Source organism: Taudactylus pleione, unplaced genomic scaffold (genome assembly GCF_031769625.1).
Source record: "Taudactylus pleione unplaced genomic scaffold, aTauple2 ptg000284l, whole genome shotgun sequence".
NCBI lineage: Eukaryota > Metazoa > Chordata > Amphibia > Anura > Myobatrachidae > Taudactylus > Taudactylus pleione.
In genome coordinates, this window is record NW_028284686.1 from 94,723 (window position 1) to 383,080 (window position 288,358).

General features: G+C 45.0%; 1 protein-coding gene across 6 annotated transcripts; it reads left to right on the forward strand.

The window, feature by feature from the left end:
* Positions 1–45,038: 45,038 nt before the first annotated feature.
* Positions 45,039–226,711, forward strand: PUSL1 (pseudouridine synthase like 1). 6 transcript variants are annotated; one of them, XM_088482248.1, is made up of 8 exons: positions 45,061–45,202; positions 51,360–51,417; positions 159,400–159,587; positions 169,200–169,346; positions 170,914–171,084; positions 212,813–212,867; positions 215,630–215,792; positions 226,588–226,711. In XM_088482248.1, exons 1-8 carry the CDS (start codon positions 45,144–45,146, stop codon positions 226,638–226,640), a joined length of 894 nt encoding a protein of 297 aa, XP_088338374.1. In that variant the 5' UTR covers positions 45,061–45,143; the 3' UTR covers positions 226,641–226,711. The 6 variants fall into 6 exon arrangements, with proteins under 6 accessions (XP_088338375.1, XP_088338374.1, XP_088338379.1 ...); XM_088482251.1 differs by lacking the exon at positions 51,360–51,417 and adding an exon at positions 71,639–71,732 and having other exon boundaries at positions 45,125–45,202; XM_088482252.1 differs by lacking the exon at positions 45,061–45,202 and adding an exon at positions 71,639–71,743 and having other exon boundaries at positions 51,359–51,417.
* The last annotated feature ends 61,647 nt before the right edge of the window (positions 226,712–288,358 follow it).

The following is a 288,358-nucleotide window of genomic DNA, read 5'->3' on the forward strand; positions in this document are numbered from 1 at the left end:
TATCGCAGCGTGTGTGTGTTGAAGTGACTATACATCGTAATGGTTATGTGCACAAACGATTGCTCGTACACCATTTGAACACATCGTATTTAAAACTTCAAGGGAAATCTTATAAGACATATTGTACGTTTTTTTTATCGCACCATGTATGGCTTGCTATAGTATAGACTAGTATTATACTAGGGCAACTACACATTCATATCACTTGCTGGCTCCCTATGGAACTGGCTGCAATAACCACTGGTAGGAAGTATATCCTTTGTCCAACAGTTGCAAGTAACCATTGTATCCGTCCCAAAGAGGACCAGTAGCTAAAGAAAGGGGACAGCAAGAGACAAAAGGCGAGCAGTAGTAATTGTAACCTAGCTCTTATCAGGACCAAATCATCCTGGGGCACAGTTATGCATGTCATTTTTGACAAACGAAAAGGGGGCCCCAAACAAGTATGTTGCATAGGGCCCTAAGTGGGCTTAATCAGAAATTCCACAGCATGAAGTTTGGACCTGTCTGGAGTTGAATATATTTGCTATTGAAACAAATTTAAAGAAAAATCTCATCCAAAACTAAGAATTGTGCTGTTTTTAATGTAGTTTACCAAGACACAATCTAAATAAACAATTGGCTTTCTGAAATCCCTTTTCGCTAGGCAGGGGCACTAGTCACTTTCTGCAGAGCACTGCCAGCACTGACCTCCTTACATTCCAGGTTGTTTAGATGGCATCTGCCTTGAAGAAGTCATGTCAAAAATTGTCTACATTTTCAACTATATTAGCCAATCATTATTGACATGGATGGAAGTGGAAACCCCTGATGGAAGTTCTTTGTAAATAACATTATGAATCATGAATTCTTCATGTACACACTAGCCCAATAACATCTCATAAATAGCATACAATATAGTCATCCTTTTACCTTTCTAGACATGGGAGACACTCCACTGATGGAGCTACAGATGGAACATAAGGGGCTCTGAGAAGTCGTCCGTGCTCGACTAGTTTGGTTTGATTAGATGTGGTTTTGGTGACAATGTGTTACTTTATGGACAAACTGATGTATAAAGATTATATTTTCACCCTATGGAGAATAAACTCTATTCTGTACCCTTATATGTCTGTTTGTACCGATATATATTATCAGTCGTGCCCTTATGTTAAGACTGAATCGAAAAAAAAACACGGAAATCTCCATAGAGAATTTCGGGGTGGGGGGGCATGGTGTTTTAGGGGCTACACCTAAAGTTATAGGAGGTACTGAGCTGAAATTTGGCATGGGTGGGTAGAACTGTCGCTCGGTGCTGTATGCTAAATTTCAGGGCAAAAACATAAAAAATTAGGATTTGGGAACAATCTAAAGTTCCAACTGTAAGTTTTTTCTGACACTCAATTAGGACCACTTTTCTGCTGTTCTCTATGGGGGATTTTTGGGAAGGCATAACAGGGTAGGGAGTGAATTTAGACTTGGATTTTTTTTCTATTAGGTAGCTATTGTGCCAGAATAGGGCCTCTTGGGGTTCAGGTAATTGAGAAAGTTACAGGTTTAAACTATTACCTCACGGATCCGCCATTATAGAGAAAGGAAGTTTCAATTCGTTGTGCAGCCTCAGTAGGAGCCTTCAGCAGGTGTACTCACTGTAGCTTCACCTGGGTGCACCAAGATGGCTGCCTTTTGCAACTTTAGTGGTAGACCGATCCAGCAATGGCAGCGGGCGTAAGTGGGGACACGGCGGTGGTGGAGCGGGCAGCGGCGGCATCTGTGTGTGCTACAGCGGCGGCAGTGATGGTGCGGCCTGTGGGACCTGGCAGTGGACCTGGCAGTGGGACCAGGCAGCCACGGGACCTGCCGTCTGTACGGGTGTCGGCGGCGGGCCCGGATCAGAAAGGATCCAGTCCCTGCCAGCCATTCTGCCGTGTACAGCAGTGGCGCCAGTTTTGAAACTCAAAGATGGCTGCAGAGAGGCAATCACGGCTCGCGATGTTATCACCCCGCCCCCTTGGCTGGCTTATATAAGCCAGCGCGAGGAGGCGGTATGGTAGACCGACGACCGGGAGGGAGCAAAGAAGAGCTCATAAAGAAAGAAGACGCCGGAAGTCCTAGTGTGTGGTGGTTATGTAAAAGAGCTGACACAGGCTGCCGCCCACTAGGTGAAGAGGTCAACATAAGCCCTGGGGAGCTGTCAGCCGTGCAAAAGAGCTAATTGGCTGCCACCCCCCAGGTGTGTGTATTCCAATGAGCACACAATTCTGTGAATTAGCAGCTCCACCATTTTGTGAGTGACAACAATCTCACTCTGTGAGAGTGTTGAATCTGCAGTTAACCACATGGTGTCATGGCATACCATATCTGTATTACGCAAGGAACACGTCCATTAAGGCGTCAGCCTTAATGATCGTAATTTCATTGCTTTTTGAAGTTTGCGTGTCAGAAATTCAATAGGTTCTGTGAAATTTCAGATCATGTCTAAGAAGCCTTAATGGGACATGTGAAACCGTAAGGTTTTTTGTCTATGGAATACATTTATGTGTATATGTGTGAGTGTGTTGGGTATACGAGACCGGCAGTCGGGATGCCGCCTGTCAAAAGACTGACAGCAGCATCCTGATGCTCAGAATCCCGACAGGGGCTAGGTGCCTAACCCCCTATATGGGGCAGCCAGGTTGGCGAAGACGGGGTGTGGCATTGTCATTTGGGCATGGCATCGCAATATTACCGGCATTGCAACGCATACACATACATGTGTTGTGCTGTGGGGCCTCCATGGCTCAGACTTGGTTTTGTAGCCCATCACACAGATGCGTGATCAGATTGAGATCTGGGGAATTTGGAGTCTGTCAACACCTTGAACTCTTTGCTATGTTCCTGAAGAAATTCCAGAACAATTTTTGCAGTGTGGCATGGTGCATTATGCTGCTGAAAGAGGCCACTGCCATCAGGGAATACCGTTGCCATGAGTGGGTGTACTTGGTCTGTAAAAATGTTTAGATAGGTGGTACTTGTCAAAGTAACATCTACATGAATTCCAGGACCCAAGATTTCTCAGGAGTACTTTGCCGAGAGCCTTATACTGCCTCCACTAGATTGCCTTCTTCCCATAGTGCATACTGGTGCCATCTCTTCCCCGCATGCACCCCGCTTGACCACAGGATGTAAAAGAAAACAGGATTCATAAGACCAGGCTACCTTCTTCCATTGCTCCATGGACCAGTGCTGATACTCACATTTGCCCATTGTAGACGCTTTTGACAGTGGACATGGGTCAGCATGCGCACTCTAACCGGTCTGCGGCTACGCAGCGAGCTGCAATGCCCTGTGTGTGCTGACACCTTTCTGTCAAAGCCAGCATTAGCTTTTTCAGCAATTTGTGCTACAGTAGCTCTTCTGTGGGATAGAACTAGCAGGCTAGCCTTCACTCACCAGTGAGCCTTGGGCGATGACTAACCTGTCACCGGTTCTCCTTCCTTGGACAACTTTCGGTAGGGACTATCCACTGCATACTGGGAACACCCCACAACACCTGCCATTTTGGAGATGCTCTGACCCAGCTGTCTAGTCGTCACAATTTGGCATTTGTCAAAGTCGCTCAGATCCTTATGCTAGCCTGGAAACAAAATATGCTTTAACCCCTTCTTTCATTTCTATACTTACCATTTTGTGGTTTTAACCTTTTAAGTAGATTTTCAAATTAGCCGTACACAGTTTCTAGATGTTGTTTTGTGTGCAATGAAATAAGCGAAACATAAATGCAAATTATTACTTACCTGTGTGCCTGCAATCCACCTGATCTAATGGGTCCTTCAATGCCTGCAGCAGGCAGAGGGAGCAGTTCTAACTTGAAGGACAACACTCTGGCTGTATGACAAAAGCCTGCCTCATCTGAAGTGAGGAGGGTGCAGGTAAGAGCTAGAACAGCAATAGTCAGGTGACCCGCCGGATCAGGTAGGATACAGCTACTCAGGTAAGTAATATCTTACATTTCTGTTTAATTGACATAATTCCATCCAAACCTGGATCTCCAAGTTTGAGTGGGATTAGTCTGTATATTAAAAATTACATTACATGAGGGGTAGCTGGTAACATTATACAGATTATGTGCAGAAAATATATTAGAAAAGAATTGTGTACGCTCCCTGAATGACACACACCATACACTATGTATTATTCTAGAACATGGACATACAAATCAAAGCCATTATAAATATTTGTGCATTATACAGATGCATTGAGAAGAATAACATGCAATAAATTCTGTAGTTCTCAAGACTGTTTAAACCCTCTTATTATAAAACAAAATGTTGATGATAGATTTGCTATAAAGCCAAGGTTACTTCAGCCTCGCTTGGTGCCTCTTACAACAAAGAGCATAAGATACTCCCCCTGGTCTGAATAGGCAGTCCCATTCATGAGATGCAAATGTTTAATCTTGCATACAGAATACCATCTGCCACACCTGCAGCCCCGTGCCAGGAAGACAATGCTGGAATACTGGGCTTTTCTGGGAGTCACGGGTATGCTTTTACGTAGAATATCTTGTAGCTTTGCTGAACCTGCTGGATTTATGGATCCTATCCTGCACAAAGTACCAATGAAATCATCTTCCTGAGGCTCAGCTCACCTTCTTAATACTTCAGTTCAATGCATCAATGTACAGCAGATGATTCATAAAACTCAAGGAAAAATCAATGGTTGGCATTCTTACTGTGCAGGCAAATATGGTACCTTCCCGGTTATGGCAAAGCTCTGGTGCCTAATGGGAAATCTGGGGCTGGAAACATGTACACAAAGGTCAGGGTGCGCTGAAAGATCCAGTTGGAGAAGGGAGCAGAAGCAATTAGAGGACACAAAACAGAGAGGTCAAGGGAAAAATTAACAGGTAGAGGGGCCGATGTATCACTGGCCGCATTTTACCCCCAATAAGCATAATATTGTATCACAGCACAAATTATTTTTAGGTCTTCTTCAACAATACCGTACAGATATACAGGCTCAAATAAGAGCCCATGCCTGCGAAGAGAAAAAGTAAACTGACCATTTAAGCTGGCTCTATACTCCCGGGTTCGGACATGGGAAAGCTCCAAAGGCTACTGCTATAAAAGCAAAATGTGCAATAATCTTAATTTTCATTGTGCTAGGGACAAGGGTAGTGGGTTTTTTTTTTTTTACTGACAATTGACTGCAAAAACACAATGGTGAAGTATTTCTCTTATATTTAAGTTCAGAAATCTGTGGTGTGATTACTGGAAACTGAATAAATCGCATCAGTTCCCTCTAAAAATTGTGTGTTGTAAAACCTGTAAGACACATGTTTGTAGATTCAGTTCAGCACAACAGGTATTACAGTCAGTAAACTACCACTCATTTTTGCTTGCACCTTTGTGATTATGGTATGAGTCTCCAGGGGGACCTTGCACTGAATTTAATCTGCCCCATGGAGTTGTTCTATTTTCATTACAGTATTTACTATGGCATTATGCAATAAGCAGGAACTTTGGTCCGCTCCTATTCTGAGATTGTATGATCACATCATAAATCCCTTCCCCACTACCATGTGACCACTGAGGAGCTCAGTGACTGATTGGCTCAGTATCAGATCATAATTTACACTCTACTTTAGAACAAACAGAAATCAAATGCCTCCTAATTTTTTTGGATATGAAAGACATATCATATCCCCTACAGATTGATTTTGCAAATTGAAAACAATTAAAGAACCTCCAGGAAAAATAAAAATCAGGAGAATCCTGGATTAAAGTGAGACCTCCCAAGCTCCCGGGAGAGCACTTAGTAAACTCCAAGGTGGTCAAGTGCGTGCTGCGATGACAAAAATTGCATTTTCAACCTCTGCACACCTCTGTGAATGGGTAGGGGTAGATTTACCAAAGGTTGATTTTAAATAAATTTTTAATAGATTAAAAATCAGTCAACATCGATGTTCCAGTCGCACATTACTAACACTTAAAAAAACAATATTAAAAAATCACCTGTTAGTAAATGTGATTTAGCCCCTGGGGAAACACAACACTGATGATGATCGATTTAGGTTGATTTTTAATCAATTAAAATCAACCTTTAGTAAATTGACCCCTAAGTGGGGAGGGGCATGAGAATGTAATTAGGAACACAGTAATATCAAAAAATAATTTATTCCAGAACAACAAATTTTCCCCAGTAAAGTCCACTGGTATGAGTTATTACACAGTAATGTACATTGAGGAGATCATTACAAAAACAAGTTACATAACCAGTTACACCACTGACCAATTTGTAGAGCTAATGATGTACTTAGGCTTTATGTAACGGGGGAAACCTTCCAAATTTGCTGTATGAGGGATTGGCAGGGAGGGGGGAGGGGGTGTGTGTAATTATTAGTAGCATTACTATTTTTTAATTAAATGCCCTTCTACTATCAAGCTTCTTAACCTGGATGGCAGAGATAGATGTAAATATAGGTTTATGTCCTAGTAAAACATCCCTAATAAGCAATCATCCTGCTGTTCCTAATACTAAAAAAAAAAGTATCAAGAGTATATACATATGTATGAATCGGCTTACTTGCATTCAACATAACACCCCACCCTGAGCATGGCTCGAATAATACATTCCATGCTATGCTATGCAGTTGTATTACGTTAAATACAAGTTTAAATTGCAGGCTGCTACGATCTCTCCTACATAGCAACCATGGCAGCTGCACTGTGCGAGACCTTGGTATTTCATCAAATCATATGGGGAAGGGAGTGAAATGTAAGTGTTGCCGCTTTTGTCATAAATGCTAACGAGCTGTGCATACAGAGAAATATGTATTTTAGGCCGAAAACCCTTCACTGCATCTGTGATAGCTCCAAAATACAAGTTAAAATTAGACAGAATAACCCTCAGTGTTCCTTGACCTTTATAGTCTGTGCAGTAAAAAGCATGAAAAATTATATTTCAGTGTATACTCTTACTAAGGCCTCCAGGCATACCCAAAGCCAATGCTTGGAAATAACAAGAGGCACAAGACTTCCAAGTAGGAATATTAAGGATAAGAGCATGACGAATGTGTCTGACTAGGGAATAGCTTTATAACATCATCTGACTCTTTGTAGAACAGTAACTGGTTATGTATGCTGTCCAGCCAACGAAGATGTATACAGAAGGCTATCTCCACATAATTGTGTCCCAGACACATGAACTGAGGCTGCACTACATGCATTATGTGTTATAGAACGTCTGTATTACAATGGTCAGAGCAAGGCCAAGCCCATGCCCATGAGATGCTGTGCTAATTACGTAGTAGAGTGACCTTCTCCTAAATCATTACAATGGTTCTATGGGCAAGGCCTCAAGCAGGACATTACAAACGAATTCACACAGATGGCATATTATCTTTTAAAGTTGGTGTAATGTATGGGCATATTATTAAACGTCATTCATATAGGGGCAATGCAATGTCACCATCAACACACACTCACATTTCTAATTGTAAATTTATTTAAATAATAGTGAACATAATTTGTTTGTCTCTAGCAACCAAAAACAATTGTTCAAATGCAATATGCACTGTATACTATGAAACCACTATAATATGAATAATTTGGCACACACGATAATAGTGTAAGGTGATTGCGGCTATAGTACTAAAAACACTCCAACAAGATATACATTAAGAATAAGTATATTTAACAAAGGGGGCTACACAACCCCCTTGAGTTCAGTAACCATGGTACCTCTAAATCTGCACCAGCTGTTTGAGGTGAATGCTATATAGCTAGCTGCCTCCTAGCTGGTGGTTTCACATTGTTTTGTCCACCTCATTTACTATCCAGCATAAGCAGTCTTGTATTTTCCTATATTCCTGCACTATCTGATTCTACAGCATCCCTGGGCAATTAGAAGGAAATGTCAATAGACAGCAGGTTCTGAAGCCGGCAGATCATCATTGCCTCCATCCCTGGAACGTGTTCACTATAACACCCCACCCTGCAGCTGACCCACAAACCAACCCCTTTGTTTTGCGATCAGAAGTATGTAAATTTACAACAGATCCTAACATAGGTAAGGAATACTCTGTACTATAGCTGCCTCAAGCTTTGGGCTCGGCCCCTAAAGCCTCTGTAGCTGTGAGCAAGGACCAAGCGCTTATTTCGCAATACACAGATATTTTTTTTCCAGAATGATACAGTGTACTCACTGCATTGTCAAAGAACACAATTGAAAAACAATAAGCATCGGAGTGACACAATGGCTTTAATCACTGCACATTAGCCTTTTAATGTGTGATATAACACTGCCTATGTCTTTGTTAGAATGCATTGGTGATGCTTTTACAGTAACTTGTAAATGCAAACTCACAATCTTTAAAATTACATCAAGTGTACATTTAAACTTTGCATTACAGCACTTCATAAAATACTCCATTTATTTCATTTATTATAGCATGGGGTAAATTTACTAAAGTGAGAGTTTTTAGAAGTGGAGATGTTGCCCATAGCAACCAATCAGATTCTACTTATTTTTATATTATTTATTATCAGTTATTTATATAGCGCACACATATTCCGCAGCGCTTTACAGAGAGAGTATTTGGCCATTAACATCAGTCCCGGCCCCAGTGGAGCTTACAATCTATATTCCCTACCACATGCGCACACACGGGTTAATTTTTGTGGGGAACCAATTAACCTACTTAACATTTAACTAGCACCTTCTAGAAGATAATAGCTAGAATCTGATTGGTTGCTATGGGCAACATCTCCAATTCTAAAAACTCACACTTCAGTAAATTTACCCCTATATGTGCACTGCACATGAACTAAACATGGAAGCTGGTTGTTTTGGCCCTGCCCAGACGCCATCACCCAGGCAATCACACACCTACTATGCTATGAGCTGCCATTCAACAGCATCTAGTCACCACCTAAAAATGTCTATTACTTAACACTTAAATACAAATATTGCCATGGCTCAGTCACAAAACAAAATGTTAAGTTTGCTTGAAGCTCCAACCCGTTTAAATCCAACTAAAACCTGTATAAACTACGAAACACATGTGGGATACTGTACATGTGTTTTGTCAACATTTATGCTGTCAACAATGGTGTGGCATGTTAACTGTGTCGGCATTATAACCTTAAACATGATAGTAACTCATAACATTTAAAGGTAAGCTTCCAACAGCATAATTGTCGACTAGGTAACTGCCCGCAGAATATGTTACAGTTTATATAATAAAGGAAGAATACTAAAAAAGCCGCCGGACTTACTGGGAATGTGCTTTAGAAAGCTTAGGGCCTAGGTAAAATCCATTATCTTGCAAATGGTGGAAATCCATTCCTTATTACAATGTTTAGGGTTACTGCAATTTCCCGCTAGGTCTGTCTCTGCTTGTCAGCCAGAGTGGGCCGAACAGTGGGCCTGATTCAGAGCCGGACGCTCTGACCAGAGCGCTCGCTCTGAATCAGGGCCCTCCTACCTCAACTAGGAGCGGCCTTATGGACGCTCGCATAGCTGTGGGTTACCACCCACAGCTTATGCGAGCATCCATGATGATGGTCGCGATGGTCAATACCATCGCGACCATCGGGCTTGCGACGAGACCCTGCGGTAGGGTCTCGGTGACCACAAGCCCTGGAGTTATTTTGGCTCTATCAGAGCCAAAATCACTCCCACTGACATCACTAGTGATGTCAGTGGGGCCGGACCCAGACGGTAGACGTTCCAATGGGAACGCCTCCGTCTGGCAGCCACGCCCCCGGCACGCCCACCAAAGTTCGTGTCAATCATCATCGACAGCACGCCCCCTTTGGTGCGAGACCCAAGCTGTCGCTGTCCGGGTCTCGCGCATGCACACGACGGAGCTCCCTCCGTCGTGCGCATGCGCATTGGGGTAACATCGACCCGCTTGCAAGCGTCCTGCGCTCGCGAGCGGGTCTGAATGACCCCCAGAATGTATAGTAATACTGAGACAGCTGCAGGTTATGATTGTATCCGTCATACCCAAAAGATTAGTAAATTGCCAGCGCTATCACCAATGAGAATGCTCAGAACTGTCTACTGGCTATGATGACTTGCAGCATTGTGATTGGTGGATAGTGCCGGACTTCTTTTCCATCACACAGAGACAGCGCACAGGTGGGGTAGGTAAACTTAATTATGTCACCACCAGAAATTTTGGGTACCTCTGTTGATAAACCATAAAAGACGTGGGGGGTTCTACATTGTACAGGAGGCATACATTTTTTACAGTCTGTACTGTAAAGTGATTGCCTCCATAACAAGGTCAGCATTATATAGTGACCATGCACTGTGCTTTACAAAGTTGTCACTAGACTGTTTACTGTATTGTACAAAGGGGGCAATTCAAATGATTACTTGCGCCTGCAGAACCCATCTAAAGTGATGAGCGATATTCAATTGTTTGTGCCACGTTCGTCCATTACCTATCGAACATGTCACACTCAAATGCACCGGGGTTAGCCATGTAAAGTGGCTAATCCCGTACACGCTACTGGGCGCGCCTCCCAAATGGCAGTTTGAGTGCCCAAAAACCTGACTTTGGGTGGATTTGTTGTCCCTGAATCTAGTTCTTTCAAATACCAATTTTCTATATATTTCACTGTCTGTATAAAAGCATACAAGCTTCAGATAAACTATAGTAGACCCACAGAATTTTGGCAGCATCCATATTCTGAGGCACTGCACAATTACACGAGCCTAGGCAAGTCTCTAGTGTTTGCCCTTCAAAATAAAAGTTTCTAGTCTTACATTTTTTAGAAACCCAAAGATGTTTAGAACATGCCCAAAAGCCAATATAGACCATACATAGAGAGGTTGGTTACATATATGCATGTGTCATGGAGACAATTCTAGCAGGCCACCTCAAATGCTCAGGGTCCATGGAAGTCATTATGTATACCACCGCATAGGTAATATTTTACAATCAACTATTTCTTAGTTCCTGGAATTGCTTCTGCCTTTCCTACACTTATTAATTCCCACTAATTTATTTTAGATGACCTAAGTTTCCACTTCAAAACTTCTTTCTGGATTGGATCGGGATGCACGGCTCCAAACCATAACCATCTGTTTAAGCTGAGCTGCTAATTATAATCAGACATTACTTATCAAATAGTAAATACAACTGAAGGACCACTATAGAACTCATCTATTAATCAATTTTATTAAAAAAAAAAAAAAGAAAATTATAAATATACCATACTATATCCAACTTGCCAGCAGGCTAGAGAAGGCCATTGAATAATGAAGCATTGCCGCCATCAAAAGATGTCTTGCGATAGCATGTAGCCATCGTATGTAAACCATTTGATGATTTAACCATCGATGCTTTGCTCAGCGCATGCATAATTGGACTGCTCAAGTTTGTACATGCGCAAATGAGCCCCGCTGAGCACCCACTGACTTCTTCCTTGCTGGCGTCAGCCATCAGAGTGGCCATTGGAACTAAGCATTTGATGGTGACTTCCATTGCAATCCCAGCATGTCATGGAGAAAGCATCTCAATCAGACAACCATTGGTTTCTGAAGGCTATCCCTAAGCAGGAAATTTCCAAACACCCATCATTTGCTCCACCTCACCAAGACACCATACATATTCTTCCTTCAGTTCTCCGGAACTTTACAGAAAACCAGAACATGCAATCCACTTCACAGTATAATGTATATTACATGCATTTAAAAGTTACCTGCACACTTCTACATAGCTAATACTCATGTATTTAAGTATGGAAAACCCTATATTCACCGGCTCATCCATAGTCACACTGCCTGCTGAAATACACATCCCAAAACCAATAAAGGTTTCCGTGCCTGACACAGGGGCTGGACCACCATGTGCAGACTGTATAACCCGGGCACCCTCCACACAGACCATGCATTTCAACAATGTATAGATATCATAGGCCATAGTGGAAACCTGCTTCACATCATATTACATATACCAGCATGAACATATATATTACACACATACAAGTAAAATAAACATGATATAAGCCATTCTGTACACCCGTGTATTCCATGACATACATAAGTGTGCAATTACCTTTTACATGTGGAGCGTGTATATATATATATATATATATATATATATATATATATATACACACACACACACACACATATGTACAAATGGATTATGTAAATGGATCAACATCAGTCTATTCTCTTACCGAAATCGGGGAGAATCTTTGATACATTCTTCGAAATCCACCGTCATGATTGCGGCTCCCGTCCTCAGTGCATTGCAGGCAGGGATGGGGAGACGGGAGCACAGGAGGATGCTGCACTGAGGACTCAGGACACACAGGGACGTTGCATAGGAGACAGATCCCCACAATGGATAATCAATCCAGGAACCGGGAGTAAGGCTGATTCCAGCTATCAGCGCCGGAGACTGTGCTCCCTCTCCGGGTTCCAAGCGGGACTCCTACAACCGGCTACCTGCCCAGCCTGTCACTGCCAGGGAGCGTCTGCAACTCACTACTACACACAGCCTGTCACCACCAGGGAGCGTCTGCAAACTCACCCTCAGTCTGTTACAATTAGGGAGCGTCTGCAAACTCACCCTCAGTCTGTTACAATCAGGGAGTGTCTGCAAACTGACCACACACAGCATGTCACAGCCAGGGATCCTCTGCAAACTCACCCTCAGCCTGTCAAAGTCAGGGAGCGTCTGCAATCTCCCCTCACACTCATCCTGTCATTTCCAGGGAGCGTTTGCAAACTCACTATACACAGCCTGTTACAGAATGGGAGTGTCTGCAAGCTCAGCACATAGCCAGACTGTAAAAGACAGAAAGAGTTCACAGAAGCTCCCCCATAGTGTATGTCATAAACAGGGATCATTTACCATGATAGTTTGTTACCGATAGCCGATGGTTACAGGGGCGGGGGGATTGGGGGGTGGCTATATCTATCTGCACTTGCCATGTCATTCCTTTAGTTCGGGACACATGAATTACACAGATTCTGTGGCTGGCTAACTATGGGGTCTATTCACTAATGCCGGGTACACACTGAGCGATATGACAACTGATCTGGCAGATTGGCGCAACATCTCGGGCACATCTGCCAGTGTGTACCCGCTATACACTTGCCAGTACCCCGCTGGGTTCCGTCGCTAACGAGGTCAATACGCACTAGACATCATCTAGTGCAGGGGTGGGGAACTTTTTCTGGCGAGGGCAATTTTGCTATATATCATTATTCATGGGCCTGGTGCAAGCCACACCCCCTCCATGTGACATCATATGGGGTGAGACCACAATCGTGTGTGATTACAGCAACGCCCAGAGCATCCTGAGGATGCTCCGGGGAGCTGTAAGGCAGCAGTGTGACTGTCTGAAACGTCCACCACTTCTATAAATCCACACTTTAATAAATATACCTATAACAGCTAGTACATGCAGGAATTCAGCGGGTCCTTTCACACGGCACGGTCACTGTGTTATAGCCGGAAAAAACTACTATGCAGGACGGTGCAGTGCCGTGGCCGTGCCTGCATGCCAGTAGTGTGAAGGAAACAATGTTTCCTTTCACACACATTGGCTTCTGCCGCCGGGCTTGTGCAGCAGTTGCTGCTGCTGCGCATGACCAATAGGATAAAAAAATAAAAGCGGCTCAAAGCCACTGCTTCTGAAAGGCACAGAGTGCCTGAAAAACCCCGGCCAGCTACCGTCCGGTTCTTGCCTGGCCGGCCAGAACCGGAGTGTGTGAAATAGCTCTGAGTCTCCATTTCACCTGGTTGTAATCAGCCGCAGAAAGTGTGTAATTCACACTTGTAATTCACACCGAATTAAAGGGATGATATGGCAAGCATGTATATATATATTAAATATATATAGTAGGGATGAGCGGGTTCAGATTTCTGAGCCCAGCCGGATCTGAGTCAGGTTCGCATTTTCCCGCCTGACTCGGATCTGAAATTGAGGCAAAACATCATCATCCCGCTGTCAGGTTCTCACGGGTTTTGGATTCAATAAAAGGTCCTCGCGTCGGCGCCATTTTTCACTCCGGCTGTGGACAGTGAAACAGGAGGGAGGGAATTGTGCTGCTGTTGTCGCCCATAGGGGCTGTGTCCACTCCAAAGTCCACAGGGGCTGGCTGGGCTGTGTTGTGCCGTCTGGTGTCCATAGGGGCTGTGTCCACTCCAAAGTCCATAGGGATGGCTGGGCTGTGTTGTGCAGTGTCCCATTAAGGCTGTAGTACTAAAGGGGTGCTGTAGTGTTGTCCAGGGGGTGCTCTGTCCATCAGGGGTGCTCCCCTCAAGTGCAAAAAAAAATAATTCTGTTTGTGTGCGCTGTAGCCGCACGTGCATCAACAAAGTAGCGCCAAGCGTGCGCCTGTGTCATAAGTAAAGGGCCTGCTGACTCGTCTGTTGAAGGGTGGTGTAACCCCCAAAGTGCCTGAAAAAAAAAATATTTTTTTTTCTGTGTTTGTGACTTGTGTGCGCTGTAGCCGCACGTGCATCAATAAAGTAGCAGCGCCAAGCGTGTGCCTGTGTCATAAGTCAAGGGCCGGCTGGTCTGTTGAAGGGTGGTGTAACCCCCAAAGTGCCCCAAAAATTTAAAACATTTTAAAAGTGTTTATTTTTCTGTGTTTGTGTGCGCATTAGCCGCATGTGCATCAACAAAGTAGCAGCCCCAAGTATGCACTCTTTGGGGCCTAGTTTTTCACTGCCATCCTGTCTGCCACTACAGTGCCACTCCTAGATGGGCCACGTGTTTGTGCCGCCCACTTGTCGCTTAGCATAGCCATCCAGCTACCTCGGTGCAACCTTTTGCCTAAAAACAATGGGCCTGATTCAGACCCACTCGCGAGCGGCTGTCCGCTCGCAAGTGGGTCGATGTTATGGACTGAGCATGCGCACGACGGAGGGAGCTCCGTCGTGCGCATGCGCCAGAAGCGACGAGCGAAGGAAAGTCCTTCGCTCGTTGTGTCCGATCAAAGGGGGCGTGCTGTCAATGTTGATTGACAGCACGCCCCCTTTGGTAGGCGTTCCGGGGGCGTGCCTCCCTGACGGGGGCGTTCCCACGGGAACGCCTCCCATCAAAAGCCGGCCCACAGACATCACTAGTGATGTCAGTGGGAGTGATTTTGGCTCTGATAGAGCCAAAATCACTCCGGAGCTTGCGGTTGAAAACCTCAACCGCAGGCTCTGGCTCGCAATTTCGATGGTCGCGATGGTCACGACCATCGCGGCCATCAAAATGCACGCTCGTATAGCCTGTGGGTGGTGACCCACAGCTATACGAGCGTCCAGGAGGACGCTCCATTTTCATGGAGCCCGGCCCTCATTCAGAGCGTGCGCTCTGCTCAGAGCGTACGGCTCTGAATGAGGGCCAATATTATGAGGTGTTCAGAATAGACTGGAAACTAGTGGAAATGAATGTTGTTGAGGTTAGTAATAGCGTAGGTACAAAAAAAAACAAATTCTATGATTTTAGCTGTTTTTATGCTTTTTTCCAAAAAAATACAAATCATAAACACAAAACCCAGAACCCAAAACACGGAAATGTTGGTTTTGGCAGAACCAGTTCAGATCCAAAACCAAAACACGAAAAGTGGCCAGTGCACACCCCTTATAGTCAAAAAACTAGGGGCACTGAACTGGGGGGACCACAACTGGGGGCAATAATAGGAAGGACCACTACAGGGGGCACTGGATAGGGGGGATCATTACTGGGGGCCTGCATCAGGGGGGCCACTACTGGGGGCACTGCATGGGAGGGGGGGGGAACTACTACTGGGGGCATTATAAAAGGGGCCTACTACTAGGGGCACTGCACTGGGGGGACCACTACTGGGGCCAATAACAGGAAGGACCACTACAGGGGGCACTGGATAGGGGGGGTTACTACAGTGGGCCTGCATCAGGGGGACCACTATTGGGGGCACTTCATGGGAGGGGGGGGACTACTACTGGGGGCATTATGAAAGGGGCCTACTACTAGGGGCACTGCACTGGGGGCAATAACAGGAAGGACCACTACAGGGACCACTGGATAGAGGGGGACCACTACTGGGGGTACTGCATGGAAGGGGGGTACTACTGCTGGGGGCACTATATAAGGGGCTTACTGCTAGGGGCACTGCACTGGGGGGACCACTACAGGGGGCACTAGATAGGGGGGATCACTACTGGGTGCCTGCATAAGGGGGACCACTACTGGGAAAACTGCATGGGGGGGACTACTGCTGGGAGCACTATATAAGGGGCACTGCATAGGGGGGGGGGACTACTACTGGGGGCACTATATAAAGGGCACTGCATAAGGGAATACCACTACTGGGTGCACTGCATTGTGGGGACTGCTACTGGGGGCACTGCATATGGGGGTACACTACGTAGGGCACTGCATTTGGGGGGATCACTACTGGGGGCACTGAGTAAGGGGAACTAATTGGGGGCTGTATAAGGGTCACCACTACTGGGCATACTGTATAAGGGGCACTACTATGGGCCTGCATAAGAGGGACCACAACTGCATACTGGGGGTACTGTATAATGGAGGTGGATATATATATATATATACCATACTATCCCTTTAAACCTAGACAGTCATGAACTACACAGGTTCTGTGGTGGCTGATTATAACCAGGTGAAATGCAGGCTTGAAGTCAGCCACCCACAGAACCTGTCTAATTCATGAGTGTCCCATATTAAATTGATAGTATGGTAAGTATATATATTGTGACATCATCGGGAGCCGTGGAGTGGTGTGGGGGAGCACTTCTGTATATAAGGCAGAGGTTTCCAAGCGCGGTCGTCAAGGCTCCCCAACATTTCAGGTTTTAGAGATATCCATTGTAGAGCACGGTGCTATACCATGGGCACCCTTGAGAACCGTGTTTGGGAACCTCTGAAATAAGGTACGTTATTTGGTATGTACGGTGTCTTGATAAAGGGGTTTGCACCCTGAAACGTTGAACAGCTTACCATTACGTCGGTCTAAACATTTGTATATTTCTTAAGAGTCCCAGACATCTTTTCCATATATATATATATATATATATATATATATACAGTCCAGAATAGCCGGCAGTCCGCTAAACAACCAATTGTTACTCTGGGTGCTTCTCCAAAGATAAATAATATGTGCGATAGTGGTGGGATGGCACCCCAAAGAAATTCGTACAGCAAAGTAAATGTATGAAAAAGAATCACTCGCAACAAAGAGGACTAGTTCAACGTTTCATGATATTCATCATTTTGTTCCTGACGAAATGATGAATATCATGAAAAGTTGAACTAGTCCTTGTTGTAGCGAGTGATTCTTTTTCATACATTTACTTTGCTGTACGAATTTCTTTGGAGTGTCATCCCACCACTATCGCACATATATATATATATATATATATATATATATGGAAGGCGCGCATTGTGAGTAAACCGTAAACACCAATTTTACTGCGTCTAATGCTCACATACATCAAAAATTAGAATAATCAGCCTCACGATCATCCCCCGGAGCTTCCGGATGGCATCCGGTATTCGATCCACAGGCTTGTTGCAGTAGCGATCTTGTTCGTTCCTCCGATAGCTGGAACCCAGCTTGTGACGTCATCACGTCTCATGTCCACTCAACCACGCCCCAACGCGTTTCGAAACAGATTTTAATCTGCGCATGCATCCCTGATGCACTGTGCATGAGTCCTGATGGTTTCCGACAGGGGATGCACATCAGAATTTCATGGAGATCCATGCAATTTTGATAGGCCTTCCGGGGCAGTGACTGGAGGGTAGCTTTCGTCGGTGGACGTTTGAGGGGCATGCTGGTATCAGGAACTGCATCAGAAGACACAATTCCACTGGCACAGCTAGCTATATAACATCGGACATTCTGAGGAATCATTGGGCTGCTAATGGCCAATGGTGTAGCCAATGTTCGCTCGATGGTGCGACAATTTGCACACCGCAGCAGATTACAGCTGCGGTGATGATGATGAACGTACATCTCCGGTGTTTCCGGGTCTGCGGCTGTGCAGGACCCATACTGTGCATGTGCAGAATGTGTCCTGCAATTACGCTCGCAGACCCCCCCAAGCAGCAGCATGATTGACATGCTGCAGCGTTTGTGGGGCAGAGCAGGGGTGTACCTGGTCACCATTCCCGGAAACAGGGGTGTGTTGCCCCATATTTAAGAGGCCACTTTCCTGGCCTCTTGAGTGACCAGCACCCAGTCAGACTGCGGGAAGCTTCAGGAGCAACCATTGCGACCATCAGTTGTGATGGAGATCCCAGCCTACAACATCGGTCACAGTGCTGGGATCGCAAATGCAGCAAGGAAGTGTCTGACGCCTCCTTCTGCATTTGAATCTGAGATGGGCGGTCACTTGTGTTGGGCTCTGCAAATCCGTTATTCTCTGAATCAGGCCCTCAAACGCTTAATTGCCATATTCTGATGGAGTTCTGCACCTAGCATGAGGCTGGTGCAAATATCGATGGTGCCAGAGTGGGCGTCCCCATCCTTGCACATTCAGGTACACGCTTGTACACCAGTGGAAGGGCTTTTACTAGCATTAGTATAAAGTCGCAGATGCGTCTACAGCAAAACACACTAAAGGAGTCGCAGCAGAAACGCAAACCGGTATGCCACCGTGCTGCCAAACCCAAGGTACCAGAATATTGCCTTTAAATAAATTTACACCTTTAAATGCCACTGCAAGAATCACTGAAAATCTGTGATTTTGACAAATTGCACTTCATTAATAAAAAATATATAATGTGAGAGATGTGCTAAGATGCGCTACTGCGTCCATGGGAATAACTGCAAAGTATGTGCACCCGAGGAAAGTATTTACTCAGGAATAGCTACGCATAACGCAATAGGTTGAATATTCTGAATAAATTTGCCTATTCTTCCGGAAAATCTAGGAGACTCACGGATTTCATGGAGTTCTTCCAGTCTCCTAGAAGAGCAGGATACCCTACCGTATTCCATCCACTTCCCTAGTGAAGATGGCAGCGGTCATACTTGATAATCGAACACCAGGGGAGACTCAATGCCTGTTCAGCCAATACGACCGCACAGGGGTGCCACTCAATAGTGGGCTGATCCATTCCCAGGCAAAAGTAAGTGTACATTCCCATGGCCGGCCTGGCACATCTCCTCTAGTAATGTTCTGCGGCGGGTCAGGCCACTATGAATACCTATGTCAGAATTACATGAACTGGGATGTACCCTAAAGTAGTAAGCTGCATCTCCTCTCCATGATTCTCTCAGAGATGAGACTTTGAAAGTAGGAAAGTATGCTGTAAAGGCATTTTATTAACTGGAGCACTTCTGTGGGGTCATATTAATAACTGGGGCTCTACTGTTAATCACTGCAATATTTATATAGATGGGGAAGGAGGAGGACCCATGAATTCTAGCAAAGGTCGCTAGTAGACCCGAGGCTGTCCCTGCACAACACACATGAGTAGCAGTACCAATATTGTTTTTCACAGAAAAAAATGACCCAGGCCCCTCCAGCAAGTCAGGCTGGGGTAATTAGTACCGCTCTACCCCCACCTCCCCCCTTCCTCGGCGCCCCTGTCATTAAGATACATCTTTTAGGAGGCATTTCAGCCAGCATTCCATAGTCTTGGGTCAAATTTCAACCTTTATGATGATGGTAGCAAATATATATATGCTACATTTAAAGATGCACCTAGTTTAAGAATTTTAAGAAATGCACAAGTCAAAATATAGCAACAGAAGCAAAAGTGTATGGGTGCATTTTTGTACATAAAAGTTGCTATCTAATTTTAAAGCAGGCCCTTTGTGAACAATGACCACAAGAGGGCAGAGTTTCAAGTAATGGTGCATCAGCTGCATTTCCAAACAGATGTCCTGATCAAATATACTTTGTAACACACATATATATATATATATATATATATATAGATATATATATATATAGATAGATAGATAGATAGTCAGGTGCATAAATATTGGGACATTGACAGAATTTTCATATTTTGGCCTCTATTCACCACCACAATGGCTTTGAAATGAAACAAACAAGATGTGCTTTAACTGCAGACTTTCAGATTTAATTTGAGGGTAATTACATCCAAATCAGGTGAACGGTGTAGGAATTACAACGGTTTCTATATTTGCCTCCCACTTTTTAAGGGGCCAAAAGTAATGGGACAAACTAAACAATCCTAAATCTAACTTTCACTTTTTAATACTTTGTTGCAAATCCTTTGCAGGCAATTACAGCCTGAAGTCTGGAATGCATAGACATCACCAGACGCTGGGTTTCATCCCTGGTGATGCCCTTCCAGGCCTCTACTGCAAATGTCTTCCGTTCCTGCTTGTTCTTGGGGCATTTTCCCTTCAGTTTTGTCTTCATCAAGTGAAATGCATGCTCAATCGGATTCAGGTCAGGGGATTGACTTGGCCATTGCATAACATTCCACTTTTTAGCCTTAAAAAACTCTTTGATTGCCTTTGCAGTATGCTTCGGATCATTGTCCATCTGCACTGTGAAGCACCGTCCAATGAGTTCTGAAGCATTTGACTGAATATGAGCATATAATATTGCCCGAAACACTTCAGAATTCATTTTGCTGCTTTTGTCAGCAGTCACATCATCAATAAATACAAGGGAACCAGTTCCATTGGCAGCCATACATGCCCACGCCATGACACTACCACCACCATGCTTCACTGATGAGGTGGTATGTTTTGGATCATGAGCAGTTCCTTTCCTTCTCCATACTCTTCTCTTCCCATCACTCTGGTACAAGTTTATCTTTGTCTCATCTGTCCATAGGATGTTGTTCCAGAACTGTAATGGCTGTTTTAGATGTTGTTTGGCAAACTCTAATCTGGTCTTCCTGTTTTTCTGGCTCACCAATGGTTTACATCTTGTGGTGAACCCTCTATATTCACTCTTGTGAAGTCTTCTCTTGATTGTTGACTTTGACACATATACACCTACCTCCTGGAGAGAGTTCTTGATTTGGCCAACTGTTGTGAAGGGGTTTTTCTTCACCAGGGAAATAATTCTGTCATCCATACTACCGTGGTCTTACGGGTCTTTTGGTGTTGCTAAGCTCTCCGGTGCGTTCTTTCTTTTTAAGAATGTTCCAAACAGTTGATTTGGCCACATCTAATGTTTTTGCTATCTCTCTGATGGGTTTGTTTTCATTTTTCCGCCTAATGATGGCTTGCTTCACTGATAGTGACAGCTCTTTGGATCTCATATTGAGAGTCGACAGCAACTGATTCCAAATGCAAATGTCACACCTAGAGTCGACTCCAGACCTTTTACCTGCTTAATTGATAATGAAATAACGAGGGCATAGCCCACACCTGTCCATGAAATAGCTTTTGAATTGATAGTCCCATTACTTTTGGCCCCTTAAAAAGTGGAAGGCACATATAGAAACTGTTGTAATTCCTACACCGTTCACCTGATTTGGATGTAATTACCCTCAAATTAAATCTGAAAGTCTGCAGTTAAAGCACATCTTGTTTATTTCATTTCAAAGCCATTGTGGTGGTGAATAGAGGCCAAAATATGAAAATTCTGTCAATGTCCCAATATTTATGCACCTGACTGTATATATATACACAAACCGGGAGCCTCCAGAAAATCAGGTGCAACTCCCGGCCCCCCGCAAGAGTAGGCAGGTCCCCTGGAATGGCTGCTGGCCCCCCGAGCCCGCCCCCGTGCCCACGCACGAAAGTGAGCGGTCTGGGGATGCAATGACGCGATTTGCTCTGAATCGTGTCATCGTACCGTTAATATCAGCATTATAATGCAGGGGGCAGTGTCGCGATGATGCCCCCACACACCTCCTGCTGCTCCGTCCCGGCAGCACCCTCCAGGGTCAGTAAGTATGTGATATATATATATATATATCTGTATATAATATATATATATATATATATATATATACCTGTGTATATATATATATATATATATATATATATATATATATATATATTTATATTAGGAATGTGCAGGCTCAGATAGGTTCATGGAAGATGATTGTCCATGAAAGTGAACCTATTTTTCCAGAAAATTAGCTATATATATATATATATATATATATATATATATATATATATATATATATATATATATATATATAGTAAAATGAAAACAAGACAATCAGTGCGCTTCAATAAAATGAGTACCAAATGTCCTTGAGACAAATGAAATGTTCTGTATCAAACAAATGATTGCGTAATAGTCACTTCGAATTCCTCCTATATAGTGGAATAAAGCAAAGATCCCAAAGATGATATGGATCGGCGTCTTCCCCAAAAAACCCGAATCCAGCCGGGGGTAAACACTAAAAGTAAAACAGAGACAGGGGCGCCACATAGTGCTTTAAAAGTATAACAGTTTTTATTGCAATCTTCCCAATAACCAATTAAGCGTACCAGAAAGGGCGGTCTTACACCACCGCAAGTGTATAACGAAGGAACAAGGCAAATCACCGGCCGCTGACCTGGACGTCTCTAAGCGGCTCATGTGCAGTACTCACCAATCGGCCAACTGCGTACGCTGTTGCAGTTGCAATCTGTAATGAATCAGGCCCAATGTACTTCTTTGTAATTTGAGAAAACATAGACCCGAGAATCCCCTTGTGCAGGCAAATTGGCTGTCTGTCTTGCGTGAATCACACTCAATTTTGACTATGAACCAAGAATTCCAACTTGTGTCAATTCTTAAACCTGTGTGACAACTGGATACACAGGCTGCGTGCTTAAATTACAATTACATACTGTATGACAGAGAGAAATTCTTTTGGGACAGGAAACTTACATAGAAACTAGGGTTGGGTTAGTAGAGCTGTGAGGATGTAGTTAATAGACCAGCGGCTGCAAGGCGCTGAAATCCCGACAAGGGAGTTAAAATAGGTGTCGAAGTACCGACGCCTATCTTAATCCCGATGCCGGAATCCAGGAGGACGCGTGCCCGAACAAAGGTAAGCTGGGGCACCCATAGTGTTAGCCGTGGGGCGCGGGGGGGTGGGTTATGTTTAGGTCAGTTAGCGTGGTTAGCCATAGGTTTTGGGGGGGAGGTTAGGGTTTGGCACCCCTAGGGGGGAGGGTTAGGGTCAGGCACCACTGGGGGGGTTAGGTTTAGGCAGTAAGGGGGATAGTTAGGCATGAAGGGACAGGAGACAGGTTTAGGAACTAATGGGGAGGGTTAGGGGGAGAAGGGGGGAGGGTAAGTATACTAATCCGACCCCTGTCGGGATACCAACCATCAGGTTGCCGTTATCGGTATCGTGGCAGGAGGCATCCCGACAGACGGCATTACATACCGAGTCCGAGCTGTGCTCTGTAAATGTAGACAACACAATGGCGGCTCCTCCCTTGATACCAGTGATTTTTTAATCTTTCTACATACTTGCCGACAGTCTGAATGCCTCCAGCCTGGTCGGCACTGCGGTTGGCAAAGCTTGGCAGAGGTGGGAGGGTCTGGGGGCAGCAGGAGGGGCTCGGGACGCTGGGCGGGTCTGGGGCTTGGTAACATAATCATGTCATAGTAGCCCCGCCTCCGGCTATCAGCCCTGTCCTGATGAAAAAGCAGAAATGGGGAGTGATAGGAAAGCACCCCTAAATCTGACACTCTATGGGCAGACGCATGAGCCAGAAGAGAGTCTTCGCTGTGAGCCACTTGAGTTCCACAGATTCCAGGGGTTTAAACGGAGGACCCTGAAGGGCCTGGAGAACCACTGGCAAATCCCACGGCACCACTGGCGGGACGAAGGGAGGTTGAATATGGAGGACACCTGAAGGAAGTTGTGAACATATGGCATTGGAGCAATTCTGCACTGGAACCAAGTGGACAAAGCAGAGACATGCACTTTCAGCAAAGCCAGGGGGAGTCCAAGGTCCATTCCTGCTTGAAGGAGGGCCAGGACTCTAGAGACCCTAAAAACTTGTGGGTCAAAACTGGAAGTATGTTTGCCACGCTCTGTGATAGACCAGGGCAGAGGCCGGCTTGCGTGCTCCGAGCATAGTCTGGACCAGCGAGCTAGAAAATCCTTTGGACCTTAGGAGGGATGTCTCAAGAGCCACGCCATCAAAGACAGATGGGCCAGGTCCAGATGTAGACATGGACCTTGAGACAACAGGTCCGGATGTCGAGGAAGTAGGAGAGGAGTGTCTATGGAGAGGCTGTGAAGATCGGCATACCAATGTCATCTGGGCCAGGCCGGAGCCACCAGCAGGACAGTGCCTCTGTCTTGCTTGAACTTCCGAAGGATTCTAGGAAGGGAGGCTGGAGAAAATAGGTATGCCAGATGGAAGATCCACTTCACCGACAAGGCGTCTACGAAGGCTGCTTCGGCGTCCCTTGGACCTGTATGCTGGCAGCTTGCGATTGTGTCGGGAGGCCATGAGGTCCACCTCTGGCAGGCCCCACTTGTCCACTAGGAGTTGAAAGACCTCTGGGTGGAGAGACCATTCCCCGGCATGCATGTTGTGACGGCTGAGGATGTCCACTTCCCAGTTGAGAACTCCCAGAATGAACACCGCGGAGATGGCCGGGAGGTGACCTTCGGCCCATGCGAGAGTGCGTGACACTTCTACCATTGCTGACCGACTTCAAGTGCCTCCTTGATGACTGATGTAGGCCACTGCTGTGGCATTGTCGGATTGCCCTTGTACAGGCTTACCCTGAAAAATGTCCTGAGCCAGAGTGAGGGGTCTGTAGATGGCTCGGAGTTATAATACATTGATTGTCAGGGCATCTTGACTGATGTCCTATGGCCCTGGAAGGAGTGTAGACCAGACACTGCGCCCCAGCCCCAAAGGCTTGTGTCTGTTGTAAGGAATACCCACTATGGGATCCAAAAGGCATGACCCTTGGCTAGATTGGACATCTGTAACCACCAGGAGAGGGAAAGACGAACCTCTGAAGAAAGAATCATTGTCTGGGATCTGATCTGATGGGGTAACCCGTTCTATCTGGAGAGCATTAGGTGTTGCAGAGGCCTGGAATGTAAATGAGCGTACTCCACCATGTCGAAAGTGGATACCATGGATCCCAGAATCTGCATTGCTGAATGAACTGAGACTCGGCGACTGCGGAGTAATCTGCACACTCGTTGTTGAAGTGTGGAGATCTTGCCCTTTTCAGGAAGATTCTCTGAGCTTGAGAATCCAAAAGAGCCCCCAGATGGACCATCTTTTGTGAAGGGTTCAGGGAGGACTTTTTCCAGTTGATTAACCAGCCGTGTCTCTGTAGGAAGGCAATGGTTATCTGAAGATGGCATTGAAAAACCTCTGGGGAGCATGCTAAAAGCAAGAGGTCGTCCAGGTATGGTAACAGTCTGACTCCCTGACAACGCAGGTGGGCTGCCATGACTGCCATACTTTTGGTAAAGATCCATGGTGCTGTAGAAAGTGCAAAGAGCAGAGCCTGAAATTGGAAATGTTGCTATAGTACAGTAAACCGGAGATAACACTGATGAAAGGGTGTTATAGGTACATGTAGGTAAGCGTCCTGAATATCCAGAGATACCATAAAGTCCCCGGCTCCATAGCTAGTACAATAGAGCGCAGGGTTTCCATCCGCAATCTGGGCACCCTAATGAATTTGTTCAGGGATTTGAGGTTGAGGATAGGCTGATAAGACCCATTTGGTTTCTGCACCAGAAATGGTAGAATAATAAACGTTCCCTCGCTGCGATAGCGAAACTGGAACTATTAACCCCGCTTGCAGCAAGGACTGAATGGCTTTCTGGATAAGCAGGGCCCTGCCCAGGTTTGATGGATGGCCTGTGTAAAAAACTGGTGGGGTGGCCGTCTTAGGAATGAGAGGACACACCCCTGAGAGACCACTTCTTGTACCCAAGCATTGTCATGGCTACCGACACTTGAGACTCCTGGGAGGAGGCAGGCCTACTAGGCACAATAAACTGGGGTGGCTTTAGGAATGACCTTTTCATGAAATCTCGATAGCACGGAATAAAAGTAAATAGAATTTATTCACAGAAGAAATATGATAGCAACGTCTCACATAAAGTCTCAACAACACTGAGGTTCACATAAGCAATAACCAGTATAGGAGAAAACCCCCATATAGTCTTTAACACAGAAAAGTTAATATGGTAGGGAACCCCGAGTCCAGTATGAGGCTAACACCTCAGGATGGTATAGAGGAGCTTCACCTGGGTGGAACCCTGTAGTGATGGAGATCCGGAGCAGAGTGAGCCCTGTGATGCGGTAAAAGACGGGAGCACGGTTGAGCCCTGTGATGCTGTGAGGTTGAAGCAGGGTTGAGCTCTGTGATGCGAAAAGGTCAGAGCAGGGTTGATCCCTGTGATGCGGTGAGGTCAGAGCAGGGTTGAGCCCTGTGATGCGGTGAGATCGAAGCAGGGTTGAGCCCTGTGATACAGTGAGATCAGAGCAGGGTTGAGCCCTGTGATGTGATGAGGTTGAAGCAGGGTTGAGCCCTGTGAAACGGTGTAGTTCCGGAACAGGGTAGAGCTCTGCGGTGTAACTAGAATCCGGAGCGGGGTTGAGCCCCGCGATGCAATGAAGGTTGAAGCAGGGTTGAGCCCTGTGAAGCGGTGTGGTTCCGGAACAGGGTTGAGCCCTGCGGTGTGACTAGAATCCAGAACGGGGTTGAGCCCCGCGATGCGGTGATGATAACTGTAACGGTGCAGTTGACAACTGTAACGAAGATGGGTTCGATGTCTACAGGAGTGAGAGGCAACAGGCAAAGTAAATAGTGCAGCAAAAGGTGAAACCACAGCAGTGGAGCAGAAAGCAATACTTAGGCAATGGCTATGCTGAGCTAGCGTTTCCCGTTAGGCTGTTTTAGCGGGGCGCGGCGCCCTGCCCTCCTCCTAGAGGGCAAAAAGCACCCTGCCCTCCAGGAGGAGGGCAAAAAGCGCCCTGCCCTCACAGTCTGCGGGTGCCGTTCTCACCCGCGGGACGCAGTGTCCCGCGGGTGGAGAAACATGCGGTGTCCCGGTCACCACCGGAGAATAGACGCAGGGTGCATGCGCCCGGCATCTATTCTCCCTTTCTGCAGCGCTTGGGGGCTGCCCGGCATGTCCGTAAGCGCCGGGCACTCCCCCAAGTATGACGAAAACGGGACGCGTCTTATAGACACGCCCCCTTTTCATGACCACGCCCCCTCTCTAGCTCCGGCGCCCTGCCTGCCGCCGGAGCTAGAGTGAACACTACTGAGCTCTGTAGTGCGGCTGGTAACTGGCATCAGAAGTTAAGCTGGAACATGAGCGGAAATATAGCAAAGTCCACAGCATCCCACAGACACAGCAGGGATCTGGCAGGAGTCCAAGAAAGACCTGAAAGTAACGTTGCACAGACACTGAGACACAGCTAGTAACAGGCTTTATACTAGAGGTCTGTGATCCATAGGAAGTTCAGAACATGTGACCCAAATGGAATCAGGTTTGAAATAATGAGCAATCTAGGAATCCCACAACCTGACAACACCTTGGAAACAGATGATCACTTTAACTCTCTATTCCCTGTATGTGAAGAATGCCAGCAAACAGGATAGCTCCTCCAACAACCACAAATGAACTTTGGAAAAAGTAATCTATCTTTATGTACTGAAATAGTCGCAGTCCTGACAGTACCCCCCCCCCCCCCTTTGGGTGGTCTCCGAACACCCACCAGGAATTTAGCATGAAAATTACGTATCAACTCAGGAGCATGGACATCAGAGTCCTTAATCCAAGATCTCTCCTCCGGGCCGTAACCCTTCCAGTCTACAAGGTATTGTAATTGATTTTGATGCTTACGTGAATCCAGAATTTGATCGATCTCAAACTCCACACCTTGAGCAGTTGTTATGAGAGGTACTATAGGCAAGCTGTCATGAAATCGATTAAGAATCAATGGTCTAAACAATGAGACATGAAAGGAGTTAGGTACACGCATAGTTGGAGGTAACTGTAACTTACATGCCACTGGGTTGATCATTTTTATAATACGAAAAGGACCAATATACCGGGGAGCAAACTTCATAGTAGGTACTTTAAGTCGAAGATTTCTAGTAGACAACCAGACACGATCCCCAACAGAGTATTTAGGAACAGCCGAACGTTTTCTATCAGCAAAGACATTATAATTATGAGAGGCTTTCCTAAGACACTTATGTACCTGTCTCCAAATTCTAGAAATATGTTGGAGGGTAGCTTTGGCTGCTGGAACGTCCACTGTAGGAATTGATTGAAGCTCAGGAACTCGAGGAACTTACACCTGTAGCAGACGAATAATGAAAGTTATGAGCAAACTCAGCAAAAGGCAAGAAATCCATCCAATCATCTTGAGAAGAACAAATATACATTCTCAAAAAGGTCTCCAACTCCTGGTTCACTCTTTCGGTTTGTCCATTTGACTGAGGGTGATATGTAGAAGAAAACTAATTTAATTTGCAATGATGAACATAAAGCCCTCCAAAACCGAGCAACAAACTGGACACCCCGATCAGACACTATCTCAGAAGGAAGTCCATGAAGATGAAATATCTCTTTGATAAATATTTGTGCTAATTTGGGGGCTGATGGAATTCGAGCCAAAGGACAAACATGAGCCATCTTGGTAAAACGATCCACCACTACCCAAATAACTGTACACCCCCTAGACTAAGGAAGATCTGTAATAAAATCCATGGAAAGATGGGTCCATGGTTGGGTGGGAATGGGTAGTGGATGGAGATGACCAATTGGAGACTGCCGGGAGGACTTATGTTGTACACACTTAGAACAAGAACGTATAAACTCTTGGATATCTTTTTTCATGGAAGACCACTAATAGGAACGTTGCAAAAATTAGTACATTTTATGAACCCCTGGATGTCCAGAGAAATGAGAATTATGAGCCCAGGAAAGAAGTTTACCTCATAACTCTGGTGCCACAAATATCTTCCCAGGAGGAGGATCAGGAGAGATAGAAATTTAAGAAAAAGCCAGAGGGATTATTATAAGGTACCTTTGTTCTTTCTCTTCCAACATTGAGCGTGAAAGTGCATCTGCCTTTTTATTCAATGCACCTGTACAAAATCAAAACGAGAAAAAAAGAGTGCCCAATGAGCTTATCGTGGGTTCAGACAATGGGCAGTTTTCAAATATAACAAATTTTTATGGTCTGTAAAAATAGTAACAGGGTGCTTTGCGCCTTCTAATGAATATATCCATTCCTCCAAAGCTAACTTAATAGCTAACAACTCTTGGTCCCCGATGGAGTAATTATTCTCAGCACTAGAAAACTTTCGTGAAAAGAATCCACAAGACACTGTTCTCCCATCTGCAGCCAATTGAGACAAAATAGCCCCAACTCCATTAGTGGAGGCATCCACTTCTAGCATAAATGGCTTCTCAACATCAGGTTGAACTAGAATGGGGTCCGCAGAAAATGCATCTTTGAGAGTCTGAAAGGCATCCAATGCCTCTGGGGACCACACTTTGGGATTAGCCCCTTTTTTTGTCATAGCAGTAATTGGAGCTACAATCGTTGAAAACACTTTGATAAACTTTCTGTAATAATTGGCAAAGCCTAAAAATCTCTGAATTGACTTTAATGAAGTGGCAAAACCCAATTTTGAATAGCCTTTAACTTCTCAGGGTCCATCTGAAGTTCGGAACCGGAAATTATATACCCCAAAAAGGGTATCACTGGGACTTAAAAAACACACTTGGAGATCTTACAATAAAGCTTATTGGCTCGAAGATGACTTAATACCTCATTAACATGGGTACGATGATCAGAAAGATTGCTGGAAAAAATCAAAATATCATCAAGATAAACAATAACAAACTGATAAAGTATATCTCGGAAAATTTCATTCACAAACTCCTAGAACAATGCAGGAGCATTACATAAACCAAAAGGCATGACGAGGTTCTCATAATGGCCATCTCACGTATTAAACGCAATTTTCCACTCATCACCCTCTTTAACTCTGATCAAGTTGTAAGCTCCCTTTAGATCAAGTTTAGTAAACAGTCGAGACCCCTTAACTCTGTCAAATAATTCTGTAATAAAGGATATTTATTTTTTTACCGTGATCTCATTTAGACCTCTAAAGTCGATACATGGACGAAGACCACCATCTTTTTTCTTTACAAAAAAGAAGCCCGCTCCAGCGGGAGATGAAGAATGACTGATAAACCCCTTTCGTAGGTTATCGTGCACATATTCTGACATGGCTTGAGTCTCAGGAACAGAGAGAGGGTATACTCGACCATTGGGTGGCATTTTACCAAGAATAAGTTCAATAGGACAATCCCAGGGACGATGCGGTGGAAGTTCGTCTGCCGCCTGCTCAGAAAAGACATCAGCAAATTCATGATAAGGCTGTGGTAGAGAAGGTGGAACATCTACTTTCACTTCAGCCAATCATACCACAGGAATCAGAAAATTTAATTTGCATTTAGGACTCCAAGAAGAATTTGAGAACAAGTCCAATCAATATGAGGGTTATGAAGAGATGGTAACCATGGTAAACCAAGAACTATATCATACATAGAAATGGGTAATACCAAAAACTCTAAACTTTCTTCATGTAAAGCTCCTACCCTCAACTTCATAGACTTTGTTTGATGTGTAACATATCCATTAGAAATTCTAGTCCCATTATCTGCAGAAAGGGAAAAAGAACGGGTTAATAATTTAAAATTTCTGAACCAAAGACAATGAAATAAAATTGCCAGCTGCTCTAGAATCTAGCAATGCAGAAAACTCTTGACACGAAGAACCCAAATCAGGAATGCTCACAGAAATTAAACAATCCTTTTTGGGGGAAACTTTAGAAAGTACCCCTAGTTTGACTTCCCCTCCATCAACTAGGGACGATCATTTCCTGGCCTTATTGGACATTTAGCCAAGAAATGTTCTGAGGATGCACAATACAAGCACAAATTAGAACGCCTCCTACGTTGCTTCTCAACTTCAGACAATTTAGCTTTATTAATTTGCATAGGCTCATCAGATGTACTATGAAAAGAGAGAGACTGGGGAAGAGAACTTTTAGAACACTCAGAGCGACTCCTCTGAACCCCTCGTTGTCGAATACACAGATCAATTTTAATAGTCAATGAAATTAACTCATCCAAATTCTCAGGAAGATTCCGAGTCACCAACTCATCTTTAAGTCTCTCAGAGAGACCATTCCAGTATGCTGCTCTTAATGCCTCATTATTCCATTTAAGTTCTGCAGCTATAGTTTGAAAACGAACCACATACTGACCAACTGGAGCTGTTCCTTGCTTTACTCGCAAAATATCCACAGACACGGCCACTGATCTTCCAGGTGCGTCAAATATCCTTTTGAAAGTAGAAACAAAAGCTTGGTATTTAGACATTAAAGCATCATTTCTCTCCCATAAAGGAGAGGCCCACTCAAGAGCAGCACCAAACAATAATGACATAATATAAGCCAATATATAATATAAGAGGTGCTAAAACTTTGAGGTAACAATTCAAAATGAATCTCACATTGGTTGAGAAATCCTCTACATGTTTTTGGATTATCATCATAAGAGGTAGGAGTCGGTAACCGTAAATGAGAAGCGGAAACCCCTGATGTACTTGCAACAGGAATCTTAAGTTTATCAAGACGTTTAGAAAGATCCTGTAGACATTGCAAAACTTGAACTTGAGTGTTTTCCTGTACATCCAAACAAGCGGTCAAATCCTGAAGCACCTGTACCCCAGTAGCCTGTTCCAGATCCGGATTCATTTTTAGGTCTGTGCAAACTGTCATGGCTGCCGACACTTGAGACTCCTGGAAGAAGGCAGGCCTACTAGGCACAATAAACTGGGGTGGCTTTAGGAATGACCTTTTCATGAAATCTCGATAGCACGGAATAAAAGTAAATAGAATTTATTCACAGGAGAAATATAATAGCAATGTCTCACATAAAGTCTCAACAACACTGAGGTTCACATAAGCAATAACGAGTATAGGAGAAAACCCCTCATATAGTCTTCAACACAGAAAAGTTAATATGGTAGGGAACCCTGAGTCCAGTATGAGGCTAACACCTCAGGATGGTAAAGAGGAGCTTCACCTGGGTGGAACCCTGTAGTGATGGAGATCCGAAGAAGAGTGAGCCCTGTGATGCGGTGAAAGATGGAGCAGGGTTGAGCCCTGTGATGCTGTGAGGTTGGAGCAGGGTTAAGCCCTGTGATGTGATGAGGTTGGAGCAGGGTTGAGCCCTGTGATGCTGTGAGGTTGGAGCAGGGTTAAGCCCTGTGATGTGATGAGGTTGGAGCAGGGTTGAGCCCTGTGATGCGGTGAGGTTGGAGCAGGGTTGAGCCCTGTGATACAGTGAGATTGGAGCAGGGCTGAGCCCTGTGATACAGTGAGATCGGAGCAGGGTTGAGCCCTGTGATGCGATGAGGTCGGAGCAGGGTTGAGCCCTGTGATGCGATAAGGTCAGAGCAGGGTTGAGCCCTGTGATGCGGTGAGGTCAGAGCAGGGTTGAGCCCTGTGATACAGTGAGATCGGAGCAGGGCTGAGCCCTGTGATACAGTGAGATCGGAGCAGGGTTGAGCCCTGTGATGCGATGAGGTTGAAGCAGGGTTGAGCCCTGTTAAGCGGTGTAGTTCTGGAACAGGGTTGAGCCCTGCGGTGTAACTAGAATCCGGAGCGGGGTTGAGCCCCGCGATGCAATGAAGGTTGAAGCAGGGTTGAGCCCTGTGAAGCGGTGTGGTTCCGGAACAGGGTTGAGCCCTGCGGTGTGACTAGAATCCGGAACGGGGTTGAGCCCCGCGATGCAGTGATGATAAAAGTAACGGTGCAGTTGACAACTGTAACGAAGGTGGGTTCGATGTCCACAGGAGAGGCAACAGGCAAAGTAAATAGTCCAGCAAAAGGTGAAACCACAGCAGTGGAGCAGAAAGCAATACTTAGGCAATGGCTATGCTGAGCTCTGTAGTGCGGCTGGTAGATGGTATCAGAAGTTAAGCTGGAACATGAGCAGAAATATAGCAAAGTCCACAGCATCCCACAGGCACAGCAGGGATCTGGCAGGAGTCCAAGAAAGACCTGAAAGTAACGTTGCACAGACACTGAGACACAGTTAGTAACAGACTTTATACTAGAGGTCTGTGATCCATAGGAAGTTCAGAACATGTAACCCAAATGGAATCAGGTCTGAAATAATGAGCAATCTAGGAATCCCACAACCTGACAACACCTTGGAAAGAGATGATCACTTTAACTCTCTATTCCCTGTATGTGAAGAACGCCAGCAAGCAGGATAGCTCCTCCAACGACCACAAAGGAAAGTTGGAAAAAGTAATCTATCTTTATGTACTTAAATAGTCGCAGTCCTGACAAGCATCTGTAGTGGTTTGACGCCAGCAGTGGGCAAATTGAAGAAGTCGTCCTTCTACTCTGGGGTCTCCCAGGGGGAGGCCCGCCCCGTCAGGCTGAAGGTTTGTCCTCAGATTTGGAAGCAGGATGTTGGGTGGCCCAGGTCTACTTGGTCCTGGGCTTAGCGGTCCTTGTGGAAGCTGATTGCCGAGGAAAGGACTGGCCTTTAGGCTTTCCATGGGGACGAAAGGACCTGAAGGACGTTGTCCGAGGCTTTGCCGTAGTTGCCGAGGGCAGAAAAGCAGTTTTTGATGCTGCTAAAGTGGCTACAATCTTGTCTAGATCTGGGCCAAAAAGGATCTCACCAGTGTAAGTTAATGATTCTAAGGCCTTCTTAGAGTCTGAATCTGCCTTCCATGACTGTAGCCAAAGGGCTCGATCCAATTAGGTGCAAATTGCAAGTAACGAGTTTGTTTTTTTACACTGGTACACATCGCCGCGGAGCACGCTCCAGAGAATTCTCCAATCCAATTCAAAATGCCTATTCGCACTACTGGCAGTGGAGGGGTGCAAATTGACTGCCAAATGAGAGTTGCGAGAAATGCATGAAAATGTGGGGAGACCATCCTGGAACCCCCAAAATGCATAATTTCATTAGCAGGACTGTATAGATGGCTGTTTGTGGCCATTAGGAAGTTATTGTACATTTTGAAATGGTGTCAAATGGCTGATTTGTGCTTTTTTTTAATTAAATGCAAGAAAATGATAAAAAACAAACTTTTTTCGTTTAATCTCAAACTAATTAAAAGAAAAATGCAAAAAAAGTAGGAAAAAGAGTGATTTTGGGGTACTTTGAGGGCACCTTGAAAAATGGAGAAAAAAATTATAAAAACAATTATTTTTCAACTAAAAAATTATTGTACAGGTTGTCTCCCATATCCAAAATGCTTGGGACCAAGGCTATTTTGGATATTGGAATATTCCGTATTTTGGAATATTTGTATACCATATTGACATTTCTTAGGAATAGGGCCCAAATCTAAACACAGAATGCATTTATGATTCATATGCACCTTATACACACAGCATGAAAGTAATTTTATACAATACTTTCAATAATTTTATGGCTCAAAGAAAGTTTGTGTACATACAGGAAATAAATTTATGTTTCATATACACCTTATACACACAGCCTATAAGTCATTTAATACTTTATTTTTAATAATTTTGTGCCTAAAACAAAGTTTGTGTACATTGAACCATCAAAAATCAAAGATTTCACTATCTCAGTCATGCTAAAAATATTCTGTATTTCTGAATATTCCGTATTTTGGAATATTTGGATATGGGAAACTCAACCTGTAATTAAATTTGGGGTGCCTAAACTAACGAAAAAGTTGATTTTGCGGTAATTTGAGGACATATTTTTTTTTACCCCAAAAAATGACATGTCATTATTGGACTAAATAAGCTAATTAGAAACTTCCAATTGCCTAATTGGTCATTAGGGGCGTGGGGGGTGTCCAAGGGGTTCAGCACAGTGTCCCCACATTTTAACTTTAAAATAAAAATGTTCCTTTCCATCTCTCACCCTCAGGGAGGTGCGAGTGGAAAGTTGCGAATTCAGTCTAACTGATCAGTGCGAGTTGCTAATTGGATTGCAAAATGAATTCGCTATGCGAATTTGAAGTGAAAATCGCAACTCGCATCTCGCAATTCGTACCTAATAGGATTGACCCCAAAGAGTGCGGCGGGCAGACACTGACGTAGCCGATGCTCTAGAGACCAGGAGACTAGCATCCAAGGTCACTTCTCTGATATAGGAAGCTGCATCTCTTATAGAAGGACATCTGATCACTAGAGGCCTCTAGGGCGAAATACTATTCTAGGGCATCTGTCCAGCTCTCAATTGTTTTTGCCAGCCAGGCAATAGCCATGGTTGGGCGAGCAATGGCTCCTGGAAAGGAATATTCAGATTTTAGGCCAGTTTCAATCTGTCTATCCATAGGGTCCTTTAATGAGGAAGCTGTAGAGATAGGTAATGTGAAGCTTTTAATCAATTTCGTAACATCTACTGCTGAGGGAGCCTCCCATTTTGCGCAATGAGCTGCAGAAAATGGGTAACTATAGGTCAAGGGTTTTTGGAGCTGAAACCTCTTACCGGGCATCTGCCAAGCTGCTGCCATGTGTTCTGCTAGCTGATCAGGGAGAGGAAACTCTGCTGAAGCCACTTTTTGTTGTTTAAATAGTGGGTGCTTTGATTTGGGGGTGGGCTCATCGTCTTCTGTTTGGAGGATAGATCTGACAGCTCGCACCAAAGCAGGTATATTAATTTTAGATCGATGCTCTCTTTCCCCTGAGGGAGATTATGGGCCATATTCATAGTCTGTGCTGGACTTTTTGCTCCGCATCGGAACTTTTCTGGGGATAAAGTATCGGGCGCGTGCCCGCTTTATCCCCGTAGTCAATTTAAAATGAGCGAAAACGGGACCCGGTGAAACCAGGATCTGCAAAAAAACCCGGGAATTTTCGGGAAATGTGCCTGGGATCCACCTAATGATGTCTAGACATGGGGGATCTCTATGGGTACCCCAATTTTTACCTGCTGAAGGAAGTCGGGGTTTGTAATAGTCGCGGCAGGTGCATATTTGCGGCTATGAAGGGATGAAGAATAGCACTTTATTCCTATCAAATTTGGGGTACATGAAAATGGGGGGTAAGTATATTTTTAAGTCCCTAACGTGCATTTTGAACATTCTTCATAAATGCACCTGCCGCTACCACCCGCATCTTTTAAACTCCTGCCGCATACTTGGGACCCCCCCCTTAATTAATTTTGTTAATTAAAAACGTGTTCCCCATATATATATATTTTTTTTTAACCCCAAAATTAAAATATTTTTAATGGGGTGTTTCCTATTTTTTTGCTTTACTTTTTTTTGACACAGTTAATTTTTAGGGGCTATTCCTGGCCGCTCGCTATAGCTGTGGGTGGTCGCTGGTGCGAAAAATCTTTGAAAAAAAGTGCAAAATTGGGGTTTAGAGGTGCAGGCTTGAAAAATATAGTGTGCACCCCTAAACCCCAATTTTGCACTTTTTTTCAAAGATTTTTCACACCAGCGACCACCCACAGCTATAGCGAGCGGCCAGGAAGACCATCGCGACCATCGGGCTTGCGACGAGACCCTTGTGGTAGGGTCTCGTTGCCGCAAGCCATGGAGTGCTTTCGGCTCTATCAGAGCCGAGAGCACTCCCACTGACATCATTTGTGATGTCAGTGGGGCCGGCCCCAGACAGTAGGCATTCCCATTCGAACGCCTCCGTCTGGGCAGCCACGCCCCCGGCACGCCCACCAAAGGGGTCGTGCTGTTACTCACCATCGACAGCACGTCCCCTTTGTAGCAAAACCCATAGCGACGGCTTGCCTGTCGCTATCCGGGTCTCGCGCATGCGCACGACGGAGCCGCCTCCGTCGTGCACATGCGCACTGGGCTAACATCGACACGCTTGCGAGCGCTCAGCGCTCGCGAGCGGGTCTGAGGCCCTGATTCAGAGCCGGACGCTCTGACAGAGCGCTCGCTCTGAATCAGGGCCGTCCTTCCTAATTTTAGAGCGGCCTCCTGGCCGCTCGTAAAGCTGTGGGTAACCACCCACAGCTATAGCGAGCGGCCAGGAAGATGGTCGCGATGGTCAAGACCATCGGGTTTGCAACGAGACCCTTGTGGTAGGGTCTCGCTGCCGCAAGCCCTGGAGTGCTTTTGGCTCTATCAGAGCCGAAAGCACTTCCACTGACATCACTTGTGATGTTTGTGGGGCCGGCCCCAGACGCTCGCGAGCGGGTCTGAATTAGGCCTTGAATTAGACCCAGTGTACACAAATGGGTATGCAGTATAGTGATCCTGCTTATGCTTAAATAAGCTGCAGGAGAGCACAGCACAGGATATGATAGTGTGTAGACTGCAACCAAACAGTATGTGACAGCCTTCACATTTATAAGTAAAAGTGAAGTATAGTAGACCCTGAATACACCAGTATGATAGGGTTATAGTGAGAGGAAAGGGAAAGGCATAGGCTAACAGATTGGGCTAACAGATTAGAAAAATTATACAGACAGGCAGCGCTAGCAAAAGTCACATACTATGCAGAAAAACACTAACTGCAAAAGGGCGCTACATTCAACTACTCAGACGCAATGTCTGGTTGGCTATAGCGCTACATAACCTGACTCCTGGGAGAAGCATGTAGGGGGACAGAACCCAGTGTTTTCCAGAGAGAGCTGTGGCTGAGCCTGCAGAAAATGGCCGCAGGAGACCTCTGAGGGGGCGGGGTCCGAGGAGGAGAGCAGCTCAGAGCGTCCAGACAGCGGTGGAATGGCGCCTTGAGCTGGGGGAGGGGCTGCTGTAATAGGGAAAGCTGAGCTTCCCTGACTGATTTTTGACCACCGGGACACTGGATTCCCGCATCATATGTACCCTGGTTGTCTAGTGGATCACGCGGTTGAGGCCGGTGTTCACTCTCAGCACCTCCGGTCTGTCCCCTGAGACCGAAGGTAAGACTGCCCAGCAAGTGGTAACCCGCCTTACCTGTCCAATGCGTCCGAGTTGCAGTCTGGGGTCCTCCGCGAAGCCGACTAGCAAGGTCCCCGGGAGCCCCGCTGAAAGTACCAAGCGATGCTATGGAGTTGCGGCAGCCGGAGGGGTGATAGAGTGGCAGCACTGACGTCCTAAGGGCAGTCTGATGCTGCGCACTCAGTAATAAAGATAAATACAATTAGAAATCATAAAAATAAAGCTTTGGGCTGCATAAGGCAGCCACTGTTATATAAGGTGATCCCAGCTCCTACCGGACACTAAGCAAACTGATTTGCCTCAGGCTCAGGGGCAGGGTTTAGGGGGAAGGGACCGTTACATCCTGGCAGTTGAACGCTTAACTGTTTGGTGTCCGCTGACGGTCCTTATCCACCACCTACACCCCATGGCATCCCTGTGGATCCCTATGGACCCTGAAGAAGAAAAATAATAAAGCAGCCTGGTTTTAATCCAACTTTTTAGGTCTTTATTACCCATTTTCAAGGAATTACAAAATGCATGAACACTAAGCTTACCTTAAATACACAATATTATATATATATATATATATATATATATATCTGTATAAAGTCAACATTCAGAAAGTCGACATGCACAGAATGCTGACTTTATCCGAAGGTCGACATTGTAAATGTCAGCAATGCAGTAACTTTTCATCTCACCCTAATCTAATCTTAACCCTAATTGCAACCTAAACCTTAACCTAATCTAAGCCTAACCCTGATTGCAGCCTAACATCTGGGTTGGGTATGGGAGACCGGCAGTCGGGATGCCGTCTGTCAAAAGACCGACAGCGGCATCCCAAAGCTCAGAATCCCAACAGGGGCTAGGTAAGTATCCTAACCCTCCACCTTCACCCTCTAACCCTAACCCTCCCTGTTATGCTTGTGTCCCTATTTATAGGCATCATAAAGAAGTTTGGCCAAATAAAAGCTGGTTTAGAAGTCAAACACACCTGTAAGTTAAAAGTCTACTGCATTTTGTGGTCAATTTTCAATCCGTCCATTAGTAATTCTACAGTCATCTACATAATAGTATTGATGGTTGGGCCGATGTTCTAGCTTGTTCTGAAGTCTATAATTAGGTCGATTTGACGTTAGTTTTGACTCTAGTAAATCTCCGATTTGAAAATCGACCAAAAATTGACCATTGGTAAATTTAGTCCTAAAGGTCAGTACAGACAAATCAGGCTCAAAGTCAGAGTATAAGGCAAAACCAGGAAACAAAACGGCAAACCTTTCAGGAGCACAAATGGTTAATACTGAGCAGGCAAAATAACCAGCAAAGGTGAAATGGCAACACAGGTATTTAACCACTTGCCTGGCGGATTGACCTGTGTGAAGGAAATATGATTGTGTATTGCACTTGTTCTACAAATTTAAGGCATTAATTTGTATATGATATGTGAGAGGAGTACTACGGTAAATCAGTATGTAACACATTCTCACTCAGCCTACTGAGCCTAGATTAGTTCTCAAGGGAATTTTAGAGAATAGTTCCTCAGTAAAATCCATTACAGTATCATTAAACTATAACTAAAATACTTAGTAAATGTAGGCTAAAATGAAAACTGAGGTCCGTTTTGACTAAAACAAAGCAAAAAAGAGAGACTAAAATGTGACTTTAAACCAACTACAATTTTAACTAAGTGACTAAGACTAAAATTAAATCTAAAACCCTTGTCAAAATGAAAACTGCTTTTAAAGCTACATTATCATTTTAAACAGTGAACATTTTTATTCTACAACTTAAAGTGGCTACAGACGTGGAGCGTGAGTGCGAAGACCAATCAGGAGCTGCAATGTCCATGACAGACGGGCTGCCTGTCAAGAAAGAAAGCCTTGAGCGGGTGACGTGCTAAGGGGAGCGGGTCACAGTTGACAAGCAGCTCCACACACCAATTGGCCCACAGGGAATCCTCCCACTGTAGGTAACGACCAATCCACCCCTGGTTACGGCCCAGCTAGGTATATCATAGGAACATATAGAGATAAATTCATTATATTCAGAATTCAGAGAAAAATAGTGTTATACAGTAGTCTATACATATAGTAGAATAAAAATAGATTTAGCAACTGTCATTTGTAAATTCGAACAAATTCCAGTGCGCTATAAAACACTTGTTGGAGCCATAGGGACTTTATATGTGCAATAATCTTGCCAGGGATAAACAATACTTTTGTATGCCAGCGCTCCCTCATGCCCTTTTATATGGTATCACAGCTGCTAATATTCCATAAGAGACACCTTATGCCCTATAAAGGCCAGATACCCTCATGCTATTTTGGGCTATATAATTACATAATAGTGTGACGTATGTGAAATGCAGTAATAGCAGGTCTCTCCAGAGGTAAGTGGAAGACGACCATCTTCCACTGTGGCACTCTAACACAGTGACAAGATGGCACAGCACTACAGACAGCGGCCATTTTGGTGAGGGATTGAAGCATACCTGGAGGCTCCAATATGGAGTATGCGCAGTAGCGCTCTCCATCGTCAGCAGTGTAAACTCTGGGGGTCATTCAGACCCACTCGCGAGCGGCAGTACGCTCGCAAGTGGGTCGATGGTCCCCACTGCGCATGCGCACGACGGAGGGAGCTCCATCGTGCGCATGCGCGAGACCCGGCGAGCGAAGGACTTTCCATCGCTCCGGGTCTCGCACCAAAGGGGGCGTGCTGTCGATGTTGATTGACAGCACGCCCCCTTTGGTGGGCGTGCCTGCCAGACGGAGGCCTACCGTCTGAAGCCGGCCCCACTGACATCACTAGTGATGTCAGTGGGAGTGATTTTGGCTCTGATAGAGCCAAAATCACTCCTGGCCTTGCGGTTGAGAAACTCGACCACAGGGTTTCACTCACAAGTCCGATGGTCGCGATGGTCAAGACCATCTTGTTGGACGCTCGTATATGCTGTGGCTGGTGACCCACAGCTATACGAGCGTCCAGGAGGACGCTCCATTTTAATGGAGGTTGGCCCTGATTCAGAGCGAGCGCTCTGGTCAGAGCGTCCGGCTCTGAATCAGGGCCTCTGTCAGTTAGTTCCGCCCACAGTTGAATAACAGTTAAAAATTCTGAAACATGTCTTCGTCTCCAGGCTACAAATTATCAACCTAACCTGAACAAACTAACTTCAAAAGAAGAGGGGCAGGGTCGGATGCCACTAACATTTTAAGTACCCATCTATTACTTTTGTTGTAATGGTGGCGGCAATAGTAGCTCTGGGAGGGGGTGCACGGTCCAGCTTTCACTGCTCATATCCTTGACAGACAGCTTTTCAGAATGATATAATAGATGGTACATCATACTTGCCGACTTTTTGGACGGTACAGCAGGAGTCGTGGTGTGGAATAGATGGGCAGTGCAAGGGCGCGACTGACACAATCACGTCATCGTGGCCCCGTCACCCACTATACAATGCCAAGATTACTGCCAATGTAAAGCATGGGAACAGGGCTAAGATGACGCAATTCAGTGCGAATCGCGTCATCGGCTAATCGGACCTCACACTTCACTCGGGAAGTGGGCGGCACCAGGCGGACATCGACAGATCTGGGAGACTTGACTAATCTTCTGAGTGGCCATTGTCACCACCAGAGATTCGGGAGCCTCCCGGCCATTCCAGAAGAGTAGGCAAATCTGTGTTAGATAAATAATGTAAAATTATACTACAGAGCTAAGAAATGGCGTAGCCAACAGAGGTTGTCATGTTGGAAGAGCTCCCGGCAAACAAACTGTAATCTGTATGCAAGCTTCAGTACAATAATAAGGTTGGGCATTCCTACTACACACTGCTGCCATAAGACCATCTAGATAGGGGCTACCACTGCATTTGTGTAACTTTGGGCTCGATTAATTACCGATCGCAACTGTGATTACACACACAATCGGCAGATTGTTGCGTTCTGCACATGCGTATGCTTCGTAGTCTGCGATCGCAGCGACTACGCAGACCCATCGCAGAGTGACTGACAGGAAGTGCTGTTTGTGGGTGGTGACGCAGGCGTGCCATTGTGTTTGAACGCCGTTGCATGGGCGTGCATACATTATCCACTGCAATGCCGTACGCAACTTGAATACTCACAGCGTGCAATGAAGTTAGCAATTTCGAAGTAACATCAGGGCTTGTGCAAGTGTGCGTGAGGCTGCGATGGTACTCGATGTTACCGATGGTTTTGCAATCTTGCTAAACATTACGGATGTGTGTAAGGCAGTGGTTCCCAAACTGGGTGCCGTGGCACCCTGTGGTGCCTCAGAGCACTTGCAGGGGTGCCACGGGTTGGTGGTCCAGTACCAAATAAAATGATGCGATAAGCAAAACCAGTGCTAATGGCTGCCAATCAAAAAAAATACGTGAACAAAAAGAAGCGCAGCCCTGTCATTAACCACATAACTGAACCTAAGAACAATTTACTTCAATTAATTTTTGCTGAATTTTTCCTGCCCAGGGGTGCCGTGAAAAAGAAGCTGACACTCTAGGGCGCCGTGAATAAAAAAAGTTTGGGAACCACTGGTGTAAGGTAAAATGTGTATCCTTATATTGTGCTGCGACGGCATAGCGATCACAATGGATTAGCATACTATCGCAATGAGACTGTGGGCCTGATTCAGAGCCGGTCGCTATTTGCGGTCGTTCGTTCAAAAAAAAGGGGTGGCTATTCAAATGAACCGTTCGCTCTTTGCGGTCTGTTCACGCCTCTAGGTTTGAACGAGCGAACAAAAGTTGCTGTCGTTTTTTGGGAAACTACGCCCCCTGGCCGCTCGCATCCTACGTCATGTCCGCTATTTATTAGATTAATCGAGTACATCGACCAGGGTATGAGCTGCTCACTATTCTTGTGGTTGGTTTTTGCTACCACAATTTTGCGAGCAGTTCTGGCTATAAAATAACCCAGTGACGTGCACAATGACGCTGCTGTTTTAATTACGCCCGTTTTGACCTTTAAGCACGCCTGCGATCGGATCTCCACTCCCCGTTTTCAAGCACCTTCCCCTGTTACCACCCACATACGCCTCATTCTGTCACCCAAATTATCAGGCATTCGCTATTTTGCGAGCACATGAATTTCTGACGCACTGACTGGTTCGCGCATGCGTATAACGATCCGTACGCATGCGCAGTTGGGAAAACATCGCTGAGAGCGAACGAGCGGCTGCTTACGAGCGGCTCTGAATCAGGCCCTGTGTGCGTAATCGCTATTGCAATCGTAGTTGCGATCCGGAATGAATCAAGCCCTCTGTGTCAGTTATCCTAATTCAGACGTCTACATGTTCATAAGAAGAAAAGGGGGGATACCTGCGCACTGAGACGGAGCTCGGTTATGGCGAGCTGCAGTATAAAAGATAATAGCTGACTGTATTATGAAATAGTTAATTAGAAGGAACAATATACTGCGCTCAGCTAAGGTAATTCTGTATATGTCAAAACTAATAACTTAAAATATAATATAATGTGTAGTATTAGGAGGTAATGTACTTACTTGAGATAACCCTGGTGTAATCGAGCAATGTATTAACCTAAGTAAATAATAGAAGGTGATGGGGATGAAAATATCAAACAAAAATAAAAGGAAAGAAAATATCACATAAACAAAGCCCTAATGTCTATGTATGTCCAGTTGTTAGGATGAGAGGTAGGTTAATGCTATGCTTTACAATGAAGAGAAAGAAAAAAACTTTACTGATGTGAAGCAATTTTTTTTTTGTTATAAATCAATGAATAATGCAAAACCTTAATAGCATATACAAGGTGGGTATACTGCCCAAATAAGCATACTATGAAAAGTTTATAATCAGGATAAAATCAAACATATGAAAATGCTACAATGGAATATAGGGCCTGATTCAGAGCCGGACGCAATTAGCGCTCGCTCGTTCAGAAAAAGGGGGTGGCTATTCAAATGAACCATTCGCTCTTTGCGGTCTGTTGCCGCCTCTATGTCTGAATGAGCGAACAAAACATGCGGTCGTTTATTTAATAAAAACGCCCCCTGGCCGCTCGCATCATACGTCATGTCTGCTATTTATTAGATTAATCGAGTACATCGAACAGCGTATGAACTGCTCGCTATTCTTGTGGTTGGTTTTTCCTACCACTATATTGCGAGCAGTTCTGAGTATAAAACAACCAAGTGACGTGGTCAATGACGCTCCTGTTTTAATTATGCACACCCATTAAACGCCCGCTTTGACCTTTAAGCACGCCTGCGTTCTGATCTCCACTCCCCGTTTTCAAGCACCTTCCCCTGTTACCACCCACATACGCCTCATTCTGTCACTCAAAATAGCAGGCATTCGCTATATAGCGAACAAACGACTGGTTCGCGAATGCGTACTAAAAGCCGTACGCATGCGCAGATGGGCGAACATCGCTCGGAACGAGCGTACTGCCGCTTACGAGAGGCTCTGAATCAGGCCCATAGTTCATTACTTGCATAGTCTCCTAATAAATTCCAGTAAATCTGATGAGTCGGATTAAATGGGGTTGGAAGAGGAATAATATGTAGGTGGTGATGGTGATGGTGATCAGCGGCGTCCCATTGTTGGTGAACAAAGTATATAGCACTAGTGGCCCCGGGGAGATCTTCTCGAGGAAGGTAGTACAGAACAGGCCTGTTGTCTTGACATGGTAACATCGACATTATGATCATTTCGACATGATGAATTTCAGCATATCATACCACACCCAGAGATGGACTAACCAAATAAACAAAACAAAATAATATACCCTTGATTATATTCTTATTATGTATGAATAAATTATATTGTACATAGTAAAATTATTATTTTGATTTCCTTTTAAAATGTGTGATCATTACTGTAAATATGAGACAGGAGAAATAATTTATATATTCAACAGATCTTCTGAAACATAAACTGCACTCACTATTGTTTCCACACGTTACACTGCACTGTCTCTGCAGCCAGCTGGTGTTATTATCCCTTACACCCCTGACTGTCATAATAGCGCCACATCTACCATACAGGCCCCCTGAAACCTCTCTATCTTTCCAATGCAACTGATAGTATAATTATTCCTGCATACATATCAAAAGCATTTACACTATATATAAATGATCATGATAAAATGTGTTTATTAAATAGTATGCAATACTATAAATGAGACATGTTAGCAAAGTACATAGATACAGAAATCAGGCAGACAGCTGGTTCACCTCCTCTGGGGTCCTTGTATGCCGGCGTGCAGGATGATGACGTCACACTCGTAATGTGACTCCAGGGAAAGCAGCAGCAGACATTGCAGTGTGTCTCTCTGTCCTCTGCTCGGATGTGCACAAATCATGAGCTCAAACAAAGTCCGATATCTAATATTCTTCCAGTATTTTGGGACCAAGTATTGGTAGGTGTTTCATGTATCTGACTGATAAGTTGTTAATAAGACAATATTTTACCAGAGGGATATTAGTTGATTACGTGCACTATAAGTTCCAGTATGCTCTGGCTTTGTTGGATTTAAGAAAACTCTTGTGCTTTAAATATGTATCTAGTTGCTGCTTAGCTCAATTAGAGGGACTGTATATAGAAAAACTGAATTAGCTCACTACCCATGTACTATTATCAGTGAATTTAAATATAATGGGGGAGAATTCAAGTAGCTGTGGGATTTGACCCGCAGCTAACTGATCGCGCCGCAAGGGGGAAAGCTATTCAATTAATTAGCTTTTTCCCCATGTGTTAAACCAAGGGTTAATGAGCGCTAACACATTCATTCTGTGAAAAGTGTGAAAGCAATCGGTGCACGTTTAACCCCAGTAAGTACCTTTTACCGCAGACTTTTCCTCGCAGCTCCTGAAGCTGTGAGGTAAAGTCCAATTCATGGCCTTAACTGCTGCTGGGAGTAATTGGATTCCACCCCAATGTGCTTGAATTTGCTGACAAATTTACTATAAGTGTAACATTAAAAGTGATCATTATAAACATTTATATAAAACGAGAAGAAAAATGAAAATTAGAAATGGTATACCAGAAAGTTGTGGTAGAAATGGTAAGGCTAAGACAGTATAAAATGAGTAGGACTGTGAGATTGTTGTAAATGTTTAAAGCTTCTTCAAGAATAATGGTAAGTCGGTGTAATCGGGAACAGTTCAAGTGTTAAAGAAACACTTACCCGCCCAGGATAAGTGTACTAAAGGTAAATTCTAACTGTACTAAAGGTAAATTCTGTACAAACCCTGAAAATGCAGTTTTCGAGGGCTTCACCGCATACCTCATATATGCGGTGCTTTGTCACGGTGAGTAACGCCACCTTTCCGGGATGCTCCCCCCACCGAGAGGGATCCCTCGCATCACCCTCCGCGACCGGTTGCCTTCTGCGCGCTAAACCCGGAGATCCCGCTGTCCGGAGCCACCGCAAAGGACAGCTCTTACTGGGCGAGCTGTCCTTTGTGACATTCTAGGTACTGTATGCATACCCCGCCCCCTATGTTGTTCCTCCAGCTGGTGCATGTTGTCTGTGTTGCCATTGAGTGTAGAACCTTCATCAAACGGGGTTGGTGGGCAGTTTCATAAAGTGCTTAGTCCTGCAAGATGATATAAAATACAAAGTAATAGACCTCGGGGCCAGTGCTAAGGTGCTGGGCGCCCCTTTGCAAATTATGAGCCACAAAAAAGGGGCATGATCTCACTGGAATGGGGTGTGGTCCCACAGTAGTACCCCCGATTACAGTAGCACAATCTTATTCACATTACACCGCACATAGTACCCCTGATACACATTACACTACATAGTAGTGTCCCTTATTCATGTATAAGACACGATAGTGTCCCTTTTACACAATGCCCACAGTAGTAGTGCCCCTTACCTGCAATGCCCACAGTAGTAGTGCCCCTTGCATGCAATGCCCACTGTGGTAGCGCCCTTACACATGCCCACAGTAGTATTGCCCCTTACACATAATGTCCACAATAGTAGTGCTCTTTATGCAGTGTCCACAATAGTATTACCCCTTACACATAATGACAGACAAACAACATTGTAATTATTATTTTTCTTTATTTATATGGTGCCACAAGTGTTCCGCAGCGCCTTACAAAGTACATAAAAAATGTGACTGACTTACAGTACAAAATAGGACAAGGACATGGATAATATACATAATATAATTTTGCCATAACACCTAGATATGCAACAGAGCGTAAGCAACCAAGTGTTAGGTGCCCTGGTGGGGGGGTAAGAAGTAGGTGAAAGTAAAGTAAGGAGAAGAACAAGAGGGTAAGAACTTACATTCTAAAGGGGAGGGGCAGACAAACAGGTGTGACACAGTTGGGATAAACAGGGAGGAAAGAGTATGTTGCAACAAGTTAGGATGGGAGCTTGAAGGCTTTGATGAAGTAGTGGGTCTTGAGAGCCCGTTTGAAGGATTGTAAAGAGGAGCAGAGAGGGAAAGAGTTCCAAAGGTCGGGAGCAGCACGGGGAAAATCTTGGAGGCGTGAGTGGGAGGAAGTAATCAGTTGTCATGAGGGGCGGCGTGCATTAGTTGAGAGAAGGGGGCGGACCAGAGAATGGAGGGAGATGAGGTCAGAGATGTAAATGGGAGAGGAATGGGTGAGGGCTTTGTAAGCGAGTGTGAGAACCTTGAATTGGGTTCTAAAAGGGAAGGGGAGCCAGTGGAGGGCTTGTAGGGGAGGGGAGGCAGATGTAGAGCGTTTGGAGAGGAAGATGAGTCGAGCAGCAGCATTGAGGACAGACTGGAGAGGAGAGAGATGGGAGTTGGGGAGGCCAGATAGGAGGAGGTTACAGTAGTCCAATCTGGATATGATCAGTGAGTGTATGAGGGTTTCTGTGGCATCCTAGGTGAGGGAGGGTCTAATCTTGGAAATATTTTTGAGATGGAAACGACAGGACTGTGAGAGGCTCTGGATATGTGGTGTGTAGGAGATGGAGGAGTCCAGGATAACTCCAAGACAGCGCACTTTGGAGCTAGAAGAGATAGTTTTGCCATCACTTGTTAAAGAAATAGTGGGAAGTGAGGTTATGTTGGAGGGTGGGAAAATTATCAGCTCAGTCTTAGACATATTAAGTTTAAGAAATTGCTGGGACATCCAGGAAGAGATGGCAGAGAGACAGTTGGAAGTACGAGTGAGGAGAGAGGGGGAGAGGTCAGGGGAGGAAAGGTAGATCTGAGTATCATCAGCATAGAGATAATTACCTGAAGCCCAGCTCCTGTGCCCACTGCGGTCCAACAGCTCCTCGTGTTCGGCACTACGGTAAAAACGTCATGACGTCTCTCCCTTCGCACACTGTGGGAGCCGGAAAGGCGGAGCTCAGGAGTGAGCTCCGGGTACAGGGAAGCAGCCGCCGGCCGTCTGCTGTTAACAAAATCTCAGCAGGCGCCCGGCAAATGGAGAAGGTGGCGCCGCCACCTCTTCAGCCCAGTGAGCGTATTTTGCCGGCCCAGCCTTGGCATATGAATCCTAACCAGTGAAAAGTGAGTATAAAAGATTTTCTTGCTTCTTCTATTAATCCCGATATGACATCCTCTAAATGCACTAATACCAAAGTCCGTTTTAAATCATTGTCTCAAAGATGTAACTGTGGAGACAGCATCACACGGACTCCCAATTTGATGACATTTACATCAAATAAACTTGCTCCTTTCACTGTGTGTGCCCTGACCAGACTTTCTAAGCTCCCTGTGTCTTGGATAAATATATACAATGCTCCCTCCTCCTTTCTGTCCGTGTAGATATACTTCGCTGAACTCCCATAAGGTGACACTTTTAATAAACCAGTCCGTTACGGGAGCAAATAAAACACATACAGTGTATTGGTACAAAATAGACAGTGGCAATTATCATACCCTCGCAAATGCGAGGCAATAATCAAAGGATTTAGGGTTCTTATATTGTGTCAAATGGATGTTATATGAATTTTTCTCTAATAGTGAATAAATGACAAAGCAATATTTTTTGCCAAAATAAATGCTGTAGTAAAATTAGGGGTACTTAAAAATGTGTATGTATATTTTTAATTCATTTTAGGGCATATTTAAAAATGTTCAAAAATACACCTGTCACCTGCAATGTTTAGTGCAAATTGGTGTTCATTAATTAATTTGCATAAAATAAACATATAAATCGCATATAAATCACCATTTACATAAAATAAAATATATTAAAAAGAAAACAAAAAACAAACCACAAAATAAAAAAAATAAAAAACCAAGAGAAAAAATAAAAATAAGTAAATAAAAAATAAGAAATAACAAGATAAAATAAAAAATAAATACAGCTCCGGGTTCAACAAAAGCAAACTAAGGAGAAGCAGACTCCACCATATCAAATCTAAAAGCCGGTCAAATCACAGAAAGTTTAAGGACTTCTGACCAAAACGGACAGAGGTGAGAGCATTGCCACCATATGTGAAACGGGTTGGCATTTAAGCCCCACCAGCATGTATTCGGTACACCAAACCCCATTTTGAAAGGACATCTAGAGACCTATACCAGCGGTATATTAACTCGCATTGTGTCTCCCGAACACCAACACTAGAAGAGCAAGCATGTGCCAAACAAAATATTTTAACCCAATTGGCCTCCCCCACCTCTGCACCCTACTCCAGGTCCCATGTTTTAGTAAAGTGTGGAAGATGGATACTTGCATCATCCGAGAGAAGGTTATATATCAGAGAAATAGTATGAGTAGGGGGCAAGAGACCGGCACAAAGGAGTTCAAAAGGCGTTAGAACTGTATGGAGGGTGCCAGAAGGGCCAAGAGAGTGAAGGATGTGGCGAACCTGTAGCTATCGCCAGAATTCCCCTTGAGGTAAGTTCCAATTGCCTTGTATGTCGGCAAAGAATGCCACTTTGTCCCCACTCACCAGCTGTCCGACTTGAAAAAGACCTCTGTCTAACCAACAACTAAAAGCTCTGTGGTCCAATCCAGGAGGAAAATGAATATTTGACAAGAAAGACAAATACGGGGAAGTCTGAGGTGAGATGGTAGGGTGGGACGCACTGGGGGGGGTGTCGGAAGCCACGGAGCTATAAAAATAGGGACAAGCAATGACTGCATCTCAATCTGCCACACCTGCAATGTTTAAAACATCTGTCCCTGCCATACAGCCCCCAAAATAACTGTCCCACTACTTTAAACTCAATTTCCAGCACTTTTTACCTTTCACCTAAAAAATTACGTTGTTATTGGCCTAATTAAATTATAATTTTTTGCCTAATTAGTCATTAAGGGGGTGTCCAAGGGGTTCCAGATCAAGTCCCGAAATTTTTACCTTAATAAAGGGGTTTTGCACAAATTTTCACTTGCTTGTAGTTGGTGGAAACTTTTCGTGACTTTTATGCTATGTATGTAGATTTGCACATGTGAAAACCGCAGCTAATAGGATTTCCCAATTTTACCCATTTTACACCGGAGCTAAAACCTGGGTTATTGCAGGGTTAACCCGGGCAGGTCCTTGGTTAAAAAGGGGTGAAGGTTGGATCGCCATGTCGAGTGACCCGGCAATCCAACCCAGGTAAATAGCAAGGTATAACACGGGCGTAGCCCGTGAAACCCTGCTGTGTGTACGGTGCACTCCGGGCCTTGATGACCTGCTGCGCCGCAAGCCGGTCGATTGGTCCGGCTTCAGTGGCGCTTGGAGATGACATCATCTCCAAGCGTCCACTTTCACGGCGGAATAGCCGGGTCTATGCAGACCCGATTGAGGTGTGAGCGGCGCCGACTCGGGAATATCCCGAGTCGGCGCCGGCTAAATTCCGGGTCTGTTCCGGATAGGAACTCTGTTCCAACTCCGGGTCAGACCCGGAATTTTGGTGGAAAAGGGGTATAAATATTTTTGTACATATACCTATTCTAGTGCTTGCATTCTAATGTCTGTTTCACAAGTCAAGTAATGAGAAAATGACACACACACAAACAAAATAGGCGCTGGACTATGTCCAACCAATTATCCGAGGGATGTGGTGGGGAGTGTGCTACAAAACAGGAGATGGATCAGTCATATAAAGCAGCCGTCAAAAAATGGAGGAAACTGGACCCTCCCAACATATGCCAAAAAAACAAATATACACACTGACAGGCGCTAAAAGATATTTAAAATTAAAAAGACCACATTATTTATTTATTTTTTATATTGTGGTCTTTTTAAATTTAAATATTAAATATCTTTTAGCGCCTGTCAGTGTGTATATTTGTTTTAATGAGAAAATGACCCTGGGTTGTTTGCCGTTCTTTATTCTATATGTAACACAACACTGCACTGCCAAATTAATAATTCAGTTACATGTCAAGATTTAAAAAATAATAGTTTTTCATGAGAAAAAAAAAAATAATAATTAGGGAGATTACACAAGAGAGAAGTAACATGGACTAATTCACTGACATAGGTAGCAGTAACCTACACAAGCTCCGGCCTTCTGATCTATAGAAGTTTGAATATAGAAATCCTGAATGTGTGCTTCTGATTCCAGTTCTCTCTCTTGCTTGTGTAGTACAGGATTCTATTTCATCTGTTTTGTTTCTTTGTTTCTGTCTGCTTTTAGTGGTGTAATGAGGGTGCCAGACACTCAAGCTATGTTAGGTGTTCAAAACTACTTGGAGGTGAGTACCATATGACCATTCCTTGTTTACTCTATGTATATGTATTGTCAACATATATGTTGATATTTGTAACTTTTCTATTTCCCAAAGGGGTTTACTTGATTCAAATGACTTTAATTCATTGGCTAGTACAACCCCATCTTTACTAAATATCGTATTTTGGTTATTTCCATTAATTATGTGTTTGTTAGCCATGTCTCTATCAGACAGGGTAGTTTATATCCATTTCTCTTGGATACACAAAACTGTACTCTGGTTGTAACTGGGCCAAGGCTGAGAACAACAAAACTGCCAGAGTGCCAAACAAAGCAGACAACAGTTGATGATGTAAGTGTCAATACATGGCTGAAAAGCACAGGAAGGTAATTTAATGTACAGCCATGGTCAGAAGTTTTGAGAATGACACAAGTATTGGTTTTCACAAAGTTTGCTTCTTCAGTGTTTTTAGACCTTTTTGTCAGATGTTACTATGGTATACTGAAGTAAAAGTACAAGCATTTCATAAGTGTCAAAGGCTTTTATTGACAATTACATTAAGTTTATGCAAAGAGTCAATATTTGTAGTGTTGATGTTTCTTTTTCAAGAACTCTGAAATTCGCCCTGGCATGCTGTCAGTCACCTTCTGTCTCACATACTGTCTGATGGCCGCCCATTCTTGCCTAATCAATGCTTGGAGTATGTCAGAATTTTTTTGTTTTTGTTTGTCCACCCACAAGGTGCTCCGTCATGCTGGAAAAGCCATTGTTCATCACCAAACTGTTCTTGGATGGTTGGGAGAAGTTGCTTTGTACCATTTTTTTTATTCATGGCTGTGTTCTTAGGCAAAATTGTGAGTGATCCCAAGCCCTTGGCTGAGAAACAACCCCAGACATGAATGGTCTCGGGAAGCTTTACTGTTGGCATGACACAGGACGAAGACTTTTGGAGGATGGCTTGTTGTCAAATAAGCCACTTATCTCCAGGAAAAACATCAGGAACAAACTGATATTCTGCGAAAGGTACAGGGATTGGACTGCTGAGGACTGTGGTAAAGTTATTTTCTCTGATGAATCCCCTTTCAGATTGTTTGGGGCATCTGGAAAAACGCTTGTCCGGAGAAGGAAAGGTGAGCGCAACCATTAGTCCTGTGTCACGCCAACAGTAAAGCATCCCGAGACCATTCATGTGTGGGGTTGCTTCTCAGCCAAGGGAGTGGGATCGCTCATAATTTTGCCTAAGAACACAGCCATGAATGGTACCAAAACATCCTCCAAGAGCAACTTCTCCCAACCATCCAAGAACAGTTGGTGACGAACAATGCCTTTTCCAGCATGATGGAGCACCTTGCCATAAGGCAAAAGTGATAACTAAGTGGCTCAGGGAACAAAACATCGGAATTTTGAGTCCATTGCCAGGAAACTCCCCAGACCATAATCCCATTAAGAACTTGTGGTCAATCCTCAAGAGGCAGGTGGACAAACAAAAATCCACAAATTCTAACAAACTCGAAGCATTGATTAGGCAAGAATGGGTGGCCATCGGTCAGTATGTGGCCCAGAAGTTAATTGACAGGGCGAATTGCAGAGGTCTTGAAAAAGAAGGGTCAACACTGCAAAGATTGACTCTTTGCATAAACTTAAGGGGCCTATCCATTAGCAGATAAATTTGAACGATTTATCGTTCAGTCGTTCACTTTATCTGCTAATGGATAGGCTCTGAACGATAAAAATGCGCATTCCCGCGACCAACAAATTTTGTCTCTCCCAACATGTTGGTTAATTATCGTTTATCACTGACAGATATTAGAAATATATGTCGCAGTAAACGACAAACGATTTTTTTTTTTTTTAATGAAAATTAATAGAAACATAAAAAAAAATCCACTCCCAGAATAATGTCATACAATATCGTTCGTCATTTGCAAAAATCTGTCATGTACATGACCGATATCTGTCACAGCAGCCCCAGGAATGTTCAAAAGATAAATCTTGTCTTTCAGAAAGATCTGCTAATGGATAGGCCCCTTTATTGTAATTGTCAATAAAAGCCTTTGACACTTATAAAATGCTTGTAATTTTACCTCAGTATACCATAGTAACATCTGATAAAAAAAAGTCTAAAAACACTGAAGCAGCAAACTTTGTGAGAACTAATACTTGTGTTATTCCCAAAACTTTTGGCCACGGCTGTATGTAATTTTCGGCAGGGTATGCACAGAGCAATTCCTGTACAGTAAGTCCTCTAATTTGGAAAGCCCCATTAACGATTGCGCTATTGGAATACTTACTCTAATAGCATCTAATATGTTCCATATAAGTAACGAGGATGAAATTGCAGTTATTTACACAGTGTTAATAAAGTGAGTGCCCTTGTGCAATACATTGTAGTAATCCTTTAGACCAGGGATGGGGGAACCTCCTGCCCGGGGGTCTTTATAAGGCCCTCGGTATCATTTGGTCTAGCCCTTAGAGTTTTTTTTCTGCTAGCCTCATTTGGCTAGCAGGGTGCCTAGAATGGCACCCTGCAGCCAGAATCTAAGCAGCAGTGCTACCTGGAGCACCCTTAGGATGCTTCAGACGGTCACACTGCTGCCCTTACTGCTCCCCGGAACATCCTCAGGATGCTCCGGGCATTGCTGTAATCAACGGCGATTGTGACCCCTCCCCCATGTGATGTCACTCGAATGGGGCACGGCCTAAATAAGGCCCGCGAATAATGTTATATTTATTTACCAAAATGGCCCTTGGCAGAAAAAAGGTTCCCCACCCCTGCTTTAGACCATAATGTGAAGTGTAAATGATGACATTGATGCGTACCTCTCAAAGTTTGAGAGGGGAGAATCGAAAAAGTGGTGTGGCCATGCGTCACGCCCATGTTCTCAAGATGCGGGGCAGCCCCAGCATCTTTTTTTACTGTTTAGATTCCCCCAGCATCTCTTTACTTTTTAGATGTTGCGTACAGAGCAGTAGGTTTAGAAGTACCCTGAGCTATGGATTAATGCATTTGCGGCACTTGCGATAAGGGCACTTAACGCAGATTTCTGTTCGAACATAAAAGTGGGTGGAACAAAAATACGCGTTAAGTGCAGCATGCGGGCTTAATTGAATAGCCCCAGCCTACCAATTGGCCCATGGTTAATTACCGCGCCTGGCCCTACATCTGGCCCTAAATTCAATAAAAAAAATTTTAATAATTATATAAATCATGTGGGTTTTTTTTTTTTTTTTTTTCAATAAATGAACCATTTACTTGTAATTTGTATATCCTTCTCTTTTAAGCACTTCCCCAATGGATTCAGGGCCTGATTAATCACGCATCGCAACTGTGTACGCAGATCAGCCGATGGTGCGTACTGTGCATGCGTTTGCATCGCAGTTCGCATGCACCAGACAGTTTTGCGATCTCACTGCGATCACGTACGCAGATACAAAGCCATCGCAGAGTGAGTGACAGGACGTCAGCATTTTGGGGGTGGTGACAGGGGAGCGGTTGAAGAAATGGAGGCGTGCCTGTCCGTTTGAATGCCGTTTCCTGGGCGTGCATAAATTAGCCACTGTGACGGCATTCGCAGGTTGAGTGCTCTCTGCGTGCAATGAGAGTTGCAATTTCTGAGACAGGTCAGGGCTGCTGTAATTCTGCATGAGGGTCCGAAGTTGCTCGATGTTACCAATGTATACGCAGGATTGCAAGGTCTTACAGATGTGCCAAAGCGGTAGTGGGCTTACTCTATGCTCAGTGAGTAGTTGCAAACATTAGCATATTTTTGCAGCAGAACTGCGTGCGTAATCTCAGCTGCGATCGCAATAGCGATCCGTAGCGAATCAGGCACACAGACACTACAGTCATAATATTAATGATGTTTAGTTTATCCGGTGTTTAAAAATTGCTTCTGTGACCACACTTGCTTTGCTGTCAAAGCTGGGCTTTGGCTGAAAGAATAAAATAGTTGGTGGTTTTATTATACCTGCCAAAGTTACTAGACTGTATCAAGAATTTTGGATTTTATGGTGTAAAGATTTTTTTCAGCAAACATTTGTTTTTTGGTATTTGTAATTTATAATAATGTCCTTTGTAGTTACATTTGACACATTTACATTTTAAAGTTACAGTACATAGACGCAAAGGTGGTAACCATTTAGGGGGCTGACAGACACAATACTCTTTCTGGAAATCAGGGCCTAATTCAGACCCGCTCGCGAGCGCTGAGTGCTCGCAAGCGGGTCGATGTTGCCCAAGTGCACATGCGCACGATGGAGGCGGTCAAGCCGTCGTTATGGGTCTCGCACCAAAGGGGGTGTGCCGTCGATGGTGATTGACAGCACGCCCCCTTTGGTGGGCGTGCCGGGGGCGTGGCTGCCCAGACAGAGGCGTTCCCATGGGAACGCCTATCCTCTGGGGCCGGCCCCACTGACATCACTAGTGATGTCATTGGGAGTGCTTTTGGCTCTGATAGAGCCAAAAGCACTCCAGGGCTTGCGGCAGCGAGACCCTACCGCAAGGGTCTCTTCGCAAGCCCGATGGTCGCGATGGTCTTTACCATCGCGACCATCATTTTGGCCGCTCGCTATAGCTGTGGGTGGTCACCCACAGCTATGCGAGCGGCCAGGAGGCCGCTCCAAAAAGGAGCAGGGACGGCCCTGATTCAGAGCGAGCGCTCTGTCAGAGCGTCCGGCTCTGAATCAGGGCCTCAGAGATGTGAATGATAGTCTGCACTCTCCTAAATAATGATTCACTGTGTGAAGCTGATGGGCACATTATAAGCATTAAAGATGGCAATTGAAGCATGGTATTTAGCTCGACTGACTTTCTTTTTAATATTAGTCTTCTCCTGTTCTGTAGAAAAAAAGAAAATGTTCTATGTAGTTAAGAGATACTGACCTGGTTTGAATTAGTCTTGCACTGACACATGGCTCAGACACTCTACAATTGCTAGTTTTGGAACTCCAACATTTGGATACAGTATGTGGAGCAAAATCTCCAAACTGAAAATTGTCTGTACATGCTTCCATACCACTTCCTTGTTGGCTTTCCAACCAGTTGGATTAATGCAGTCAAATTGGATTTTAGTAGTTCAAGATGGGGGTTTGCAAACTGGGCAATGGTTGGAAATTCCTGTCAAAAATTGCCACATTGTCTGACAAAAAATGCATGCGAGTAAGTAAGAGTAACCATTGTTTTAGGAAGCTGCTGTGGCGTAACTTAATCCCAGGTGCCCGGAGGCAAGATAAATGTTGGTGCCCCCCAAATTAAAATGTACCACCCTCCCAGCACCTATGCCAGCCCCAGCTGCCACCCCCCTATGCAGTTCCCCCAGTAGTGGTCCCCCTGTGCAGTGCCCTCTGTAGAGGTCCCCCTATGCAGTGCCGCCTATGTAGTGCCCCCCAGTAATGGTCCCCCTATGCAGTACCTCCAGTAGTGGTCCCCCTTTGCAGTGCCCCAGTAGTAAGGGTCCCTGTAGTGCTTCAAGTAGTAAGCCCCCTGTAGTGCTCCCAGTAGTCAGCCCCATGTAGTGCCCCGAATGGTAAGCCCCCCCGTAGTAAACTCCCTGTAGTGGCCCCTGTAGAAAGCCCCCGTAATGCCCCCTGTAGTAAGTACCTCCAGTAGTGGTCCCCCTTTACAGTGCCCCAGTAGTAAGGCCCCCTGTTGTGCACTCTGTAGTGCCTTGAGTGGTAAGCCCCCCTGTAGTGAGCCCCCAACTATGCCCCCTGTAGTGAGCCCCCAACTATGCCCCCTGTAGTGAGCCGCCAATAATGCTCCCTGTAGTGAGCCCCCCAGCGAGCGCGCACACACATACAAAAAAACAATACTTAGCTGAAACCCCGCTCCAGTGCTGTGGCCTTCCGTCCCTGGCGCCCACTCTTCGGAACTATGGTGCATTGCGGGACCCGGAAGCGGAGCTCAGGAGTGAGCTCCATTCCTCCGGCTACCGCCGGGGGTAAAGAAGGAGCTGGGTGCCCGCTGGTAACACACTCAGCGGGCGCCCGGCAATTAGGGGGTGCGACCGCACCCCCCCCCTAGTGACGCCGCTGGAGGTGGAGCACCGATCAGCGGCGCTCCATCTCCATAGCAGTGCCCGGAACGGCCCGGGGGACAATGGAGCCAGGTGACCCCTTAAGGGCTGGAGCCCGGCGGCAAATGACTCCATTGTCTCCGGGAGTTCCACCACTGGGAAGCTGGGGAAACTCTCTTGCATTATTAGTCTAATATTATTATTATTATTAGACTAAGGATTTGCCTTAAATGCCTATTTTGTTTCCTTAATGTTTCCCTAATTGATGACCTATGGATGGAGTATCTATATCTTATATATAACCCCTCTTTCCACATGTTAGGACATTATGGAAAAATTAAGAAAAAACAGGAATTTAAGGTAGAATTCGGAGACTGATTACTATATATACATTAATATTTACCTTAAGGTGCATACACTCAAGATGATTTTTTTGAACGATTTGCCCGATTCCGAAAGCATCAGAACAACAAATGGTTCAAAATCTCCTAATGTGTATGCTGTCTGTGTGGTCGTCAGGTCAGCCCTACATGCAGGCCCCCATGCGGGATGCGGCAGTGGCCAACATATTGGGTGTTCGTGCACCAGATCGTCTAGTGTGTACCTGCCGCCCGATATGTCGGTGGGGGGGGCGCTTGGCGCATTACTGGGTACACACAGCTATTAATGTGTACCCAGTTTTGAAAAATCCAATGAAAGTAAAAGAAAAACGGCTATTCTGTGAGTTTAAAAACGTATTTATGGGTGAAACAAGTCTGTTATTGTCTGTTCTACTTTTAGCCACTATAGATGCTATTTCTTTGTGATGTCATACAGTACTTTTTGCTAATTTCCACCCACTTTTTCCTGCTTACATTTGTGGGCAAAGATTATGAACTTTATGGTGTCTAAAACTTTATATTGGCTTGTGGGAATAGGTTTGCAGATTTTTAATAAATGTGCATTATTTAAATGATAAAGGGTATAGATGAACGGGTCCGGTTCTCAGAGAACCGGACCCACCTGAACTTTGAGATCCGGAACGAGATCTGAACGCGGCTTGAGGTTTCTCGCGTGACTGATCTCGAAACGAGGGAAAGCGTCATCCTCCTGCTGTCGGATTCTCGTGGGTTTTGGATTATACAAAGGTCTCCGCGATCAGCGCCATTTTCACTCCGGCTGTGGAGAGAGAAGCTGTCAGACGTGTAGTCACTGTCAGTCACTCGGTGTTAGTGTCCAGTCGTGGTCTTGGGCTGAAGGCTGCTGCTGTGTTGTCTCTAAAGGGGCTTAGGCTGCAGTATATAAAGGGGGGATTCCTTCAGTGGGTGCTGCAGCTGCTGTGTCACTTGTCCTGTAACTGTGGCCGCTGCTGTGTTGACCTTTCCATCAGACTAGGGTTGCAGTCCATACAGGGGAGCTGTGTTGTCCAAGGGGGGTGCTCTGTCAATTAGGGGTGCTCTTCCCCAGTGTAAAAAAAAAAATAAAATATATTTTTTTTCTTTTTTTGTGTGTGCATGTTAGCAACTTAGCTGCACTATTATTGTTTGGTGACACTGCCACAGTTTATCGTTCATGTATTTGTGACTCTCTGCAGGTGGTCTGTCCGAACTTGGCAGGGGTGCTTTGTTGTCCATAAAGAAGGGGTGCTGTCTGTGTTGTACATCAAGGGGCTGTTGCCTCGTTGAGGGGTGCTCTTCCCCAGTGTATAAAAAATAAGTGAAATAAAATTACTATCCATGCACAAAAACTAAAAAAAAAATATATTTTTTTGTGTGTGTGCATTAGCAACTTAGCTGCGCTGTTATTGTTCGGTGACACTACCTGCCAGACCGCAGTTAATCATCCACGTATTGACACTGTCATAGCGCAGTGTGTTATTCATACTCCTAAAAAATCTTGTGACACTGTAAGTGGTAGCGCAGTATGTTATTCTTTTCTTATTCATAAGTCTTGTGACACTGTAGGTCATTGATACCGCAGTGTAATATTTAAAATTGGTACAAACTGACGTTTGTGCTGTATCCCACTTCATTCATGTTTGTTTATATGGAGAACGATCAGTTGAGAGGAGAGCAGGAACTAAATACTAGTGCTGGAGCTGCTGCCAGTGCCACCAGTCATGACGATACTAGTCCATCTACATCAGTGGTGGCCAACCAATCGGAGGCAAAGAGCCAAAAAATGTGTGGTCAAGTTGAAGAGCTGATCGCATGCGCACGCCGAACACGTGTGTGCAAAAATAGGGCGTGGCCTTGTTCTCACAGGACCACGCCCCATTTTTGTGCACACGCCTTTGGTATGACATTCGCAGGAGCATGACCTTGTGTCACACCCCCGTTTTTAGTCACGCTGGGGGCGAGCCCAGCACATTGAAAATGCACAATTTACATAAACTTCCCAATATAACTTTTTTCAATGTTGAAGTGAAAGAAAAAGCCAGAGCAATATAGAAAACATTGAAAAAGCCACGTTCACATAAAATACACAGAAACAAGCCAGATCCACATAAAATTTAAAATGCATATCCACATAAAATACATATTGAAATCCAGAACCACATAAAATACATAGCGAAAGTCGGTGCCCATTATGCTGTGCCCCCCTGTAGTTGTGTCCATTATGCAATGCCCTCAGTAGTTGTGCCCCTTCTGCAATGCCCTCAGTTGTGCCCATTAAGCAATGCCCCCAGTAGTTGTGGCCCTTATGCAATTTCTGCTGTAGCTGTGGCCATTAAGCAATGCCCCCAGTAGTTGTGGCACTTGTGCAATGTCCCCTGTAGCTGTGCCCATTATTTTTGCCCCCATTATGTTTGCCTTTTAGGCAGTGCCCTCTGTGTGCCCCTTATGCAGTGCCCCCTGTATTTGTGCCCCTTATGCAATGCCCTTGTAGTTTTGGCATTTTGCAGTGCCCCCTGTATTTGTGCCTCTTGTGCTGCCTAAAGTAGTGTCCCTTAAGCAGTGACCCCTGTCTTTGTACCCCCAAAAGTAGTGCCTCTTAAGCAGTGCCTCTTGTTTTTGTGCCCCCTAAAGTAGTGCCCCCAGTCCAGTACTTACCTGACCGCTCTGGCTCCTGCTGCCTCGCTCTGACTGGATCTAACTAGATCCAGCAGGCGCACAGGGCAGGCTCCTCACATTGCGGGTGACGTCATGACGTAACCCATGCAATGCATCACTGGGAACGCTGGCCTCTGAAGCGATCAGAGGCCTCTTTAGTCTCTGATCCCTTCAGAGACCAGTGATTCCAGTTCCAGTGGGGAGAGCCACATTTTACAAAGGAGCCGCATGCGGCTCGAGAACCACGGGTTGGCCACCCCTGAACTACATCATCTACTAAAGCCGATGCCCAAGGACATATAGGGCTTAAGTCAGGGCATCTAAAATCAGGAACCAATCTTTTACAGTGGAAAAGAAAAAAAATCATCAAACGGAAAGTTAGCTGCAGTAAGACACAAAATTGGCAATATGCCTTTCACCACACGAAGTGTGCCTTGGCCTTTATTTATGACTGGTGGTTCTGCCTCTTATGATGATGTAAGCACAAGTGAACATGCTGACATAGAAATCGAGGATGCTTCTGTGGAATTGTACCAGGATGAGCAGGATATTTGTGTAGCTGACGCTAATAAGGATGTTGTTGTTGAGGATGTTTGTGTAAATCAGGCACCAGTGGAAGAAACAGTTGTTGCCCATGATGAGGAAAAGCCCTTTGTCATGCCTGGGCACAAGACAAAAAAATCCACTTTTGTGTAGAATTATTTCTACCCAAATCTGGACAACAATTGTCAAGCCATCTGTACCCTTTGTAATGCTAGAGTAAGTAGAGGTAGGAACCTTAACCATCTAGGAATCTCCTCCCTGCAGCGCATCCATCCAAATAGTGTTTTCAAAATTCAGAAACTTTGGCTAAAAAAGTACCAACAAGCAGTCCAACGTAAGCTAGCTCCCTTCTCTCTGCTAGATCCAAGCACCTGCCGTCTTCACCACCAACACTTTCATCAACAATATCAATCATGAAGCGATTGGTTTGTTTGGGCCCCACAAAACAAGCTACCAATTGTCAGCTGACATTACTGGTAATGATCTCTACGTGCACAAACTGGCTTTACAGAGGCAAGATGTTGTCGCCATCATCATCATCCAATTCTTCACCTTCATCAGTGTGTACATCATCTTCACATAATATTAATTCGCCCCCACTGGAATCCATAATTGCAGGTGCCTCTGTAATTTTTGGATGTAATTGGCATAGAATTTGTAGTTCATTTTGATGGACATCATCTCTTCCACACTTTAAGGAAGTAGCCACCTACGCCGATCGTTGACAAGGTTCCTGGCTGTGCTGAAAACTCTTTCTGAGTACACACTGGTGGGCAGCTCAAGTAAAGCAAAGCCAGTTTGTGCAAGGGCCTCCAAATTGCCTTTTTTTTCCTGCCAGTAGTCAAATGGACTGTCTGACATGCCTATTTGCCATTGGATGCTATCATAAAAAAAAAGTAAAATAGTCCTCAACCATTCTTTGAATGGTGACCATATCAGATGGAGTCATGATAGAGGTCTCATTAATTGTAGGCAATTCCTTTAGACCTGACCAGGCTCAAAACTTGGTTGTGTTGACTCATCTGCATCATCAGTGGGTCTTTTGGGAAAGTTTTGTTTTTTCTCGACAGATGCACTTGCTAGAGAAACTGAAGGAGAAGCCATTGCTGCATCACGTGCCACTTGAGCTGACAACTTGCTTACCAACAGCTCTTTGAATCTCTTCAGATCTGTGTCCTTGGGAAGAAAGACACAACATATGACTTAAATCTTGCGTTTGCTCTGTCCACATATCTGTGGTTAAGTGGACAGTGGGTACAACGGCATTTTGGAGGCCACTAATTTAATTTTTTTTTAATGCCCCTGTACAGGTTGGGAGTTGGTTTTCTAGTGAAGTGGAATAATGATGGGATTTGGTAGCGGGGACACAGGACCTCAATTAACTGCCTAAAACCCACTGCATTATTGGCGGATATTGGACGCACATCTAATACCAGCATAGATGTTATGGCGACAGTGATCCGCTATGCAATTGGGTGACTGCTGTCATATTTACTCCGCCTTGCAAAGTATTGGTTAACAGTCAATTTTTTTTTTTTGTTAAAGTACTACTAGTAGTCTTCCTGGTCCCATTCTGGGATGAAAATCACTTCCAGCAGCAGACTTAGCACGCAAGGATTCTTCTGGGCCAAGGATTGATGTGAATGATTTCAATATTTTTTTTGAAAATGCCTCCCCTCCTCCCTAATAAATTTGCTTCGGAATAAAAAAAAATTATTTATATTTACTACTAATCAAATCCTCCTTTCCCTGCATTCAACTACATACATACTCCTATTCCCTCAGGCCTCTTGAATAATTAAAACATTTGTTTCCTGATGTGCCATGTTGGAAGTTGAACTGCCGCAGCTGCTGCAATCTTTGACATGCAGTTGCTGAATGCCAAAAATGTCCAGAAATGTTTATGGCCACAGACTGCATCACCTGCATGTCCCTTTAATTTTAAAAAGTATTCTGAACCACCAAGTTTATTTTGTGGGCAAAACATGGGACGTATTGTTCACCCATGCTCTCCCCTCCTCCCTCCATAAATTTGCTTCAGAACCAAAACATTTTAATTAAATTTACTACCAATCAACCCTTCTTGTCTCTGCCATCAACTACATAATGCGTCTTCTTCATTCCTCTTAATTAATGAAAACATGTGTTTCCTTATGTACCATGTTGGAAGTTGAACTGCCACGTGTTTGTGCTGCCCACTTCTGCCACTTAGCTTAGTCAACCAGATAGCTTAGCTTTGGGCCTAAACCAGTTGAAAACAATATTGTGAGCTGTAAGCTGGTCAAAATTGCCTGGAAATTGTTATAGAGGTTAATAATACTGTAGGAAAAAAAAGCCCAAATTATATGATTTTAGCTGTTTTTTATGATTTATTTTTTAGAAAAAATACAGATCAAAAAACGAAAACGCGCAAGGTGCGGTTTTGGCAATACCAAGTCCATATTCAAAACACGAGGAGATACAGATCCAAAACACGGGGGTCAGCGTACATCCCTAATAAAGGGGTAATACAGTAGATTTATAGGAGTATACTCTGCTTTGTAGGAAGACACGCAACATTTTCTTCACATGAACCTTTGTTGTTAAACAATATTCCAAGTGAACTCTGTGTAATAAAAAGCGTCAAACAAGCAAATATAATATAAAGATCATCTTGGTGTCCTTACACTTTCATTATTATCTCAAGACCTAAACAAACAGGGTCATCCTAAAGTGTAAGTAGGATGGACTATGTGTCATTATTTATGTTTCCACCATGTACATTGTAAGTGCATTTGTACAAATGATAAAGCAGTGTAGATCTTGGTTTTGCACGGTTCACAAATGACCCTTAGCTGCACCCACTCATGTGAATGCTTAGAGATATTAGGCTCTGTACAGAGTAAAGTGTGTCCATATACTAAGCTGTACAGTGGTAGGAAAATACAGCATGAAAGAAGTGATAATTGCTCTGCAAGTCAAAACTCATCTGGATAGTAGGGTCAATGATTATTTTTTTAAAATAAAAGAAATGAAGTATCTGATCGTGAAAATATCTGTTGTATAACAACATGTAAGATGCCCTTTCATGGGCGATAATCAGAGCAACTGGATGAAATTGTGCCCTCGTCACACACTGACAGATCGTGATTCATGGACCGCTGGAGATCTAACCAATCTGATATTAGTTTTCATTGTCTATTGCACATGTTAAGATCTGAATGCTAGGTGTTTTCTGTATCTAGTTTGGCCTCCCTGCATGGCTGGATACTATGGAGCTGTGTTAGTGCAGATGAGCTCTGATCACTGGTTGATTGCAGCTGGGATAGATGATTACTTTAAGCCTAAAGGGCCCCATACATCTGCGATGGATTGCCGCCATCCTGCGATGCTGCAACCCGGCATCACAGGATTGCAGAAATACAACATGTTGGATTTTCCCGATTTGACGATCACGATCAAAAAATTATCATGATTGTCTAATCGGGGACATTTAACATGTAAAAATTCAGCGATCCTGCGACGGATCGCTGAACATCGATGGTGGGCGGTCGGCGTTTCCCATCGCTTCGCCAGATCGCAACAATCAGTCGTTGATGTATGGGCAGCTTAATTCTTACCTCATTATATCCCTAGTAACCCACCCCAGGACCTATAATATATGTTTCCATTATTAAGGATATGAGTTGGCTGCTTATGTACTTTCGGTCAGGAACAGTTGTCAGATTTGTACTATCCTTGGACGTGGTCGCTGGTCGGCCTATGCGCAGACTGCAATTGTAGCCAAGTTTGGTCTAATACAGACATATTCTGGCAAACACGTTTGCCGCAGGCAGTTTAATTTACACAACATTCTATAGATTAGTGCACACTTGCATCTTGTTAGTTGGTAAACTCAAATTATATATCACATGGGCATTAATTGTCTGAATTGTGTGTAAAATCCACAAATCCTTAAATTGTTTTGAGAAATTGGTTTAAAATAACGGGAAATGAATGGTTAAATCAGCAATAAAATGTATAATATATTATATATGTATTTTTTCACTGTCACTCATTTTTCAAATTTTTATTTAATATCCTTATTTCCTGGATGGGTCTTTTCATTAGCGCATGAATCTGCCGGCAGACAGTGGAATATGTTACAATAGTCAACTTCTGCAGGAAAAACCTTAGAGGATGCCAAGTTAATGACCGTTTAATTAAAGAATAAAAAAGCATTGCTGTGTCAGGCAGCTCCTTGCCATCCTTCTCCCGCTGGGGCCAGCCGTTTGCTTCACCTGCTAGTAATTAACAGGATCCCCTCTGCAGAGCTGTTCCTGCTGGAGAGCTCAGCGTGCAGCGCCAGACACCAGCTGGAGAATCTATTCAGGTGGACGTAACCGCTCCAGCCTGGTACAGACGTTTAAAGGGTCTTATGAATGGGGTGTCTCCATCCCTTTTCAAAAGGCTTGGTGCAACTCCCCCTTTAGTGTTTAATAAAATTGACTTGTCTGTGTGCCCTAAAAAGAGATAAAGGCACGGGGAGCAACTAACGTTCAGCATAGCCAAGCACTTTGTAAATTGGACCAATCTGTGGAAAAGTACAATATTGACTGAAAATTGCCTCTTGTGTTGGCCCCCTCATCGACTAAAGTAATTGAGCATGCTGAAAGTGTGGTTGGCAGATGTGTGCGGTAGATCTATTGGGCATGTGTTGTGTATTGTCCACTAGCATGGACACCATTAACCCCTTCACTGCTGAGGGGTTTTCTCACCCCCGTGCTGTGGTTATTTTTCCCACTTTTGCGCTGATCACATTCTAATAGTGTTCACTCTAGGTTTGGCTCCGGGCAGGACGCCGGACCTAGAGAAAGGGCACTTCTGCCCGCGCCCGAAAAGGGGAAATGGCCAAAGAAAGGGGGCATGTCTTTAAGACACATTCCCCTTTAGATACTCTTGGGGGTGTGCCCGACACTTATGGACATGCCGGGCTGCCCCCAAGCTCTATCAGTGTGAATGGATGCATGCGCCCAGCATCTATTCATTGGCGGTGGCTGCTATACCGCAGTTTTCCCCACCTGCGGGACACTGCGACCCGTAGATAGGGACGGCACCCGCAGGCTGTTTCAGAGGGGCACCGCTCCGGAGGACAGGGTGCTTTTTGCCCTTTAGAAAGAGGGCAGGGCGCGGCGCATTGCAGCGCCTCGATAAAACAGCCTAGCGGAAACGCTATCTAAATTAAATTATCAATTAATTTTTTATATTCGCACATACACAAATTATTAAATTTTTCCTTATTCCACAACTAAAATGTAACTAACTAAAGTCGCCAATGTTCTTTTTTTTTTTTTTTTTTTTTTTCTGTTTTAAATGTTTAATAAAGTGAACTGAAAGCACCACAAATAAAGACTTTTGCGGTTCTTGTTTCAGCATTAATTCTCTGTTCAAAAATATTGCAGCCAGCAGGATTTTATGGGGGAGAATTAAATTCTCTTCGCTGGGATGTAACTCCTGCGTTGAGCGCCTGGAGCTATTCATTGCTCGCACATTAAACCCACGGCGAGCGGATTTCTGCTCACAGCCTCCTTAGGTGGGAGCAGGAATCTGCATTAGCTAGTGGCTCCTCGTGGTGTTACCGTGTGTGTTAACAGCATTTTGCCTGACACTTAAGCTGGGCGCGATAGTCCATAGAATAGCTTTGGGCACTTGACCCGGAAGCTACATTCTTGTGAAGAGAATTAAATTCCCCCCCCCCCATGTGTAGGTTTTCACACACAAAAAATCTACACTTGAAAATAATACTTTTTTTATTTTATTTTCTGCAAGTTCTCACTATCTTTTTTTTTAAACGCTAACTATTCGTAGGAGTAATATCGCAGCAAAACTAATTTTTAATCCGGAAACTTGCAACATTAAATGAGGGGACCCATTTTTTTAAATTTGATACATTATGGAGACGATCTGGGCTAAGAGGCACATTGTTCGCAAGAGAAGATTCCATTCTTTTAAGCCAGACTGCGGAGACCAATCCTCCATAGTTTTTGGGTACATCAGGAGGGTCGCAATCATCCTTTGTAACAAACTGGTTAATTTGAATAATCAATACATCTGAGTAAAGTTCCACCCCAACTCCCCTAATCTAGAAAAATGGTGGCCCGTATATGGGATATGTTATGCAGAATACATGGGACTTGAAATTTTCCAGGTGATGAGGATTTATTTTCAGTAATTTACAGCATACTTGAAATATATTAAATTACATTTAAAACATGACCTGTGTTTTTATTCTCACTGGCCCGGCATTTCCCTCCTTTATATGTTTTGTCCAGTCAGATTTAGGAGCCTATTTATCAACGAGAAATATTATACACCGTGAGTTTTAAAACTTTGTTACGTATGATAATTGTTCTCCAGCCAATCAGCTCCCAAATGTATTCTGTTTAAAAAATGACAGTTGGGAGCTGATTGGCTGGAGCACCATTTATCATATGCAACAAATTTTAAAACCGGAGCATGAAAAGCGAGGCATTTCTGCACAATGACCTGCATTCTTCTAGAATAAAAGCAAATGCTCATGGGTGTTTAGATGTGTGTTTGGATTAAACCCCTTTAACCTCAATAGATTGAATAGAATTATTCAATCTATTGAGGCATTGATCTAAATATATTCCAATGTATCTGGACTTAAGTATAAATGGATTGAAACTGTGGGTATGAGTAAGAAAGTCTCTCTATTAGCAGCAAATGGCAATAGGTGTATAGTTCCTCCGTAAAGATCTAAGGTTCCAATGTTAATAGGCAGACTTGTTAAAACAAGTAATTAGAGACTCACAGTTTTTATCACCTCCGTCTGTCTCCGGAGTCCCGCTCACGGAATTGAGCAATCCAGCGCTTGTTGTAGCGGGAAGGGAGAGCCCGGAGTCCCACTCACGTAATTGAGCAATCCAGAGCTGCTTGTAGCGGGGAGGGAGAACCCGTTAATGTGAGCACAGATGTGTAGCAAGTCTGTCCGAGCGTCCTCGGAGACTGTGCTGAGCAATACCTCCACCTGCGTCTATAATGATCGGGCAAGAGATGAAAGGATAGTTCCGTCCTCCACTATGTGTAGTATTCAGGTGGTGGAGCTCTTTTAATGTTTAGGTTTAGCAGACTTCTGGTATTTTTTATTTATTTGTATTTTTTCATACCTTCTAGAGATGTCTATATAATTTTATTTTAGACTGTGTGTTTATTTGATAACCTTTCTTTTTTCTGTTTATTAAATTAATATATTTGAGACACTTCTGTGTCTCATAAATATCTTTGTATATCCACAGCTGAAAAAATTGTAGCTGGAATAGTGTACAACTCTGAATCAGGCCCTTTAAGCGAACTAAGGGTACCGATTCTGCAGAGGACGGAATTGCAAAGCGGCACATAAGCGACTTTACAGTTCTGTTGTGCAAAAATGCAAATGGAGTAGAAGGTGCCTGACACCTCCTAGCTGCATCTGCGATCCCAGCACTGTGACCAAGGTCACAGTTTGGGATTACCATCGCAACCATCCCATTCGGTCAGGCAGCAGTAGCTGAAGCTTACCTCTGATAGAGCCAAAAGCACTCCTGGGCTTGCGGCAGCGAGACCCTACCGCAGGGTCTCGTCGCAAGCCCGATGGTCGCGATGGTCTTGACCATCGCGACCATCTTTTTGGCCGTTCGCATAAGCTGTGGGTGGTCACCCAGAGCTATGCGAGCGGCCAGGAGGCCGCTCCAATTTTAGGTAGGAGGTCCCTGATTCTGAGCGAGCGCTCTTGTCAGAGCATCCGGCTCTGAATCAGGCCCTCAGGCCCTATATGCAAACTAAGCAAAATTGTGGAAAAAGTGCACATAAATGGGATTACGCCTTATTTTGGTAATAGGATAGGTGTATGAGGACACATCTGTAACTGTTGAATACATTTTCTCCTTATAAATAGGCATTACACTATATTAGTTTTCATTTTCTTATGCATCACTTGTTTTACCAATATAAGAAAGGAAAAGGAAACCTAAAAATAGAGCAGAAGTGATGGCTGGAATTGGAGTTATCATACAGAACATGTTGTTATATGCCAACTTTTCTTCTGATTCATATAAGCGTACATCCAAGAGGTGTGCAGGTTGCTCTCCTTACCTGGTGTGGATTAGTTTGGGTCTCCCTCTGACTGCAATCAGTTCGCAGTAACTTATGCATTTTAGCCATGAAGCTCCTTAAGAGAAATGAGAGGCTATATTTTCCTGGATAATAACATAACCTACAGTGACATGCCTGAGGCACCTCATGAGGCTGACCAGCTATATGGGGCACTGCTGGGATGTAGTTGGCATCCGGACAGTCAGGATGCCGACGGACACAATACAGACATGGCGAATGTCAGAATCCTGACGGATTGCGGAGGGGAGTATTTGGGTCAGGGGGAGATGAAGGGTTAGGTTTAACACTAGGGGGTGGGGTTGGGCTGCGGGAGAGGAGGGTTAAGGTAAGGATTATATAATACTTTACAAGTACGGAAAACAATATCCCAATCCTCCTCTTCCAATGTCCTGGAAAAGTCCTCTTCCCATATCTTTATACACCTCAACTTACTAGACCCACTATCTGTTATTTGGGAATGGTACCACCAGGTGATGCCCCCCTTATGGTTAGAAGACTGAAAAAGTCTTAACACATAGTCGGGTAGAGACATATATTTTACGGAGGGAATGATGAGGCTCTGAATCCAATGCCGCAACTGTAAATATTTGTAGAAATCTTGCTTTGGAAGATGGAATTTACTTTGAAGATCAGAGAATGGCACTACTACTCCCTTATCAGAAAAAATATCTTTCAGGGTATTTAACCCACTCCTCTCCCGAGAATGCAGTTGTAGATTCGCAATTAGTTTGGCTATACAGGATAACGACAGAACTGAAGCCGGTAGTGTCACTTCCTCACTAGTAGATACCAATTTATGCCACGCCATAATAGTGGAGTGGACCGACTTAGGAAGTTTATTACTCAAAGGTTGGGGGCGGAAGCAGGGAGCCACAGTAAGTCGGGAAGGAGAAAGGGTGTCACAGCAACCCACGGTTTAATCGTACCCCCCCTCAAACCAGTCTCTCGCTTGGTTCAATAGGCAAGCATATAGATACTTCTCTAAGTCAGGAAACACCACTCCTTTTAATTTAGGTAAAGAGAGAGTTAAATGTTTTACTTTAAAAACGTATTTTGTTTTGCTATAGCCTCATAATGGAAAAGGTGTTTTATTTAGGTGAAATGTGGGGGCTTAACAATGACTCACACAGCCCAGTGGGGGATGACAAATGATTGACACATCCTCCCACATAACTCTACTGTAATTTGCACTTCCATGAGTAGAGAGACGAAAAGTACCTTTGCAGAACTTTAAGTATTAATTCTATAAATCATCAGTCACATGAAACGGTGAAATCATTTTTATGGTTCCAAAAAGAATTGGTGGATTCTCAAATGGCGCAGAGCAGCCTGAATGGTATTGGTGTTCAATGTAAATGTTACCACATTTATCAACAAAGTTAAAGTAACACAAAGTTTGAAACCAACTAAACCTACAGGTGCTAAAATCAATATCCAAAATACAAAACAATACCTTCCTTAATAGTTGTCAGATGATCATTCAAGTGTTGTATTCACTGCAAAGCAAGGTTCCCCGATGGATGTGTTCTCTCTTTTCTTAATACTTCTTTCACTCATAAATATGAGGAGCAGTAAATGTTAAAAAAAATGTAGTCTGTTTCAATAACTCTCTTGTTAAAACAGGGTGTACCCCACTCACACAGGTTTGTGTGGACGTGCAGTGAGGAAAATGGCACTGGTTAGAACCAGATTTACACATACATATATGAACCCGTCGGTTCATTTGGGCATTATACAAAGTCGCAGCAGTATACGGTGCTGGAAATTTGGTGTGTTTTGATCAGAGAAGTGCGTAAAAGTTAGACAGGGGAGGCAGTGCCTCACCTGTCATACACTTTTTACTCCAGAGTTTTGACTATAAAAATGATTAGAATAATACAAGAACATATTGATAATATTTTCTTTACATTTTTCTTATAATTTTTATAGGTAAAACTTTGGAGTATACCTAAGTATGACAGGAACGGCCCTGCCTCACCTGACCGCACATCACTGGTAAAGGTAGCTTTTTAAAAATGAAAAAAGAACTATTTGCATATCAAATGGCTATATATCAAAACCTGAAATATACACGTGGATCAAATAGGTCAGTCATTAATATATCCCAAATTGCGGTGTAGAAAGGTTTAATAATGAGTCGTGAAATCTGCGTTCACCAGGGGTTCTGGGGTTTGTAGTTTCCCAGTGTTCTGAAGCATTTCGACGCATCCCGGAATAGTCATCACCAGGCTGATGCGTTTCCTATAAATGTGAATAGTTCTTTTTCAATCTTTACTTGATGAAGTAGTCTCCTGCTACTCTAGGATTGGTCTCTAGAACTATAAATACTAAGCTCCTCACATATCCTACATGTCTTGATAAAGGTCACATGACCGAAACGCGCTGACATCCGGAATGTGAGTGATAAGATTTTTCTGCAAACATTTCAGCGGTGTGTGATATGAATTGATTGTTAGCCCTGTGGATTGTTTTTAATTTTTCTTGGACATTTTTAATAAATTCATGCTTTTTGGAATTTGGTAGGCACCATTGCACTTGAATTGGAAAAAAAACCCAGAGATTACTAAGAAAACCTGGAAAAGAAACCAGTGATCAGAGGAGTACTGCATATCTTACTGTGAGTTATTGGTACGCATTCCATTTCTTCAGTGTGTATAAAAAGAAACCTTGATAGGTTTCCCGATCCCTACCTATTGTGCGAGTTAAGGTATGTTTACTTACTGAAGCCGTTTATAGAAACCACTATATATTGGAATAATTCCTCATTTAGAGAGTAGGGTACGCCACCTTGTTTTCGTATAGAGATTACATATACCATTTAAAAAGATACATTTACATATGTTCGCCCTCACAAACCTGTGTGAGTGGGATGCGCCCTGTTTTAACAAGAGTTATTGGCTGTGAATGAAACAGACTACACTTTTTTTTTATTTTTTTATTTTATCGTTTACTGCTTCCTCGTATTTATGAGTGAAAGAAAGAAGTTTTAAGAAAAGAGATAACACATCCATCGGGAAACCTTACTTTGCAGTGTATACAACACTTCAATGATCATCTGAAAACTATTAAGGACTGTATTGTATTTTGGATTTTGATTTTAGTGTCTGTAGGTTTTAGTTGGTTTCAAACTTTGTATTACTTTAATTTTTAAGGTTATTCATGACCAGGTCAAAATCCCAACCAAAAAGATGGGGCTAGAATTTGGAAGACATACATTCATTTTGACTCCTGTTTCGCATGTCCAATTTCTAAATAACTGTTTATGCACCACTTAGAATTATCCATATTCTTACATTAGCATAACCTGAAATATAGGGGTTTATGCATCAAAAACAGTGGAAAGAAGGGAGAAGTGAACCAGTGGAGAAGTGGACTACAGCAACCAATCATCTTCTACCTATTTTTTTATAGAATGTACTTGATAAATGCTACTTCGAAGCTGATTGGTTGCTATGGTCAATAATTAATTTGCTTGATCATTTCCTCCTGCAACTCTTACTACATAGCATATATTGCTATATCTATGTGGCTTCCTGCTGTGCATTTCAGCCTTGTTTATATATCAATCCGCAATGTTTGTTTTTGTTGTCCTGGGATAAGACACAAAACTGGACTTTGTATTAAATTCTATCCAAGACAGAAAGCACAGCAGTGCTGTGTTGTAACTTAACACAACAATAAATAACTCTGCCTGATTACATAAATACAACAGTACAGCAAGCCTCTAAATTGTTGCATACACCTCAGGAGCCTTATAAGGATGGAATTCTGTTTGGACCTTTATTCTTAGTAAGGACTCTCTAGTCATATAGAAAGTAGTTTAGATACAGCTGGAATTCCAAAACTTCTCCACCTCTGCTCCAGAACACAGCTTAATACTGTTTCCAATTGGAACATTTCAGTCTTTAAATCCTTGTGTGTTGCTCCAGCACGGCCAAGTTTAATGATCCCATTCCTTCATTTCTGGGATTGTTCTGCTAAGAAATCTTCCTTGGTGATATCAGCTAAATACATTAAACAAGACGGGATAGTTTATAGTAGCTGAACACAGACTCAACATCCTTTCACCACCTTCATCCTGCTACTGTAACTGACTCATTTGTCTAAACTTCTTTCCAATCCCACAGAGTAATACCCATGTCACAGAAATGCAATATATTGCTCACAATAATGGGTAATTTCTTCTACTTCTTGTAGTCCTCCAGTTTACAACTCTCAGATATTTCTAATTTCAAATAAAGGGACATGTAAATGACTCTGAAATGTAAGCATCTTCATTCCTTATATAAAAAAAAAAACCTACTAGTAACTAAGATTAGGTAAAGTTTCAGGATAGCATAGCACTGGGATGCAGGCTGAAATGGGCCAACATATTGTGGCAATTTAGCTGGTCATTGGTCTCTCCTCTGAATAGCTTATTCCATCTCAGATGCTTGATTGGACTGTGATCTGGTGTCTGCAAAAGCCACTGAATTAGTAATTCTGGGACAAGCAAAAATTCGTAGCACAGAACATTATTTCTACTTCAGGGTACATAGGGTATCCACAGGATACCTTGGGGTATAGGTGTGACGTCAGTCGCAGGGCACCAAAGAGTTAAGCTTTCAGCCTCCCAGGATGCACTAGGTCCCCCTCCTATACCCCGCCCCCGGGCCAAGGCACCTCAGTTTAGTTTGGTGCCCGGCCGGAGTCGGGTGCACCTGTTGGAGTGGGGGCTAGAAGAGCCCCTGAAGCTTTTTCTTCATGCAGCTGTGGCTGCACATCTGGATGTACAGCATGGACAGTCAGTCCTGACGTCCATGCTGTCTTCCCTACACCCCGCCGGTACCAGAACGCCGGTACTGATCCGGGGATGCTGGTGGGCGTCTGGGGTCACAGCTAGCGGTGACCCCAGATGCTCCGGACCATGGCCGGATTCAAGGGGGACAGAGGTAAGCAGCGGGGTCCCGCGGTGTGTCCCCGCTGATCACATGGTCCTAAGTCCCCAGGCAGGGGGCTCCCTGGGGACTGGCTGCAGCGTGGAGCCAGGCGACCAACCTGCGCTTCCACTACCCCCTGGGACAGCGGACCGCAGCAGAGCGGTAGCGCTGCGGCGTCCCAGGGGTTAAATGCATGCCAGGGGAGCGCGCCTGCCCTGTCTCACAGCCGGCGCCTCCCCCGCTGCACACAGCCCTCTCTGCACTGTGCTGACTGGTCCTGTGTCAGCGCTCCTCCCCCAGGCCAGCTTCTCTCTGCTCGTCGGCGGCCATCTTCTCTGCAACGCATGGTGAACGCTGCTGGAAGTCTGGAAGGAAGCATCGTGGTCTGGGTCCCCCCGCATACCTCTCCTCCGCTGTGGCTCAGGTCTGTGTATGCAGCGCTGTGTCCTACCAGGCCCTGTGTCTGTGTAGTTGAGTGATCAGCGCTGTTAGTGCAGGAATTGTTATTTCTCTGCATTGTATGTGACTGTGCTAGCGCTGCCTGTAACTTTTCTTCTCTAAACTGTCAGCTTTATTACTGTCCCTGTTCTTTCTGCTAAAGCCCTTGCGGTGCGGTGCTGCAGGGTGGTCTCTCACCTATTTAATACTTAATTGGTGAGAGAGGTCACATACGTGGTGCCATCATGTCTGAAAGTGATTTTCCCCTCCGGCTACAGTGTACCACGTCCAAAGTACCGTTAGCGGAGGGGGAGGGTAGCGCGGAGGGCCTTTGCCGGCAGTGTTTGTCCATGGCGCGGCCTATTACGGTTACAGCACCGGTACAGGAGCCGCCCTGGGCTTGTTTCGCTCAGGCGTTAACAGCTTTAGTGGGCCAGTTAGCTCCGCAGCCCGCGTTTACTCCGATGGGTTTGTCCCAGCAGTCTGTGGTGTCGTCACCCATGCAGGGGTTCCCACGACAATTGGTGGTACCCCACAGTCTCCCTATTTCCCCGCTCCCGGGTTCTCAGGAGCCAGCGTGGGTTAACTCCCTGACGAGTTCTGTACAGCACTTGTCGGATGTGTTGCAAAGGTCGGTGGCGTCTCTGTCCGCTCCTTATGAGGATGACGAAGGGACGTCTGATGATGGGGAGATTTTGGATCCTTACGATCAGGAACCTCTTCATACTAAGGACGCTGATGCTAAGTCCAAAGTATATATTCCTGGACTTATTCGGGCGGTCCGCACAGCCTTGGTGATTGAGGACGAAGTTCCCCCAGCGGCTAAATCTAAGTATGCTTTTTTCAAAGATGTGAAGGGCGATGCCACAGTCTTTCCTCTTTCGGGTCAGTTGGTGGACCATTTAGAGGAGGCGTGGAAACAACCTGGCAAAAGATACCAGCCGCAGAGACGCCTGGCGGTGGCTTATCCGTTCGCGGATAATTATTTTGCTAAGTGGGAATCCCCTCCACAGGTGGATTCTCACGTGACCCGTCTTGTCCGTAGTGCCACATTGCCGATGCCATCCATGTCCTCCCTTAAGGATGCTACGGACCGCAAGGTAGAAATCTGCCTGAAGTCCGCTTATTCCCTTGCAGGGGGGGCAGCACGGCCGGCTATGGCCATTTGCTGGGTTGCCAGAGCGATGGAGCGCTGGGCGGATTCATTAGTGGCTTCTTTTGAATCCGACTGTCCGGCCGAACAGGCGGAGTTGATTGGCAATCTCCGTGATTCGGCCACCTACATCAACGAGGCGGCTCTAGACATTAGTACTCTGGTGTCTAGGATTTCTTCAGCAGCGGTAGCTGCTCGTCGCACCTTGTGGCTGCGATCCTGGAAGGCGGACGCAGATTCCAAGAAAGGTCTGGAAGCGTTGCCGTTTACCGGAGAAGTTCTCTTCGGTCCGGATCTGGATAAGATTGTGGCCACGCTGGCGGCAGCCAAATCTGCTTGTCTCCCGTCGGCCGCTGCTCCTTCTGGTTCTGGACCATCGTCCTTTCGGTCATCTAGGGCCCAGGGCAGGCCCAAACCACAGTCGTTTCCTCGACAGGCTGGCCCTAAGAAATCGGTCAAGCCCCGGAAACAGGCATGGAGTACCAGACATCCGGCCCCCAAGCCAGATGACAAGCCTGCGGCCTGACGGTCCGGGTCTCCCCTTGGGGGATCCCAGGGTGGGAGGCCGCCTGCTGCAGTTCTCCCGGTGTTGGTCGTTCACTACGACAGACACTTGGGTTCTGGAGGTGGTCTCCCACGGGTACGCCCTCTCCTTCCGGCACAGACCCCCGGCTCGATTCTTCACCACGGGTCTACCATCAGACCGGAACAAGGCTACGGAGCTGCGGAAGGTATTGCACACTATGCTCCAGGCTGGAGTTATAGTGCCTGTTCCATTCTCCCAGAGGGGCCAGGGTTTCTATTAAAATCTATTTTTGGTACAGAAACCCAATGGGTCATATCGTCCGATTCTCAACCTCAAAGCACTCAACAAGTCTTTGCGGGTCCCGAAGTTTCGGATGGAGACCCTACGGTCCATCATTCTGGCGCTGGAACCTGGGGACTACATGGTGCCATTGGACATACAGGACGCTTACCTGCATGTCCCTATTCTTTTGCGCCATCAAGAGTTCCTTCGGTTTGCAATCCGCAGCGACCACTTCCAGTTTCGGGCGTTACCTTTTGGCCTGGCGACAGCACCACGTGTTTTCACCAAGGTGATGGCGGTCATGGCGGCTTCTCTGCGGCTGCAAGGAGTCCGCATGTTGCCGTACTTGGACGACCTGTTATTGGTGGCAGGATCTCCAGAGCTCCTGTTACACCACTTGGACCTGACCATTGCACTGCTGCAACGGCACGGCTGGCTAATCAACTGGCAGAAGTCCACTAATCCCGTCTCGGAGGATTCTGCATCTTGGAGCCTTATTGGACTCGGGACAGCAAAGGATCTTCGTGACGGAGGACAAGATCTCTGCTTTACAGTCAAGGGTGCGCAGTTGTCTGCACAGCCGCCGGGTGTCCTTACACTCGGCGATGAGGTTACTGGGCTCCATGGTGTCGGTGTTCGACATGGTGGAATACGCCCTGTTTCACTCCAGACCTCTGCAGCACCTGATCCTGTCCAAGTGGAACGGGCTGCCTCAGTCTCTGAAGTTCCAGACGATTGTGCTCACCCCGGAGGTTCGCCTGTCCCTTGCGTGGTGGTTAAAGACGACCCACCTCAACAAGGGACGTCCGTTCTGGGTTCCAAATTGGGTCCTGTTAACAATGGACGCCAGTCTTCGGGGCTGGGGAGCAGTTTCGGGTCCACACTTGTTCCAGGGCAGGTGGACGCCGACAGAAGCGGAGCTTCCAATAAATATCTTGGAACTCCGTGCGGTCTTCAATGCTCTCCTGCAGGCACAGCGGTTTCTCCAGGGTCAACCGGTGCAGGTCCAGTCGGACAATGCTACCACCGTGGCCTACATAAACAGGCAAGGAGGAACTCGCAGTCGGGCGGCTCTCGTAGAGGTCTCTCGGATCCTGGTTTGGGCGGAGCGCAATCTTCCGGCCATATCAGCGGTCTTCATCCCGGGAGTGCTAAATTGGGAGGCGGACTTTCTAAGTCGCCAGGACGTTCATCCAGGGGAATGGTCCCTGCACCCGGACGTTTTTCAACTACTGGTGGACAGGTGGGGTCTTCCAGAAATCGACCTCATGGCGTCCCGGCACAACAACAAGTTGCCGGTGTACGGGTCTCGCACAAGAGACGAAGGGGCGTCTCTGGTGGATGCTCTGTCCGTCCGGTGGACGTTCAGGTTCGCATACCTGTTCCCTCCGGTCTCCCTTCTTCCACGGGTAATCCGGAAATTCAAACAGGAAGGAGGGACGCTCCTGTTGATAGCTCCCGCGTGGCCCAGACGGCACTGGTTCTCAGACCTTCAGGGTCTGTCCGTGGACAGTCCTCTGCGGTTGCCGCTACGACCGGACATTCTGTCTCAGGGTCCTTGTCTTCACCCGGACCTGACTCGGCTGTCTTTGGCGGCGTGGCTGTTGAGACGGCCATGCTGAGGTCCCGGGGGTTTTCCAGCTCTGTGGTGCGTACCATGTTACGAGCTCGGAAACCGTCTTCCGCGAGGATATACCATCGCGTGTGGCATACGTTCTTCCAGTGGTGTCGACCGAGAGGTTATGCACCGCGGGAGTTTCGTCTGTCTCGGATTCTCGCCTTCCTGCAAGCGGGACTAGATCATGGGCTTCACCTTGCTTCTTTGAAGGTACAGGTTTCGGCCCTATCTGTCTGGTTTCACCGTAGGATTGCTACAATCCCGGATGTGCGCACCTTTATGCAAGGTGTTCTCCGTATTCAGCCGCCCTTTGTTCCACCTGTGGCGCCTTGGGATTTGGCTGTGGTCCTGAGGGCTCTCCAAGGACCGCCGTTTGAACCACTGGGCTCAGTGGATATTAAATGGCTAACAGCTAAGACTGTTTTCCTTCTGGCCGTTGCTTCGGCCAGACGTGTTTCTGAGTTAGGGGCTCTTTCTTGTAGACCCCCTTTCTTGGTTTTTCATGGGAACAGGGCAGTGCTCCGCACTCGGCCCGAGTTTCTTCCCAAAGTTGTTTCCCAGTTTCATGTTAACGAGGAAATAGTTGTTCCGGCCTTTAACTCACTGGGTCTTTCCGTGGGTGAGGCCTCTTTGGATGTTGTGCGGGCCTTAAGGACTTATGTTGACCGCACTTCTTCGTTTAGGAAGTCGGACGCTTTGTTGTCCTCTATGGCTTCTGTAAAAAGGGTTGGCCTGCTTCAAAGCAAACTTTGGCAGCCTGGATCCGTATGGCTATTTCTGAAGCTTATCTTCATGAAGGCCTACCGGTCCCTCCTTCTCTGAAGGCTCATTCCACTAGGTCTGTGGGTCCTTCGTGGGCAGCTCGACGTGGTGCCTCGGCAGTTCAGATCTGCAAGGCTGCTACGTGGTCTTCTGTCCATACCTTCGTGAGGTATTACAGGTTTGACACCTTCGCCTCTCAGGATGCTTCCTTCGGGCGGCGGATTCTCCTTTCTGCACAGGAGCGTCCCCACCCTTAAAGGATACTGCTTTGGGACATCCCCAAGGTATCCTGTGGATACCCTATGGACCCTGAAGTAGAAAATATGAGATATGGTAAGAACTTACCCTTGTTATCTCTATTTCTACGAAGTCCATAGGGTTCCACAGGACTCCCGCCCTGTCGCACCTGTGCTGCAGATGGGCTTTGCTCTGGTCACCGGTTTTCCGTCTCCCTCTGGTGAAAATGTGATTCTTGTATGTGTCCAGATCTTTGTTCTCTCTCTTCCTTCTCCTCCTCCGGCCTATGGCTTGGTAACTAACTGAGGTGCCTTGGCCCGGGGGCGGGGTATAGGAGGGGGACCTAGTGCATCCTGGGAGGCTGAAAGCTTAACTCTTTGGTGCCCTGCGACTGACGTCACACCTATACCCCAAGGTATCCTGTGGAACCCTATGGACTTCGTAGAAATAGAGATAACAAGGGTAAGTTCTTACCATATCTCATATTTTTGCTGAGAAGTCCGGTCATAGATGGGTAGGGATGCAGTCAGGAAGCCGATGGTCTAAATGCCGACTGCCGGCTTCCCGACTGTCTAATCCTGGCAGGGTACTAAAAACGGGTGTCGAAATCACGACGCTTGTCATTAGACCTACCCTGGGAGCCAGACGTGCGGCATACCGAACGAAGGTAAGCCGGGTGGCGGGCGCAGACAGCAGGGTTAGGTGTCGGCGCTCCCAGAGGGACTTGGGGTTAGGCACCCCGCTGGGAGGGTTAGGATTAAGCAAGGGGAAGGGGAGGTTAGGGTTAGGCACCCCCCCTGGAGACTTAAGTTTAGGCTGCACGAATGGGGGAGGTTAGGCACAATTAAGGGAGGGTTAGGGGGGGGTGCAAAATTAGTAGTACTTAACAAAACCCCTGCCGGGCTTCCTGCGTGGGGATTTGAACCGCGGCCGTCGGTAATACATACCGATCCCGGTGGGTAGACAGCTGTGATACAGCACCTGATCAGCAATATAGTTCAGATATCCTGTGCCATTCCAAACATTGCATCATGGATATCGAGAGACAAAACATCACTATGGGGTATTTTCAATTAGCCGCATAACCCTTTTTCAGAGGTTAACATGGCTAAATACAATTTAATGCAGCTGGCAGTAACTTTTCCTTGCTCTCCACTTAGCCTTTAGTTGTGTTAGTGTAAGAGGGGCAAGGGGTGGACTGCTGTGTGCGCCTGCTGCCGTGCAGGTGTGGCGGGGCACTTACCTCTCCCACCCCGTGGCTCTCACCTTCAGGACACCTTGGTTTCTCCCACCGACGGTCCTGGGTCTTTCCGGTTCGACACAGCCGGGGACGGTCTAACCTGTAAGATAGGTCGGACACGCTGAACCTATGGGCCGGACCTTGGTGCCACAGGACGGACTGACGGACAGGGGTGCGGGGACTAGAGGATGGTCATCATTGGCACTTGTGGCCTCAGACTGGTTTGCACCCGCATGCCAGGCACATGGGTGCAACCCGAACGGAAACGCCCGAAAGGGGAAAGGGAAGAGGTTGACGACACACAAACAATGATTCGACACACAAACACAGAATGCGCTCACCGGGTATGCCCCTTGTCTCTTTGCTGGGCGAGTAGTCCTGGTCTCTGCTCCTATAAGAGAGCACGGCTGCCTGGCGCCGCACTAGAACAATACCTGCAGCCTAACACCGCACGGTGATGGTGCAGTGGATATGCGGTAACCTAGCACAGGTACGGTGGTCTCGGCCTAGCGCCGCACGGTGGTGGTACAGTGGGTTCACAACAACCTAACACAACGGTACAGTGGTCTCGGCCTAGCGCCGCACGGTGGTGGTACAGTGGGTACAAATGGTACAGTGGTCTTGGCCTAGCGCCGCACGGTGGTGGTACAGTGGGTACACAACAACCTAACACAATGTTACAGTGGTCTCGGCCTAGCGCCGCACGGTGGTGGTACAGTGGGTTCACAACAACCTAACACAATGGTACAGTGGTCTCGGCCTAGCGCCGCACGGTGGTGGTACAGTGGGTTCACAACAACCTAACACAGGGGTACAATGGCCTCGGCCTAGCGCCGCACGGTGGTGGTACAGTGGGTTCACAACAACCTAACACAATGGTACAGTGGTCTAATACCAAGATACAAGGGCCTCACTGAGGGCTTACCTGAACTGCCAACTCGCGTTCGGGACTCCCTCCAGCGACGATCCGCCTGCTCCGACGACTCCTCCGCCCTTTTCTCCTGCCCTCAGGCGGGGATTTTAAATACCCCGCCGCGTCGCCGGGTGATGACGCGCCCCAACACGTGGGCGCGCCCGGCAATGCGGGGTCCAGTCCTTGCCGGCGTCATGGCCGCGCCGCGTCGCCGGGTGATGACGCGCCACAACACGTGGGCGCATCCGGCGATGCGGGGTCCGGTCATTACCGGCGCCTTCGTGGGAGGGGGGGCGCGCGGCCCCGGACCTCCCACACTCTCCCCTTCTTTTCCTTTTGTGGTCCCCACAAAGACCGGGCGGCACGACCACTCAAAGTCAGGGTCTGGGAACCGTGGTGGTGGCACTCCCAAGGTCGACCTCGCGGATCTCCGGACTGGAGCCTCAAGGGACAGGGCGGCTGGTTCGGCCCGTGGTGGGCTGTCTTGGGGTCCGGGCGGTGGCGTTCCTGACGCCCGTGTTGCTGGTAGGGGTAGTTCGGTCCCAGCCGACTCCTCGGTCACGACGAGGGGGCTGTGCGCCCGGGAGGGCGGCGCCCACCAAGTGAATGGGGTGAACCCCGGGGTCCCCGGTCCTGCCAGGGCGTTTGGGGGCTCCCTGCTCTGTCCACCAGGCTTCATGCTGCAGCACGGCTCCTGTGCCTCCGACGGGTCTCCCGACTCCCAGGGTCGCAACATGTCTCGGTGCAGGGTGCGAGTGTGACCGCTGTCGTCCTCGGCACGCACCTCGTATACTGGGTTGTTGGGCGAAACTTGTCGCTGTACGATGTAGGGCAACACCTCCCATCGCGGGCTTAGCTTGTTCTTTAGGCGCCTCTCACGGACAAATACTCTTTGTCCAACTGGGATGGGCTCCCCCACGGCCCCTCCGGGCTGGGGGTGCCTGGTGGTCCCGATGTTGCGCTCCGCCACCTCCCCTGCAGTCCTCAGCCGTTGCCTTTGCTCCTCGACCCACCCACCATGGGTCCACGCGTCTTCCCCCTGGGGTAGAGAGAGGTCGAGGTCCTGCAGTTCCCTCCCTGCTCTACCGAACAGTAGGAAGTAGGGCGACGAGCCCGTGGTCCGGTGCACGCGGTTGTTGTACACCCACACCAGTTCTTGGACGAATGCTGGCCAACGGCGTTTCTTTTCGGCTTCCAAGGTTCTCAGCATTTGTAACAGGGTCCGATTGAATCGTTCGCAGGCCCCATTCCCCTGGGGATGGTAGGGCGTGGTCCGGGATTTTTGCCTGCCGTAGGTCTGACAGTCGTTCCATCACGCGGCCCTGGAAACATGCTCCTTGGTCTGAGTGGATGCGCTCGGGGCAGCCATACCTTCGGATGAAGTGTTCCACGATGGCCTTGGCGGCTGTTTCCGCTGTCTGGTCACGGGTAGGCACCACCGCAGTGAACTTGAAGTGGTCCGTCATCACTAGGGCGTACTGGTGCCCGCTTGTCGACTCCCCTATTAGCACGTAGTCCACCATCAACCGCTCCAAGGCTCGCCTGGTCTGGATGGTCTGCACCGGGGCTCTCTGTTCGGTGGGCTTGGTGACGCCACACGTCGGGCATGTCCGACACACGGCCTCTACCAACTCTTGTAGTCCTGGAAAGAAGTACTGACGGCGTATCCACTGGAGCGTCTTGGCCACCCCGAGGTGGGCCCCTTCCTCGTGGGCCTCCACTACCAAGCCTCGGGCCAAGCCTTCCGGGAGCACGACCTGCCTGACTTCGCGGAGTTCTTGTTCCAGGTAGGTGCGCCGGCACAACACCCCGTCGTGGACAGTCAGCCGATCCCATTGGTGAAGCATCCTCTGGCCCACCCCGCCGAGTCGGCCTCTCTCGCGGGCGGAGGGCCTATGTCCCTGTTCCTTCCAGCTGTGGATGGCCCTCAGGTCTGGGTCTTGCTTCTGCTGTACGGCCCACTCGAGGGCGGTCCTCTGCAGCTGGAGGCCGCAACTGGTGGCTTCCAGGGGTCTGGGTGGCGGTCTAACCTTGGCAAGATCAGGGATTTCTAAGCCTTCCTGGTCCTCGTCGGAGGGGCCCTTGGGTGCCTCCACGGGATAACGGGACAGGGCGTTGGCGTTGGTGTTGTATTTCCCCGGACGATATTTGATCTTGGGGGAAAATTTCGCCAACCGGGCAACCCAACGCTGCTCCAGGGCCCCCAACTTGGCAGTGTCCAGGTGCGCCAGAGGGTTGTTGTCTGTGATGACCTCGAACTCCGTCGCAGTTAAGTACTCGGCAAACTTCTCCGTCACGGCCCACACCATTGCTAACAGCTAGAGTTTGAAGGAGCTTTAGTTTTCGGGGTTCCTCTCAGAGTCCCGCAGACTCCGGCTCCCATAGGCAATCACCCGTTCTTGCCCCCCATGGATCTGGGAAAGGACTGCCCCCAGCCTTTTGTCACTGCCGTCGGTGTAGACCAGGAAGGGCTTGTCAAAGTCAGCGTAGGCGAGTACCGGGGCTTGGGTGAGGGCGTCTTTCAGCTGGTTGAAGGAGTCGTCTTGGGCTTGGCCCCACGCCACAGTCCTCTTTCGTGCATCCGTTGCCACACCTCTCAGCAGCTCATGCAGGGGTCCGGCTATTTTTGCGAAACCCCGAATGAACCGGCGGTAATAGCCGACTAGTCCAAGAAAGGCTCGTACCTCCGTCACGGTGGTGGGTGTTTTCCATCCCTGAATTGCGGCGATTTTGTCGGGTGTAGGTTTCACCCCGTCTTGGGATACTACGTGTCCCAAGTACTCAAGGCTGGGTTGGAGGAGGTGGCACTTCCTTGGCCTCAGTTTGAGCCCGTATTGCTCCAAACGCTGTAGTACTTGATCCAGCCTGCGGAAATGCTCGTCCAGCGTTGGGGCGAACACGATGATATCATCCAGATAGATCAAAATTGAGTCGAAGTTTAGATCCCCTAGGCAACGTTCCATGAGTCGTTGGAAGGTAGCTGGCGCATTGGAGAGCCCAAAGGGCATCCGACAGAAATCGAATAGGCCCATGGGGGTGGTGAAGGCCATCTTGGCTTGGTCCCTTTCGGCCACCGGCACTTGCCAATAGCCGCTGGCATGTCCAAGGTGGAGAAGAATCGTGACTTCCCCAGGGCCGCCAATGATTCTTCGATGCGGGGGAGAGGGTATGCGTCTCGCACAGTACAGTTGTTCAGCTTCCGATAGTCCACACAGAAGCGTAGGGCCCCATCTTTCTTCTTAACTAGGACAATCGGCGCCGCCCACGGGCTTTTGCTCTCTTTGATGATGTGGTTATCCAGCATCTGGTGGATCATGGCCTTCACTTCCTGGTACAATTTTGGCGGAATGGGTCGGTATCGCTCCCGAATGGGGGGCTGGTCCCCGGTGTTGATCTCGTGTTCTAATGCCCGGGTGTAACCGAAGTCTTCCTCGCTGCGGGAGAACGCCTGTTGTCTCATCCACAGAAGCCGTTCGAGCTTCTTGACCTCGGCGGGGCCGAGTTCACCTAGGGGCACGTCCATCTGTTCGAGTATTATTCGCCCGTTCCAGTCTTCTGTGGGCTCTACCCGCTCCTCCACCCTCACGGCCAGCGTCCATGGTTTCCGCATGTCGGGCTCTAGGAGGACGTTTTGTCCTGACTCGACACCGCCCTCGGGCACAGCCTCTACCTGTGCCTAGATGGTCCTGGGGGGAACCTGGGCTGGGGCGTCCCCCAGGTTACAGATCCGGATGGGCACCACCCCATGCTTGACTACTGCCAAGGCCCGAGCCACGATCAATCCAGCGTCGGTTTGGCCAAACCAGCAGGGTTCTATCATGACTTCCCTACCCTCCAGGGGCCGTTGCGCCCACACGGGCAGATCCACGACCACCTCTTGCTTGGCGGGAATCCTCACCCGTTGGTTATGGCCTGTCTTGACCCGTCCCAGGGGGCCTGTGTCAGCGGCTGAAGATGGTCCCTCGCACAGCCGCATCACCCGTTGCAGGGCCTGCTGTACGGGCTTCTGCACCCCTAGGTGTCTCCAGTACCGGGGGCCCTTCTCCAGGACTAGGGCTTGGTCCAAGCAGCGGAGTATATTCATCCCCAAGATAACAGGCCCATGCTTCAAGTCCTCCCCTGCGACAACCATGATGCCTTTCTTCCCCAGGGACTGTGGGCGTACAGCTCCACCTCGACCCAAACCACACCCAGGATGGGAATTGGCAGGTTGTTTGTGGCCATGAGGGTTGCCCAATCTCCCACGTTGGTCCGCTGCAGGTGGGCGTAGTTCTCCTGGAAGCATCGCTGGGACATTGTTGACACTTGGGAGCCGGTATCCAGAAGACAGCGCTGGCTCTTTCCCGCCAGCTGGGCTATTACTGTGGGGCACTCTCCAATGAGATCCGACGAGTGGGTAATGTCCACCTGGTCGTCTCCCTTCCTCGCGGTTTGGCCCGCAACCGCGAGGGACGATAGTTTAAAGGTCTACGGCGGGTGTCACGACTGGGTCGTACTTCAGGACATTCGCGGGCAAAATGGCCAGGTCGATCGCACTCCCAGCAGACTGGGCCCCTGGTGTCCCGTCGGCGCGTTCCTGCTGACTCCCAGCGCCGGGGCGGGTCTTGCTCGTGAGGCTTCCGACGTGGGGCCTCGGCCCGCTCTCCTTCTGCACGGGTCTCCGCCCCGGCCCGCCGGTCTTCTGCCTGCTCCACTCTCTGCTTTAGCTGGGATACTTCCTGCTGGACCAGCAGGAGCGCATTGGTCAACTCCTTGACGCAATTCTCCAGTGGGTTTAGGGGTGGGTTGGGGGTGCGGGAGTCTGGGTGTGTCGGTTGGAGGGACACAGAGCAGGAGCCAAACTCCTCGTCCTGATCCTTGGCCAATGCCTTCTCCAGCACCTCGTGGAACAGAAGGCGGGGGTCCCCTTCGATCTTGTCTTGGAAATGGTGGCGTAGGGGCCTACTCTTCAGACCTGCCACGAATAGGTCTCGTAAGACCGTCTGGGTTTCCAGCCAACCAGTCTGCGTCCTGCCGAGCCCGTATCCGATCGGCGCAACTTTGGAGGGCGTTGGCAAATTGGGAGATCGACTCATCCTCGCGCTGGATCCGAGCGTACAGCCGTTTCCGGAGGTTGGTCGGTGTGGACCGGTCTCCGTAACTGTCCTTCAAGATTTTGAACACCCCCTGGAGGTCCTTCCTCTGCCCGAGAGGGCGGTTGATGACAGATTTTTTTGCTTCCCCCAGGATGACCTGAAGCACCAAGTCTACCTGTACCGGTGCGGGGAGGTGATACAGACGGATCACCGACTCCACCTGGTCCATCCAGTCGTCCAGTTCCATGTTCTGTCCATCGTACTTCTGGATGAGTTGTACAGCAGCTCCGATGGCCGGGGTTACCCGCCGGTCAAAAGTCGGATCTGTCGTCTCGGATGGTGGTCCCGCGGAGGTAGAGGCGGTGGTAGGGTCCGTCATCTTCGTGGGGGTCCTCCGGCTGGCGTCAAGGGATCCTGCCGACTATGCCAAATGTAAGAGGGGCAAGGGGTGGACTGCTGTGTGCGCCTGCTGCCGTGCAGGTGTGGCGGGGCACTTACCTCTCCCACCCCGTGGCTCTCACCTTCAGGAAACCTTGGTTTCTCCCACCGACGGTCCTGGGTCTTTCCGGTTCGACACAGCCGGGGACGGTCTAACCTGTAAGATAGGTCGGACACGCTGAACCTATGGGCCGGACCTTGGTGCCACAGGACGGACTGACGGACAGGGGTGCGGGGACTAGAGGATGGTCATCATTGGCACTTGTGGCCTCAGACTGGTTTGCACCCGCATGCCAGGCACATGGGTGCAACCCGAACGGAAACGCCCGAAAGGGGAAAGGGAAGAGGGGACGACACACAAACAATGATTCGACACACAAACACAGAATGCTCTCACCGGGTATGCCCCTTGTCTCTTTGCTGGGCGAGTAGTCCTGGTCTCTGCTCCTATAAGAGAGCACGGCTGCCTGGCGCCGCACTAGAACAATACCTGCAGCCTAACACCGCACGGTGATGGTGCAGTGGATATGCGGTAACCTAGCACAGGTACGGTGGTCTCGGCCTAGCGCCGCACGGTGGTGGTACAGTGGGTTCACAACAACCTAACACAACGGTACAGTGGTCTCGGCCTAGCGCCGCACAGTGGTGGTACAAATGGTACAGTGGTCTTGGCCTAGCGCCGCACGGTGGTGGTACAGTGGGCACACAACAACCTAACACAATGGTACAGTGGTCTCGGCCTAGCGCCGCACGGTGGTGGTACAGTGGGTTCACAACAACCTAACACAGCGGTACTGTGGTCTCGGCCTAGCGCCGCACGGTGGTGGTACAGTGGGTACAAATGGTACAGTGGTCTTGGCCTAGCGCCGCACGGTGGTGGTACAGTGGGTTCACAATAACCTAACACAGGGGTACAATGGCCTCGGCCTAGCGCCGCACGGTGGTGGTACAGTGGGTTCACAACAACCTAGCACAATGGTACAGTGGTCTAATACCAAGATACAAGGGCTTCACTGAGGGCTTACCTGAACTGCAAACTCGCGTTCGGGACTCCCTCCAGCGACGATCCGCCTGCTCCGACGACTCCTCCGCCCTTTTCTCCTGCCCGCAGGCGGGGATTTTAAATACCCCGCCGCGCGGGCTCCTGGGCTGGATGACGCGGTGGGCCCTCATTGGCCCGCCGCGTCGCCGGGTGATGACCCGCCACAACACGTGGGTGCGTCCGGCGATGCGGGGTCCGGTCATTACCGGCGCCTTCGTGGGAGGGGGGGCGCGCGGCCCCGGACCTCCCACACTCTCCCCTTCTTTTCCTTTTGTGGTCCCCACAAAGACCGGGCGGCCCCGGACCTCCCACATTAGCTTTCCATAGGATTTAAACACTGCTTTTTTTCTTGCAGCCCCTGAGTTTGGGAAAAATCTCTATTTTAAACACTTAACTGACAATTTTTTCCTGGAAAAAAACGGTCAGAAATTGCCTTTTCTTTTATTTATTTAGTTTAAAGGTGCCTACACACTTAGCGATTTTTTTACACGATTTGCCCGATTTCCACGAATCGTGATGACAAATCGTGTAAAATATGCCCAAATCGTGAGTTTCCACTCATGATCACGATGCCGATGCGTGTCCCCGCTCGTCGTACATCGCATCTTCAGATCTGCCGTGCTGTAGGGCAGATTTGCCAATCTGGGACACGATGCAGTGCCGATCGTGAATACTTTTTACTCACGATCCATCGCATGATTCATCGTACATCACGTATTTTGAATCACAGGACCCTGTACACGCCCAAATAACAATCTTGCGCAGCATCGTGGATTGATTGAGAAGGACGCGATTGCACAATGGAAGTTTGCTATTCCTGGTTTTGGTGAGTATTGCTACTGCAACCCCACTGCCCACAAATGTGCGCCACCCTCCAATGTGTGCCACCCACCTATAAATGCATGAACCAGCCACCACCCGCCTATAAGAGGCGGGCGGTGGCTGGGTCATGCATTGAACTCCCATGCCCACCAATGTGGGCCAACCATTTACCCACTCACGGCCCACCTAATAAATACCTAGAAAATATGAAAATATATTAAAACACCATAAACAAATATATTGCATCAACAGAAGCAAATACAGTACGGTATATTACAACAACAGAAACAAATATATTACATCAGCAAACAAATATATTAAAAACCTGTAAAAAAAACCATTCTGTATTAAAATACCATTACAAGCATATTAAAAACCTGTAAAAAAAAAAACATATTAAAATACCATTCCAAACATATTAAAATCCTGTAAAAAAAAAAAAAAAACATTTAACAACAACAATAAAAATCACAAAACAGTTTACAATTATAGCTAAAAATGTAGATGTCCATATTTTTCTTCTTCCTAGGAATGTCTATGGATATCGAGCAAGAGTTTGTGACTGGATTCCTGGAGATCCTGCAGTCCAAAGAGTGTCTATGGCAGATAAGCTGTAGACAATACCATAATAAGTCCAAAAAATTGGCAGCTTTGGAGGTGGTGTTGGAGTACAAAAAAAAGTTTGTAGCGGATGCTGCGCCAGAAAATCCAGAACTTGCGTACGGTGTACGTAAAGGAAAATTAAAAAAGTGGACGATTCCAAGCGGTCCAGAGTGGGCACAGACGGCCTGTATCATCCAACGCTGTGCTACTATAACATAAGCTTCATCAGCGATCAGGAGCCACAACGCCGAGCGATGGCCGAGCGAGAGGGAGAAGAGGTGGCAGAAGTGAGTGGACCGTCTGAGGAAGTTTTGGTAAGTAGAGACACAGTTCATAAACCAAAACCTTTTCTTTTTTTTTTTTTTTAAACAAAACATTTTAGATCAATCCCAATTCTCCACTATAGTCAGTTATCTCAGACAGTCCTCCTGCCATGACACCGCATCTGGTCCGTTGAAATAGGCCATATACTCCTCCCTCACTTCTTTGGCACGTGCGGTTGGTGCTGTTTGAATTGAAGGTGCAGACACTGATGTAAACTGGGCAGTCTCCACCGGATGTCCTGTATCTCCTGGTCTAGCTGTGACTTGTCCTTATTGTGTAGTTTTCCTTCACATAAAGTTATGCAGCACACAGTACACCATCACGACCCAGTTCCACACGTAGGTTTATGGTGGTGTGGAAAATGCAGAAGCGGTTACTCAGTATTCCAAACGCGTTTTCCACAATGTGCCGTGCCCGGGATAGACGATAGTTGTAGATCCTCTTCTCTCTGGTCTGGCTACTCTGTGGAAATGGCTTCATCACATGTTCATGCAAACCAAAAGCCTCCTCTGTGACGAAAATGTAGTTTTAGGCTGTGCTTCATCTCATCCAGTGATGGCAAGTGGAGGGTTTTGTTGGTGAGTTTCTTGTAGAATGCCGTCTGTTTGAAGGACCCACCATCCGAAGCACGGCCGTTTCTTCCAACATACACAAATTCGTAGTTGGCATTCACCACTGCCATGAGAACAATGCTGAAGAAGCCTTATAGTTGTAGTAATATGATCCGGTGTTGGCAGGTGGGTTGATGCGAATAGGTTTTCCATCGATGGCTCCTGCGCAGTTAGGGAAATTCCATCGTTGTTCAAACTCTTCAACGATGCTATTCCACTCCTCCACGGTGTTTGTAAACTAGAAAAATAGTAGAAAATGGGTTAAAACATGACACATAATATTTTATCTCCATTTTTGTTTTCCTTTATAGACTCCCACCCAAGAACTGCCTTTGTCCTCCGGACATCAGTCTGATTTGGGACAGTGAGGTGGATACCTTATCCCCATGCCCACCAACCATTCAACCCTCCCAACATCTTCCGCACATCCCAAAGAAAAAAAAAAAGCATGGGAGTAAGCAGCAGCAGCAATACACAGTGCCAGAGGACATATTCCTGCAGCAGGCGGAAAGAATCCTCCAAAAACAGCCTGACGACATAGATGACATCACGGCACATATAAATAGCGCTATGCAAAATGAATGACCATACATAGAAGGATTTCCAGAGGCTGGTGTATGAGCTGTTAATTAGGTCTCTAAGTTCACATTTACATGGCTCAACATATATAGCAGACCCTCTTCTGTACTCACCTGTCCCAACCGCCTCTGTGAGACCCCCCAGCCCAGTTAGATACTACTCCCCCACCCAGTACCCCGTCCACAAGCCAAACTATTTGCCCCATTATATTTTTTTGGTGTTTTTGTTGCCTGTACGATCACCAAATTTTATCACTCCCTATAGGTACTGTATGGTATACGGTGGTGATGACACTGGTTGGACAAGGTCACTACACACATGGTGCAAGTACAGATTGATGGAAGCCGGGGCCACAATCTGTACTTGTGCCATGTGTGTATTGGCATGTTCAATCTGGTATCTGACCCACCGTATAGCATACAGCAGCCTAGCTATTGGGAGTTATAAAATTTGGTTTTAATGCTGTTTTCTACTTTTTATATACATAGTTTAAAATGTATATATTTAAGAAAACACCAAAATTTTTTATTACTGTGCAGTGCTGTTGGAACAGTGTTGTTAATGCAGCCTTATTGGCTGACAATACAATTATATAAAGAGTTAAAAACATTAAAAAAAAAAGTTTTCTTTCACAAGAAACAAATGTGTAGCGTGTGTTTTTTTTTTTTTTCCTCCCTTGCAATACTTCTACTGCAGCACTTTAATGATAGCCTTGCAGGTCTTCGGGAAGATGATGCCCAAGGACTAAGGGGAGATGATGGTCACAAACTTCAGGTCTACCCTGAGGTACCTGTAGCCAGGTACCTCAGGGTAGCCACCAGCCTGTCTTCAGCAGGGATTGCCTCCGCAGCCTTGTGTCCTCCTGTCTCCGGATGTGGGGGGTCACCATACTCAGCAACTCCTGGAAGGTGGCGTCATCCATGCGCAGGTAGTTGCGGTAGTCTTCCAGGTTGTTCTCCTTGATCTCCATCAGTAGGGACATGTGAGAGCGGGTAACCCTTTGCAGCAGCCTCTCCTTGGTCCAGCATGCTCTTCTCCTCCTTTGCTCTGCCCTCTCCTTCATCACCTTGACCCCAGCTTGGACAACCAACACTTTATACTGATAGGGATGCATCAGCACAGAATTCTGGAACAGGATAGAATGCAGGTAGCACACACTTGCAGGTAGAACACCCTTTGTAAAAGGCAAGCCAAATACAAAGCAGAACACAGTAGCAATGTACAGGGTTCAGCAGGTATACACCTAGCCTCACTAGTAGCAGAGCAGAATGTGTACAGGGTTAAAATGGTGCCTGCTTTTTATACCATCTAGCTAGCCCCGCCCATTATTTAAATATCCACCCAATCGTGAAAATCCTCGTGTGTTTGGTAAACTCACGATTTATCGTGCACGATCTCACGATTTGGACTTCCGACATGATTCACGATAGATCGGGGGAGATCGTGTGTAAAATTGGCAGCTTTTTTGACCAAATCGTGCCCACGACTACCGGGGAGAGTTCAAGAAAATTTGTACACGATGTCGCATCGTGAGCACATCGCCAAGTGTGTAGGCACATTAAGAAGTATTTTAAAAAATTCTATTTAAATATTTTATTGAATAAAAAATATGCCTAGGGGGTGTCTCGCACCCCACAGGTGTGCAAAGGCCCCCACTATAAACTCACAGTTTGGCAATAGACCCCTAGTGGTCATAAATCTTAATAACAGTACCCCCCTCCCACACCCCCTTAGTAGTGAAAGAATCCTTGTTTTATAAACCAACCCCTGCTTCCTTTTCGCATGGCATTCTGGGACACGATTCCAGCAGTGTTATGTCAGCGGTCATAGACCGCCGCGTCACTGCATGGGGTCCGGTGAGTAAAGAGTTCCGTTCTGATCTCCTCTTCAAAAATCAGGCACACAGCAGGGCTGCATAGTCACATATGATGCGACCTTGTCTGCAGAAACACTTCTGGCCGCATGCAACTATGCCAGTTAAGGTAAAAATGTCAGGACCTAGTTCATAACCCCTGAACTCCCCCCCTCCCCCCAATGATTATTTAGGCACTTAGAAGTTTTTAATTAGCTTAAATTTGGGCAATAATGACATCTTTTTTTATGATTGAATTAGGGCAAGAACATCTATTTAAAATTTATCCAACACGATTACAAAAAAATAATATATATATTTCTTTAAGCACAGGGGTTACCTCGCCCGGGGCTATCCAATTAGTCCCAAAGTCGTCCTGACGCCGGCACTTATTGTGTTTTTAATTTTCGGGATCTGATATGTCCTGAAAAACAACCCATAATTATTGTCGTTTTTTCACCTGAAAAAAGGCGAAAACACAGGTGCCGCGATAAGCTCGCGGACTTGTGTGTTTTCGGGAGAACTATCCTATAATTTTGACCGAAATAATAGGATAAGGTGAAAAAAAGCATCAGTGAAAATCTGGGATAATCCCCGTTTTTTGTCGATCGCGGGGGTCAATTAGCGGTCGAACAATGTTCGGGGCTAATTGGATACCGCTCATAGCATTAATATCGAATTTAAATATCAATCATTGATATATCGAAACATCGATCATCACGACTTTACATTTCCCCAGTGGCTGCTCCTCTCTGCAGCTGCCGGCATACACTAGGGGGCCGAAGGCTGCTTGACTTACAGTTCCCCAGTGGCCGTCCCTCTCTGCAGCCGCCAGGCGAAGGGTGCCGCTGGGCTGTCCGATCAGAAGTGATCGGCTGCACGGGATGCAGAGGAGCCAGGAGGAGATTGGCGGCTGCTGGAAGATTATTTTCCAACACCACCCACTGGGAGATTCTGACTGGTCGCATCAGATGTGACCATGTCGGACAAATCTCGGCCAGGCCAGTGGTCGCATCCGATGAGCCCATGCCAGGCAAGTGACTTAAAATTAGGGGTGTGCACCGGCCACTTTTCGTGTTTTGGTTTTGGATCTGGATCTTTCTTCGTGTTTTGGATCTGGATTGGTTTTGCCAAAACCACCCTTCCGTGTTTTGGGTTCTGGGTTTTGTGTTTTGGATCTGTATTTTTTTGAAAAAAAGCATAAAAACAGTTAAAATCACAGAATTTGTGGGTTTTTCTGCTTCTATGCTATTATTAACCTCAATAACCTTAATTTCCACTCATTTCCAGTCTATTCTGAACACCTCACACCTCACAATAGTGTTTTTATGTCCAAAAGGTTGCACCGAGGTAGCTGGATGACTATGCTAAGAGATACGAGTGGGCGGCACAAACACGTGGTCCATCTAGGAGTGGCACTGCAGTGGCAGACAGGATGGCAGTTTGAAAAACTAGGCCCCAAACTGTACATAATGCAAAGAAAAAAAAGAGGTGCAAGATGGAATTGTCCTTGGGCCCTCCCACCCACCCTTATGTTGTATAAACAGGACATGCACACTTTAACAAACCAAACATTTCAGCGCCAGGGTCTGCCACACGACTGTGGCTGAAATGATTGGTTCGTTTGGGCCCCCACAAAACAAGCTGGCAATTAATCTGTCCCTGCACAAACTGGCTCTACGGAGGCAAGATGTCGTCCTCATCCTCCTCATCCACCGATTCCTCACCCTCTTCAGTGTTGTGTACATCCTCATCCTCACAGAGTATTAATTCGTCCCCGCTGGAATCCACAACCACAGGTCCCTCTGTACGTTCTGGAGGCTGGTCTCCCTGGAAGAGTTGATAATTCATTTTATGAACATCATCTTCTCCACATTTTGTGGAAGCAACCTCCTACGCCTTTCGCTGACAAGGTTCCCGGCTGCACTAAACACTTTCGGAGTACACACCGGAGGGGGGGCAACTCAGGTAAAATAGAGCCAGTTTGTATAGGGACCTCCAAATTGCTTCTTTTTCCTGCCAGTACAGGTACGGACTGTCTGACATGCCTACTTGGATGCTGTCACCGATGTAATCCATTAACAGACAGACGCACGCTTGTCGCTGCTGCTTTGAGGATGCAAGTGCGGCTACAGCCCACACAATTCACAAAGACAGAAAAAAAAGAAGAATATTTTTATTGTTTGTGGAGCGCACTTTGAGGGTTATACCACCCTTTAACAGACAGATGCACGCTTGTCGCTGCTGCTTTGAGGATGCAGGTGGAATCTAGACGGGATTTGGAACCGGGGACACACTACCTCCATCAATTGTCTAAATCCCACTGCACTAATGGCGGATACCGGACGCACGTCTAACACCAACATAGCAGTCAAGGCCTCAGTTATACGTTTTGCTTCAGGATGACTGCTGTCGTACTTCATCCTCATCGCTAGGGACTGTTGGAGGGTCAATTGTTTAGTAAAAGTAGTGATGTTCCTACTTCCTCTCTGGGATGATGAACAACTCCCAGCAGCAGCAACAGCACTAGGAGGAAGTGGTTCTTGATCTTTCCCTATTTTATTTTTATCGGAGAAAGTTTGGTCCTCCATTTATGTTATATTGATATGTACGTGCGGCTAAAGCGCACACAAACACAGAAAATATTTTTTTATTTTTGCTGGAGAGTAGTGCACTTTGTGGGTTACACTACCCTTTAAGAAATGAGCCAGCCGGCTCTTTATTTATGGGACACAGGCGCACGCTTGGCGCTGCTCCTTTGTTGATGCACGTGCAGCCACAGTGCACACAAGTCACAAACACAGAAAATATTTTTTTTTTTGGTTTGGACTGGAGTGTACTTTGGGGGTTACAGCACCCTTTAACGGTCAAGCCAGCCGGCCCTTTACTTATGACACAGGCGCACGCTTGGCACTACTTTGTTGATGCACGTGCGGCTACTGCGCACACAATTCACAAACACACAAAAAATATTATTTTTTTAGCACTTGGGGGGAGCACCCCTGATGGACAGAGCACCCCCTGGACAACATTACAGCACCCCTTTAGGACTGGGACACTGCACAGGACTTTGGAGTGGACACTGCCCCTATGGAGAACTGACTGCACAACACAGTCCAGCCAGCCCCTATGGACTTTGAAGTAGTGGACACAGCCCCTATTAACAACAGCAGCACAGCACAACACAGCCAGCCCCTATGGACTTTGAAGTAGTGGACAACAGCAGCACAGCACAACACAACACTACTCTGCACTACACTACACTACACAGCCCAGCCAGCCCTAACTCCCACCCTCCTTCTTCACTGTCCACAGCCGAGTGAGAAAATGGCGCCGACGCGGGTACCTTATATAGGTTCCAAAACCCGCGAGACTCGGAAGGCGGGATGATGACGTTTTGCCTCGATTTCAGATCCGAGTCAGGCGGGAAAAGTCGAGCCTGACTCGCATCTGCCTCGGATCGGGGGGGTTCGGATTTCAGAAATCCGAACCCGCTCACCCCTACTTAAAATGACAAAAAAAAAAAATATTTCCATACATGTTTATGTATCGCAAATTAATCTAGGCTAGCATTTAATTTGCTGGAAAACACTTGCTTTCTATCTATTTTTCAGTGTTCTTAGAAAATGCAAAAAACAGCCAATTGACACCTTTTAAGAGCCCCAATTTCTTCGCTTTTGGCCACTGAAATACTTCTATACTGCAATGCCCTTATTTATGGGGTACAGGATGTTTTACCTACTGTTCCCCATTTACACTTGCCATGGCTAACATTATACACAATTACTGCGCTACCACTTTTTACAATTGGGTTGAGTAGTAAACGGGAGCGCGCATAGCCGCACTAAGTGAAGTTACCGTGCAATAGGTGCTCTAACTCAAGCAGTGGTAATCTAAGATTTTAACATAGACAGTTGAATCTCCCCCTATATTGTCATCAACATTGCATTCCTGGCACCTGTCAAGATGTCTCCATTTTCCTGTATTCCTATCAGTGTAAAAGAGCTGGTAGAACTTGTATCCATCAGACAGGGCTACAGTTTCCCCTCTTACATTGTCTTTTTTAGCCTTGTTTTTCAGTAGCAGGGACGTTATGGTATCAGCTGCTGTAGGCCATGAGTGAGAAGTTGCTCATTCTGATATACCTCTTTTGGAACCACTATAGCACACAGCTGTTGCCAGTCTCGGTCACCCTGTTTCAGCTATGGTCTGATTTATACTGTTTGATTTTATATAAAAGGAAACAACTGTTAGGGGTCAGCGCTCACAGAATAAGGTCAAATGAAATACCACTAGCTGATTCCTCAGGGAATGTCCCAACTCCCTTAATACACATATAAAGAGATAGAATAGAGGGGAACGTTTTGTGGCATTAGAGGTGTAATTTTAACCGGTTTAGGCTTCGTGTACTAAATTTATTACCTGATAACAGATTCAGTGTATCGCTAGCACTTTGTAGATTAATAATGAAACCCCCCAAATGTGTTCTGTATTGCTACTGGATAATCACATGGGAAATATGGGTGGGCAGTTATTCTATGTTGATGGTTGTTAAATCAGTACGAAAATTCCGGTGGGCAATTACTGTAGGCTGACGCTTGATATAGAATATAGGGCCTGATTCAGAGCTGAACGCTCTGACCAGAGCGCTCGCTCTGAATCAGGGCCCTCTTACCTGTTTTAGGAGCGTCCTCATGGACGCTCGCATAGCTGTGGGTTACCACCCACAGCTTATGCGAGTGTTCATGATGATGGTCAAGACCATCGCGACCATCGGGCTTGCGACGGAGACCCTGCAGTAGGGTCTCGCTGCCGCAAGCCCTGGAGTGATTTTGGCTCTATCGGAGCCAAAATCATTCCCACTGACATGACTAGTGATGTCAGTGGGGCCGGCTTGAGACGGTAGGCGTTCCCATGGGAACACCTCCGTCTAGCAGGCACGCCCACCAAAGGGGGCGTGCTGTCAATCAACATCGACAGAACGCCCCTTTTGGTGCGAGACCCGGAGCGATGGAGAGCCCGTCGCTCTCCGGGTCTCCCTCGTACGCAGTCCAATATAGTCCAATATAGTTGTAAGTAGGTGGGCAATAACTGTGGGCTGAAGCTTGATCAAATGGCGATGCATACTTCAGTCCAATTGGTTGTAGGCAGATGGGCATAAACTGTAGGCAGGGTGTTGTATCGGTACCGTGGAAATAACTTGTGATGCTCAAGGTGCCGCTCCTCAGTCCCTGCCCGTTCATACCTCGGGAATATTTAAGCGCAGTATCAGCGTGATGAAGACACTAGGTGGCAGTGTAATGTAAGATACAATTACTTACCCAATGGTGTAACTGCTGGTCCATCACCAATCTGGATGCCAGCTGGTTTGTGCATGCTAGTATAGAGCTAGGTACTGGGCGGATTGAGTGGCAAAGCTCAGAGATAGGTACAATACACTTTAATATCTAACTATATATGTATATGAAAGACATCAATTTTGGTAACACGTCCAAAAAGCGTCTATTGTGTGTAACCCAACGCGTTTTGTCCCTTCATTTATCTGCGACTTTCTACCAATTCCTTAATGACAAAAATCTAATCCGAAGTACCTAGTATACAATTTGCCTATTAAGGTGCAAAATTGAGGAGAAGGCATGCAGTATGGGAATCGCCCCAGGCATCTCGCCCCATATAGGGCAAAAGTGATAGGTATATGGGGACACATCTGTAATTAGTGCGTTACTAAATTAAATATGCCGCTGGCATTAGGGTGGCCAATCCCGTGATCGAGTTTTGAATCCCGGGATTAGTCAGCATATGCCCTTTTTTTTTTTTTTTCTTTTAATGTCGGGCAGCGCTAAGCACCTGCAGCAGACGGCTCAGATGCTGCCTATACCCCCGGCTGTGCGCAGCGTGATGTGACATCAGATATCATGCTGCAAAGCCTGACGTCCGGGAGAGCGATAAGGACTGAGAGAGGGGGAGGAGGGATATAAGGGATGAGGATGTAGTGCAGCCATCGAGTTCTGCTGCCTGCCGTTGCCACCACCAGCTCAATCCCGGGATTGGCCTCCCTTACCAGCATATAGTATTGTTATTAAATGGGATCCCATGTATTACTGTAGTGGTTCTAAAAGAGGTCCTTTTTGGTGCAAGATTTATATATTTCAACAGGGTCAGACTAGTGAAATAAGTTTTGATGTAAGCCATTTATTTTGTAATTTATAACATTAAGGATACTGGATTTCAACCTCTATACGCACCTACCTATACCTTCTAAACCATGCCTATAAACCTCTAAAATTGATGCTATTTGCGTACGCAGTCATACAGTAAAATAAAGACTTTAGACCTTGAACATGTGTTACAAAGCACAAAGTATTATTGAAGTAAAGTACAGTCAGTTACACACTGTGATCTAAGTACAATTTAGCGCAAAGAATTATACAGACCCAAGATACAGTCATACATACGCACGCGCTCTGGACCAGATACCGGCATCAGCAAGAAACCTCCGTCAATCAGCAAGAAGACTAGAAACCCAGGGTCAGAGCACACATTTATACCCCCCCAGAAATAGACAACACAATAGAGGAGTTTGTTGCTGATCCCATTGGCTCTCCTTCACGGTGTGTTTGTTACAAGGCATGTAACAGGTTGATTCAAATGGCCACAGTCCAGCCTCCAACAGCCGGTTGCCTTCGTTTTCCCACCTCATGCAAATCTAGACTGTTGGTTTTACAAAGTACATTTTGGTTCTTTATGTCTTTACGGTCCATAAGTTGAGAATGCATGTTGCGATCTTCACACCGATGATACCGGGAAGCTGTTGAGAAAGTGCGGATCAGTATAATATCAAACACGGCTTACTTATCACGTATTAAACCTTAGATACCAAAATAGTCTTTATTTCACAGCATTTGTAATAAATGAATAAAACTTGGATCTTATACTTTAAGGCTATGGAACCTTTTATGTGAGTGTGCAGTATGTATGTATTAGGGGTTTGGGAAAAGACGCTAGTTAGGTTTATCTGATTTGGGGCAGATGTGCACGCGATTCGCATGCAGGATATTGTGCATTCGCTACTGTGCGTCATGTTCGCAGCGCAACTGTGTAATGTGCGGTGTTTATGCATGAGATTCTATTTATGATGGATTTAACATATATATATATATACATATATATACATATATATATATATATATATATATTAGGGGTGTGCACCGGCCACTTTTCGTGTTTTGTGTTTTGGTTTTGGATCTGGATCTTTCTTCGTGTTTTGGATCTGGATTGGTTTTGCCAAAACCACCCTTGCGTGTTTTGGGTTCTGGGTTTTGTGTTTTGGATCTGTATTTTTTTGAAAAAAAGCATAAAAACAGCTAAAATCACAGAATTTGTAGGTTTTTCTGCTCCTATGCTATTATTAACCTCAATAACCTTAATTTCCACTCATTTCCAGTCTATTCTGAATACCTCACACCTCACAATAGTGTTTTTATGTCCAAAAGGTTGCACCGAGGTAGCTGGATGACTATGCTAAGCGACACAAGTGGGCGGCACAAACACGTGACCCATCTAGGCGTGAAACTGCAGTGGCAGACAGGATGGCATTGAAAAACTAGGCCCCAAACTGTACATAATGCAAAGAAAAAAAAGAGGTGCAAGATGGAATTGTCCTTGGGCCCTCCCACCCACCCTTATGTTGTATAAACAGGACATGCACACTTTAACAAACCAATCATTTCAGCGCCAGGGTCTGCCACACAACTGTGGCTGAAATGATTGGTTCGTTTGGGCCCCCACAAAACAAGCTGGCAATTTATCTGTCCCTGCACAAACTGGCTCTACGGAGGCAAGATGTCATCCTCATCCTCCTCATCCACCGATTCCTCACCCTCTTCAGTGTGTACATCCTCATCCTCACAGAGTATTAATTCGTCCCTGCTGGAACCACAGGTCCCTCTGTACGTTCTGGAGGCTGGTCTCCCTGGAAGAGTTGATAATTCATTTTATGAACATCATCTTCTCCACATTTTGTGGAAGCAACCTCCTACGCCTTTCGCTGACAAGGTTCCCGGCTGCACTAAACACTCTTTCGGAGTACACACTGGAGGGGGGGCAACTCAGGTAAAATAGAGCCAGTTTGTACAGGGACCTCCAAATTGCTTCTTTTTCCTGCCAGTACAGGTACGGACTGTCTGACATGCCTACTTGGATGCTGTCACCGATGTAATCCTTTAACAGACAGACGCACGCTTGTCGCTGCTGCTTTGAGGATTCAAGTGCGGCTACAGCCCACACAATTCACAAAGACCAAAAAAAAAAGAACAATATTTTAATTGTTTGTGTAGCACACTTTGAGGGTGTCACTACCCTTTAACAGACAGACGCACGCTTGTCGCTGCTGCTTTAAGGATGCAGGTGCGGCTACAGCCCACACATTTCACAAAGACCAAAAAAAAAAGAACAATATTTTAATTGTTTGTGTAGCACACTTTGAGGGTGTCACCACCCTTTAACAGACAGACGCACGCTTGTCGCTGCTGCTTTAAGGATGCAGGTGCGGCTACAGCCCACACATTTCACAAAGACCAAAAAAAAAAGAACAATATTTTAATTGTTTGTGTAGCACACTTTGAGGGTGTCACCACCCTTTAACAGACAGACGCACGCTTGTCGCTGCTGCTTTAAGGATGCAGGTGCGGCTACAGCCCACACAATTCACAAAGACAGAAAAAAAAAGAACAATATTTTAATTGTTTGTGTAGCACACTTTGAGGGTGTCACCACCCTTTAACAGACAGACGCACGCTTGTCGCTGCTGCTTTGAGGATGCAGGTGGAATCTAGACGGGATTTGGAACCGAGGACACACTACCTCCATCAATTGTCTAAATCCCACTGCACTAATGTCGGATACCGGACGCACGTCTAACACCAACATAGCAGTCAAGGCCTCAGTTATACGTTTTGCTTCAGGATGACTGCTGTCGTACTTCATCCTCATCGCTAGGGACTGTTGGAGGGTCAATTGTTTAGTAAAAGTAGTGATGTTCCTACTTCCTCTCTGGGATGATGAACAACTCCCAGCAGCAGCAACAGCACTAGGAGGAAGTGGTTCTTGATCTTTCCCTATTTTATTTTTATCTGAGAAAGTTTGGTCCTCCATTTATGTTATATTGATATATATACGTGCGGCTAAAGCGCACACAAACACAGAAAATATTATTTTATTTTTGCTGGAGAGTAGTGCACTTTGTGGGTTACACCACCCTTTAAGAAATGAGCCAGCCGGCTCTTTACTTATGGGACACAGGCGCACGCTTGGCGCTGCTCCTTTGTTGATGCACGTGCAGCCACAGTGCACACAATTCACAAACACAGAAAATAATTTTTTTTTTGGTTTGGACTGGAGTGTACTTTCGGGGGTTACAGCACCCTTAACGGTCAAGCCAGCCGGCCCTTTACTTATGACACAGGCGCACGCTTGGCACTACTTTGTTGATGCACGTGCGGCTACTGCGCACACAATTCACAAACACAGAAAATAATTTTTTTTTTGGTTTGGACTGGAGTGTACTTTCGGGGGTTACAGCACCCTTAACGGTCAAGCCAGCCGGCCCTTTACTTATGACACAGGCGCACGCTTGGCACTACTTTGTTGATGCACGTGCGGCTACTGCGCACACAATTCACAAACACAGAAAATAATTTTTTTTTTGGTTTGGACTGGAGTGTACTTTCGGGGGTTACAGCACCCTTAACGGTCAAGCCAGCCGGCCCTTTACTTATGACACAGGCGCACGCTTGGCACTACTTTGTTGATGCACGTGCGGCTACTGCGCACACAATTCACAAACACAGAAAATAATTTTTTTTTTGGTTTGGACTAGAGTGTACTTTCGGGGGTTACAGCACCCTTAACGGTCAAGCCAGCCGGCCCTTTACTTATGACACAGGCGCACGCTTGGCACTACTTTGTTGATGCACGTGCGGCTACTGCGCACACAATTCACAAACACAGAAAATAATTTTTTTTTTGGTTTGGACTGGAGTGTACTTTCGGGGGTTACAGCACCCTTAACGGTCAAGCCAGCCGGCCCTTTACTTATGACACAGGCGCACGCTTGGCACTACTTTGTTGATGCACGTGCGGCTACTGCGCACACAATTCACAAACACAGAAAATAATTTTTTTTTTGGTTTGGACTGGAGTGTACTTTCGGGGGTTACAGCACCCTTAACGGTCAAGCCAGCCGGCCCTTTACTTATGACACAGGCGCACGCTTGGCACTACTTTGTTGATGCACGTGCGGCTACTGCGCACACAATTCACAAACACAGAAAATAATTTTTTTTTGGTTTGGACTGGAGTGTACTTTCGGGGGTTACAGCACCCTTAACGGTCAAGCCAGCCGGCCCTTTACTTATGACACAGGCGCACGCTTGGCTCTACTTTGTTGATGCACGTGCGGCTACTGCGCACACAATTCACAAACACAGAAAATAATTTTTTTTTTGGTTTGGACTGGAGTGTACTTTCGGGGGTTACAGCACCCTTAACGGTCAAGCCAGCCGGCCCTTTACTTATGACACAGGCGCACGCTTGGCACTACTTTGTTGATGCACGTGCGGCTACTGCACACACAATTCACAAACACAGAAAATAATTTTTTTTTTGGTTTGGACTGGAGTGTACTTTCGGGGGTTACAGCACCCTTAACGGTCAAGCCAGCCGGCCCTTTACTTATGACACAGGCGCACGCTTGGCTCTACTTTGTTGATGCACGTGCGGCTACTGCGCACACAATTCACAAACATAGAAAATAATTTTTTTTTTGGTTTGGACTGGAGTGTACTTTCGGGGGTTACAGCACCCTTAACGGTCAAGCCAGCCGGCCCTTTACTTATGACACAGGCGCACGCTTGGCACTACTTTGTTGATGCACGTGCGGCTACTGCGCACACAATTCACAAACACAGAAAATATATTATTTTTTTAGCACTTGGGGGGAGCACCCCTGATGGACATAGCACCCCCTGGACAACACTGCAGCACTCCTTTAGGACTGGGACACTGCACAGGACTTTGGAGTGGACACAGCCCCTATGGAGAACTGACTGCACAACACAGTCCAGCCAGCCCCTATGGACTTTGAAGTAGTGGACACAGCCCCTATTAACAACAGCAGCACAGCACAACACAGCCAGCCCCTATGGACTTTGAAGTAGTGGACAACAGCAGCACTACACTACACTACACTACACAGCCCTAACTCCCACCCTCCCTCTTCACTGTCCACAGCCGAGTGAGAAAATGGCGCCGACGTGGGTACCTTATATAGGATCCAAAACCCGCGAGACTCGGAAGGCGGGATGATGACGTTTTGCCTCGATTTCAGATCCGAGTCAGGCGGGAAAAGTCGAGCCTGATTCGGATCGGACTCGGATCGGGGGGGCTCGGGGGGGTTCGGATTTCAGAAATCCGAACCCGCTCACCCCTAATATATATATATATATATATATATATATATATATATATATATAATATTCTCATTCCTTACTTACAGTTTCAAACTGCAATGCAAATGTGTTATGGGCAGTGAGCTTCACTTCTCAAACAAGCTGGAGAACCCCAGCTGTGAAGCTGGGGCCATTCTGTCTGAGAGTGAAACTAAAACCTGTTTAGGATTGAGACAAATTCAATTGTGTAGATCAATGTCTGGGTTATATTACAATTGCCACAACTATACTTGTCTATATACAGGGATTCCCAATTTGTATGTAAAACACTCACAGTATTCTGGTGTATTGTCTATTCTATTTACTTTTCTCAGGAGGCTGTTTTTCTAGTTGTTTTGGTATTTCTCTATGCAAGGTTGTCCCCAGAATGGGCCTGTCATGGCTTCTAAAAAGATTATCAAAAACATTGCCATTTGTACTTAGCTCGTGAGTTGTAACTTAAAATGGCGCTGGTCGCAAAATGGCATCTTGCAGATTCTTGTTTCTAAAATGGAGTCTAGCTGCAATTCGCAAGATGGCGTCGCGCACGCTAATTTTTACACTGATTCTGTCTCAGCCACTAATGCAGCTTCGACAACATTAATTTAGTTCTTGATGTAAAGAAGAAAACTTGTATAGATTATTTTTTGTTGTGGTCTGCAAAAATCCTCCTAAGATAAAAGCATAGCATGCTAAATTGGATTTTGTCACTGGCATCGGAAGCCAATCTCTGACAAAATCCAACAACGAGCATTGTGCTTTCATGTGTTATTTGGGAGATGGCCAGCATCTGCTGAGCTGGTAGCTCTTATTAAAACCATATGCGGAGATGTATCCATTTGTGTGAGTCTACTGCAAATACTTTAACCCATCCCTGCTTTCATCCTTGATCAGCTGGAATCTTTATCTTTCTTATGTCTAAGGTCATGGGAAGAGCAGGCTTATGACAGGATATAAAAAGAAAAAGGAAAGTTGCTCAGTATATGATTGACTGACTAACGGTGCAAATAAGGGAAGGGGAAACTTATTACAAGTGCAGGTACATCAAGTCCTTTTGCCTGTTGGGGTACAAGTTGAGTCTCCCAGATCCAAAATGCTTGGGACCAGGATTATTTCGGATATTGGAATATTCTGTATTTTGGAATAATTGCATACCATAATGAGATATCTAAACACAGAGCATGAAGCTGGGGTGCATCTATAATGGGTGCAGGGACTGCGGTGCACACGGGCCCCTGGGTCCAGGGGGGACTACACTGCACACCCTGCACCGATTTAACTCTTTTTATACTTACCTGTCCGTTGTTTCCAGTAGTGCTGCTCCGGACCGGCACTGCAGAGCAGCAAAAGTCACTGGGAAAATGGCGGACATTTTCCCAGTGACTTGCACATGCGCAGTACTGCTGTTCCCGGGAAAACAGCGCGGCACTGCAAGACAGAGGAGGGGCCCACACTGAGTCTGCGCATGGGCCCCCTCCTCTCTTAAAACGACTCTGGCCTGAAGGTAATTTTATACAATATTTATAATAATTTTGTGCCTTAATCAAAGTTTGTGTACATTGAACCATCAAAAAGCAAAGGTTTCACTATTTATCTCAGTCATGCAAAAAAATTCAGTTTTTCTGAATATTTGGATATGGGAGACTCAACCTGTTTAACAGCTGCTAGACTGAGTGTTACTGGAGTGACTGTAGGTGGCACTGTATTTTAGGTTATCACTTTGTAGTCTGATTGTTGTGCAAGTATACTCTGTTATACAGTGCATCCGGAAAGTATTCACTACGCTTCACTTTTTCCACATTTTGTTATGTTACAGCCATATTCCAAAATGGAATAAATTAATTTTTTTCCTCAAAATTCTGCACACAATACCCCATAATGACAATGTGTAAAAGTTTTTTGCAAATTTAATAAAAAAAATAAAAATAAATCACATGTACATTAGTATTTCTTCTTTGCTGCACCTTTGGCAGCAATTACAGCCTCAAGTCTTTTTGAATAGGATGCCAGAAGCTTGGCACACCTATCTTTGGGCAGTTTCACCCATTCCTCTTTGCAGCACCTCTCAAGCTCCATCAGGTTGGATGGGAAGCATCGGTGCACAGCCATTTTCAGATCTCTCCAGAGATGTTTAATTGGTTTAAAGTCTGGGCTCTGGCTGGGCCACTCAAGGACATTCACAGAGTTGTCCTGAAGCCACTCCTTTTGATATCTTGGCTGTGTGCTTAGGGTCGTTGATCCGCTGAAAGATGAAAGGTCGCCCCAGTCTGAGGTCAAGAGCGCCTTGGAGCAGGTTTTCATCCAGGATGTCTCTGTACATTGCTGCATTCATCTTTTCCTCTATCCTGACTAGTCTCCCAGTGCCTGCTGCTGAAAAACATCCCCACAGTATGATGCTGCCACCACCATGCTTCACTGTAGGGATGGTATTGGCCTGATGATGAGCGGTGCCTGGTTTTCTCCAAACATAATGCCTGGCATTCACGCCAAAGAGTTCAATCTTTGTCTCATCATGGTCTGAGAGTCCTTCAGGTGCATTTTGGCAAACTCCAGGCGGTCTGCCATGTGCTTTTTACTAAGGAGTGGCTTCCGTCTGGCCATTCTACCATACAGGCCTGACCGGTGGATTGCTGCAGAGATGGTTGTCCTTCTGGAAGGTTCTCCTCTCTCCACAGAGGAATGCTGTAGCTCTGACAGAGTGACTATCGGTTCTTGGTCACCTCCCTGACTAAGGCCCTTCTCCCCTGATCGTTCAGTTTAGATGGCCGGCCAACTCTAGGAAGAGTCCTGGTGGTTCCGAACTTCTTCCATTTACGGATGATGGAGGCCACTGTGCTCATTGGGACCTTTAAAGCAGCAGATATTTTTCTGTACCCTTCCCCAGATTTGTACCTCGAGACAATCCTGTCTCGGAGGTCTACAGACAATTCCTTGGGCTTCATGCGTGGTTTGTGCTCTGACATGCACTGTCAAGTGTGTGACTTTATATAGACAGGTGTATGCCTTTCAAAATCATGTCCAATCAACTGAATTTACCACAGGTGGACTCCAATTAAACTGTGGAAACGGGATGCACCTGAGCTCAATTTTGAGCTTCATGGCAAAGGCCGTGAATACTTTATTTACATGTGATTTCTTAAGGTGCATACACACAACGATTTTTTGAATGATTATCGTTAAACGATATCGTTTAACGATAATCTGAAAAAATCGTTCACTTTCTGAGTCAAATGATGAACGATTATTGTTCATGCGCGTTCACGTTTGTAGTTTGTAGTTCAGTCAGACTTGTCAACTCAACGATTTTCATTAAGTTAATCTGCAAAAATTGTTTGTAGTTCTAAAAAATTGTTCATTACATTTAAAACTACAAAACGATTTTTGCATATTAACTTAATGAAAATCGTTGAGTTGACAAGTCTGACTGAACTACAAACTACAAACGTGAACGCGCATGAACAATAATCGTTCATCTATTGACTCAGAAAGTGAACGATTTTTTTTAACGATAATCATTCAAAAAATCGTTGTGTGTGTATGCACCTTTTAGTGATTCTTTTTTTATTAAATTTGCAAAAATCTCAAAAAAACTTTTTACACGTTGTCATTATGGGGTATTGTGTGTAGAATTTTGAGGACAAAAATATGAATTTATTAAATTTTGGGATAAGGCTGTAACATAACAAGATGTGTAAAAAGTGAAGCGTTGTGAATACTTTCCAGATGCACTGTATCTTCTTCCTGGTAACCCTCCATGTTATGTTAAAAAGTTTACTTGTGCTTTCCACATTAAAGATTATCCCACAATTTTTACTTTGTGTTTTGTACATGACCTAAGTACTGTAGCATATTCTGAAACAAACCTGTATTGGATGCAAAAAACACCTTAACACTTGGAGAAAGATTGTTCAATATGGAAACAGAGTAACAACCTAAAAGGGTCCAAGTAGAAATTTAAAACCACACTCAATGGTGCTGCACAGATCTTTAGAGAGGAATTTTATAGTAAGAGTAGGTCAACTGTCCCATAGTTGGTGCATAGGTTTGGTATCAACAAGTCACATGACGAGTGACTGAAACTTATATGCAAACTTTGCCTGCATCCTGAAGACCTAACCTGTCTTGCAAATGTATTAGTATCATTGCGGTAAGAATTGAGAATGGACTACTACTCCTGTGTGCCAATGAAAATGGAAACAACAGGACAGTACCAGTAAAGGATGTGCTGGTTGTTCCTAGCTTGGATGGTGGACTAAGAGACTCCCCATCACATACCATACCTGCCAATATTGACACTGTAAGAAACCTAGTATAAAACACATCACAGTCTAGGCTGCATTTGTTTATCTGCTTGGGGAATAAAAATGTGGCAAGCTACAAGGCTCTGCAGTGGAAGGGGTTCCTGTTAGATACAGTGGGCGGGATGCATGTCGCATCGCATTTGGGATGCGATTCATCCCGTCTGTCTTCACATGCATGCTGGCGTTGGTAACACCGGTATTTGTGACGAACACTGCAAAGGACGCTTTCTCGGTTAGAGTGTCCTTTTGCAATGGAGGGACATCCGTGTCTATAACCCAGAAGCTCCTCTGGTGTCCTTCTGTGCATGTGCAGAAGGACACAGGGGGTGCTGGGAGGGATCCGACTGGATCCCTCTCAAAGCACTTTCCCAATAGAAGCCCATAGGCTTCTATGGGTAACGCCATCAGGAAGATGGCGTTACCCACTGCAACGAAGCGCTGCACTCTGGGGCTTGATGCATATAAGAAATGCGTTCAAACACGCATTTTCAGGGTTTAACTTGCATTTCTCCCTTCGATGCATCCCGCCCATTGAGAGCCTCAGTGGATACAGAAAGCTTTAGCTTACCCAGATGGGCAATCACTGCGGCCGATGGTGTTTTGATGCTGCTTTTCTGATCGCAGAAGCTGAAAGGAGACTTCTTTTTCCTACAGACTCTTTCTGCTGCATTAGAATATTAGTTGGATGGTATTGCACAGCTGCTTCCCTGCGACTGTGCAATACTGTCCATCTCTGAATCAGGCCCAAAAGGCCCCCACACATCAGCAATCTGAAAACCACAGTTGAACAATTTAAAGATTTATTGCCCGATTTTAGGATTTCCCAATCTAGCAATCTGCGCCAATACACTACAGATCTGTTTCAGTGATTTGCAAATCAATTGCAGCAAACACAGATCTGCCAATCTTGAAAGGCCCATCATTTTACTGGTAACTGTCTGCAAATCTGCTGATCATGTCCATACACTAGCAATCTACAGCCCCAATCCATCTGTGAAATCCAACATGTTGGACAATCTGATTAAACAATTCCAATTACTTTTTGGTTGCAATCTGCGATCTGTGAAGCCCATACATTGCAGATTTTTATACACAATCGATTGCAAATTGCAGGATTGCCACAATCGATTGCTGATGTATGGGGGTATTAAGACTAGAAGGGGTGATGTAATATAGCAATAGCTGCAGGCTGAGCGGTACTGGTGGGGACAGTAGGTTGCCTCTGTGTTTTAAGTTATCATTGTATAATCTATGAATGTTGTTCACATCTAGCCTATTAGATTTTCTTTCTGGCAATCCTCCATATTATGCTTTGAAGTTTTACCTGTGCTGGTCACAGAAAAGTTTATAGTTCCCTGCATGTTTAATGTTTGCACAAAGAAGCATATTCTGCAACACTGCATTCATCTAGCAACCAGCAACATTTTGAATATCGCTCTAAATAATAATTTAGGGAAGTCTTAGTTGTATACGCCTTTCAGCCATAACATTAAAACCACCTGCCTAATATTGTGTAGGTACCCCTCGTGCAGCCAAAACAGCTCTGACCCATTGAGGCATATACTCCACAAGGCCTCTGAAGGTGTCCGGTGGTATTTGACACCAAGATGTCAGCAGTAGATCCTGTAAGTTGCAAGGTGGTGGCTTGGTCTTGTTTTACCAGCACAACCCACAGATGCTCGATTGGATTGAGATGTGGGGACTTTGGAGGCCAAGTCAACATCTTGAACTCTTTCTCATGTTCCTTTTGTCCAGGAATGATGATGTTCGTCCATGTAAGATGACGTTTAGCCTCTTTCCGAGTTCCGTTTTTTTGGAGGGAAAAATCCGAACTCAACGTGCAAACTCGAACCTATCCGAGCCTGCACATCCCTAGTTTTAACTCAAATCAATCAGAATACAAACATTATACAAATCGCATATACATACAACTGTTTCCTCATGCACCTAGCCTCAATACACCATGCGGTGCAAGAGCTGTACTGAGCAGTGTATAGTCTTTTTGTTCGATTGTGTGCGACCTAGTTTGAATCTGTACAAAAGCCACGCCCGCTGCATTGTAGCGCTTCGTATACAGATTTAGACTCTGTTGTACACAGATATACAAGTGTTGCATATCAAATTAATCGGTGCATTCTGCACCTAAGACACACATTCGAGTGAATAAGACTCGAAAAAGATGCTCAGTGCAAGCCGAGTCTAAAGGGACCTGGCTCGCCGAGAAGGTCTGTTTGGCACAGCCATGGCAATTGTGTATGAGAAGAACAAATCTGTACATACAATTTTGTATTCTAGTCACTCAGCGTTTGTTTCCTCATTAAATAGGTAGAGCAAGGAGCAGCTTTTGGTGGCTAAATGACGCTTATACTTGCAAATGTAGTCAATTAAGATGTTTGTTTTTATCACCATTTCTGTGGGAAGTTTTAAACTTGGTCTTTTTTGCTAATTAAAGAATGCAGATGGGTCCAATGTTTATGACAATATTATAGATGTCCTGTTTATTTGAAGAATTTCTCAGCTGTCAGGATTCATGTTCAGTGGATCGAAATCTACCAATTGGAAAATTCACATATGGCCAAAGTTCTTCCTGATGGTCCAGAAACCTTCCATGCAGTATAGGCAGCTTATAGAGATTAAAAACTAGATATTTGTTTTATACTGTATAAATATCCTTTTGCATACCTTTAAGACGGACACTCCCTTGCTTGCCACGTGCTAGTTCCCCTTCAGGAGCCTATTTATTAAGCCTAAAAATGTGGCAAGTCCAGCGGTTTTTGGCTTTGGGGCTATTTAGTAAGCTGGTTCCATAGTCCGATATTGGAGTTGTCACCATGGGGTGTCTGTGGGGACTACGATAATGCCTGATAAACCTATCTTCCCTGTCTATAGACACCTTTATATGGCGTTAGTCCATTTTAGCCTATGAGCTACATTTCTGATGGCAGGATGTTATAACATAATGAGCATAAATAATACTTACCAGAGGATTTTGTGTAACCTTTGTAATCCAAACACTGGGACCATTCTAATTGGCAATGAAGTCCTGGTGCATTGACTTGGTGATTAGTACTTCCAGTGAAAATTAGATTCTGACTAAGGTAACAAGGTTTTCCATACACAGTGACTATTAGATCCTGACTAGTGTAATGTTAACGCTAGGCATTATTGGCAGGGAACTGCATACTGTCTGTTTTTTAAATGTAGAAATGCTCCCTGCCCATTTTCCCAATTTGCGCCCTGTACTTCCTCAGAGCCCTCGGGTCCGCCGGAAGTGGGCAGAGCAAAGAGTGGAGTTGCCTCAGTCCAGTACATGTTTCTCATCACATAGAGCGACCTCTCTGTCACTGTGTGATATGAACAGGTGTAGAATGATGCCTGTGCAGAAATACAGATTCTGGATAATGATTCCTCTCCCTATTCACTCCTCCTTCCCTTCATGGACAATTCTCTCATGAGGGAGACCGACATTTTATAGTCTGGGGCCCCTTTATTCTGCAGCCCCCAGTAATGCCAATATGTTTTGATCACTTACCCACACCCTGCACCCCTATACACTCTACTTAGTGATTCCAGGTAGTTACTGGTCCCTTTCCTGTTATACTCTGTACTGCTGGCCAACAGGTTCTTTGTCCTCTAACAAGCTGGAAGTCCCAGTCTCTGCTGCAGTGTGTGCACTGGTATAATCAGATAGGAGTGGGCACTTATATTATCACTGTAGTTCCCATTCTAATGCATTTTTCTATAAGGAAGTACTACTGTGTAGCATAATGTGAATAAGGGGCACTACTGTGTGGCATAATGTGATTTGTGGGCACTGCTGTGTGAAATAATGTGAATAAGGGCCACTACTGTGTGGTGTAATGTGAATTTAGGCCACTACTGTGTAGCATGATGTGTATTTGGGGAACTATTGTATGCCATGTGAATTTTGGGCACTGTGCATGACATAATGTGAATTGGGGGCATTATATTAAAATACAGACTGACCCTACATGCTGGTCAATCTGTCAATTTGATGATTGATCCCATGCTTTTGAAGGAGGCTGGTGAACGACATATCGTGTGGTCTTTTCCCAGATCGTGCGATGTGTAATTATGTAATTTGTCGGGCGGGTACACATATCATCTAGTGTGTACCCGTCATAACAGTTCTTTCAAACCAACGACAAATAGATCCTCACTAGTGACTACAAGTCCTTTGAACACTGACTAATAGATTCTGACTAATAGCTACAAGTTCTTCCATACACAGCGGCTATTGGATCCTGTGTACTGGCTACAAGTACTTCCATACACAGTGATCATTACATTGTGACTAGTGGCTACAAGTACTTCCATATATATAGCGACCATTTTACATTGTGACTAGTGGCTACAAATTCTTCTATACAGTGACAATTAGACTGACTAGACGCTACAAATCCTGCCGCATGCAGCCATTGTTAGATTTCTAACCTAAGGCTAATGATGATCTGTGTACACAGCAAGTATTATATTCCTTATCAGAGGGTACAAGTTCTTCAATGTCTTACATCAGATTCCTTACCAGAGGCAGCAAGTTCTCCCATACACATCGCCTGTATTAGAGACTACAGGATCTGCCGTATATAGTGAATGCTAGATTGATAACTGGTGGCTATAAATGTACATATTACAAAGTGAGCAATACATTCCTTACTAGATGCTACAAGCTTTTCTATATTCCAAGTATTAGCTACTGGCTGAATACTACAAGTTTGCTTGGTGGTTGTTGTTTCGATTGGGATATGTAACATGAGGTAATGTTCTCTTCCATACACTGTGAGCATTAGATGCTTCTCTAGAAAATACAATATCTTCCATCGGCAGCAACCATTAAAGCGTGTGTGTGTCGGGATCACAGTACTTTAATTCTATAAGAGATGACTAAGGAGCGCTTTCACTATTTCCATGACTGTGTTCATATTCCTCCTTGATCCATCTGACAGTTCCCCACTCCCCCTCCGCTGTTCTTTTCCTCCCACTTACTATGAAGTCTTTCTCCTCTGACATTTGCGAATATCTGTAATTATACAAGGTTAATATTTTCTCTTAAGCTAGTTTTTTGAAATGTTGCTATGCATTCATTCTTTCATGTAAGGTGTTGAGTTATATCTGACCTACAATAAGGTAGGCTTAAATAAAGAGAATGGCTAAGGATAGCTTTCTTAAAAGCAGAGAGAGGAGGAGAAAAGCAGGTTCAATGCTTATAACAGATTAATTTGCCTTTTATAAGTAATATGGCTAATCATAGGAGGTGAGAGATTAAAGCAGGCACAGGATGTAGTCTTGCGGCTGCCCTTCACAATCCTGACAACAGAATGCCGGCTAGGGATTTATAATAGGCATCAAAATACCGACTCCCATCATAATCTCGATGCCAGGAACGCAGAGGACGACTTCCCAAACGAAGGCAAGTCTGAGACGCCCTTAGCGTTAGCCACGGGGCGGGGGGGAGAGGGTTAGCATTAGGGAGTCTAGCGGGGTTAGGTTTGGGGGGGGAGATTAGGGTTAGGCATCCCTAGGGGGGAGGGTTAGGGTTAGGCACCTCCCCAGGAGGGTTAAATTTAGGGAGTGGTAAGGGGGGGTTAAGGTAAGGCACCCCTGGGAGTAGGTTAGGGTTAAGCACCGCTAAGGGAAGGTTAGGGGGGAACAGGGGAGGTTAGGGTACTTACCTGCCTCTATCGGGATCTTGATCCTGTCGGGCATTCGCTGTCGGGATTTGAACTGGCATTTCAACGCTGTATTTGTGTTATATTATTACTAGTAAAGGTACTCGGAGGCATTTGCTGGATCACCTCATTCTGCTCTGTTCCACTACGCCCCCCCTCGGCTGGGACCCGGGTATGCAGCCAGAAGCACGGGGACGCAGGTAAGGTGGCAGTTCATACCTCCGGCGGTTGGAGACCTGCCGGAGGTAGCTGTAGTGGGGTGACCGCTGCATCTGTTCCCCCACTAGACCACCGGGGAAGCCAGTCTGGTGTCGGGGACTGTGGCTGCGGCCATGTATAAGGCCAGCGCACTTGGGGGGTTGATACAGCATAGGGGAGGTAGGCTCTCCCTGGCAGCCCCTTCCCCAGCCCAGACGCCGATCCAGCTGAGGTTTTCCCGCATCTGGGTTGCTCCTCCTACCCTCCTCTGGATATGAGACCCACAGCGACCACTATAATTGTTGTGCTGAAGCTGATGGTCTCAGGAGATTTGGGTCTAGTCTCCCTGTATACCTCTTCCCTGATTCCAGGTTATACAGTGCTCAAAATCCTACTAAGCCTTGTGTTTTGAGTAGTTGATTCAGGGCCCATTGCAAGTATATTGTATATGCATTGTATGTGACTTTTGCTAGCATCTGCTGTGGTGTTACTGCCTTTATTTTCTGGTACTGTCAGGTATATCTATCACTACTTTTTCTCCTCAACCCTTTGCTACAGGAGTGTGGGGAATATTTTTCTCTTTTTTTTTTTTTTTTTTTGTTTCAAATTGTACTTCACATTTATTGTTATTTGTGAAGACAGTCACATTTGCACTTTTTTATTATGTTTAAGAATAAGGGTAAACAAGAAACTGAGGCACCAAACTGGTTTCATGTAAAAGTTGTTTGGCGGGCTTGTCCTCTCAGTACTTTATACTGGATGGTTTGTGTGGTGTTTGTTATAAAAAACCACCTCATCAGTCCAGTCTACCAGCCCTTGTACAGGAGCCATCTTGGGTGTCCTCCTTGTCTCAGATTATGATGCAGCTAGTGGACTGTGTGGCTACTCCCACGCTGCCTCCCTTAATGGGATACCCACAGCAGTTCCAGCCTGCTATGTTTGTTCCCCCTGTACATCCTTCCTGGATGGATGTTTATGCCCAATCAAGTCAGAGTATGGCTCAGTCAGCTGCTGCATTTCAACAAATGTTGCAGGCGAACAAACTGGTAGTCACTAAAGTGCCTAAGCGGACGATATAATTTTATCAGTCTGCTCAGCATGTAGATTCAGACGCATCATTGGAGGAATCCGATGATGCGCCGGATTCTTCTCCAGGGTCTATCTCAGGAGAGGGGGACCATCCTTCTAAAGTGGATGTCCCTTCTTTGGTGAGGGTGGTTAAATCAATCGTAAATATATAGGATGATGAGCCAGCTCCTAGACCTAAGGCTCCACTGTTTAAACACCAGAAGGTGGTAAAAGCGGAGTTTCCCAAGTCTGAGCATCTCACTGAATTTATGGAAGAAGCATGGAGTAACCCGGATTAGCATTTTTGTATCCTTTCCCACTTACTGAATGTACTAAGTGGGAAGTACCTCCTACTGTGGATTCTCATGTGACACATGTCTGGAGTGCTATGTTGCCTATATCATCAGCATCTTCCTTTAAAGATCCTACAGATAGAAAACTTGAAACATGTCTTAAATCAGTTTTTTCATTGTCTGGAACTCTTACTTGGCAAGCTATGGCTGCGGCTTGGGTATCCAAGACTGTTGAAGAATGCTACCAGAGAATAGCTCACATATATCTCCCACATACGGGAAGTGACCTCCTTTTTCGGAGAAGCTGCAATAGATGCTGGGCTCCTGGCTTCTAAAGCATCGGCAGCTGTGGTTGTTGCTAGTAGAGCCCTTTGATTAAGGTCCTGGAAAGCAGATACAGGATCCAAGAAGGCTCTGGAATCCTTATCTTTATATAAAAACATACTTTTTGGATCAGAATTGGATAAGATAGTGGTTACTCTGGCAGCCTCAAAATCTGCAGGGCTGCCATCAACAGCTACATTAATAGACAGGCTTCTTTTCGGTCCTTTCGCCCTCAGGGCTGAACAAAAGGACAGTCTTCCTCCAGACCATCTAGTTCTCGCAGGACCACCAAGCAGCAAACAGAGAAGTCCTGGCCGGTCAGACGTCCAGCCTCTAAGCCGGACGACAAACCCTCTGCCTGATGGGGGCGGGCCTCCTCCTGGGGGATCCCAGGGTTGGAGGCTGACTACTTCAATTTGTGGACTACTGGTATCAAACAACAGACGCCTGGGTCCGAGAAGTGGTCTCTCAGGGGTATGCCCTCACTTTCGGAGGCATCCTCCCCAGAAGTTTTTTTTTGCACAACTCCCCCATTAGATTCTGTCAAGGCCTTGGCCCTCCGGGAGGCCATTTACTCCCTGCTGCGGGCAGGGTTGATAATCCCAGTTCCTGGGGGTCTCATCGCCCTATTCTAAATCTGAAAACCCAAGTTTATCTGTGTACCCAAGCTCCGTATGGAGACTCTTTGGTCAATTATTTTGGTGATGGAACCTGGGGATTTTATGGCTTCCCTGGACATTCAGGATGCATATCTGCATATGCCTATTACGCCATCCCACCAATAAATTCTATGGTCTGCTGTCCTGCAACAACATTACCAATTCCAGGCACTGCCCTTTGGTCTATCAATGGCCTCTCGAGTCTTCATGGTTATATCGGCCTACCTCAGGCATCAGGGAATCAAAATACTGCCTTACCTGGACGACCTTCTGATATTGGCACAGTCTCCAACTGTTCTACAACACCTGCTCCAACTGACCATTGCAATGTAGGTTCTGGGGACAATGGTATCCATCTTCGACATGGTGGAATACGCTAAGTTCCACTGCAGGCTTTTGCAACAATTGATTCTCTCCCGGTGGAATGGGCAGTATCATCTAATACGGTCCCAGAGGATCCTCACTCTGGAGGTTCAGCTCTCTCTCGTGGTGGTGGCCAAAGGTTTCTCCAGCTCTGTGGTTCAAACGATGCTTAGGGCACGAAAGGCTTCCTCTGCCTGCATCTATTAGAGTTTTCCATTCTTTTGGTCAGTGGTGTTCCCACAGAAAGTATGACCCTAGGGTTTTAGGGTTTGCCGGGTATTTGCTTTTTTCCAGGTTGGTTTAGACCTCGGTCTCCATCTGGCCACCCTGAGAGTACAGCTGTCAGTTTGGTTCCAGCGAAGGATTGCCTCTCTGTCGGATGTTAGCATTTTTCTTCAGGGTGTTCTCAGAGTTCAGCCACCCATTTGTCCCACCGGTGGCACCATGGGATTTGTCTTTTGGGGATTACAAGGTCTCCCATTTGAACCTCTGGACTAGATTTGAAATGGTTGACTGTGAAGACACTTTTTCTCCTTGCTACCTCTTCTGCACGCATAATCTCTGATTTGGCAGCACTCTCTTGTCCTTCCCCCTTTTTGAATTTTCACCAGGATAGAGCTGTCCTCTGTACATGGGCGGGTAACCTTCCTAAGGTAGTGTCCTGTTTTCATGCAAATAAACAAAAAATCAGACGCTTGGCACGCAGCCAAATTGCTAAATGCGTGAAATATATATATAATAACTCCAGGCAGGAAAAGGCACTCTGAGACGTTCAATGCATAATAGATATGGATGTATTCAGGCGTTTCGGGGTGCAACCCCCTTTGTCAAGCCATCACCAGCAAAATAACAACCCAAATAGTGAACTTACCCGCTTAATTCAAACCCATGAGTCAGTGTATCCGCATCGCCATTCCCGCTGATGCACTCACCGGAAGCCGCTGGCCGATGCACTTCCGGCGTCTACATTCCACCGTCACCCAGCAACCGCAAACTTGCGCTCCAGAGCTTCCCAGAGGCAGTCACGGTCACTAAGGACCCGACAACAACAGTCAGCGGCAGCATCAGGTCGGGCACATACCGGGAGTCACTGACAGGGAATCAGTGGAAGCCGGATAACACTTGTGAAAAAAAGAAAAGAAAAATAAAGGAAAAAAAGGGGAACTAAGATAACTACACCATAATGAAAATAACAATCAAAAAAATATTGAATATTAAATAAAAAATAATAAAAAATATATACCGAAAAAAATCCACTAAATAGGTATACAAAGTCTACTGGCACAAAGTATTAATCCAAAAGATAAATCCAAAAAAACTCCAACAAAAATATATATCCAAAAAAAAAAAAAAAATTATAGATGGCTTAAAGAAGTGTATTCCATTTCACTTTGTCTTTCAGACCCCTGGGGTGCACAGTATCAAGTTTAGAAATCCATCTTGCATCCTTGTTCAGGGGGATTTTGGTTCTATCACCTCCTTGCAAAGATTCCTGGACATGATCAACCATGACATATTTTAATGATGTTAGACTATGACCCTTATTTTTAAAGTGGCGGGCGACAAGCTGGTCAATCTCTCTTCCATCGAGTGCAAGCTTAATGGCCGAACGGTGCAAAGCCATTCGCTCACGAAATTTTCTAGTGGTATGACCCACATAATATAACCCACAAAGGCAAATGATGACATACACCACATACATTGTGGTGCATGTCAGTACATATTTGATGTCAAAAGAATAATCACGATGTGGGTGTTTTGAAAGATTTGCAGTTGAGCAGAAATTTACACGTGGTGCAGTTCAGAATTTTATAACAGCCCGGAGGTTTCCTATATGTATTAGACAAAGTAGGTAGATTTCTACCCGTGATGTCTGAATGTATCAAAAAGTCAGGCAAATTGCAACCTCATTTGAATGCAGTTACAGGTCGCTTGTTTTTAAATACGGGTAAGTCTAAATCAGTAGAGACAATGGGCCAAAGAGCTTGGGTTGCTCTACGGGTTTTGGGGCTAGCCAAAGAGAATTCACTGGACCATGGAATGAGATTATTCATTTCCCTGTTCCTAGTTTTTAAGAGATCTTTTCTCTTCATTTTCAACACTCTAGATTTTTGTTGAAGTAAAGTAGATTTGTCATAGCCCCTCCTGAGAAATTTCTCAATTAAGATGTCAATTTGATCTGGGATCTTCAGCGGGTCACTGATAATACGGGAGATTCTCATCATCTGAGATAACGGCAAACCTACTTTAAAGGCTCGAGGGTGATGACTGGATGCTATCAAAAATGTATTCTGTTCTGTTACTTTCCGGTAAATGTACATATGTATTACCCCATCAAGTATCTTGATCTTAACATCCAGAAAATTTGCTTTCTCCAGAACTGTATACATAGGGGAACTTAATTGCCGAATCCTTGTTATTGATCTCATGCATTAATGTCTCCAACCGATCCAATCCGCCCGTCCATAGCATGAAAACGTTGTCTATATAACGGGTATATAGAAGGATGTATTGATGAATATCATGCTTTTTAAAAAGCATCCTTCTTTCTTGGTAGAACATATATGTTTGCATATGACGGTGCCACTGCAGAACCCATGGCACAGCCGCGGTTCTGGAGGTAAAATTCACCGTCGTATAAGAAAAAATTCTTATAAAGTGTACATCCAACAAGGTCAAAAATATCTGCCTTCAAGCGCTCAGCTAAAAATCTTGTCTTGTAAGATTCGAACGAATCTTACAAGCTGTATTTTGTTACATACTCATCCAATAAACGATTGAACGTTTTTAAAGATGGATTATTGGATACAGGATCAAAATTGGACCTAGACAAGGATTGTAGAAATTGATCTACCGGAGTAACATTCAAGATAGGAGGTTTAGATTGAAAGAATTCCTTAAGACAAAGCTTTTGTGAAAACTTATGTGAATCCTATTTCCAAGTAAAATCATCATGGTGATTAGTTGGTACAAACGACAAACCTTTCTGCAATACTTGTATCTCTGTATTGCTAAGAATTTAAGTGATCTTCTTTGTGTTCCTTCTTCCTCCTCTTCCCCTGGCCGCCCCTATAGGTATTCTCTATGTCCATGGGTGGCTGATCTAAAGGGACTGCAGTAGATTTCAAAGATTTATCAGAGTCGGTAAGAAGGAAATCACTATCACTATGGCTATAGGAGGATTGTTGTCCATTCCTCCTATTTTTCTTGGAGTGCCATGGTCGACGACGTCTCCCACCATCAGCATAAGATCTTACTCTAGTATCCCCCAACAACCATTTGTACACTTTATTATCTTCGTAGTCTGCATCAACATACTCCCGTTATGTGCCCGACCTGATGCTGCCGCTGACTGTTGTTGTGGGGTCCTTAGTGACCGCGACTGCCTCTGGGAAGCTCTGGAGCGTAAGTTTGCGGTTGCTGCGTGACGGTGGAATGCAGACGTAGAAGTGCAGCGGCTTCCAGTGGAATGGCGGTGCGGATACGCTGTGACTCATGGGTTTCATTTAAGTGGGTAAGTTCACTGTTTGGGTTGATGTTATTTTGCTGGTGATGGATTGACAAAGGGGGTTGCACCCCAAAACTGAATTGTATAGGAGTGCCAACAGTTAATTGTGGAAAAATAATAATAATAAAAAAAAAAAATATATATATATATATATATATATATTCATATATTGCACACTCCGACCATAAACTGCTATATATGTATGCGTATAGAAATACATAGCTATCAAGATGTACTTCGCAGGAAAAATCCAACTATATGTTAAGCACTAATCAGACAGCTTATCTTGACTCCTGAAGTTGCAGTATGCATGTCAATCCAGTGGATGGTACACCAAGACAAATACTACATATCGTAGAGTCGCTGCTCATGTTACTTGCAACCTTTCGGTGTCACTGTAGGTCAGGGCTGCCACCAGAAATCGTGGGGCCCGGGACTGACAAAATCATCAGTCTCCTACCCACTGCAGTGTTTTTACCAATCCGGCCCCGCAGCATCTCCCTCGCCAGCAACTCTTCTGTCTCCTACAGACACTTACCTTCTTCTGTGTCTTCTGGCTGCTCCTCTTCACGCTGCGGCTGGATCCTCTGTTAGTGGTCAGCGGCACACATGATGTAATGACGTCACCCGTGCCTTGCATCAATAAAACAAAAACTTTATTGTACAGGTACCAGGCAGTTGAAATCCCCTAACATTTCTCTCTATCAGCGCTCCCCTCATTTCCCTCTCTCTCAGCGATCCTTCCACATTCCCTTCTGTCTCAGTGCCCCCCCACACACACATTTTCCTCGTATCTCTTTAACACCTCCCCCCTCCCTTCTGTCTGTCAGTGGTGCCTCCCTATTTACCTCTTTCAGTGCGCTGCTGTGGGACCCTCACTGCCGCCTGTCTGCCTGGGGAGGAGTCCGACTGTTCGTGTAGCGGAGCGTGCTGCTGTAGACAGGAGTGTGCTTCTCAGGCATATGCTGGGCTCGCTGATCTGGCTGCTCTGAGCGCTCTCTGTCAGGTGGCTGGTCTGGGAGAGGATCCAGCCACCAGGTAGTATAGCAAGCCAACTACGGTCACTGTCAGTGACGGCTGAAGGAAAAACTGCAAATATTGTTTACAAAGACATTTTGTGTTCATTGTCTATAATATAACATATACATCACAATTAGGGGTGTGCACCGGCCACTTTTCGTGTTTTGTGTTTTGGTTTTGGATCTGGATCTTTCTTCGTGTTTTGGATCTGGATTGGTTTTGCCAAAACCACCCTTCCGTGTTTTGGGTTCTGGGTTTTGTGTTTTGGATCTGTATTTTTTTTTTAAAAAGCATAAAAACAGCTAAAATCACAGAATTTGTTGGTTTCTCTGCTCCTATGCTATTATTAACCTCAATAACCTTAATTTCCACTCATTTCCAGTCTATTCTGAACACCTCACACCTCACAATAGTGTTTTCATGTCCAAAAGGTTGCACCGAGGTAGCTGGATGACTATGCTAAGCGACACGAGTGGGCGGCACAAACACGTGACCCATCTAGGAGTGAAACTGCAGTGGCAGACAGGATGGCAGTTAGAAAAACTAGGCCCCAAACTGTACATAATGCAAAGAAAAAAAAGAGGTGCAAGATGGAATTGTCCTTGGGCCCTCCCACCCACCCTTATGTTGTATAAACAGGACATGCACACTTTAACAAATCAATCATTTCAGCGCCAGGGTCTGCCACACAACTGTGGCTGAAATGATTGGTTCGTTTGGGCCCCCACAAAACAAGCTGGCAATTAATGTGTCCCTGCACAAACTGGCTCTACGGAGGCAAGATGTCATCCTCATCCTCCTCATCCACCGATTCCTCACCCTCTTCAGTGTGTACATCCTCATCCTCACAAAGTATTAACTCGTCCCCACTTGAATCCACCACCACAGGTCCCTCTGTACCTTCTGGAGGCTGGCCTCCCTGGAAGAGCTGATAATTCATTTTGATGAACATCATCTTCTCCACATTCTGTGGAAGCAACCTCCTACGCCTTTCGCTGACAAGGTTCCCGGCTGCACTAAACACTCTTTCGGAGTACACACTGGAGGGGGGGCAACTCAGGTAAAATAGAGCCAGCTTGTACAGGGGCCTCCAAATTGCCTCTTTTTCCTGCCAGTACAGGTATGGACTGTCTGACATGCCTACTTGGATGCTGTCACCGATGTAATCCTCCACCATTCTGTCAATGGTGACAGTATCATATGCAGTGACAGTAGACATGTCAGAAATTGTTGCCAGGTCCTTCAGTCCGGACCAGATGTCCAAACTTGGTCCTGCCTGCCCTGCATCACCGCCAGCGGGTTGCTTAGGATACCTAAGTTTTTTCCTGGCAGCCCCAGTTGCGGGAGAAAATGAAGAAGGAGCCGTTGACGTGTCACGTTCCGCTTCAGCTGACAGTGTGTTCACCAGCAGGTCTTTGCACCTCTGCAGGCTTGTGTCGGCCGGAAAGAGAGACACCACATAGGCTTTAAACCTAGGATCAAGCACGGTGACCAAAATGTAGTGGTCTGATTTCAACAGATTGACCACCCTGGAATCCTGGCAAAGCGAATGAAGGGCTTCATCCACAAGTCCCACATGCCGAGCGGAATCGCTCCGTCTTAGCTCCTCCTTCACTTTCTCCAGCTGCTTCTGCAAAAGCCTGATGAGGGGAATGACCTGACTCAAGCTGGCTGTGTCTGAACTGACTTCACGTGTGGCAAGTTCGAAGGGCTGGAGAACCTTGCACAACACGGAAATCATTCTCCACTGCGCTTGAGTCAGGTGCATACCCCCTCCTTTGCCTATGTCATAGGTGGATGTATAGGCTTGTATGGCCTTTTGCTGCTCCTCCATCCTCTGAAGCATATAGAGGGTTGAGTTCCACCGCGTCACAACCTCTTGCTTCAGGTGATGGCGGGGCAGGTTCAAGAGTGTTTGCTGGCGCTCCAGTCTTCGGCACGCAGTCGCTGAATGGCGAAAGTGGCCAGAAATTTTTCGGGCCACCCAAAGCGTCTCCTGCACGCCCCTGTCGCTTTTCAGAAAATTCTGCACCACCAAGTTTATTGTGTGAGCAAAACATGGGACGTGCTGGAATTTGCCCAGATGTAATGCCCGCACAATATTGGTGGCGTTGTCAGATATCACAAATCCCCAGGAGAGTCTAAGTGGGGTAAGCCACTGGGCGATGATTTCCCTCAGTTTCTCTAAGAGGTTGTCGGCGGTGTGCCTCTTACTGAAACCGGTGATACACAGCGTAGCCTGCCTTGTAACGAGCTGGCGTTTCTGAGATGCTGCTACTGGTGACGCTGCTGCTGTTGTTGCGTAAGGTGATACATCTACCCAGTGGGCTGTCACAGTCATATAGTCCTTAGTCTGCCCTGTTCCACTTGTCCACATGTCCGTGGTTAAGTGGACATTGTGTACAACGGCATTTTTCAGGACACTGAGGACACTTTTTCTGACGTTTCTGTACAGTCTCGGTATCGCCTGCCTAGTGAAGTGGAATCTAGACGGGATTTGGAACCGGGGACACACTACCTCCATCAATTGTCTAAATCCCACTGCACTAATGGCGGATACCGGACGCACGTCTAACACCAACATAGCAGTCAAGGCCTCAGTTATACGTTTTGCTTCAGGATGACTGCTGTCGTACTTCATCCTCCTCGCTAAGGACTGTTGGAGGGTCAATTGTTTAGTAAAAGTAGTGGTGTTCCTACTTCCTCTCTGGGATGATGAACGACTCCCAGCAGCAGCAACAGCAGCAGCGGCAGCAGTAGGCGTAGCAATGCAGGATCCTCCAGAGGAATCCCGGATAGGAGAGTCAGTCATGCCAGTGACATGGCCTGCAGGACTACTTCCGATCCTGACTAAGGAGGAAATTGACGAGGAGGGAGTTGACGGTGTGGTTTGCAGGCGCTTGGATACAACAGGACAACGGGATTTAGGTGTCCCTGGACTGCTTACGGTCTTAGCCAAAGTTTCTGAACTTGACAGTAACTTTTTATGAACGCGCTGCAGGTGCCGTATAAGGGAGGATGTTCCTAGGTGGTTGACGTCCCTACCCCTACTTATTTCACCTTTACATATGGTACATATGGCAAGACAGTTGTTGTCCGGATTTGGATAGAAATATTGCCAGACCAAAGAGGTGGAATGTTTGGTCTTCTGCCCAGGCATGACCGTGATGGGCTTTTTCATCCCACGGACAACAACTGTCTCCCCCGGAGCCTGATTTAAACAAACCACATCACCATCAGAATCCTCCTCGCCAACTTCCTCCTCAGCGCCAGCTACACCAGTATCCTCATCCTGTTGTACTTCAACAGTGACATCTTCAATTTGCATATCAGCAAGTGGACTGTGGGTGCTCCTTTCAGCACTTGCAGGGGGCGTGCAAATGGTGGAAAGAGCCACCTCTTCCCGTCCAGTGCTGGGAAGGTCAGGCATCGCAACCACCACCACACTTGGACTCTCCTTGGGGATTTGTGATATCTTCTTAGAAAGCACAGTTCTTCGCTGTGCTTTTGCCAGCTTAACTCTTTTGATTTTTTTAGTGGGAGGAGGGCTTCCATCGTCATGTGAAGCTGAACCACTAGTCATGAACATACTAGGGATCGACCTTAGCCGTTCCTTGCCACTCCGTGTCGTAAATGGCATATTGGCAAGTTTACGTTTCTCTTCAGCTGATTTAAATGTCTTTTTCAAGGTCATTTTCCTGAACTTTGCCATTTGGGATTGTATGTGCCCTCTACTATGACATTGGGCATCGGCCTTGGCAGACGACGTTGATGGCATGTTATCGTCTATGTCATGACTAGTGGCAGCAGCTTCAGCACTAGGAGGAAGTGGTTCTTGATCTTTCTCTATTTTAATTTTATCGGAGAAAGTTTGGTCCTCCATTTATGTTATATCGATTTGATATATACGTGCGGCTAAACACAGAAAATAATTTTTTTTTTGGTTTGGACTGGAGTGTACTTTCGGGGGTTACAGCACCCTTAACGGTCAAGCCAGCCGGCCCTTTACTTATGACACAGGCGCACGCTTGGCACTACTTTGTTGATGCACGTGCGGCTACTGCGCACACAATTCACAAACACAGAAAATAATTTTTTTTTGGTTTGGACTGGAGTGTACTTTCGGGGGTTACAGCACCCTTTAACGGTCAAGCCAGCCGGCCCTTTACTTATGACACAGGCGCACGCTTGGCACTACTTTGTTGATGCACGTGCGGCTACTGCGCACGCAATTCACAAACACAGAAAATAATTTTTTTTTGGTTTGGACTGGAGTGTACTTTCGGGGGTTACAGCACCCTTTAACGGTCAAGCCAGCCGGCCCTTTACTTATGACACAGGCGCACGCTTGGCACTACTTTGTTGATGCACGTGCGGCTACTGCGCACACAATTCACAAACACAGAAAATAATTTTTTTTTGGTTTGGACTGGAGTGTACTTTCGGGGGTTACAGCACCCTTTAACGGTCAAGCCAGCCGGCCCTTTACTTATGACACAGGCGCACGCTTGGCACTACTTTGTTGATGCACGTGCGGCTACTGCGCACACAATTCACAAACACAGAAAATAATTTTTTTTTTGGTTTGGACTGGAGTGTACTTTGGGGGTTACAGCACCCTTTAACGGTCAAGCCAGCCGGCCCTTTACTTATGACACAGGCGCACGCTTGGCACTACTTTGTTGATGCACGTGCGGCTACTGCGCACACAATTCACAAACACAGAAAATAATTTTTTTTTGGTTTGGACTGGAGTGTACTTTCGGGGGATACAGCACCCTTTAACGGTCAAGCCAGCCGGCCCTTTACTTATGACACAGGCGCACGCTTGGCACTACTTTGTTGATGCACGTGCGGCTACTGCGCACACAATTCACAAACACAGAAAATAATTTTGTTTTTGGTTTGGACTGGAGTGTACTTTCGGGGGTTACAGCACCCTTAACGGTCAAGCCAGCCGGCCCTTTACTTATGACACAGGCGCACGCTTGGCACTACTTTGTTGATGCACGTGCGGCTACTGCGCACACAATTCACAAACACAGAAAATAATTTTGTTTTTGGTTTGGACTGGAGTGTACTTTCGGGGGTTACAGCACCCTTTAACGGTCAAGCCAGCCGGCCCTTTACTTATGACACAGGCGCACGCTTGGCACTACTTTGTTGATGCACGTGCGGCTACTGCACACACAATTCACAAACACAGATAATATATTATTTTTTTAGCACTTGGGGGGAGCACCCCTGATGGACAGAGCACCCCCTGGACAACACTACAGCACCCCTTTAGGACTGGGACACTGCACAGGACTTTGGAGTGGACACAGCCCCTATGGAGAACTGACTGCACAACACAGTCCAGCCAGCCCCTATGGACTTTGAAGTAGTGGACACAGCCCCTATTAACAACAGCAGCACAGCACAACACAGCCAGCCCCTATGGACTTTGAAGTAGTGGACAACAGCAGCACTACACTACACTACACTACACAGCCCTAACTCCCACCCTCCCTCTTCACTGTCCACAGCCGAGTGAGAAAATGGCGCCGACGCGGGTACCTTATATAGGATCCAAAACCCGCGAGACTCGGAAGGCGGGATGATGACGTTTTGCCTCGATTTCAGATCCGAGTCAGGCGGGAAAAGTCGAGCCTGACTCGGATCGGACTCGGATCGGGGGGGCTCGGGGGGGTTCGGATTTCAGAAATCCGAACCCGCTCACACCTAATCACAATATTGGATGCCACTACTGTCTTTGTAAAATAAGTTCCGCTAAGCAATAATAGACATCCACGCGAGAAAAGCTGCAGGCAAACGCTAGTTTTGATAATGGAATTGCAATACTGTGATGGAAAGAGAGCACCTACTCACCTCACTGTTATGCTGATGGAGTGTGTTTTCGCTTTAGAACCCATTTTCCTATTTCAAAAATAGTGAAGCATTTAACCACCTGTCTGACACAGCCCTAAGAAAGGCCTAATTCTCACAAGCTGAGCAGCTGCGGATCCCCATTGTCATTAACGTCTCGTTGGTATAAGGATGACCATTGACAGTGTTGCTGCCTTTTTGTGATATGAAAGAGAAACGCAAATCTGGGATGTTGAAGATGTTGGCAGCTCTAGAAGATGGGGGAAACGAAGATTGATATAGCTTTGTATTATATAGGGACATATTTAAATTGTCCAAGATTTTTGTGGCAAAATGTCGCTATCTCACCCAATTTCCGAATCACACGGCTATGCACGCACTAAATTTTCTAGCGATATCCATTTGAATAAAAATGCAATACTTTTTTTTTGCTTAAGAAACCAGTGGGATTTAAAAAAATAAATGGTGTAATCAGTCTCTACCCTAAAAACACTTGGAAATAAATATATATCTATCTACTACCGTCCCAAAGAAAAATATTTTTGTGTTTTTAAAATGTTTCAAATGGCAAATTTGTGCATTTTTTTAATAGCTGTGAAAAAAATAATAGCTATTTTCGTTAAATTTGGAGTGCATAAAAATGGCTGTAAGTTGATTTTTGAGTAATGTGAAGCCAATTTTGATTATTTAAAACACCTGTGTTCCGCCCTGCACTATTAAAAACACCTGTCTCATCATTCAGCACCCCCATATACCTGTCCCACATCTTCCAAGCCCTTTTTCTGCACTTTGCAGAATATTACCCCAAATGACATGGAATTAGTGGCCAAATTAAGCTAATTGAAAACTTCTAATTGACCAATTGATCGTTAAGTGGGGTGTCCCAGGGGTTCTGAACTAAGGGCCTGATTCAGACCCGTTCGCTAGGATGCGTTCGCTCTTAGCGAAGCAATGCTTGCAATCTGCGCATGTGTAAAAGTTGCAGTGCGTGTGCGCGAACCAGTCCATGCGATCGGGAAGCGCTCGCACGCTGCACATAGCCGCCTAGCTAGAATGAGTGACAGAACGAACCATTTGTGGGTGGTGATGGGATGGTCATTAGAAACGGGGGGGTTGCGAACGCAGGCATGTCTGTGCATCTTGACGCCGTTTCAGAGGCGTGCATAATTAAGAAGGAGCGTCTTAGTACATGTCACATGGCTGAATTACACACATTGAAGCGCTCGCAGTGCTTGCGGTAGGATATGGTTAGCCACAAGTGCTGCATGTGGGTCCGATGGTACTCGATGTTACCGATTGTTGAATACACTTCCTGGAGATGATGTGTTTTACTAAGGGAAAGTGGGCGTCTTAAGACAGGCTGGTGGGCATCTAAGCACACACTGTGATCGTGCGCCAAGACATAGTGGGCGTGCTAATACCTTGCTGTGCGATCATGGGATTTGCATACTTTGGCAGCTGATTGCTGCGTGCGAACGCATCTAGCTAGCGGGTCTGAATTGGGCTCTAAGTCCTGAGATTATTACCTTAAAATAACGATTTTTTCTGACTTTGCACCTGCTCTGGGGGTGCGAGAAAAAAACTAGGTAAATCCTATTAAAAAAAACAAACTTTTTAATAAAAGAATAAATATAGTTTAAAAAAAAATTTTTTAAATTTATTGCAATATTCTGTTATATTTTTCTGTACTCTGCACAAAGTAGCATATTATATCCCTAATTTTCTGGTGTATTGCAGACATGGTAAACAGTCTTATCCCCACTATGTAAGTGCAGCCAAGTGCAGTTGTTCTCGCAAACCTCAATGGCATTCTCATTTCATGCAAGTAGGTCAATGTAGATAAAAAACAATGTGGAAATAATCAATTTTTAGGGGTAGACGGAGAGAACCTTCTGCTGAGCAAACGTTTATTAAGAGCCTCTCTTTGCCCTTGGGATCCGCCACTCGTCCATGTTGATGAATTGTATTAATATTTTATAAAGACTTTGTGCTGCAGCATGGCCGGAGTTGGCATGTAAAAACCTGGCTTATTTAGGTCTGTGGAGCCTCTGCCCTCAGATCTCCAAGCCAACCCATGTAACATTCAGTCTGGCATTGAACTAGTAAGTGAGGCAGCATTCCAGAAAATGTGGATACGACCGTCCTATACTCAGCGATGCCTGCTGTGTAATACTCAGCGATGCCTGCTGTGTGCAACAGAGGAGACTACTGACTGCCTGAGAAGCAGAGAGGACATTACTGACACAAGTCTGAGTCAATTGTCAAATCAGAGATTATTTCTTTGTTACTCTGATCTTGTATCATTAAAAATAACAGGACGCTGAAATAAGCGTGATGGCCTATAAACTCCAAGGCTGGGACAGCTTGTGTGTAAAATGTCACTGCTTTGTGATTTCCTTTTTGTAATTGTGAATGCCGTTGTCAGATTGATCAGCCTTGTGCTGTGAGGGCGGGATTAAAGAGAGATCGATTGGAGAGAATTGTGTATTGATTGTTGCAAGGTTTCTTTCGATTATTGGTACTATGTATTTCTTTTATTTTTAATTTTTTTTTGTCTTGATTGTCTACATTCTCTTTTATTCTACCTTCTACATCGTATATTATCATCATTGCTCTAAATTCTTTGCTATACCTGAATGTTTTCTTGTAATTATATATGCTAGAAATTCACATTATTCTTTCTTGACCGATTTTTCTCATTCGATAGTGATTGCCGTTATTGAGCTACATCGATCTTTATCAATGTTTTCATGTCCTGTCAATTATTACGTTTCTATGTTCTATTTTAATTTTGATTACTGTTCTATTGCAATTTTAAGTGATATTGCATTGTTCAAATTCTATATTCCTACAATTGTTGCTACAAATCTCTGTTATCTCTTTAGTGGTCTAAATGTTGCCAAAAATTATTTCTATATTTAAGATGAATACATATATTGTTTTGGTTTTGGCAACAAACATTAGGCCTGATTTAGAGGTGGACGCAGTGTCATTGTTTGCGCAGTTGAACGATTACTTGCTACTGTACATGCGCAAAAAGTTCTGGAAACCCCTACGGTGCATGCGTACCACCGAGTGTATGCAGAGCCCGCTGTAGCATATGGAATCTTTCATTTGAGCTGGTGGCGGAAAGGCATGGGAGTTCCTGGGAGGTGACTTGAAGTGTTCGCAAAAAAAGCCCATCTCACAAATGTGTTATGGGAGTGTCTAGCGTGTATCAGTGAAAGCGGCTGCGCTCTCGTAAGTGTTGATGGTCAGATGGTACGCCGATGGTGGAGTGTTAGAGCTTTCCGGTGGATTTCTACTGCCCACGGACATTACATTTGGGCGTCTCAGGGCTTGCAATCGCAATAACAGAAGTGAAAGGCTGAAACTTACATTTGTATATTAATGCAGCAGCGAATCCGAAAGAAATCTCAGCTGCACATGCATTAGCGTTCCCCTCTGATTCAGGCCCATTGTGTGGTTTATACCGGAGGAGTATAAAAGGTTAGTGGTGTTGGGGCAGAGGTTCTGTCTCTGGTGGAAGGAAGACCCGATTATTAATCCTGGAGCCAGTACAAATTCTGGTTAGGCACTTCCAATATTTAAATAGAAAGAGCAAGAAGAGTATTGTTGCGTGGGCACCGTTTGTACATGACCTCTCGCAATCTGTGTGTACCTAAGGGGTGTTACATATGTCATTTTGGTAGCAGTATTAAACTTCACAATGTTATCTGCAGACACATGAAAATGTAAATCCTATATATCAGATCTTGAAATTAGTGTGTACCGACCACGTTGCGTCGTGAACCGGCGGGGTGCCGGCATCGCCAAGTGCATACACACTTACCGAAGTCGGGAGCGATGGCGCGAGATCGGGGGCCATGCTGCATTCGGCAACATGGCCCTCACTAACTATGTCACCCGTCGGACCTGCAGGTCTGACTGGCGATGTCGCTGACGAAGTTCGGGAGTGCAGATAGTCAGCAACATAGCGGGTACACACTAGACCAGTGGTTCCCAAACTCTGCGCCGCGGCACCCTGGGGTGCCTCGGAACACTTGCAGGGGTGCCTCAGGTTGGTGGTCCAGCAAAAAATCTAATTCTTTATGGTCAATGTAATGTAAATATGTGCACAAACAGAAGCACAAACATGTCCACCAATATATAACCAAACCTGCAGCTTGGGAATCAACTATACTATTTTCTGACAGATATCTGTCCAATCTGACTGGTTGGAATGAAAACCCTGTAATGTATAGGAACAAATGACAATCGTCCATGGAAAATAGCCAAAAATTGTTGTTCAGACAAATTGGTTAAAACACACAAATTTAACCAATTTGAAATTTTTTTTTGTCCTTTTTTCAGTGTTTAAAACCATATGGTCGACTATTATTTGCTCCCATACATTACCAGGTTTTCATTCCAACCAGCCAGATTGGACAGATAGTGGATGCCCAGCTTAAGGATGACAGGTAAGCACAATTTACTTAACTACATTTTTTTCAGAATTTCTCAATAACAAAGGTTTGGCTTAGGGATGCCGTGAAAACCATGCTGATGCACCCGTGATTCAAAAAAGTTTTGGAACCACTGCACGCACTAGACTATGTCCCCGATATAGTCTAGTGCAGTGTTGGCTAACCTTGACACTCCAGCTGTTGTGGAACTATATATCCCAGCATGCCCTGCCACAGTTTTAGCATGCCCTAATAGCAAAACTGTAGCAGTGCATGCTGGGAAATGTAGTTCCATAACTGCTGGAGTGTCAAGGTTAGCCAACACTGGTCTAGTGTGTACCCGGCATAATTGTGTAACAAAAAAACGTAACAGATTGGCTGTCATAATTTATTCAACATAAAAAAAGCTGACATGAAGAAACTTTGTGTGAAATGTAAGCACGCGCCATGATGTAGTTGCTTGTGGAACCAAATTAAGCAATCTAAGGGGTCTATTTACTAAGCAGTGTTAGGAGACAGAGTGAAAAGTGATAAGGTGCCATCCAATCAGCTCCGAACTGTCATCTCACAGGCTGTGTTTGAAAAATGACAGTTGGGAGCTGATTGGCTGGCACCTTATCACTTTTTTATCACTTTTAGAGGGGTATTCAATATGAAACGTTAACTTCACTGTCGAAGTTAACGTTTCATATCGGAGTTTTTACCTGTGTTAAAGTATCGAGCGTGCTCCCGCTTGTCCCCGTATTCAATATAAAATTAACGAAAACGGGAAACTCCGGAGTTGGATTTGCATAAAGTTACAAATTTTTCCTTAAAAAAATTGTAAGTCCCCCCTAAAGTTGTAAAAACATGGGGGTCACTATGGGTACCCCCGTTTTAGCCTTTAATTGAAAGTCGGGGATTTAAATAGCCGCAGCAGGTGTTTTTTTCCCCGACATTGAAGAAGTGTTGCAGAAGAGCACTTAGGTTTTTTTTTTAGTTTTATTAAGTGGTCCCATCAAATTTGGGGTACATGAAAATGGGTACTAGCATATTTTTAAGTCCCTAAAGTAAATTTTTAAAAAATTCTGCATTTGTGCACCTGCCGCTATAATTCTATTCATCAAAACACCTCCCGCATACTTGCAGAATAGCCCTGAACCTATTTCCATATTCTTAAACAATTTTATTCACATTTTTTTTTTCACCCCAATTTTTAAATACATTTTTGGGGTGTCCCTATTTTTTTTAAAAACTTTTTTTGACACAGTTCTTTTTTAAATGTCATTCCCAGGGGTGCAGGGTAATGTTTTAAAGCCTGCACCCCTAAACCCCAATTCTGCACTTTTTTCTACACCTATTCAATGGTGAAAAGTTATCCCCGTTTTTTATCAAAGACTTTTCAAAACTGCGATAAGTCTTTGAAATTGAATACGGTGTAAAAGTAAAAGCTGCGATAATTAAGTCATACCTCCGATATTAACGCAAAAACTATGTTTTCGCTCCCATATTGAATACCCCTGTATCTCTGTCTCCTAACACTGCTTAGTAACTAGACCCCTAAGCCATGTAGTTGTAGATTTTTTGCACGATCCAGTTTTAGCCAATCTTCAGTTGATGGGCAGGTGAGCTCACATTCTCCTCTAGACTACTCTGATATAAATGAAGCGCATGGTGGTCATGTGGCTGCAGAACATCACCAGATCTTGATGTGTTTGGCATCTGGAATGAGGTTCTCGTGAGAAAGAGGGCGACGGGCACCCGAACTGAGCCGTGACAGTCTGCAGCAGTGCAGACTGCAGAAGAGCTCGCATTGGGAGGTGGCCCAGCCTGGAGGTAGCATGGTGTTATATACAGCTACTTCCAGAAACAAAATAAATCCTGGCAAAAATTAAATATACAGATGGTTATAGATTCTTAATTCAATGTATGTTATTCATGTGAATATGGTCAATCTTTTCATTTAATTCATTCCTAAAAGGTGTAGTCATTTTGATACAAAATATACAGTATATCGTGTAACATGTAAACTCAAAAGTGCCCCTTTAGACAAAATTCCTAAAGAATAGTGATGCCTGTGATGTCCACATCACATACATCAGCTGGAAATACGCTCATACAGGCATGTAATCATATGCGTTCAGTCTACAACCCCTCATCCTTCTAACACCAATATGCTCCATCACGAAGTATAGGATGACCGAAATATGACATCCAATATTGTGAATCTGTTAGAACGGCATTACATTACAAAAGACAGTTCAGGCGAATGAACTGTGGTGAGCTAATTCTGTTTATACACATGTGTCCTCAGACTTAGTCGCACACAGATGTACAAACCCCATGGTCAGTGTATGCTAGCAATGCAGTTCTGTTGTTCCCAGTAGTGCCCACTCTGGTGGAGCATCGTGGAGAGAGGTGTCTCTCTAGCAACTGGGGAAGTACCCCTTTCAATATTTTGCTATATGGTCCTCACAGTTCTAGTTACAACCCTGTCCAAAAGTCTTTCGTCCACATGCAACTGTGAAAACCAAAGCCATACTGCATTGTTTGACAGTAAGCTTTTAGTATGTTGACCTAGGCCTGTAGAACCCTGAATGTAGCTTTTGTTTCTATATAATTTCTCACAGCTTCAAATGTCTTTCTATGGTGAGTTTGGTGGGACGTCCACATCTGGAAAGATTGGTAACTGTCTTCAGTATTCTCCATTTGTAAATAATATCTCGCATTGTATGATAGAGTACAAGTCAATTAGACATGGCCCCATTTCCAGACTGAAGGATAGCGACAATTGCTTCTCTGAGATGACTAAAGATGTCCTTGACATTGTTTTAACATAAACTTGAATGCTCCAGATGTGACTGTCAAATGTTATACATGTATACCCATCAGCCATAACATTAAAACCACTGACAGGAGAAGTGAGTAACATTAATTATCTCCTACCATGGCACCTGTCATGAGGAGGGATATATTAGGTAGCAAGTGAACCTCTGCTCCTGAAGTTGATGTATTGAAAGCAGGAAAAATGGCAAGCGTAAAGATCTGAATTGTGATGGCTGGACGGCTAGGTCAGAGCATCTCCAAAACGGCAAGTGGGGTGTTCCCGGTATGTAGTGGTAAGTACCTACCAAAACTGGTCCAAGGAAGGAGAACCGGTGAACTAGCAACAGGGTTATGGGTGCCAAAGGCTTATTGATGTGTGTGGGGAGCAGAGACTAGTCCATCTGGTCCTATCTTACCGATGAGCTACTGTAGCACAAATTGCTGAAAAGGTTAATGCTGGCAATGATAGAAAGGTGTCTCAACACACCGTGCATTGCAGTTTGTTGCGTATGAGTCTGCGTACCCGCAGACCGGTCAGAGTGCCCATTTCCAAAGCTGAAAGCACCTTCAGTGTGCACATAAATGTCAGAGCTGGACAATGGAGTAATGGAAGAAGGTGGCCTGGTCTGATGAATCATGATTTATTGTACATTATGTGGACGGCCGGATTTGTGTGTGTTGTTTACCTGGGGAAAAGATGGCACCAGAATGCACTATGGGAAAAAGGCAAGCCAGCAGAGGCAGTGTGATTATCTGGGCAATGGTCTTCTGGGAAACTTTAGGTCCTGGCATTTATGTGGTTGTTACCACCTACCTAAACATTGTTGCAGACCAAGTACACCCCTTCATAGCAACGGTATTCCCTGAGGAATATGACAAAGACTTCAAGGTATTGACTAGGAGTCCAAATTCCTCATATCTCAATCTGATTGAGCCTCTGTGGGATGTGCTGGAAAAACAAATCCGAGCCATGTAGGTCCCACCTCACAATTTACAGGCAGTACTGCTATCGTCTTTGTCTTGGTGCCAGATACCACATGACACCTTCAGCATACCTCCCAACGTATTAAAATTTGAAATAGGGATGTGGCGCGTGTTCAAAAAGCAGGCGTAGCCTGGTGGGGAAGGGCATGGCATGGCCTCTCTGCACACTCCTGTTTTCTTCTTCGGGGTCTATAGGAATCCACAAGGATACCATGGAGATATTATGGTTGGAAGACCAGGCACCAAACAGTTAAAGCTTTGGCTCCCAGAATGCCATGGGTCCATATATACCCCGCCCCTAGCCATAGGACTTCAGTTTGGTGCGGCAGGATTCAGACGCACTTTTGTAACAGGGAATTGCTCAGGCAGTCCTAAGCTTTTTATTTTATATTTTATTTTAAGTGTTTTGAGTTGGCAATACCAAGCCTCTGTATTAAGACGCATGTACTGCGACTCCCATCTACCTCCACTGGGCTGCAACATCAGTAATTGTGCTGGTGATTTCGGCGGGTCGTGGCTGAGCTTAACTAGCAGCAATGCTGCGACCTGGACTGCACTGGATGCTCCGAGATGTCAGGTAAGGCGATTCCTCACTTACAGGGAATCGCATGCGGCAGTCCTTGCTTCTGATGTCAGAGATGCACCAGAAGCCGCTGCTGTAAGGACCAGTGATTGTCTGCATCCTTACTACACCAGCTGGGGCCCTATCGTCTGATGCTGGGGATCGTCAGCAGATGCATATCTGCTGCCACGAGGTCAGCGTACCCGGCTGGTTAATGCAGCTTAGGGGGAGGTAGGTGCTCCCCCGGCAGCTCCTCCCCCTACCCAGACGCAGTCCCTACAAAAGGGTTCCGCGTGTCTGGGTTGCTCCGCCTACCCGCCACGTGTATGAGATGCTCACGGTCCACTCTCAGTGTACCCAAGAGCTGTTGGTCTCAGGAGGGTCTGGGTCAGTTTACCTGTATACCTCACCCTTGGTTAAGGTATATAGGGTCTCATTCAGACCCGGTCGCAAGCGCTGAGCACTCGCATACGGGGCGATTTTAAGGCCCTGCGCACGCGCAGCGGGCGCACTGCGCGTGCGCAAGCCCCGGAGCGAGAGATGGTTTCACTCGCTCCGGAGCTCACTACAAAAGGGGCGGCTGTCGATGTTGATCGACAGCTCGCCCTGTTTTGTAAGTGGGGTGGGGGGGTGGCTACACAAACTGAGGCATTCCCAAACGAACGCCTTCCTTTTTGTGGGCGGCCGCACTGACATCAGCATTGACGTCAGTGGGGAGCTTCCTGCTCGATCAGAGCAGGAAGCTCCCTGGGGCTTGCGGTTGCCGAGACCCAACCTTAGGGTCTCGTCGCAAGCCCCGATGGTCGTGACCATCACCCTGGTCAGTCGCTAAGCTGTGGGTAGAGTGGCAACAGGGTAGACACACCAGGAGAGGTAAAACAAATGATTGATGATCTAGGTAGACCAGGGGAATGGTCAAGAATGTGGCAACTACGGTTTAATGCCAAAAACTGCAAGATAATGCACTTGGCTCTCAAAAATCCAAAGGCTAAATATAGTATTAATGGCACTATACTGGACACTACTAAGAGGAAAAGGATCTAGGAGTCACTATTTCATGTGACTTAAAGGCAAGCAAACATTGTAACAAAGCAATGAGAAAGGCAAGTCAGATGCTTGGTTGCATAGGGAGAGGAATCAGTAGCAGAAAGAAAGAAGTGATAATACCACTGTATAGGTCATTGGTACGTCCTCATCTTGAATACTGTTCAGTTCTGGAGGCCATATCTCCAGAAGGATATTAATACATTAGAGACTGTACAAAGAAGGGCAACTAAAATGGTGCAAGGTCTACACCACAAAACATACCAGGACAGACTAAAATATCTTAATATGTATAGTTTGGAGCAGAGAAGGGATAGGGGGGACATGATAGAAATGTTCAAATATATAAAGGGTTTTAACAAGGTAAAGGAAGGAGACATTCTTCATTGACAGAAGTATTAGAACAAAAGGACATGTTGTAAAACTGGAGGGTGGTGGGTTCAGGGGAAATTTGAGGAAAAATTACTTCACAGAAAGAGTAGTGGACAAGTGGAATAGCCTTCCATCAGAGGTGGTAGAGTCTAAGTCTGTAGAGCAATTTAAACATGCATGGGATAGACATAAGGCTATCCTTCAGAAGAAGTAAGGATCAATAAGGGTGGAGGTAATAATATGTTTAAAAATGGGGCAGACTAGATGGGCCAAGTGGTTATCTGCCGCTAAATTCTGTGTTTCTATGATCATCCATCTACTGTGGATGTTATTTCTTTGAGGGCTGTTAAATCAGTCTACATATTCAGGATGATGAACCAGCTCATAGTAAGAAGACTCCAGTGTTTAATCACCACCGAATGGTGGTCAAAACGGAGTTCCCAGAATCTGAACAGCTCATTGAGCTTATTGAGGAGGTATGGGGTAACCCTGATAAGTGGTTTGATGTAGATAAGAGGATACAATCATTGTATCCGTTCCCACCTTCTGTATGTGTTAAGTGAGAGGTACCTCCTACTGTGGATGCTCATGTAACACATTTAATTAGAAATGCTACATTGCCTATTCCGTGAGCGTCTTCTCTGAGGGATTCCACAGATAAAAAGATCGAAGTCTGTCTTAAGGCAATATTCTCATCATCTGGAGCTGTTACCCGTCCAGCTCTAGCTGGAGCCTGGGTAGCTAAGGCTGTTGAAGAATGGATTGAGGCATTGGAAAACTCTCCACCAAATGCTACCAGAGAACAGATGATGAATATCTCCCACATACAGGAAGCTGCTTCCTATCTGGGAGGAGCTGCAGTGGATGCTGGAATTTTAGCTTCTAAGGCATCAGCAGCTTCAATAGTTGCACGCAAAGCCCTTTGGTTAAGATCTTGGAAAGCTGATACAGGATCAAAGAGGGTGCTGGAAGTTTTACTTTTTCATGGAAAGGTACATTTTGGAGCAGAGTTGGATAGCATAATTACTATTCTGGCGGCTTCAAAGTCAGCAGGTGTGCCATCTAAGTCAAAAGGTAGAGCTAGGCAGGTTTCTTTTCAGTCCTTTCGTCCTCACGGAAGAGCTAAAGTACAGACTTCTTCTGGTACAGACTTCGACTAGTTTTCGTAAGTTAAAGCAACAAACTAAGGCAAGAAATTCAGCTTCTAAGCCGGACAACAAGCCCTCGGCCTTTTGGAGCGGGCCTCCTCCTGGGGGATCCCAGGGTAGGGGGCAGACTTCTTCAGTTTGCAGATTATTGGCATCAAACAACTACAGATGCCTGAGTCTGAGAAGTGGTCTCTCAGGGGTATGTCCTCACTTTCAGGAGACATCCCCACCAGAAGGTTTTTGCCACAAAGCCTCCATCAGATGTGGACAAGGCCTTGGCTTTTCAGGAAGCTATTCACTCCCTGCTACAGGCTGGGTTAATAGTCCCAGTTCCTGTGTCTCAACAAGGAAGGGGTTATTACTCAAATCTATTTTTGGTCCAGAAGCCGAATGGGGCATATCGCTCTATACTGAATCTAAAAACCCTACACAGGTTTATCCATGTTCCCAAATTTCGCATGGAAAGTCTCCGGTCAATTATTTTAGCTATGGACCTGGGAGATTACATGGTTTCCTTGGATATTCAGGATGCATATCTGCATATTCCAATTATCCCATCCCACCAGCAATTTTTAAGATTTTCTGTCCTTCAGCAACATTACCAATTTCAGGCTCTACCTTTTTGGCCTTTCTATGGCTCCCCGGGTATTTTTCAAAATAATGTCAGTCATGATGGCTTATCTCAGGCATCAGGGAGTCAGAATTCTGCCATATCTGGACGACCTTCTGATATTGGCACAGAATCCGGTGGTTTTGCAACACCTTCCTCAACTGACAATAGACTGCCTACAAAGGCATGGCTGGATCATCAATTGGAAGTAATCATCACTTTCTCCAACACAGCAGGTGGTACATCTGGGAGCAGTTCTAGTTTCTCAGGCACAAAGGGTGTTTTGGCCAGAGGACAAGATTGTGGCCTTATCAAAGCGGATACACATGCTGCTATGTAAGCAAAGAGTATCCATTCTGTCAGCAATGCAGTTACTGGGATCAACGGTATCGACCTTCGAAATGGAGGGGTATGCTCAGTTCCATTCCAGGCCTCTCCAAAGGTTGATTCTTTCCAGGTGGAACGGACAGCATCATTTAATACAGTCCCAGATAATCTTTCTCCCTCCAGAGGTTCGTCACTCCCTCCTGTGGTAGCTAAAAAAGGAGCATCTAAACAAAGGGCGACCGTTCTGGATTCCAAATTGGGTGCTTCTCACCACGGACGCCAGTCTTCACGGATGGGGGGCAGTGACAGGTCATCACACCTTCCAGGGAAGATGGCAAATCAAGAAAGTCATCTGCCAATAAAAATTCTGGAACGGCGAGAAGTATACAAAGCACTTGTCGGGGCACAGGACCTGCTCCAGGGCAGGCCTGTCCAGATCCAGTCTGACAACACAACTACAGTGGTCTACCTCAATCATCAGGGAGGCACAAGAAGTTATGCGACCATTAAGGAAGTGACAAATGTTCTCATTTGGGCAGAACGTCATCTTCCGGCTATCTCGTCAATATTCATTTTGGGAGTACTCAATTGGGAAGCAGACTTCTTAAGTCGCCAGAACAAACACGCTGGAGAGTGGTCTCTCCAATCGGGAGTGTTTCAGCTCCTGGTAAACAAATGGGGTCTACCAGAAATAGATCCCATGGCGTCATGCCACAACCACAAGGTCCCCAGGTATGGGGCCAGGACCAAAGACCCATCAGCAGCCTTTGTGAATTCACTGGCAGTAAGATGGGACTTCAAGTTGGCGTATCTCTTTCCTCCAATTCTCAGGAAATTCAAACAGGAAGGCGGAACAGTAATACTGGTGGCTACGGCTTGGCCCAGACGTCATTGGTTCACCGACAGTCAGTATCCTCTTCCTCATTGTCAGGATCTGCTAACATAGGGTCCTTGCCGACATCTGGACTTGCCCCTTCTGGCTTTGACAGTGTGGCTCTTGAATCTTCCATCTTAAAAGCGAAGGGATTTTCCAGTTCTGTAATTCAAACGATGCTTAGAGCACGGAAACCTTCTTCGGCCCGCATCTATTACAGAGTTTGGCATTCTTTTGGTCAATAGTGTTCTCAAAAGGAATATGATCCTAAGGTGTTTAGGATTTCCAGTATACTGGCTCTTCTGTAGGCATGGTTAGACAATGGTCTCAGCCTGGCCACTTTAAAAGTGCAGGTTTCTGCACTATCAGTCTGGTCCCAGAAGAAGATTGCTTCATTACCAGATGTTCACATTTTTTTCCAAGGAGTGCTGCGAGTTCGACCTCCTTTTGTTCCATCGGTAGTACCGTGGGATTTGTCTTTGGTTCTTAAGGGGTTATAAGCTTCCCCATTTGAACCTTTAGACTCTGTAGATTTGAAATGGTTGACAGCAAAGATACTTTTTCTTCTTGCTATCTCTTCTGCTCGCAGAGTCTCTGATTTGGCAGCGCTCTCTTGTCGCTCCCCATTAGGGAGGGTTACCTTCCTAAGGTAATGTCCTGTTTTAATGTGAATTAAGAAATTGTAGTTCCAGCTTTTCAGGCTCCAGGCCTTTCTGTAGGTGAAGCCTCCCTGGATGTAGTTCGTGCTCTCCGTATTTATGTGGAGCGTACAAACTGTTAGAAAATCAGATTCTCTTATTGTATTATAGAGTTTTCACAAATGAGGATGGCCAGCTAATAAGCAGACTCTGGCGAGATGGCTACGCATGACTATCTCTCGGGTGTCCTGTCCCAAGCAAGGTGACACCACATTCTACTCGGTCTGTAGGGCCATTGTGGGAATTCAGTCATGGTGACTCTGCTAAACAATTGTGCAAGGCTGCCACGTGATCTTCTGTCCACACTTAGGTTTTATGCCTTTGATACTTTTCCCTCCCAGGATGCTTCCGTTTGGGCGACAAGTTCTCCTTTCTGCTCAGGACCGTCCCCCACCCTAGAGGAACTGCTTTAGGACATCCCCATGGTATCCCTGTGGATCCCTATGGACCCTGAAGAAGAAATATAGTTATGATAGCCTTACCTAGATAATTCCTTTTCTTCGAGGTCCACAGGGCACCCACCCTGACGCACCTGACTTCATTGGGTGATTTTCTTTCGGTCACAGATTCCCTGATATAACACTATTTCATCACCCTGGGGTCTTGTCCAGCACTCCCGTAAATGCTGGGCTGTCCCCAGTGCTCTTCCTGCACTGTGAACAGATACCATGTGCATTAACTCCCCACCACCACTGGAGCACACTGTGGCTTGCGGGTGGGACGGCAGGACAGTTGGAAGGAATGCCTTTTAGAGGTCTTGTGGAGTCCATGTCTCAATGGGTCTGAATTGTTTTGGCAACACAAGGGGGACCTAACAATAATAGGCAGCTGGCTTAAAGGTTATAGCTGATGGGTGTATATAGAGATTCTGCTTGTTTTTAGAGGTTCTGCTTGTACGTAGAGGTGGCAGCACGTATAAAGGATAAAACGGGTTGAGTACAGGATACTGACAATCAAGATTCTGGCGGTCAGAATCCCGACAGTCAAAATCCTAACCCATCCCTTCCACAGCCTACCCCTAACCCTCCCCTCCCCCTAGTGCCTAACCGTTATACTTACTGTCGGGATCTGTTGGTATTGTGTCCATCAGCATCCTGAAGGTCGGGATCCTGACTACATCCCAATAAAATAACCTTCCTTACTGCTAATTAATGACAAATTAAAATCTGTTATGAAAGTACAGTAATCGTCAGTGTTACAGAGGTATGTGTAATACTCCTAGCAGCTTCACACAAAGAGGTATCACAACCTCATAGATGGGATAACTCTGTATATGTGGCCCTTCTGCCTTTGATTGACCCGGGTTCCATCTTTAATAGTGCAGTGGGATCTACATAGTTCCATCATTCGATGGTATGGGCATTTCTGCATGTTTTAGTAAATAAAAGTTAATGTTTTTACACTTAACTGGATTATAGCTTTGTTAAATTTTTGTTTGTTCACACCGACCGGAGAGTATCCTCTACTATATAAGTACCTCAAGTCGAGGGTATAGAAAATAAGATACCTTTACGTACATATACTTCCTTGATACAAGTAAGCATACATGTAAGGACTTCACACAGCATATTATCCATTCAGGCCCAGCTGAAATCTTTTTGTGTTGGTACTACCTGAAGCTGATAGAAGATTCACACACCGCTTTCTTATCATGTGAACAGGGGTGCCGAGTGGGGGGGGGGGGAGCGGGTACAGATTACCCGGGCCCGGGCTACCTGAGGGGCCTGGCGGGGGACCGGGTCCGGCGCCGCTCCCCCTCCCTCACAGCAGCCCAGCACACAGCGTGTGCTGAGCAGCAGCCACAGCAGTCTCCTATGCCTGTGGGGGGGAGTGATCACACTGATCGCGCCCCCCCTGGCTTTGAGCAGGGCTGAGGGCACAGAGCACCCCCCCTCCCCAGCGCGCAGCGGCGCTGCATATCTATTTTTTGCCCGGGAAGGGGGCATGGCCACGCCTCCTGCGATTAGGCCACGCCCCCTATTACCCAGCCCGCCGCAGCTCTCAGCGGTCCTGCATGTGAACACATCCCTGGGGTACTGCGGCTTCTATTGACTTTCTTACACTGTGTTTTTTTTTTTTTTGTGGACCTGTACATCGGAGTGAATTGGACATAAGGACTTTGGGCCTGATTCAGAATTGGGAATAGAGTGAGATATCTCTCTCAACTGTGAACCTGAACAAACCATGTTGCAATGCAAGGGGGTGTAAATACATAATTTTTTTTTTACATGTGGGGTAAATACTGGCTGATTTTGCATGTAGCCCACAAATACTGCACAGCTTTATTATTACTCTACAATTTAGATGTCAGTTTGGAAACACTCCTCCCAAATCTAAATCTCTCTAAATCTGCCCCACCTGCAGTGCAGCATGGTTTCACCAAGATGATCAGTTGAGAGATATCTCTCTCTATACCCAAGTCTGAATCAGGCCCTTTGTCTATAACTGGAACAATTCATAGCGCAAGTGAGGTTGTTTTTTTCTTTTGTGTCTGTAAACATAAGTTGGTGATTTTTTTTATCAACCTTTGCAGATTTGAAGTGCAGCGCCAAAGGTTTGTATCTTTCCAAATTCATTGATGTACCCGATCAATTGCTCCCGCCAGCGGGATCGTACGGCATCGTCTAGTGTGTACCCAGCATAACATTCATCTGTAGGTACATGTGTAATCGATCCACCATTTTAATTGTGCTTCTGATAATAGAATAGTCCTAACTGTAATCAATGAGAGTGCCTACATTGAGTCACATATGTCAATAGTATATGTTTTAAATTGATAACAAAACTTAACCAGAAGGCACACAGACATTTACATTTATATAAAAGTTAAACAGGGCCAGTTATGTAAATACTCTATTGTTTATCATTTGTCCCTTTTTAATTCTTAACCCCACCAATCATGACATAATATTGTTTATTTCATCTATTTATTGTCCCTTGTCCCATTTATTGTGTGATTATGAAGCCTCTCTAATTAGGCCAAATATTCGTTGCTGTTTCTGTGCAGCCTGCTCTTGGCTATGTGTTACAGGGACACTCATGTTAATGTTTCTCTCTTTATCTATCATGTATCTTGGTTTGTGAGCGTCACAGAAGCGTGACATGAGGTGTGATGGGCCCCAAGTGTGTGTTGTCAGGTTCCCCCCTCACGCTCCTGTGACTCCTTATTCATTCCACATGTGTTGCATTCATCCCCAGCCGCCAAGCGCATGCAGGGAGACGGCCAGAGAGGCAAGTGTGGGAACATGACTATGCCAAAGGCCGTGGCCGGCTGCCAGACCAGCCCTGTGTGTGTAATCAGAGAGAAGGATGCTCGCCCCGAACATGCACATGTTCTGTTTAACGACATCACATTCAGCAGGATTCACTGGGAAGTTATATTAAACAATATTATTCAGATTATTAGGAGAATAATTTATTTATAATGCACACACTCTTCCAATAGCAGAATGCTAGCAAATAGTCTAAAGAAGTTGTAACCTAAAGCATACTTGCTTATCTTTTCATTGTCCTCCCCTGGAGAAGCTTGGGGATCACGTAATTAAGCCCCGCCCCTTCACGGCAAATTGCCGCGATTGGCCTAAATATAAATAGGGGCAGGCTAAATGACGCGATTCATGGAGAATTGCGTCCTTAAGCCCCGCCCCCTACTCGGAGACCTGCGATCGCAGCAGAAATTCTCCCCATTCTGCCCACTTCACTAGGTAGTGGGCAAAATGCGGGAGAAATGCCTATCCTTCCGGGGGTGCGGGGGGTTACCCGAAATATCGGGAGCCTCCCGCGAAAACCAGGAGGGTCGGCATGTATGACCTAAAGCTGCTCACAAATACAAACACTCCCGTATAATCTGTCTACCTATTTATCTGGATGGCAGGTGCGCCGATAAATGCATGTATGAAGGTTGCATTGGTTGAAGTGATCTCGAAATGCCACGGAAACAAACGTGCCTACCCTCAAAGTTTTTGGGACACTCCTGGGATTCTCCAGGATAATTTCTATTTTAATGCTGATGGTCACAGCATTATGTTGTGGGGTGTGGTGCTGTGATGAAGCAGATCATGACACCACACTCCCTCCCTCTTGGATGTACCCCCTCCAGATTTCCTGGGGGCCAGCATGAGTAGGTAAGTTATGCGTTAAGGTGAATCCTGTTCTATGGATAACACATTGTCTGGTCCCCGGGATCTCGGAAAAGGTGACAAGTTCAAGTTAATTTGTGCGTAGAAAATGCCTGTGGCGCCTCTGACAAACCAGGGAACGTCTCCCTAAACGTGCCTTCACCCCTTTATCTCATAAATAGTCCTATACTACAAAATTGAATCTGCCTTGTGCACACCTAACAGTAGTTTGTAAGGAATTCCTGCCATCTGCCAATCTTCTATCAGCACTCCCGTACGCTATCGTCTTGGTCTACAAAGCCATGGGGTAGATGTATTATAGCGGCACGCATCGTGCCACTATGAGTCTTCCTGCTTCGCCTCTTGACCAAGGCAAAGCAGGAAGCACTACCGATGAGATGTGTTAACATCTCATCTGCCGGAGAGGGGGAATGAAAAATTCCCTCCAGTGATTCCTGCCAGAGCCCACAGCACATCAGCCTAGTGCTGATGCTCTGTCTTTCACTCCCAGCCCGCTGCACTGGGCATACGCGGAATCTCGGAAGCATCGTGAGATCTTGCGTGCAGCCCGGAGCCAGCAGCTGCTGCAGTAGGGACAGTGCTGTCCCTGCTGTGGTGATAGGGCAACAGCAGATGCAACTGTCGATATCGATAGCTGCAGCTGTCGGAACGGTCAGTGCCACTGACTGTTCATACATTGCCCAGCACATCGGCTAGTAATGCATATAGCGCCCCTGTCACTGAACCCCCGACCCCACAATAATACATGGGGAAGAAGTGGTATCTGCACACATAACATGCGCTGATACCACTCCTCCCCCATATTGCCACTTCTTAATCTCCCCAATTGCCTCTTGTAAAATGCTGCCACCCTTGAACGAATAGTTGTGCTGCTTTGTCACCTATTCTAGTCATCTGATTACATACTGTTCATGTTCCCCACTTACTTCAAAACTGGGGTAATACAGACCAGCATAAGAATATTTCTCATTAAAAGATCTCATTTTAAAAAAGATGGTTCCCAAGTTATTGTTCCTAAGGATTACAGTATACATTTTTTCCATACTGTGTAATCCTACTGCTTTTGTAGCACTGAATGCCCTGTAGCTCTATATGAAGTCTGTTATGTGTGCCACGTGCCACTTAATCCCAGCTGCAGAGTGTACAGGCCACAGTATAAAGTGATGCTGGGTTAGTGCCAGCTCCGTAGAAATTGCTATTTAGATCTTCCATACTTAGAGAGAAGACTGTTATTCTATGTCTAGCAGTTCCTCCACGTTATTCAGGAAGGACAGTAATACTTTGCTTCCATAGAGCCTTAATGATATTATCAAAGTAGCGTTCAGAGACCTTTTCCCCTAGGACAATCCTGGAGTAATGCATGACAGGAGGGCTATAAGCTTCTTTCTATAAACGCTACAGACACACATTTGTTGAGCTAATTCTCCAGGGGATGTAAATTATTTTGTAAACTATGAAGGATTCCGGACCAACTTATGAAGTGGTTCCTTGAATTTTGGCCAAATTTCAGAATCTGATAATTCTCAAGTCATTAGCATGCTGTCTGCAGTGGCGTAACTATAGAGTGTGCAAGGGGTGCGCTTGCTATAGGGCCCAATGGCTTAGGGGACTGGGGAAGGGGGGGTTGTGGGGTGTTGGAGCAGACTGTAGTGTCACTCACTGGCACTATCCTTCCACCCACCGCAGCCCCGCAATCTGTAGAGCTAGCTCTATCGCGAGATGATGTCATCATCTCGCAAGTCTCACTCCTCTCCGGGTGGCGGGCAAGGAGGACTGGGAGGGACTTGTGTGGTGCAAGGACAGCATCCATCAATTAGCAACAGAGCAGCTGCTTCAGTGAGTAGAGTCTGAGGTACAGGCAGAGATGTGAGTAAAAACTGAGCTGCTGCCATCATGAAACTGATAATTTATAAATATATATGTATGTGCATATATACATTTATAGAAGGCGGCACGGAGACTGAGTATATGGTGAAATACTCCCAACTGGGGTGTTTTATTTATCAACGTTTCGGGGATCGAATCCCCTTCCTCAGGACAGTAAACATACAAATAATGAACATCTCAGTGCTTAAATACCACTAACACCCCATCCCTGTGGATCCACGTCCCGTCGGCTGTCACGTCTGAGCATCAGCCCCCGGCAGCGGCTCCTCCGTCGCACTGGGAATTAAGTCATTCAAAGAACCCCCGGGACCATGGCAACTACTGTAAATAACAAAACACCGCAAATGAAACAATATAAAATGCATGTACCACAATATCAATATACCGGTACCTACAACAAAATACACCATGAGTAAAACATATTAAGATGACATGCCTAATCTGCATATCAATGTAAAAAGTGACACCACATTCTAAAACACATAAAAAGCCATAAAACATTGAATATTGAGGGTGCTGTCCCTCTAGGTAGGCACCGGAGAAGGCTATTTGGATTTCCATATGAGTTGCGTGGTATTGCTGGCTGTATATTTATATATATATACATATTGTTTCAGGGTCACAAAAAGCAATACACACAACAGGCAGGTTTCTGATGAAACAGTGTCTTTTAATGGCAGCAGACACTGCAGTTTAACAGATACACACAAAGGCCTGGACAAACAGGCACAGTGATTAGCTATGCAGCTGGAAACAAATGATCCCGTGCCCAAAGTGCTAATGTTCTGTCTGCTGCAATAACATGCATCCACAGTCTTCTATGCTTCCTAGCACAGCCAAGTCCGAAAGTCCCTGGCACTACGGAAACTCAGGCCTACTCACTGGCCGCTATTTGGCGTCAGTACCCAGAGCATCAGGTGAATGAGAGTTTTAAACTCTTCCTGTCTTCCAGTGATGACTTACAGCGGCTTCACTACAGGGGACATTGCTACTGGGGGCTTAACTACAGGGGGCATTACTATTGGGGGCACTACTACAGGGGACATTACTACTGGGGACATTACAACAGGGGGCATCACTACCGGGGCACTTAATAAAGGGCACCACCACTGTGGGCACTGCCACTACTAGGAGTACTCCATATGGGGCACTACCACTACTGGGGACACTGCATAAGGGGCACCAGTACTGGGGGCATTATATAAGAGGCACTACTGCTGTGGGCATTGTATAAGAAGCACTACTACTGTGGGCATTATGTGTATTAGGGGCACTACTACCGTGGGCATTGTGTAAAAGAAGCACAACTGTGTGTCATAACCTGAATAAGGGACACTACTATGTGGTGTAATGTGAATCAGGGGCAGTATGTACAGTGTAATGTAGATAAAATTGCACAACTAGTGAGTAATATTTCATGTGGGTGCCTATATGTGTTTTTTTTCCTGTGGGTGTATATTGTGTGCTTTTTTTTAACGTGTGTGTGCCTGCGTTTTTTTTTATTCACGTGGAGCCCATGGGCCCCATTTCACAATGAGACATAACCCCTTTTGTGAGTGCTAAAGGGGTTATGTCCTCCTTTCAGTATTTAACAAACAGCGCTGAGCTTATCTTATCACTGTTTGTCAATGTACCTCTTATGAGCGATACGGTCCGCATTGCCAATACCCCCATTTTGTCCTTGTTTAATAGGGGCCCCCACATGTTTGTTGCCCAGGGGCCCCCACAGATCTTAATCTGGCCCTGAATACAGGTGACGAAGATACTCATCTGTATGGTATATGGGTTACTAGAATGCCAATTGTATACCAATGATTACCAGTCACTAGAATATTATCATTTGTATAGAGGTCACTAGAATGCTTTTCTGAACTACAAAAGGGGTGACCTTCTGTGGTGTTCGGATGCGCTGTGGTATACTCACCCTCGAGCCATCTTCTGAAAAGCAAAATAGAAATGGGATCGGTGCCACAAAGGTGTGTTCAGATCTGCGTCCTAAGGAGAGAGTCTCCCAAACAGACCCTTGGGGGGTAGACTGTAAAAGGAAAAGTACTTTTCAGCGCGGATGAATACACTTATAATAGTCATCAATGCTATTGCTATGCCTGGCTTTTTAAATATTTAGCAAATTGTCATGGAGATAAGTCATACTTGCCAACTCTTCCTGATTGTCAGGGAGACTCCCTGAAATAGTAGCAATCGCCCTGATTGCACCTTTCCCCCATTATGAAGCTGTTGTGTATATTTATCTCTGTTTTTATTTATATATATATATATATATTATATATATATATATATATATATTTAGGGGTGAGCGGGTTCGGTTTTACTCGGATATTTAAACGGCATTTTATTGGCTATCGCCTATCATGTGTTTTGGATAGCCAATATAATAAATCCGAATTTGCGGTAAAGTGGCGATAAGAACCGAGTAAAACCGAGCCTTTATATAAATATATATATATATATATATATATATTTATTGTGGCAGTATCACCAGAGATGGCACTGGTGAGCAGCAGATTCTGTGTGGGGCAGGAGAGATTCGCCCACACAGAGAACAAAAGCATTGTGGGAAAATATGTAATGGCTGCCATAGGACCAGAGCCCAGGTGAGGCTGCTGGTGGACACAGTCAGACAGTCCAGGTGGGGCAGCAGTGTGAGTGAAGCAGACCAGGTGGTCAGGATCATACCTGCAAGGAGGCAGGGAGATACCTATACCTCTGACACTGTCCTTGTGAGAGGCGGCAGCCAACAAGCTAAGGAAGCTATACCAGGCCAGGAGGCCAGCATCCAGTCCTGCATGTGGCAGGAAGGACCACAAATCTCAGAGCCTGTGAGAGACTTTCATGCAGATTAGCTGCTTCTGCAGAGATGGTTCAAGAAGTGAGCTAGTATTTCTGTTTACTGATTTCCATGCTGGAAGTAAAGCACCATTTTCATTTATTTTTACTGGAACGCAATGTGTGGACTCTAATTCTGCACCTAATCACAGCTGCACTGACCCTAATCTACCAAGCTAATTACCCCACAACATCACTATATATTAGGGGTGTGCACCGGCCACTTTTCGTGTTTTGGATCTGGATCTTTCTTCGTGTTTTGGATCTGGATTGGTTTTGCCAAAACCACCCTTCCGTGTTTTGGATTCTGGGTTTTGTGTTTTGGATCTGTATTTTTTTTTTAAAAAGCATAAAAACAGCTAAAATCACAGAATTTGTAGGTTTTTCTGCTCCTATGCTATTATTAACCTCAATAACCTTAATTTCCACTCATTTCCAGTCTATTCTGAACACCTCACACCTCACAATAGTGTTTTTATGTCCAAAAGGTTGCACCGAGGTAGCTGGATGACTATGCTAAGCGACACGAGTGGGCGGCACAAACACGTGACCCATCTAGGCGTGAAACTGCAGTGGCAGACAGGATGGCAGTTTGAAAAACTAGGCCCCAAACTGTACATAATGCAAAGAAAAAAAAGAGGTGCAAGATGGAATTGTCCTTGGGCCCTCCCACCCACCCTTATGTTGTATAAACAGGACATGCACACTTTAACAAACCAATCATTTCAGCGCCAGGGTCTGCCACACAACTGTGGCTGAAATGATTGGTTCGTTTGGGCCCCCACAAAACAAGCTGGCAATTAATGTGTCCCTGCACAAACTGGCTCTATGGAGGCAAGATGTCATCCTCATCCACCGATTCCTCACCCTCTTCAGTGTGTACATCCTCATCCTCACAAAGTATTAACTCGTCCCCACTTGAATCCACCACCACAGGTCCCTCTGTACCTTCTGGAGGCTGGTCTCCCTGGAAGAGCTGATAATTCATTTTGATGAACATCATCTTCTCCACATTCTGTGGAAGCAACCTCCTACGCCTTTCGCTGACAAGGTTCCCGGCTGCACTAAACACTCTTTCGGAGTACACACTGGAGGGGGGGCAACTCAGGTAAAATAGAGCCAGTTTGTACAGGGGCCTCCAAATTGCCTCTTTTTCCTGCCAGTACAGGTATGGACTGTCTGCCATGCCTACTTGGATGCTGTCACCGATGTAATCCTCCACCATTCTGTCAATGGTGACAGTATCATATGCAGTGACAGTAGACATGTCAGAAATTGTTGCCAGGTCCTTCAGTCCGGACCAGATGTCCAAACTTGGTCCTGCCTGCCCTGCATCACCGCCAGCGGGTTGCTTAGGATACCTAAGTTTTTTCCTGGCAGCCCCAGTTGCAGGAGAAAATGAAGAAGGAGCCGTTGACGTGTCACGTTCCGCTTCAGCTGACAGTGTGTTCACCAGCAGGTCTTTGCACCTCTGCAGGCTTGTGTCGGCCGGAAAGAGAGACACCACATAGGCTTTAAACCTAGGATCGAGCACGGTGGCCAAAACGTAGTGGTCTGATTTCAACAGATTGACCACCCTGGAATCCTGGCAAAGCGAATGAAGGGCTTCATCCACAAGTCCCACATGCCGAGCGGAATCGCTCCGTCTTAGCTCCTCCTTCACTTTCTCCAGCTGCTTCTGCAAAAGCCTGATGAGGGGAATGACCTGACTCAAGCTGGCAGTGTCTGAACTGACTTCACGTGTGGCAAGTTCGAAGGGCTGGAGAACCTTGCACAACACGGAAATCATTCTCCACTGCGCTTGAGTCAGGTGCATACCCCCTCCTTTGCCTATGTCATAGGTGGATGTATAGGCTTGTATGGCCTTTTGCTGCTCCTCCATCCTCTGAAGCATATAGAGGGTTGAGTTCCACCGCGTCACAACCTCTTGCTTCAGGTGATGGCGGGGCAGGTTCAAGAGTGTTTGCTGGCGCTCCAGTCTTCGGCACGCAGTCGCTGAATGGCGAAAGTGGCCAGAAATTTTTCGGGCCACCCAAAGCGTCTCCTGCACGCCCCTGTCGCTTTTCAGAAAATTCTGCACCACCAAGTTTATTGTGTGAGCAAAACATGGGACGTGCTGGAATTTGCCCAGATGTAATGCCCGCACAATATTGGTGGCGTTGTCAGATATCACAAATCCCCAGGAGAGTCTAAGTGGGGTAAGCCACTGGGCGATGATTTCCCTCAGTTTCTCTAAGAGGTTGTCGGCGGTGTGCCTCTTACTGAAACCGGTGATACACAGCGTAGCCTGCCTTGTAACGAGCTGGCATTTCTGAGATGCTGCTACTGGTGACGCTGCTGCTGTTGCTGCGTAAGGTGATACATCTACCCAGTGGGCTGTCACAGTCATATAGTCCTTAGTCTGCCCTGTTCCACTTGTCCACATGTCCGTGGTTAAGTGGACATTGTGTACAACGGCATTTTTCAGGACACTGAGGACACTTTTTCTGACGTTTCTGTACAGTCTCGGTATCGCCTGCCTAGTGAAGTGGAATCTAGACGGGATTTGGAACCGGGGACACACTACCTCCATCAATTGTCTAAATCCCACTGCACTAATGGCGGATACCGGACGCACGTCTAACACCAACATAGCAGTCAAGGCCTCAGTTATACGTTTTGCTTCAGGATGACTGCTGTCGTACTTCATCCTCCTCGCTAAGGACTGTTGGAGGGTCAATTGTTTAGTAAAAGTAGTGGTGTTCCTACTTCCTCTCTGGGATGATGAATGACTCCCAGCAGCAGCAACAGCAGCAGCGGCAGCAGTAGGCGTAGCAATGCAGGATCCTCCAGAGGAATCCCGGATAGGAGAGTCAGTCATGCCAGTGACATGGCCTGCAGGACTACTTCCGATCCTGACTAAGGAGGAAATTGACGAGGAGGGAGTTGACGGTGTGGTTTGCAGGCGCTTGGATACAACAGGACAACGGGATTTAGGTGTCCCTGGACTACTTACAGTCTTAGCCAAAGTTTCTGAACTTGACAGTAACTTTTTATGAACGCGCTGCAGGTGCCGTATAAGGGAGGATGTTCCTAGGTGGTTGACGTCCCTACCCCTACTTATTTCACCTTTACATATGGTACATATGGCAAGACAGTTGTTGTCCGGATTTGGATAGAAATATTGCCAGACCAAAGAGGTGGAATGTTTGGTCTTCTGCCCAGGCATGACCGTGATGGGCTTTTTCATCCCACGGACAACAACTGTCTCCCCCGGAGCCTGATTTAAACAAACCACATCACCATCAGAATCCTCCTCGCCAACTTCCTCCTCAGCGCCAGCTACACCAGTATCCTCATCCTGTTGTACTTCAACAGTGACATCTTCAATTTGCATATCAGCAAGTGGACTGTGGGTGCTCCTTTCAGCACTTGCAGGGGGCGTGCAAATGGTGGAAAGAGCCACCTCTTCCCGTCCAGTGCTGGGAAGGTCAGGCATCGCAACCACCACCACACTTGGACTCTCCTTGGGGATTTGTGATATCTTCTTAGAAAGCACAGTTCTTCGCTGTGCTTTTGCCAGCTTAACTCTTTTGATTTTTTTAGTGGGAGGAGGGCTTCCATCGTCATGTGAAGCTGAACCACTAGTCATGAACATACTAGGGATCGACCTTAGCCGTTCCTTGCCACTCCGTGTCGTAAATGGCATATTGGCAAGTTTACGTTTCTCTTCAGCTGATTTAAATGTCTTTTTCAAGGTCATTTTCCTGAACTTTGCCATTTGGGATTGTATGTGCCCTCTACTATGACATTGGGCATCGGCCTTGGCAGACGACGTTGATGGCATGTTATCGTCTATGTCATGACTAGTGGCAGCAGCTTCAGCACTAGGAGGAAGTGGTTCTTGATCTTTCTCTATTTTATTTTTATCGGAGAAAGTTTGGTCCTCCATTTATGTTATATCGATTTGATATATACGTGCGGCAAAACACAGAAAATAATTTTTTTTTTGGTTTGGACTGGAGTGTACTTTCGGGGGTTACAGCACCCTTTAACGGTCAAGCCAGCCGGCCCTTTACTTATGACACAGGCGCACGCTTGGCACTACTTTGTTGATGCACGTGCGGCTACTGCGCACACAATTCACAAACACAGAAAATAATTTTTTTTTTGGTTTGGACTGGAGTGTACTTTCGGGGGTTACAGCACCCTTAACGGTCAAGCCAGCCGGCCCTTTACTTATGACACAGGCGCACGCTTGGCACTACTTTGTTGATGCACGTGCGGCTACTGCGCACACAATTCACAAACACAGAAAATAATTTTTTTTTTGGTTTGGACTGGAGTGTACTTTCGGGGGTTACAGCACCCTTTAACGGTCAAGCCAGCCGGCCCTTTACTTATGACACAGGCGCACGCTTGGCACTACTTTGTTGATGCACGTGCGGCTACTGCGCACACAATTCACAAACACAGAAAATAATTTTTTTTTTGGTTTGGACTGGAGTGTACTTTCGGGGGTTACAGCACCCTTAACGGTCAAGCCAGCCGGCCCTTTACTTATGACACAGGCGCACGCTTGGCACTACTTTGTTGATGCACGTGCGGCTACTGCGCACACAATTCACAAACACAGAAAATAATTTTTTTTTTGGTTTGGACTGGAGTGTACTTTCGGGGGTTACAGCACCCTTTAACGGTCAAGCCAGCCGGCCCTTTACTTATGACACAGGCGCACGCTTGGCACTACTTTGTTGATGCACGTGCGGCTACTGCGCACACAATTCACAAACACAGAAAATAATTTTTTTTTTGGTTTGGACTGGAGTGTACTTTCGGGGGTTACAGCACCCTTAACGGTCAAGCCAGCCGGCCCTTTACTTATGACACAGGCGCACGCTTGGCACTACTTTGTTGATGCACGTGCGGCTACTGCGCACACAATTCACAAACACAGAAAATAATTTTTTTTTTGGTTTGGACTGGAGTGTACTTTCGGGGGTTACAGCACCCTTAACGGTCAAGCCAGCCGGCCCTTTACTTATGACACAGGCGCACGCTTGGCACTACTTTGTTGATGCACGTGCGGCTACTGCGCACACAATTCACAAACACAGAAAATAATTTTTTTTTTGGTTTGGACTGGAGTGTACTTTCGGGGGTTACAGCACCCTTAACGGTCAAGCCAGCCGGCCCTTTACTTATGACACAGGCGCACGCTTGGCACTACTTTGTTGATGCACGTGCGGCTACTGCGCACACAATTCACAAACACAGAAAATAATTTTTTTTTTGGTTTGGACTGGAGTGTACTTTCGGGGGTTACAGCACCCTTAACGGTCAAGCCAGCCGGCCCTTTACTTATGACACAGGCGCACGCTTGGCACTACTTTGTTGATGCACGTGCGGCTACTGCGCACACAATTCACAAACACAGAAAATAATTTTTTTTTTGGTTTGGACTGGAGTGTACTTTCGGGGGTTACAGCACCCTTAACGGTCAAGCCAGCCGGCCCTTTACTTATGACACAGGCGCACGCTTGGCACTACTTTGTTGATGCACGTGCGGCTACTGCGCACACAATTCACAAACACAGAAAATAATTTTTTTTTTGGTTTGGACTGGAGTGTACTTTCGGGGGTTACAGCACCCTTAACGGTCAAGCCAGCCGGCCCTTTACTTATGACACAGGCGCACGCTTGGCACTACTTTGTTGATGCACGTGCGGCTACTGCGCACACAATTCACAAACACAGAAAATAATTTTTTTTTTGGTTTGGACTGGAGTGTACTTTCGGGGGTTACAGCACCCTTAACGGTCAAGCCAGCCGGCCCTTTACTTATGACACAGGCGCACGCTTGGCACTACTTTGTTGATGCACGTGCGGCTACTGCGCACACAATTCACAAACACAGAAAATAATTTTTTTTTTGGTTTGGACTGGAGTGTACTTTCGGGGGTTACAGCACCCTTAACGGTCAAGCCAGCCGGCCCTTTACTTATGACACAGGCGCACGCTTGGCACTACTTTGTTGATGCACGTGCGGCTACTGCGCACACAATTCACAAACACAGAAAATATTTTTTTTTTTGGTTTGGACTGGAGTGTACTTTCGGGGGTTACAGCACCCTTAACGGTCAAGCCAGCCGGCCCTTTACTTATGACACAGGCGCACGCTTGGCACTACTTTGTTGATGCACGTGCGGCTACTGCGCACACAATTCACAAACACAGAAAATAATTTTTTTTTTGGTTTGGACTGGAGTGTACTTTCGGGGGTTACAGCACCCTTAACGATCAAGCCAGCCGGCCCTTTACTTATGACACAGGCGCACGCTTGGCACTACTTTGTTGATGCACGTGCGGCTACTGCGCACACAATTCACAAACACAGAAAATATATTATTTTTTTAGCACTTGGGGGGAGCACCCCTGATGGACAGAGCACCCCCTGGACAACACTGCAGCACTCCTTTAGGACTGGGACACTGCACAGGACTTTGGAGTGGACACAGCCCCTATGGAGAACTGACTGCACAACACAGTCCAGCCAGCCCCTATGGACTTTGAAGTAGTGGACACAGCCCCTATTAACAACAGCAGCACAGCACAACACAGCCAGCCCCTATGGACTTTGAAGTAGTGGACAACAGCAGCACTACACTACACTACACTACACAGCCCTAACTCCCACCCTCCCTCTTCACTGTCCACAGCCGAGTGAGAAAATGGCGCCGACGTGGGTACCTTATATAGGATCCAAAACCCGCGAGACTCGGAAGGCGGGATGATGACGTTTTGCCTCGATTTCAGATCCGAGTCAGGCGGGAAAAGTCGAGCCTGATTCGGATCGGACTCGGACCGGGGGGGCTCGGGGGGGTTCGGATTTCAGAAATCCGAACCCGCTCACCCCTACTATATATATATATATATATATATATATATATATACATACAAATCCAACGCAAAAGTCAGGCACTCTGAGGCACAATATAAGATGCAAAAGCCAGTGGTATTGTAACGTCAACGTTTCAGGGCATCAGCCCCTTCGTCAGGACACACTTAACTACATATGACGAAGGGGCTGATGCCCTGAAATGTTGACGTTACAATACAATAAGCAAGTATGAGATAAGTGTAAAAATATCACAGTATACGCTTTTCTCGCTCCGCAGATTTTAGTGAGACTTTTTGCTGTGATTTCGGTTTTATGCTTTTATTTTTTGCAGCTTTTTAAAGAGAGACCTGACTTAGCTCACATTTGCAGTGATACACCTCCATTGTACTGCTGCAATTTAGCATGCCGGTGCTTTGGTGGAAACCCCGCTCCTCTAAGCTTTTTTTTTTCCCCTGTCCTGGCAAAGTATTAAGTGGTATGCGTATGCATGGCTAACGTAAGAGCATGTGATTCGAGTCAGTTTTACTGGTCGCAGAGTGGAACGAACACCAGACATTACGGCAGCTGTTCCCGGGGTTAAGCAGTGCAAAATAGGTTAGCACCAGAGAGATTTCTTGTTAGTTTCAGAGAACCAAGTACAATTCCTGTCTCCGAAGGAGCTTTGGCTTTTCTCCACTTAATAAATAGACCCATCAATGTAAACTTTATGGCTATTAGAAGCCACAATGTACTGTTTTATTCTCAGTGTTGCACTGCTGCAGGATGAAAATGGCATGCCGTGATGGGATGCTGTATAGCATAAAGTAATTTATTTCCTATTACATCGTTATATACTACTGTAGTTTATTATAAATGCATGTACCAAATGTGTAATAGTAAGTGCCCACTCTTCCAGTGATGTCACAGCCTCAACACTTTTATGCACAGCACATTAAGTTCTCCTGATTACGCCTTATAACCTAAATTATGTCATAAGTATCCAACATTTTCATTTGTCAATGCAATTTACAGTGTCTATTACACAGTGATGGACATCAGGGTGACTTGGGTTTAATGTGGTAGTAATGTAGATGCCACTTGCTAGTCACTAATACACAAGATTTCTCTTTCTCAGAGAATTTCTCTTGTTTTTCTGTTCTGATCCTGAGCAATACAATTCTCCTCCATAATCAGAAGCATATGTGACCTGTAGTAATGCACAGGGAGTAAGGAAAAGAATGAAGACACTCTCTTTATACTGGTTCCCGGGTATACTACAGCCTGTTTTTGTTACAAAATCTACATTTTTGCTTCCACTGAGTAAACTCTGAGCGGAAGGGTTAGAAGTCTGCTGCCAAGTGTTATTTCTGATGTATGTCAGTGTAGTGCACCCATGAAAGTGGATTAAATTGATAGGGAAAAATGAAGGCTACGCTTTGGCTAGAAGAATAAGGAACCCATTTAAAGATTAGCGTCTTGTGTTTAGTGATAGGGAAACTGTTCTGGCAGTTTCAGATATTTGCTTGTATATAGAAGGGGACCGTAGGCTAAATCTGGCTGTCGGTGCAATCACAGTGGCTGGCTGCTAGGGGGCGCTATGACTAGGCAATTCCTCTTGCTTCTGCCCTTCCTCCTAAATCATTCACTTTTTTTTCTTTTAATTAAACAGTTCCCTTACCATGTGGGAGTACCTACATTTACATGTATTGACATTTCCATCCATGAGTAAAAAAATAGGTCAATACTAATCTGATATGCTATCCTTAAACTTAGTAAAATCAAGAAATCTTTGAGTTTGGATTGTGAAAAGCTGTTCCCCTAGCAATCTCCTAATGCCCTATCATACACTCTAGCTATTTCTATTGCATTAAGTATAAGAAAATAAGTGCGACTTAACAAAATGGCCACACCCATGGGTGGACAATTTGGACAGCCATCATTACTGGGGCATGCCAATGCAGTCAGAAGATGGCCACACACACACGGCACGATTAGCAGTCCTCTACTGTCTGGCGTCTAATCATGACCCTTATCTGGTGCTCTAGTTGTTTTTATTTTAGGCCTCATACTGCAGTGTCTGGCTAATTGCTGCAATATTCCAGCTTGTGTTTCCAGCATTATTACATTTTTATAAAATAGCAAAACATTTTTACCAGTGACTTTTCATGTGGCAGCCCATATTAGCCGAGAAGATGTAAAAATACTTGTGAGGTTCACAAATATTTGATGGACAACTGCTAGTTTTTAGTGCCAGGACAGGTAAAAACAGGTTCCTATACACTAATTGGGAATTAATGAAACTCCAGTGTAAAAATAGAAATATTTAGTATTGGTTGAAGTTCAGTATATATTTTTAAGTGGTGTTGTTCTTTTGTTTTTGTAATGGTTGAAGCAAATAGTAGTTTATGGTTTAGTATAATAATGGCTGTTTGCATTGTACTTATGCCGTTTTCATTCCTTCTCTATGACAACAGATGGCAGCACAGAAGCTCAGGCCTGTTGGCAATGTGACATTCTCGATCTCCAGCCGCACAGACTCTGGAGTCCATGCACTCTGTAATTCTGCACATGTGGATATTGAGAGAGCACCAGGAAAGGCTCCGTTCTCAGAGGACATCTTGGTCAAAAGTTTGAACTTTCATCTGAGCGCAGAGCCCATCAGGTGGGTCATACCAAATGGTGAAATAAAAAGAATTCTATAATCGTATTGCTATTTGGCCAATCCATGGAGTTATTCAGCTACTGCAGTTAGTACAGACATTGAGGGTTATTTCTTAACATTACATTTAAGTGTACATTTTGCTCTAAACTATTTTAACGTCAGACATTTGCTTTCATTGTGAGACCTGCATTAGACAAATGCAACCTACTGTAATTTCTCATTGGCTGCTATGGTTTAGTGCAAATTGGACTTCAAGCAATGGGGCAGATTTAGCAAAGCTTGGTGAGGGATAAAATACTAGCCAACCAGCTTCTGTCATTTTGTGTTTGAAAAATGACAGTCAGGAGCTGATTGGTTGGTACTTTGGGGTCTATTCATGAAGCAGAAAAGAGCCCTGTTTAGCTGTAATCAGGGCTCTTCTCAGCTTCGTGCTATCATGGAGCAAGTTTACTGTGGAGAAATGCATTACTTCTCCAGCACTACCTCCGCTCCATGTCTGCATCGCATACTATGGCGATTCATGAAGGAACGGAAAGCTCAGCTTTCCGTTCCTCTACTGCAGTACAGATTCACCATCTGAGGATGGCATAAGCTGTACCGCAAGCCGAACAGAGCAGGGTAGCTGCATACTTTCCTGCTGTCTGCCTGACACCTGGCACTGGCTCTGCCCCCTTTTCCCAGCGTCCTTTGCAGGAGGTCTGACCCGACCCACTGCTCTCCGACGCCGGGGCATGTGCAATGAGGAGCAGGCATATCGGGCTCCCGATATGTCTGTATTCTCGCTGCGTACAGGGATCATGGAGGGGCCGGACAGCGCCGAAGACGCCAGACAGGTAAGTGTACATGAATTCCTACTAAACTTCACTATATATGGCATCGATGTGATGCGATGTATAGTGGTATCTTATAGGTGCCAATTCATGTTGTACATGAATAGACCCCTTTATCTCTCTCCGCTTCACCTCTCTCCAAGCTTTGATAAATCTCTGCCAGTGTTGGAAAATAATCCCTCTATGTGACAGTATACGCATACTTGCCTACCCTCCCGAATTCCGCGGGAGACTCCCGCTTTAAGGTGGGAGCTCCCGCTACCCCGGAATATAAAGTGAATCCCCCGCTTTCTCCACTCTCATCAAAAATCCGGACTGCGCATGCGCGAGTCTGGATGAGATGGGAGCGGGGCTTGAGGACGTCTCAACGAGCTTCTTTCAGGACGTCACAGCTAATACTATAAGCGGGCCACCGCAGGCTTGTGAGTAGCGGTGGCCAGCAACTTAGCCCGGCACACAGTCACTGGCTTCCCTGGAGCCCGATTACAGTGTGGATGGCTGGGTGTGAAATCACGAGGTAGAATAGCGTGTGGTCGGCAGCGCAGCCTGTATGGCCACAGTGCCCTTACCTCCTCTTCACATTGCAGCGGAACCCGCTCCTTCCTTTGCTCCACGGCAGTCACGCTACCACTGCAGGAACAGTGAGAACTGTGCAGCAGCAGCAGAGTCATGAATACCTGGTAAGTGAAAAACTGTGGAGACTGGACACTGACCCGGGAAGGAATAGTTGAGGGAGGCAGCTAACTCCCAGTACACACTGACATGGGGTATTATTGTTATTATTTACAATAGAGGGGGCTGTGTAGTGATATATGAAGGGAGGGGACACAGCTCCCAGAACACTGACATACATTATTATTTTTATTATTTACAATAAAGGGGGCTGTGTAGTGATATATGAGGGGAGGAGGACACAGCTCCCAGCACACACTGATATGTGGTATTATTATATAGAGGGGAGAAGACTGTACATATGACACATCCTGCTCTGCTGCAAAAGCATTGAGACACCAGCTCACGCACAGCAACTGGATGGCCGTGACACTTAATCACAACCGCATTTTGCATTATCTAAACCTAATCTCCTGTTATTGCCAGTGTCTCACCCCTGAGTAGAAATAGATATGGGTGACGTCAGGATACATCTACTGAATGGGATCTATCCACTACCAAATAGATACGCCCATAGGTAAAGCTAGACACGCCCTTAGGGCGGAGCATGGCACACCCCCTCGATGGCATATACTACAACCGACTATAATCTCCCTGAAACTCATTTTCAAAAGTAGGTAAGTATGCAGTATAGTGAATGTAATATTTAAATTATGTATACAAGCTGCAGCTATGACTGTACTGAATATTATGAAAAAAATAACATTAAAAACTACTTACAAGAAAGTTGTTTCATGTTGGTATGGACCTCCCATCACGTAATGCTTAACATTCTGCCATTTTGTTATTGTGTTGTATCATTTTGTTGGCCAAATCTATTTATTCCCTTTATGTACCCATACTTTGTTTCATTTTCCCCATTCTTCACCTGCTTTCTTATGTGTGTACACAATCAAGTAAGTCCCCCCCATAAACCCCATAGGGATGAAGAAAGAGGGTAACAGGAAATTTGTAGTCTACTTTTATACCACCCACTATTTTCTGTGGAAACATCTGGACAAATTAGACCACTCCCCCCGATCACACCGGATCATGCCCAGACCTGCCCAGGCCATGGCAATTTACAGATAGACCACCCCCATTTTCTGCTGTGACAAAAAGAGTCAAGTGCTTTAGCTTACTACTGTTTCTTGTTTTTATTATATGGGAATGAGCTTACTCTGAGGTCAGGAAAACACAGTGCTTTAAACTTTATTGCAGATGCCTCTGGCAGTTGGGACAAATCCAGTAAAGGGGATAAGTGGGCAACGTGCGGCTTGTCTACTGTTGCTAACAGATGAGATGGAGCGGCAATGATTTCTGGCTTATGAACACAGAAAACAAGCATTCCTGTTCATAATGCATCGCTCACACACAGAACCCCGTTCCCATAGTAACTAATTAGCACTATAATACTTGCTCTTCAGCTCTTACCTTAAGGGGGTGAGAGAATAAGCCTGAGAGATGAGCATATGGGACCCCTTCAATTGGGTGCTCAAAATATAGCACATTGCAAGTATCTTGGGCCAGTGCATCAATCCTTCTTTATATGTCATTGTTCTAAATACTGAAGGGCCAGCAACCAGCCCAGAGATTTACCTTTTTTTATTTTATTTTGTTTTGCTTCAACCATTACATGATCATTGATCTCCTTGGCCGCAAGCACCCCCCATGGATCTATACTAAAGAATTATGCATGCTCTAAAATAGTGACTGTCTTTGCTGAGATGTAATAAATATATACGACGCACACACACGTAAGGAGAGAAGGGTGGACCCTGAAGTACACCTGCAGTCTTTATTTGTTTACATTGTCTTTGCCTATAACCTCATTCTATTGATCCTGAAAATGACCCCTGTTTGCTAACATGCATGCAAACAGTGGTGTAACTACCGTGGGTGCAAGGAGTGCACAAGCTATGGTCCCGGAGTTGCCTCTGTGCCCCGCTGCTCCCCCTGCACCCGGTCACACACACAAGTTGGGCTGGTCCAGTCAGGGCCACCTGGGTGTCAGTGGAGTTGATTTGGTGCCAGCCTGCCAGCTTATTACAGCTGGCGCATCGGCAGGCAGATATGGTAAGACAGCGCCACCAGTTGCAAGGCAATCAGAGCTGGCGGAGGCAGCCAATCACCAGAGGCAGCTCCTGATTGGCTGCTGGTCTGTGAGCTTTGGTTGGCTCGTGACCAGTGCCAGATTCAATTTGCACCAGCATGGTCTGTCTGCCTGCTGGTGCACCAGCTGTAATTAGCTAGTGGCCCAGCACCAGGTCAGCAGAGGCAGCCGCCAGCCAGCAGTCAGCACTGCAGGAGGTGACCCGGGATATTCATATACCATGGGCACCTCTGATTGGCTGTTGGCAGAAAAGGGGGCGGAGACAACAGGAAGACAGCTGTCTTTGCTGCTCTTCTCCCCTAACAGCACTGATTACACCATCCTGAGATGATGAATGCTGTACTAGCAGAGGAATAGAAAGCTCAGCTTTCCGTTCCTTTATGAATTGCACTCACCATACAAATGTATGGCAATGCGATACATACAGGAGCAGGTGCCCCGCTGGAGAAGTAATAAGCTTCTCCAGTGGTATCCTGCTCTATGAATAGCTCGAAGCAGAGAAGTGCCCTGTTTTCAGATACACAGGACACTTCACTGCTTCATGAATAGACCCCATAATCTGTAAAGGGCATTACTGTGTGGCATAATGTGTAAGGGGCATTACCGTGTGGCTTTGGGGTCTATTCACTAAGCCTTGGAGAGAGAGAAAATGGAGAAAGTAACTCCCCACCAATCAGCTCCTGATTTCAAACACAGCCTGTAAACTAACAGTTAGGAGCTGATTGGCTGGGACTTATCTTTCTCCCCAAGGCTTTGTGAATAGACCCCATAATGTATAAGGGGCGCTACTACTGCGTAGCATAATGTGTATAGGGGTACTACTGTGTGGCATAACCTGAATGAGCTCTGTGTGGGGGCAAATGTTTGTGTGGGGGGGGGTTTACCTCTTGGGAGGCCTTTTAAGATCTTGCTATGTGGCCCACAGAGTTCTAGTTACGCCCTTGCATGCATACACAGAGGGCTGACTAATATATATGGTCACTTTAAAAAGAACTAACTCCGGATTTAATATGAACATGAGTTATAAAGTTTGACACTTGCTCAGCCTATGAGGTTGAAAGAAAGGATACTTTTGTAGCTTTCACACAGTTTTCTGGCAGACTGCCAATTTCCACTGGAGCCAGCCCCGGAACCTGTGTAATGTAAAGGTGCCTACATACTTAGAGATATTTTACACAATTTGCTCGATTCTGACGCATCATGACGACAAATTGTGTAAAATATGCCCAAATCAGAGTGTCCACTCATGATGCCGATGCGCGTCCCCGCATGTCGTACATTGCATCTTCAGATCTGCCGTGCTGTAGGGCAGATCTGACAATCTCAGTCACAATGCACTGGAATAGTTAGGAGGCACGATAGATCGTTTATCACATTGGACAGTTTTAACACCAAATCGTGCCCACGACTGCCAGGGAGCTGCTGGGGAGAGTTCAAGGGGAAATCGGACACAATGTCGGTTCGTGAGCACTTCGCCAAGTGTGTAGGCACCTTAAGAGTGTCCCCATTGTGAGACAGCGAAGTTCAAACCTAGGCAAAAACCTAATCCTGGTCAAACTACACCACCATGCCAAAGTTGGTGGAGCTGGGTCCAAAACCCTACTTTCTTGCTTTATATATACAGTCAGGTGCATAAATATTGGGAAATTGACAGAATTTTCATATTTTGGCCTCTATTCACCACCACAATGGCTTTGAAATTAAACAAACAAGATGTGCTTTAACTGCAGACTTTCAGATTTAATTTGAAGGTAATTACATCCAAATCAGGTGAACGGTGTAGGAATTACAATGGTTTCTATATGTGCCTCACACTTTTTAAGGGGCCAAAAGTAATGGGACTATCAACTCAAAAGCTATTTCATGGAGAGGTGTGGGCTATTCCCTCGTTATTTCATTATCAATTAAGCAGGTAAAAGATCTGGAGTTGATTCTAGGTGTGACATTTGCATTTGGAATCAGTTGCTGTCGACTCTCAATATGAGATCCAAAGAGTTGTCACTATCAGTGAAGCAAGCCATCATTAGGCTGAAAAATCAAAACAAACCCGTCAGAGAGATAGCAAAAACATTAGGTGTGGCCAAATCAACTGTTTGGAACATTCTTAAAAAGAAAGAACGCATCGGAGAGCTCAGCAACACCAAAAGACCTGGAAGACCACGGAAAACAACTGTGGTGGTTGACAAAAGAATTATTTCCCTGGTGAAGAAAAACCCCTTCACAACAGTTGGTCAAATCAAGAACACTCTCCAGGAGGTAGGTGTATATGTGTCAAAGTCAACAATCAAGAGAAGACTTCACAAGAGTGAATATAGAGGGTTCACCACAAGATGTAAACCATTGGTGAGCCACAAAAACAGGAAGACCAGATTAGAGTTTGCCAAACAACATCTAAAAAAGCCATTACAGTTCTGGAACAACATCCTATGGACAGATGAGACAAAGATCAACTTGTACCAGAGTGAAGAGAATAGTATGGAGAAGGAAAGGAACTGCTCATGATCCAAAACATACCACCTCATCAGTGAAGCATGGTGGTGATAGTGTCATGGCGTGGGCATGTATGGCTGCCAATGGAACTGGTTCCCTTGTATTTATTGATGATGTGACTACTGACAAAAGCAGCAGAATGAATTCTGAAGTGTTTCGGGCAATATTATATGCTAATATTCAGTCAAATGCTTCAGAACTCATTGGATGGTGCTTCACAGTGCAGATGGACAATGACCCGAAGCATACTGCAAAAGCAACCAAAAAGTTTTTTACGGCTAAAAAGTGGAATGTTATGCAATGGCCAAGTCAATCCCCTGACCTGAATCCGATTGAGCATGCATTTCACTTGATGAAGACAAAACTGAAGGGAAAATGCCCCAAGAACAAGCAGGAACTGAAGACATTTGCAGTAGAGGCCTGGCAGAGCATCACCAGGGATGAAACCCAGCGTCTGGTGATGTCTATGCGTTCCAGACTTCAGGCTGTAATTGCCTGCAAAGGATTTGCAACAAAGTATTAAAAAGTGAAAGTTAGATTTAGGATTGTTTAGTTTGTCCCATTACTTTTGGCCCCTTAAAAAGTGGGAGGCACATATAGAAACCGTTGTAATTCCTACACCGTTCACCTGATTTGGATGTAATTACCCTCAAATTAAATCTGAAAGTATGCAGTTAAAGCGCATCTTGTTTGTTTAATTTCAAAGCCATTGTGGTGGTGAATAGAGGCCAAAATATGAAAATTCTGTCAATGTCCCAATATTTATGCACCTGACTGTGTGTGTATGTGTATATATATATATATATATATATATATACACACACACACACACACAGTGTGTTTATGTATATATAAAATTATGTATATATGTATATATTATATATTATATTATGTATATATAAAATTATATATATATATAATTTTATGTCTTTTCAGTCCTGCACTCCCACAATATTAATAAGGACCACCAGTGCCATCTGGCTTGGACGTCCCTTTGTCAAGGTGTAGAGATCAGGTTCTTTCATCTCTACACCTTGACAAAGGGGCATCCTAGTCCCCGAAACGTCGGAAGTCATGTTTTTTATGTAAATTAATATAGTTGTTTTTTTCATTTGAATCACACCGAGTGCCCGCTGCTTGTTTGTAGATAAGTAGCTTATATTATACCAGAAGGCGCCGGCGAACATTTCAGTGGTTGTGGGAGTGCCGGACTGATGGACATATATATATATATATATATATATATATATATATAAATAACACAAAGTGTCCACACTCTCGTTTAACATGAATCCAATGCTGGGGTAGCTGACCCAAACAAGGTAGATACCTTGTCAAAGACCATCTCCGGAAGAAATGAGGGTGCACTCACCAGACTTCATACAAATATCAAAAAGATTTGTTTTATTTACATCATCTTAAAAGTACAGCCATAGTACAGCCATCCATCGACGTTTCGGTCCAGTCCTTGGACCTTAGTCAAGATGGACTGGACCGAAACGTCGATGGATGGCTGTACTATGGCTGTATTTAAGATGACGTAAATAAAACAAATCTTTTCTATGAAGTCTGGTGAGTGCACCCTCATTTCTTCCGGAGATATATATATATATAGCCCAGTTGACTATAGCCATATCTTGATTACATTGGAAGCAGCAAAAACGATAGAGCAGCTGGATAAATCTCCTATTCTCTCACTATGCAGAGTTTGGCCAATTAAGGGCGCAAAACTTCCCAAGAGTCTGAAAGGAATCGGTATGTAATACTGACGGACGGGATCCAGGCTGTCAGAAACCCGATGCCTGGGTCCCGACAGGTTTAACATACCGACACTTGGTGGTCGGTATGCTAACCCTACCCCTCTCCCTACAGTACCCTAACCCTCCCTCCCTGTTGCCTGAACCTAACCTCCCCCTCCCCGCACCCTAAACCTAACCCTCCCCCTTAGTGCGTAATCCTCTCCCTAGTGCCTAACCTCTAAACCTAACCCTCCCCCCAACCCAGTTATTTACCTTTGGCATCCCGGCGGGATTCTGACCGGCGTCTGTATTCTGGCATCGGTACTGTAAACGTCGGCATCCAGACCGCCAGGATGCCGAACGCATACCGTCTAAAAGCAACAGGTAGACTGGAACAGGATAGAAGCAACGTGAGGTAGCAGGGAACAAAGGGTCTAATTCAAGTGTGTACGCTATTGCTGCCGCAGCTGCAATTTTCGTAGCTGTGGACATGTTAAAATATACTAATGCAACAGCGGCTGAGATTTTTACTGAGACGCCTCCTGAGACATCGCAGCAGTCCGCAACGGAGTACACATATGCAGCATCAGATGCAGATCAGGGAAACATCGACTCCTTGAGTGAGTCTATGGTCACGCAGAATGGCCTTCCTAACTGAGACGCTGGAGCCCTGTTTTGTGCGTGTAGGATCGCAGATGCAGGATGTAACATGTCCCTGAAATGGTCGAGACACGTCTGCGTTTTCAGCTGACGCTCCCTGTTGCCTCCCCCAAATGCTCTTTGCCTGTCTCTGACTGCCAATAAAGACTTGCAGCAAGCAACTACAGTAATGTACCTTGACCCATGCACAGTGCGACTCGGGCGCGTGCCTAGTGGCTAATAATTGCTGCATTTGCGAAAACATCGGCATTGCTTACACCTCTGAATCGGGCCAAAGTTACAAATGTGTCACTGAGCAAATTCATCTAAGTTTGAAATGGCGGCTTGGACAAGTGACAGTAGATGAGGCTGGGTGTAGGAGGGAAGATCAGACTCTTATGAGGGGAATTAGAACATTCTTATGAATAGATGGTTGTCAAAGTAAGTTGTAAACAAAATGCATATTCAAATTATATTGGGGAGCTGCAGGTGGGCCTGATATATGAATAAATCACATGATCAGTAAGTTAACAATATTGAAGTGCTGATCACATGATTATTATTATCATTTATTTATATGGCGCCACAAGTGTTCCGCAGCGCTTTACAAAGTACAAATAAACAAATAGGTGACCAGTGACTTACAAAACAGTACAATACTGGACAAGGACATGGATAATATACATAGCTACATTAGCAACCATATTAACCACATAAAAAGCCGAGCATAGGTAACCAAGTGTTAGGTGCCTGGGTGGGGAGTAAACAGTAGATGAAATATAAATAAAATAAGAAGAAGCACAAGAGGGTAGAGGGCCCTGCTCATAAGAGCTTACATTCTAAAAGGGAGGGGCAGACAAACAGGTGTGACACAGATGGGGTAGACAGGAAGGAGCATGTAGCAGCGAGTTACTAACCATTACAATAGGAATTATACTTTTTACAGGAAATAATGAAAGCTGTGCCACTGACAAGCCTATGGACAAATTCCAGGGAACCTTCATAGGTTTTGTTCTGTTCTTTATTTGGTAAACTCCAACCTGTGATGTTGTCATCTTGTTTTCTAAGGGCTACTGTTGTAAGCATCACTGTTGTTTATATGCTATTATATTTTATTTGCCATTTGTTTTGTGTGTATTCTCCTGCTCAGTGTATTGAAGGCCATTCGTGTCAGCAATGATTTCCATGCTCGGTTTAGAGCGCTGTCCCGTACATACTTTTACCGCGTGGTGACTGGATGTAAACACACGGAATTGCCAGTGTTTGAAAGAAATCTGTGCTGGGGTGCAAGTGTGAGGTACGTCCAGCTAATTCTAGGTCTAATAGGAGCTAAAACGTTTATATGGATCTGTTCAAATATGTCCTGCTTGACAGCAATACGAATGGGAATATAGAGAAACAAGCATTGAGCATTAAAGATTTTGGGTAAAACGCTTGGAACGGCGGCACATTAGAGGCACAACATCACTCATCTTGACTTACACCCCTGTGGAGGTGCATGGTAAAATGAGCGATGTTCCTCTGTAGTTATCTAGAGCACACATACTGTACATAAATAAGAGCGTTAGACCACTACAGATTGATAGGGTAGAATGACTATTGCTTTGTGCAAGATTCGTGGTCTTTTTTTTTTCCTCTTTAAGGCCCCTGGTCACACTGGTGCCCTAAGCCGCCCTCCCCACTAACTTGCCTCTTTTGCGCAGAGTATCTCGTAGGTTCACCAGAGTGCGGTGTGTGATATTATCTCGTCTTGACATAAACTCACATTGGTGGATTTCTCTTTACTGAGGAAAAGAAGCAATGTGTAGGGACAGCATCACTTCCCCACATCTGCCGCATCTAGGCACAAGCCTATGGACCGAATATGATCTGTCTGCTTTCTGTAGAATTTCTTGCATAGTTTGCATTGTTTTTCAGTGATAGAATTCGTATTTAGTATGCTGCCATCTTCAGAGAAATCTTTTTAATACAACCTCATGGGCCTACTATACGAGTATTGTAGGCCTGGCAGATCCAAGCTTGCCTCCCACCTGTATAGTCAGGTATGGCAGACAGGATAGTAGGACCTTTTCTCCACACCTGATTTTAGAGGCTGAAGGACAACACAGATTCCACAAGTTGGTATAAAATTATATCTTTAGTAAATTGCCTTAGTCCAGGTGTGAAAGGGCAGAGCAATGTTGGGGTTCAATATATTATATTTACATTCATCATGTCAGGATGAGAAAGTGAACAAGGTCTTTATGACAACATTCAGCATGTTCATAATGTCTACATTGACCATGTTGAAATTAAGCATGTTGACACTGAGATAATGCTGACATGATCGTACTGTCAACGCTTTCTGTTTCATGTCAATCTATTTCTTAACCTAACACTAAATTTAACCCTAAAAATTAGCCTCTTGCAAATGTTGACATCCTATCATTGTCGACATTTTCCAAGTGTCAACATTTATTATTTTAACCATCATGAATGTCGACCTTCACTGTTGACCTCCTGACTGCATCCCCCAACATTCTTAGATAATGAGCATTTTAAAGTAGATATTTGGCACCTGAGATTTCTCAAGACGCTAAGAGAGTAGAGCAGACCCCTTTAGGAGAAAGTGTGTTTTGCATCCCATGTTACAGACTTAGGGGCTGATTCACTATGTACTCTGTAGCAACTTTCCAAACCAGGTTAGCGGAGGCAGAGATTGACCTGATGTAACTATCATAGTGATCATACTGTATATCACCCATACAGTACTTCATTCTGATACTCCACATGGAGTTATAATACAGGATTTGTATTGTTCAATATAGGCTTTGGCCACTAAGTATATACTCCCTCATGTTATTGTGTCTGGTTTCTATTTGCAGTAGTCTTGACATGCCAAGGGTCCAGGAAGCTGCACAATTACTGCTCGGGAAACATGACTTTACTGCCTTCACCTCTGTAAACAATTCTGATGTATTTCAATCTCCAATCAAGACTTTGCAGCAGGCAGATGTCACACCCTCCAATAGCCTCTTGCCCAATCACCACTGCAGGTAATACAAGCGTCATATAGACATCCTTTAGTTTCTTTGCTTCATTATATTGAATAAGCTATCTACCTTAAAAATATAGATTAAAGTGCACCTTTCACCTCCATGAGAATGCATCTTACCAGTTCTTTATGAATTAGCACCATTCAGGTTTATATTTAGAGGTGCTTACATTTCACTGATTCAATGACCATGAATAATTTAGAATTATAATCACCAACTGACTCCAATTCAAATTTGTGATGTAAAATGTGCATCCCCCATTCTCCATTTGCACTCTCCTATCATGTTTGAGGTGCACAGTTTGCTGTAGAATGAGTAATTCTTTTAAACAATATTATTTAATTAAAAAAAAATTTCCATTCGATTTACATAACAGGAAACAAATGATAAGGAAATAAAAATCTGATAGTAAATATGTATATTCTTCATTTTCTTCTCCAAAGGGAAATCACAGAACATGTGGCTAATGACATAGTTGAGGTAATCACTATGACTAGCACAAGGGAGATGTCCCAATATAAGGAAATGATATAGAAAGAGGAAAGGAGGGAGGGTGGTGGGGGGTGGTGGTGACAAGACTAGAGCTCTCGAGGTAGCATATTCATGAGGTGGCCGGGTGAGCAGATCACGTTGGGCATTAGATACCATTGGGCATACAGCAAGACTTCCTCAGAAGTGTAGAATAGAAAATTAAGGTTCATTGTATTGAGAGATTTATAAGAAGGGGAAACCTAGAACTCCAGTCACTGAAACCAGATGGATGTCGATTCTAGGAATCAATCAATGGTTAATTTTGTCCATTATCGTACAAAATTCTAAGCACTTGAACCAGTCTGAGAGGAGAAGTTGATATAAAATAAGCAGGGATGAGTGAATTGGGTGCATTATTTATTTGGTTTAGTTCGGAGATGGGGAACCTCAGGCCGGGGGGCTGTATAAAGCCTGCGGAATCATTTGGTCTGGCCCTCTGAGCTTTTTTCTGCTAGCTTCATCTGGCTGATAGGGTGCCTAGAATGGCACCCTGCAGCCACAATCTATGCAGCAGTGCCGCCTGCAGCGTCCTCAGGGTGCTTAAGATGGTCACACCGCTGCCCTTACAGCTCCCTGGAATATCCTCAGGATGCTCTGGTCATTTCTGTAATCATCGGCGATTGTGGCCCCACCCCGCGTGACATCACATGGAGGAGGCGTGGCCTGCACCAAGTCTGCGAATAATGTTATATATATCAAAATGGTCCCGGCAGAAAAAGGTTCTCCAGCTCTGGTTTAGACCATGGCCAGTCAGCCATCTCTACTCTTAAGAAGGCCCTACTTGCCTACATTAAGATATACATGAAGCCAAAAAGACACTAGTGGAAATTTGAACACGTACAACCAGGGAGTGCTATAGCACCTGCTTTGCTAAGAGGCAGTCAAATCTAAGTCCCAAATGGTGCAGTCACCCACCCACTTTGTTTAATCTTCTGTTGCATCCAGATTGCACTGACTGTGATGACCGTGGTGAAACTAGCTGTAATAATCCAAAAAAATGTATCCTTTGAAAACATGGAATGTGTATTCTATTTCTGTATGATATGAGTAATACCTTTTACAGTGTAATCTAAGATAAACAATCACTGCTCCAGTCGGGAAAGTAGTCCTTCAGGTCTCTTGAGTATAGAAGGGATAAGTTTAAAGGACCACTTAACCCCAAAATTAAACATTTTCTGATATGGAGCTTTAAATACACTGTTCAGTATAACACTGGCATCCCTTGAGGGTAGAGGTTGGCACCACTGGTCTAGAGCATAAGGTCGGGCAAGTATGTGCTATTTATTGGCATTCTGCACTCTTTCCAATGAACTCCAGCTATGTAACTTTAAGAGCATCCTGTCCTGTCCTACTGGTTTCCTTTCCGTTGCACTCATGTTGGAAATCTGGCATATCGTACTCCTACCTCTTGGATGGACTGCCATTCTCTGAGCTCATCGACTATGGAGGGCTAATCTTGACAGCCAGGCCTCGTGCGCGCAGCTCTGCCTCTGCTGTTCTTGGGTTAATGCACAGTTGAAGGTGATTGAAGTGGATACATGTGTGTGTGTGTGCATATATATATATATGTATGCACGTATGTATGTATGTGTGTATATATATATATATATATATATATATTCATATTCCACGGATTTGACCATATAGATCAAAAAACAATTCCATGTCCACAATCGCTTGTAGTAGCATAAATAATCAATAACAACTTGAGTACACCTTATTTACATGACACTAACACACATTGGGCATCAGTTGAAGATAGTATATATTTTTGAAAAGCAGATCCCTTCTAGCGGGTATAGGAGGAGCCCGGACTCCAAAGGAACAGCAGTATTTCAAGAAGTGTGGTTATCAATTACTAAGGGGGGATCCCCGAGCTGCATTCTAGTCTCGTACCATTATGTAATTTTGAGGGAGTTCCTAATCCGTATTTGAAAGTCTACTGAAAGAGTGGTTACATAGCTCTCAGTGGTGAATGTCCCACTAGACACATGAGGCACATGCCTAGGGGTGCCACTTGTTGGGGGGGCAGCACTTGGATGCTTGTTTTAGTAATGTCTGTCTGAAATTTACCAGTAACTACAAAATATTTACACTCTACAGTACCATACGCCATCTTGAGTGTAGTATAAACAGGTAGGACATGTACAGACTGTCCATGTAAGCTGTCCTACTTATTAAATATGTATACATAATTAATAATAAAACAAAATGTTGTTGTTCATTGCATTTTGTTATTATATTACACAAATAAGGGCTTATAACCAAGCAATGAAAATTATTAAAATTGTGCATAGGCAGGAGGCCATTACTGTTGTACAGTACCTAGGGGTGTCCTGACCCCTAAATACACCCCTGGGAGTCCCTTTAATATCTTGACCCAAAGTGTTTGATATCGGGACCACAGCCCAAAGTTATGACATCACTCCTGAGGTGTCAGTAGTCCAAATATTTTATGTAATCTGAATACAATTTGGTTAATCCAATTAGGTGCGAGTTGCCGTTTTCTTAGCCAATTCGCATTGCAAATTCATTTTGCAATCCAATTAGAAACTCGCATTGAACCAATCAGAGTAAACCTTTCGCACCTCCCTGTGGGTGAGAGATGGTATCCTTATTTTAATTCCTGACCACGTACCGGAGGCATCCATCCATTTTCATAATTTCTCTATAAATTTCATCATATTTTTGTATGCCTGTACCCATGCTCTGTACTGTATATAGCATAACTTTCATCATTTCAGCCCGCCAACTACTGTACTATTTTCCATTACCCACTCTAGTGTCATTGACCTTGCTAGACCTCACAACCCCTCATGTTCTGAGGGCCTCTAATCAGAAAAAAAAGATCAAATCAAGCAAGATCTATTTTAAAATATATTTTTTAAGAGTTTTTGCCAGTAAAATTACAGTTTTTTATTCTGCATTACAATATTAGGAAATATTTAGCCAAGATTGACTGACGGCTCTTTCAAGCAGCTTTTCCTATAAGAGGACCAAGCTGGTGGAAGCCTCATGACTCACAAAGATTCATCCTTCAGAACTCTGGAGAGGAAAAAACCCCTGTGGAGGAAACCTCTGGGGACCCATGGCTTGAAGGACTGCCCGTCCCTCGGCGCACTAGGAGGCTATGCAAAGTTACTTTATCAAACTTAATCAAATATACACATGAGAATTAAATATTTAACACACTATATTAATAGCTAACTTTTACTGATGTCATTAACTAGGTCCTGTCCACATCTCCTGACATTACCCAATTTACATTCCTCACAAAGCTGCGCACTTTGCCGAAGAGGATAATCATCCCCTTTTGAGAAGCACCAAATTTACCCCAATGGCTAAGATATAGCGATGGCTACGCTGTCCTGCTAGAACCTCACATAGTAGAAGTAAGGCTGGTACTTTGGTAGAAAATAAGCTAGAGATATTATACAAAAAAACACAATTAAAATAAAATAAAAAATAAATGTTTTATGATGTTTGTACATTGAATTGACATTAATAGCCAAGGCTAAGAACAGTAATTTCAGCACCTCTGCTGCATAACCAGCGTTACATCAGTGTGTGAGGTTCTAATGGCAACTTGGTGCTAATTGAATCTCCCCATAGCCTCTGTGCTCAGTATACAATATAGTACTCCATGCTGAAGATACAAAAGAGGCCCCATTATGCCCATTAATCAATGGACCTGGATGAACATCCCATTGGATTACTAATGCAGTGGGTATCTTGTTAGTTCACTGTTTGATTTTATCCTTGTATGTCTTACTTTCCTTGTATTGCTTATTCGCACATATAACCAATGTAGTGTGCCCAACACGGCTGTCTCATCTGGTACTCTGTGTATAATGGACAATGCATGGTTCTGATGAACTTGCAAGGATCCCATCTAGTATTTGTTTATCTCTCTCATTGTGTGTCATCAGTTCCAGGCATGCCTATTATGTCCATTCAAATCCTATGTAGTGCGCCTAAAGTGGCTGCCTCATCTGGATACACTGCGGATAGGATGATTAATCCTTGCAACTGATGACCAAAAATGGCGCAGAGACCCTTTGCTCTGGGAAGTGTTATAGAGATTCTGGATGAAAGTAAGCAGTACATGGGAAGTTCAGCAAATGATGATAGTACCATTATAAAATTCCATATTAGGATTATTTGCATACATCTATTCTTTGATATTTCTATGAGACAGCAAATACATGGTAGGGGTCTTCAATGGTGAGTTTCCCATTAGGCACATGAGACACAAGCCTAAGGGTGCCACTTGTTGGGGGGCGGCACATGGATACTTGTTTAAATACTGTCAGTCCGAAATTTACCAGATATTTACACTCTACTGTACCATATTCCATCTTGAGTGTAGTATAAACAGATAGAACATGCACAGACTGTCCATGTAAGCTGTCCTACTTATTAAATATGAATACATAATTATAAATAAAACAATGTCATAGTTCATTCCATTTTTTTTATTATTATAGTAAACAAATGTGGGCTTATAACCAAGCAATAAAATTAAGAAAATTGTGCAGAGGGAGGCGGCCATTACTGTTGTGCCTAGGGGTATCATGACACCTAAATCCACCCCTGATAGCTCTTCCAAGAATCAAAAATGTTGAAGCTAACTTCTGTTTATCTAAAGTCGTTTCCAATCAGTCCATCTGAAACACTTTAAACATTTTCCCTTTAAAAAGAGAAAAGGAAGGTGGATAGGGGAGGATCCATGATTGTACAATAGTATAGTTTCACAAGCTGCTGCACTAATGGCCAATAGTAGTTTCCTACAGCTTTTGGTGACCCTCTGATTACTAGGAATAATTCCAAAAATTGCCCATTCTGCAGTAAAAGGCAAATAGTTCACTGGATGTTCCATCAAATAATTTGTATCCAAAAACCACATATCAATTGACATGTCCAAAAGCAATAAAGCAGATTTGCTTCTGTCGGGCAACATTTATTAGAGACGGACATACCTACCAAATACCGTCTACAGGGTGAATGATAAGCTCTAAGTTTAAGAACATTTCTTGATATTGTGCAGAAGGTAGTAGGTGACGAGAACTAAGTAGGCTTTTGAGTAAAAGCTCCCAGGAGAACCAGAAAGTCGGGCAACCATTGCCTCATCCCTGACTGAGTGTTGCCAAGCATATACATTATAAGTGGGGAAATAAACTTAAACCAGTATGACCCGGTCACGTAAACATCAACAACACCTGATAGTAGCATTTCTGGTCCAGTGAGAAGCTCTGCACCACAATATCACTGAGATTGAAGTTTCTAAGATTATTTCCTCTCTCCATAGTAAGTAGTCTGGGGGGCATTAGAAGTTGTTGGGCATTAATATAACACCTTCATACAATCTTTATTCTCAAACCTGGCAAGAACTCAGTACTTATTCCATCTCCTGAATCGAGATTTTATGTAAAGTAATTGCAACTGCCTCTGCAACTCCTCACCTCACGCTAACTTGACTATACCCACAGTAGATTCTCTGTGAATGCTATTCGGACTGCCCTGGCAGTTGTAGCCATCTGTCAAGGAGCAGGGTTGGCGCCTAACGTGTTTTTAAGTGTTGGCGTGAAAAAGGAGTTTGGCAGAGTTTCCATGACGCATGCCAGAGCCTTCTGCACGCTTTCTCCCAATTTATCAATAACATCTATGCTGACCCAGAAGTTTCCATGGTCATAATTGGCCTCCACAGCTCCTCTGTCAAGATGTCCCAGGTCAATTATCTTAATCTCACCCTTGATGTGGTCATTAGGATATTGCAAGGTTGGAACGTCCTCAAGTGTATACATGAAACAAAATCATGGCCTTTTCTGATCTTTTTTTTGTATATATCTGACACTCCACATACTTTACAGCCTATCTTACAATATAATGAGGAATTTGGAGAGGTCTCAGGATTTTATGTCAGTCTGGATACATTGGTAGAGGTGCTTCTAAACCTGGAACCTACACCTCATTGGGATAGACACTTTCACTTAACTGTGTATTCAATTGCCTAAAAATTTACATAATCTGTATGGCCTCAATATACAGTATATTATCAAAGAGTATCTAGATGAAATGTCCAAGTGGACCCATCTCATGCTGTCTTATATGGGCACTTTTGCTTAATCATTTTGATTATGTTCCCCAAACACTTCTATACCTGCTCCAGATGATGCCTATTGTACTGTCATACTGTCTCCTAAGCATGAGAAACTACTTAATTGGGAATTTAGAATTATTTGGCAACACAAACCCCCTAGGATCAGTTTGCGCAAATTGTGATGGTATTAACTTACCCAATCTTAAACTTTACAATAGTGCAGGGATATTCGCATATATTAGAGATTGAGTCAATGCCCGAGACTTTTATGCTAATAACTCATTGGAGCAGACTTTCCTGTCTGACCAGAGCCTGTCCTTTTTTCTACATGTCCATAAGCAGGAACTTTTTGACAATGCCCTCCAAAACCCCCTCTTGCTGTCAGCATTACACTCATCATAAATTGACCCTTAATAGTCACTTTTTATCCCATTTATGGCTAATCCAGAATTTCAGTCCGGGCGGGTTCAATAACTTGTGAAGCAAGAAAATATGAGAAATTCATATATAGGTGCTCATTAATTATATGAATAAAAATACGATACTTATATAGATAAAGACTGTCTTCAATCTTGATTGTCAACCCTCTGGTGAAATAATTTCATTAATGTCTGAATCCTTTTTCATGGATGTATTCCCAAAATCTTGCTTAAAACCTCAAACTCTCTCTCTTTAGGCAGTATGACTCCCGGCATGAAATAATAAGAATAGGAGAGAAGACTATATATAGTGTAAAATCTTTTTAATAAAGAGAGCATCCAAACATCAAATGGAAAATTACATAGATAATGTAGATAAGAATGGACTCCTACCAAATAAATATGAGACCAGAACCTTAAATACAGCGCTTGTTAAAGGTGTTTTGCCCGGGCACTCCAACCCTCAGACTCTTGGCCCCTCTCTCACACCTGGTAGTCGGTAAAACAGCTCCTCCACCCACCAACATGTGTCCACCAGGAGATGGTCTTGGTCTTTTTCAAGGTCCTTAAAGAAAATGACAATCTCCTGGTGGAAACATCCTAGATACCTCACTATTGCAAGAGTCTTAGACAAATATGACAACAAAATTTGAGCTCAGTTGTAAACTTTCTCCTTTTGATCAGTCAGGCCCCCTGAATGCTGTTCTTTCCCACCCTCCTTCAGGCAATTGGATTATTTCAGCATTTTATAGTCTGTTACTCTTACCTACATATCATGAACTCATCACCTCAGGGCTCTCCACTTGGTTAACCATCTTTCTGCATGTGTTCTTAAAGGATATTTTGATGTCATTGTCATGTTCCCTATCTATTTAGTATCTATAGGGAGATATTTTACAATATATTCTGTAATCTGACTCTGACAGGTATTTGTCTATAATTCTTGAGGGGAGAATTAAATTAGCTGCGGTACTTTACTGCCAGCTAATTGATCCCCCGGGCTAATTCAAATAGCTCCGAAGCTTGCACTGATCAGAAGGCGTGACCAAATCGCAGGAGGCGTGGCCACACCCCCACTAGGAAAAAAGAAAAAAATATATATATATTTGACACAGCGCTGTGAGCCCCTCAGCCAGGGGCAAATATATGGATGATCGCTACCCCCAACCCTGCACAGGCAAAGGAGAGGAGACTACTGCTTCTGCTCAGCGGAAGCAGTCTCCGTGGTCCCACTGCAGCGTGTGCTGGCCTGCTGACCGGTATGGTATCGGGCATTTCTTTTCAGAAGCTCAGCAGGTTCGGGAAAAAAAAGCTAATAACGATCTGTTTTCAGGCAGGCGCCGGCGTTAACACACATGATCCGTGAACCTTTATCGGCTCAAATTGAATTCCCCCATTGGCGTGCCCATTCTATGTTACAGACAACACCTGTCTTATCTTCAAGGTCTGTTTGCCATTCTGCAAAACAAGGACTGTGTACAGACTCCTCAAATATGCGTAAATCTCCCTTTTAGTGCCTTAGGTACTAACACTGAAGGCATGTAGAAATCCTTTTACCCCACAGGTTACAATCGTTTATGGCTATTGTGCTATTGTTACGATCTGTATTGTATTCATTCATTTTCTCTATTGCTCCAATAAAAGAAAAAGCTTTAGCTCCCTAACTCCATTACAGGCAGCTGAAGCTTTTCCAACAAATTAGGACCGTGTCTTTATGGAAACTAACAGCTAAAATAAAAACTGTTTCTAGTGTCTGCCCCAAATATCATACCCCTAGTGCCTCTTTTCTTTCATTGCATGTGAGAATAAGCATCTTGTGAATATATTGTTACCACTATCAAAGTTCCAATTTGTGGCAAACCTATGATGTGTTTGCACGATCCGTTTTGTGCGTCCCTGTTTTCCTGAATCTTGGATCTGCCATAACCGAGAGCTAAATAGAGAGTACTGTTCAAATCTGACATAAGGTGTGGGTGGCCTCTGCTGGCCAGTCATTGTGACTCACAGTTGTCTGGTCAATTAAGCTCATTAAAAATGAATGATATAGGAGTATCCAGCAGCAAATCCATCAGATGGCACTTTTAAATAAAATATTTGTTTAATACTGCCATGTGGGCGTGTGCCTGAGTATTACACTGCATTAGTCATGAAATAATATGTTTATTCTGTTCATTCTATTGGAAGTGAGTCACGAATCTGATCCAAGTAGCAACTCCAGAAAAGTTATTCTATTTATATAGATATTTTTTTTTCATTTTTATTTTACAACATTAGTTCTGGCCACAAAGTCTCAAGGCAAATGTCAGCGCTGACAGGCTATCTGTGTCACTTCCTTTTCCTGCTCAGAATTTGCTGTGGTAGCAGCTGATTATATATTTTTCCTGAAAAACAGTTTTAATAAAGAGATATTTGTCTCTTAGTATTTGAGGTAGAACAGGTCAGGATAGGCCTTACAAATCTTCTGTATTAGTGTCTGGTGTCATAAGACAATAAGAGGTCCATATATTTTTTTGATGCAAACTGTTTTTATTAGAGCTAGTGACCAAGAACACCACCACAGTAACTAACACAGGGTAATATAACATCACACAATGGGATGCAATGGGGAAACCGGCTGTCTTAATCCCGACAGCTGACTTCCCGACTGCTTTATATCGGCGAGGGTTAAATGACAGGCGTCTATATGTAGACGCCTGTCATTTTCCAGACGCCGGAAGACTGGCGCCCGGCATCCCGATCGAAGGGATTCCAGGCGCCGCGAGCGGACAGCGTTAGGTTTAGGAAGCGTTAGGTTTAGGGCACCCGGGGGGGGACTTAGGGTTAGGCACCCCCCCGGGAGGGTTAGGGTTAGGCTAGGGGGAGGGAGGGTTAGGGTTAGGCACCCCCGTGGTCGACTTAGGGTTATGCACCCCCCCGGGGGACTTAGGTGTAGGCAGCGGGGAAGGGGGGGGGGTAGGGTTAGGCACTTACAGGGGAGATTAGGTTTAGGCACTTGGGGGGTAGGTTAGGGTTAGGCACCCCTAAGGAGGAGGGTTAGGTTAGTTTTTACTTACCTGCGGACGATCGGGATTTCCAGCGCTGTCGGGCTTCCACTGCCGGGATCTCTGCTTCTGTCGGCCTGCCACGCTCGTGATTCGAACTGCCGGCCAGAGGGACGGCGGTATTTCATACCGATCCCACACAATAGACATGATGGTTGGCATTACAAAAAGGTTCTGTAGAAAACTGAAAATCAAGTGAGTAAAGTAAACTGGAATGAAAACGTTGATTGGGAATCTTATCGGCGGGAAAGACGGACTGGAAAGGTGAGGGGGGAGAAAGAGGAGGAGGTGGTACAAAACAGTCTTCAAAGATGTAGAATAATGTAGGGTTCCTCTGTGCTGACGACATAGAATACGTTCACTCCTTGATGAACACCAACTGGTAAGTCCACCATCCCCACATAAGAGATTATGGGGCCTATTCATCAACACTAAAATAATGTTTTTAAGGACATTTTCCTTAAATACCGTTGTTTTAGTATTCATGAAGAGACTTAACACAGGCGGTATCACTGATTTCTACTTCAGGGTCCATAGGGTATCCACAGGATACCTTGGGGTATAGGTGTGACGTCAGTCGCAGGGCACCAAAGAGTTAAGCTTTCAGCCTCCCAGGATGCACTAGGTCCCCCTCCTATACCCCGCCCCCGGGCCAAGGCACCTCAGTTTAGTTTGGTGCCCGGCCGGAGTCGGGTGCACCTGTTGGAGTGGGGGCTAGAAGAGCCCCTGAAGCTTTTTCTTCATGCAGCTGTGGCTGCACATCTGGATGAACAGCATGGACAGTCAGTCCTGATGTCCATGCTGTCTTCCCTACACCCCGCCGGTACCAGAACGCCGGTACTGATCCGGGGATGCTGGTGGGCGTCTGGGGTCACAGCTAGCGGTGACCCCAGATGCTCCGGACCATGGCCGGATTCAAGGGGGACAGAGGTAAGCAGCTGGGTCCCGCGGTGGGTCCCCGCTGATCACATGGTCCTAAGTCCCCAGGCAGGGGGCTCCCTGGGGACTGGCTGCAGCGTGGAGCCAGGCGACCAACCTGCGCTTCCACTACCCCCTGGGACAGCGGACCGCAGCAGAGCGGTAGCGCTGCGGCGTCCCAGGGGTTAAATGCATGCCAGGGGAGCGCGCCTTCCCTGTCTCACAGCCGGCGCCTCCCCCGCTGCACACAGCCCTCTCTGCACTGTGCTGACTGGTCCTGTGTCAGCGCTCCTCCCCCAGGCCAGCTTCTCTCTGCTCCTCGGCGGCCATCTTCTCTGCAACGCATGGTGAACGCTGCTGGAAGTCTGGAAGGAAGCATCGTGGTCTGGGTCCCCCCGCATACCTCTCCTCCGCTGTGGCTCAGGTCTGTGTATGCAGCGCTGTGTCCTACCAGGCCCTGTGTCTGTGTAGTTGAGTGATCAGCGCTGTTAGTGCAGGAATTGTTATTTCTCTGCATTGTATGTGACTGTGCTAGCGCTGCCTGTAACTTTTCTTCTCTAAACTGTCAGCTTTATTACTGTCCCTGTTCTTTCTGCTAAAGCCCTTGCGGTGCGGTGCTGCAGGGTGGTCTCTCGCCTATTTAATTCTTAATTGGTGAGAGAGGTCACATACGTGGTGCCATAATGTCTGAAAGTGATTTTCCCCTCCGGCTACAGTGTACCACGTGCAAAGTACCGTTAGCGGAGGGGGAGGGTAGCGCGGAGGGCCTTTGCCGGCAGTGTTTGTCCATGGCGCGGCCTATTACGGTTACAGCACCGGTACAGGAGCCGCCCTGGGCTTGTTTCGCTCAGGCGTTAACAGCTTTAGTGGGCCAGTTAGCTCCGCAGCCCGCGTTTACTCCGATGGGTTTGTCACAGCAGTCTGTGGTGTCGTCACCCATGCAGGGGTTCCCACGACAATTGGTGGTACCCCACAGTCTCCCTATTTCCCCGCTCCCGGGTTCTCAGGAGCCAGCGTGGGTTAACTCCCTGACGAGTTCTGTACAGCACTTGTCGGATGTGTTGCAAGGGGAGTCTGTGATGCGGCCTCATAAAAGGCCGGTGGCGTCTCTGTCCGCTCCTTATGAGGATGACGAAGGGACGTCTGATGATGGGGAGATTCTGGATCCTTACGATCAGGAACCTTTCCATACTAAGGACGCTGATGCTAAGTCCAAAGTATATATTCCTGGACTTATTCGGGCGGTCCGCACAGCCTTGGTGATTGAGGACGAAGTTCCCCCAGCGGCTAAATCTAAGTATGCCTTTTTCAAAGATGTGAAGGGCGATGCCACAGTCTTTCCTCTTTCGGGTCAGTTGGTGGACCATTTAGAGGAGGCGTGGAAACAACCTGGCAAAAGATACCAGCCGCAGAGACGCCTGGCGGTGGCTTATCCGTTCGCGGATAATTATTTTGCTAAGTGTGAATCCCCTCCACAGGTGGATTCTCACGTGACCCGTCTTGTCCGTAGTGCCACATTGCCGATGCCATCCATGTCCTCCCTTAAGGATACTACGGACCGCAAGGTAGAAATCTGCCTGAAGTCCGCTTATTCCCTTGCAGGGGGGGCAGCACGGCCGGCTATGGCCATTTGCTGGGTTGCCAGAGCGATGGAGCGCTGGGCGGATTCATTAGAGGCTTCTTTTGAATCCGACTGTCCGGCCGAACAGGCGGAGTTGATTGGCAATCTCCGTGATTCGGCCACCTACATCAACGAGGCGGCTCTAGACATTAGTACTCTGGTGTCTAGAATTTCTTCAGCAGCGGTAGCTGCTCGTCGCACCTTGTGGCTGCGATCCTGGAAGGCGGACGCAGATCCAAGAAAGGTCTGGAAGCGTTGCCGTTTACCGGAGAAGTTCTCTTCGGTCCGGATCTGGATAAGATTGTGGCCACGCTGGCGGCAGCCAAATCTGCTTGTCTCCCGTCGGCCGCTGCTCCTTCTGGTTCTGGACCATCGTCCTTTCGGTCATCTAGGGCCCAGGGCAGGCCCAAACCACAGTCGTTTCCTCGACAGGCTGGCCCTAAGAAATCGGTCAAGCCCCGGAAACAGGCATGGAGTACCAGACGTCCGGCCCCCAAGCCAGATGACAAGCCTGCGGCCTGACGGTCCGGGTCTCCCCTTGGGGGATCCCAGGGTGGGAGGCCGCCTGCTGCAGTTCTCCCGGTGTTGGTCGTTCACTACGACAGACACTTGGGTTCTGGAGGTGGTCTCTCACGGGTACGCCCTCTCCTTCCGGCACAGACCCCCGGCTCGATTCTTCACCACGGGTCTACCATCAGACCGGAACAAGGCTACGGAGCTGCGGAAGGTATTGCACACTATGCTCCAGGCTGGAGTTATAGTGCCTGTTCCATTCTCCCAGAGGGAGACAGAAACCCAATGGGTCATATCGTCCGATTCTCAACCTCAAAGCACTCAACAAGTCTTTGCGGGTCCCGAAGTTTCGGATGGAGACCCTACGGTCCATCATTCTGGCGCTGGAACCTGGGGACTACATGGTGTCATTGGACATACAGGACGCTATGGCGGTCATGGCGGCTTCTCTGCGGCTGCAAGGAGTCCGCATGTTGCCGTACTTGGACGACCTGTTATTGGTGGCAGGATCTCCAGAGCTCCTGTTACACCACTTGGACCTGACCATTGCACTGCTGCAACGGCACGGCTGGCTAATCAACTGGCAGAAGTCCACTCTAATCCCGTCTCGGAGGATTCTGCATCTTGGAGCCTTATTGGACTCGGGACAGCAAAGGATCTTCGTGACGGAGGACAAGATCTCTGCTTTACAGTCAAGGGTGCGCAGTTGTCTGCACAGCCGCCGGGTGTCCTTACACTCGGCGATGAGGTTACTGGGCTCCATGGTGTCGGTGTTCGACATGGTGGAATACGCCCAGTTTCACTCCAGACCTCTGCAGCACCTGATCCTGTCCAAGTGGAACGGGCTGCCTCAGTCTCTGAAGTTCCAGACGATTGTGCTCACCCCGGAGGTTCGCCTGTCCCTTGCGTGGTGGTTAAAGACGACCCACCTCAACAAGGGACGTCCGTTCTGGGTTCCAAATTGGGTCCTGTTGACAACGGACGCCAGTCTTCGGGGCTGGGGAGCAGTTTCGGGTCCACACTTGTTCCAGGGCAGGTGGACACCGACAGAAGCGGAGCTTCCAATAAATATCTTGGAACTCCGTGCGATCTTCAATGCTCTCCTGCAGGCACAGCGGTTTCTCCAGGGTCACCCGGTGCAGGTCCAGTCGGACAATGCTACCACCGTGGCCTACATAAACAGGCAAGGAGGAACTCGCAGTCGGGCGGCTCTCGTAGAGGTCTCTCGGATCCTGGTTTGGGCGGAGCGCAATCTTCCGGCCATATCAGCGGTCTTCATCCCGGGAGTGCTAAATTGGGAGGCGGACTTTCTAAGTCGCCAGGACGTTCATCCAGGGGAATGGTCCCTGCACCCGGACGTTTTTCAACTACTGGTGGACAGGTGGGGTCTTCCAGAAATCGACCTCATGGCGTCCCGGCACAACAACAAGTTGCCGGTGTACGGGTCTCGCACAAGAGACGAAGGGGCGTCTCTGGTGGATGCTCTGTCCGTCCGGTGGACGTTCAGGTTCGCATACCTGTTCCCTCCGGTCTCCCTTCTTCCACGGGTAATCCGGAAATTCAAACAGGAAGGAGGGACGCTCCTGTTGATAGCTCCCGCGTGGCCCAGACGGCACTGGTTCTCAGACCTTCAGGGTCTGTCCGTGGACAGTCCTCTGCGGTTGCCGCTACGACCGGACCTTCTGTCTCAGGGTCCTTGTCTTCACCCGGACCTGACTCGGCTGTCTTTGGCGGCGTGGCTGTTGAGACGGCCATGCTGAGGTCCTGGGGGTTTTCCAGCTCTGTGGTGCGTACCATGTTACGAGCTCGGAAACCGTCTTCCGCGAGGATATACCATCGCGTGTGGCATACGTTCTTCCAGTGGTGTCGACCGAGAGGTTATGCACCGCGGGAGTTTCGTCTGTCTCGGATTCTCGCCTTCCTGCAAGCGGGACTAGATCATGGGCTTCGCCTTGCTTCTTTGAAGGTACAGGTTTCGGCCCTATCTGTCTGGTTTCACCGTAGGATTGCTACAATCCCGGATGTGCGCACCTTTATGCAAGGTGTTCTCCGTATTCAGCCGCCCTTTGTTCCACCTGTGGCGCCTTGGGATTTGGCTGTGGTCCTGAGGGCTCTCCAAGGACCGCCGTTTGAACCACTGGGCTCAGTGGATATTAAATGGCTAACAGCTAAGACTGTTTTCCTTCTGGCCGTTGCTTCAGCCAGACGTGTTTCTGAGTTAGGGGCTCTTTCTTGTAGACCCCCTTTCTTGGTTTTTCATGGGAACAGGGCAGTGCTCCGCACTCGGCCCGAGTTTCTTCCCAAAGTTGTTTCCCAGTTTCATGTTAACGAGGAAATAGTTGTTCCGGCCTTTAACTCACCGGGTCTTTCCGTGGGTGAGGCCTCTTTGGATGTTGTGCGGGCCTTAAGGACTTATGTTGACCGCACTTCTTTGTTTAGGAAGTCGGACGCTTTGTTGTCCTCTATGGCTTCTGTAAAAAGGGTTGGCCTGCTTCAAAGCAAACTTTGGCAGCCTGGATCCGTATGGCTATTTCTGAAGCTTATCTTCATGAAGGCCTACCGGTCCCTCCTTCTCTGAAGGCTCATTCCACTAGGTCTGTGGGTCCTTCGTGGGCAGCTCGACGTGGTGCCTCGGCAGTTCAGATCTGCAAGGCTGCTACGTGGTCTTCTGTCCATACCTTCGTGAGGTATTACAGGTTTGACACCTTCGCCTCTCAGGATGCTTCCTTCGGGCGGCGGATTCTCCTTTCTGCACAGGAGCGTCCCCACCCTTAAAGGATACTGCTTTGGGACATCCCCAAGGTATCCTGTGGATACCCTATGGACCCTGAAGTAGAAAATATGAGATATGGTAAGAACTTACCCTTGTTATCTCTATTTCTACGAAGTCCATAGGGTTCCACAGGACTCCCGCCCTGTCGCACCTGTGCTGCAGATGGGCTTTGCTCTGGTCACCGGTTTTCCGTCTCCCTCTGGTGAGAATGTGATTCTTGTATGTGTCCAGATCTTTGTTCTCTCTCTTCCTTCTCCTCCTCCGGCCTATGGCTTGGTAACTAACTGAGGTGCCTTGGCCCGGGGGCGGGGTATAGGAGGGGGACCTAGTGCATCCTGGGAGGCTGAAAGCTTAACTCTTTGGTGCCCTGCGACTGACGTCACACCTATACCCCAAGGTATCCTGTGGAACCCTATGGACTTCGTAGAAATAGAGATAACAAGGGTAAGTTCTTACCATATCTCATATTATCTCCTGGTTAAGTCCGCCTGCGTTAATTTCCACACTCCCCATACATTAGTACATTAGTATGGGGATATGGAAATTATGCTATTCATCAAATTTCGAAAATAATGTATTTTCAGAATTTGATGGTGTTACTATTCGCCACTGTGAGGTGATGAATAACAGGTAAAACTTACCTGTGTCAGCGTGGACAGGACTCCCGGCGTCTAACTCCGTCGCTCTGGTCCCTCCTCTGGCTCAGGTAGCTGTTCTGAGACGTGTTCTCCCAGCAGAACACAATAAAGTTTACAAAAGAAACAAAAGTTTTTTTATTTTCTAAACTGTACAGTGTGCTGCTGGGAGACCACGTGTCAGCACAGCCACCAGAGGCGCTAAAGTGGGCAGGTAATTGCGGGGACGGGGAGAGGTGAGGGGACACAAAATTACCGCAGCTGTAGGTAGTGGCTGCGCATGCGCTGGTTTTACGAGTGTAACGGCTCATGCGCAGCATGGATTACAGCTGCGGTAAGTTAGTGTAGATAGGGAACACTAACTATTTCCCGAAAAGCTGTCATCACAAAAATGACAGCTTTTCGAAATAAATAGTTATGGAGAGGAGGAATGATGAATTCCTCCGGTAATTAGGTAGAACTCCATGCGAGTTCTAAACCTAATTACCTCCATCAAATTTTTAGATATGATCATTTTTAGAGGTGAAATAATTAGCTCCACCTGTAGATGTTTTAAAATGTGTCAGTGAGTAATGAACACACCTGTGTTCCTGCTGGGTGACCTGGAAAACGTGACCTGTGTGGGGTTCTGAGGACCGAGTTTGAGAACTTAGGCCCTGATTCAGAGCCGGACGCTCTGACAGAGCGCTCGCTCTGAATCAGGGCCGTCCTTCTCTTTTTTTAAAGCGGCCTCCTGCTATAGCTATAGAGAGCGGCCAAAAAGATGGTCGCGATGGTCAAGACCATAGCGACCATCGGGCTTGCGACGAGACCCTTGTGGTAGGGTCTCGTTGCCGCAAGCCCTGGAGTGCTTTCGGCTCTATCAGAGCCAAAATCACTCACTGACATCACTTCCCATAGGTACGCCTCCATCTGGGCAGCCACGCCCCCGTCACGCCCACCAAAGGGGGCGTGCTGTCACTCACCATCGACAGCACGCCCCTTTTGGTACGAGACCCATAGCGACGGCTTGGCCATCGCTAACCGCGTCTCACGCATGCGTACGACAGAGCCGGGTTCGTCGTGCGCATGCGCACTGGGCCAACATCGACCCGGGTCTGAATTAGGCCCTTAGACCACGAATAATTCCAAAATCTTAAATGTCCCACCCTTTTTAACAAAATTGAAATGACTTTCAGAAATGGCTATCCATGAAATAATCTTGGATGGGGAAAATAGATAGAATTTTAAATAATATCTTGCCAAAAGTAATTTCTCTCTTTCAGAATCTTCTAATATATATCCCGGGGGACTTTATTCACATTCTTCCCTGCATTGCCAAATTCCTAGTATTCCTCATTTGCAAACCCACGAGTTTCAGATGGCTCTTGTTGTTTGCTCCAGGGATCTACCATTTACTTGTTATCTGGAGCCTCCTCCACTACTCTCCCCAAATGTTTTATAGCATTTTCTCTGCATGGTTTGCCCAGGCTCAGTTAGTTGGTGGCCTTGGGAAGGACTAAATCAATTACGGACCTTCAACCAGCATTTTATTCTCAGTATTACAACTATCTGGATGATCCATTTAGCACCCTCCCCATTTGAGACTCTATTACTCTGTAAACCTCCCCTAAACATGTAATGTCACAAATTTACTAGATATGGGCCCTTATTCAGACCCACTCGCGAGCGGCTGTCCGCTTGCAAGTGGGTCGATGGTCCCCACTGCGCATGCGCACGACGGAGGGAGCTCCGTCGTGCGCATGCGCGAGACCCAACGAGCGAAGGACTTTCCTTCGCTCGGAGTGTCTCATCAAAGTGGGCGTGCTGTCGATGGTGACTGACAGCACGCCCCCTTTGGTGGGCGTGCCGGGGGGCATGCCTGCCAGACGTAGGCGTTCCCAAGGGAACGCCTACCGTCTGAAGCCGGCCCCACTGACATCACTAGTGATGTCAGTGGGAGTGATTTTGGCTCTGATAGAGCCAAAATCACTCCTGGCCTTGCGGTTGAAAAACCCAACCGCAGGCTTTTGCTCGCAGTTTCGATGGTCGCGATGGTCAAGACCATCGTGACCATCATCCTGCATGCTCGTATATGCTGTGGGTGGTGACCCACAGCTATACGAGCGTCCAGGGGGACGCTCCATATTAATAGAGGTGGGCCCTGATTCAGAGCGAGCGCTCTGGTCAGACCGTCCGGCTCTGAATCAGGGCCATGGTCTCTTCTTGACTTCCCAGCTATGCTTCAGCTTGTAACAGAGAGCTGGATATCTGCTGAATTCAGGAACCATGACACCAGAGCTTTAGGTTTATCTATGCAATATGCATTTGCTGGAGGTAATTAACCCCTGAAACATCACTGCATATCTGGTGGCACTGTTCAAGATTCACAACTTACAGGTGTAGGGCGTGGGGCATCGCAGAGAAAATAATGGGTCTCCAAACTCCCTTCACTCTTCATTTTTGGCTTCTGAACCTAATATATATGCCTACTTCTAAAAGAAAAGAAAAAAAAGCCTCTCTTAAAACGCCTAATGAATGCACCTAGGGTGATCAGACCTGCCAGCTACCGCTCAGTGGTCCATGGTGATCCAAAGACCTGGGTGAAAGGAAAAAAGTGTGCGTTCCCCATCCGGGGCCCCCTTCTCTCTCCCCTAACCGCAGCAGTAGACTCTGGGCACTAGTCTGTGCTCAGTCTACTGCGCATATGCAGGTCACCGTTAAAATGGTGCGGCTGCCATTTTCCCGGCGATTTCCTTACTGTGAATGCCAAAATGCCAAGAAAATGCTATGGTAGTGGAGAGATTCCCTTCAGTATTTGTACCCTGATGTCATCAGTTACTGTCCAACGTCATTCCTTACTATCCACGTGGACATAGGAGGGGAATATAAACCTGTGTCAAGTGAAACGAGTCCCCGTGCCCGAAGCGTGGTGAGCAAAGCGAGCCCGTGAGACAAATTTCTTCTTTTGCTGGCCTTTATGGGCATGGTACCGCACTTCCGCCCTCACTCCACGTCACTTCCAGGTACAAATACTTAAGGGGATCTATACACTACCACATTGTTACAGCCGCCGCGGGACATCGGAGGGGTAAGTATTAAAAATATGGTTTATGGGTGCAGGGTGTGCGGTATGGGCCTGCCCTGGACCCAGGGGCTCGTGTGCACCGCACACCCATTATAGATACACCCCTACTCCTTAGACCTCGTGCCCACTGGTGTTGTTCTTCTATTTAAGAGCTTACTGTAGGCTTCCCAATGTGCTTGCACCATTAGTTTAAAAAAAAAAAGCAGCACATGTTAATGCCAATGAGTAAAGTAACACAGGGAACTACAGTGGACCTTTCGCAATGTGAAATAAGACCAGCTCTTATGCCGCGAATCCACTAGACGATATAATGAATGATTGAACGATAACGATATAGTTATCGTTCACTCGTTACAGTATACAGTCCAGTGGATATGCTGTCAACATCGCTCATCACCCAAACCTGCTGTCCAACCTGCCGATATCGTCAGGTTGTGCAGGTTCAGGGATGAGGGAGGGTGCCGGCGCTGAACAATATCGTGAATATCGTTCAGGGAGTGTGCTCAGTGTCGTTAAGGACATTGAGCACACCACTGCCGGTGGCACACTACACGATATCGCTCATGGAGAAAATCGTGTAGTGGATATGCGGCTTTAGTCTTATCCTACCTACCATAAACCTTAGACCTAGCTTATCACTATCACAAACCTAATTCTTCATATAAATCTGATTCTTTCCCCCGCACATTTAAAAAAAAGTTAGAGGCGTTTTTTTACTAAGCATCCGTTTCTAAAACCCGGCACTTCCGATCGTGTTTATGCCCAAAACGTAAAAGGGCAATGCTTTTACAAGGAAAACGCAACTTGTAAAAGCATTGCCCTTTTAAATTTCATGTATAAATACAATCTGAAGCACCGAGTTTTAGAACCTGACTCCTAGTAAATAAATCCCTCCAGGATCATCCTATACAGTGCAGTTTGTACTGGAAATTTATATATATATATATATATATATAATGGTATATGTTCGGGAAGCTGGCGGATGCAATGCCGACCGCCGGCTTCCCGACTGCTTAATCCCGGCGAGGGTTAAATGACAGGAGTCTAAATCTAGACGCCTGTCATTTTACCGATGCCGGGAGACCGGCGCCCAGCATCCCGACCGAAGGGATGCTGGGCGCCGCGGGGAGAGGGGGGGAGGATTAGGTTTAGGGCTCCCGGGGGGGACTTAGGGTATGCCCCCCCGGGGAGGTTAGGGTAAGGCACCCCCACGTGGGACTTAGGTTTAGGAGGCGGGTAAGGGGGGTTAGGTTTAGGCACTTAGAGGGGGGATTAGGGTTAGGCACAGAGGGGGGGGTTAGGGGGTAGAATTCGGTTAGTTTTTACTTACCTTTAGGACGATGCGGCCGGCAAATGCATATATAATACGTGTTTGTGTGAGGCTATTGAGTGACCTCTAAATATCCCTGACTACATTACACCAGCAGTGCAGACAGGATCAGATTAACTATTATGTGCATTACAGTTGGACACAGGTTAGAGAAAGAAATTAAAAGCTGGGAGAGTAGAGGAAAGTCACTATTACTAGTATATACATAACTTTTATGTCACAATATAATTAAATATTAAATATTCTTGAACGCGAGATAAGACAACATTGCATTGTATTGAAGTAAATAAGTTTATTATGTCTCAGTAGTGTATTATAATTGGCACTGAATACCTGCTGCATGGAAAACGGTCTGATTTTGCGATTAACATTGTCATTTTCTGTCTTGGTGGTGATAGTGGTTATTAAACCAGTGTTCACAACAATTCGGGCAAAGCACGGCTACCTCCCCTGTGTGTAGCTGACATTAGTTCACGTTAATACAGGCTGGAAGGAGTTAATTGAATGCCTAGGGCGGGAAATGAAGGGGAACATCTGCTGCAAATATCAGGCTTTCCCCTGGGTTCTTTGTGCAAGCGTCACAACCGGCTCCACCCGACATTGTAAAAACATGACATGTCTAAGTCGTAATATTGGTAAATCCACAGCCAAAAGTTACTGTCATTTGACACATTAGTATAAGTGATACCTTCTCATTTCCCTGACCTTCCCTAGCTATGTATTGCAGTAATATCCGCCTCATTCAGGCTACTTTGCAGCCTGTCACCATATAACGTGTCACAAGAAGGTCGCTGGCCATGTACAACGGCATCTACTATAGAGTGTGTGTGAGCGGGAGTCTGTATAGTGCACTCAGCAGTAGAGTACAGTGTGTCCTTTATTGCCAGGGACAGTCCCTGGTGTTTTAAAGCTTTGTCCTGGAAATGTTCCTAATTTTCCTGGATTTCTGATTGCCAGAACTTTATAAGGTAACATTTATTATGTAGGTGTATTTGCAATGCAAACCATTATGTTGTAATAATGTTCACTAATAATGCAACATGATGGAGGTTGTAGTCCCCCAAGGTCCGCTTGGATGTCAGTGCACAGTTTGTTGCAGCATACGTGGCCCTGGAAACTATGTGAAATGTTGGCTCCTGGGAGCAGTGATTCTGTATCCAGCACCAGGAGATCTGTGAACGCATGGAATGTTCCCACAGTGTGCTGAAATAAGGGTGGATTATTATACATGGATGCGTTGTAGTAGCTCACTTGTGTTCATGGCTACACCATCTCCAGAGACAGGTAATGATGACACAGAGTAAAGGAGGGAAAAGGAAAACCAGACACCATGACAAGAGATTAAATTCATTTTATTTAGGTTATTATTATGACTATGTATTTAGGGCCTGATTCAGCATGGATCGCAATTACAACGGTGCACGCAGATTGGCGGATTGTTGTGTACTGCGCATGCGTATGTGCGTGCTGTGCGTGCGCGGCGATCGCACTGTGATTACACACACACAGGAATCCATCGCAGAGTGAGTGACAGGCGGTGAGCATTTGGGGGTGGTGACAGGGGAGTGGTTGCGGAAACGCAGGCGTGCCTGTCCGTTTGAATGCCATTGCATGGGCGTGCATAAATTAGCCACTGCGATTTGCCTACACAGCTTGAGTACTCACTGCGTGCGACGAGGCTTGCGATTTCTGCTACTTTTCAGACCTGCTGTAATTGTGCGTTACAGGCCGATGTTCTTCGATGTTACCGATGTACAGTATAAGCAGGACTGCCAGGTATTATGGATGTGAGAAAGCATAGTGGGCGTGTCTATGCTGGCTGAGCGGTGGCAGACATTAGCATATTTTGGCAGCTGCGATCCCGGGCTGACAGGAGCTGCACAGCCGGCAGACGGTGGTGAAGTAAGGCAGACACTAGCGGCCAGTGTCCGCCTACTTATCGTTCGGTTCGGGGGAAAGTTCCCCCTACACTAGAATTATTAGTTGGTGAAAATCAAACATGTTTGATTTTCACCATCTAGTCGGAGTGACCGTTTCCTGATGTTTTTCAGCGTGTCGGAGCTAACGGGTGATTATCGTTTGCTCTCATGCACTAGACAATTATCATTCCAACCAGCCAACTAGTTGGCTGGTTGGAACAATATCGTTCTAGTGTGTGGCCAGCTTAAGTCTGAAAATCATACACAGAGTAACAATCAGATAAGCATATATCTGTAAAGTGAAATTAAGCATTTGGAAACCCCCCTCTAAAAATCCTGTGTTTGCCCCTGAAAAGGGTGGTGGTAGCCTCGGCTTTAACGCCCAGAGTTATTCAATTAGAGCCCGGTAAATTAACGGTTAACAGGCGTTAACACACAGAAACCGGAATAAGCTCCAGGTCCTATGTTTTAATATGTTCGAAGCACCCGAAAAACAGGGTATTAACAGCAGCCTGCGGGCGCTGTCGGGGCTAATTATATTGTCTCGGGGGATCAATTTGCCCGCTGTAAATCACTGCGGCTAATTGAATTCTCCCTTAGTGGTTATTGTCCAGTGACCATTTGTGATCATCAGACAATAACAATCTACTCTGTGTTCTCCCCAGGATATTCATTTCACCGGGCACTCTGTCCATTTTTTGTTTATTTTTTTTACATGCCACCGGCAATATTCTGCTCTTGGTATCTGTCAGGTAAAATCAAAGTTAAGGCCCCCATACACCTACGCGTTTTCTAGACGATCACACAATTTTTTAATCGACATACGTTCAGTCTTGTGGAAATCGTGCATTCTTTCATCCGATGTGCGCTCCCGTGGGTCCTTCAATCGTATCTTATGATCATATGTGCAGCACAAATGTACCATCGTATTGTGTTCAGAACGTGGCATTTTTTTTTTTTTACATGCGATCCATCGTGCAGTACTTCAAGTCATTTCAATGACTGTTTGTCCCTATTCCCATAATGAGCGCGTGAGGCACAGGATCGATCTTACGACCGATCCTGTGCTAAGAAAAAACAGAAATGGGGATGACGGGACTGCAGGGTAATCTGATGTGAATCGGATCGGATGCTGAATGCGTAGGTGTATGGGCCACATTACTGTGACAGGCATCCCCCATCTATAAGAGGCAGGGCGTGTTTGGACAGTGGGAACATTACAGACAGGATAGATGGAGAGTGCAGACATGCTCTGTGGACACAATGTTATCTGTGTCCAGCCATCAAGTGGGCAGTATCCGCAAAAGTCTTTAACTCTTTCACTACTGAGGATTTTCTCCCCTCTGTGCTGTGGGACTCCCCTCTTTCAAACAAGAGTGCGCTCATCTTTCCCTGTTAGATGAAGGGGAGATAGATGACATTTGTGTACTCACTCATATCCTTTTATTTCATGCTGCTGCAGCTTGGTAATGTCATTCTTCACATGCTGGTGCCTGGGCCCATAATCTGTTGGCAGAGCTTATAATGTTAATAGGTGTCAGCGGTGTGCGATGGAGGTTAGTCCACACAGTAACTTAACCAGGGTTATTGGTTTATTAACCAGTAGGAAACAGTTGCAGAGTAACACAGGGTTAATCAGTATGTAGCAGGTATACAGTGCAGTAACTACAGGTGCTGCAAGGTACTTATGGAGTGTTGGGTATGAAATCCTGGCGGCTCAATAGCCGCCGGGATAAAATGCAGATACCGTAAGTCCGACAAAGGGGAATCCCGACGAAGCAGTTCACAACCCTAACCCTCCCTTAGGGGAGCCTAACCTTAAAACTCCCGGGGTGGTGCCCCCCCCGGGAGTAACTAAATCTAACCCTCCGGAGGGGTGCCTAACCCTAACCTCCACCCAGTGGCACCTAACCCTTCCCTGGGGGGGTGCCTATCCTTATCCCTCCCCCCCCCCCCCCCCCAGGCTAAGGACGGTCGGACTTACCTTGATCGGTCCGGCATCCTTCTGGATTTGGGCTTCTGGATTAAGAAATACCGACGCCTATCTTAAGTCCCTTGTCGGGCTTCTGCTGTCGGGATATAGACCGGCGGCATTTAGTCCGCCGGTCTATAAACTACATCACCTTATAGATTTAATGCAGGTGAGATATATATATATATATATATATATATATATATATGAAATAAAACTGCGGCACTCCCAGTGAAATTGTAGAAAAAGGTTTGTATTTGGCATAAAACTGAAGACGTTTCAGAGCCAATGCTCTTTTTTCAAGGCAGCCAAATACATCAATCACATGAACAAAACACCGGCATGGGCGCGCACTGCCCGGTCTGCTACAGACCAGTGAATTTACCTCACCTATTTAAGGTAAGAAGTTTAGTTACTCTGCTTACTATTTTGTTCATGTGATTAATGTATTTGGCTGCCTTGAAAAAAGAGCACTGGCTCTGAAACGTCGGCAGTTTTATGCCAAATACAAACCTTTTTCTACAATTTCACTGGGAGTGCCGCAGTTTTATTTCTTTATCCACCATTTTATTCACTGAAGGCACCCCTTTACTGCATCTGTTATATTCAGCAGCAACGAGTGCCAGTCTGTTTTGCTTATATATATATATATATATATATATATATATATATATATATTAGGGGTGTGCACTGGCCACTTTTCGTGTTTTGGATCTGGATCTTTCTTCGTGTTTTGGATCTGGATTGGTTTTGCCAAAACCACCCTTCCGTGTTTTGGGTTTTGTGTTTTAGATCTGTATTTTTTTTTTAAAAAAGCATAAAAACAATTTAAATCACAGAATTTGTGGGTTTTTATGCTCCTATTCAATTATTAACCTCAATAACCTTCATTTCCAGTCTATTCTGAACACCTCACACCTCACAATATTGTTTTTATGGCCAAAAGGTTGCACCGAGGTAGCTGGATGACTATGCTAAGCGACACGAGTGGGCCGCACAAACACGTGGCCCATCTAGGAGTGACACTGCAGTGGCAGACAGGATGGCAGTTTGAAAAACTAGGCCCCAAACAGTACATAATGCAAAGAAAAAAAAAGAGGTGCAAGATGGAATTGTCCTTGGGCCCTCCCACCCACCCTTATGGTTGTATAAATAGGACATGCACACTTTAACAAACCAATCATTTCTGCGCCAGGGTCTGCCACATGACTGTGGCTGAAATGATTGGTTCGTTTGGGCCCCCACAAAACAAGCTAGCAATTAATGTGTCCCTTAACAAACTGGCTCTACGGAGGCAAGATGTCGTCCTCATCCTCATCCACCGATTCCTTGGATAAAACAGGAAAAAGGGATTTAGGTGTCCCTGGACTGCTTACGGTCTTAGCCAAAGTTTCTGAACTTGACAGTAACTTTTTATGAACGCGCTGCAGGTGCCGTATAAGGGAGGATGTTCCTAGGTGGTTAACGTCCCTACCCCTACTTATTTCACCTTTACATATGGTACATATGGCAAGACAGTTGTTGTCCGGATTTGGATAGAAATATTGCCAGACCAAAGAGGTGGAAAGTTTGGTCTTCTGCCCAGGCATGACCGTGATGGGCTTTTTCATCCCACGGACAACAACTGTCTCCCCCGGAGCCTGATTTAAACAAACCATATCACCATCAGAATCCTCCTCGCCAACTTCCTCCACAGCGCCAGCTACACCAGTATCCTCATCCTGTTGTACTTCAACAGTGACATCTTCAATTTGCACATCAGCAAGTGGACTGTGGGTGCTCCTTTCAGCACTTGCAAGGGGCGTGCAAATGGTGGAAAGAGCCACCTCTTCCCGTCCAGTGCTGGGAAGGTCAGGCATCACAACCACCACCACACTTGGACTCTCCTTGGGGATTTGTGATATCTTCTTAGAACGCACAGTTCTTCGCTGTGCTTTTGCCAGCTTAACTCGTTTGATTTTTTTAGCGGGAGGAGGGCTTCCATCGTCATGTGAAGCTGAACCACTAGTCATGAACATAGGGAAAGACCTTAGCCGTTCCTTGCCACTCCGTGTCATAAATTTACGTTTCTCTTCAGATGATTTAAATGTTTTTTTTAAGGTCATTTTTGCTGAACTTTGTCATTTGGGATTGTATGTGCCCTCTACTATGACATTGGGCATCGGCCTTGGCAGACGACGTTGATGGCATGTTATCGTCTATGTCATGACTAGTGGCAGCAGCTTCAGCACTAGGAGGAAGTGGTTCTTGATCTTTCCCTATTTTATTTTTATCGGAGAAAGTTTGGTCCTCCATTTATGTTATATTGATTTGATATATACGTGCGGCTAAGGCGCACACAAACACAGAAAATATTTTTTTATTTTTGCTGGAGAGTAGTGCACTTTGTGGGTTACAACACCCTTGAAGAAATGAGCCAGCCGGCCCTTTACTTATGGGACACAGGCGCACGCTTGGCGCTGCTCCTTTGTTGATGCACGTGCAGCTACAGCCCACACAATTCACAAACACAGAAAATATTTTTTTTATTTTGTTTGGAGTGCCCTTTGGGGGTTACAGCACCCTTTAGCGGTCAATCCAGCCGGCCCTTTATTTATGGGACACAGACGCACGCTTGGCACTACTTTGTTGATGCACGTGCGGCTACTGCGCACACAATTCACAAACACAAAATTTTTTTTTATTTTATTATGTTTGGAGTGCCCTTTGGGGGTTACAGCACCCTTTAACGGACAAGCCAGCCGGCCTTTTACTTATGGGACACAGGCGCACGCTTGGCGCTGCTCCTTTGTTAATGCACGTGCAGCCACAGTGCACACAATTCACAAACACAGAAAAAATATATATTTTTTTTGCACTTAGGGGGAGCACCCCTGATGGACAGAGCACCCCCTGGACAACACTACAGCACCCCTTTAGGACTGGGACACTGCACAGGACTTTGGAGTGGACACAGCCCCTATGGACAACTGACTGCACAACACAGTCCAGCCAGCCCCTATGGACTTTGAAGTAGTGGACACAGCCCCTATGGACAACAGCAGCACAGCACTACACTACACAGCCCAGCCAGCCCTAACTCCCACCCTCCCTCTTCACTGTCCACAGCCGAGTGAGAAAATGGCGCCGACGCGGGTACCTTATATAGGATCCAAAATGACGTTTTGCCTCGATTTCAGATCCGAGTCAGGCGGGAAAAGTCGAGCCTGACCCGGATCGGGGGGGTTCGGATTTCAGAAATCCGAACCCGCTCACCCCTAATATATATATATATATATATATATATATATATAACGCAATGAAGTGCGGCACTCGTCCTATACAAATCCAACTCCACACAAATATATAATATGGTTTTGTATAGGACGAGTGCCGCACTTCATTGCGTTGTGGATTTCTCCTGTGAAGGCACCGTCTCAAGCTTTGCCCTGTTACTGTGGGAGTGCCGGACTGCTGCATATGTGTATATATATATATATATATATATATATATATATCCTCCTGAAGAAGTCTGGCCAGTGGGCAATTGGACGACACGTGTTGAGGAACTTGATATTGCTGGTGGTCCTTACTGTATACTTGATGGTCCAAACCAGATAAGCCGTTTATCCTGATTCTTAGATGTATGTTCTTTTGGATTTTTATTAAATGTAATATTTTACTACTCATTGGTACCTCTTATGTGTTTTTTACCTTACATCATACCATAAACCTGTGCAAGCATTCTTGTGAATACCGAGACCAAGTCTGAATAGTCCATTGGGTACGAGCACATTGCACTTAATGATATTTTTTATGTTTTTTTTGTATTTACAGTATATGTGGATATTATTATCACATGTTGTTGTGAGTTTTTGCACATGCACTGTGCACTTTTCATGTTTGCTGTGAATTAGCACAAGCACTTTATATTTGAGCTGCTGTGATATGCATGGTTTGCCCATCTAGCTCATAATCACATACACCATATGAGGTATGGGTATTAAGCTAAAATAACAGTTTGTATTTTTTAATAACATAATATTTAATTTTCCGTTTTATTTTATATCTACTTTGGAGTTATAATTTAATTGAAGTCACCTTTGGGACACTTTGGCAATATTACACTAGATGGCGCCGACGCCTCACCTTTTTTGAACAATTTATACTGTGGACTTTTTGAGTTGTGGTCCTGTTTGGAGACATTTGTAGCTGCCGCCCCTCAAGAGGGTGTGTGTAACCTCACGTCTAAATACGGATTGGTAGAGGAAAGGAAAGTATTGACATTTCTTTGGGATTCTATAGCAACAAGAGCGCCGCTTTCATACCATCATTGCTTATATATATAATTTTTTTATTTAAACCAGGAAAAAAATCGCACATACTGTACCTAGCAGTGGCGGAACTAGCGATGGTGCAGCCGGTGGCTTGCATTGGGGCCCACTGTGGTGCAGGGGCCCATAGCCACTGCACCCGCCACCAGTGTCCCGGGTTTCACAGTATTTTAGTGTAGTACAGATTGCAATGAGAGCGGTCCGCACTACACAGTAACAATCACACCAGCGGCGGTCAGACATACTCTCATTGGCTGCTGTCCACAGAGGGAGCCGGCTGGAGCTCACTCATGTGCTCCGCCTTCAGGCTCCCCCCTGCAGCGGGTGATGGGAGAGATGTCATGACATCTCTCCCATAGTGCAGAGCGGGCCGGGAGGAGCGGATAGCGGCAGGAGCCGGGATTCAGGTAAGTTGTGTATTTTTTGTGTGTGTAAGGGCCATGGGCATTGGCACTGCATGGGGGGGCGCTACTGGGCGCACTGTATAGGGGGGTGGGCGCTACTAGGGGCACTGTATCTTTGGGGGGCCCCGCTACTGGGGGCACTGTATAGAGGAGGTGGCCACTACTGGGGCACTGTATAGAGGGGACTACTACTGGTGGCAATGCATAGGGGGTGTACTACTGGGGGCAATGCATAGGGGGACTACTACTGGGGGGGAACTGCATAGGAGGGACCACTTCTGGGGGCACTGTATAAGGGGCACTGCATAGGGGCCCCAAACCATATTCTTGCACCACTCTCTAGTTCCGCCACTGGTACCTAGCACATAACCAATGGGTGCACGGTTATAGAATAACACAATAAATGTTCATCATTCTCCACTATATCGGGGGCTCATTAAGGAGAAACCAGCACTGCATTTCTCAATGCAAAAGTTTAAACTTTAATCCATCTTCATAGTATTAAAAATATAGGCTGTCTGAGTGCATAAAAAATATATGATACCTAGCAGCATAATGTAAGTCCAATCAGGAGATCAATCATCTGAAAAGTCAGCCCAGCAGCAAACCGTCCCACCCACCCAATATTATTCTGATGGTTTTTATAGGCAAAACTCACTAAAATTGCAGCACTCCCTGGAAATACAGGAGGAGACGAGGCAGTAAGAGCTCAGCCTCACCTCTGATACCTCAGACACTGCCTGGAGCTGGGGGCTGGACCACGAAGCAGTCAATAAAACACAGAGAAAATGGAGGCATGCCTCACTGCGAGGAGGCGTGCCTTGAGCTCAGATGGACACCTGAGGACCAGGTGACCAGTCCAGGAAGTACTCAGGCATCGGAGGCTCAGCAGCAGCACTGAGGAGGGAAGGAAATTGGAATATGCAGACAGAGGAACCACACAGGAGAAATAGGTGAGGAGGGTCTGCTGCTAGGGGGAGATCTGTGTGTGTGTTTGTGGGGGGGGGAATCTTTTGTGTTAGGTGGGATCTTCTGTGCTAATGGGAGATTTGTGTGAGGGAGGAGATCTGTGCAAGTGGGGCAATTTCATATACGTGTGTGTAAATCTGGCTCTTATACTAGCCAGTGCCTCCCTATCCATTGACCTCACCGTATGTCCCTGATACTTACCCTCCTGGCACGAAGTGGTCCTCCATCCTGGTCTGACCCATTGCTTGCTGCAGTGGGAGCCGCTGGATGTAATATAACCTTACTACAGAACAGCACCTAAATTGCAAACAAAATAAATTACAACCAAGTTTGGTTATCCTGCTACTATGGAGATTGTAGTAAATATAGAATGGCCTAGATGGTATGATACATAACATGCTGAGCTCCACCTGCCCATCATGGAGGTGTACCTGTAGATTACGTAGGAATGTTGGCTCCCTGCATTCTAGTATGTACGGGAGATTTCCTGCACTCTGCATTGTGAATAGTTACCACCTATCAGAGATTTCTCCGAATGAACAATCTAAGCATACAATGCAGTGTGACATTAAATAGTTTAACATATGTCACTTATTGTACGGACACAATTTTTTTCAGGGCTTGTACACAGGAGTGTTACATTATCTGTCTAACAAGCAGTCTTATTCCTTATTATATGTACTTTAACACTGATGGTCAAAAAAATTGATGTTGTCTGTAGCAGCCAATCAGATTCCAGCCCTCGGTCTGTATTTGTATACTACTGTATTCCGTCGGGTGTTGTTTCACACAATGGGGGTGATATGTCCTTAGCGATGTGCCGTACGTTACATATGTGGCCTTGTGTAGCAGTTGTCAGCTGGTGTGTTCCACAGGCGCTGTGTATTTCCTCCCACTGTTGGGCACTTGTCTCCTCTGGAATGACACGTTTTACTAACATGCTTGAGTTTGTGTGCTCCTGTCACTGTATCAAATGCTGCTTCAGCGATAGCAATTTATCTCATTGCAATAAGAGTCTGGTGTAAATGACTTTGAGACAACCACAGGAAATTATATGGGAGTGATAGGATAGATAATGTTTGGAATGTTGGAAATATAGTTGTGAAGCACCTCTGAGTGCTAAATGTGTACAACAATAATACCAAAGAGTAATACTATACTTGTCGTTCAGACAAAAGTTTCTAGGCTGATGCATGCTGTTGGAGGACCCCACCTGGAAATACCATAACAGTGAGTCATATGGGTATTCCAGGACCCCCTGTTTGCAATACCACGCTGTTTTTACAGCTTCCATTGGTACGGGTCCACCCATATGAACTTATTATTTCTTGTTATGTTTATGCTTTTATTATTTTCTCTTATGTTTGTTTATATGATGATGTGCTCGTGATTAGAACTTATCAACATTTTTTACTATATTTGTGACTTCTTAGCTGATTAAATAATTTGCTATTGACAGGTTGCGGCCTAGGATCATCACTCACCTCAGCGTCGGCTTCCCCCAATCTCTAGAGTGGTCAGATGCCAGGTGTGGCGGCGTGTGTTGCTCTGAGGATTACTCCTGGGGTCTGCTAGGATATCCATGTGTTCGCTCCATGATGTGGTTTCTACGTTTACCGTCATGGACGTAGCCATAAGTCTGTTTTCACCTAACCCTTTACCCAATGGTAGCATTGGTTGCTGTCAGCCGACAGTGTCCTCCAATGGACTGCTACCTCAGGGTATATAACCGGTCTGGACAATAGGAAGTTGGCTGTACAACGTCGTTACTTCCAGTGTAAACTTGTTGTTGCAGCGTTCCAGGTTCCAAGTTCCGTTCCTCCTAGTGGCTGTTTTCCGCGGTGTGTGTACTGAGAACGTCTTCTGAGTACAATCTGTTCTAGTCATCTCCTGTGCTAGCTCCGCGGCTGAATCCTCAGCGTGTGTACTTCGTACCATCTCGTGATACCAGTTTCCTGTTTCAGTGCTGCGTCTGAAGCCACGGATAAATTTACTAAGAATCGTGTTTGGGCGAGATTGAACTTGAATAGGTTCCCACAAACACACGTGAGTTTTTCCAGACCAATCTCGCAAATTTGCCAAGAAGTGAGTTTGCAAAATCATGTTTTTCAATGGTGAATGCAAACGTATTTTATCATGTGAGTTTTAGGCAAAACACGCGTAAGAATGGATGTGTTTATAAAATACGTGTGAGAATGGATGTGATAATATAAAACACACAGTAGAATGGTTGTGTTTAGAAAACACAAAGGAGAATGAATGCATAATCCTAGAAACGTGTATATGATGTGACTGCTTCAATCAGAACATACTGCCTAAGCATATAAAACACCACAAACAACCAAACCTTTGAGGGTTTTGTTGGTGGGAGGTTGCAGAGGAAAAGTGAGGAGTGTGTTCAGTGGTGTAGGAGAGTTTTTGGCTACTGGAATAGATTGCTGGTTGGTATGTGGAAATTGTTTTGTGCTTATTTATTGTCTTGTCATAAATCTGTTTATCTCATTTTTCTGTCTTTCTTGCTTGTGTTTTTTCCTTTCGTGCTGTCAGTGTTTTGTGTGTGTGTCATGTGTGTGTGTGTGTCATGTGTGTGTAGTAGGAGAGAAGGTTTGTTTTAGGTCGTCTTTTTTTTCTGTGTGTATTGCATTTGTATAGTGAGGGGGAAAGGAATATGTCCAGGGCAGAGGAGAGTCAGGAAGAGAGTGAGGTGGAGGAGTTTCCATCACAAGAGGCCCTATAGGGCAGTACAGGCAGCAGTGATGAGGCGCCCAGGCAGAGGGGCAAGACTAAGATGGGGCGCAATGTGAATTTTTCTGTGGAGTAGAACATGGTCCTTGTGCAGGAGGTCATGAAATCCCACCACGTGCTGTTTGGACGAAAGGCTGCCAGCACATTGACCTGCCGCAAGAATTCCATATCACCCAGGATATTAGGCATGCCCGCAATGCTAAAACAAAAAATGTACCCTGACTGCATGCCACTGTGACTCCTGGCTAGGGAAGCAGATGCATGTATCAATTAGTGGCTGAAACGCCGCCATTACCAGAGTTACTGTAGGTACCGTGAGAATGTTGACTGGGATATCACGAGAACTCTACTGGTCACAGACTGAAAATTACCAGTAACCAGAAAGTGAAACACAGCCAGAAGCTTATACAGACCTGTGTCAGGGTCTAGGTAATACAAATGGAATATGTTGTTACAGTTCATCCGGAACATCTGTTTGACTTCGCCATCGGCCAATGCGTTCAGGTTCAAACACATCCAAAAAAATGTGGCCTGATGTGATATCTGCATTACATCATTTTCAGCTTAGTTTCTTGCTCCTGGGGCCTTCCAGCCTGGTGGTAGAGACTATGAAATCCCAGTCACATGCAATGAATACCAATGGTAGTATATAATGACATTTTTGCTTCACACAAATGAATGCAGCTGATTTAGCACCATTAAAAAGTATCATCATTGATTTCCCATTAATTGCAACTTGAAACACCTGTGAACACACGCAAACACATCCAAACTCACGCAAACTCTCACATCAGGAGGTCGTCTATTCGAAAAGTCTATTTTGTTGAGAGCTTGGTCATTTCTCATGCGAGTTTCAAATCTCGATTCTTGGTAAATTTGCGTGTTGTATGGTTTTCTATGGAAAGTTTTTGCGAGTTTGGCCGATGGTGTATTTGGTCGTGTTTTGTAAACTCATGCGAGTTTTGATGTGTTTCCTGCAAGTTTACATGTGTTTACCCTTAGTAAATTTGCGAGTCGGAAAATCAGGCTAAACCCGCGTGAGATTGCAAACTCGCCCCAAACACAATTCTTAGTAATTTTACCCAACATAGTGCGTACTTAGTACATCATCCAAGTACCATCTACTAATATTCTTCAGTGTCAGCTCTGCGTCTGAAGCCATCGAGTGCGTACTCAGAACGTTATACAAGTACTATCTCCTAGTGCTAGTCTTCTGTGCCAGTATTGCGACTGGAACCACTCAATACACCACTTCAGTACTAACCTCCAATATCTTTCTCCTGTGCTTTTCCTGTGATAGTGTTCTTCCATTTTCCCACTTGTGCCGGATACCTGACCAAAGGGCTGTGACCTGCGTACTGGGTGCAGCTTAAACCCAAATCCCGCCTGGAGGGGTCACTGGTGAACACCTCTCAGTAAGTTAGACTCCGCGCCTTTGGTCAGGTCTCGCCAACATTCGGTATTGGTGGATGAGGAAGTCACTAATCGATCCTCACCCTGGGCACGCGTCTTTCTTTCTTCCTTCCCTTCCCTTCCCTCTCTTAGCACACAGAGGTGCTTCACAACTATATTTCTACTATTTCTCTATATTTGGTTACGGGATACCATAAGTGGAGCATCTTAGGCTTCTTTAATCTGTGCACTTCAATTTCTAGCAACCCATAGTCTTTTCAATGTTGGGGCCCAATTTTATAGCTTACAGTATGCAGTACTCCCGGCTATTATGGCGACACACACTACCTAGCAAAACAAAACCCATTTCTTTGGTTTAACATTTTGGACATCAATATGTAGTATACACAATAAATGTAATATTTAATTGCATTAGAAATGTTTGGTCCTTCAAAATTTGTGGCCCAAGGCAGTTTCCTTGTGTGCTTAGGGCTAAAGCCTGCCGTGTCTACACTCCAAATATAAGTATATACTGTTTCTACTTCAGGGTCCATAGGGTATCCACAGGATACCTTGGGGTATAGGTGTGACGTCAGTCGCAGGGCACCAAAGAGTTAAGCTTTCAGCCTCCCAGGATGCACTAGGTCCCCCTCCTATACCCCGCCCCCGAGCCAAGGCACCTCAGTTTAGTTTGGTGCCCGGCCGGAGTCGGGTGCACCTGTTGGAGTGGGGGCTAGAAGAGCCCCTGAAGCTTATTCTTCATGCAGCTGTGGCTGCACAACTGGATGAACAGCATGGACAGTCAGTCCTGACGTCCATGCTGTCTTCCCTACACCCCGCCGGTACCAGAACGCCGGTACTGATCCGGGGATGCTGGTGGGCGTCTGGGGTCACAGCTAGCGGTGACCCCAGATGCTCCGGACCATGGCCGGATTCAAGGGGGACAGAGGTAAGCAGCGGGGTCCCGCGGTGGGTCCCCGCTGATCACATGGTCCTAAGTCCCCAGGCAGGGGGCTCCCTGGGGACTGGCTGCAGCATGGAGCCAGGCGACCAACCTGCGCTTCCACTACCCCCTGGGACAGCGGACCGCAGCAGAGCGGTAGCGCTGCGGCGTCCCAGGGGTTAAATGCATGCCAGGGGAGCGCGCCTTCCCTGTCTCACAGCCGGCGCCTCCCCCGCTGCACACAGCCCTCTCTGCATGCTGCCGACTGGTCCTGTGGCAGCGCTCCTCCCCCAGGCCAGCCTCCTCTCTGCTCCTCGGCGGCCATCTTCTCCAGAACGCATGGTGAACGCTGCTGGAAGCGCTGGACGGAAGCATCGTGGTCTGGGTCCCCCCGCATACCTCTCCTCCGCTGTGGTCAGGTCTGTGTATGCAGCGCTGTGTCCTACCAGGCCCTGTGTCTGTGTAGTTGAGTGATCAGCGCTGTTAGTGCAGGAATTGTTATTTTTCTGCATTGTATGTGACTGTGCTAGCGCTGCTGCCTGTAATCTTTTCTTCTCTAAACTGTCAGCTTTATTACTGTCCCTGTTCTTTCTGCTAAAGCCCTTGCGGTGCGGTGCTGCAGGGTGGTCTCTCGCCTATTTAATACTTAATTGGTGAGAGAGGTCACATACGTGGTGCCATCATGTCTGAAAGTGATTTTCCCCTCCGGCTACAGTGTACCACGTGCAAAGTACCGTTAGCGGAGGGGGAGGGTAGCGCGGAGGGCCTTTGCCGGCAGTGTTTGTCCATGGCGCGGCCTATTACGGTTACAGCACCGGTACAGGAGCCACCCTGGGCTTGTTTCGCTCAGGCATTAACAGCTTTAGTGGGCCAGTTAGCTCCGCAGCCCGCGTTTACTCCGATGGGTTTGTCCCAGCAGTCTGTGGTGTCGTCACCCATGCAGGGGTTCCCACGACAATTGGTGGTACCCCACAGTCTCCCTATTTCCCCGCTCCCGGGTTCTCAGGAGCCAGCGTGGGTTAACTCCCTGACGAGTTCTGTACAGCACTTGTCGGATGTGTTGCAAGGGGAGTCTGTGATGCGGTCTCATAAAAGGCCGGTGGCGTCTCTGTCCGCTCCTTATGAGGATGACGAAGGGACGTCTGATGATGGGGAGATTCTAGATCCTTACGATCAGGAACCTCTCCATACTAAGGACGCTGATGCTAAGTCCAAAGTATATATTCCTGGACTTATTCGGGCGGTCCGCACAGCCTTGGTGATTGAGGACGAAGTTCCCCCAGCGGCTAAATCTAAGTATGCCTTTTTCAAAGATGTGAAGGGCGATGCCACAGTCTTTCCTCTTTCGGGTCAGTTGGTGGACCATTTAGAGGAGGCGTGGAAACAACCTGGCAAAAGATACCAGCCGCAGAAACGCCTGGCGGTGGCTTATCCGTTCGCGGATAATTATTTTGCGAAGTGGGAATCCCCTCCACAGGTGGATTCTCACGTGACCCGTCTTGTCCGTAGTGCCACATTGCCGATGCCATCCATGTCCTCCCTTAAGGATGCTACGGACCGCAAGGTAGAAATCTGCCTGAAGTCCGCTTATTCCCTTGCAGGGGGGGCAGCACGGCCGGCTATGGCCATTTGCTGGGTTGCCAGAGCGATGGAGCGCTGGGCGGATTCATTAGAGGCTTCTTTTGAATCCGACTGTCCGGCCGAACAGGCGGAGTTGATTGGCAATCTCCGTGATTCGGCCACCTACATCAACGAGGCGGCTCTAGACATTAGTACTCTGGTGTCTAGAATTTCTTCAGCAGCGGTAGCTGCTCGTCGCACCTTGTGGCTGCGATCCTGGAAGGCGGACGCAGATTCCAAGAAAGGTCTGGAAGCGTTGCCGTTTACCGGAGAAGTTCTCTTCGGTCCGGATCTGGATAAGATTGTGGCCACGCTGGCGGCAGCCAAATCTGCCTGTCTCCCGTCGGCCGCTGCTCCTTCTGGTTCGGGACCATCGTCCTTTCGGTCATCTAGGGCCCAAGGCAGGCCCAAACCACAGTCGTTTCCTCGACAGGCTGGCCCTAAGAAATCGGTCAAGCCCCGGAAGCAGGCATGGAGTACCAGACGTCCGGCCCCCAAGCCAGATGACAAGCCTGCGGCCTGACGGTCCGGGCCTCCCTTTGGGGGATCCCAGGGTGGGAGGCCGCCTGCTACAGTTCGCCCAGTGTTGGTCGACCACTACGACAGACACGGGTTCTGGAGGTGGTTTCCCACGGATACGCCCTCTCCTTCCGGCACAGACCCCCGGCTCGCTTCTTCACCACGGGTCTCCCATCAGACCGGAACAAGGCTACGGAGCTGCGGAAGGTATTGCACACTATGCTCCAGGCTGGAGTTATAGTGGCGGTTCCATTCTCCCAGAGGGGCCAGGGTTTCTATTCAAATCTATTTTTGGTACAGAAACCCAATGGGTCATATCGTCCGATTCTCAACCTCAAAGCACTCAACAAGTCTTTGCGGGTCCCGAAGTTTCGGATGGAGACCCTACGGTCCATCATTCTGGCGCTGGAACCTGGGGACTACTTGGTGTCATTGGACATACAGGACGCTTACCTGCATGTCCCTATTCTTTGGCGCCATCAACAGTTCCTCAGGTTTGCAATCAGCAGCGACCACTTCCAGTTTCGGGCGTTACCTTTTGGCCTGGCAACAGCACCACGTGTTTTCACCAAGGTGATGGCGGTCATGGCGGCTTCTCTCCGGCTGCAGGGAGTCCGCATGTTGCCGTATTTGGACGACCTGTTATTGGTGGCAGGATCTCCAGAGCTCCTGTTACGCCACTTGGACCTGACCATTGCACTGCTGCAACGGCACGGCTGGCTAATCAACTGGCAGAAGTCCACTCTAATCCCGTCTCGGAGGATTCTGCATCTTGGAGCCTTATTGGACTCGGGACAGCAAAGGATCTTCGTGACGGAGGACAAGATCTCTGCTTTACAGTCAAGGGTGCGCAGTTGTCTGCACAGCCGCCGGGTGTCCTTACACTCGGCGATGAGGTTACTGGGCTCTATGGTGTCGGTGTTCGACATGGTGGAATACGCCCAGTTTCACTCCAGACCTCTGCAGCACCTGATTCTGTCCAAGTGGAACGGGCTGACTCAGTCTCTGAAGTCCCAGACGATTGTGCTCACCCAGGAGGTTCGCCTGTCCCTTACGTGGTGGTTACAGACGACCCACCTCAACAAGGGACGTCCGTTCTGGGTTCCAAATTGGGTCCTGTTGACAACGGACGCCAGTCTTCGGGGCTGGGGAGCAGTTTCGGGTCCACACTTGTTCCAGGGCAGGTGGACGCCGACAGAAGCGGAGCTTCCAATAAATATCTTGGAACTCCGTGCGGTCTTCAATGCTCTCCAGCAGGCACAGCGGTTTCTCCAGGGTCGCCCGGTGCAGGTCCAGTCGGACAACGCTACCACCGTGGCCTACATAAACAGGCAAGGAGGAACTCGCAGTCGGGCGGCTCTCGTAGAGGTCTCTCGGATCCTGGTTTGGGCGGAGCGCAATCTTCCGGCCATATCAGCGGTCTTCATCCCGGGAGTGCTCAATTGGGAGGCGGACTTTCTAAGTCGCCAGGACGTTCATCCGGGGGAATGGTCCCTGCACCCGGACGTTTTTCAACTACTGGTGGACAGGTGGGGTCTTCCAGAAATCGACCTCATGGCGTCCCGGCACAACAACAAGTTGCCGGTGTACGGGTCTCGCACAAGAGACGAAGGGGCGTCTCTGGTGGATGCTCTGTCCGTCCGGTGGACGTTCCGGTTCGCATACCTGTTCCCTCCGGTCTCCCTTCTTCCACGGGTAATCTGGAAATTCAAACAGGAAGGAGGGACGCTCCTGTTGATAGCTCCCGCGTGGCCCAGACGGCACTGGTTCTCAGACCTTCAGGGTCTGTCCGTGGACATTCCTCTGCGGTTGCCGCTACGACCGGACCTTCTGTCTCAGGGTCCTTGCCTTCACCCGGACCTGACTCGGCTGTCTTTGACGGCGTGGCTGTTGAGACGGCCATGCTGAGGTCCCGGGGGTTTTCCAGCTCTGTGGTGCGTACCATGTTACGAGCTCGGAAACCGTCTTCCGCGAGGATATACCATCGCGTGTGGCATACGTTCTTCCAGTGGTGTCGACCGAGAGGTTATGCACCGCGGGAGTTTCGTCTGTCTCGGATTCTCGCCTTCCTGCAAGCGGGACTAGATCATGGGCTTCGCCTTGCTTCTTTGAAGGTACAGGTTTCGGCCCTATCTGTCTGGTTTCACCGTAGGATTGCTACAATCCCGGAGGTGCGCACCTTTATGCAGGGTGTTCTCCGCATTCAGCCGCCCTTTGTTCCACCTGTGGCGCCTTGGGATTTGGCTGTGGTCCTGAGGGCTCTCCAAGGACCGCCGTTTGAACCACTGGGCTCAGTGGATCTTAAATGGCTAACAGCTAAGACTGTTTTCCTTCTGGCCATTGCTTCGGCCAGACGTGTTTCTGAGTTAGGGGCTCTTTCTTGTAGACCCCCTTTCTTGGTTTTTTATGGGAACAGGGCAGTGCTCCGCACTCGGCCCGAGTTTCTTCCCAAAGTTGTTTCCCAGTTTCATATTAACGAGGAAATAGTTGTTCCGGCCTTTCACTCACCGGGTCTTTCCGTGGGTGAGGCCTCTTTGGATGTTGTGCGGGCCTTAAAGACTTATGTTGACCGCACTTCTTCGTTTAGGAAGTCGGACGCTTTGTTTGTCCTCTTTGGCTTCCGTAAAAAGGGTTGGCCTGCTTCAAAGCAAACTTTGGCAGCCTGGATCCGTATGGCTATTTCTGAAGCTTATCTTCATGAAGGCCTACCGGTCCCTCCTTCTCTGAAGGCTCATTCCACTAGGTCTGTGGGTCCTTCGTGGGCAGCTCGACGTGGTGCCTCGGCAGTTCAGATCTGCAAGGCTGCTACGTGGTCTTCTGTCCATACCTTCGTGAGGTATTACAGGTTTGACACCTTCGCCTCTCAGGATGCTTCCTTCGGGCGGCGGATTCTCCTTTCTGCACAGGAGCGTCCCCACCCTTAAAGGATACTGCTTTGGGACATCCCCAAGGTATCCTGTGGATACCCTATGGACCCTGAAGTAGAAAATATGAGATATGGTAAGAACTTACCCTTGTTATCTCTATTTCTACGAAGTCCATAGGGTTCCACAGGACTCCCGCCCTGTCGCACCTGTGCTGCAGATGGGCTTTGCTCTGGTCACCGGTTTTCCGTCTCCCTCTGGTGAGAATGTGATTCTTGTATGTGTCCAGATCTTTGTTCTCTCTCTTCCTTCTCCTCCTCCGGCCTATGGCTTGGTAACTAACTGAGGTGCCTTGGCTCGGGGGCGGGGTATAGGAGGGGGACCTAGTGCATCCTGGGAGGCTGAAAGCTTAACTCTTTGGTGCCCTGCGACTGACGTCACACCTATACCCCAAGGTATCCTGTGGAACCCTATGGACTTCGTAGAAATAGAGATAACAAGGGTAAGTTCTTACCATATCTCATATTATTTCACAGGTTATTTTATCCATATTCATAGAATACTGTACAGTAGGTATGTATTCAAGTGAGCTGGTTTTGGACAGATCTCAGGGGTCTTCTGGCACCTAACTTCTTACAGCGCATTCTACATTTTAGTTGCTACATCTGGTTCTTGGCGCCTTCAAAATACCAATTTGTTCCTAGATTTGTTTGACTGGCTCTTACTCTCTACAAAGTTTATCTTTATTTTGTTACAGGTGTATAAAAAAAATTATAATGTGAGTGTGTAGTTGTTGTTATTTATGCTTAATATACAATATATACCAATTTTTTGTCATTATTTAAATCTTTGTGTTTTTGTCACTTTACATCAATTCGCTGTCTTAGTATAATTACTTTACCAGAAAATGCTCTGGAAGTTCTGGAGATTTTACCTGCCGACTGTTTTTTATTAGCCTTCTTAAAACTAAGCAGTTGCAGTGAATGCTTTCAGAATTCATGCCTCGATTTTATACAATGTCTAACAGTATATTAAACTTTTATACCTCTCTGACGCATTGAGAGATGTACAGAGGCTTCAATGGGTGTCACTAACTTCAGGTTTTTCTTTTCTTTTACAGTGATCTACAGTTTTGGGATTTTACCTTCAAAAGTAAATCCTTTGCTTATCATCAGGTATGGGAGTGTCTGCTTATGGACCAGGCATATTTAGCATGATTGTAATAATTTACCTTCCTAAAAATAATATAAAAATTAATGAAGTCTGGAGCAGTAATAGTGCTCCTAGTCATTAAAAAGAAAAGTAATGTTTCTTGTGGTCTGTGTACTGTCAGCTGGTTGTTCAAAAAACAAAATGCTTAAGGCTTTTCCTAAAGAACAATGTTTTTCAGTCTCCCCAGCAAAATGACTTGATAGAAATGCAAGTCTGGAAAATGTCAGTCTGGGCTGTTGGAAGATCTGATTGGCAGGTCATGATCAGCTGACTGCACTAATTGAACCATTGGGTAGATGTACTAAGGAGAGAGATAGTGGAGAGAGGTAAAGTACCAACCAATCAGCTCCTAACTGCCATTTCTCACACACAGCCTGTAAAATGACAGAGCTGATTCGTTGGTACTTTATCTCAACCCACTTTGTCTCTCTCCAAGGCTTAGGACATCTCCCCCCATATGTGATATAGGAACAGATGCATGCAAAGTCAATGTCGGACATAATGGAGTACTGCGTATGCACCAAAGCTGTACTACGCACGCACAGCGATTTTTAGGGATGGCGGTCCAGAGAGGATTTTTTTGTACAGTGAGTTAGTCAGCGTTTTGGGGGAGGTAACTGGGTGTTTGTAGGAAAACACAGGTGTGTCGGGACCATATTCTGGGTATGCACTCGTGAGCCTCTGCAAAGTGATATGCAGCTGGAGAGGCCCTGGCGTCTTAGATGAGACTAACATTCTGTGATAGCATAAGCTCGCTCAGAGGTGAGACGCCGACATTGGACGTCTCTTTGCACAACATTGCGGCTGAGTCATTAGCATATTTTCACAAGACCACTGCAAGTAGGATCACAGCAGTGACGGGCACTACATACATGTCTTGATCGAGATCACAGTCGCTTGGCCCAACCCATGCAACTTCATCAGAATCCTTTGTTGCCACGTTAGACAGATCCTGTATCTCAAGTGTTCATCCAAAGCAATTGGTTCTGCCCATTTAAGGATTACATTTACCGTTAACAGAATTAGGTAACATCATGTAGTCTTTAGCTCCTATACAGTGTAAAGCATCCTCAAAGATGGTTTGTGAGGGAAGATGAGTAATAGAGAACCAGTCTGTAAGCATGTAATGAAATGGAATAAATGTACGCACTTATGCACATTTATAATTTATGAAAATTACATGTGATTGTGGTTTATGCCCTCTATTCCCACTTAGTTAGTATATCTACCGACATGCAAATGGTCGACACAGAAAAGGAAGACACATTGTATTTTTTATGTATGCTAGGGTTAGCCACCAAGGGAGGGTTAGGGTTAGACACTAAGGGGAGGGTTGAGATTAGGGTTAAAATTACAAACAAAAAATGTGTTGACCTTTTCTGTGTCGACCATTTGCATGTCAACTTTTTGACCCTGTCAACTTAAGTCCATGTCGATCAGTCACTTTCTACTTATTATAATTACTAACAATAATTCAAAGGGAATTTTTAAAAAATCTAAGTAATAATGGGCTTATGTTTACCGTCAAAAATGTCCAGTATCTGGAGCAAAGAGGATATAGTAGTCATCAGTGTTCACTTTGCCGCTTTCTTGCAGACCTGCGCAAACTAGGCCAGTGCCAGGTCACTCTGTGGTAAATGGCCCCCGCCCCCAAGTGGTTTCCTGGTCATCTCCAGATTGGACTACTGTAACCTCCTTCTATCTGGTCTCTCCAACTCCCATCTCTATCCTCTCCAGTCTGTCCTCAATGCTTATGCTGGGCTCATCTTCCTCTCCAAATGCTCTACATCTGCCTCCCCTCTCCTACAAGCCCTCCACTGGCTCCCCTTCACTTCCAGAACCCAATTCAAGGTTCTCACACTCGCTTACAAAGCCCTCACCCATTCCTCTCCCATTTACATCTCTAACCTCATCTCCCTTCACTCTCCTCTCCACCCTCTTCGTTCAACTAATGCACGCTGCCTCTCATGCCAACATTACTTCCTCCCACTCCCACCTCCAAGATTTTGCCCGTGCAGCTCACCTTTGGAACTCTCTCCCTCTTCCCATCAGACTCTCCACCTCTCTACAATCCTTCAAACGGGCTGTAAAGACTGTTGTAAGTTCTTACGAGCAAGGCCCTCTTGTGCTTCTCCTTACTATACTTTCATCTACTTCATATATATAAATGATAATAATAATAATAGTGTGACTTGTCTAGTCCGATGCTCTTTTCCACTTTAAAAATGCTTGGATGGATTTTAGTTGGTGATGGGCTATTACAGAGTTTGTTGGAAGTGTTATGTATGAATCACTGAAACAATGGGGCTAATGTAGAGTTTGACGTAAAAACACAATTTGCCTTTTTTCCTCCACAAATTGCTATTTTTCTATTACACACCAAATCTCTTTACACATATGTCCCTATGGCAACTAGGACACATTTGCTCTTACAGAGTTTGAACAGGAGTAGGAGGGGTGTGTAAGGGTCAGTATTGTACAGTATGAGCCCTATACTGACCTCCAGAAAGACTCCTATGCATTTTGCTAATGCTCTAGCCCTACAAACCTCCTTTTCTTTGGCCATTTGTAATTATTTTTAAAGCATGAATAGAACAGGTGCTTTGATTGCAGGACAACCAAATTAAAATGGACATTTTCCCTAAACAAATGTGTCTAATGTGGCATCTGATCTGGCTGTGCTGCTGATCTTACCTCTTGTTTTATGATGAATGTTACCTTTCAGGTCAGGAGGATGACAAGTGCCCTGGTTGCGGTGGGTCTGGGTCTTCTATTACCTCAACAAATTAGACTTCATCTGGAATCTCGTGAGACCCTTCTTTTTTCAGGAAAGATCATCGCTCCACCCTGTGGGCTGTTTCTGAAAGAAGTTGAGTATGCCAAGATAGGTGAGTATTGTAATAGCCGACCGGGTGGCCACAAGATTTCCCTACCAGAACCTCTGCAATAAGGGATTCTGGGCCTGATTCAGTAAGGATCGCAGATGCGAATTCAATAGCGATTACGCACGCAGTCTCACTGTGAAATTATGCTAATCCATTGCAATGCAATCTCAGCACTACACAAGGATGCCCACTTTATATTGCACAAATCCGTAATACTTAGCAGAATAGCGAAACCATAGGACACGTACCACCGACCCCTCACGCACACTTGCACAAGCCCTGACCTTACTCAGAAATTGGATATTTAGGAGCAGACAACAGCGTAGTTGCAAAACTACTTAAGATTATAAATGATTGTACACCCCATTTCTTCTGCTTTGCCTATATGTCTTCTATCAGTTTATTTATTACCAGTTACTTATATAGTGGCAGCATATTCTGTTGCACTTTACAATTGGGAACAAAACTGTAATAAAACAAGATTGGGTAATAACAGACAGACAAAGAGGTAAGAGAGCCCTCATCGCAAGCTTACAATTTACAGTATACATGAGGGTAAATGCTACATATTGCATATTGGTCCAGCCAGATAGCAGAGGTTCGTATGATCCTATCACACAGGAATATTGGCATAGAGGGCCTGATTCAGTGTGGATCGCAATAGCGATTACGCACGCAGTCTCACTGCTAAGATACAGTAATGATTGCGATCGCAAAGCCATACGCAGCCTAACATAAGGATGCCCTCTTTACCTTACACACATCCAGAATACTTAGCAAGACTGAGAAAACATCGGTAGCATAGAGTACTCACGCACACTTGCACAAGGTCTTACCTAACTCAAAAATTGCTAACCTCATCGCATGCGGTGAAAGCCTAAGTTGCATATGGCATTGCAATGGCTAATTTATGCACGCCCCTGCAACAGTGTACAAACGCACTGGCACCACCCCCAAACGGTACTTCTTGTCAATCACTCTGCGATGGGTCTGCGTAGTCACCGCGTACACAATGGATCGCAGTGGAGTGTTTGCACACACACACTGCGATGCATACACATGCGCAAAATGCAACAATTGTCCGATTACGTGCGTAATCGCAGTTGCAATCACTGCTGAATCAGGCCGAGAGTCACCAGGATATCTAAGTGTAGAAAGAGAAAGTATGAAGTTATGTGTGGACTGTATAGAGGGGATGGAATTGGGTAGGATAGTTTATGGATTTTATGCGAGTTCTGGAATTTGATAAGATTGTCTGAAGAGATGAGTTTTCAAGGAACCCTTGAAGGTTTGGAGACTAGAGGAAAGTCTTATTGTGTGTGGGAGGGCATTCCACAGAGTGGGTGCAGCCCGGAAAAAAGTCCAGTAACTGTGAATGGGTGCAGGTAATGTGTTTGGATGAGAATTGCAGATTTTATGTAAAGCGGATGGTCGAGCTGGGAGATATTCTGAAATAAGCCAGGAGATGTATGTTTGGCTGATTTGCCCTATGTGTAAGTAGAAGTATATTATATTGAATTTGATAAAAGAACTAAACAAAATGGACTACAATGGACAAAGCGGACCAGCAGAAGATGAACGTTTTGCAAGTGGGATCAATCTTAGGCCCTACATTCAAACTAGATTATAGTGGTGAAAGTCTGTTTAGGTTTAAGACAAGTAAGGAGACTATTGCAATATTCAATGTGGGACATAATGTGGGGAACAAAGGTTCAGCGTCAGGGATGGCACCTAGACAGCAAGCTTCAGGGGTAAGGTTAGTGGTCGTGTTATTAACAGAAATAGATATGTCAGGACGGTAATTATCATTGGCTGGTGGAAATATTATTGACTTTTGTAATATTACATTTCAGGTGGTGAGCTAACACCCAAGATAAAATGGTAGAGAGACATTCAGTCTACTCTCATCCGTTCCATTCTATAATGTTATGCTTAAATGTTTTCCTTCTTGTTCCATTGTCCACTGTGTTTTTTAACACTTGTTTTATTAGCTGTTGTGACACTAATTTCCCATGTGACCATCCAAAGCCAATGTGCTTAAAGATGACAATCTTCCCACAGTGTGATGCCACTGATAGTCTCTTAGGGGCGCAGTGAGCATGCTCCTGCCAACACATGGAATGGCCACACTCTCTCTAATACTATGTCACCCCATGTAGTAGGCGTATAATAGGCTATGTGATCACTATCTGCTTATACAGACCCATAAAGGTGATGATGATGATATTAATGTTTATGCTAATGAATCCATGTCATTTATTTATCTTTTATTTTGGTAATATATACTGACCTTTTAAACTCCTTAATAAATAAAAATGAGCTGTATCTCAGTATAGTGCTGGCTGGGAGATGCTAGACAACCCAGTTCACTTCTAGGAGAGAAAACACAGGCTACATACATACCCAGATTAACCCACGTGCATTGGTTTATATCAGGGTTTGTCAACTCCAGTCATCAGGGACCAACAAAAGGTCATGTGTTTGTATTGTTTTTTTACTCATGAGCATTTGATCTATTTTGTTGGTTGACTGATTATCCCACCTCTTTCCACAGTAATAAACCCTGAAAACTCGACCTTTTGGGAAAACATAAGGGTTGAGGTTTAAAACCACTGTTTTATAATGGTTCAATAAGTGCATGCTCCTTTTTAGGGAAAAGTTAGACAGACAATCTGTATAAAACAGAATTAATTATATTTCCACCGGCCAATAACAGTTACCAATCTGATCTCTTTATCACTGTTGATAACTCAACAATCCACCCCACCCCACCCCACAAGCTCGCTGCCTTGGTGTCATCCTTGATTCTGAATTGTCCTTTGTTCCCCACATTCAATCTGTCTCAAAATCATGTTACATACATCTAAAAAACATATACAAAATTCGACCATATCTCACACAAGACACTGCAAAAACTCTAATCCATGCACTCATTATTTCCCGCATTGACTATTGCAATAGTCTCCTTACTGGTCTTCCCAAAAACAATCCATTATGAATGCAGCTGCTAGGCTTATCTTCCTTGCCAAACGTTCATCGTCTGCTGCCCCGCTCTGTCAGTCCCTCCATTGGTTGCCGGTTTTCTACCGTATTCAATACAAAATACTGTTACTTACACATAAGGCCATTAACCGAATTACACCAACATACATCTCTTCACTCATCTCAAAATATCTCCCACCCCGACCTCTCCGCTCAGCACAAGAACTGCGTCTCTCATCCCCACGCATTACTTGCTCCCATTTACGGTTACAGGACTTTCTTCGGGCTGCACCCACTCTATGGAATGCCTTACCACACACAATAAGACTTACCTCTACTCTTCAATCCTTCAAGCGTTCCCTGAAAACTCACCTCTTCAGACAAGCTTATCAGATTCCAGAACTGACCACATAACCTTCATAGCTTCCATGTCTTATCACATCCCCTCCCGCTTGCAAGCAGGGCCCTCTTACCTCTATGTCTGTCTGTTATTACCCTGTTTTGTTCTATCAATGTTTCCAATTGTAAAGCGCAACGGAATATGCTGCGCTATATAAGAAACTGTTAATAAATAAAAATAAATAATAATCGAGGATGACATGTTCTAAGATGGTCAAGCACAGCAGGCGTGGCGGCGTGTGCTTCCTCCCACTTACAGCTGCCACCTGGTGGAAAGAGATAGGGGGAGTTGGGACCGCATTTGCTGGGTTCAGTATACTAGTTAATAAAACAGGATATAGGTAAAAGGCAAAAGGAATACAAAAACCACTAAAGTAACATCTGTAGGCAGCAGAGGCATATTTATAATGGGTGCAAGGTGTGGAGTGCACACGGGCCCCTGGGTCCAGGGGTCCCACACCCTGCACCCAATTAAATATACTCACCTCTCCATCGGGCCAGTGCTAGCTGCAGCGCTGCAGAAATCACCAGGAAAATTGCCATCACAACCATTTCCCCAGTGACTCGCACATGCGCAGTAGAGATGTCCCGGCAACGCGACGCGGGCGACATGTTCCTAGTGACCTACGCATGCGCAGTAGACTCTGGCACAATGCCAGAGAGTACTGCGCCTCTGGAGAGAAGAGGGCCTGATCTGATCTTGCACATGGGCCCCCTCCTTTCTTAAAGCGCCTCTGTTTGGCAGACCCTGCCCATAAAAACTGGTACATTTGTCAATATGAGCTTTCAGAAAACTATGTATTATGAATGAGTTATCTGATTGGTGTGTGGGAGGGGGACACAGTTGTGGAGGGCACAGGAGAGGGCTAGTAAATAGGTAAAGCTGATGTGAAGATGGACTAGCACACTGGCTTCAGCAGAACGTAAGATATAAGAAAGCATATAGCTGACCATAAGGTCACTGATCTAACCAGTGTGAAAAGATCAGGGTATGAATGGTGTCTACAGGATAGACAGGTGCACGTTCACACAGCAGCCAGTTAGTAGCACACCAGTCCAGGGCCCTGGTATAAGTAGCTGCTACTAGTTTTATTTTGCAGCGTAAAGATAAATAAAACATAAAAGAAAACCTTAGTCTGTCCGGCTCTAACTAAACAAAATTATTTCACCTCTCAGCGTGGAGGAATCAACAATATTAGCACACTACTTACAGCCAGTGTCTCTTAACAGGTCTCCTGCCTGTTCCCCAGGTAGTGAGAGACTGAGACTAGCAATGGACACACCTTATATCAGCCACTCACAGGTGCTCTGCCAATCAATGTTGCCAATTAGCTTCTGTCCATTAGTCCTGTGCCTTTATCACACCAGGTACAAGAAGCAGATATTTTACATGGTAAAGACAATATAAATCTGATCTAAAGAGAGCTGAGCAGATATAAATAAAGAGTAAGATCTATTTCATGCCAGACACATCCATATTTTAATCTATTCCGTATTTATTTTTATACTAAAATCCTCTAGTTGATTTTTAGGTCCGCCTAAACCATGTATTTTTGGGTGATACTGTATTTAGATTGTAAAGTGCATCAATCATCACCTACATTCTAATATTCATTAGAATGTAGCTTATCAAAGGTAACCAGTGACCTCACGGAGACGGGATGTGAATAGATAGGCTGCATTCTCAGGAGTACTGCTCCAGTCTATTAAATGCCTCTGTGATCACTCACCTACATATTGGCCGTCATGTGAAATCATTGGATGTCCCTTAAGAAGCCCATTTTCTACACAACACAAATATGGTTTTGTACTCAATCTAAGGTGAATGTGTTCTTTCAGGTTCCTCCGCAAACTACAGGTGTGCCTATGTCATTGTGCAGGCAGCAAAATAAGTACATGCTCGCTGCGCATAAGAGTAACATCACCTCCATGCCCAACCTCCTGTCACTATAAATCTTTTTTTATTAAATGATTATTTTTTTTAGATATTTTCCTCATATACTAGATTAAGCCAAATTTTGTAGTTTACATGAATCTTTCGTGAGAAGACATCAGGATCTCCTTTATTACATGTTACTTCATTACATGTGGTATTTTTGTGCAGATGTGTCCACATACATCTATCCTCTGTGTGCTATGCATAATGCGTGAGTGGCGTGCGCTACGCTAAGAGTCTTTTCCTGAGACTTTTCCTCTTAAAATGTATCTTATTCACAAAGTGATGAGAATAGGGCGCACATGCAGCTTCTGCTGAATAAAATGATATGCAGCATGCCTACATTCTCTGTGCTACTGCAGTGATATGCAGCATGCCTATATTCTCTGTGCTACTGCAGTGATATGCAGCATGCCTATATTCTCTGTGCCACTGCAGTGATATGCAGCATGCCTATATTCTCTGTGCCACTGCAGTGATATGCAGCATGCCTATATTCTCTGTGCCACTGCAGTGATATCAGCATGCGAAATGCTACGTTACAGTGTCAGCGGCTGTAACAATGCAAAGTAGCGTTTCGCATGCAGATACACCCGCAGTGTCACACAGATTATAGGCAAATTGCATATTTTAATCAGCATAAGATGCTTTTGTGCCCTTTATGCATCAATTTGCAAATAGGACGCATTTTAAGGGAAAAAAGTTGTACAAAAAGACGGGGTGCTACCGAGCCCCGCCACGCAATGGCGCGACTAAAAGGGCTGTATGTGGACAAATCTGTATGTTTTAGTGTTTTTATCTTTTTCGCACTGTACAGGGGTAGATGTAAAGTACTAAGCCTTGGAGAGTTAAAGTACCAACCAATCGGCTCCTAACTGTCATTTTTCAAACACAGCCTGTAAACTGACAGGAGCAGGTACTTTATCTCTCTTTACTTTATCTTTCTCCAAGGCTTAGTACATTTACCCCAAGATACAAATTCAACCCGTAAAAAGTACAAGACAAGACCCGATCTCTGAACTCAGAGCTTGTACACAATTCAAGACCTTTTGTGGAGTAGAAATAGCTTTGCAGCCTTCCACAATGTAAACTTTCCTCTCCACTGCTTAATCTCATTTTACTAATCGTACCGCGCAACAGTGCTGTAACTCCCATCTATTGCAAGGAGACCTATAGCTTTGCCCATGAACCAGGGCCAGTGCAAGGTTTCTTGGCACCCTAGGCATTTCGCCAACCTTGCGCCTCCCACCACCCTCGTATAGCTACACAAGCCCTTATGCAGTACCCCTTATACAATGCTCCCAGTAGTGGTTCCCCCATGCAGTGCCCCTTATATAGTGCCCCAGGTTGTGGTCACACCAGTGCAGTGCCTCCAGTAGTAGTCCCTCCAGGAGTGCCCCCTGTGGTAGTTCCCCCCCCCCCCAGCAGTGCCCCCAGTGGCAGTCCCCCTCCCCCCAGCACTGCCCCCAGTAGTAGTCCCCCCCTAGCAGTACCCCAAGCTGTGATCCCATGGCCAGACAGACACACACGTTAAAAAAAAAAAAACTCCACTTACCTTAATACCCGCTCCGGCGTCCGCTCCTCTGTCCCCCCGGACCGGCCCACTCTGCATGATGGGAGAGACGTCATGACGTCTCTCCCATCACCCACTGCAGGAGCCGGAAAATGGAGCTCATGAGTGAGCTCCAGCCCGGCTCGGGCAGTGGGTGCAGCAGCTGATGAGTCTGTCTGCCGGATCCGGAGCCTGTGTGTTTGTTACTAGTAGTGTAGTGCGGGCTGCACTTATGTGCGGTACGCACTACACATTATTCCAGAGGCGCCCTGCAGTGGCCGGCGCTCTTAGGCAACTGCCTAAGTTTGCCTAGTAGCGCCGGCCTTGCCATGAACGTTGGCAGCATTGCAAATGCGCCAAATGATTTTGTACTGTCTCAACCATTTTATATTTCGTATGTGAGGTCCACTGTGTCTAGGTTACTACTGCTGTAGGTTGGTTGCGGAAGGACAATAATTGGGAAGCTTTATTTGGATTCACCGCCGCAGTACAAGATAAGATTCATAGCGTATCCTTGTGTTTGTCTCGTACAAAGACACCAGTGCTCTTCATTTAATGAAGCCTGATTAACTGAAATAAAGGAAGATAAAGCTCTTTATGGTAAGTTACTGCACAGCTGACTGGATTTCAAAGCACATGCTCTTATTTTATCTTCTTAATGACAATAAGAGGGAAGTGACACAATGACAAGTCTGTTATACTACGTCTACACATTTCAGCACCAGTTCTTGATTGTCTTTCTCTGTCCATGCTGCATAGCCATACAGCTGTTAATATTATTATTAATAAACTGATGCCACATGTAGCCTGCAGCGCCGTACAGAGGGCAAAACTAGAAGACAGTAGAGGGTAAAACAGTATAGTGCAATACAGTAGACAAGTAACAATTAGCACTACAAATCTCAACACAGCCACTGATGCAAGGGGTGCAGTAATAATAACGTTAAGTAAGCTGTAATCTGTAGCTATTGGCATGGGCACATAAAACGGGTCTAGATTGTCGGAGTGGAGTTCAGGGGCAGCGAGCCCAAGGAGCTACGGGTTGCCAGTGCTCAGGATCCCGGCGGTTGGCATCCCGAGAGGTTTAGGATACTGACGCTTGTCGGTTAGTATCCTAACGCTATACCTAACCCCCCTCCACAGCCTAAACCTAACCTCCCCCCCCAACAGCCTAACCCTCCCCCTAGTGACTAACCCTAATCCCTCCCCCCCCCCAATATTTACCATTGGGATGCTGGCTCCAGGATTGACTGGTGCCAGCATCCAGAGCGCCGGCACCTCGACAGCCAGGATATAAACTACATCCCTGCAAGTGAAGTAGGTACTGAGAACAGGAGGGAGGAAGGCCCTGCTCATAGAGCTTACAGTGTTAAAGGGAAGGAAGGAGCCAAACGGAAGACATAAGGCGTGAGGCAGTGTATGGGGTGCTCAGGGCTGGAGCAGGGGAGAGAGAATTGGCGAATGCAAAAAAGTGAAGTAGACTACACAGTGTCATGGTTAAGGAGTGGATGGATATGCTTTTATGTACAGGTGGGTTATCAGTGCCCGCTTGAAGCAAGGAAGACTTGGGATAGTCTGATGGAACAAAGGAGATCGTTCCAATAGTGGGAGCAGCACGGGAGACATTTTGAATTCTGGAGTAAGATGTGAGGGAGATAAGGTTGCAGTCATTGGCCGACCGGAGAGGGCGGGAGGGAGTGTAAGGAGATGAGGTTGGGGATGTAGGGAGCTGTGGAGTTGGAGAGGGTCTTGTACATGATGGTTAGGAGTTTGAAGAGGATTCTGTAGGTGAAGGGGATCAGTGAAGGAGTTGGCAGAGAAGGGAGGCATATGTGTAGCAGTGGGAGAGGAAGATGAGTCTAGCTGCAGCATTGAGTACTGATGCAACTAAATGCACTGTGAGTTTCAAACTAGATTTCGGACTCACTTTCTCCAGTTTTGGTTCATCCTAGGAGGTCAACTAGCCAAACACAACTAAGTTACAAGGATTGGTTCCGCAGGTTTAAATTAATGGTGGTGTGACAAGGCACTTGTTTTAAGCTAAAAAGCACAGGGTTCATAGATGCACAAAAGACTTCAGTGGTGACAGGGTGACGTGAAGAGGAAATGTGCCTTCTATAATATAGCAGTGATTTAAAGGTCTGTGAGGGGAGGAGCAATCAGCTGGTCACCATGGGATCGATTCAGCTGCGTTTCTCTAGCGAATGATTGGGGTCAAAGTTTTTTGTCTTTTCTATTCACCTGGTGAAGAGCGTGCTTTTAAAAGTAAGAAGTGACTTGAAAATGAATATGTTGGATAAAACATCATTTATTTAGAGTTTTTATATTATTGTTACAGATTTTATTATTGTTTTGCGTAATGCTTTAATTCTTTATAAAGTTGGGTTAATTTCGTAAGAAACAGTATCACCACATGTCAGCTGTTACATATCAGTTTAATTTTGTTATATTTTGTATTTTTTTATTCTATAATGTATATTTGCCTTAAAGTTTTGATTTGAAAAAAAATTGTTATTTAATTTCAGTATAATTTTCTTTGTATCTATATGTATTTGAAATAATGACACTAGGCATGCTGTGACCTCTACTTCCACTACAGCTGAGGGGTACACAGTGGGGTACAGCCCAAGGAGTCACGGTGCTCGTATACATAGTGGACTACGGCCCAAGGAGTCACAGTACTTGTATACACAGTGGGTTATAGCCCAACGAGTTAGTGTTTTTCTGCCTTTGAGCTAATTTGATTTGGTGCTGGACCACCAACCTGAGGCACCCCTGCAAGTGTCCTGAGGCACCCCAGGGTGCCACGGAACACAGTTTGGGAACCATTGTCCTAGAGTATTATTAACCTCAATAACAATCAGCAGAGTATAGCACAGCATACATCAACGTACAGTGTGCCCCCTATACACCGTCATTTTGGAATTGGCTCTGATTCGTCGTTTGGATTTGCCAAACCGCCATGACTGGATTTGGATTTGGATTTTTTTACAAAACTTGACAAAAAAAAGTTAAAATCACATAATTTGGGCTTTTTTTTGTTCCTAGAATATTATTAACCTCAATAACATTAATTTCCAGTCATTTACTGTCAATTTAGACCACCTCACAGCTCACAATATTATTTTCACCATTATTGGCCAAAGGCTGCAGTGAGCTGGCTGGTTACTAAGCGACAGACTGTCGGCACAGACACCGCAGTTTAAAGCACATCTATGAAGCATTGCCACTCACTACTGAGTCACAGTACTTGTGTGTTATGCACACATAGAGGGCTAAGGCCCAAGGTGTCATGGTGCATGTATACACAGAGGGCTAAGGCCCAAGGAGTCACAGTGCCTGTATACAGATACACAGAGGGCTACGACCCAAGGAGTCATGGTGCTTGTATACACAGTGGGGTACAGCCCAGGGAGTCACTGTGTTTTCTGCCTTTGAGCAAATTTTTTGCCAAAACCCTATTATTCTCCCTCAGGATGAATCCTGGTCCTCGGGGAAATCTCCACCTGCCGATATAATTCACTTTTCCCCACTGCGGTTATCTTACATTAGTGGAATCTTCCCCTTTCCCTCAGTTCATGTATACAGTGAAGGCACTGCCCTAACATCTGTTGCCCACAGGTGCAGGCCTACTGTGGCGAATACTCCTTTCTACCTGGATGTAGTCAGCATGTCGGCATGTGGGATGCCGATGGTCTAATTACTGGGAGGGGGAAGTTAGGTTTAGACACCGGGGAGGGAGGGAGGGTAGGGGTTAGGGTTAGTAGTACTATACTTACCTACGGGGGTCGGGATTCTGTCTGACGGGATGCCGCGGCATCCTGACCGCCGAGAACCCATACCCAACCCATTGCTACCCTGTATGTGACAGCTCCACATTCACATGGCTTACTTGCTATTTAACCTTTGTTTCCTATTTGTATCTTTAGATTTAAAGACAGACAAAACTGAGCTGGGACAATCTATGTTGGGGGACGCGTAAAGACCAGAGACTTTTCACCTTTCTTTGAGATTTTGTGGAATATAGTATTTTATTAAACATGTTTTTATTAACATTGTTGTCTTTTTATGGAAAAAAATTATTATGATTTACAGAATGTCCAAGAGGAGATAGAAAATAAACTACCCACAAATGGAGCCATGATAGGAAGTACAAATATCAGTACAGTATGGGTAGGTGGTTCACGTTGTTATTGAAGTCAGTTGAGAGTTGCTGCCTGGTGTACAGACCAGAGCAGGGCAGTACACGCAGCAACACCTGAGTACCTCAGGGCAGTACACGCAGCAACACCTGAGTATGAGGCCCCCTCCAATCCACAGTGGTGCATTGCTAGAAATGAATGTATTTTCTTTATTAATCACACCCACCTATTCTTCATACTCAGATAAAGTAATGACATATGTCTATACTATGTCTGTGCATCAATTCACCAACAAAGTTAAAAAACTCAGTCTTTTCTAGCAAGAAAATGAGCTTTAAAAACAGAAAACTTTCATTTTGCTTCATCCTAGATCAGGTGCCTGGTTTTAGTGAAGACGCTGGACATGTGGCCGCTGTATAGTATCTTCATACTCATGTAACAATCACAGCCCCAGTGTACGTATCTATGGGTAATTCTAAATCAGCAGGATGCAGCAATGATAGAAAATAAGTAGGACTAATCGTATAAAACGTAGGGATGTGCGACGGTTCATTTTATCTGGATTTGGTTTTCGCTCTGATTTGTCGTCCGGATTTGGATTTGCCAAACCGCCATGACTGGTTTGGGAATTGGATTTAGATTTCGTTTTTTTTTTTTTACAAAAACTGACCAAAAAAAGCTAAAATCACATAATTTGGGACTTTTTTTGTTCCTAGAGTATTATTAACCCCAATAACAATCAGCAGAGTATAGCACAGCATACATCATCGTGCAGTGTCCCCCCTTACACAGTCACTTTGGATTTAGCTCTGATTCATCGTTTGGATTTGCCAAAGCGCCATGACTGGTTTGGGTTTTTGTTTTCGATTTTTTTTCAAAAATTGACAAAAAAAAAAGCTAAAATCACATAATTTGGGCTTTTCCTACAGTATTATTAACCCCAATAACATTTACAGTCATTTACAGTCAATTTAGACCACCTCACAGCTCACAATATTATTTTCACTATTATTGGCCAAAGGCTGCAGTGAGCTGGCTGGTTACTAAGCGACAGACTGGCGGCACAGACACTGCAGTTTAAAGTACATCTATGAAGCATTGCCACTCACTACTGAGTCACAGTACTTGTGTGTTATGGACACACAGGGGACTAAGGACCTCATTCAGAGTCTCTCGCTAAATGCAAATTTGTCAAAGTGACGCCACGGGATGCGATCGCTCGCCAAGGCATAAGCACGCCCACCATATCTTAGCGAGCTGCCAGCGTACGCCCAATTGCACAGGCAGAGCTGCCCACCAGCACACGTCATCTCCAGACATTGATACATCGAGGACAATCGGAAGCGATCGCAGCGCTTGTGGTTGCCTTACCCTACCGCAAGCACTGTGAGGACTTCAGTGTAAAAAAACAAGTATGTGACGTGTACTATGACGCTGCATGTTAATTATGCATGCCTCTAAAACGGCGTTGAAACACTCAGGCACACCTGCGTTCGCACCTCCACTCCCCACTGCCCCAAAAAACGGTCTCTCCTGTCACTCATTTCACTGGGCTGTCTTTACTGGGGCGAGCGAGCAACCTGCGATCGCACAGAGTAGTTCGTGCATGCGCAGAACGAAGCATGCGCGTACGCAAACCATCGGACCACTTGCGAGCGCACAGTGCTAGCGACAGACTCTCAATGAGGGTCTAAGGCCCAAGGAGTCACAGTACTTGTATACAGAGTGGGGTACAGTACAAACAAACTTCTTTATTTTTTTACTTTTGAAACTTTTAACTTTCTTCAAAGATTTTTTTTACTTGTTTAAACATTTTTTTTTTGCACACAAAGCCACTTGTGAGTCTGGACACAGCCCCTTTAATCAGCAAAGTATAGCGCAGCATACATCAGCGAGCAGTGTGCACCCTATATACAGTCACTTTACCAGCACAGCCACTTGTGAGTCTCTGGACACAGCACTTAATCAGCAGAGTATAGCGCAGCATACATCAGCGAGCAGTGTGCACCCTTACACAGTCACTTTACCAGCACAGCCACCTTTGAGTCTCTGGACACAGCACTTAATCAGCAGAGTATAACGCAGCATACATCAGCGTACAGTGTGCCCCCTTACACAGTCACTTTGCCAGCACAGCCACCTGTGAGTCTCTGGACACAGCACTTAATCAGCAGAGTATAACGCAGCATACATCAGCGTACAGTGTGCCCCCTTACACAGTCACTTTGCCAGCACAGCCACCTGTGAGTCTCTGGACACAGCACTTAATCAGCAGAGTATAGCGCAGCATCTATCTGCGTGCAGTGTGCCCCCTCACAAAATCACTTTGCCAGCACAGCCAACTCTAAACGACCCCCAGAGTGTACGTATATTTAGCACAGTGGGCCTAATCTGTATAGTGGCCAAACATAACAGGGATATATTGCATACTTAGGACGGAGTGCATTTCATATGCAGGGAGTTAAAGTAAACACCTGAGCCTGTGGGTGTCGGCCTCTAGACAAGAAGGGGCTAGTTGTTTAGTGAGGTAGTGTTGTTGGGTTGGGTTAGGTTTGGTTAGCCTATAGGATTGGCAGAGGGTGGGTCAGTGCTATTTCAGAGTTGCTGCTTGGCAGCCATTTTATAGAAATTTCTCTGGTCGGCTGTTTGAGCAGGTGCTGTGCTAGTGACAGGAAAACTTCACTTTATGTGACTTATACTTCTATTTATTATCTCTACCTACTTCTATTTCTTCTCTCTGTCTTGTCATCTCCTTCTCTCTGCCCCTCTACATGTTTTCACTGTTCTTATACCCTGTATTCTGCCTTTTTCTTTTCCCATTTATTTATATCTGCCTCCATTTCTGCCCTGTCTTCCTTTCTTCTCATTGTTTAAATATATTTAATTATACTCACTGAGGTGATCACTGGTGGTAAACACTCTGCCATGTATAATAGTACAGTATATACACATTGTGTAGTGATAATAACATTGAGCTGTACACACTGCCATGTATAGTAGTGCAGTATATACACAATGTGTAGTGATAATAACATTGAGGTGTACACACTGCCATGTATAGTAGTGCAGTATATACACATTGTGTAGTGATAATAACATTGAGGTGTACACACTGCTGTGTATATTGGTACAGAATATACACAATGTGTAGTGATAACATTGTGCTGTACACACTGCCATGTACAGTAGTGCAGTATATACACAGTGCGTAGTGATAATAACATTTAGCTGTACACTCTGCCATGTATAATAGTACAGTATATATACACAATGTGTAGTGATAATAACATTGAGGTGTACACACTGCTGCGTATAGTGCAGAATATACACAGTGTGTAGTGATAACATTGAGCTGTACACACTGCCATGTATAATAGTGCGGTATATACACAGTGTAGTGATAACATTGAGGTGTGCATTCTGCTGTGTATAGTGGTGCAAAGTATACACGGTGTGTAGTGATAACATTGAGGTGTACACACTACTATGTATAATGGTACATAGTATACACAGTGTGTAGTGATAACATTGAGGTATGCATACTGCTGTGTATTATAGTAGAGTATACACATTATAAATACACACTTGTGCACTCACACTGAAGGAAGGCTGCTTAATACTTAAGTGATAAACACCAGATCACAAGATACAAATTCTTAAAAAATAAAAATGGTCCAAGCGTTCTACCTTAAAAAGGTACACCACAACCCAGAATTAACGGGTAAGGATTAATACATATAGTTTCAAAGATACAAATATAAGATCTTTGATATATAGTCACGTTTTTCATAGGAAGATAATTTCCTCCGGATAGTGATGTCACCAATACTTCAATATGATCCAGAAAGTCATAAAGTAATCCAAACTTGAATCCTCCAAAAAGCAGTTTCCAATACTATGTGTCCCTTAATATTCTATTGACGTCATAAAAAATATAAGGGGAACACATCCATAGTGTTAAGCAGTAAATAATTTATTGCAACATAAAATACACATGATAAATGGCTGCATACCATTTAAGTCCTTTTTTGAAAAGGTACAAATCAATACATATAGGGGAACTTTTCATTAGCTCCCCCTACTGAGCTGTACAAAAATACTCCACCAATGCGTTTCAACCTATAGGTCTTTTTCTAGGTGTGTTTGTATATCAGACCAGGATCAGGTCTTTATAGGGATTCAAGTCTCCACCCATTTCCTGTCTAGTGTGCGGACATAGGTATAAATAAAAATAAACCTCTACACATCCAAAGTACTAATATATAAACTCACCGCTAATTAGGTCCCCTTTTGTTAGTGATAATCATCACTTCCTGTAACTCGAGGACGCTTCCTGCGTGCCTAGTAATGGAACGCATACTGCCGGCCACGTGACCCACGGACATGAAGTGGTGGCGGGGGACTCGGTGTGTGTGCAACGCCATGGAGCACATGACGCAAACCACATGACCACTAGGTCTAACATTACGGCAAAGTACTGGACAAGTCAGGGTGTACGTCTGCGTTCCAGCACTTGTCCATCCACCGGAAATAACTACCCTGGGGACATCATTGTATAACATGATAAAAATGCAAAATAGGTAATTCTCTACTATAATTAGTATATAGCAAACGGCTTTGGTATTCTAAACAATAAATATAAAACTGCATATCAGTTATAATAAAAGTGCATATATGTATGTTAACAGTAATAAGATCTATAAAATAACCAGCATAAAAACACAATATAAAAATAATTTTAAATCATGTTATATGAATCAAAACCATTTACCATTTAAAAATGTTAAAAACTATAAAAACCACTTTAGTTCAAAATCTGTATTTAAACCCCACGGCTGTAGTGTTTTAATTTCGTATATGGATTTCGTTTCTGCCTTCGCTAAAAATGTATCAGTACCTTTTGTACGCCAATTGCCTTCAATCCTTTTAATCCCTATAATGCTTTTGTAATTTTTGAGGGAATGGTTGGCAACACCTTTTTTAATATTCCGCAGGTGTTCTGCCTCTCTGTTTCGGAATCTCCTTGTGGTTTTTCAAATATATTGGAGGCCACAAGCATTCGATTAAATAATGCAATTGGTACTGTGGCACGTAATAAAATCTTACATTTTTAAACATTTGTGTAGTGGCATAAGATGTGATTTCTTACATTTTTATGGCTTGATTGCTAGGAGAAATACATACATTACAGGACCCACAGCGGAATATCGAATACTGTGGTAAAATGTCTCATAAATGGGATCTTATAGAACATATTGCATATAGTTTTTTATATATAGTTATTTATATAGCTATCGGTATATTGATAACACTGAGGTGAGCGCTCTGTATAAGAGCACTGAGTATACACAGTGTATAGTTATAACACTGCTCTGTATAGTAGTACTGCGTTAACATGGTATATAGTTGTAACACTGAGGTGTGCACACTGCTCTGTATGATGGTACTGAGTATAAAAATGCACATTGTATAGTTACACCACTAAGGTAAGATACACTGCTCTGTATAATAGTGCTGAGTATAGACAGGGTATAGTTATTACACTGATGATGAGCACACTTCTCTGTATGATATTACTAAGTATGCACAGTGTATAGTGATAACACTGATGATGAACACAACACTCTTTACACAGCGCACTCCGTATAATGATACTCAGTATGCACGGTTTGTAGTTATAACACTGAGGTGAGAACTGATGGTGAGCACACCGCTCTGTATGGTAATACTAAGTATACACGGATAATGGTCACACACAGGGCTATGTGTGTGTTTATAATTAATTTCTTTAGCTCCTCCCACAGTAGCGCCACTCACAGTTCCTGAACCTACTTTTCTCGGATAATTGCACTGGTCACACCACACCGTATAATACACTTTGACCCCGTTGGCAGTAGCGGTAACCACAGCCCCCCCCCCTTACGATATTCCATGAAGGGAGCCCTAATACTGCTACAAATGCGGGCAATATTCTTACACTCCTTTGTAGGATAGTGCAAGGTCTACAATGGCTGGTCCTGTTGTTCTTTTGGTTTATGTTTCTCTTTCAGAGGCTGCGGTGCCAGAGAATGGTGCTCCCGCTCGGGGTGGAGATATAACTGCAGTTTCTGGACATAGCGAACAGATGGTCAGCTCTGATGAGACAACTTTTGCACTTTATGCAGATTCAGTGGCGTACTTGGTCAAAGCGACGGTGAAGGCATAAGCCTAGCAGCCATAGTTTTTCCGTATTGGAAGACCTGGATGTAGCCGTACATTGTTCTAATAGTCTATTTTGGGCCAGGCATACCCCTGGTGTTAGAACATGCTTGCCTATGCCTTGTCGCATTTTGATTAGTTGCATTTTTGCGATTTGGCCCTGCTAGCCTAATTAGATCAGCGATTTTTGCCCTTCTGCTGTACAGCATATTATCAAGCCAGCATGGAGGGGCTAGCATATCAATCCTTAGCTCCCAGGACCATGCAATTTATCAGGTTGCTTGGTGGGCATGGCGTTGCATTTTGGCCCATGGAGGGAGCCGAGGTAAGACCAGTTGAAAGCTTATTCTTGCTTTTGCGTAGAGCTTCTTTGCATTGGGACAGGTCCAGTGCTATAGTGGTAATGATATTAGCAGGCCTGTCCCAAATTTTTCTGTGTCTTGGGCCTGGAGGATCTTTCAAAGTGTTTCTTGGTCAAGAGAGCTTTGAAGTGGGTGGGACAAGTTGGTCCCTGCTCCTCCTGTTGGTCAGCGCCCACTCTATTTGCGTCTTCCTGCATGGTTATTACAAGTTTTTTCGTCAGTTTTTCGGTTTTAGAGTCCAGATGCAGCTGCATTGACTATTGCGTCAGGTTTTTTTTTTTCCGTTGATCACAGTTAGGCCATGAGCTGAGGAAAGTCTAGTGCTTAAAAACGTACCTTAGACCGGTAAAAATGTTGCTTTACATCCTAACTTGAGGACTAGCTACTCGTCATATTTGGGGGTCCTGAGGAATTTTGTTTTACCACTAGTTTATAACTTTGGCTGCATGCCGGCTGGTGGATGTTTTGTGTTTTGCCTCAGGTCAAGTTAGGATCACCCCTCCACTCCCCGCCCTCCCTCTCTGTCCCTGTATTAGGCTTCTGTCTTTGCTATTTTCTTTCCTATTTGTGTTTTTGTTGTGTATTTATTTAATATACAGAATTTATTCCAGTTTTGGAGAGGGTTAGATGGTTTAGGGTTTTTGGAGTGTTCCATTTCAGCTCATTTGGGGACGATCATTGCCATGTGCCCCCTATTGCAGAGTTTTGTGGTTTTATATAATTCCACAGCAGGTCTGGAGAACTGGTTTTGTCTCCTGGGACCCTGTAGGTGGTCAGAAGATGGATAACCTGGCTGTGAATTGGAGAACTGGTTTTGTCTCCTGGGACCCTGTAGGTGGTCAGAAGATGGATAACCTGGCTGTGAATTGGAGAACTGGTTTTGTCTCCTGGGACCCTGTAGGTGGTCAGAAGATGGATAAACCTGGCTGTGAGTTGCAGTGTCCAGGGTTTTGGAGGAGTGGTCCTTTTACATGCTTTGATTAGGTCCACTGATTTCCTCGTTAAGGATGGATGGTGCATTGGAATGGAGTTATTGAGGAGTTAGTTAGAAGAAGTCAAGGTGTTGTAGATTAGGGTATGGTGGCGGTTCGGTTCTTAGCTTGGAACCGCTGTTGGCGGGAAAGAACGGTAGCAGTCGCCATCTGTCTTTGGAGCTTGAGGTGCTCTCCCTTCCAATACATGGCTTAGGCTGATTTTACCCTACTGGGGTCAGCGGCAACCACCTAACCAGGTGGGCCTCACGTCGTGTCATTGGGGTGGGAGGTGGATACCTTGGGCGTGGTAATGGGCTGGCTGCTCGCCTCCCATTTAGACGATCGATGTGAGTATGCAGTTGGTGATCTTGCATTGTGGGGCCGTTCTTTCTGCGCCACCATACTTTGTCTGTCTTTCTTTCTTATTCTATTAGTTAGTTCAGTTATACATTAAATAGTTTAATTAGTTTAAAATTAAATAAAGCTGACCTTCCTTTCCCCTTATATAAGTCTCTGTGTCATTATTTAATTATGACTATGGTTGATGATTTACCCTGCACTGTTAGGAGAGACCACTCATCAGGCGACGGGGAGTTTATGATCAAGTTACATTGGGCTAAACTGAATAATTATCAATCCTGAAAGTCTACTGTATAATGGGCATAATGGGTCCTCCACTGTATCTTCATCATTGACAATTATATTCTATACTGGGAACAGAGACTATTGGGGAGATTCAATTAGCAGCACGTTTCCATCAGAATATTGCATGCTGGTGTAATGCTGGTCAAATCCTCGCTCGGCTTTGCTCACACCTATAGAGGTGCAGAAATATCTAGCCTTGGCCTAGCTATTAATGTCATTTCAATATATAAACATCCTAAGAGTATTTTCATTTTAATTGTGTTTTTTATATTAATTCAATCCCTTGCTTGTTTTCTACCCAAGTAGCAGTCTTGAAAAATAAAAATTGGACAGAAGCAGCAGGTTAATGAAATGAGAAAGAGCTGCTACGAACTGATTGATTCAATGAGTGGATGCAGTAAAAGAGAACTTTGGCGAATAATGAGATGGCAAAGGGACAGATGTGTAATAAATGGCAGGTGTATCATGGGAAGCAGAGGTGATGCAGAATATAAACATATCACACATCAGTAGAGATTATTTTGTGCACTTCTCCTTTAAGGAATGTAGAACACGAGTGAGGTCATGCTGTGATGTCATAATGGTAGCTCTTTGCTGTTGCTACCACACTTAGCTGCCCAGGACACTGACATAGCATTATCATTGCTGTCATTAACATACTCCAAATACATCTCTTGCACCCAGGCCACTGAGGGAAAGATATCCTCTTGAGGTAAGTATCTCATCAAAGATAAGGGCGTTTCACTTGGATGTGCCTGCAGACTTGGAGCTTGACTACCCTAAAATATGACCTTGAGCTTGTTTATTTCTATAATTGGAGGTTCTAGCAGCACAGCACATCTATCGAAATGTAGTAGCCATTCGGGTAAACTCGGTGCTTCTCAAAAGGGGATGACCGTCCTCTTCAGAAAATTGCGCAGCTTTGGGAGGAATGTAAATTGGGTAATCTCAGGAGATGTGGACTGGAGCTACATTAATGACGTCAGCCAGTGTTATTTATTAATGTGGTGAAAATGTATACTACATTTTAGTGTCAAATGTTCATATTTTAAATAAGTTTGGAAATATAACTCTGCATAGCCTCCTAGTGCCCAGAGGGACGGGCAGTCCTTCAAGCCATGGGTCCCCAGAGGTTTCCTCCACAGGGGGTTTTTCCTCTCCTGAGTGCTTGAAGGATGATTCTTCGTGAGTCATGAGGCTTCCACCATCTTGGTCTTCTTATAGGACAAGCTTGTAAGAGCCTCCGGCTAATCTTGGGCACTAATTTATTTTACAATGCAGAGTAAAAATAAAGTGTTGTTTTCCTTGTGCTAAAAATTCATAATAAATATATTTTAAAATTGATTTTGCTTGATGTGGTCTTTGTTTTTTTCATAATGGAGGTTCTTAGAAGGTTAAGAGGCTGTGAGGTCTAGCAAAGTAAATGAGGTGATAAACTCTTCTTACAGTAAATACTGTATATCTGCTACTATAGAATCAGGAATATGGTCTTACTCCGTACTTGTTGTTACCCACTTGTCTAGTTTACAGCAATGGTAAAATGAGTTATATGGAAAATATTAAGAGGATCCAGTGACGTTTTGCAATTTCTTTACAAAGAAACAAAATCTGACCAAAACAAAGAAGAAACTAAAATAAAAACAAAAATGTTATGTTCATTTCATGACACTCACAAAACACTAAAGGCCTTGTATTCTGAATGACATAAAATATTTCTATGAAGCTCATATGGATTACTGGCACCTGAGGAGCGATATGATAACTTTAGGCTGTGGTAAGGGTCCCAATGACAAAAACTTTGTTTGCACACAATCCGGGTCAAGATTTTACAGGGATTCCCTACCGTGTATTTCTTTTCTCATATAAATATTAAGTAATGAATATATTCAAATAATCTTAATACAGAACATGGTGCAATTTATATGTTGGTACTACTAAGACTGCTTATCCAATTCATCATTTACTACATTTCCAATCTTCTGCTTTCTTTCACCCAAAATCTGTATCACGCCTCCCAGAACTATCCTGTAACTAGAATTGAGATTTGATAATATTCGCACTACATAATTGTTTAAGGTGATGACCTGATGGCGATGTGCAGGATATGGCGGTGGTACATGATGTCATTGGGGAAGTGGTCAAGTCCAGAAAGGACACAAAAAATGAAAGAGATCAGGTGAAATTGAAATAATATAAAATTTTTCTAACATGTATACTCTTCTGTGCTGGAGAAAATGAAGCCAACGACATATGGAAGGTTACAGTCCCTTTAAATAGCAACTATTTAGGATGCTTTTCAAGGCATTTCTTAAAGAGGTTGGATACCCTGTCCAACTGCATTATTTAATGCAATCATCCTGCAGACTCGGAAGCAGTGGGGTGCACCTGCCAAACAGGTAGCCATTATGAATGGATTAAAAATGACATATTTGGCTCACATTCACTTCCAAGATGCGTAATTGAGTCTGCCAAGTCCCAGGCAATTGCTCAATGTTATGATCCTGTGCTGTTGACACGATAAGAAGAAAACCCAAAGCAAGGGGTCCTCCTGTCACCTAGTCCAAGCCTATTCTGCAGGGGGATGTGTGCCTCTTCCCTAGGAAAGAAAAGAGCCAGAGGCATCACTAGGGCCTTTGGAGCCCAGAGCAAGTTGAAGAACGGCGTGCCCCGCACCCCCACAGACACACATAGAGAAATATATCAGCGCGCCCCTGGCGCGCAGCAAAAAAAATGGATGTGGTCACATACCAAAGGGGCGTGTCCATTAAAAATGGGGCGTGCCAAAATGGCACACCACCCATTTCTTGTCACTCTGGGAACATTACTTTCCATTCCATATATACCTTACCTATACGGTGGTTTCTCACAATGTGGAACCTCTGAAGAAATATATCCTCCATGGGAAGACGGCGTCCTCAGTCAGCATTTATTATTCATGTAGGTCACATCGTCCGGAAGATGCCTGCTTGTGTGGGAATATTAACAAGGTCATCGTCTTACAACAGCGGTTCAACCAGACTCGTTTCCCCTGTCTACCTTCCTTTCCCCTGCATCTCTTAGCCTCACCATCTCCCCCTGCATCGTCTCTCAGCACACCATAACCTCCCCAGACACACACGCGCAGACCCACACTGACAAAAGCCTACACAGACACACACACCTTTTCCACACAAATTCAGCCAGCCAAATAAATAAAACGGCTCGCGCATGCAGGCGCTTTTAGCACTACAAGTGCCTGCATACCCATGGCTGAAAAATCACGTTGCAGCTTGAAGAAATCATCCAGGACCAGCTGGGACCTGTAGTGCCACAGAAAAAAAACACATAAACTAGATATGTGTGCCGGACCATTTCTTTTTTTTTTGCACACAAAGCCACTTGTGAGTCTGGACACAGCCCCTTTAATCAGCAAAGTATAGCGCAGCATACATCAGCGAGCAGTGTGCACCCTTACACAGTCACTTTACCAGCACAGCCACCTTTGAGTCTCTGGACACAGCACTTAATCAGCAGAGTATAACGCAGCATACATCAGCGTACAGTGTGCCCCCTTACACAGTCACTTTGCCAGCACAGCCACCTGTGAGTCTCTGGACACAGCACTTAATCAGCAGAGTATAACGCAGCATACATCAGCGTACAGTGTGCCCCCTTACACAGTCACTTTGCCAGCACAGCCACCTGTGAGTCTCTGGACACAGCACTTAATCAGCAGAGTATAACGCAGCATCTAACAGCGTGCAGTGTGCCCCCTCACAAAATCACTTTGCCTGCACAGCCAACTCTAAACGACCCCCAGAGTGTACGTATATTTAGCACAGTGGGCCTAATCTGTATAGTGGCCAAACATAACAGGGATATATTGCATACTGATCAATTTACATTAGGCGAAACTGAATATTTATCAATCCTGAAAGTCTACTGTATAATGGGTCCTCCACTGTATCTTCATCATTGCCAATTATATTCTATACTGGGAACAGAGACTATTGGGGAAATTCAATTAGCAGCACGTTTCCATCAGAATATTGCATGCTGGTGTAATGCTGGTCATCCTGCAGGAAATCCTCGCTCGGCTTTGCTCACACCTATAAAGGTGCAGAAATAACTAGCCTTGGCCTAGCTATTAATGTCATTTCAATATATAAACATCCTAAGAATATTTTCATTTCAATTGTGTTTTTTATATTAATTCTATCCCTTGCTTGTTTTCTACCCAAGTAGCAGTCTTGAAAAATAAAAATTGGATAGAAGCAGCAGGTTAATGAAATGAGAAAGAGCTGCTACGAACTGATTGATTCAATGAGTGGATGCAGTAAAAGAGAACTTTGGCGAATAATGAGATGGCAAAGGGACAGATGTGTAATAAATGGCAGGTGTATCATGGGAAGCAGAGGTGATGCAGAATATAAACATATCACACATCAGTAGAGATTATTTTGTGCACTTCTCCTTTAAGGAATGTAGAACACGAGTGAGGTCATGCTGTGATGTCATAATGGTAGCTCTTTGCTGTTGCTACCACTCTTAGCTGCCCAGGACACTGACATAGCATTATCATTGCTGTCATTAACATACTCCAAATACATCTCTTGCACCCAGGCCACTGAGGGAAAGATATCCTCTTGAGGTAAGTATCTCATCAAAGATAAGGGCGTTTCACTTGGATGTGCCTGCAGACTTGGAGCTTGACTACCCTAAAATATGACCTTGAGCTTGTTTATTTCTATAATTGGAGGTTCTAGCAGCACAGCACATCTATCGAAATGTAGTAGCCATTCGGGTAAACTCGGTGCTTCTCTAAAGGGGATGACCGTCCTCTTCAGAAAATTGCGCAGCTTTGGGAGGAATGTAAATTGGGTAATCTCAGGAGATGTGGACTGGAGCTACATTAATGACGTCAGCCAGTGTTATTTATTAATGTGGTGAAAATGTATACTGCATTTTAGTGTCAAATGTTCATATTTTAAATAAGTTTGGAAATATAACTCTGCATAGCCTCCTAGTGCCCAGAGGGACGGGCAGTCCTTCAAGCCATGGGTCCCCAGAGGTTACCTCCACAGGGGGTTTTTCCTCTCCTGAGTGCTTGAAGGATGAATCTTCGTGAGTAATGAGGCTTCCACCATCTTGGTCTTCTTATAGGACAAGCTTGTAAGAGCCTCCGGCTAATCTTGGGCACTAATTTATTTTACAATGCAGAGTAAAAATAAAGTGTTGTTTTCCTTGTGCTAAAAATTCATAATAAATATATTTTAAAATTGATTTTGCTTGATGTGGTCTTTGTTTTTTTCATAATGGAGGTTCTTAGAAGGTTAAGAGGCTGTGAGGTCTAGCAAAGTAAATGAGGTGATAAACTCTTCTTACAGTAAATACTGTATATCTGCTACTATAGAATCAGGAATATGGTCTTACTCCGTACTTGTTGTTACCCACTTGTCTAGTTTACAACAATGGTAAAATGAGTTATATGGAAAATATTAAGAGGATCCAGTGACGTTTTGCAATTTCTTTACAAAGAAACAAAATCTGACCAAAACAAAGAAGAAACTAAAATAAAAACAAAAATGTTATGTTCATTTCATGACACTCACAAAACACTAAAGGCCTTGTATTCTGAATGACATAAAATATTTCTATGAAGCTCATATGGATTACTGGCACCTGAGGAGCGATATGATAACTTTAGGCTGTGGTAAGGGTCCCAATGACAAAAACTTTGTTTGCACACAATCCGGGTCAAGATTTTACAGGGATTCCCTACCGTGTATTTGTTTTCTCATATAAATATTAAGTAATGAATATATTCAAATAATCTTAATACAGAACATGGTGCAATTTATATGTTGGTACTACTAAGACTGCTTATCCAATTCATCATTTACTACATTTCCAATCTTCTGCTTTCTTTCACCCAAAATCTGTATCACGCCTCCCAGAACTATCCTGTAACTAGAATTGAGATTTGATAATATTCGCACTACATAATTGTTTAAGGTGATGACCTGATGGCGATGTGCAGGATATGGCGGTGGTACATGATGTCATTGGGGAAGTGGTCAAGTCCAGAAAGGACACAAAAAATGAAAGAGATCAGGTGAAATTGAAATAATATAAAATTTTTCTAACATGTATACTCTTCTGTGCTGGAGAAAATGAAGCCAACGACATATGGAAGGTTACAGTCCCTTTAAATAGCAACTATTTAGGATGCTTTTCAAGGCATTTCTTAAAGAGGTTGGATACCCTGTCCAACTGCATTATTTAATGCAATCATCCTGCAGACTCGGAAGCAGTGGGATGCACCTGCAAAACAGGTAGCCATTATGAATGGATTAAAAATGACATATTTGGCTCACATTCACTTCCGAGATGCCTAATTGAGTCTGCCAAGTCCCAGGCAATTGCTCAATGTTATGATCCTGTGCTGTTGACACGATAAGAAGAAAACCCAAAGCAAGGGGTCCTCCTGTCACCTAGTCCAAGCCTATTCTGCAGGGGGATGTGTGCCTCTTCCCTAGGAAAGAAAAGAGCCAGAGGCATCACTAGGGCCTTTGGAGCCCAGAGCAAGTTGAAGAACGGCGTGCCCCGCACCCCCACAGACACACATAGAGAAATATATCAGCGCGCCCCTGGCACGCAGCAAAAAAAATGGATGTGGTCACATACCAAAGGGGCGTGTCCATTAAAAATGGGGGGTGCCAAAATGGCACACCACCCATTTCTTGTCACTCTGGGTACATTACTTTCCATTCCATATATACCTTACCTATACGGTGGTTTCTCACAATGTGGAACCTCTGAAGAAATATATCCTCCATGGGAAGACGGCGTCCTCAGTCAGCATTTATTATTCATGTAGGTCACATCGTCCGGAAGATGCCTGCTTGTGTGGGAATATTAACAAGGTCATCGTCTTACAACAGCGGTTCAACCAGACTCGTTTCCCCTGTCTACCTTCCTGCCCCCTGCATCTCTTAGCCTCACCATCTCCCCCTGCATCGTCTCTCAGCACACCATAACCTCCCCAGACACACACGCGCAGACCCACACACCTTTTCCACACAAATTCAGCCAGCCAAATAAATAAAACGGCTCGCGCATGCAGGCGCTTTTAGCACTACAAGTGCCTGCATACCCATGGCTGAAAAATCACGTTGCAGCTTGAAGAAATCATCCAGGACCAGCTGGGACCTGTAGTGCCACAGAAAAAAAACACATAAACTAGATATGTGTGCCGGACCATTTCTTTTTTTTTTGCACACAAAGCCACTTGTGAGTCTGGACACAGCCCCTTTAATCAGCAAAGTATAGCGCAGCATACATCAGCGAGCAGTGTGCACCCTTACACAGTCACTTTACCAGCACAGCCACCTTTGAGTCTCTGGACACAGCACTTAATCAGCAGAGTATAACGCAGCATACATCAGCGTACAGTGTGCCCCCTTACACAGTCACTTTGCCAGCACAGCCACCTGTGAGTCTCTGGACACAGCACTTAATCAGCAGAGTATAACGCAGCATACATCAGCGTACAGTGTGCCCCCTTACACAGTCACTTTGCCAGCACAGCCACCTGTGAGTCTCTGGACACAGCACTTAATCAGCAGAGTATAGCGCAGCATCTAACAGCGTGCAGTGTGCCCCCTCACAAAATCACTTTGCCTGCACAGCCAACTCTAAACGACCCCCAGAGTGTACGTATATTTAGCACAGTGGGCCTAATCTGTATAGTGGCCAAACATAACAGGGATATATTGCATACTGATCAATTTACATTAGGCGAAACTGAATATTTATCAATCCTGAAAGTCTACTGTATAATGGGTCCTCCACTGTATCTTCATCATTGCCAATTATATTCTATACTGGGAACAGAGACTATTGGGGAAATTCAATTAGCAGCACGTTTCCATCAGAATATTGCATGCTGGTGTAATGCTGGTCATCCTGCAGGAAATCCTCGCTCGGCTTTGCTCACACCTATAAAGGTGCAGAAATAACTAGCCTTGGCCTAGCTATTAATGTCATTTCAATATATAAACATCCTAAGAATATTTTCATTTCAATTGTGTTTTTTATATTAATTCTATCCCTTGCTTGTTTTCTACCCAAGTAGCAGTCTTGAAAAATAAAAATTGGATAGAAGCAGCAGGTTAATGAAATGAGAAAGAGCTGCTACGAACTGATTGATTCAATGAGTGGATGCAGTAAAAGAGAACTTTGGCGAATAATGAGATGGCAAAGGGACAGATGTGTAATAAATGGCAGGTGTATCATGGGAAGCAGAGGTGATGCAGAATATAAACATATCACACATCAGTAGAGATTATTTTGTGCACTTCTCCTTTAAGGAATGTAGAACACGAGTGAGGTCATGCTGTGATGTCATAATGGTAGCTCTTTGCTGTTGCTACCACTCTTAGCTGCCCAGGACACTGACATAGCATTATCATTGCTGTCATTAACATACTCCAAATACATCTCTTGCACCCAGGCCACTGAGGGAAAGATATCCTCTTGAGGTAAGTATCTCATCAAAGATAAGGGCGTTTCACTTGGATGTGCCTGCAGACTTGGAGCTTGACTACCCTAAAATATGACCTTGAGCTTGTTTATTTCTATAATTGGAGGTTCTAGCAGCACAGCACATCTATCGAAATGTAGTAGCCATTCGGGTAAACTCGGTGCTTCTCAAAAGGGGATGACCGTCCTCTTCAGAAAATTGCGCAGCTTTGGGAGGAATGTAAATTGGGTAATCTCAGGAGATGTGGACTGGAGCTACATTAATGACGTCAGCCAGTGTTATTTATTAATGTGGTGAAAATGTATACTGCATTTTAGTGTCAAATGTTCATATTTTAAATAAGTTTGGAAATATAACTCTGCATAGCCTCCTAGTGCCCAGAGGGACGGGCAGTCCTTCAAGCCATGGGTCCCCAGAGGTTACCTCCACAGGGGGTTTTTCCTCTCCTGAGTGCTTGAAGGATGATTCTTCGTGAGTCATGAGGCTTCCACCATCTTGGTCTTCTTATAGGACAAGCTTGTAAGAGCCTCCGGCTAATCTTGGGCACTAATTTATTTTACAATGCAGAGTAAAAATAAAGTGTTGTTTTCCTTGTGCTAAAAATTCATAATAAATATATTTTAAAATTGATTTTGCTTGATGTGGTCTTTGTTTTTTTCATAATGGAGGTTCTTAGAAGGTTAAGAGGCTGTGAGGTCTAGCAAAGTAAATGAGGTGATAAACTCTTCTTACAGTAAATACTGTATATCTGCTACTATAGAATCAGGAATATGGTCTTACTCCGTACTTGTTGTTACCCACTTGTCTAGTTTACAACAATGGTAAAATGAGTTATATGGAAAATATTAAGAGGATCCAGTGACGTTTTGCAATTTCTTTACAAAGAAACAAAATCTGACCAAAACAAAGAAGAAACTAAAATAAAAACAAAAATGTTATGTTCATTTCATGACACTCACAAAACACTAAAGGCCTTGTATTCTGAATGACATAAAATATTTCTATGAAGCTCATATGGATTACTGGCACCTGAGGAGCGATATGATAACTTTAGGCTGTGGTAAGGGTCCCAATGACAAAAACTTTGTTTGCACACAATCCGGGTCAAGATTTTACAGGGATTCCCTACCGTGTATTTGTTTTCTCATATAAATATTAAGTAATGAATATATTCAAATAATCTTAATACAGAACATGGTGCAATTTATATGTTGGTACTACTAAGACTGCTTATCCAATTCATCATTTACTACATTTCCAATCTTCTGCTTTCTTTCACCCAAAATCTGTATCACGCCTCCCAGAACTATCCTGTAACTAGAATTGAGATTTGATAATATTCGCACTACATAATTGTTTAAGGTGATGACCTGATGGCGATGTGCAGGATATGGCGGTGGTACATGATGTCATTGGGGAAGTGGTCAAGTCCAGAAAGGACACAAAAAATGAAAGAGATCAGGTGAAATTGAAATAATATAAAATTTTTCTAACATGTATACTCTTCTGTGCTGGAGAAAATGAAGCCAACGACATATGGAAGGTTACAGTCCCTTTAAATAGCAACTATTTAGGATGCTTTTCAAGGCATTTCTTAAAGAGGTTGGATACCCTGTCCAACTGCATTATTTAATGCAATCATCCTGCAGACTCGGAAGCAGTGGGATGCACCTGCAAAACAGGTAGCCATTATGAATGGATTAAAAATGACATATTTGGCTCACATTCACTTCCGAGATGCCTAATTGAGTCTGCCAAGTCCCAGGCAATTGCTCAATGTTATGATCCTGTGCTGTTGACACGATAAGAAGAAAACCCAAAGCAAGGGGTCCTCCTGTCACCTAGTCCAAGCCTATTCTGCAGGGGGATGTGTGCCTCTTCCCTAGGAAAGAAAAGAGCCAGAGGCATCACTAGGGCCTTTGGAGCCCAGAGCAAGTTGAAGAACGGCGTGCCCCGCACCCCCACAGACACACATAGAGAAATATATCAGCGCGCCCCTGGCACGCAGCAAAAAAAATGGATGTGGTCACATACCAAAGGGGCGTGTCCATTAAAAATGGGGGGTGCCAAAATGGCACACCACCCATTTCTTGTCACTCTGGGAACATTACTTTCCATTCCATATATACCTTACCTATACGGTGGTTTCTCACAATGTGGAACCTCTGAAGAAATATATCCTCCATGGGAAGACGGCGTCCTCAGTCAGCATTTATTATTCATGTAGGTCACATCGTCCGGAAGATGCCTGCTTGTGTGGGAATATTAACAAGGTCATCGTCTTACAACAGCGGTTCAACCAGACTCGTTTCCCCTGTCTACCTTCCTGCCCCCTGCATCTCTTAGCCTCACCATCTCCCCCTGCATCGTCTCTCAGCACACCATAACCTCCCCAGACACACACGCGCAGACCCACACACCTTTTCCACACAAATTCAGCCAGCCAAATAAATAAAACGGCTCGCGCATGCAGGCGCTTTTAGCACTACAAGTGCCTGCATACCCATGGCTGAAAAATCACGTTGCAGCTTGAAGAAATCATCCAGGACTAGCTGGGACCTGTAGTGCCACAGAAAAAAAACACATATAAACTAGATATGTGTGCCGGACCATTTCTTTTTTTTTTGCACACAAAGCCACTTGTGAGTCTGGACACAGCCCCTTTAATCAGCAAAGTATAGCGCAGCATACATCAGCGAGCAGTGTGCACCCTATATACAGTCACTTTACCAGCACAGCCACTTGTGAGTCTCTGGACACAGCACTTAATCAGCAGAGTATAGCGCAGCATACATCAGCGAGCAGTGTGCACCCTTACACAGTCACTTTACCAGCACAGCCACCTTTGAGTCTCTGGACACAGCACTTAATCAGCAGAGTATAACGCAGCATACATCAGCGTACAGTGTGCCCCCTTACACAGTCACTTTGCCAGCACAGCCACCTGTGAGTCTCTGGACACAGCACTTAATCAGCAGAGTATAGCGCAGCATCTAACAGCGTGCAGTGTGCCCCCTCACAAAATCACTTTGCCTGCACAGCCAACTCTAAACGACCCCCAGAGTGTACGTATATTTAGCACAGTGGGCCTAATCTGTATAGTGGCCAAACATAACAGGGATATATTGCATACTGATCAATTTACATTAGGCGAAACTGAATATTTATCAATCCTGAAAGTCTACTGTATAATGGGTCCTCCACTGTATCTTCATCATTGCCAATTATATTCTATACTGGGAACAGAGACTATTGGGGAAATTCAATTAGCAGCACGTTTCCATCAGAATATTGCATGCTGGTGTAATGCTGGTCATCCTGCAGGAAATCCTCGCTCGGCTTTGCTCACACCTATAAAGGTGCAGAAATAACTAGCCTTGGCCTAGCTATTAATGTCATTTCAATATATAAACATCCTAAGAATATTTTCATTTCAATTGTGTTTTTTATATTAATTCTATCCCTTGCTTGTTTTCTACCCAAGTAGCAGTCTTGAAAAATAAAAATTGGATAGAAGCAGCAGGTTAATGAAATGAGAAAGAGCTGCTACGAACTGATTGATTCAATGAGTGGATGCAGTAAAAGAGAACTTTGGCGAATAATGAGATGGCAAAGGGACAGATGTGTAATAAATGGCAGGTGTATCATGGGAAGCAGAGGTGATGCAGAATATAAACATATCACACATCAGTAGAGATTATTTTGTGCACTTCTCCTTTAAGGAATGTAGAACACGAGTGAGGTCATGCTGTGATGTCATAATGGTAGCTCTTTGCTGTTGCTACCACTCTTAGCTGCCCAGGACACTGACATAGCATTATCATTGCTGTCATTAACATACTCCAAATACATCTCTTGCACCCAGGCCACTGAGGGAAAGATATCCTCTTGAGGTAAGTATCTCATCAAAGATAAGGGCGTTTCACTTGGATGTGCCTGCAGACTTGGAGCTTGACTACCCTAAAATATGACCTTGAGCTTGTTTATTTCTATAATTGGAGGTTCTAGCAGCACAGCACATCTATCGAAATGTAGTAGCCATTCGGGTAAACTCGGTGCTTCTCAAAAGGGGATGACCGTCCTCTTCAGAAAATTGCGCAGCTTTGGGAGGAATGTAAATTGGGTAATCTCAGGAGATGTGGACTGGAGCTACATTAATGACGTCAGCCAGTGTTATTTATTAATGTGGTGAAAATGTATACTGCATTTTAGTGTCAAATGTTCATATTTTAAATAAGTTTGGAAATATAACTCTGCATAGCCTCCTAGTGCCCAGAGGGACGGGCAGTCCTTCAAGCCATGGGTCCCCAGAGGTTACCTCCACAGGGGGTTTTTCCTCTCCTGAGTGCTTGAAGGATGATTCTTCGTGAGTCATGAGGCTTCCACCATCTTGGTCTTCTTATAGGACAAGCTTGTAAGAGCCTCCGGCTAATCTTGGGCACTAATTTATTTTACAATGCAGAGTAAAAATAAAGTGTTGTTTTCCTTGTGCTAAAAATTCATAATAAATATATTTTAAAATTGATTTTGCTTGATGTGGTCTTTGTTTTTTTCATAATGGAGGTTCTTAGAAGGTTAAGAGGCTGTGAGGTCTAGCAAAGTAAATGAGGTGATAAACTCTTCTTACAGTAAATACTGTATATCTGCTACTATAGAATCAGGAATATGGTCTTACTCCGTACTTGTTGTTACCCACTTGTCTAGTTTACAACAATGGTAAAATGAGTTATATGGAAAATATTAAGAGGATCCAGTGACGTTTTGCAATTTCTTTACAAAGAAACAAAATCTGACCAAAACAAAGAAGAAACTAAAATAAAAACAAAAATGTTATGTTCATTTCATGACACTCACAAAACACTAAAGGCCTTGTATTCTGAATGACATAAAATATTTCTATGAAGCTCATATGGATTACTGGCACCTGAGGAGCGATATGATAACTTTAGGCTGTGGTAAGGGTCCCAATGACAAAAACTTTGTTTGCACACAATCCGGGTCAAGATTTTACAGGGATTCCCTACCGTGTATTTCTTTTCTCATATAAATATTAAGTAATGAATATATTCAAATAATCTGAATACAGAACATGGTGCAATTTATATGTTGGTACTACTAAGACTGCTTATCCAATTCATCATTTACTACATTTCCAATCTTCTGCTTTCTTTCACCCAAAATCTGTATCACGCCTCCCAGAACTATCCTGTAACTAGAATTGAGATTTGATAATATTCGCACTACATAATTGTTTAAGGTGATGACCTGATGGCGATGTGCAGGATATGGCGGTGGTACATGATGTCATTGGGGAAGTGGTCAAGTCCAGAAAGGACACAAAAAATGAAAGAGATCAGGTGAAATTGAAATAATATAAAATTTTTCTAACATGTATACTCTTCTGTGCTGGAGAAAATGAAGCCAACGACATATGGAAGGTTACAGTCCCTTTAAATAGCAACTATTTAGGATGCTTTTCAAGGCATTTCTTAAAGAGGTTGGATACCCTGTCCAACTGCATTATTTAATGCAATCATCCTGCAGACTCGGAAGCAGTGGGGTGCACCTGCCAAACAGGTAGCCATTATGAATGGATTAAAAATGACATATTTGGCTCACATTCACTTCCGAGATGCCTAATTGAGTCTGCCAAGTCCCAGGCAATTGCTCAATGTTATGATCCTGAGCTGTTGACACGATAAGAAGAAAACCCAAAGCAAGGGGTCCTCCTGTCACCTAGTCCAAGCCTATTCTGCAGGGGGATGTGTTCCTCTTCCCTAGGAAAGAAAAGAGCCAGAGGCATCACTAGGGCCTTTGGAGCCCAGAGCAAGTTGAAGAACGGCGTGCCCCGCACCCCCACAGACACACATAGAGAAATATATCAGCGCGCCCCTGGCGCGCAGCAAACAAAATGGATGTGGTCACATACCAAAGGGGCGTGTCCATAAAAAATGGGGGGTGCCAAAATGGCACACCACCCATTTCTTGTCACTCTGGGAACATTACTTTCCATTCCATATATACCTTACCTATACGGTGGTTTCTCACAATGTGGAACCTCTGAAGAAATATATCCTCCATGGGAAGACGGCGTCCTCAGTCAGCATTTATTATTCATGTAGGTCACATCGTCCGGAAGATGCCTGCTTGTGTGGGAATATTAACAAGGTCATCGTCTTACAACAGCGGTTCAACCAGACTCGTTTCCCCTGTCTACCTTCCTGCCCCCTGCATCTCTTAGCCTCACCATCTCCCCCTGCATCGTCTCTCAGCACACCATAACCTCCCCAGACACACACGCGCAGACCCACACTGACAAAAGCCTACACAGACACACACACCTTTTCCACACAAATTCAGCCAGCCAAATAAATAAAACGGCTCACGCATGCAGGTGCTTTTAGCACTACAAGTGCCTGCATACCCATGGCTGAAAAATCACGTTGCAGCTTGAAGAAATCATCCAGGACCAGCTGGGACCTGTAGTGCCACAGAAAAAAAACACATATAAACTAGATATGTGTGCCGGACCATTTCTTTTTTTTTTGCACACAAAGCCACTTGTGAGTCTGGACACAGCCCCTTTAATCAGCAAAGTATAGCGCAGCATACATCAGCGAGCAGTGTGCACCCTTACACAGTCACTTTACCAGCACAGCCACCTTTGAGTCTCTGGACACTGCACTTAATCAGCAGAGTATAATGCATCATACATCAGCGTACAGTGTGCCCCCTTACACAGTCACTTTGCCAGCACAGCCACCTGTGAGTCTCTGGACACAGCACTTAATCAGCAGAGTATAACGCAGCATACATCAGCGTACAGTGTGCCCCCTTACACAGTCACTTTGCCAGCACAGCCACCTGTGAGTCTCTGGACACAGCACTTAATCAGCAGAGTATAGCGCAGCATCTAACAGCGTGCAGTGTGCCCCCTCACAAAATCACTTTGCCTGCACAGCCAACTCTAAACGACCCCCAGAGTGTACGTATATTTAGCACAGTGGGCCTAATCTGTATAGTGGCCAAACATAACAGGGATATATTGCATACTGATCAATTTACATTAGGCGAAACTGAATATTTATTAATCCTGAAAGTCTACTGTATAATGGGTCCTCCACTGTATCTTCATCATTGCCAATTATATTCTATACTGGGAACAGAGACTATTGGGGAAATTCAATTAGCAGCACGTTTCCATCAGAATATTGCATGCTGGTGTAATGCTGGTCATCCTGCAGGAAATCCTCGCTCGGCTTTGCTCACACCTATAAAGGTGCAGAAATAACTAGCCTTGGCCTAGCTATTAATGTCATTTCAATATATAAACATCCTAAGAATATTTTCATTTCAATTGTGTTTTTTATATTAATTCAATCCCTTGCTTGTTTTCTACCCAAGTAGCAGTCTTGAAAAATAAAAATTGGATAGAAGCAGCAGGTTAATGAAATGAGAAAGAGCTGCTACGAACTGATTGATTCAATGAGTGGATGCAGTAAAAGAGAACTTTGGCGAATAATGAGATGGCAAAGGGACAGATGTGTAATAAATGGCAGGTGTATCAAGGGAAGCAGAGGTGATGCAGAATATAAACATATCACACATCAGTAGAGATTATTTTGTGCACTTCTCCTTTAAGGAATGTAGAACACGAGTGAGGTCATGCTGTGATGTCATAATGGTAGCTCTTTGCTGTTGCTACCACTCTTAGCTGCCCAGGACACTGACATAGCATTATCATTGCTGTCATTAACATACTCCAAATACATCTCTTGCACCCAGGCCACTGAGGGAAAGATATCCTCTTGAGGTAAGTATCTCATCAAAGATAAGGGCGTTTCACTTGGATGTGCCTGCAGACTTGGAGCTTGACTACCCTAAAATATGACCTTGAGCTTTTTTATTTCTATAATTGGAGGTTCTAGCAGCACAGCACATCTATCGAAATGTAGTAGCCATTCGGGTAAACTCGGTGCTTCTCAAAAGGGGATGACCGTCCTCTTCAGAAAATTGCGCAGCTTTGGGAGGAATGTAAATTGGGTAATCTCAGGAGATGTGGACTGGAGCTACATTAATGACGTCAGCCAGTGTTATTTATTAATGTGGTGAAAATGTATACTGCATTTTAGTGTCAAATGTTCATATTTTAAATAAGTTTGGAAATATAACTCTGCATAGCCTCCTAGTGCCCAGAGGGACGGGCAGTCCTTCAAGCCATGGGTCCCCAGAGGTTTCCTCCACAGGGGGTTTTTCCTCTCCTGAGTGCTTGAAGGATGATTCTTCGTGAGTCATGAGGCTTCCACCATCTTGGTCTTCTTATAGGACAAGCTTGTAAGAGCCTCCGGCTAATCTTGGGCACTAATTTATTTTACAATGCAGAGTAAAAATAAAGTGTTGTTTTCCTTGTGCTAAAAATTCATAATAAATATATTTTAAAATTGATTTTGCTTGATGTGGTCTTTGTTTTTTTCATAATGGAGGTTCTTAGAAGGTTAAGAGGCTGTGAGGTCTAGCAAAGTAAATGAGGTGATAAACTCTTCTTACAGTAAATACTGTATATCTGCTACTATAGAATCAGGAATATGGTCTTACTCCGTACTTGTTGTTACCCACTTGTCTAGTTTACAACAATGGTAAAATGAGTTATATGGAAAATATTAAGAGGATCCAGTGACGTTTTGCAATTTCTTTACAAAGAAACAAAATCTGACCAAAACAAAGAAGAAACTAAAATAAAAACAAAAATGTTATGTTCATTTCATGACACTCACAAAACACTAAAGGCCTTGTATTCTGAATGACATAAAATATTTCTATGAAGCTCATATGGATTACTGGCACCTGAGGAGCGATATGATAACTTTAGGCTGTGGTAAGGGTCCCAATGACAAAAACTTTGTTTGCACACAATCCGGGTCAAGATTTTACAGGGATTCCCTACCGTGTATTTCTTTTCTCATATAAATATTAAGTAATGAATATATTCAAATAATCTGAATACAGAACATGGTGCAATTTATATGTTGGTACTACTAAGACTGCTTATCCAATTCATCATTTACTACATTTCCAATCTTCTGCTTTCTTTCACCCAAAATCTGTATCACGCCTCCCAGAACTATCCTGTAACTAGAATTGAGATTTGATAATATTCGCACTACATAATTGTTTAAGGTGATGACCTGATGGCGATGTGCAGGATATGGCGGTGGTACATGATGTCATTGGGGAAGTGGTCAAGTCCAGAAAGGACACAAAAAATGAAAGAGATCAGGTGAAATTGAAATAATATAAAATTTTTCTAACATGTATACTCTTCTGTGCTGGAGAAAATGAAGCCAACGACATATGGAAGGTTACAGTCCCTTTAAATAGCAACTATTTAGGATGCTTTTCAAGGCATTTCTTAAAGAGGTTGGATACCCTGTCCAACTGCATTATTTAATGCAATCATCCTGCAGACTCGGAAGCAGTGGGGTGCACCTGCCAAACAGGTAGCCATTATGAATGGATTAAAAATGACATATTTGGCTCACATTCACTTCCGAGATGCCTAATTGAGTCTGCCAAGTCCCAGGCAATTGCTCAATGTTATGATCCTGAGCTGTTGACACGATAAGAAGAAAACCCAAAGCAAGGGGTCCTCCTGTCACCTAGTCCAAGCCTATTCTGCAGGGGGATGTGTTCCTCTTCCCTAGGAAAGAAAAGAGCCAGAGGCATCACTAGGGCCTTTGGAGCCCAGAGCAAGTTGAAGAACGGCGTGCCCCGCACCCCCACAGACACACATAGAGAAATATATCAGCGCGCCCCTGGCGCGCAGCAAACAAAATGGATGTGGTCACATACCAAAGGGGCGTGTCCATAAAAAATGGGGGGTGCCAAAATGGCACACCACCCATTTCTTGTCACTCTGGGAACATTACTTTCCATTCCATATATACCTTACCTATACGGTGGTTTCTCACAATGTGGAACCTCTGAAGAAATATATCCTCCATGGGAAGACGGCGTCCTCAGTCAGCATTTATTATTCATGTAGGTCACATCGTCCGGAAGATGCCTGCTTGTGTGGGAATATTAACAAGGTCATCGTCTTACAACAGCGGTTCAACCAGACTCGTTTCCCCTGTCTACCTTCCTGCCCCCTGCATCTCTTAGCCTCACCATCTCCCCCTGCATCGTCTCTCAGCACACCATAACCTCCCCAGACACACACGCGCAGACCCACACTGACAAAAGCCTACACAGACACACACACCTTTTCCACACAAATTCAGCCAGCCAAATAAATAAAACGGCTCACGCATGCAGGTGCTTTTAGCACTACAAGTGCCTGCATACCCATGGCTGAAAAATCACGTTGCAGCTTGAAGAAATCATCCAGGACCAGCTGGGACCTGTAGTGCCACAGAAAAAAAACACATATAAACTAGATATGTGTGCCGGACCATTTCTTTTTTTTTTGCACACAAAGCCACTTGTGAGTCTGGACACAGCCCCTTTAATCAGCAAAGTATAGCGCAGCATACATCAGCGAGCAGTGTGCACCCTTACACAGTCACTTTACCAGCACAGCCACCTTTGAGTCTCTGGACACTGCACTTAATCAGCAGAGTATAATGCATCATACATCAGCGTACAGTGTGCCCCCTTACACAGTCACTTTGCCAGCACAGCCACCTGTGAGTCTCTGGACACAGCACTTAATCAGCAGAGTATAACGCAGCATACATCAGCGTACAGTGTGCCCCCTTACACAGTCACTTTGCCAGCACAGCCACCTGTGAGTCTCTGGACACAGCACTTAATCAGCAGAGTATAGCGCAGCATCTAACAGCGTGCAGTGTGCCCCCTCACAAAATCACTTTGCCTGCACAGCCAACTCTAAACGACCCCCAGAGTGTACGTATATTTAGCACAGTGGGCCTAATCTGTATAGTGGCCAAACATAACAGGGATATATTGCATACTGATCAATTTACATTAGGCGAAACTGAATATTTATCAATCCTGAAAGTCTACTGTATAATGGGTCCTCCACTGTATCTTCATCATTGCCAATTATATTCTATACTGGGAACAGAGACTATTGGGGAAATTCAATTAGCAGCACGTTTCCATCAGAATATTGCATGCTGGTGTAATGCTGGTCATCCTGCAGGAAATCCTCGCTCGGCTTTGCTCACACCTATAAAGGTGCAGAAATAACTAGCCTTGGCCTAGCTATTAATGTCATTTCAATATATAAACATCCTAAGAATATTTTCATTTCAATTGTGTTTTTTATATTAATTCAATCCCTTGCTTGTTTTCTACCCAAGTAGCAGTCTTGAAAAATAAAAATTGGATAGAAGCAGCAGGTTAATGAAATGAGAAAGAGCTGCTACGAACTGATTGATTCAATGAGTGGATGCAGTAAAAGAGAACTTTGGCGAATAATGAGATGGCAAAGGGACAGATGTGTAATAAATGGCAGGTGTATCAAGGGAAGCAGAGGTGATGCAGAATATAAACATATCACACATCAGTAGAGATTATTTTGTGCACTTCTCCTTTAAGGAATGTAGAACACGAGTGAGGTCATGCTGTGATGTCATAATGGTAGCTCTTTGCTGTTGCTACCACTCTTAGCTGCCCAGGACACTGACATAGCATTATCATTGCTGTCATTAACATACTCCAAATACATCTCTTGCACCCAGGCCACTGAGGGAAAGATATCCTCTTGAGGTAAGTATCTCATCAAAGATAAGGGCGTTTCACTTGGATGTGCCTGCAGACTTGGAGCTTGACTACCCTAAAATATGACCTTGAGCTTTTTTATTTCTATAATTGGAGGTTCTAGCAGCACAGCACATCTATCGAAATGTAGTAGCCATTCGGGTAAACTCGGTGCTTCTCAAAAGGGGATGACCGTCCTCTTCAGAAAATTGCGCAGCTTTGGGAGGAATGTAAATTGGGTAATCTCAGGAGATGTGGACTGGAGCTACATTAATGACGTCAGCCAGTGTTATTTATTAATGTGGTGAAAATGTATACTGCATTTTAGTGTCAAATGTTCATATTTTAAATAAGTTTGGAAATATAACTCTGCATAGCCTCCTAGTGCCCAGAGGGACGGGCAGTCCTTCAAGCCATGGGTCCCCAGAGGTTTCCTCCACAGGGGGTTTTTCCTCTCCTGAGTGCTTGAAGGATGATTCTTCGTGAGTCATGAGGCTTCCACCATCTTGGTCTTCTTATAGGACAAGCTTGTAAGAGCCTCCGGCTAATCTTGGGCACTAATTTATTTTACAATGCAGAGTAAAAATAAAGTGTTGTTTTCCTTGTGCTAAAAATTCATAATAAATATATTTTAAAATTGATTTTGCTTGATGTGGTCTTTGTTTTTTTCATAATGGAGGTTCTTAGAAGGTTAAGAGGCTGTGAGGTCTAGCAAAGTAAATGAGGTGATAAACTCTTCTTACAGTAAATACTGTATATCTGCTACTATAGAATCAGGAATATGGTCTTACTCCGTACTTGTTGTTACCCACTTGTCTAGTTTACAACAATGGTAAAATGAGTTATATGGAAAATATTAAGAGGATCCAGTGACGTTTTGCAATTTCTTTACAAAGAAACAAAATCTGACCAAAACAAAGAAGAAACTAAAATAAAAACAAAAATGTTATGTTCATTTCATGACACTCACAAAACACTAAAGGCCTTGTATTCTGAATGACATAAAATATTTCTATGAAGCTCATATGGATTACTGGCACCTGAGGAGCGATATGATAACTTTAGGCTGTGGTAAGGGTCCCAATGACAAAAACTTTGTTTGCACACAATCCGGGTCAAGATTTTACAGGGATTCCCTACCGTGTATTTGTTTTCTCATATAAATATTAAGTAATGAATATATTCAAATAATCTTAATACAGAACATGGTGCAATTTATATGTTGGTACTACTAAGACTGCTTATCCAATTCATCATTTACTACATTTCCAATCTTCTGCTTTCTTTCACCCAAAATCTGTATCACGCCTCCCAGAACTATCCTGTAACTAGAATTGAGATTTGATAATATTCGCACTACATAATTGTTTAAGGTGATGACCTGATGGCGATGTGCAGGATATGGCGGTGGTACATGATGTCATTGGGGAAGTGGTCAAGTCCAGAAAGGACACAAAAAATGAAAGAGATCAGGTGAAATTGAAATAATATAAAATTTTTCTAACATGTATACTCTTCTGTGCTGGAGAAAATGAAGCCAACGACATATGGAAGGTTACAGTCCCTTTAAATAGCAACTATTTAGGATGCTTTTCAAGGCATTTCTTAAAGAGGTTGGATACCCTGTCCAACTGCATTATTTAATGCAATCATCCTGCAGACTCGGAAGCAGTGGGGTGCACCTGCCAAACAGGTAGCCATTATGAATGGATTAAAAATGACATATTTGGCTCACATTCACTTCCGAGATGCCTAATTGAGTCTGCCAAGTCCCAGGCAATTGCTCAATGTTATGATCCTGTGCTGTTGACACGATAAGAAGAAAACCCAAAGCAAGGGGTCCTCCTGTCACCTAGTCCAAGCCTATTCTGCAGGGGGATGTGTGCCTCTTCCCTAGGAAAGAAAAGAGCCAGAGGCATCACTAGGGCCTTTGGAGCCCAGAGCAAGTTGAAGAACGGCGTGCCCCGCACCCCCACAGACACACATAGAGAAATATATCAGCGCGCCCCTGGCGCGCAGCAAAAAAAATGGATGTGGTCACATACCAAAGGGGCGTGTCCATTAAAAATGGGGGGTGCCAAAATGGCACACCACCCATTTCTTGTCACTCTGGGAACATTACTTTCCATTCCATATATACCTTACCTATACGGTGGTTTCTCACAATGTGGAACCTCTGAAGAAATATATCCTCCATGGGAAGACGGCGTCCTCAGTCAGCATTTATTATTCATGTAGGTCACATCGTCCGGAAAATGCCTGCTTGTGTGGGAATATTAACAAGGTCATCGTCTTACAACAGCGGTTCAACCAGACTCATTTCCCCTGTCTACCTTCCTGCCCCCTGCATCTCTTAGCCTCACCATCTCCCCCTGCATCGTCTCTCAGCACACCATAACCTCCCCAGACACACACGCGCAGACCCACACTGACAAAAGCCTACACAGACACACACACCTTTTCCACACAAATTCAGCCAGCCAAATAAATAAAACGGCTCGCGCATGCAGGCGCTTTTAGCACTACAAGTGCCTGCATACCCATGGCTGAAAAATCACGTTGCAGCTTGAAGAAATCATCCAGGACCAGCTGGGACCTGTAGTGCCACAGAAAAAAAACACATATAAACTAGATATGTGTGCCGGACCATTTCTTTTTTTTTTGCACACAAAGCCACTTGTGAGTCTGGACACAGCCCCTTTAATCAGCAAAGTATAGCGCAGCATACATCAGCGAGCAGTGTGCACCCTTACACAGTCACTTTACCAGCACAGCCACCTTTGAGTCTCTGGACACAGCACTTAATCAGCAGAGTATAACGCAGCATACATCAGCGTACAGTGTGCCCCCTTACACAGTCACTTTGCCAGCACAGCCACCTGTGAGTCTCTGGACACAGCACTTAATCAGCAGAGTATAACGCAGCATACATCAGCGTACAGTGTGCCCCCTTACACAGTCACTTTGCCAGCACAGCCACCTGTGAGTCTCTGGACACAGCACTTAATCAGCAGAGTATAGCGCAGCATCTAACAGCGTGCAGTGTGCCCCCTCACAAAATCACTTTGCCTGCACAGCCAACTCTAAACGACCCCCAGAGTGTACGTATATTTAGCACAGTGGGCCTAATCTGTATAGTGGCCAAACATAACAGGGATATATTGCATACTGATCAATTTACATTAGGCGAAACTGAATATTTATCAATCCTGAAAGTCTACTGTATAATGGGTCCTCCACTGTATCTTCATCATTGCCAATTATATTCTATACTGGGAACAGAGACTATTGGGGAAATTCAATTAGCAGCACGTTTCCATCAGAATATTGCATGCTGGTGTAATGCTGGTCATCCTGCAGGAAATCCTCGCTCGGCTTTGCTCACACCTATAAAGGTGCAGAAATAACTAGCCTTGGCCTAGCTATTAATGTCATTTCAATATATAAACATCCTAAGAATATTTTCATTTCAATTGTGTTTTTTATATTAATTCAATCCCTTGCTTGTTTTCTACCCAAGTAGCAGTCTTGAAAAATAAAAATTGGATAGAAGCAGCAGGTTAATGAAATGAGAAAGAGCTGCTACGAACTGATTGATTCAATGAGTGGATGCAGTAAAAGAGAACTTTGGCGAATAATGAGATGGCAAAGGGACAGATGTGTAATAAATGGCAGGTGTATCATGGGAAGCAGAGGTGATGCAGAATATAAACATATCACACATCAGTAGAGATTATTTTGTGCACTTCTCCTTTAAGGAATGTAGAACACGAGTGAGGTCATGCTGTGATGTCATAATGGTAGCTCTTTGCTGTTGCTACCACTCTTTGCTGCCCAGGACACTGACATAGCATTATCATTGCTGTCATTAACATACTCCAAATACATCTCTTGCACCCAGGCCACTGAGGGAAAGATATCCTCTTGAGGTAAGTATCTCATCAAAGATAAGGGCGTTTCACTTGGATGTGCCTGCAGACTTGGAGCTTGACTACCCTAAAATATGACCTTGAGCTTGTTTATTTCTATAATTGGAGGTTCTAGCAGCACAGCACATCTATCGAAATGTAGTAGCCATTCGGGTAAACTCGGTGCTTCTCAAAAGGTGATGACCGTCCTCTTCAGAAAATTGCGCAGCTTTGGGAGGAATGTAAATTGGGTAATCTCAGGAGATGTGGACTGGAGCTACATTAATGACGTCAGCCAGTGTTATTTATTAATGTGGTGAAAATGTATACTACATTTTAGTGTCAAATGTTCATATTTTAAATAAGTTTGGAAATATAACTCTGCATAGCCTCCTAGTGCCCAGAGGGACGGGCAGTCCTTCAAGCCATGGGTCCCCAGAGGTTTCCTCCACAGGGGGTTTTTCCTCTCCTGAGTGCTTGAAGGATGATTCTTCGTGAGTCATGAGGCTTCCACCATCTTGGTCTTCTTATAGGACAAGCTTGTAAGAGCCTCCGGCTAATCTTGGGCACTAATTTATTTTACAATGCAGAGTAAAAATAAAGTGTTGTTTTCCTTGTGCTAAAAATTCATAATAAATATATTTTAAAATTGATTTTGCTTGATGTGGTCTTTGTTTTTTTCATAATGGAGGTTCTTAGAAGGTTAAGAGGCTGTGAGGTCTAGCAAAGTAAATGAGGTGATAAACTCTTCTTACAGTAAATACTGTATATCTGCTACTATAGAATCAGGAATATGGTCTTACTCCGTACTTGTTGTTACCCACTTGTCTAGTTTACAGCAATGGTAAAATGAGTTATATGGAAAATATTAAGAGGATCCAGTGACGTTTTGCAATTTCTTTACAAAGAAACAAAATCTGACCAAAACAAAGAAGAAACTAAAATAAAAACAAAAATGTTATGTTCATTTCATGACACTCACAAAACACTAAAGGCCTTGTATTCTGAATGACATAAAATATTTCTATGAAGCTCATATGGATTACTGGCACCTGAGGAGCGATATGATAACTTTAGGCTGTGGTAAGGGTCCCAATGACAAAAACTTTGTTTGCACACAATCCGGGTCAAGATTTTACAGGGATTCCCTACCGTGTATTTCTTTTCTCATATAAATATTAAGTAATGAATATATTCAAATAATCTTAATACAGAACATGGTGCAATTTATATGTTGGTACTACTAAGACTGCTTATCCAATTCATCATTTACTACATTTCCAATCTTCTGCTTTCTTTCACCCAAAATCTGTATCACGCCTCCCAGAACTATCCTGTAACTAGAATTGAGATTTGATAATATTCGCACTACATAATTGTTTAAGGTGATGACCTGATGGCGATGTGCAGGATATGGCGGTGGTACATGATGTCATTGGGGAAGTGGTCAAGTCCAGAAAGGACACAAAAAATGAAAGAGATCAGGTGAAATTGAAATAATATTAAATTTTTCTAACATGTATACTCTTCTGTGCTGGAGAAAATGAAGCCAACGACATATGGAAGGTTACAGTCCCTTTAAATAGCAACTATTTAGGATGCTTTTCAAGGCATTTCTTAAAGAGGTTGGATACCCTGTCCAACTGCATTATTTAATGCAATCATCCTGCAGACTCGGAAGCAGTGGGGTGCACCTGCCAAACAGGTAGCCATTATGAATGGATTAAAAATGACATATTTGGCTCACATTCACTTCCGAGATGCCTAATTGAGTCTGCCAAGTCCCAGGCAATTGCTCAATGTTATGATCCTGTGCTGTTGACACGATAAGAAGAAAACCCAAAGCAAGGGGTCCTCCTGTCACCTAGTCCAAGCCTATTCTGCAGGGGGATGTGTGCCTCTTCCCTAGGAAAGAAAAGAGCCAGAGGCATCACTAGGGCCTTTGGAGCCCAGAGCAAGTTGAAGAACGGCGTGCCCCGCACCCCCACAGACACACATAGAGAAATATATCAGCGCGCCCCTGGCGCGCAGCAAAAAAAATGGATGTGGTCACATACCAAAGGGGCGTGTCCATTAAAAATGGGGGGGTGCCAAAATGGCACACCACCCATTTCTTGTCACTCTGGGAACATTACTTTCCATTCCATATATACCTTACCTATACGGTGGTTTCTCACAATGTGGAACCTCTGAAGAAATATATCCTCCATGGGAAGACGGCGTCCTCAGTCAGCATTTATTATTCATGTAGGTCACATCGTCCGGAAAATGCCTGCTTGTGTGGGAATATTAACAAGGTCATCGTCTTACAACAGCGGTTCAACCAGACTCATTTCCCCTGTCTACCTTCCTGCCCCCTGCATCTCTTAGCCTCACCATCTCCCCCTGCATCGTCTCTCAGCACACCATAACCTCCCCAGACACACACGCGCAGACCCACACTGACAAAAGCCTACACAGACACACACACCTTTTCCACACAAATTCAGCCAGCCAAATAAATAAAACGGCTCGCGCATGCAGGCGCTTTTAGCACTACAAGTGCCTGCATACCCATGGCTGAAAAATCACGTTGCAGCTTGAAGAAATCATCCAGGACCAGCTGGGACCTGTAGTGCCACAGAAAAAAAACACATATAAACTAGATATGTGTGCCGGACCATTTCTTTTTTTTTTGCACACAAAGGCACTTGTGAGTCTGGACACAGCCCCTTTAATCAGCAAAGTATAGCGCAGCATACATCAGCGAGCAGTGTGCACCCTTACACAGTCACTTTACCAGCACAGCCACCTTTGAGTCTCTGGATACAGCACTTAATCAGCAGAGTATAACGCAGCATACATCAGCGTACAGTGTGCCCCCTTACACAGTCACTTTGCCAGCACAGCCACCTGTGAGTCTCTGGACACAGCACTTAATCAGCAGAGTATAACGCAGCATACATCAGCGTACAGTGTGCCCCCTTACACAGTCACTTTGCCAGCACAGCCACCTGTGAGTCTCTGGACACAGCACTTAATCAGCAGAGTATAGCGCAGCATCTAACAGCGTGCAGTGTGCCCCCTCACAAAATCACTTTGCCTGCACAGCCAACTCTAAACGACCCCCAGAGTGTACGTATATTTAGCACAGTGGGCCTAATCTGTATAGTGGCCAAACATAACAGGGATATATTGCATATTGATCAATTTACATTAGGCGAAACTGAATATTTATCAATCCTGAAAGTCTACTGTATAATGGGTCCTCCACTGTATCTTCATCATTGCCAATTATATTCTATACTGGGAACAGAGACTATTGGGGAAATTCAATTAGCAGCACGTTTCCATCAGAATATTGCATGCTGGTGTAATGCTGGTCATCCTGCAGGAAATCCTCGCTCGGCTTTGCTCACACCTATAAAGGTGCAGAAATAACTAGCCTTGGCCTAGCTATTAATGTCATTTCAATATATAAACATCCTAAGAATATTTTCATTTCAATTGTGTTTTTTATATTAATTCAATCCCTTGCTTGTTTTCTACCCAAGTAGCAGTCTTGAAAAATAAAAATTGGACAGAAGCAGCAGGTTAATGAAATGAGAAAGAGCTGCTACGAACTGATTGATTCAATGAGTGGATGCAGTAAAAGAGAACTTTGGCGAATAATGAGATGGCAAAGGGACAGATGTGTAATAAATGGCAGGTGTATCATGGGAAGCAGAGGTGATGCAGAATATAAACATATCACACATCAGTAGAGATTATTTTGTGCACTTCTCCTTTAAGGAATGTAGAACACGAGTGAGGTCATGCTGTGATGTCATAATGGTAGCTCTTTGCTGTTGCTACCACTCTTAGCTGCCCAGGACACTGACATAGCATTATCATTGCTGTCATTAACATACTCCAAATACATCTCTTGCACCCAGGCCACTGAGGGAAAGATATCCTCTTGAGGTAAGTATCTCATCAAAGATAAGGGCGTTTCACTTGGATGTGCCTGCAGACTTGGAGCTTGACTACCCTAAAATATGACCTTGAGCTTGTTTATTTCTATAATTGGAGGTTCTAGCAGCACAGCACATCTATCGAAATGTAGTAGCCATTCGGGTAAATTCGGTGCTTCTCAAAAGGGGATGACCGTCCTCTTCAGAAAATTGCGCAGCTTTGGGAGGAATGTAAATTGGGTAATCTCAGGAGATGTGGACTGGAGCTACATTAATGACGTCAGCCAGTGTTATTTATTAATGTGGTGAAAATGTATACTACATTTTAGTGTCAAATGTTCATATTTTAAATAAGTTTGGAAATATAACTCTGCATAGCCTCCTAGTGCCCAGAGGGACGGGCAGTCCTTCAAGCCATGGGTCCCCAGAGGTTTCCTCCACAGGGGGTTTTTCCTCTCCTGAGTGCTTGAAGGATGATTCTTCGTGAGTCATGAGGCTTCCACCATCTTGGTCTTCTTATAGGACAAGCTTGTAAGAGCCTCCGGCTAATCTTGGGCACTAATTTATTTTACAATGCAGAGTAAAAATAAAGTGTTGTTTTCCTTGTGCTAAAAATTCATAATAAATATATTTTAAAATTGATTTTGCTTGATGTGGTCTTTGTTTTTTTCATAATGGAGGTTCTTAGAAGGTTAAGAGGCTGTGAGGTCTAGCAAAGTAAATGAGGTGATAAACTCTTCTTACAGTAAATACTGTATATCTGCTACTATAGAATCAGGAATATGGTCTTACTCCGTACTTGTTGTTACCCACTTGTCTAGTTTACAGCAATGGTAAAATGAGTTATATGGAAAATATTAAGAGGATCCAGTGACGTTTTGCAATTTCTTTACAAAGAAACAAAATCTGACCAAAACAAAGAAGAAACTAAAATAAAAACAAAAATGTTATGTTCATTTCATGACACTCACAAAACACTAAAGGCCTTGTATTCTGAATGACATAAAATATTTCTATGAAGCTCATATGGATTACTGGCACCTGAGGAGCGATATGATAACTTTAGGCTGTGGTAAGGGTCCCAATGACAAAAACTTTGTTTGCACACAATCCGGGTCAAGATTTTACAGGGATTCCCTACCGTGTATTTCTTTTCTCATATAAATATTTAGTAATGAATATATTCAAATAATCTTAATACAGAACATGGTGCAATTTATATGTTGGTACTACTAAGACTGCTTATCCAATTCATCATTTACTACATTTCCAATCTTCTGCTTTCTTTCACCCAAAATCTGTATCACGCCTCCCAGAACTATCCTGTAACTAGAATTGAGATTTGATAATATTCGCACTACATAATTGTTTAAGGTGATGACCTGATGGCGATGTGCAGGATATGGCGGTGGTACATGATGTCATTGGGGAAGTGGTCAAGTCCAGAAAGGACACAAAAAATGAAAGAGATCAGGTGAAATTGAAATAATATAAAATTTTTCTAACATGTATACTCTTCTGTGCTGGAGAAAATGAAGCCAACGACATATGGAAGGTTACAGTCCCTTTAAATAGCAACTATTTAGGATGCTTTTCAAGGCATTTCTTAAAGAGGTTGGATACCCTGTCCAACTGCATTATTTAATGCAATCATCCTGCAGACTCGGAAGCAGTGGGGTGCACCTGCCAAACAGGTAGCCATTATGAATGGATTAAAAATGACATATTTGGCTCACATTCACTTCCGAGATGCCTAATTGAGTCTGCCAAGTCCCAGGCAATTGCTCAATGTTATGATCCTGTGCTGTTGACACGATAAGAAGAAAACCCAAAGCAAGGGGTCCTCCTGTCACCTAGTCCAAGCCTATTCTGCAGGGGGATGTGTGCCTCTTCCCTAGGAAAGAAAAGAGCCAGAGGCATCACTAGGGCCTTTGGAGCCCAGAGCAAGTTGAAGAACGGCGTGCCCCGCACCCCCACAGACACACATAGAGAAATATATCAGCGCGCCCCTGGCGCGCAGCAAAAAAAATGGATGTGGTCACATACCAAAGGGGCGTGTCCATTAAAAATGGGGGGTGCCAAAATGGCACACCACCCATTTCTTGTCACTCTGGGAACATTACTTTCCATTCCATATATACCTTACCTATACGGTGGTTTCTCACAATGTGGAACCTCTGAAGAAATATATCCTCCATGGGAAGACGGCGTCCTCAGTCAGCATTTATTATTCATGTAGGTCACATCGTCCGGAAGATGCCTGCTTGTGTGGGAATATTAACAAGGTCATCGTCTTACAACAGCGGTTCAACCAGACTCATTTCCCCTGTCTACCTTCCTGCCCCCTGCATCTCTTAGCCTCACCATCTCCCCCTGCATTGTCTCTCAGCACACCATAACCTCCCCAGACACACACGCGCAGACCCACACTGACAAAAGCCTACACAGACACACACACCTTTTCCACACAAATTCAGCCAGCCAAATAAATAAAACGGCTCGCGCATGCAGGCGCTTTTAGCACTACAAGTAACTGCATACCCATGGCTGAAAAATCACGTTGCAGCTTGAAGAAATCATCCAGGACCAGCTGGGACCTGTAGTGCCACAGAAAAAAAACACATATAAACTAGATATGTGTGCCGGACCATTTCTTTTTTTTTTGCACACAAAGCCACTTGTGAGTCTGGACACAGCCCCTTTAATCAGCAAAGTATAGCGCAGCATACATCAGCGAGCAGTGTGCACCCTTACACAGTCACTTTACCAGCACAGCCACCTTTGAGTCTCTGGACACAGCACTTAATCAGCAGAGTATAACGCAGCATACATCAGCGTACAGTGTGCCCCCTTACACAGTCACTTTGCCAGCACAGCCACCTGTGAGTCTCTGGACACAGCACTTAATCAGCAGAGTATAACGCAGCATACATCAGCGTACAGTGTGCCCCCTTACACAGTCACTTTGCCAGCACAGCCACCTGTGAGTCTCTGGACACAGCACTTAATCAGCAGAGTATAGCGCAGCATCTAACAGCGTGCAGTGTGCCCCCTCACAAAATCACTTTGCCTGCACAGCCAACTCTAAACGACCCCCAGAGTGTACGTATATTTAGCACAGTGGGCCTAATCTGTATAGTGGCCAAACATAACAGGGATATATTGCATACTGATCAATTTACATTAGGCGAAACTGAATATTTATCAATCCTGAAAGTCTACTGTATAATGGGTCCTCCACTGTATCTTCATCATTGCCAATTATATTCTATACTGGGAACAGAGACTATTGGGGAAATTCAATTAGCAGCACGTTTCCATCAGAATATTGCATGCTGGTGTAATGCTGGTCATCCTGCAGGAAATCCTCGCTCGGCTTTGCTCACACCTATAAAGGTGCAGAAATAACTAGCCTTGGCCTAGCTATTAATGTCATTTCAATATATAAACATCCTAAGAATATTTTCATTTCAATTGTGTTTTTTATATTAATTCAATCCCTTGCTTGTTTTCTACCCAAGTAGCAGTCTTGAAAAATAAAAATTGGATAGAAGCAGCAGGTTAATGAAATGAGAAAGAGCTGCTACGAACTGATTGATTCAATGAGTGGATGCAGTAAAAGAGAACTTTGGCGAATAATGAGATGGCAAAGGGACAGATGTGTAATAAATGGCAGGTGTATCATGGGAAGCAGAGGTGATGCAGAATATAAACATATCACACATCAGTAGAGATTATTTTGTGCACTTTTCCTTTAAGGAATGTAGAACACGAGTGAGGTCATGCTGTGATGTCATAATGGTAGCTCTTTGCTGTTGCTACCACTCTTAGCTGCCCAGGACACTGACATAGCATTATCATTGCTGTCATTAACATACTCCAAATACATCTCTTGCACCCAGGCCACTGAGGGAAAGATATCCTCTTGAGGTAAGTATCTCATCAAAGATAAGGGCGTTTCACTTGGATGTGCCTGCAGACTTGGAGCTTGACTACCCTAAAATATGACCTTGAGCTTGTTTATTTCTATAATTGGAGGTTCTAGCAGCACAGCACATCTATCGAAATGTAGTAGCCATTCGGGTAAACTCGGTGCTTCTCAAAAGGGGATGACCGTCCTCTTCAGAAAATTGCGCAGCTTTGGGAGGAATGTAAATTGGGTAATCTCAGGAGATGTGGACTGGAGCTACATTAATGACGTCAGCCAGTGTTATTTATTAATGTGGTGAAAATGTATACTGCATTTTAGTGTCAAATGTTCATATTTTAAATAAGTTTGGAAATATAACTCTGCATAGCCTCCTAGTGCCCAGAGGGACGGGCAGTCCTTCAAGCCATGGGTCCCCAGAGGTTACCTCCACAGGGGGTTTTTCCTCTCCTGAGTGCTTGAAGGATGATTCTTCGTGAGTCATGAGGCTTCCACCATCTTGGTCTTCTTATAGGACAAGCTTGTAAGAGCCTCCGGCTAATCTTGGGCACTAATTTATTTTACAATGCAGAGTAAAAATAAAGTGTTGTTTTCCTTGTGCTAAAAATTCATAATAAATATATTTTAAAATTGATTTTGCTTGATGTGGTCTTTGTTTTTTTCATAATGGAGGTTCTTAGAAGGTTAAGAGGCTGTGAGGTCTAGCAAAGTAAATGAGGTGATAAACTCTTCTTACAGTAAATACTGTATATCTGCTACTATAGAATCAGGAATATGGTCTTTCTCCGTACTTGTTGTTACCCACTTGTCTAGTTTACAACAATGGTAAAATGAGTTATATGGAAAATATTAAGAGGATCCAGTGACGTTTTGCAATTTCTTTACAAAGAAACAAAATCTGACCAAAACAAAGAAGAAACTAAAATAAAAACAAAAATGTTATGTTCATTTCATGACACTCACAAAACACTAAAGGCCTTGTATTCTGAATGACATAAAATATTTCTATGAAGCTCATATGGATTACTGGCACCTGAGGAGCGATATGATAACTTTAGGCTGTGGTAAGGGTCCCAATGACAAAAACTTTGTTTGCACACAATCCGGGTCAAGATTTTACAGGGATTCCCTACCGTGTATTTCTTTTCTCATATAAATATTAAGTAATGAATATATTCAAATAATCTTAATACAGAACATGGTGCAATTTATATGTTGGTACTACTAAGACTGCTTATCCAATTCATCATTTACTACATTTCCAATCTTCTGCTTTCTTTCACCCAAAATCTGTATCACGCCTCCCAGAACTATCCTGTAACTAGAATTGAGATTTGATAATATTCGCACTACATAATTGTTTAAGGTGATGACCTGATGGCGATGTGCAGGATATGGCGGTGGTACATGATGTCATTGGGGAAGTGGTCAAGTCCAGAAAGGACACAAAAAATGAAAGAGATCAGGTGAAATTGAAATAATATAAAATTTTTCTAACATGTATACTCTTCTGTGCCGGAGAAAATGAAGCCAACGACATATGGAAGGTTACAGTCCCTTTAAATAGCAACTATTTAGGATGCTTTTCAAGGCATTTCTTAAAGAGGTTGGATACCCTGTCCAACTGCATTATTTAATGCAATCATCCTGCAGACTCGGAAGCAGTGGGGTGCACCTGCCAAACAGGTAGCCATTATGAATGGATTAAAAATGACATATTTGGCTCACATTCACTTCCGAGATGCCTAATTGAGTCTGCCAAGTCCCAGGCAATTGCTCAATGTTATGATCCTGTGCTGTTGACACGATAAGAAGAAAACCCAAAGCAAGGGGTCCTCCTGTCACCTAGTCCAAGCCTATTCTGCAGGGGGATGTGTGCCTCTTCCCTAGGAAAGAAAAGAGCCAGAGGCATCACTAGGGCCTTTGGAGCCCAGAGCAAGTTGAAGAACGGCGTGCCCCGCACCCCCACAGACACACATAGAGAAATATATCAGCGCGCCCCTGGCGCGCAGCAAAAAAAATGGATGTGGTCACATACCAAAGGGGCGTGTCCATTAAAAATGGGGGGTGCCAAAATGGCACACCACCCATTTCTTGTCACTCTGGGAACATTACTTTCCATTCCATATATACCTTACCTATACGGTGGTTTCTCACAATGTGGAACCTCTGAAGAAATATATCCTCCATGGGAAGACGGCGTCCTCAGTCAGCATTTATTATTCATGTAGGTCACATCGTCCGGAAGATGCCTGCTTGTGTGGGAATATTAACAAGGTCATCGTCTTACAACAGCGGTTCAACCAGACTCATTTCCCCTGTCTACCTTCCTGCCCCCTGCATCTCTTAGCCTCACCATCTCCCCCTGCATCGTCTCTCAGCACACCATAACCTCCCCAGACACACACGCGCAGACCCACACTGACAAAAGCCTACACAGACACACACACCTTTTCCACACAAATTCAGCCAGCCAAATAAATAAAACGGCTCGCGCATGCAGGCGCTTTTAGCACTACAAGTGCCTGCATACCCATGGCTGAAAAATCACGTTGCAGCTTGAAGAAATCATCCAGGACCAGCTGGGACCTGTAGTGCCACAGAAAAAAAACACATATAAACTAGATATGTGTGCCGGACCATTTCTTTTTTTTTTGCACACAAAGCCACTTGTGAGTCTGGACACAGCCCCTTTAATCAGCAAAGTATAGCGCAGCATACATCAGCGAGCAGTGTGCACCCTATATACAGTCACTTTACCAGCACAGCCACTTGTGAGTCTCTGGACACAGCACTTAATCAGCAGAGTATAGCGCAGCATACATCAGCGAGCAGTGTGCACCCTTACACAGTCACTTTACCAGCACAGCCACCTTTGAGTCTCTGGACACAGCACTTAATCAGCAGAGTATAACGCAGCATACATCAGCGTACAGTGTGCCCCCTTACACAGTCACTTTGCCAGCACAGCCACCTGTGAGTCTCTGGACACAGCACTTAATCAGCAGAGTATAACGCAGCATACATCAGCGTACAGTGTGCCCCCTTACACAGTCACTTTGCCAGCACAGCCACCTGTGAGTCTCTGGACACAGCACTTAATCAGCAGAGTATAGCGCAGCATCTAACAGCGTGCAGTGTGCCCCCTCACAAAATCACTTTGCCAGCACAGCCAACTCTAAACGACCCCCAGAGTGTACGTATATTTAGCACAGTGGGCCTAATCTGTATAGTGGCCAAACATAACAGGGATATATTGCATACTGATCAATTTACATTAGGCGAAACTGAATATTTATCAATCCTGAAAGTCTACTGTATAATGGGCATAATGGGTCCTCCACTGTATCTTCATCATTGCCAATTATATTCTATACTGGGAACAGAGACTATTGGGGAAATTCAATTAGCAGCACGTTTCCATCAGAATATTGCATGCTGGTGTAATGCTGGTCATCCTGCAGGAAATCCTCGCTCGGCTTTGCTCACACCTATAAAGGTGCAGAAATAACTAGCCTTGGCCTAGCTATTAATGTCATTTCAATATATAAACATCCTAAGAATATTTTCATTTCAATTGTGTTTTTTATATTAATCCAATCCCTTGCTTGTTTTCTACCCAAGTAGCAGTCTTGAAAAATAAAAATTGGATAGAAGCAGCAGGTTAATGAAATGAGAAAGAGCTGCTACGAACTGATTGATTCAATGAGTGGATGCAGTAAAAGAGAACTTTGGCGAATAATGAGATGGCAAAGGGACAGATGTGTAATAAATGGCAGGTGTATCATGGGAAGCAGAGGTGATGCAGAATATAAACATATCACACATCAGTAGAGATTATTTTGTGCACTTCTCCTTTAAGGAATGTAGAACACGAGTGAGGTCATGCTGTGATGTCATAATGGTAGCTCTTTGCTGTTGCTACCACTCTTAGCTGCCCAGGACACTGACATAGCATTATCATTGCTGTCATTAACATACTCCAAATACATCTCTTGCACCCAGGCCACTGAGGGAAAGATATCCTCTTGAGGTAAGTATCTCATCAAAGATAAGGGCGTTTCACTTGGATGTGCCTGCAGACTTGGAGCTTGACTACCCTAAAATATGACCTTGAGCTTGTTTATTTCTATAATTGGAGGTTCTAGCAGCACAGCACATCTATCGAAATGTAGTAGCCATTCGGGTAAACTCGGTGCTTCTCAAAAGGTGATGACCGTCCTCTTCAGAAAATTGCGCAGCTTTGGGAGGAATGTAAATTGGGTAATCTCAGGAGATGTGGACTGGAGCTACATTAATGACGTCAGCCAGTGTTATTTATTAATGTGGTGAAAATGTATACTGCATTTTAGTGTCAAATGTTCATATTTTAAATAAGTTTGGAAATATAACTCTGCATAGCCTCCTAGTGCCCAGAGGGACGGGCAGTCCTTCAAGCCATGGGTCCCCAGAGGTTTCCTCCACAGGGGTTTTTTCCTCTCCTGAGTGCTTGAAGGATGATTCTTCGTGAGTCATGAGGCTTCCACCATCTTGGTCTTCTTATAGGACAAGCTTGTAAGAGCCTCCGGCTAATCTTGGGCACTAATTTATTTTACAATGCAGAGTAAAAATAAAGTGTTGTTTTCCTTGTGCTAAAAATTCATAATAAATATATTTTAAAATTGATTTTGCTTGATGTGGTCTTTGTTTTTTTCATAATGGAGGTTCTTAGAAGGTTAAGAGGCTGTGAGGTCTAGCAAAGTAAATGAGGTGATAAACTCTTCTTACAGTAAATACTGTATATCTGCTACTATAGAATCAGGAATATGGTCTTACTCCGTACTTGTTGTTACCCACTTGTCTAGTTTACAACAATGGTAAAATGAGTTATATGGAAAATATTAAGAGGATCCAGTGACGTTTTGCAATTTCTTTACAAAGAAACAAAATCTGACCAAAACAAAGAAGAAACTAAAATAAAAACAAAAATGTTATGTTCATTTCATGACACTCACAAAACACTAAAGGCCTTGTATTCTGAATGACATAAAATATTTCTATGAAGCTCATATGGATTACTGGCACCTGAGGAGCGATATGATAACTTTAGGCTGTGGTAAGGGTCCCAATGACAAAAACTTTGTTTGCACACAATCCGGGTCAAGATTTTACAGGGATTACCTACCGTGTATTTCTTTTCTCATATAAATATTAAGTAATGAATATATTCAAATAATCTTAATACAGAACATGGTGCAATTTATATGTTGGTACTACTAAGACTGCTTATCCAATTCATCATTTACTACATTTCCAATCTTCTGCTTTCTTTCACCCAAAATCTGTATCACGCCTCCCAGAACTATCCTGTAACTAGAATTGAGATTTGATAATATTCGCACTACATAATTGTTTAAGGTGATGACCTGATGGCGATGTGCAGGATATGGCGGTGGTACATGATGTCATTGGGGAAGTGGTCAAGTCCAGAAAGGACACAAAAAATGAAAGAGATCAGGTGAAATTGAAATAATATAAAATTTTTCTAACATGTATACTCTTCTGTGCTGGAGAAAATGAAGCCAACGACATATGGAAGGTTACAGTCCCTTTAAATAGCAACTATTTAGGATGCTTTTCAAGGCATTTCTTAAAGAGGTTGGATACCCTGTCCAACTGCATTATTTAATGCAATCATCCTGCAGACTCGGAAGCAGTGGGGTGCACCTGCCAAACAGGTAGCCATTATGAATGGATTAAAAATGACATATTTGGCTCACATTCACTTCCGAGATGCCTAATTGAGTCTGCCAAGTCCCAGGCAATTGCTCAATGTTATGATCCTGTGCTGTTGACACGATAAGAAGAAAACCCAAAGCAAGGGGTCCTCCTGTCACCTAGTCCAAGCCTATTCTGCAGGGGGATGTGTGCCTCTTCCCTAGGAAAGAAAAGAGCCAGAGGCATCACTAGGGCCTTTGGAGCCCAGAGCAAGTTGAAGAACGGCGTGCCCTGCACCCCCACAGACACACATAGAGAAATATATCAGCGCGCCCCTGGCGCGCAGCAAAAAAAATGGATGTGGTCACATACCAAAGGGGCGTGTCCATTAAAAATGGGGGGTGCCAAAATGGCACACCACCCATTTCTTGTCACTCTGGGAACATTACTTTCCATTCCATATATACCTTACCTATACGGTGGTTTCTCACAATGTGGAACCTCTGAAGAAATATATCCTCCATGGGAAGACGGCATCCTCAGTCAGCATTTATTATTCATGTAGGTCACATCGTCCGGAAGATGCCTGCTTGTGTGGGAATATTAACAAGGTCATCGTCTTACAACAGCGGTTCAACCAGACTAATTTCCCCTGTCTACCTTCCTGCCCCCTGCATCTCTTAGCCTCACCATCTCCCCCTGCATCGTCTCTCAGCACACCATAACCTCCCCAGACACACACGCGCAGACCCACACTGACAAAAGCCTACACAGACACACACACCTTTTCCACACAAATTCAGCCAGCCAAATAAATAAAACGGCTCGCGCATGCAGGCGCTTTTAGCACTACAAGTGCCTGCATACCCATGGCTGAAAAATCACGTTGCAGCTTGAAGAAATCATCCAGGACCAGCTGGGACCTGTAGTGCCACAGAAAAAAAACACATATAAACTAGATATGTGTGCCGGACCATTTCTTTTTTTTTGGCACACAAAGCCACTTGTGAGTCTGGACACAGCCCCTTTAATCAGCAAAGTATAGCGCAGCATACATCAGCGAGCAGTGTGCACCCTATATACAGTCACTTTACCAGCACAGCCACTTGTGAGTCTCTGGACACAGCACTTAATCAGCAGAGTATAGCGCAGCATACATCAGCGAGCAGTGTGCACCCTTACACAGTCACTTTACCAGCACAGCCACCTTTGAGTCTCTGGACACAGCACTTAATCAGCAGAGTATAACGCAGCATACATCAGCGTACAGTGTGCCCCCTTACACAGTCACTTTGCCAGCACAGCCACCTGTGAGTCTCTGGACACAGCACTTAATCAGCAGAGTATAACGCAGCATACATCAGCGTACAGTGTGCCCCCTTACACAGTCACTTTGCCAGCACAGCCACCTGTGAGTCTCTGGACACAGCACTTAATCAGCAGAGTATAGCGCAGCATCTAACAGCGTGCAGTGTGCCCCCTCACAAAATCACTTTGCCAGCACAGCCAACTCTAAACGACCCCCAGAGTGTACGTATATTTAGCACAGTGGGCCTAATCTGTATAGTGGCCAAACATAACAGGGATATATTGCATACTGATCAATTTACATTAGGCGAAACTGAATATTTATCAATCCTGAAAGTCTACTGTATAATGGGCATAATGGGTCCTCCACTGTATCTTCATCATTGCCAATTATATTCTATACTGGGAACAGAGACTATTGGGGAAATTCAATTAGCAGCACGTTTCCATCAGAATATTGCACGCTGGTGTAATGCTGGTCATCCTGCAGGAAATCCTCGCTGGGCTTTGCTCACACCTATAAAGGTGCAGAAATAACTAGCCTTGGCCTAGCTATTAATGTCATTTCAATATATAAACATCCTAAGAATATTTTCATTTCAATTGTGTTTTTTATATTAATTCAATCCCTTGCTTGTTTTCTACCCAAGTAGCAGTCTTGAAAAATAAAAATTGGACAGAAGCAGCAGGTTAATGAAATGAGAAAGAGCTGCTACAAACTGATTGATTCAATGAGTGGATGCAGTAAAAGAGAACTTTGGCGAATAATGAGATGGCAAAGGGACAGATGTGTAATAAATGGCAGGTGTATCATGGGAAGCAGAGGTGATGCAGAATATAAACATATCACACATCAGTAGAGATTATTTTGTGCACTTCTCCTTTAAGGAATGTAGAACACAAGTGAGGTCATGCTGTGATGTCATAATGGTAGCTCTTTGCTGTTGCTACCACTCTTAGCTGCTCAGGACACTGACATAGCATTATCATTGCTGTCATTAACATACTCCAAATACATCTCTTGCACCCAGGCCACTGAGGGAAAGATATCCTCTTGAGGTAAGTATCTCATCAAAGATAAGGGAGTTTCACTTGGATGTGCCTGCAGACTTGGAGCTTGACTACCCTAAAATATGACCTTGAGCTTGTTTATTTCTATAATTGGAGGTTCTAGCAGCACAGCACATCTATCGAAATGTAGTAGCCATTCGGGTAAACTCGGTGCTTCTCAAAAGGGGATGACCGTCCTCTTCAGAAAATTGCGCAGCTTTGGGAGGAATGTAAATTGGGTAATCTCAGGAGATGTGGACTGGAGCTACATTAATGACGTCAGCCAATGTTATTTATTAATGTGGTGAAATGTATACTGCATTTTAGTGTCAAATGTTCATATTTTAAATAGGTTTGGAAATATAACTCTGCATAGCCTCCTAGTGCCCAGAGGGACGGACAGTCCTTCAAGCCATGGGTCCCCAGAGGTTTCCTCCACAGGGGGTTTTTCCTCTCCTGAGTGCTTGAAGGATGATTCTTCGTGAGTCATGAGGCTTCCACCATCTTGGTCTTCTTATAGGACAAGCTTGTAAGAGCCTCCGGCTAATCTTGGGCACTAATTTATTTTACAATGCAGAGTAAAAATAAAGTGTTGTTTTCCTTGTGCTAAAAATTCATAATAAATATATTTTAAAATTGATTTTGCTTGATGTGGTCTTTGTTTTTTTCATAATGGAGGTTCTTAGAAGGTTAAGAGGCTGTGAGGTCTAGCAAAGTAAATGAGGTGATAAACTCTTCTTACAGTAAATACTGTATATCTGCTACTATAGAATCAGGAATATGGTCTTACTCCGTACTTGTTGTTACCCACTTGTCTAGTTTACAACAATGGTAAAATGAGTTATATGGAAAATATTAAGAGGATCCAGTGACGTTTTGCAATTTCTTTACAAAGAAACAAAATCTGACCAAAACAAAGAAGAAACTAAAATAAAAACAAAAATGTTATGTTCATTTCATGACACTCACAAAACACTAAAGGCCTTGTATTCTGAATGACATAAAATATTTCTATGAAGCTCATATGGATTACTGGCACCTGAGGAGCGATATGATAACTTTAGGCTGTGGTAAGGGTCCCAATGACAAAAACTTTGTTTGCACACAATCCGGGTCAAGATTTTACAGGGATTCCCTACCGTGTATTTCTTTTCTCATATAAATATTAAGTAATGAATATATTCAAATAATCTTAATACAGAACATGGTGCAATTTATATGTTGGTACTACTAAGACTGCTTATCCAATTCATCATTTACTACATTTCCAATCTTCTGCTTTCTTTCACCCAAAATCTGTATCACGCCTCCCAGAACTATCCTGTAACTAGAATTGAGATTTGATAATATTCGCACTACATAATTGTTTAAGGTGATGACCTGATGGCGATGTGCAGGATATGGCGGTGGTACATGATGTCATTGGGGAAGTGGTCAAGTCCAGAAAGGACACAAAAAATGAAAGAGATCAGGTGAAATTGAAATAATATAAAATTTTTCTAACATGTATACTCTTCTGTGCTGGAGAAAATGAAGCCAACGACATATGGAAGGTTACAGTCCCTTTAAATAGCAACTATTTAGGATGCTTTTCAAGGCATTTCTTAAAGAGGTTGGATACCCTGTCCAACTGCATTATTTAATGCAATCATCCTGCAGACTCGGAAGCAGTGGGGTGCACCTGCCAAACAGGTAGCCATTATGAATGGATTAAAAATGACATATTTGGCTCACATTCACTTCCGAGATGCCTAATTGAGTCTGCCAAGTCCCAGGCAATTGCTCAATGTTATGATCCTGTGCTGTTGACACGATAAGAAGAAAACCCAAAGCAAGGGGTCCTCCTGTCACCTAGTCCAAGCCTATTCTGCAGGGGGATGTGTGCCTCTTCCCTAGGAAAGAAAAGAGCCAGAGGCATCACTAGGGCCTTTGGAGCCCAGAGCAAGTTGAAGAACGGCGTGCACCGCACCCCCACAGACAAACATAGAGAAATATATCAGCGCGCCCCTGGCGCGCAGCAAAAAAAATGGATGTGGTCACATACCAAAGGGGCGTGTCCATTAAAAATGGGGGGTGCCAAAATGGCACACCACCCATTTCTTGTCACTCTGGGAACATTACTTTCCATTCCATATATACCTTACCTATACGGTGGTTTCTCACAATGTGGAACCTCTGAAGAAATATATCCTCCATGGGAAGACGGCGTCCTCAGTCAGCATTTATTATTCATGTAGGTCACATCGTCCGGAAGATGCCTGCTTGTGTGGGAATATTAACAAGGTCATCGTCTTACAACAGCGGTTCAACCAGACTCGTTTCCCCTGTCTACCTTCCTGCCCCCTGCATCTCTTAGCCTCACCATCTCCCCCTGCATCGTCTCTCAGCACACCATAACCTCCCCAGACACACACGCGCAGACCCACACTGACAAAAGCCTACACAGACACACACACCTTTTCCACACAAATTCAGCCAGCCAAATAAATAAAACGGCTCGCGCATGCAGGCGCTTTTAGCACTACAAGTGCCTGCATACCCATGGCTGAAAAATCACGTTGCAGCTTGAAGAAATCATCCAGGACCAGCTGGGACCTGTAGTGCCACAGAAAAAAAACACATAATAAACTAGATATGTGTGCCGGACCATTTCTTTTTTTTTTGCACACAAAGCCACTTGTGAGTCTGGACACAGCCCCTTTAATCAGCAAAGTATAGCGCAGCATACATCAGCGAGCAGTGTGCACCCTATATACAGTCACTTTACCAGCACAGCCACTTGTGAGTCTCTGGACACAGCACTTAATCAGCAGAGTATAGCGCAGCATACATCAGCGAGCAGTGTGCACCCTTACACAGTCACTTTACCAGCACAGCCACCTTTGAGTCTCTGGACACAGCACTTAATCAGCAGAGTATAACGCAGCATACATCAGCGTACAGTGTGCCCCCTTACACAGTCACTTTGCCAGCACAGCCACCTGTGAGTCTCTGGACACAGCACTTAATCAGCAGAGTATAACGCAGCATACATCAGCGTACAGTGTGCCCCCTTACACAGTCACTTTGCCAGCACAGCCACCTGTGAGTCTCTGGACACAGCACTTAATCAGCAGAGTATAGCGCAGCATCTAACAGCGTGCAGTGTGCCCCCTCACAAAATCACTTTGACAGCACAGCCAACTCTAAACGACCCCCAGAGTGTACGTATATTTAGCACAGTGGGCCTAATCTGTATAGTGGCCAAACATAACAGGGATATATTGCATACTGATCAATTTACATTAGGCGAAACTGAATATTTATCAATCCTGAAAGTCTACTGTATAATGGGCATAATGGGTCCTCCACTGTATCTTCATCATTGCCAATTATATTCTATACTGGGAACAGAGACTATTGGGGAAATTCAATTAGCAGCACGTTTCCATCAGAATATTGCACGCTGGTGTAATGCTGGTCATCCTGCAGGAAATCCTCGCTCGGCTTTGCTCACACCTATAAAGGTGCAGAAATAACTAGCCTTGGCCTAGCTATTAATGTCATTTCAATATATAAACATCCTAAGAATATTTTCATTTCAATTGTGTTTTTTATATTAATTCAATCCCTTGCTTGTTTTCTACCCAAGTAGCAGTCTTGAAAAATAAAAATTGGACAGTAGCAGCAGGTTAATGAAATGAGAAAGAGCTGCTACGAACTGATTGATTCAATGAGTGGATGCAGTAAAAGAGAACTTTGGCGAATAATGAGATGGCAAAGGGACAGATGTGTAATAAATGGCAGGTGTATCATGGGAAGCAGAGGTGATGCAGAATATAAACATATCACACATCAGTAGAGATTATTTTGTGCACTTCTCCTTTAAGGAATGTAGAACACGAGTGAGGTCATGCTGTGATGTCATAATGGTAGCTCTTTGCTGTTGCTACCACTCTTTGATGCCCAGGACACTGACATAGCATTATCATTGCTGTCATTAACATACTCCAAATACATCTCTTGCACCCAGGCCACTGAGGGAAAGATATCCTCTTGAGGTAAGTATCTCATCAAAGATAAGGGCGTTTCACTTGGATGTGCCTGCAGACTTGGAGCTTGACTACCCTAAAATATGACCTTGAGCTTGTTTATTTCTATAATTGGAGGTTCTAGCAGCACAGCACATCTATCGAAATGTAGTAGCCATTCGGGTAAACTCGGTGCTTCTCAAAAGGGGATGACCGTCCTCTTCAGAAAATTGCGCAGCTTTGGGAGGAATGTAAATTGGGTAATCTCAGGAGATGTGGACTGGAGCTATATTAATGACGTCAGCCAATGTTATTTATTAATGTGGTGAAATGTATACTGCATTTTAGTGTCAAATGTTCATATTTTAAATAAGTTTGGAAATATAACTCTGCATAGCCTCCTAGTGCCCAGAGGGATGGACAGTCCTTCAAGCCATGGGTCCCCAGAGGTTTCCTCCACAGGGGGTTTTTCCTCTCCTGAGTGCTTGAAGGATGATTCTTCGTGAGTCATGAGGCTTCCACCATCTTGGTCTTCTTATAGGACAAGCTTGTAAGAGCCTCCGGCTAATCTTGGGCACTAATTTATTTTACAATGCAGAGTAAAAATAAAGTGTTGTTTTCCTTGTGCTAAAAATTCATAATAAATATATTTTAAAATTGATTTTGCTTGATGTGGTCTTTGTTTTTTTCATAATGGAGGTTCCTAGAAGGTTAAGAGGCTGTGAGGTCTAGCAAAGTAAATGAGGTGATAAACTCTTCTTACAGTAAATACTGTATATCTGCTACTATAGAATCAGGAATATGGTCTTACTCCGTACTTGTTGTTACCCACTTGTCTAGTTTACAACAATGGTAAAATGAGTTATATGGAAAATATTAAGAGGATCCAGTGACGTTTTGCAATTTCTTTACAAAGAAACAAAATCTGACCAAAACAAAGAAGAAACTAAAATAAAAACAAAAATGTTATGTTCATTTCATGACACTCACAAAACACTAAAGGCCTTGTATTCTGAATGACATAAAATATTTCTATGAAGCTCATATGGATTACTGGCACCTGAGGAGCGATATGATAACTTTAGGCTGTGGTAAGGGTCCCAATGACAAAAACTTTGTTTGCACACAATCCGGGTCAAGATTTTACAGGGATTCCCTACCGTGTATTTCTTTTCTCATATAAATATTAAGTAATGAATATATTCAAATAATCTTAATACAGAACATGGTGCAATTTATATGTTGGTACTACTAAGACTGCTTATCCAATTCATCATTTACTACATTTCCAATCTTCTGCTTTCTTTCACCCAAAATCTGTATCACGCCTCCCAGAACTATCCTGTAACTAGAATTGAGATTTGATAATATTCGCACTACATAATTGTTTAAGGTGATGACCTGATGGCGATGTGCAGGATATGGCGGTGGTACATGATGTCATTGGGGAAGTGGTCAAGTCCAGAAAGGACACAAAAAATGAAAGAGATCAGGTGAAATTGAAATAATATAAAATTTTTCTAACATGTATACTCTTCTGTGCTGGAGAAAATGAAGCCAACGACATATGGAAGGTTACAGTCCCTTTAAATAGCAACTATTTAGGATGCTTTTCAAGGCATTTCTTAAAGAGGTTGGATACCCTGTCCAACTGCATTATTTAATGCAATCATCCTGCAGACTCGGAAGCAGTGGGGTGCACCTGCCAAACAGGTAGCCATTATGAATGGATTAAAAATGACATATTTGGCTCACATTCACTTCCGAGATGCCTAATTGAGTCTGCCAAGTCCCAGGCAATTGCTCAATGTTATGATCCTGTGCTGTTGACACGATAAGAAGAAAACCCAAAGCAAGGGGTCCTCCTGTCACCTAGTCCAAGCCTATTCTGCAGGGGGATGTGTGCCTCTTCCCTAGGAAAGAAAAGAGCCAGAGGCATCACTAGGGCCTTTGGAGCCCAGAGCAAGTTGAAGAACGGCATGCCCCGCACCCCCACAGACACACATAGAGAAATATATCAGCGCGCCCCTGGCGCGCAGCAAAAAAAATGGATGTGGTCACATACCAAAGGGGCGTGTCCATTAAAAATGGGGGGTGCCAAAATGGCACACCACCCATTTCTTGTCACTCTGGGAACATTACTTTCCATTCCATATATACCTTACCTATACGGTGGTTTCTCACAATGTGGAACCTCTGAAGAAATATATCCTCCATGGGAAGACGGCGTCCTCAGTCAGCATTTATTATTCATGTAGGTCACATCGTCCGGAAGATGCCTGCTTGTGTGGGAATATTAACAAGGTCATCGTCTTACAACAGCGGTTCAACCAGACTCGTTTCCCCTGTCTACCTTCCTGCCCCCTGCATCTCTTAGCCTCACCATCTCCCCCTGCATCGTCTCTCAGCACACCATAACCTCCCCAGACACACACGCGCAGACCCACACTGACAAAAGCCTACACAGACACACACACCTTTTCCACACAAATTCAGCCAGCCAAATAAATAAAACGGCTCGCGCATGCAGGCGCTTTTAGCACTACAAGTGCCTGCATACCCATGGCTGAAAAATCACGTTGCAGCTTGAAGAAATCATCCAGGACCAGCTGGGACCTGTAGTGCCACAGAAAAAAAACACATATAAACTAGATATGTGTGCCGGACCATTTCTTTTTTTTTTGCACACAAAGCCACTTGTGAGTCTGGACACAGCCCCTTTAATCAGCAAAGTATAGCGCAGCATACATCAACGAGCAGTGTGCACCCTATATACAGTCACTTTACCAGCACAGCCACTTGTGAGTCTCTGGACACAGCACTTAATCAGCAGAGTATAGCGCAGCATACATCAGCGAGCAGTGTGCACCCTTACACAGTCACTTTACCAGCACAGCCACCTTTGAGTCTCTGGACACAGCACTTAATCAGCAGAGTATAACGCAGCATACATCAGCGTACAGTGTGCCCCCTTACACAGTCACTTTGCCAGCACAGCCACCTGTGAGTCTCTGGACACAGCACTTAATCAGCAGAGTATAACGCAGCATACATCAGCGTACAGTGTGCCCCCTTACACAGTCACTTTGCCAGCACAGCCACCTGTGAGTCTCTGGACACAGCACTTAATCAGCAGAGTATAGCGCAGCATCTAACAGCGTGCAGTGTGCCCCCTCACAAAATCACTTTGACAGCACAGCCAACTCTAAACGACCCACAGAGTGGACGTATATTTAGCACAGTGGGCCTAATCTGTATAGTGGCCAAACATAACAGGGATATATTGCATACTGATCAATTTACATTAGGCGAAACTGAATATTTATCAATCCTGAAAGTCTACTGTATAATGGGCATAATGGGTCCTCCACTGTATCTTCATCATTGCCAATTATATTCTATACTGGGAACAGAGACTATTGGGGAAATTCAATTAGCAGCACGTTTCCATCAGAATATTGCACGCTGGTGTAATGCTGGTCATCCTGCAGGAAATCCTCGCTCGGCTTTGCTCACATCTATAAAGGTGCAGAAATAACTAGCCTTGGCCTAGCTATTAATGTCATTTCAATATATAAACATCCTAAGAATATTTTCATTTCAATTGTGTTTTTTATATTAATTCAATCCCTTGCTTGTTTTCTACCCAAGTAGCAGTCTTGAAAAATAAAAATTGGACAGAAGCAGCAGGTTAATGAAATGAGAAAGAGCTGCTACGAACTGATTGATTCAATGAGTGGATGCAGTAAAAGAGAACTTTGGCGAATAATGAGATGGCAAAGGGACAGATGTGTAATAAATGGCAGGTGTATCATGGGAAGCAGAGGTGATGCAGAATATAAACATATCACACATCAGTAGAGATTATTTTGTGCACTTCTCCTTTAAGGAATGTAGAACACGAGTGAGGTCATGCTGTGATGTCATAATGGTAGCTCTTTGCTGTTGCTACCACTCTTTGCTGCCCAGGACACTGACATAGCATTATCATTGCTGTCATTAACATACTCCAAATACATCTCTTGCACCCAGGCCACTGAGGGAAAGATATCCTCTTGAGGTAAGTATCTCATCAAAGATAAGGTCGTTTCACTTGGATGTGCCTGCAGACTTGGAGCTTGACTACCCTAAAATATGACCTTGAGCTTGTTTATTTCTATAATTGGAGGTTCTAGCAGCACAGCACATCTATCGAAATGTAGTAGCCATTCGGGTAAACTCGGTGCTTCTCAAAAGGGGATGACCGTCCTCTTCAGAAAATTGCGCAGCTTTGGGAGGAATGTAAATTGGGTAATCTCAGGAGATGTGGACTGGAGCTACATTAATGACGTCAGCCAATGTTATTTATTAATGTGGTGAAATGTATACTGCATTTTAGTGTCAAATGTTCATATTTTAAATAAGTTTGGAAATATAACTCTGCATAACCTCCTAGTGCCCAGAGGGACGGACAGTCCTTCAAGCCATGGGTCCCCAGAGGTTTCCTCCACAGGGGGTTTTTCCTCTCCTGAGTGCTTGAAGGATGATTCTTCGTGAGTCATGAGGCTTCCACCATCTTGGTCTTCTTATAGGACAAGCTTGTAAGAGCCTCCGGCTAATCTTGGGCACTAATTTATTTTACAATGCAGAGTAAAAATAAAGTGTTGTTTTCCTTGTGCTAAAAATTCATAATAAATATATTTTAAAATTGATTTTGCTTGATGTGGTCTTTGTTTTTTTCATAATGGAGGTTCTTAGAAGGTTAAGAGGCTGTGAGGTCTAGCAAAGTAAATGAGGTGATAAACTCTTCTTACAGTAAATACTGTATATCTGCTACTATAGAATCAGGAATATGGTCTTACTCCGTACTTGTTGTTACCCACTTGTCTAGTTTACAACAATGGTAAAATGAGTTATATGGAAAATATTAAGAGGATCCAGTGACGTTTTGCAATTTCTTTACAAAGAAACAAAATCTGACCAAAACAAAGAAGAAACTAAAATAAAAACAAAAATGTTATGTTCATTTCATGACACTCACAAAACACTAAAGGCCTTGTATTCTGAATGACATAAAATATTTCTATGAAGCTCATATGGATTACTGGCACCTGAGGAGCGATATGATAACTTTAGGCTGTGGTAAGGGTCCCAATGACAAAAACTTTGTTTGCACACAATCCGGGTCAAGATTTTACAGGGATTCCCTACCGTGTATTTCTTTTCTCATATAAATATTAAGTAATGAATATATTCAAATAATCTTAATACAGAACATGGTGCAATTTATATGTTGGTACTACTAAGACTGCTTATCCAATTCATCATTTACTACATTTCCAATCTTCTGCTTTCTTTCACCCAAAATCTGTATCACGCCTCCCAGAACTATCCTGTAACTAGAATTGAGATTTGATAATATTCGCACTACATAATTGTTTAAGGTGATGACCTGATGGCGATGTGCAGGATATGGCGGTGGTACATGATGTCATTGGGGAAGTGGTCAAGTCCAGAAAGGACACAAAAAATGAAAGAGATCAGGTGAAATTGAAATAATATAAAATTTTTCTAACATGTATACTCTTCTGTGCTGGAGAAAATGAAGCCAACGACATATGGAAGGTTACAGTCCCTTTAAATAGCAACTATTTAGGATGCTTTTCAAGGCATTTCTTAAAGAGGTTGGATACCCTGTCCAACTGCATTATTTAATGCAATCATCCTGCAGACTCGGAAGCAGTGGGGTGCACCTGCCAAACAGGTAGCCATTATGAATGGATTAAAAATGACATATTTGGCTCACATTCACTTCCGAGATGCCTAATTGAGTCTGCCAAGTCCCAGGCAATTGCTCAATGTTATGATCCTGTGCTGTTGACATGATAAGAAGAAAACCCAAAGCAAGGGGTCCTCCTGTCACCTAGTCCAAGCCTATTCTGCAGGGGGATGTGTGCCTCTTCCCTAGGAAAGAAAAGAGCCATTGTGTTGTGTTGTGTTTTCAGGTTCAAACCAGCCTGATGCTGTAAAAGAATGGGTTATTCAATAACAATCCTCCTATGCTTGGTGACACAATAACCGCTAGGGATGAATACGACCTTCACCGGTTGGGTGAATGGTCATCATTGGCACGGGGCCTCAGCTACCCAGTTTTCACCTATACAGTGCTCACACACTCAGGTGTAGTTTGGATCCCACACCGTTGTGAGAGATCCCCTAACCGGTGTTCAAAGGAAGAACAGACAGAGGAAGAGAAAGTATAGGATGTTGGATCTCTCACCATTGTGAGAGATCCCCTATCAAACGCTCCAATGAAAGACAGACAGACACCGAGAGATACTCACACTAGCCCCCTTGTCACCTTGACGGGTCGTCCGCCGCCCCTGAGAATCAAACAAAACAATCCCCCCCTTCCTTCACGGACAAACACGCAAACAATGCTGTACCAACGGGGTTACCTCTTTGTATGCCTGGAAGCTTGAACCTTACTTCCAGAAACTTCCTCCGTGAACTCTCTGCTATAACGAGAAGATTCAGGGCAAACAACAAATAAACGTCTTCTTACACACTATATTAACTTGGCTTGGGGACAATACACCTCTAGCGGAAACACTCTTGTCTCAGCTGTCCCTCTCTTTCTCTTCCCGGCCGGCCGGCCCTGTCTGCGCCCTTCTATGAACACACCACTGCCTTGACCTACTAGGCTAAATCTTCAGAGCTCCCCCTGCAGGGGTTCAGAACCGAAGCCGCACAGCCCCTTGCACTGACTCCCGAGAGGGCTTACTCAATAATCTATGCCCAGTATTCAGCCTCACCCAGCTGGGGCTAACGCGAGTGATCCGAGCCTATTACTCGGATTACTCTATCCCTTGAACCGCTTATCAGCACTCTGTACCCAGTGGTACAGACCTCCAGCACCGGTCACTCTGTGGCACAGGTCCGCCGACCTGTGGATGATCGCTTTTGGTTCTTACCAGGATGCCTTTCACTTTAAACCCACCTTCCTTCGGCCGATCCCTAGGAATCTAGGCCTAACGCCCAGATCACTTTGGAGCTGGGCCACCACTAGTGAACCTAATGGTCTTTTAGTGAACTGGGCCTAATGCCCAGACCACCTTATATGTAGGGCTGCCTCTGAGGGTCGTTTTAGTGACCTGGGCCTAATGCCCAGACCACTTTATATGCAGGTCTGTCGCCTATTTGAGCCTAAACAACCTGGGCCTAATGCCCAGGTTGCTGACTGTGGAGCCTAAGGATTTGCCCTACAGGGCCTAATGCCCCCTGCTATCCCCGGGGCCTTGTGCCCCTCCTACGTGGCCACAGGCCTAGTGCCTGATGATACCCACGGGCCTTAAGCCCGACAACACTTGAGGTACTTATTAAATATAAGTAAAGGTGGCCCACGGCCGCCTACCCTGTTCGTTGGGAGAGACTGCAGTGGGGAACTTCGATAAGCTCTTTAACTTTCCTCCACTGCAGAGCTCTCCGGTCCTCAGCTTCGGCTCCGCTGACCGCCGCCCGCCGCCGTCTTCCTCCTCCAGCAACAGCGCCTCCGTCTTCAGCTGTTGAACACGGCGTCTTCCGGTGTTTTCCTGCGCCTCTGGAACTCTTCTCCTCCGCGGACGGTCTTCCTGGCTTGCTCTCCGCCGACGGACTGACTCGCCCCGCTCAGCGGCGCCTAATATATGGAGCCGCGAGGGGGCGGAGCCATGACGCGGCGAGCCACAATTGGCCCGCCGTGCCAGACTCGGATTGGCTGTCCGCCCTCGAGCCATTACTGGCTCACCAGCGGCGCCAAATTCAAAATCCGCGCTGGTGGTTGGACGAGCTTGAATCTTTCCAGATGCAAGCTCGTCCAGCCCCGTCCTCCGCTGCCGCACCGCGCCGCCCGAACCGCCGACGCCTGCCCGTCCAGCGGTCACTGGATCTCGGGCCGGACCAGGCCCCGCACCGATGACCCCGCTCACATTTCCACCCCCTGTGTCCTTTGTAGTCCCTACAAAGGAGGTCTGAGACCAGACAAAGTCGGGATCAGCATATTGAGGCCCAGGCACGCCACGATTGAATCGTTGAGAACGTCTAGGCAAGGGTGTTACATCCGCCACCTCTGGAACATTGTCGACTTCATTCACAGTGGGAATTTCTGCGGGTGCCCACCACTTCTCTTCAAGGTTGCCCATTCCGGCCGGAGTGGACAACGTGGCCTCCTCATTACGCGAGTCATTCTGAATGACGTCAGGTATAAGGTCCCTTTCTGCTGAAATTGGGAAAAGGCAGGGACGCAACATGTTCCGATGAAGAGTCCGCAATCGCCCCAGACCATCAGTGGATTCCACCTGATAGACCGGTCCTTCCGCTGACAAACGACATCTGATCACATAAGGTAAAACTTCCCAACGCTCAGATAGTTTACCCCCCGGACGAGTCATACGGACCAGGACCCGTTGCCCTATGGAAAACGGCTCAACCCCTCGCGCCCCAGCCGGGGTACGTCTATGATCGGCTAACATCTTTTCCGTCAAATCATGAGCAATTTTCAGACGCCGCCGATGTTCCTCCACCCAACCTGTAGGAAGCGATCCCTCCCTACCATCGGACTCGGTTAGTACCAAGTCCTGAACTTCCCGGCCCGGCCGACCGAACAACAAAAAGAAAGGAGAAAACCCGGTAGTACTATGAACTCTATTATTGTAGGCCCAAACCAATTCCTGCACATGTTCAGGCCACCTCCGTTTTTTTGTTTCTTCCAGGCTTCGGAGCATCTGTAGCAAGGTCCGGTTGAACCTTTCACAGGCCCCATTACCCTGAGGGTGGTATGGAGTTGTACGGGACTTCTGTAGCCCGTACAGTTGGCACAGACGTTCCATTAGCCGCCCTTGAAAACAGGCTCCCTGATCTGAATGTATCCTTTCGGGACACCCATATTGCCATATAAAATTTTCCACAATCGCTTTTGTAGCCGACTCAGCCGTCTGGTCACGGGTTGGCACTACCACAGTAAACTTTGTGAAGTGGTCCGTCATTACCAAAGCGTATTGATGACCACTAACAGACTCCCCAATCAGCACATAATCTATCATTAATAACTCCAATGGTCGATTTGTACAGATGGTCTGAATAGGCGCATGTTGTTCCGAGGGTTTGACCACTCCACAGCGTCTACACTCCCGACAGACCCGAACGACCATGTTCTGCATTTGATGTGCAAAATACTGACGTCGCAACCATTGATAGGTCTTATCACTGCCCAAGTGTGCTCCTTCCTGGTGTGCGTTTTCAATCAGTGGTCGGACCAACGCTTCTGGTACCACTATCTGCT

Bases quoted from the DNA above. Each gene is read 5' to 3' on its own strand.
- PUSL1 (XM_088482248.1), top strand. From the start codon at position 45,144: ATGAGCTCAAACAAAGTCCGATATCTAATATTCTTCCAGTATTTTGGG. The intron at 171,085-212,812 runs GTAATACAAGCG...TTTCTTTTACAG, and splicing joins TTGCCCAATCACCACTGCAG to TGATCTACAGTTTTGGGATT. The intron at 212,868-215,629 runs GTATGGGAGTGT...GTTACCTTTCAG, and splicing joins AATCCTTTGCTTATCATCAG to GTCAGGAGGATGACAAGTGC.